Here is a 288358-nt window from a genome sequence, read left to right on the forward strand (position 1 = left end):
GTTTCTGGAAAAATTTACCCTGTTTTCTAATCCAATAAATCTATAACATTGACTTTTTTTCGGAATACTGGAACAAAACTAAGTGCAAACATGTCAATGTCCAATAATAGTTATTCCAACAAGTTCCATGCATCTCCTCCGATTGTTTTGTTTTTCATAGGGCAAGGGCAACATTGTCCTGTCTACAGTCCCCTTTGTTTGACAAGCATAGATCATTACCCCCTTTCCGTCTATGCTGCCACACTAGGATGGTTTTTAGTAGTTCTTCCCATTCTACATACCGTTTATTTTTATTTTATTTTTTTTGCTGTATAGAAAGAGTAGTCTACTTCACTTTTCTATTCAGAGGTATCCCACCAAAATGTACCGTATGCGTTTTCAACATGGGAGCCTATGGGTGATGAATGCCACTATATGCCTATAAAGTGGAATACATCAGAGTTTGCCATGAGAGGTAGACCCTGTTAACATCATGTTTTGAGTTTCTGTTTAGTGTACAGGTTTAACACATGATCCAAATATAGACAAAAGTATGCCATTCTAAAGCTTCCGTCTACTTTTTACATATATAAAACCCTTCAGGCATCCTTTTGTGGATCCGTTCAACGTATACCAAAAAGAACAACAGGTTCCCTACATGGCTAATAAAGATCTACGTGCAGAGTGGGGGGAGGAGGTGTTGCGCAGTGTAGCCCGCCACTGAAAATTATTCCTACTCTAGAAATCAAATAAAACAGTTTAAATATTCCAAATTCACTGTATATTAATAAATATTTTGTGGCTATATGTCCAGAATGTTATACAGGGTGGGCCATTTATATGTATACACCTAAATAAAATGGGAATGGTTGGTGATATTAACTTCCTGTTTTTGGCACATTAGTATATGGGAGGGGGGAAACTTTTCAAGCTGGGTGTTGACCATGGCGGCCATTTTGAAGTTGGCCATTTTGTATCCAACTTTAGTTTTTTCAATGGGAAGAGGGTCATGTGACACATCAAACTTATCGAGAATTTCACAAGAAAAACAATGGTGTGCTTGGTTTTAACGTTACTTTATTCTTTCATGAGTTATTTACAAGTTTCTGACCACTTATAAAATGTGTTCAAAGTGCTGCCCATTGTGTTGGATTGTCAATGCAACCCTCTTCTCCCACTCTTCACACACTGATAGCAACACCGCAGAAGAAATGCTAGCACAGGCTTCCAGTATCCGTAGTTTCAGTTGCTGCACATCTCGTATCTTCACAGCATAGCCAATTGCCTTCAGATGACCCCAAAGATAAAAGTCTAAGGAGGTCAGATTGGGAGGCATTTCTTCTGCGGTGTTGCTATCAGTGTGTGAAGAGTGGGAGAAGAGGGTTGCATTGACAATCCAACACAATGGGCAGCACTTTAAACACATTTTATAAGTGGTCAGAAACTTGTAAATAACTCATGAAAGAATAAAGTAACGTTAAAACCAAGCACACCATTGTTTTTCTTGTGAAATTCTCGATAAGTTTGATGTGTCATATGACCTTCTTCCCATTGAAAAACTAAAGTTGGATACAAAATGGCCAACTTCAAAATGGCCGCCATGGTCAACACCCAGCTTGAAAAGTTTCCCCCCTCCCATATACTAATGTGCCACAAACAGGAAGTTAATATCACCAACCATTCCCATTTTATTTAGGTGTATCCATATAAATGGCCCACCCTGTATATATATATATATATATATATATATATTGCATATACGGCGGAGGTCAAATGGGGGAGCCTGTCAGCTGTGTGTAAGAGCCGACACTTCAGTGTAATGAGCAGGATCCTGCTCGTTTAACCCCTTAGATGCCACAGTCAAAAGCATCTAAGCTGTTACAAACAGGGGGGCAGCCTTGTTACGTTGCATCACCCCACCTTCCTGTGAAGCGATTGAGGAGTGCCGATAGTTGGTATGGCAGTCTGGGGGCCTGATGAAGGCCCCCGGGTCTGCCATCTTTGCACCCCTATGAAGCCCTGCTTCTGGCAGTGCTTCATTAGAGACTGTCAATATAAAGACATACTGCAATACTACATTAGTATTGCAGTATATCATGCAAGCGATCCAACAATTGTTGATTCAAGTAGAAAAAATATATATATATATATTAAAAGTAAAAAAAAAACCTTTTCCCATTTTCCCCCAAGCACAATGTAAAAAAAAAAAGTTAATATACCTGGCGTCTGTAAAACTCCGAGCTATTACAATATAACATTATTTAACCCACACGATGAATGCCGTAAAAAATGCCAGAATCGCAGTTTTTTTGGTAACTTCGTCCCCACAAAAAATGGAATAAGTGATAAAAGAGTCTCATTTACCTCAAAATTGTACCAATAGAAAGTGCAGCTTGCCCTGCAAGTCATAAGCCCCCTTAACCGCTCAATTGATGTAAAAAAAATATATGGCTCTCAGAATATGGTGACAAAACACAAATTTTATTTTTAAGTATCAGTTTTTATAAAACATAAATTTAGTATATCTGTAATCGCATTGACTCACATAATAAAATAAACATGTTGTACTTACCGCATGGTGAACGCCGTAAAAACAAAACCCCCAAAAAATGGAAGAATCGCTATTTTTTCTCATTCCACCCCACAAAGAAATTTTTTCCAGTTTCCCAAAACATTATATGGAAGAATAAATGGTTGTGTGAAAATCTATTACTCGTCCAGCAAAAAACAAGCCCTTATACGACCATATCGATGGAAAATAAAAAAGTTATGGCTTTTGGCATGTGGGGAGGAAACGAAAGTTAAAATCCGAAAAATGGCTGCAGTGGGAAGGGGTCAATTATATTGACATGCTGTATAACGACACTATATAACTACATAAACATACATACCTACACTTGTTATATTAATCTCACCCGTTATGAATAGACCTATATATGCACATTCAGTACCATAGGTGTTCGTAGCGCACTTAGCAGGTGCAATGAGAAGTGGAGATCAGTGCCTCATGCGCACAACGCTGCTGCAAATCTACTGGCGTTTTGCCACAACCCCCAAACACAAATGTTTATTGTACGAATAGTTGAATTAGGGAATACATACATACACTATATGATAACCGGTTTTCTATTTTTCTTTTGTATTTTCCACTATTTTAGACATAACTAGGCAGATTGAATACAAATAAGTCAGTGATATTAACACAGTATGGAACTTTACGTAAATTGTTACTAGATGTTTCTTGCAAGTTTTTTCTCTGTGTACAAAATTGTTTATAAAGAATTTAAAAGCTGAAATTTGACAGAACCCATTGCACTGAGATTACAATGTTTTTGGATTGTGATCTATTATTTACTATGTTAATTATAAAGAACATTGATGCCACCCTGTGGTCTCTGGTTGAAAGAAGGATATGATGTGGCACAGTATATTACAACCTTGTGATTTAAACATAATTGAAATGAATTCATCATTCTCTAGTACAGACACAACATTTTATTACATTTTTAGGCAATGTTTTCTTATGTTGGTAAATAATTATCAGACTTTTATGTTTCTCTGGTATTCAAAGAATCAGAAGATTCCTTGATCTTAACAGATCCCCAGAGAAAGCTCAATGTTTGATGGAATTATTGTTTTTCATCATTGAGATGTGACTCTAGTAAAGAATAAATATTCAAAACTATTTCATTTCATTACATTACAAAATTACTATTGAAAATGACAACCAAAAAGTGTTTTATAATGCAATTCAGTCCCTATTGCATGGAAGTTGTACTGTATTGTTCTATAAACTAGTACCATATATCATTAGCAGCAAAGTGTTCCTGAAAATGATTAGAAATTATTTTTAACTATGTCCATATTATACTTAAAACAAAGAGAACTCATAAGTTCCAATAATGTATTTCTTAAAAGCGTTCTCTTTTGGTAAATTCTTATTTGTCAGAAGGGTCTCCCAAAAATAAGATGATTACCGATTGACCTGCTACTCGGCCCCCTAGTGATCAGATGTAATCTCCAGGGGAAACCTAGCAGCAAGTGTTAAATTCCTCTGCAGTGCCACCACAGGGGAAATGAAGCATTACATGTCGCTCACTGAAATCATTGGGCCACTCGTGTAATGCTTGGACCTGCTGGGTGCTCCAGAGAGAAGGGGATGTTTTTTTTAGCCGGCGTCTAGTCTGGCTAAATGATGGAGGATTTGGCTTCTCTAAACGAGACTTTAATTAAGGTCAATAGGCAATACTTGGAAAGGGGGGGGGGGCAGAATGGGTATTTGATGGGAGGGGATGAGTTTTCCCAATTAAGGTTTTAATTTAATTGTGTGCCTTCAATCTGTATAGGGTACCTAGAATCTTAAAACTAGGACATTATGAAAGGAAAACATTAAAAGTAATGTGAATCTCTGTCAAATATATTGCAGTAAATGGAATTTTAATTTCTAATTGCTTTTGACATTCTTAGCATTTATTGTCATTTTATCTTTATAATAGCCTAGCAAAAACAATTAAATGAAAAGAGGCACAGCCATAAACCAATTATTTAAATGACAATAAGATTACTAAAGCAATAATTATTTTCAAGGAAGGTGATAAACATTATTTTACTAAATGACCCAATTTCACTACTGATTAATAAACAACATTTACTGGGTGTTGAATTTAAGTCAAGATGTCATTAACTGGACATCAAAATAATTATTTGCTCCCTGCCCTCACTTCACTGCTACTGGAAGTTCCAAAATGTGTTTGTGTATTATAGAAGGAATGGTGTGCATCACTGTTATGGTTCCCATAGACCATCTAAGAGATGTCTAGTTAATATAAGTGTCTAGTTAATATAGGTGTCTAGTTAATATAGGTGTCTAGTTAATATAGGCTTACCATTAGAGAGCTTATAATGGTGCATGAGCTCCTGGAGTGTTAAACAAATACATATGTAGGGCTGTGGACTAAAGTTTAACGCAGCCTGTAGTCTGTAAATAAGTTCTACTGTACAGACTGTGGTAAAACAGCCTGCAGTCAACTGACAAACAGGTTTTCTACGGCTGTCCTGCTATATTATTAGAATTCCACCACTATTGGAGGACTCAATTGAACCCCTTAATGACAGCCCATACGCCTTTTCATGGGCCCCAGGTGGCCAATCCAAAAGCCCCTATGACAATCCGCCACTGACTATACCAACACTGAATTAGAGGCAATGTTGGTGTTTTTTGACAGCTAAAGACCCTTTGTCCCACAAATATACTATGTCTATGGTAAAATGTCATATGAAATGTTTAGAGATATAGTAAACTATAAATTAACTGTCATCTGCTTAACCCAAAAAAAAGTGAAAACCCGCCATTAAAAAAGAATAAAATAGGAAATATATCTGGCCCAGAAGGCATGCACCAAATCTATGTAGCAAGTAAGCAGCCTAATTAGGCTATCCTTTGCCTTAATAAAGATGAAGTTGCCTGACCTAGCTCTGTAGCTGAAGACCCAAGTGGCTTGTTGGTGCATGCCCCACCAGTACTCCCCCTCCCTATTTCCCGGAGGTTATTACACATAGACTATTGGGTTTATTTTTTTTAAAAACACCAAGTCATTAACAAATTCTGTATTTAAACTGATTTTAAAGAATGATCCAGTGAAGAGTCATTACATTTACTTATATATTATGGTGCCACCTGTTGGTCAAAGTGTATAGCAATGTGCATGTCCAACTCATGAGCATGTTAAGTTGTTCTTCACACAGCCAGTTCTCTGTGCAGTGATCCTCTGTTCACTGCAGAGCAGCCAATAGAAATAGCTCTCTGCTTGTCAGGGAAGGAGCAGAGCATCTGCAGTAGCATGGTAATATAGCTGAGGAGACTCCTTCTTCTCAGCTTGTTAGTATTGTAATGCTGAATTGTAAATTAAGAAGAGATTATATTGTCAGTTGCCAGAGGAGACTGATTCAGCTCAGAGCCCCTCCCCCGAGCAGCACGAATTAGCAGCAGCAGCACCAAGGAGGACTCAGGGAAAAGAAATTGATGAAAGAGGTATTTTTCTTAATGCTAGAAACACTTAAAATTACTTCAAAACAACTATTAACAGCATTTCAGGACTTTTAGTATAAAATGATTCATGGGATAACCCCTTCAAATGTAATATTTAAGGACTCATTGATGACGGGTTATGTTGCACAGGACTTAAATAAAGCCAATGGTATCAAGTGGTACAAACATTTTTAAACTCAATCCTCAAAATTATAGGTCCATACCTTTTTATGCAGCTTATTTTTTTATTAAAGCATTTGTCACTGTCTCACATACATTATTGGTACATAAAGTGAGAAAGTTAGGACTTTAGGATGAAGTATGTAAGTGCAAATTACTGAATGAAGGATAGAAAACAGAGAGGGATTATTAATAGTAAATGTTCAGATTTGGGCACAGTTTCTAGCGGGGTACCACCGGGGTCAATATTGTACCCTTTCGTTGTCTGTTTTTTTCTTATTAAAAATACTTTTGAAAGTACTTTATTACAGCATTCTTAGTTAATAAGGGTGATTCGTTTATTCAGGAGCCCCATCAAATAGCTGGAACAGAGAGTGGCTACCAAGACTATCTCCTAATCTAGAAGATCTGGACAGTCCATGAACTAATTAGTTTCTCCTGTAGTGGCGCTGTAGGGGATTGAACTCTTGCTGCATGATTCCTTTTGCAATTCCTCCAAAAGAGTACTCGAAAATCACCTATTATTGATCCCTACTGAATAGCAAATCAAATACTCCTATCACAAAAAAAATAAAATGGAACGACCAACCCATGATGCAAGGATCCTCACAAGTAAATACTAAAAACCTCCTGTCATGTCTGTGGCTGCGGGCCGTCAGGTTCACTCTCCTCCTGACAGCCACAGCCATGGGTCTGCGAGCGCTGTCCCCAGTCTCCTCCTCAGGAGATGCCAGCGCTCACTTCCACTCCCCTCGGGCGGGTCCCGTAGGGTGCGCGCGCACGCTCGTGCCCGCTCTTAAAGGGGCAGTGCATGCACCGGACTTTAATGTGTAATCAGCCCATGACTGCCCTGGACTATAAGAGGGGCCCAGCCCCTTGCTTCGATGCCTGAGCGTTGTTTGTTGTATCCTAGTTTGTCTAAGCAAATGGTCTCCTAGTGTTTTCCAGTACCCAGTGTTCCTTGCTCCTGTATCCTGTATCCCGAGCTATCCTGGTCAAGTGCCGTGCTGTTCTGTATTCCACACCTGTCCTGCTTCTCCACGCCTGACGTCTACCCGGTCCCTAGTCCCAGCCGAGCCTGCCTTGCTACTGTCCGAGCTGCCACAGGTACCCTATACGAACTATAGACTGTGATGACCTGCGCCCTGTTGGCCAGCTGCCATACCGCCATGGCGGTACGGCCCAGTGGGTCCACGAACCCTACGTGACACCTCCTATATAAAAAAACATGTTTCGCCACCTGCTTCGTCCGGGGGTCTTCACGTGTTGGGGATCAGGGCCCCCCTCTTTTGCTCTGTATTCTGTCCTCCTTTTTGTGCCTGTCTAGTTTAATTATTTTCCCTGACTCGACACTTGTCTAGGGCTGCAGCATTTATTGTTCAGGCACTTGCACTTTGCTGTATTTACCCATGTATTTCTTTCTATAGGAGGTTTTCAGCATCAAGGGTTTGTCATTCCATTTTATATTCTGTATTTTATTTTGTATCTCATAAAGATGTTGTATTTTGCATTGTACTGGTTATCCTGCCTGTATTTTGTGATAGAAGTATATGATATCTCTACAGACTGAAGTTGATTGCGGGAGCTCACTTTTTTTTGGGGCGATCCTTTTAACAAAAGGGCTTGCCAAAAGTAGAGAATTCCTTTAATAAATTTCTATATTTGCATATGATACTCAGCTTTATAGAGTAATTAACGAAAAAGAGAATGGTATTGAATTGCAGAGGGATTCAAGGAATTAAAAGATGTTTGATATAGGTTAATATGCCCTTTAGGCAAGAATAGAAATTCCACAATTATAAATTAATTAGTATAACTCTTGATAAACCTGGCATTTGTGTAGCAATTAATGCCAGGAAGCTGATGCAAAGACAAATAAAATCATGACATGCACCAAAAGGGGCATATAAGATGCATATGATGAGAACATAGTTTTACCTTTTATATTGATCACGTTATGTACTCCCGATGGATAGGAAAGACATAGCAGAAATGGAGCTGATTCAGAGGCGGTAGACAAAAGTAATTAAGTGAATTGATGGACTGCAGTATACAAAAAAATTGATTTGGAAAAAAGATGGCTAACAGGTTACCTAATTACAACAAAGACATCTTCACCATTTACATCGGCATTGACCAGTGATACTATGAAACTCTGTTCCACATGATGTTGTGATGGTTGATTCAGTTTGAATTGATACCTAGATATGGAGGTGAATTTGTCTTTTGGTACAGCCCATTGTGATGCCAGGATGTGTTATCTAAGGTTTTTTACAGGACTGCCTATAAACTAACAGCATTATCTTAAAATTACAGTTGTAGACAATGCAGTTTATAAGAGGTTATTGATCAATTCAGCTCTGCTACATCTGTAGACCTGTCTATTCCATCACAAACATCCAATTCCTTCTTTTATACTTTGCTCTTGTTGAGTTATTGTAATGTTGGACTGTTTATCAAGTACATTTTATCTGATTTATGTCTAGTTTTGTATTCTGGCATTGTACAAGTTTTCATCTTTCATAAAGTTCAGTCGTACAGTTTTTGCTGATGACTATAAACAATCCCATGAATTATAGCATGCATGCAAAATGCAACATTGATGGATTATGAACTTGCCATTCTTTGACAAGTTCTAAACCATTTTAAACTAAGTGATTAAAATCATTAGAGTAAACTCTTCACCATCCATTACCTTTAATATCATAAAATGACAATCTAGTTAAAGCTACTGATAGTGTCAGCTGAATGATTTGTTATATTTCACATGCAAGGCCTATAAATCATCCTGGGGAATCAATGAATAGCAGCAATGCAACCATATGTTTTCATTTCTTGTGACATTCAATCACATTGTGTTTACAATGGTTTATTAATAAATACTTACAGTACATTACGTAAAAGCAAATAATTCGTACTATGGCCTTTCCAGTTTGTTAAGCAGAATTCTATATTTCCCTAATATCTCTGTTGCATTTAAAAAAAAAAAAAACAACACACTAGAAAATACATCAAAAAGACAAACCCAGCAATTCTTCCATCACAACACAATGAAAACAGAAACATATAGAGAAATATTTTCTATATGTTCCAGATCAGCCATTTACCCCTCCTCCTCATCTTCCTCCTCCTCCTCCCTTACATTCCTGTGTCTGTGGCTGTAAGATAACTGGCTACAGAGGGAGTCTTCCCCCACTCCTCTGCCTGCAATAAGACACAAATATGGTTAAGCCCCCCCCCCTCTTGGCTAAGCTCCACCCCAGCTGCTAACCAGCCAAAAATGGAAAAGAGCATTAGGAATTTAAGCCTTGTGTTCTCTGAAAGATAGTGATTAAGTGAAAGGTAGTGAGGTGTATTGCCTGACCAGGCACTAAGTTTCACAGATATCCGCAACGTTTCAGGCCGACGTTGGGTCACATGATCCCAAATCTGACCACCCAAATCCTACAGCATCTGCTATAGGCACCAGAGGACAATCTGTCAATGCAAGTCTATAAGACTCATATAGAGACTCTCATAAACTTGCATTGAGAGACTGACTTCCGGACCCTACAGCCAATGCTTTAGGATTTAGGAGTCAGAGTAGGGAGCTGGTGGCCCAACGGCGGTCTGGAATGGAGGGGCTAACCATAACATAAAGTGCCCGGTAAGCCAATACACCTCACTACTTTTCACTTAATCACATTTTCAAACGGGAAAGGAGGGAGGGGGTTCGCCTGAGCACTTATTTGAAGTAAAGATTGTGTAATGTGAACAAAAGTTATACAATAACATCAAATCGAATGTCATCATTTGAATATAACTACCAGAGGATCATCTCACTTTTAGGAATATAAAAAGATTACCCATAATGCTATGTTTAGTATACACACTTATAAATACTGTATATTACAAGAGGAAAGCTCTTTAGAGGGCATTGGTATGTGTGTCAGAATCATTTATCAGGAAAATATATATATCTAAAGTTAAACTTTTCCAAAAGACTACCTCTCTGAGAAGTCCTACACCAGGTTTTTCTGTTATGGATTTTCAATTCCCTTTTATCAAGTTGATATTGTCACTCTTTGTGAGAGTACTACCCCTCCTCTATTAGATAATTTTTCCATTGCAACTTGTGAGGCGCTCCTTCACTGTATACTGATCTTCCTACTGTTCCAACCTTCAAAATTCAGATTTCAATGCACAAGTATCACAACACTAGTCCAAATAGTGATGTACAATGAAAGCTCTTTGAAATTACTGAAAATTAACAATGGTCTTCTAGAGTTCCTCATAAAGAAGGCCAATATACATAGGATATAAGGGAATTTATTATCCATCACAGAAAAATTCGGTCTAGATTATGGTACACTAAGGGCCCATCTACAAGGGCCAATGATCGGGCTAACAAGCGATCGTACGAGCACTTGTTCACGATCATTGCCCTGTGTAAAAATGGCAATGATCATTTGATCAACAACCCAAAGCTCTTTTATGCTGCCATGAAAATCTTCGTTGTCGGCAGCACATCTCCTTGTGTAAACAGGGTATGTGCTGCCAACATGTAAACTGCATGGGCACCGAACAATCGTATATCGATTGTTTGTCCCCATATAGTTTACATTGGCCCATGTAAAGGACCGTTAAACGAGTGCCAATCAACCTGTAATTATCGTTAATCGGCGCACATTATTGGCACAAATCTGCACGTGTAAAACAAGCTTTAAACTTCTCAAAGAGGTGTTTTTTTGGGAGGATTTACTGTACTATCTACAGTAGATCCATAATAGATACTGTAATTGAGATTAATGTTGGAAGAATAGCAGATGTAGTGTATCCTAGACTCAATTCTGTTATGTTTCCTTAACTAAAAATGGGAATGGATCCCATGTAAAGGAACAGGGCATTACATTTTTGAACTCTTCTCTTAGAAACCAGTTCCAAATTTGGTTAAGAAAAACAAGAGCGAGAATGGATTTCTTCAAATACCATTAAGAACCTTATTACCCTATTTCTCCCATGTTGTTTTAGGTTCCAAGGACATATATTTATTTATGGTACTGAGAAAGTTTCAGTTCAGCAAGAAATGTGACTCGATCATTAGACTTGGATGGTTTTGAGTTGGAGAGGGGCAGTAACTGATGTCACTTTGTCGTTTTAAGTGTTTCCGCCTATACGTTGCTCTCAGCCCAGTAAAAACAGGATTTCCTCATTAAGGTTCATTTACATGAGTGTGTTTTAAGTCTGTATTCCCAAAGGATAGGTTTTCCGTCTTTTCTCAGCTTGGATCTGGTCCCAGTGTTGGCATTACAAAAATGGAACACAGTCTTCAAACATTTTCATGTAAACAAGAAATATCGTTTTTGAGATTTATGATAGAACTAATAACAAACAATTCCTTCTGCTTTAAGAAATCTTTGCAGTCTTTTTGTAACAAGTATTTTAGCTCCTTGAATTCCTTCATACCATAACCATATTGCTCATGTGGTCTTTCAAGCCAGGGAAAGTTATTGTGATGACTTTGTATTGCAAATAAAATGTAATGTGTATTGGCAAAGCAAGGATGGTAATGGTTGGATCTTGACCTGTTCAGTTTTTTGTTTCTCTGGAGATAAGTGGCATTAGATCAGACTCTCAGCCACTTATCTCCCACTTTTCTATTAAAATAACACACACGAGCCAATTGTTTTTGTTAGTCAAGGAACATAGCTGTTGGCTAAACAATGGTTAATCTGACAACTATCTTATGTGTATTAGCATTAGCAGTCATATGGGTGAATATTTTGCTTTTATTGTGTATAAGCAATCATGACTTTCAATTTGCAAGAATTATACCATCCTGTCAAATTATCCCATCCCCCATTTTACTCTAATCGATAACATAAAGCCGTAAAAATATGTTAAAAATCTCACAAGTAATAGTTCCAGCGATTACAGTGGCGGATACTGACACCAGAGGTGCCTGGGCCCCTCTTTCTTCAATGCCAACAAAGCTACAAAAATACAAATATACAAAACACAAATATATATATATATATATATATATATATATATATATATATATATATAAATATATATATATATATATATATATATATCAGCATTGTGAGAAACTAGACATGGACCGCACAATCCACAGTATATACGTTGATCTGAGCCGCTAGGCATAATTTAGAAACATGAACATGAGGTTCTTTGTAAACATTTTGATCAAACTGTATAAGCCCACTTGCCACTTCACGGCGACCTCTTTAAAGTGGGTCCCTACTCTAGCAGTTGCAGCACCGCATGGCGGCTACCGCCACCGCAGCACCGCTCCTGCAGAGGGAGCAACCCAGGGGCCCAAAAGCACCCATGCCTTCAGACCGTGCCAAGCCTCCGTGAAGTGGCAAGTGGGCTTGCATACAATTTGATCAAAATGTTACAAAGAACCTCTCGTTCATATTTAAATATTTTGCCTAGCCGCAATTGATCATAGTATACAGTGGATGTGCGGTCCATGTCTATTCTCTCCCCTTTGATATGATACAGAGTCTATCCCCTCTGTTGTTTTGTTTTACTTGGTGCCAGCACTCCACACTTTTGGCCCAGCTGATTTTAATTTAGGAATGACCTCATAAGTGTTCCTGCTCCTGCTTGTACTCTCAGTCGGCCACTGGGGGCGCATGGCAAGGTGAGCTCATTCCATCTGTTCACATGTTGTGGTGCTGTGTGGTGGTGTCTGTTGCTGTAGTGCTGCACTTGTGGGGGGACGTGGCCCAGAGCCAAGGAGGCTTGGCACGGTCTGAAGGAATGGGTGCTTTTGGGCCCCTGGGTTGCTCCCTCTGCAGGAGCGGTGCTGCGGTGGCGGTAGCCGCCATGCGGTGCTGCAACCGCTAGAGTAGGGACCCACTTTTAGAGGTCGCCGTGAAGTGGCAAGTGGGCTTGCATACAATTTGATCAAAATGTTACAAAGAACCTCTCGTTCATATTTAAATATTTTGCCTAGCCGCAATTGATCATAGTATACAGTGGATGTGCGGTCCATGTCTATTCTCTCCCCTTTGATATAGATATATATATATATATATATATATATATATATATATATATATATATATATATAGCAATAGAAAGCAGCAGCACTCACGAGAAACAAATGTGTAGGTGCCAAGCAAGTCGTCCAGATCCAAGGACAAAGCAGCATATAAAAGTAGAAATCTTGCAGCACTCCAAAATGTGAAAAATAAGTGGTTTATTCAGCCAACAAACAGCGACGTTTCTGTCCTACAATAGGACCTTTATCAAGCAGTGTGCACGAGACCGAAGGTGTTCAAACACCTGACGAGTAGAGATGAGCGAACTTATCAAAAGTTCGGTTCGGCTAGTTCGCCGAATTTCACAAAAAAGTTCGGTTCGGACCGAACTAGTTCTGACCGAACCTGTCACTTACGTGCGCCGAGCATGCTACTGTCCAGGGTGCTGATAGAGTTAATGGGCTGCACTAACTCTTTCAGCAACCTTCACAGTACATGCTCGGCGCGCGGAAAATACCATTTAAATGTAATAAAAAAATTAAAATTATACGTTCGTACTTACTTTCCTCCTGTCCGGCCTCCAGCGATGACGTTTCATCCCTTTCGCCGCTGCAGCCAATCACAGGCTGTAGTGGCGGTCACGCACGTCAGGATGACGCTTCATCCCACGTGACCGCCTCTGCAGCCAATCACAGGCTGCAGCGGCGACATGAATGAAACGTCATCGCTGGAGGCCGGACAGGAGGAAAGTAAGTATGAACGTATTATTATTATTTTTTGGCATGTATGTATGTTGGCATGTATGTATGTATGTATATCTGTGCATGTATGTTTGCATGTATGTTGGCATGTATGTATATATGTGCATGTTTGTATGTATATTTGCATGTATATATTTGCATGTATGTATGTTTGCATGTATGTATTTTTGCATGTATGTTGTCATGTATGTATGTATGTTGTCATGTATGTATATATGTGCATGTGTGTATGTATATTTGTATGTATGTATGTATGTATGTTTGCATGTATGTTTGCATGAATGTATGTATATTTGCATGTGTGTATATATATATATATGTATGTATGTTGTCATGTATGTATGTATGTTGTCATGTATGTATATATGTGCATGTATGTTGGCATGTATGTATATATGTGCATGTGTGTATGTATGTATATTTGCATGTATGTATGTTGTCATGTATGTATATATGTGCATGTATGTTTGCATGTATGTTGGCATGTATGTATACATGTGCATGTTTGTATGTATATTTGCATGTATATATGTTTGCATGTGTGTATGTATGTTTGCATGTATGTATGTTTGCATGTATGTATGTTGTCATGTATGTTTGTATGTATGTTGTCATGTATGTATGTATATATGTGCATGTATGTATGTTTGCATGTTTTTATTTTTGCATGTATGTTTGCATGTATGTTTATATATGTGCATGTATGTAATTATGTTTGCATGTATTTATGTTTGCATGTATATTTGTGCATGCTTGTATATATGTATGTATGTATCTTTGCATGTTTGTTTGTTTGTATGTATGTATGTTTTCATGTGTGTGTGTGTGTGTGTGTATGCATGTATGTATGATAGTTTGCATGTATATATGTGTGTATGTTTGCATGTATGTATATTTGCATGTATATATGTGCATGCTTGTATATATGTATGTATGTTTGTATATATGTATGTATATTTGTATATATGTATGTATGGCCATGTATGATACTGTCTGCTGGCGCCCTGTATCTAAGTCAACTTCGCGGCAGGCTTCTATACATGGTATAACAGTCAGTATCACACATTAAACTGAATCTAAGCCTACGACATGTTTTATTTCATTTTATTTTTTTTTACAGGTTTGGTGTTTGGACTACGTCGGTTTCGAGGACTACTTCGATGACGGTTTTTTTTCTACAATAAAATGGTTAATGAGGGTTGTGTTGGGGGTGCTTTATTTCAATAAAATATTTTATCTATATCTTTGTCTTTTTCTTTTCAAATTTTATTATTACCACTTTAGTAATGGCCGCTGTCTGAGTGACAACATCCATTACTAATGCGAGGCTTAGGGTATGTTCACACGGCGGGGGTCCGTAACGGCTGAAATACGGGGATGTTTCAGCCTGAAAACATCCCCGTAAATTCAGCCGTACCGGCATGTGCAGGCGCTTGAACGCCGCGTCAATTACGGCCGTAATTAGCGCTGCTATTCATTGGAGTCAATGAATAGCGGCTCCAAATACGGCCAAAGAAGTGACAGGTCACTTCTTCTACGCGGGCGTCTATTTACGCGCCGTCATTTGACAGCGACGCGTAAATATACGCCTCGTGTGAACAGACCAACGTCTGCCCATTGCTTTCAATGGGCAGATGTTTGTCAGCGCTATTGAGGCGCTATTTTCAGACGTAATTCGGGGCAAAAACGCCCGAATTACGTCCGTAAATAGGCCGTGTGAACATACCCTTAGTGTTAGCCGGTGCAGAGGCTAACACTAACCACCATTATTACCCCGGTACCCAAAACCACCAGGGGTGCCGGGAAGAGCCAGGTACGATCCAGTACCCGACCATCTGTTGTGATGGTCGGGCCCTGGGGCGGCCGCAGGCTGGTATTATGAGGCTGGGAAGGGCCAAAAACAGTGGACCTTCCCACCCTTGTAATGCTAGGCTGCTGCTGCTGTGTTGTATCTGGCTGGTTATAAAAGTGGGGGGGACCCCACGTCATTTTTTTAAATTATTTATTTATTTACATTTTTTTTTTAAAAAGACATGGGGTTCCACCCAATTTATCATAACCAGCCACATACAACACAGTGTTATTAGCCTGGGAATGGACAAAACCAGTGGCCCTTCCCACCCATGTAATGCCAGACTGCTGCGGCCTTGTATATGGCTGGTTATTAAAAATGTGGGGGACCCGTCTATTGCTAAATTTGTTAAATTCCAAAAAAAAAACGACGTGGGGGTCCCCCCCATTTTTATAACCAGCCCGATACAACACAGCAGCAGCAGCCTAGCATTACAAGGGTGGGAAGGTCCACTGATTTTGGCCCTTCCCAGCCTCATAATACCAGCCTACGGCCGCCCCAGTACCCGACCATCACAACAGATGGTCGGGTACTGGATCGTACCAAGCTCTTCCCGGCACCCCTGGTGGTGGTGGGTACCGGGGTAATAATGGGTGGTTAGTGCTAGCCTCTGCACCGGCTAACACTAAGTACCGCCTTAATAATGGACGCTGTCAATCAGCCAACTACCATTATCTAGGCACTAATAAAGTTTGAAAAAAAAAACACAAAGACAATTCTTTTTTATTGAAATAAGAAATCCCCAACAAAACCCTCGTTAACCATTTTATTAAAATTTGAAAAAACGCAGATCTACGCAGTAGTCCAACGAATCGAAGATGTAGTCCAATCGGTACATCAAAATCTGCAACAACATAAAAAAAAAGTTATCAATGTGAACAATACCAATACTTCTACTCACCTACACACATATATACACGCACACACAAACAAACAACCATACACAGACACACACATATATACACAAACACAACAAGATATACACACACACATAAACAGACAAACACACACATATACACGAACTCACACATATACAAACAAAAACACACATATCCAAACACACACACACACAGTTATACACACATACACGAACACATATACACAAACACATATACAAACAAAAACACACATACCCAAACACACATATACACAAACACATATACACAAACACACCCATATATACACACAAACACACACCCATATACACACATATACACATATACAAAAACACACACAAACATCTACACACAAACATATACACAAATACACCCATATATACACAAACATATACACAAAACACATATACACAAACACACCCATATATACACACACACATATAAAAACAAAAACAGACAAAGTCACATACCCAAACACACATATATACACAAACACACATACACAAACACGGTTTCTTTTAAATGCTGCTGGGGAACCCGCTCGATCCACTATATACGGCTGCGCTACAGTGCAGCATTTAAAAGAAACAGGATCCTGACCTGTCCATAGAGTTTAAGGCAGCACAGAGTATTTCAGGAGATGAGCGTGCAGATTCAGTGCTGCTGCGAACTCTGCTCTTACCATTACGTAGCTCTCAGTCTGTTACCTCTCCTCCACTCCTGTCCTCCAGAACACCTTCACATGATTGGCAAGTCACCACGTAATGGTAAGAGCAGAGTTCACAGCAGCACAGAGTATTTCAGGAGATGAGCGTGCGGATCTTGTGCGGGGTGGTGACTTGCCAATCACGTGAAGGTGTTATTGAGGACAGGAGTGGAGGAGAGGTAACAGACTGAGCTACGTAATGGTAAGAGCAGAGTTCACAGCAGCACTGAATCTGCACGCTCCTCTCCTGAAATACTCTGTGCTGCTGTGAACTCTGTTCTTACCATTACGTAGCTCAGTCTGTTACATCTCCTCCACTCCTGTCCTCTATAACACGTTCACATGATTGGCAAGTCACCACCACGCACAAGATCCGCACGCTCATCTCCTGAAATACTCTGTGCTGCCTTAAACTCTGTGGACAGGTCAGGATCCTGTTTCTTTTAAATGCTGCACTGTAGCGTAGCCTTATATAGTGGATCGAGCGGGTTCCCTAGCAGCATTTAAAAGAAACAGGATCCTGACCTGTCCACAGAGTTTAAGGCAGCACAGATTATTTCAGGAGATGAGCACGGGCAGCCGTTCGTTTTTCCGAGCCGTGCTCCCATCATGCACACGACCGTAAAAACACCCGTTATTGCGGGTCGTAATTACGACCCGCAATAACGGGCTCATAGACTTCTGTTACCCACGGGTACCTTTCCGTATTCTCACGGGAAGGTGCCCGTGCCGTTAAAAAAATAGAACATGTTCTATTTTTCTATTTTACGGGCCGTGCTGCTATAATTATAATGACAGCACGGTTCGCAAAAGCGGCCAGCTGCCCGTGGCCGGCCGGCCGTGCTCGTACTTACGAGTCGTAATTACGAGCACGGCCCGTAAAATAAAAAAATAGAACATGTTCTATCTTTTTAACGGCACGGGCACCTTCCCGTGAGAAAACGGGAAGGTACCCGTGGCTAACAGAAGTCTATGGGCCCGCTATTTCGGGTCGTAATTACGACCCGTGATAACGGGTGTTTTTATGGTCGTGTGCATGAGGCCCCGTAATGATGGGTGGCTACATGTGTGCACCCGTCATTACGGCAGCGTTGCTAGGCGACGTCAGTAAGGGTATGTGCACACACCCTAATTACGTCCGTAATTGACGGACGTATTTCGGCCGCAAGTACCGGACCGAACACCCTGCAGGGAGCCGGGCTCCTAGCATCATATTTATGTACGATGCTAGGAGTCCCTGCCTCTCCGTGGAACTACTGTCCCGTACTGAAAACATGATTACAGTACGGGACAGTTGTCCTGCAGAGAGGCAGGGACTCCTAGCATCGTACATAAGTATGATGCTAGGAGCCCGGCTCCCTGCACTGTGATCGGTCCGGTACTTGCGGCCGAAATACGTCCGTCATTTACGGACGTAATTAGTGTGTGTGCACATACACTAAATAGTCACTGTTCAGGGTGCTGAAAGAGTTAACTGATCGGCAGTAACTGTTTCAGTACCCTGGACAGTGACTACCGATCACAGTACCTGTAAAAAAAAAGACGTTCATACTTACCGAGAACTTTCTGCTTCCTCCAGTCCGGTCTCCTGGCCGTTGCCTTGGTGACGCGTCCCTCTCGACATCCGGCCCGACATTCCTTGATGACGATGCAGCCTTGTGAGCGCTGCAGCCAATCACAGGCTGCCGCGGCCTCTGCAGCCAATCACAGGCTGCAGAGGCCTCTGCAGCCAATCACAGGCTGCCGCGTCAGAAAAGGTCGGACTGGAGGAAGAAGAGGGACTCGTCAACAAGACAACGACCGGGTACGTATGAAATGCTTTTTATTTTATTTTTAATCAGCAGCCTCTTTTCTCTATCAGTGATTGATAGAGATAAGTGGCTCCCGATTTGTATAATGTTTTTGACCGGGTTCGGTCAAAACGGGTTCGGCCGAACCCGGTGAAGTTCGGATTCGCTGCGAACCGAACTTTACCGGAAGTTCGGACCGAAACCGGGTTCGGTTGTCCCGGTTCGCTCATCTCTACTGACGAGCAACAAAGTCAATTTGTGCTGACGATCCTGCACAACCTAATCAGGTGAGTCTATCCATATTCACCTCTGGTTTCAACATCTTTACCATCCATACGATATCACCTTAGAGGAGCGCCGTCTCTCTCTTTTTGTTTTTTAAGAAGCATCACTGACTGTGGAAACTTCAGACTGGACTGCAAAACACTTGGATTGATGCCTCTCCACTCTTCCTCCAGACTCTGGGACCTTGATTTCTAAATAAAATGCAAAATTTACTTTCATCAGAAAACAGGACTTTGGACCAGTGAGCAACAGACCAGTCCTTGTAAAGGCTTAGGAAACTTTTGCAGGTGTTTTGTGTGGATTAGATTATTAGAGTGTCACACCATGAGGCTACAATCTTCAACTTTTACCCAATATTCTAAATTTCTGAGAGACTAAGGCCTCATGCACACGACTGTAAAAACTCCCGTTATTACGGGTCGTAATTACGACCCGTAATAACGGGCTCATAGACTTCTATTGGCCACGGGTACCTTCCCGTTTTCTTACGGGAAGGTGCCCGTGCCGTTGAAAAAGATAGAACATGTCCTATTTCAGGCCGTAATAACGGCACGGACAGTCCATAGAAGTCTATGGAGCTCCCGTAATGACGGGTGGCTATATGTGTGCACCCGTCATTACGGCAGCGTTGCTAAGCGACGTCAGTAAATAGTCACTGTCCAGGGAGCTGAAAGAGTTAACTGATCGGCAGTAACTCTTTCAGCACCCTGGACAGTGACTACCGATCAGAATAAAGAGCAACCTGTAAAAAATAAAAGACGTTCATACTTACCGAGAACTTCCTGCTTCCTCCAGTCCGGTCTCCTGGCCGTTGCCTTGGTGACGCGTCCCTCTCGACATCCGGCCCGACGTCCTGGCCGTCCCTGGATGACGTTTCAGCCCATGTGACCGCTGCAGCCAATCACAGGTTAATCACAGGCTGCAGCGGTCACATGGACTGCCGCGTCATCCAGGGATGTCGGGCTGGATGTGAAGAGAGGGACGCGTCACCAAGACAACGGCCGGGTAAGTATGAAGTAGTGCAGTGCTATTTTTCCGCCAAAAACGTGCCCGTAAATACGGGTGGAATACGGGTGACACCGGACCCGTATTTACGCCAGTATTTACGGGTGGGAAAAAATACGGTCGTGTGCATGAGGCCTAAATTTGGGGTTTTCATTAACTGTTAGCCATAATCTTCAACATTAAGCCCCTTCCCCCTGCCTGCATTATGGGCCCTAATGACCAAGCAATTTTTCTAGGTTTTCTATCGTCACATTCTAAGTGCTATAACTTTTTTATTTTCACGTGGACATGGCCGTATGAGGACTTGTTTTTTGCGGGATGAGTTGTATCTTTCAATGGCACTGTTTTGAGGTATATAGGATTTTTTTAATTAACTTTTATTACCTTTTTTTTGGGGGGGATATAAAAAACCACCCAGCAATTTAGCCATTGTTCTATGGATTTTACATTTACGCCATTTACCATGCGGCGTAAATAACATGCTACCTTTATTCTATGGGTCGGTACGATTACGGTGATACCAAATATGTAGAGTTTTTTTTATGTTTTACTACTTTTTACTTTTGGACTAAAATTATTTTATTTTGTATCGCCCCTTTCGAGGAGCCATAACTTTTTTTATTTTTCTGTCAATGTCACCATATGAGGGCTTGTTTTTTGTGGGCCTTCATTGCTACCATTTTGTGGTGCATGGGACTTATTGATTAACCTTTTATTTGGGGGGGAATGGGAAAAAATTTGCAATTGTGTTTTTTTTTTTGTTTGTTTTTAAGGCTTTCACCTTGCGGTTTAAATAATATGTTAACTTGCGGGGATACCATATATTTACTAAATAAAACCATTTATTATGGGAAAAAATGTTTTTGTTTTGTTTTTTAATGTGTACCTTTTTATAAATTTTTATTTCACATTAATTGTTTTTTTCAGTCTCACTAGGAGACTTCACTATGCGATCTTTAGATCGCAAATATAATCCTTTGGTATACTTCCTATACCAGAGCATTACTGCCTGTCAGTGTAAAACTGACAGGCATCTATTAGGCCATGCCTGTGGCACGTCCTAATATGTTTATAGCTAGAGCAGACCTGCTTTTATTTATGACATTTTTTTCATTTTTAAACATAAATGCCAAAGCAGTTAACAGATGCAGTGTAAGGGTTCGTTCACATCTGCGCAGGGCTCCGTTCTGATGTTCCGTTTAGCTTTCCATTAGAACAGAGCAGTGACTGAAACAAGCTGAAATCATAGGTTTCCGTTAGAATCCCCAGTGGCTTCAATGGTGACGGATCCGGTGCAAATTGTTTCCGTTTGTCTCAGTTGTGCAAGGGTTCCATCGTTGTGACGGAATCAATACCGTAGTCGAATGCCAAAACGGAGCCCTGACGCAGATGTGAATGAGGCCTAAACTTCATTTTATGCATGGAGCATGCAGCTCTGCATCCTCTTCACTGCAGAATCTCTGGGGGGAAGAAAAATCTTGTATGGGATATTATGAAAGAAATAATTTTTGATATATTATAGTAGGACACACATGTATATGTATAATGTGTTCCTATAGGAATGCTATAAGCTTTAACATCAATATGTTACAAAATCTGCTGTATTTGGTGAAATCTATAGATAATATAATGTCTATGAAGCCTGGCAGAACATCTACTGATCTACTGAGCTCGACAAAGATCTGACAGGTTGGATTTTTACCTGTACAATCTTCTTGTTTGGCTTTAGATGTGTCTCAGATATTTATCTGATATAGCATGCAAGTTTAGTGAAGCAGAACATGAATATTAGTGAGGGTAATCACATCTAGTAGTGTTCTTCTAAACACCCTTCTTGACCCCTTTTGAAATATACAGTAACTGTTTATACCCTATCATGAAAATCTGTAACTTGCACTGCAGGACGGAGTCAGAGATCCCTTTTTGGGCCAGTATTTTTGAGCCAGTATTTATGATGCTTATACAGCGCCAACATATTCCGCAGCGCTGTACAGAAGTTGTCATTACTCACTGTGCCCAGTGTGGCTCACAATAGTCCCATTCAATATGTTTTTTTTTGTAGTGTGGGAGGAAACCCATGCAAACATGAGGAAAATATACAACTTCCATGCAAATGTTACTCCTGTAAGGAGACAGTGCTAACAAGTGAGCCACCGTGCTGCCCAAAGTTCTATTGGGGCTGTAATATGTATCAGTACTACATGAATCTGTAATACAGTCATGTGCAGAATGCCTCAAAAACATCTATTATCAGTGACCAAATCTTTACCAGTGTCATGATCCCTTTACACGGCGGATATGGGCCGTAAAAACGAGCACCGATCGATGAAGAGCTATGATCGGTTATATATGGGGAAGAGTGATCGTTACTACAATCGTTCATCCCCATATGTTCCATTATGTCGGCAGCACATCTCCCTGTTTACACGGGGAGATGTGCTGCCAACTAGCGACCATTATATTGGCCTCATAAGCATGCAAATCACCCAAAAAACGCATGAATTCTCATTCATCAGCTGATCGTTGCCCAGGACAATGATCAGGACCAGTGCTTACATGAGCACTCATTTGCCCGTGTAAAAGGGCCTTAAGACCAGCCAAAACCTTGAGCCGAATGTACATCTGATAGCACTGCATGATGAAATACAACTGGAGGATGTAGTGATCACATAACGGAGGCGGTAACAAGCTCCTCCCATCAATATAGCTGACAATATGGGATAATAGTTCATGAACAGAAGGAGTTTTTTAACCAACTAATGTTGACGTTTTATTGTATACCATTGTGTACAGAGCTCTGGAAGTATAGTTTAAAATATGAGTTTTATTACTGTGTTTTATATGTATTTGATAGTATTGGTATTTTTAAACTTTGTATGGCATATTGTACATAAAATGAAAGATATAAGAAGTAAAAACCTATTTTATGAATTTTCCTATAAAATGATGAATGAGTCGAAATACAATGATGTCACATTCACTCCATATGCCATCAGCGATTATCCTTCTTTTAGTCAGCTCAGCATATAGCATGTCTTCTAATTCTCTCTAGCTTTACTTCAATTATTAACTTCAATTTCAAGCCGTATTCTGGGTAACAATTAAGGTAAAGTGTTCGTCTATGGATTATGGCACTGATAGTCCTGGATACATTCCAATCATAAAAATGTTCTTTTATAACTAAGCATTGCTAAATACAGGAAATGTGATGTCATAAATCATTGGATGGTGATTGACAGATGGACCTGCGGGTGCTGCCAGAGAAGAACCAGCAAGTGGTTTAAAAATAATTCAATCAAATTCTGGGACTCTACTGTACAATGAATACTAAACATAACATGAATTTCTTTTATACTAGACATCTGATGATGGATCAAGATAGAAGCTTTTCAAAACTGAAATTTCATGCCCACATCCTAGTATTATTGTCTTTATTGCATGGACAGATAATGCATTATATTTATCTTTCAATTTTTTTTATTTAAAAGCTGAAATATATGCCTGGTTAGAACAATCTTGAGATTTATTAAAGGGTCTTTCTTAGATTTAAATACAAAGGTCTACTTTTTTTTTTTTTACCAAAACATTGCTAGTTGTGAATGGGCTTTTTATGGTATTGCAGCATTGTGCCATTAAAGTAAGTGGACTTAAGCTACAATACCAGAAACAGCCCATCTACACTAACTTCCGCTCAGCATAATCCCCCATACGATGTACTGTCATACAGTGCACAAATAACTACTCTACACAGTGTCTAGATATATGCCCAACACCGTATAATTCCAAACATTGGCCAAACAACCCTTCCAAACAGATGTCTAAATAATAATGTCATACAAATAATATAAATTATTTGTCCAGGTTGGGGGCTGTTTTGTATACTAATGACCAATGAACCGGATAGGTCATCAGTATTTGATCATCGGTGGAGATACAACACCCGGACCTCGCACCGATCAGCTGTTCTGGCTGCCTCCAGTTGTCGTAAGCTATGCAGGGGTCGGTGCCAGAAGCAGAAGGATTCGACCACTGTATAGCGGCCCAAAATAGCTTGAACCTGAAGTTTGTGTAGTATTTTCTTTTACTTAACACAGAAATATATAATCTTATAACAGCGCTTATTAGCTATGCACAATGTGGTGATAATCAAGAACAAAAAACAAATCTCATGACAAAACCCACACATTTGGGGGCATGAAATCATCTACGGAACAAAGTGAGATCAGACAGAACATTGAGTGTCTCCACCAGTAAGATGGAAGAGTAAAGAAATTCCAAGAATAACAGATGTTTATTTGACTCTATTGTCGTCCAAAGTTAAATAAGCAGAAAGGTTCTGCTGCTTCCGTACTGCGCACAAGTTGTTGATGTTTACTTTTTAGAATAACATGTTGCTCGTTTTTTACTAGTGCAATAATTTATGTTCTGCAGCAAAAGTTCATTGCTCTACCCAGAAAATGACCGTTAAGAAATTGCCTGACTTTCTGCAAGTAACAGACCATTTTATAAATTTATCTATCTATATTAAGAGCTAGATTTAGGGTAGGAACACACAGGGTGAAGACGCTGCGTACAAGTACACAATGTATCCATCCTGGAACCCGCAGGGAATTCCCTCTGACAAACCACACCAAATTGCTGAAATACTGCAGGAATAGAAAAAAAAGATTATACTTACCACCCACGCATTGTCATGGCGACGCGTCCCTCTCTTCTGAGCATAGCCCGGCCTCCTGGGATGATGCTGTAGTCCATGTGACCGCTGCAGCCTTTGACTGGCTGCAGCAGTCACATGGGATGAAACATCATCTCAGAAGGAAAGGCTGCGCTCAGAACAGAGAATCGTGTCGCTAGGACAACGGCCGGATCTAAGTGTTAGCTTTTTTATTCATTTTAACTCCCTTTTTTTTGTTTTTTTCTTTCATTTGCGATTTTTGCAGCGAAATTGCAGTGTTTCCGCTGCAAAAGTTTCAACACATGTTGCGGGTTTTACCTCCACATTGAATTCAATAGGGGAAAACCCGTAATAGAAGCGCAGCGATTCCGCAAGATAAATTGACATGCTGCAGATTAAAAGGCAGCACCGCAGGTCAATTTATAAAAGTTCTTTCTGCACTTTTTTTATGCGACGTATTTTGACAGCGACGTGTACAGTTACACCTCGTGGGAACAGAACACCGTAAAACCCATTGCAAACAATGGGCAGATGTTTGTAGGCATATTAGGCTATGTTCACACGGGGTATTTTGCCGAGTTTTTTTACGCGGAAACCGCGTCGCAAAACTCGGCAAAAATGGCCCGAGAACGCCTCCCATTGATTTCAATGGGAGGCGTCGGCGTCTTTTTCCCGCGAGCAGTAAAACTGCCTCGCGGGAAAAAGAAGCGACATGCCCTATCTTCGGGCGCTTCCGCTTCTGACCTCCCATTGACTTCAATGGGAGGCAGGAGAAAGCGTATTTCTCGCTGTTTTATGCCCGCGGCGCTCAATGGCCGCGGGCGAAAAACGGTGCGATAATTGCCGCGAAAATCGGCGTGCAGGGAGAGGAATATCTGCCTCAAAGTTCCAAACGGAATTTTGAGGCAGATATTCCTCCCCCAAAATACTCCGTGTGAACATAGCCTTAGGGGCTTTTTTTCTGGCGTAATTTGAGGCGTAAAACACCCGAATTACGTCTGAAAACACTGCGTGTGAACATACCCTAAGGGCATGGCCACAAGTAGCGAATTTGCTCTGGAATTCCGCTGCGGACACTCCGCGGCGGAAATCGGCAGCGGACCCGTTTCTCCATTGTTTTCCACAGCTTTGTGGTTGGGTTCGTTGCACGTTGCGGACAATTCTGCTGCGGAGCATAGGCTGCGGTGGGGAATTTGGTGTCCGCAGCATACAATGGTTGTTGCGGACGTGTGGTGGACCGGTTGCGGAATTTCTCCATTGACTTCAATGGAGATTCAAAATTCCGCAATGAAGTCCGCAGATGTTATGTAGATGTTATGTGTGCTGCGGAGCGTATTGGTTTTTTAACATGACATTTCTTCATTCTGGCTGGACCTATGTATTTCTAGGTCTACAGCCAGACTGAGTAAGTCAATGGGGCTCCCGTAATTACGGGTGACTACGTGTGTGCACCCATAATTACGGGTGACTATGTGTGTGCACCCATAATTACGGGTGACTATGTGTGTGCACCCATAATTACGGGTGACTATGTGTGTGCACCCGTAATTACGGGAGCGTTGCTAGGCGACGTCAGTAAATAGTCACTGTCCAGGGTGCTGAAAGAGTTAAGCGATCGGCAGTAACTGTTTCAGCACCCTGGAAAGTGACTACCGATCACAATATACAGCAACCTGTAAAAAAAATAGAAGTTCATACTTACCGAGAACTCCCTGCTTCTTCCTCCAGTCCGGTTTCCCAGGATGACGTTTCAGTCTAAGTGACGGCTGCAGCCAATCACAGGCCAATCACAGGCTGCAGCGGTCACATGGACTGCCGCGTCATCCAGGGAGGTCGGGCTGGATGCCGAAAGAGGGACGCGTCACCAAGACAACGGCCGGTAAGTATGAAATTCTTTTACTTTTACTAGGGAAAGTGCTGTCCCTTCTCTCTATCCTGCACTGATAGAGAGAAGGGAAGTACTTTCACCTCAATACGCAGCGGCTAGTCCGCATCAATTTAATGCCAATTTTGGGCAGATCCGCCACAGAATCTGCAACGCAGATTCTGTGCGGCATTGATGCGGACAGTTGCGGAAGAATTCCGCTACGTGTGGCCATGCCCTAATAGTATCCTGGTATACTAGTGATTTTGACTGGATGGGCATTAAGTTAGCAGAAAATACATTGGGGAGTATTTTCAATGAAGGAGCAGTTATGATGCTCTCAAAAATCACTAATTTGGACCTCACATGGAAACTAACTGCAATTCAGATCATATTGCCAGCAAGGTTAGCGCTCACAGTTGTGCCTGTTGTCAGGCAGCCACAATAATGCAGTTGGGTGTTGGCTATCAAGCTCACTAAGAAATAATTAGAACAAAGTGTCTCCTTTAATAATGACATTTCTGAGAGCAAGTGTCTGTTTACTTCAATCCAGATGTTTAACAAATTAGTTCCATGTTACACACTATTAGATAACGTAACTCTGCAGTAATTTTGTAAGTTAACCTATTGCTCAGATTTCATGAGCTCTTCATTCTGACATAATGTGATCTTATCTTCAAAGGAAATCTTCAGCTCCTATATTGGATCAATAATTACTACTGACATCCTTTAACCCCTTCAGGACTGAGCCTGTTTTGGCCTTGAGGATGAAGTTGATTTTATCAAATCTGACATGTGTCACTTTATGTGGTAATAACTCCGGAATGCTTTTACCTATCCAAGCGATTCTGAGATTGTTTTCTCGTGACATATTGTACTTTATAGTAGTGAAAAAATTTGGTCGATAAATGCAATATTTATTTGTGAAAAATACCCAAATTTTGAGAAAATTAGCAAAAATGTGAATTTTTCTAAATTTAAATGTATCTGCTTGTAAAACAGGTAGTAATACCACACAAAATACTTACTATTTCACATATCCCATATGTCTACTTTATGTTTGCATCATTTTTTGAACAACCTTTTATTTTTCTACGACGTTACAAGGCTTGGAACTTTAGCAGCAATTTCTCATATTTTCAAGAAAATTTCAAAAGGCAATTTTTTCAGGGACCAGTTCAGTTCTGAAGTGGATTTGAGGGCCCTATATATTAGAAAGTCCCCATAAATCACCCCATTCTGAAAACTGCACCCCTCAAAGTATTCAAAACAACATTCAGAAAGTATTTTAATCTTTTAGGCGTATCACAGGAATTACAAATTTCATTTATTTTGCCAAAATTAATTTGTAATACATTTTTTTTCCATAACACAGAAGGTTTTACCCGAGAAATGCAACTCAATATTTATTGCCCAGATTCTGCAGTTTTTAGAAATATCCCACATGTGGCCCTAGTGTGATAATGGACTGATACACCGGCCTCAGAAACAAAGGAGCTCCTAGTGAATTTTGGGCCCTCATTATTATAATATATTTTAGGCAACATGTCAGGTTTGCAGAGGTCTTGTGGTGCCAAAACAGTGGAAACCCCCTAAAAGTGACCCCATTTTGGAGGTCTTATCTGTTGCGGGACAATCTGTAGTTTTTATTAGTACCGTTTTTGGGTACATGCGATTTTTTTATCACATTTTATTCCATTTTTGGCAAGCAAGGTGACCAAAAACCATCAATTCTGACAGTTTTTTATTCTTTTTTTTTTACGGCGTTCACCCTGGGATATAAATTAAAATTTTACTTTATTTTTTTACGGGTCGATACGATTACGGCGATACCATATGTATATATTTTTTTTATGTTTTGCAGTGTTTGCACAATAAAATAACTTTTTTATAAAATAATAATTTTTTTGTGTCACCATAATGTGAGAGCCATAACTTTTTTATTTTTTAGTCAAAAAAGCTGTGTAAGGGCTTGTTTTTTGCGGGACGGGTTGTAGTTTTTATTGCTACTATTTTGGGGTACATGCGACTTTTTGATCACTTTTAATTCTTTATTTTGGGAGTGGTGGTGACCAAAAAAATTGTAATTCTGGCATTCTTTTTTTACTTAGTTTTTTTTGCAATGTTCACCGTGCGGGAAAATTGATATTATAGTTTTATAGTTTGGGTCGTTACGAACGCTGTGATACCAAATATGTGTACTTTTTTCAACGTTTACATTTTTTTCCTATAATAAAAGTCTTATTATAGGAAAAAAAGCAGTTCTTGTTTATGTCACTTTTATTTTTACACTTTTATAAAACATTTTTTTTTCCTTTTTTTTAAACTTTTTTGTTGTCCCATTTGGGACAGCTGCTAGTGTAATGTGTTCTAACTGTCATTGTGACATGACATTCACTCTGACAGAAAGCCTATAGGCTTCCGTACATGGCAGCCCGGAGGTCATCGTCTGACCCCTGGTTGACATGACAACCATAGGCAGCCCCCGAAATTGCATGTGGGGGCTGCCGATCTGCCGCATCTAAGGGGTTAATTGCCGAATTCAGGGGCAGCGGGGAGAGCAGGGAAGACACCCTGCACAGTTAACCGCCGCTGCGGTGTAGCGGCGCACAGCTGTTAACTGTTAATGCGCAGACGTAACTGCACGCCCAGGTGCGCAAAGATGCTGCTCACCTGGACGTGCATGTACGCCAAGGTGCGCGAAGGGGTTAAAGAGAACCTGGCAGCTCTCCTGACATGTATGTTTTAGAAAATAATTGTATTCCCCATGAAATAACAATTCTGGAACATCTTTTTTTAGGACTCTATGTTGTGTCGTTCCTCTGTTATTCCTCCTAAAATGTTATGAATAAATTGACAGCTGGGTGTTACCAGGCGGGGGGGGGGTGTCGCTACACAGACAGACACTGTCCAATCCCTCCTTACAGGTCAGATTGTGTAGGGACACGCCCCTTTGACAATGAGAATGGTAACACCCAGTTCTCAATTTATTCAAAAAAAATTTGTATAAATATCTCTGCAATTTCTAACTTAGGAATTGTCACGTAGCGAGTTAGTAGACCCACTAGGCTGTACCACCGTAGCATGGAGGCAGCTGGCTAAACAACAGGAAACCCCAGCAATACAATGTCCCGCACAAGGGTACCTGGATAATCCAGACAGTGGCCACAGCTCTGGCACTGATGGAGATGGGTGCAGCAGATAACGCCAAACGTGGCGGATGACACAGATGCCGCAGGTTGCGCCAGACGTGGCAGATTCCTCTGGACGTGGCAGATGACACAGGACGTGGCGGATTCCTCTGGACGTGGCAGATGACACAGGATGTGACGGATTCCTCTGGATGTGGCAGGTGACACAGGACGTGGCACGACTAGATACTAAAGGCACAGCACGGGAAATAGGAACAGGTAATAAGGCACGGGTATCAGCTGGAACGGGATACACTAAGGGCATGACCACACGTGGCGGAATTGCTCTGGAATTCCGCTGCGGACAGTCCGCAGCGGAAATCCGCAGCGTACACGTTTCTCCATTGCCTTCCACAGCTTTTTAATAGGGTTCGTTTACACGTTGCGGACAATTCCGCAGTGGAGCATAGGCTGCGGTGCGGAATTTGGTGTCCGCAGCATACAATGGTTAACCACAGAAAAAAAGTGGGACATATAACAAGATTAAAAACTCAAAAAATGGCCATACTCACAAATTGGGCAGGTATAATCCCAACAGGACGCAGCCAGGTCAAAAATGCTGCTGAAGGAAAGTGCTCAGGCGTGTTAAATAATAATAGCCACTCCCACTAGCCTTGAGGGGAGTGGCGTGTGGTGCATGGGATATGTAGTAAAAAGTCAATGAATAGTGTATAATGTGCAAGTAGTAATAATATGTGTGATATATAGGGGGCAGTACTGAGTATAGTGAGTGGTGAATAAAGTGTAAAATATAGGGGGCAGTACTAAAAGGGTCAGGAATGTGAGTGATGCATGAAATGTGGGTGCAGTGTGTAAAACATGGAGGGCTAATGGGTAAATCATGAGGCACAGCCTATATAGCCTGGTAGCAGCCTATTTGTAACGCCATGATAGTACATAGAGCGGGCTGCCCTGCTTGCTATGCCAGACCGCAACGCACCATGCTCTCCCAGCATTGAAAACCTGGCTGCGTCCAAAAAGTTGTAAATATAATACAAGTAAACATGGAAAATACATGCGGTATTGGTTGTAATTTTGGCCAAAAGAACGCAAACTCGCAATCCTCGTCACGGATCCCCACACTTGCGAGTCCCAAACTGGAACTTTTCATTCCAAACTTGAAGCTAACCACAGCATACAATGGTTGTTGTGGACGTGTCGCGGACTTGTTGCGGACTCATTGCGGAATTTTTCCATTGACTTCAATGGAGAGTCAAAATTCCGCAATGAAGTCCGCACATGTTATGTGTGCTGCGGAGCGTATTGGTTTTCCTAACATGACATTTCTTTATTCTGGCTGGACCTATGTATTTCTAGGTCTACAGCCAGATTGAGGAAGTCAATGGGGCTCCCGTAATTACGGGAGTGTTGCTAGGCGACGTCAGTAAATAGTTACTGTCCAGGGTGCTGAAAGAGTTAAGCGATTGGCAGTAACTGTTTCTGCACCCTGGACAGTGACTACCGATCACAATATACATCAACCTGTAAAAAAAATAGAAGTTCATACTTACCGATAACTTCCTGCTTCTTCCTCCAGTCCGGCTTCCCAGGATGACGTTTCAGTCTAAGTGATGGCTGCAGCCAATCACGGGCCAATCACAGGCTGCAGCGGTCACATGGACTGCGGCATCATCCAGGGAGGTCGGGCTGGATGCCGAAAGAGGGACGCGTCACCAAGACAACGGCCGGGTAAGTATGAAATTCTTTTACTTTTACTAGGGAAAGTGCTGTCCCTTCTCTCTATCCTGCACTGATAGAGAGAAGGGAAGTACTTTCACCTCAATACGCAACGGCCAGGTCGCATCAATTTAATGTCCATTTTATGCAAAGCCGCAACAGAATCTGCAACGCAGATTCTGTGCGGCATTGATGCGGACAGTGGTGGAAGAATTCCGCCACGTCTGGGCATGCCCTAAGGGACCATTTGCAAGACAGACTGGGAAAACTAACAATGCTCAGGCAAGGATCAGAAGGCCTGAGGTCTTCTTATAGACCAGGAAATCGTGGCAGTTGATGATGATGACGATTTCCTTTGTGCGCGCAGAGGCCCTTTAAGACCGGGCACGAGCGTGCGCATGCACCCTACGGGACACAGCAGACCAGAGCGGAATGGAACGCTGGCGTCTCCTAGGAAGGAAATGGGGACCAGCGCTCACGGATCCATGGCTGCGGGTGTCGGGAGGTAAGTAAACCCGACGGCCCGCGGCCATGGACGCTACAGGAATAACTAAGGAATGGCATACAGCAAGAAAATATTTTCCTGAATTGTTATTTAAGGGGGAATACAAGTTTTAACTAAAACAGACATGTCAGGAGAAGTGACAGGTCCTCTTTAGAATTTGGTGCAGGACAAAATAACACTACATACAGATATTTTGAGGAATTTAATAACCTTTCTACGCCAGTTTTCTGGCGTAGAAAAGTAAAATATTCGTTGAAAATTGCAACTTTTTAATCTTTTATGCCGGTTGACACTTTTTGAAAAAGGGCATGGTTTACAAAAAGGTATAAATTAATTTTAATTTGCACTAGAAAACTCGCAAAATTATAGCGGAAATCTACACCAGCTTCCATAAATTTCACTCTGTGGGGCATAGCAAGGTAGAGGCACGTGCCAGGCACCGTACCTTTGCCCCCAAGATTGGACTACCCCATGGGTCAATAAAAATATAAGCAAATAAATAAAAAATACATATGCTCGCATCACCACTCCTCTTCTCCTCTTCTCCCCTCCGATTCCCCCCAGGCTCTCACTACCGGCCGCAGCTGATACAACATACTTACCAGGCAACGCCAGGATGTTGTATGCGATGCAGAACTGTTGACATTTAATGCTGCATCGCATACAAGTCCCTGGCACTGCTTGACGTCATGACCTTGTATGAGCCACAGCATGCTGAAGGGACCCGGAGGGAAGAAGTGAAAAAGAGCCGTGAGGTGAGCATCCATTAGATGTCTGAGGGGGGAGAATAGATGGCACACAGCCACGATCGTTGCGCCACAATTGTGGTGCACGGCCAGCAGAAAGATGTAACAGATTTATTTCGAGGCGTGCACCTCTTAATAAATCTACTGCATCTTATTTCAGTGAAGAAGAAAACTAAGACTGGCGTATGAAAAGCTAGCCTTAGTAAATCCGTCCCATAGCGTTTTGAAAAGGAACGCTTCCCAACCGATTCTTAATAAATGGGTCCCAATGTACTAAGTTCAATGTGGGCACTGCGGCTTTCTCTGTTATGATGCCACTGTAGTTGGCTCTGTTAGGAGCTCTCTGCTGAGGGGACTGTGGTTGACATGCAATATGAAGGTATATGTCTGGCGTGGTTATGAATGGTATTGTGGTTGTCTCCGTTATGAAGCAATCAGCTGCTTGTGTCATGGGGTCATTTTTAATAGCTGGAATGCTATTAGACGATTACTTTTGAGGAGCTTTATATTGTTGAAATGCAATGTGCAAACTGGGCTTACAGCCATCATGACAAGGTTGAGAGATAAGGGGCCCATGGCCTTTATGGCTTACGGACCTGGACCCAGTTTTCTTCTGAAAAGTACCATTAACATTCCAAAATGTACTGTATATGTAAAATCTGTAGATAACTCCAATATTAAGGTAATGATCATGGGGGTAAAATTCTTCTGGTTATCCTGTCACAAATAACACGGCCTTTGATTTCTCCATAGCCTGAAATGGTTAATAAGGGAACAATATATCACGTTTAACAACACAGAAAACTGAAATAGGATGGGCTTTAGATTTAGTAAAGTATGATGGAATCCCATTTTTCAGAGTGACAGCAAAGCTTTAGGCCGTTCACAAATCAATAAAGGTGAACAATTATCTGGATTGTACATAATAGTTTTGATTTTTTTTCCATCATACAGTAACTGCCAACATATCACATTAAAAATAGTGTGTCCTTTTAAATGTGGTCCCTTTAATAGTCACATCTGAAATACTGGAAGGAAATTCAAGGACATTTAACTCTCTAGATAAAAAATTTGCTTTGGAATAAAAAAAAAAAGTTCCTATTTTTTACTCACGGTTTATGGGGATAATCTCTTTACGTTTGTTTCAGGGTCATTGTGATGCTGTAATCATTTTTTATTTTACTTTTTGAAAACTGTCACACAATTGCCACCAAAACTTTGGTTGCTAAATAGTACGGAATGAATTATTTACTCAGCAATTCAGGGCTTGGCTCAGTCTGAAGGCGGACTTAAAATATTTGTTGTTACAGGACACAGAGATCTCTCACTGAATGGGAAAACTAGCGACGTCCTGTACTGTATCCAGTTATGAGGCTCCTTAGTTACATGTATGCATTGGCTCTTTTATACCCTTATTATGGATGTCACTGTTCTAGCAGCATTTATATCTGTCAGGGAAGAGATGCGGAGCATGTTCCCAAGGATATTCCCAAAAATGCTTCAGAAGTGTAAGTGTAAAACTTCGCTCTAAGAGAAAGGACGACCGCAAAACATATGCAATCTGATTATATACATATTTATGTTATGCCATTTTGTTTGTTTAAAGAGATGTAGCAAAGTTGAGTTTGTTATTTAATTTTTCATGGCTGCATTTCTTGTGTATTGAGATATTGTAAGAGGTTTATCTGCAGCCCTATGTAAAAATTTCTAATAACACATTGTAGCGTGACCATGAGTTGTGACAAATGATAAAGTCAGCTCTGCTACATCTGATCAAGCTTATTATAGTGTAATTAGAATATTAGCACTGATCTAAATGATGATTATTAATGTAGAATTATTTTATTATTGGTTGATGTAATTATTATTATATAATGTTATAAAGATAGTTATTATATTATAATATTTACTTATATTCAAGGATATAATATTTAAAGGTTTGACGTGAGTAGCAGAATCTTTGTAAGATATTTATATCATCGCCCAGAGATCTTTAAAATTGCATAGGAAATGCCCTATAAATAAATTATATAAAAAGGCAAAGGAAAGCAGAGTGTCAGCATGGGCGGCTATGCAGAAATTCAGTAAGCACAGAATTAGGAGGTAAATAAGTTGATGAAATATTCGGTGTACTTACGCTAAGAAAATGCTAATCCTTTTATTTGCAAAAATATATGCAAAACACTTTTAGACTATTAACAACATCATAGGAAATCAAAAATGGAAAACCTGCTGGCACACTGAGATTTTCCATGGGATTTCTTAAATCCCCTGTAATTTATGTGCGGTTTTCAAATACCCAAAGCAGGTTGTAATACTTTTGTGAGTCACAACAAGGAACAGGAAACATTTTACCAGTGTGTACAAATATTAGTAAAGTCAAAGGCTGCAAAGAGTAGAAGTGACATTATTGACATTAGGCAAGAGCTGTGTAGTTGGTAGCCCTGAGGTTGGCCATATAGCTTCGCTTAGTAGGATCTACATTCATGTGGTAGACATGACTTGCTGACCATAGAATGGTATACGTTGCTGTTATAGTACACCAGCATTGGTGGACTTTCTCATACATGGTGGGAAGATATTCAATGGAGATGATTTACCCTCAAACGTAATGAATGACCTTTAAGACTTGACAGATGTGTTCTTGGTGCTGAATGCCAAAGATATTTCATAGAAGCTTTCTACCATTCATAAATGTTATTCAGATCCCAATGACTGCAGTTATGACAATCTTGACTATACAAAGAGCACTCCTTCCCTTGTTGGACCCTCTCTAACAATATTAGGCAAATAATTTGTTCCTTAAAGTTCATCATAAGTTTACTGGTACACCCCTAGCTGCAGACTGTCCCATTGTAGATGCTAGTTATTTTGGCACCTTCCTGTCTTCTGATTCAGGTCCTTCTTTCTCCTGCAGCAGACACAATACTTAGGTGCCCTAAGGTCTCCTGAAGTTCCCTGGGCTCAGAAGTTTTTGTTTCGTCTATGGGCTAATATCCTGGGCCATCTTGCTTCTTACCATAATATAATGTATAATAGCAGAATACAAATGTGTCAATGTCTGAGGCAAGGTATAGGACCTAAATACTGTATGTTGATGAGAAAACTGTATGGACGGCTTAAAGAAATAAGTTGTATGAACTAAACCAGTGAGCAACCCAACTGGTACAGATGTAGCAAAGTTTTACTTGAATGATAAGTTGCTGCAACAAAAGTCAATAAAAAAGTAAATTTAAAGTTTCTTGCCACAGTGTATTTTATGTGTTAAGAGTCAAGTAAATGATTGCTTGCACTCTATGAGCGGAAGCAGCATTTGGCATGAGCTATATAGTATGTGTGTTGTAGCCCTGAGATATAGGGCATAAAGCACCACTCAGTGGGAATGTAAATTTATGTGGTATTATTTTCTGACCATGGAGTGGGATCTGTCGCTGGATTAGTGGACATGACGCTACTACATATAAGGCTCTCTCTCACATGTTCAACCCTCTATAAAAATGTAAGACTGGTCATATCATCATTAAAATCCCTAGGTGGTTTTCTGGTCCACACCCTGCGGTAAGCAGTTCCTTCTATATGTCACTTCTATTGGGACTGACCAACTGTCAGTGTTTTGGATCTGGTTCTTCTAGTTCCTGCAGAACATACAGCACATGATGTGCTATGCGGTCTCCTTTTGGAGTGGAGTGTGTGTGGTCAAAGACCCTTTCAAATCTCTCTATGATCTGAACTCCATATTACTCTATATTGATCAGGAAATAGTATGAGGAACTAGGAGGAATATGTTGAAAGAATAAAATCAATGTGGAACCCAACTTTCTGCTACATAAAGCATTGGGTCTTTTTCTACCACCCCCTCCCATGTTGGCTGCTAACATTGAGTAGCATCCAACGAACATATAAGGAGGACCTGTATCTTTCCTGCATCACTCTCTTATTTTTTTCTTGGCTTGGCAAGTTACTGTTATGGAGCAGGTCGGGGGGAGCATATGTTCACAAGTTTCTTGATTGGCCCTTACGAGAATACATGTACATACATATTCCTCCATAAGATTAGGACTGTGCTATATAGAATTTCAGTAGCCTGTAGCTCATACAGTACTTCAGCGTCTACTGCTTCTCCAGTGGTAGCAGGGGAAGTTGTCATTCTTTAGGAGCCTTACACACCAGCGTGTTTGGTCCGTGATATACGGTCCGTATTTCGGACGCATTTCCCGGACCGAACAGACTGCAGGGAGCCGGGCTCCTAGCATCATAGTTATCTATGATGCTAGGAGTCACTGCCTCTCCGTGGGACAACTCTCCGTACTGTAATGATGTTTTCAGTACGGGACAGTTGTCCCGCAGCAAGGCAGTGACACCTAGCGTCATAGATAACTATGGTGCTAGGAGCCCGGCTCCCTGCAGTGTGTTCGGTCCGGGAAATGTGGCCGACGTACGCACCGTATATAACGGACCAAACACGCTCATGTGTAAGGCTCCTTACAGTCTTCTCTGCTCAGTTTTTCTTCTCTTAGGCTTCATGTACACGACCCATAATTACGGGCACGGCGGCCGCGGACGGCCACGGACTGCCTGCCGTTTTTACGAGCCGTGCTCCCATTATAAAGTATAGGAGCACGGTCCGTAAAATGAAAAAATAGGACATGTCCTATTTTTTTCAGCAGGTTTCTACGGCACAGAGAACCTCCTGTAGACTTATGGGAAGATGTCCGTCGGCCATAGAATAGAATAGGCCCGTAATTCCGTGCGATTTTAAGACCGTGTGCATGGGGCCTAAATCTGGTGAAACTTCACATTAAATTGCAGTCCTCTGCTGAAAACAATTGGTGGATTACCAGAGTTTTTGGATTATCAAATGCCAGATTACATTAATTTCACTATATTATTCACTCTATTGTAATTTATACCACACACCTTAAAGGCGTATTCCAGGAAACAAATATTATTCTTTGTATAATGAAAAGTTATATTACTTTACAATATACTTTCTATATTCATTTCTCAGTTTTCAATATCTTGATTTTTGTTTACTACCAGTGGCTAAAAATCTGGATAAAACATGCAAAAAGTATATTGCAACATTTTATAACTTATCATTAAACAAAAAATAACATGTATTTGCTGAAGCCAGTATCCCTTTAAAAGAGTCATGTATCAATGCAATTATGTAAGTGCATTGAAAAAAATGTACGTTAATCATGAATGCTGTATGTACTAATACCCACCGCCACTTTTACAGACACAAAAAATTTTTCTTTGTGTTGCCAAAAAAAGAGGTTCAGCCTTTACAGTTTCAAAAGTGTGAGGGTTCCCTAAAAGTTCTCAGAAATGTTATTCATAGAAACATGGTGGTGGGCAGCATCTGGTGAGGCTTAGCATTGTTTAATAGTGAGGGTGATACTACCCAACATGCGCACACTGCATTGGGGACTACAGCTCTAACTACCCTGCCCCCCAGAACACTGTACCACTCATCCGGTCTTTATACATGAGCCTTTATATATTCTTTTGCGTTATGTGCTGCCTCGGCCAGTATATTACTATTGTGTAATATACTGGCCGAGATAAATATGCCCTTTCACATGCAAGAACTTGGATAATACTAAATAAGAAAGTAGGTTTTGGAAGAGACCATGCGATTTATGCAATATCGTTCAAAGGTATGTTTATATTGGACAAGTGATAGTTCATGGGCTTCTTTCCCAGAAAGTACATGTGCTATGTTTCTAGATTATTTAAAAAAAAAAAAAGAGTTGAAAATAAAAACACTTCCCCCATATGATATTTATATGTTTTCTTTTTCTAATCGAAATGTGTTGACAAGTGTGTCCCTTAAAGACTAATTCCACTACAAAAGATCCCATTTAACAATCTAACAAAACCCCTCGCTCTATGCACAACAGTCTTTTTTTAATTATTATCTGCAGGTTATTCCCTTTTTCAAGCTCATGTCCTCCCAATATATCCCAGGACTGGGCGCCATCCTCCATACCTGCTTCTGGATTCATTTTAATGTTGTTAGCGATTTGCTTTTCTGTGGATAATTTTGCTGGCTTGATTTCATTTTTATATTTACATTGAGATCTTTGTAAGTCTGGAATTCTTTTTCTGAACGCGCAGCCTTCAATGTTTTAAATGCTTTTTGTTTTTGTCTTATTATATTCAGTAATTCCCTATTGATCCATATTGGTTTCCTTTTATTCCTAGAAATTTAGTTACCAGAGGGTATAAACTTACTACATGATTCATATAATATATCTTTAAAATCTCCGCATTAAGCTTAAGTATCGCTATTTACCATTACATGATTTTTGCTTTCCTAAAGTCCCAGGTATTTGTATTTCCCCTTCGTACTGTAATTGAAAATTATATTAAAACTTACCATATTGTGGTCACTATTGCCCGAATGCTCCCGGACCTCCACATCTGATATTGTGTCTAGTCTATTAGATAAGACCAGATCCAGCACATTATCCCCTCTGATTTATCAACCAACTGAGCGAAATAATTGTCTTGAATTGTGTATGAAAACTTCCAGCTTTTAGCACATCCAGCGGCCTCTATGACCCTATTAATGTCAGAATAGTAATAATCCCCCATTATAAGGACCTCATTATTACTTGCTGCCATTTCTATTTGTTGCAGTATTTCATCCTCCGCCTGTTCCACTATGTTTGATGATTTATAACTAACTTCAATTAGTCCTTATTTATTCCTAGACACCTCCCTACTTTGCCCCCACTAAATCCCCATTAACCCCTGCTGTAACACACTCCCTATCTAATCTGTCTAACCCCACTTTTGTATCCCTGCCCTCCCACCCCCAGATCCTAGTTTAAAACTTTTCCAGCCGTCTAACCATTCTATCCCCCAGCACCGCTGCACCCGCCTTTAGCCGAAAGAGAAATTAGCTCAGTTCTCCATGAACCATTCGTTCCTACACCAATATCTAAGCCACTTATTTAGCTCCCTAATCTCCCACTGTCTTACTAGTGACGCTCGTGGCACTGGTAGTATTTCTGAAAACACTACCTTGGAGGCCCTGGACTTCAGCTTCTCTCCTAGTTCCCTTAAATAAATTTCAACGAACCTCCATCTCCCACTGACTTTTTCATTGGTACCGATGTTTACCATGAGTCTTCCCCAGCTCCACCCAGATCCGCAATATGCCGAAGCCGAACACCCAGCAGACAACACACTGTTCAGCATTCGCGTTCTTGGCGACAGATGACCCTATCTGTCCACCAAATAATAGAATCCCCTACCACAAGCATCTGTCTGACCTTTGCTACACTCCTACTCCCATCCTTCCTACAGCAGTCATTGTCCTGGTTGCTAGTCAAACAGGCATATTACTAGGTTGCGCCAGCTCAGGACTAGCCTCCCTGGCACTTTCCCCCCTCGCCTTTCTTTTTACTGTTACCCAGCTATTAATCTCCGGATCCTGAGCTTGTCCCTCTCCACCTACCTCCACCTCGCTGGCCCCAGCCAGTGTTTGCTCAGTAAGCTCTAAACTCCTGCCCATGTTACAAGCTGAATATTTGGATCCAAAACCTGGGCTTCCAAATACAGAACATGCGTGCAACTAGTGCAGAGATATTCACCCTCAAACGGCTGTTCAAGACACACATACACTCCACATGACACACACCTGGTAGCATTGTCCATTTAGCACATGTTTAAATGGGGAGAAATAGTACAATGAAACAAATAAATAAGTAAATAAATATAGTATATAACTAAATCCTTTTTCCACCTTTTAAATTGAAAACTTTTTTATTACAGAATACAACAACAATGCACAACCAAAAATTGCCTTCATTTCCTACATCCTTTTGTTAAGCTATGGCCCTATGCAACTATCTGCAAAATCTCACTTTACATACTTGCGGACCTCAGTGCACCCTGATTTTTTCACTGATATATACAAAGTGCTGCCTATTTTTTGTCTCTAACTATCTATCTGTCTGTCTGTCTATCCGTCCGTCCCTCCATCCGTCCGTCCGTCCGTCTATCAATCTATCTACCTTTAAAAAGTAATTATTGCAGGTTTTTTTTCTAATATTTATGTAGTACAGTATCTTCTTGAATAGATAAGTGTGAAGAAACAAGGACATTTAATGTGAGATTGTTTTTGCATCTTCATTATTTGGCAGGATATCACTAACTTGTTTACTATAGACTCGTTTCTTGAATTTTGTTAGTGTTACCCAAAGACATCTGCCAGCCTAAATGATTATTATCACAAGCTTATGTTATAGGTCGGATAGAGCCCCATGCTGCTCATTCTTGGTAGTTGTTTTGGGCATAATTCACATGATAAATAGAAGTGAATACTTTAGGAAATATAGTATTTAAATATTGATGTCCATTGTAATCTACGTGGAGTGTTACCTCTGCTTATTGGTGAATGTGGGTTATTGATACATGAGGGTATCAGAGGTAGAACTATTTACTATTACACATTCATGATATATCCTGTGGATATAAGTATAAGATGGCAATACCCCTTTAAATACCTTTTTAAAAGGTGTCATTTTTAATGCTCCAGTCACATCTACACTTGGGAATATTGACAGTTTTATTTGCCATGTGACAAGAAAACATTGAATACATCAAACTTCTTGACCCTCAAAAGGAGACTTTGACACACAGCAGATAAAGCTATAAATGTCCATTGATAGATGTTAATTGAGTCTATATAAGAGTCTGTATAAGAAATAAATTGTGTGCTGATTCGTTTTTAAATATATCTTTATAGCGGTCGGAGCATTTTCTCTTACACAGAGTTACATTATGGAGTTACATTATAAAATTCTGTCTGTCTGCCCCGGCCACTCGGGGACCCTTAGGAATGTACTGTATACTGTTGCTTTATTAAGTTCAATGTATAAACAGTATGCAGTAAGCTACTAAACTCCCCCTAGTGGTGAATGCAGGAAGTCAGAATTTTATCATTTAACTCTACAGAGGGAATTGATTAACCACTTGCCGCACCTGGACGTACTATTAGGTCATGGTAACTGTATCATTCGCGCTCCATGTCACACAGCAGATAAAGCTATAAATGCCCATTGATAGATGTTAATTGAGTCTATATAAGAGTCTGTATAAGAAATAAATTGTGTAATCACAGCTGGTGGTTTTAATTTAGTTTTGGACCAAGTTATGGACTCGTCCTCGGGCAAGTCCTCGGTCGCAGCTACACAGTTATCTGCCCTCAGGACTAAACTTTTTGCCATGCAGCTGGTGGATATTTGGAGGATACTTAACTCTCAAAGGATTACACCTTCTATTCTCCGGTCCATGACATGTAAAATAGGATAGACATGTTTTTTGTGAGTCATCTCTTATTGTCCTGGTCCCCGACGTTTCAGATTGGTTCTATGATCTCGGCAGATCATGCGCCGGTTTTCTTCTCACTTAGGCTTTCAGATAGGGGGGTGACGGAATGGAATTGGAAGCTGAATCCTCTTCTTTTGGGAGATTCGGTGTGTCAAACGGCTATCACCCGATCTATCTCTGAGTTTTTAGACCATCATGCCTCAGACTCCACCCCACTTCCGTTGCAGTGGGAAGCGCTGAAGAGAGTTTTGAGAGGCACATTTATCCAGCAAGGTTCCAAACTGAAAAAGGAGTGGGCCTTTAAAATGCAGAAGTTGCTAACTCGTATTCAGACCCTAGAGTCCAATCATAAACAGTCCCGACAACCTCATACATTAGCTATTAGAGGCTAGGAATTCGTTGAGGAGTTTGCTGGATCAGGCTCATGCCTCCTTCAGGGATCGTGCTAGGCGCTTTTATTATGAACACTTCAATAAATGTGGTAGAGCGTTAGCGAGAGCGCTCCACCCGCAGGTTCCTGCCTCTTTTATTCCGTTGATTAAGTCGGGTTCGGGTGAACTTAGACATAAGCCGGAGGAGATCGTACAAACCTTTAGGGAGTATTATCACTCCTTGTATAATCTTAATGGTCCATTGAAGGATATGTCTCCTAGTGATCTGAAAGGGAAAATTGACCAGTATGTGGCAAAGACGGCTTTGCTAGAATTGGAAATGACTGAGACATCAGAGCTGTGTGCGGCTTTCTCAGAAACAGAAATTCATGGCATCATTAAGTCGGCCCCGTCGGGTAAGAGTCTGGGCCCGGATGGTTTCCCGACATCCTTTTACAAGGCTTTTCTTCCTCAGCTTCTTCCCTTTATGACTAAGGTATTCAATTATGTTACATCCATGACGCCATCTGTTACATCTGTTTACTCCACAAACGCTGGCGGCTACATCTCTGTTATCCCTAAACCAGGGAAGGATCACTCTGTCTGTGCCAATTATCGCCCGATTTCCCTAATAAATGTCGATGTTAAACACTATTCTAAAGCAATTATGAATAGGTTAGCTCCTCTTCTTCCAATAATCATTCATACAGATCAAGCGGGGTTCGTTCTCCGTAGAGAAATGAGGGACAATACCAATAAAACTCTTCTCTTGATGTCTCATGTGAAGAAAATGTCCATACCCACATGTTTAATTTCTGTAGATGCAGAGAAAGCTTGCATTGGGTATTTCTGAGGTCGACCTTAAAACAGATAGGCAGGGCCGCCATCAGGGGGGTATTAGGGGTACTACCGTAGGGGGCCCGGCCAAACTTAATTGAAAGGGGGGCCCGGCAACTGCCGCGACTTGCCTTTGGTAGAAAAAAACAGGCCCCTGCAATGGGGCCTGTTCTTTTCACCAAAGCAATGTCGTGAGCTGCGGGCCCCCCTCTCGTCAAACACCGCCGTGAGCTGCGGGCCCCCCTCTCATCTAACACTCGCGCGAACGTCTGGGCACGCCGGAAAGCAACCCGCTCGTGCCCGCCGCCGAGAGGGATGCGGTGCGCACACACCAAAAGTACAGCGACCAATCAACTGGGAAGAACAGCCACACAGGGACAGCGGCGCACAGTCTAATTCCCTGCTGGCCCGCCTCTGACTCCGCCTCCTCGTCCTTCTCCTCCGCCTCCTCGTCCTCCTCGTCCAGAGCCTCCTCGTCCGACTCCGCCTCTGCCTCCTCCTCCTTCTCCAGAGCGTAGCTGCGTAAGGAGAGGGGGAGGAGTCCAGTTCTTGCACGGCGGCAGGAGTTCTTCGATCCCCGCCATTTTCTGGAGCCTGGAGGTGAAGGACGACATCTGGACCGAAGACATCGCCTGAAGAGGACTGGAGTGGGAGCAGCTCTTCTGACACGGTGAGTAAAGTGTCTCAAAGTGCTGTTTATGTATGGCCCTGTTCACACAGAGTATTTTGCAGGCCGAAAAAATCTGCCTCAAAATTCCTTAAAGAATTTTGAGGCAGATTTTGACCTGCCCACACTATCTTGCCGCGTTTTTTGCTGCGTTTTTTGCCCGCGGCGATTGAGGGCAGCAGACAAAAAACACAGGGAAAAATGCATTTTCTGCCTCCCATTGATTTCGATGGGAGGTCAGAGGCAGAACCGTGGCAATAAAGGACGTGCTGCTTTTTCTTTTTTCCGCGACTGGCTCCCATTGATTTCAGATTAAATCAATGGGAGGCGGTTTTGGAAGTTGTTTGGTGCTGATTCTGATGCAGTGTCCGAGTCAATATCAAGGCCCAAAAACTCTGTGAATTGGGCCTTATTGTTAGGGCTTATTCAGACGAACGTGTAATACATCCGTGCAACGCGCGTGATTTTCACGCGCCTCGCACGGACCTATGTTACTCTATGGGGCCGTGCGGACTGTCAGTGATTTTCATGCAGCGTGTGTCCGTGTGTCCGCTGCGTAAAACTCACGACATGTCCGATATTTGTGCATTGTTCGCGCATCACGCACCCATTGAAGTCAATGGGTGCGTGAAAATCACGCCGAGCACTTCCGCAGCCGTATATATATGAATGAAAACAGAAAAGCACCACGTGCTACAAACATACAAACAGAGTGTCACAAATAAACACTGAATATATCCAAATTTTACCACTAACATAAAGCCCAATGTGTCACGAGAATACAATCTCAGAATCGCTTGGATAGGTTTAAGCATTCCCAAGTTATTACCACATAAAGTGAAATATGTCAGATTTGAAAAATGGGCTCTGAGCTTTAAGGTCCAAACTAGGCTGCGTCCTTAAGGGGTTAAATTTCTATGATAGTTTTGTAACATAGAAAGTCGCAAATGTATCTAAAGTCCCAATTTGTGAAAAAAAAATTAAACTTTGATGCATTTGCGTCCCGCTTGGCACTTAAAAAAGGGGTATAGGTATAGGTTAGCAAAAGGGCATGGCCTTCCACGGCCCAATGCATTTACTATAATTTATGGCAGAAATTGGCGTAAATTATAGTACAAATCTATGCCAGCACATATCTGACGTAAATCTGACCTTCTGATACATGGACTGCCAGAGATGCAACAATTTAAGTAAGAAGTGTGCTTATGAAACGTGAGTCTTTATAAATTTCCCCCTATGTCTCTGCAGGGGATTGAAGCGATGCATAAATAAAACAGAGCTCTGACTCATAAAAAGATATATTAAATACGCCACAATCTTGGAACTAAAAATGACATGTGGTAAAAAGTCGGAGATTCACTTCAGGTTTAGCTTTTTATACCTGTGTCACAAGTGGAGGTGAACAGGTCTTTGTAGTCTCCTCTGTCAAGATTTCCTTTGGGCTACATTCACACGAGCGTATCAGATTCACGCATGTGAAAAACGCGCGTGAATCTTGTCCGTTATGCATCAGTGGGCTTTGCGAGTGGCATGCGTTATTCACGCACTCGCAAACACATCTTTTTTTTCTATTATTTTCAATTGAATTGATGCGCAAATCACGCATCACGCACGGATGTGCATCCATGAGCGGTGCGTGGTTTTCACGCACCCATTGACTTTAATGGGCGGGTTGGTGCGTGAGAACACACCAATATAGGACATGCAGTGAGTTTTATGCAACGGACTCTCGCTGCGTGAAAACTCCTGCATGTGTGAACGGCCCCATTGAAATGAATGGGTCCGTGTGCTGGGCGTGATTTCCATGCGCAGCACACGGATATTATTCACGTTCGTCTGAAAGTGCCCTTAGGGTAAGTTCACACGTAGCGTAAATACTGCAGATTTCCAAAACAGATTGTGTAGCAGAAAATCCGCAGCATAATACAGTAGCAGCAGAGTGGTTGGGATTTGAACAATTCTCATCCACACGCTGCGTAAATGATAAGCAGAAAAAAAGCTCCGAAATTGACCTGAGGTAAGGTTTTTTAATCCGCAGCATGTCAATTGTATTTGTGTAATTTTTGTTACAGGTTTTCCCCATTGAATTCAATAGGGAGGAAAAACACGCAACAAATAGCAGATGTTGCGATTTTTGAGGCGGAATACCTACGATTCCGCCGCAAAAATGGCAAGTCAGAAAAAATAATAATCTTATGCCTACCCAGAATTCTGTGCTTCTTCATCCAGGCAGACCTCCTGGGATGACGTTTCATCCCATGTGACCGCTGGAGCCAATCACAGGCTGGAGCAGACACATTGGATGAAACGTCACCCCAGGGCTGCAAAACATCAGGACGTCAGAGGAATGCGTCGCCATGGTAAGTATATAAACATTTTTTTTCATTGCAGGATTTTCGCAGGGCACATTCTGGTCGAAAAACTGCACCACAATTTGGTGCGGTTTTCTCAGCCCGAATTCCCTGCGGCGACCAAGGCGGATACGCTGTGTGCTTTTATGCAGCGTATCCGCCCTGTGTGAACATACTCTTATGGGTGTTTTAAGATTTCTGTAGTTGCCTGGAGCCTGATGGATTTATGTGCAATGTTTTTGCAATCAAAAATGTTATCCGTCTTTATGGAACCCAAGACATTTTACAGAAGTAGTCTCCTTGCAATAAACCTAGACAATAAGAACATTAATTCTTGACTTGACTTTCTTATTTTTGTTTCATCTGTAGCACACACTGTACGCAGACCACCAAGTTTGTAGTCTAGTTTTAGAACAGCAGCTGTACTTTTTTTTTTACACTGGTTTCAAGGAAACAATGTGTAACGGGGCTCGGGATTAAGATTTTACAAAATTCCCATGCAGTACATTTGGTTTGCACAATGTTCTTTTACAAAAGATTAAAGGCTCGGCAACAATAAGAATTGTCTGGAGTGACCGAGATGAAAGTGAAAGTTTTGTAACCATGTATTATCAATAGTATACCTATAATTCTTGGTAGCATTGTCATCTGCGTTCTCTTTCTGGGAATTCTGTACAAACAACAGGTGTAGTGATACTGCAATTACTTCTGAAGTGATAATGAGTGTGTATGGGGGGTTTTGTTGCCCTGATAAGCATTGCTTTATAAAAAAAAAAAGATGAGGGGGTGCAGAAATAATTATCCCTCTCATAAGGTATATATATATATATATATATATATATATATATATATATACAGTGAAGGAAATAAGTATTCGATCCCTTGCTGATTTTGAAGTTTGCCCACTGTCAAAGACATGAACAGTCTAGAATTTTTAGGCTAGGTTAATTTTACCAGTGAGAGATAGATTATATAAAAAAAAAAAAAAATAACATTGTCAAAATTATATATATTTATTTGCATTGTGCACAGAGAAAGAAGTATTTGATCCCTTTGGCAAAAAAGACTTAATACTTGGTGGCAAAACCCTTGTTGGCAAGCACAGCAGTCAGACGTTTTTTGTAGTTGATGATGAGGTTTGCACACATGTTAGATGGAATTTTGGCCCACTCCTCTTTGCAGATCATCTGTAAATAATTAAGATTTTGAGGCTGTCGCTTGGCAACTAGGATCTTCAGCTCCCTCCATAAGTTTTTGATGGGATTAAGGTCTGGAGACTGGCTAGGCCACTCCATGACCTTAATGTGCTTCTGTTTGAGCCACTCCTTTGTTGCCTTGGCTGTATGTTTTGGGTCATTGTCGTGCTGGAAGACCCAGCCACGAGCCATTTTTAGGCTATGTTCACACGGAGTATTTTGCAGGAGGAATATCTGCCTCAAAATTCCGTTTGGAAGTTTGAGGCAGCTTTCCTCTCCCTGCACGCCGATTTTCGCGTAGGTTTTTCGCGGCGGTTTTTGCCCGCGGCCATTGAGCGCCGCGGGCATAAAACACCGCGAAATATGCTTTCTCTGCCTCCCATTTAAGTCAATGGGAGGTCAGAGGCGGAAACGCCTGAAGATAGGGCATGTCGCTTCTTTTTCCCGCGAGGCAGTTTTACTGCTCGCGGGAAAAAGACGCCGACGCCTCCCATTGAAATCAATGGGAGGCATTTTCGGGCCGTTTTTGCCGAGCTTTGCGACGCGGTTCCCGCATCAAAAAACTCGTCAAAATACTCCGTGTGAACATAGCCTTAATGTCCTGGTGGAGGGAAGGAGGTTGTCACTCAGGATTTGACGGTACATGGCTCCATCCATTCTCCCATTGATGCGGTGAAGTAGTCCTGTGCCCTTAGCAGAGAAACACCCCCAAAACATAATGTTTCCACCTCTATGCTTGACAGTGGGGACGGTGTTCTTTGGGTCATAGGCAGCATTTCTCTTCCTCCAAACACGGCGAGTTGAGTTAATGCCAAAGAGCTAAATTTTAGTCTCATCTGACCACAGCACCTTCTCCCAATCACTCTCAGAATCATCCAGATGTTCATTTGCAAACTTCAGACGGGCCTGTACATGTGCCTTCTTGAGCAGGGGGACCTTGTGGGCACTGCAGGATTTTAATCCATTACGGCGTAATGTGTTACCAATGGGTTTCTTGGTGACTGTGGTCCCAGCTGCCTTGAGATCATTAACAAGTTCCCCCCGTGTAGTTTTCGGCTGAGCTCTCACCTTCCTCAGTATCAAGGATACCCCACGAGGTGAGATTTTGCATGGAGCCCCAGATCGATGTCGATTGACACTCATTTTGTATGTCTTCCATTTTCTTACTATTGCATCAACAGTTGTCTCCTTCTCACCCAGCGTCTTACTTATGGTTTTGTAGCCCATTCCAGCCTTGTGCATGTCTATGATCTTGTCCCTGACATCCTTAGAAAGCTCTTTGGTCTTGCCCATGTTGTAGAGGTTAGAGTCAGACTGATTAATTGAGTCTGTGGACAGGAGTCTTTTATACAGGTGACCATTTAAGACAGCTGTCTTTAATGTAGGCGCCAAATTGATTTGGAGCGTGTAACTGGTCTGGAGGAGGCTGAACTCTTAATGGTTGGTAGGGGATCAAATACTTATTTCTCTGTGCACAATGCAAATAAATATATATAATTTTGACTATGTGATTTTCATTTTTTTTTTTTTTTATATAATCTATCTCTCACTGGTAAAATTAACCTAGCCTAAAAATTCTAGACTGTTCATGTCTTTGAGAAAAAGAGTAAAGCAGCACAGCAACAACAGTGGGTGCAGGCCTCCTAGGTTGAGGCTAGGAACCCTTGTTAATGAAATAAAAAAAAATGAAGAGGCAGCACTCCAAGGAAATTGGTGAAAAAAAGTGGTGTGTTTATACACCCCAGGCAGGCAATGTTTCGATCCGTCTCTATGGGATCTTTGTCAAGGCTTGACAAAGATCCCATAGAGACGGATCGAAACGTTGCCTGCCTGGGGTGAATAAACACACCACTTTTTTTCACCAATTTCCTTGGAGTGCTGCCTCTTCATTTTTTGGGATTTTATATATATATATATATATATATATATATATATATATATATATATCATCAAATGTGCATCATCATACTGTATATAGTGGTGTATGACAAGCAGAGACAAGGAAAGTTACACACAATCAATATAATTCTTAAACTGTCGGTGGAAACAAAACATAAAATACAAAAAAAAGGAAGAACTCTGGAGATGCTGCATTTGGCCCATTTGGGTACGAGCTCAACACTCACACAAAATCTTGCTTACCTTGGGATACACAACGCAGATCTCAAAGGTTCCACTGACTTGTGTCTTCAAGGTCATAATAAATGACCTGCATAATAAATGACTCATTTGCTCCAGTCACACGGAGGTATGGATGGGAGCGATCAGTCGTTACCCCGATCGCTCATCCCCATCCATTACTATCATATGGGCAGCTCGTCTCCCTGTTTACACAGGGAGATGTGCTGCCGACAACGATAATATTTAACTTTTTAAAAAAAATACGATCAGCGTTTGCTCGTTCATCTGCTGATCGTTCCCCTGTTTACACAGGACAATTAATGGCAACGAGCGTCCAGTGTAAAACCCCTTTTAGAAATAAGACTGGTTCCATGGTGGTTTCTAATTTTGTCATTTTTTATCTTCCTTTTGTGTCTTTACTGATCAACTCTCATCTTCCTATTGAGCTTGGGAAGACGATAATGAACTTTTGCATTTGTCTTTTTTCACCTGACCTGTTATAGATCTTCTATGCCCTTAGGTTGTATAACTACCTATTTGTTTTCTATTCTCCTGCTTATCCCTAAGTATGTTTTATGATCTTGGTTATTCAGTTTTCTCTGGGCCTTCGCACAGCTGATTTATTGTTGCTATCGAAAAACAAATCAGTTTTATTATAAAATTTTATAAACCAGAAGATGAGACCATTATAAATCAAATAAAGCCTTTCAACAGTGGTGTTCACATGTCCTAGAAACCTAGGGCTAGAGGCAGAGGGTAATCGATTCAAGTGGAAGATTAGAAGAGCTGTAAGTCCGGTAGCTATGATTGATAGCCCATTGTTAATGCGTGGTTTAAATCTGATAGGGGTTATTTGGTTGAATGAATGCAAATATTTCATTAGGAGCATCTAAGCCTTGTGTGCATGAAATTGTATAATAGAATGGAATCATTTTAGAAAAATTTACAAACAAATTGAAATTTAAAGTATCACCTATACACTGGATACAAAACTATCTAAAGTATAGGTTAATTTACTTTTATGCAACCTGAGTTTAAAGTCCAAACCTTTAGCCTATATGGACATGTGGACATCATAGACATCATCTTTGTATTACATTGTCATTTCAATGGTTGGCATGTAAGGGTTATATTACAAGGTCCGACGTGGACCGTGAAAACAGGCGCCGATCAACGAGACAGCTCGTTGATCGGCGCTCGTTTGCTCCTTTCACATGGAGCTATGTATGAAGATGAGCAATCGCTCGGCCCCATACATTTCTATTGTGTCGGCAGCACATTTTCCTGTTTACACAGGGAGAGGTGCTGCCAACAATAATAATATTTAATGCTGCAGAAACTATACGATCAGCCGATGAGTGAGCGTTTGCTCATTGAGCAGCTGATCGTTGCCCTGTTGACACAGGGCAATGACCGGGAACGAGAGTTCTGAGAAAGCTTGTTTGCTCGATCATTGGCCCGTGTAATAAGGCCTTAATACTACATTTATGGCCAACCACAGGTTACTTTTGATAGTAACTGTGTCATAGTCTAGCTAAGCAGTCTGTTTATCTTTTGATGTAATTTTTTGTTAAAAGTAAGGACCTTATTGTACAACAATATATTTTATTTCTTAAAGACACAGCCTAGTTTGGACCTTAAGGTCGCAGCAATTTTTTTCAATCACTGCTTTCTATAATTTTATTATTGTTCTGTCTATGTTTTTTATTTTGCTGGATGAGTTATATTTTGTAATGGCACTATTTTAGAGTTCATATAATGTATTAAATAAGCACCTATTATTTTTTTTGTTCATCGTTTGATGTTATTTTTTTATGGCATTTTTATTTAAGGTAAGAACCTAATTATAATATATTTCCACTCTTTAAAAACGATGTCTAGTTTGGGCCTTAAAGGTAAGGTGTCATGATTTTTTTTTTTTTTTTTTTTTAATTTATGTGTTTTTATTTAATAAAATATTATATTTAATTTATTTATTTTTTCACATAAAATGTTTTTTTTATTAACAGTATTTTACACTACTGGGGGCTGCCATGTTTTCTTTCTTCTGTGTATGTGTCTCTTATCGACACATACACAGATGGAATATGGCAGCTACAGGGCATAGGACATAATGAACCGGAGCCGTTTGTTACATCCTCTGCCATTTAGCTCTGTACTCCGCATGCGCAGTTCAGAGTGACCCAGCATAGAAGCTGGTTTGTAGAGGGAAAGCCGGCGCCATTTTGGTGAAGACCAGCCGAATGCAGGTAAGGCCCACCTTAGCAATGGACTTCGTCAAACAGACAACTGCCATTACTAAGGCGCTAATAATGTATTAAAAAAACACAGAGACATAAGAAAATATTTTTATTGAAGTAAAAACTCACCCACACAATCCTTGTGAAAACCAAACCATTTTATTTTAAAAAAAACGTAGATCACCGCAGTAGTCCACTGAATCTACGGCGTAGTCCAATAGGTTCAGCGGAACCTGCAAAAAAAATAAAGTTAGGCCTCAAGCACACTTCAGTGAAATGCTACAGTGGGCTATCCATTTTTTTAACGGATAGCACACTGACCCAATCATTTCTATTGGGCCGTGCGCACTTCCGTTTTCTGTGCGTTTTTTTTTTTTTGCAGTTTTAGTGTGAGATTTTTGCAAGTTTATTGGCGCCTTGTTAGGACTCCCCTTGACTCTGAGAACATTTCTCGCATTTTATGCGCCAAAGAATTAATCCAACGCTTCTTATTTAAGCAACACATTTTTAAAAAACGCTTGCGTAAAAAACTAACGGCTCGCTTTCCCATTGATGTAAATGGAAAACGTACTCAAATGTTTGATGCCTTTTTTGCGTGTTTTTTAATGCATTTTGTGTGCGATTTTTGCTCATTTTCTGGCGTATAATTAGGACTCCCATTGACTATGGGAACATTTGGCATTTTTTACGTGCAAAAGAATTGACTCAACACTTCTTTATTTACACAACGTGTTTTTTAAAACGCGTGTGTAAAAAAAGCGCATTGTATGTACTGACAGTGCGCTTTCCTATTTATGTAACTAAAAGCGTAATCAAGCGTTTTTTGATGCGATTTTCAGCACGTTAAATGCGTCAAAAACAAAGCATCAAATACACACCGTGTGAACTAGTCAACTAAAAAGTCATTCACCACAGGGTCTCCCTCTTGACTTTCAGCATTCTTAGCCTTTTGGTGTGTCCTATAACTTCTGCCAGCTGCCATTGTAAAAGCACTCCCAAAATGGGGGCTGGGCAATGCTTAGCAATTTAAAGACACCTTTTCCTTGCTTGTATCCAAACATAGGGAGGGGGGTTGAGTCTCCCTCCCACATTTACAGCAGCTGTAACTCATGCTACTTTGCCTAATTCACCTTGCTGCAATTCTGGGAAGGGCTCCCTCTGGTGGCCAAATAGGAAAACATGTCAAATTATTATTTAATTTTTAATACTTCCCACCTTGTGGAAGAAGAAAAAAATTATTATTATTTTTTTTAATTTCTGACAAATTCCCTTTAAAGAGCTTTCCCAACATAAATCTCTAAAGATCCATGCAGATGTCAGGGCTATTGGGCTATATAGGAGGACATACCTAGTTGCAACATCCCTTAAAGGAACAGTGTCACCCAAAAAAAAAATTTTAATATGTTAAAGATGTTAGTGCTTTATTAAAAACGTTTGGATTAATTTGTGTGTTTGTGTGTTACTTTTTTTTATTTTTACACTTTTTCTTTCCTATGGGGGCTGCCATTTTTTTTTCCATTTCTGTATGTGTCGATTAACGACACATACAGACATGGAATACGGCAGCTCCAGTCCCATAGGGACTGCGAACGGGGCCCGTTCCATCCACTATCGTGTATGCCGCTGTGTGGGAACGGCGCATGCGCCGCTCCCACACAGTTCAATTTGAAATGTGCGCCGTCCGGCGCCATTTTCCTGTGGACCGGAAGTCGCGGCCGGGCAGTAAGATTACTACTTCCGGTCGCGGCTTCCGGACTTGTGCACATGGAGCAGCGGCAGCAGACGGAGCGGATGGACCGGAGGGAGCGGCGGCGACTGGAGCAGGTAAGTTATTTCTATGTATGTTCGTGTTTCAGTGTGTTTACTACTGTATGTTAACCTTCTACACTGTGTGTTAGCTCAAAAAATGGCGACACACAGTGTAGGAGGTTAGACCGTTCAAACCCCTCGTTTCTCCCGGCACTAGCCAGGATAAAGGAGGGGGGGATTCTGAGAGCTCACTAGAGCGAGGGATTTTTACCCAATTTTGCAGCATAAAGCAATGTGGTTGCTTTACCACATGCAATGCTGCAATTTTGGGAATGGCTCCATCTAGTGACCAGTGCTGGGAAATATTATAAATTGAATCCAATTTATAATATTTCCTGACTCGTGAAAAAAAAAAAAAAATTAGAACAATGTTTAATCACCTATACACTAATTGTTTAACTAAAAAAAAACAACATGTTTTGCTGGCAACACATTCCCTTTAAACAGGGGGATTTCACTGGGCTCTTTCTAGTGGCATGTACACGTACGCTCATTACTTTGAATGGCTGACATTAATATTTTTTTAATGTTGTGGTGGGAATATCCCTTGAACTGTATTTTATAACTTTTTTTTATTTTTCCGTCTACATTGCCGTATGAAGGGTTGATTTTGTGGGATGAGTTGTATTTTTAAAAGACAATATCTTAGGGCTGTATATAATGTATTGAATAAGCTGTTGTTATTTACTTGTTTATTAATTGTAAGGACTTTATTATAATATAATTTAACCACTTAAAAAAAAGGCCTAGTTTGGGCCTTAAGGATACAGCTATTTTTTTCCCCCAAAATTTGTTGACTGCATTCTATATTTTTCTTACTTTTCCATTTTCTATATGGTGGCTTGTTTTTTGCCAGATGAGTTTTATTTTTTAATGGCACCATTTTAGAATATATATCATGTATTGAATAATTTTAAAAACAACTGAAATTCTACTATTGTTCTTTGGATTTGTTTTAACAGCATTCACCGTGCGGTATAAATGACATATTACATTTATTCTATAGGTCATTGTGATTATAGCAATACAATTTATATAGGTTTTTTGTTTGTTTTAATACACTTGCACGATACAACTTTTTTTTACTGCATCTGCATCTGTCTGACATTAATGGCATAATGATCGCTGGTTGAAGTCCCCTAGTGGGACTAATAAAAAATTAAAAAATGAGTTAAATAAAGTTGTTTTTTTTGTGTAAAAAAAAAAAAAAAGTAAAAAAAAAATACCTTTTCCCATTTTCCCCCTAGAGCATAGTAAAAAATGAAATAAGTAAACATAATTGGTATCGCCGCGTCCATAAAAGTCTGAACTATCACAATATATCATTATTTAACCCGCACGGTGAACGCTGTAAAAAAAAAAAATTGTAAACGCCAGAATCTCTATTTTTTGTTCACCTAATCTCCCACAAAAAATGAAATAAAAAGCAATCAAACCGTCACATTTACACCAAAATGGTATTATTAAAAACTAAAGCTTATCCCGCAAAAAAATAAGCCCTTATACAACTTAATCGACGGAAAAATAAAGAAGTTACAGCTCTCGGAATTTGGCGAAACAAAATAAATTTTCTTTTTTACACTTAGGTTTTTACTTGTAAAAGTAGTAAAATATAGAAAAAACTACACATATTTGGTATCGGCGTAATCGTATTGACCCATAAAATAAAATTAACATGTTGTTTTAATTGTACAGTGAATTCCGTAAAAATGGTGCGCAAAAAACCATGGCGGAATCGCTGTTTTTTTCATTTTCTACCCCACAAATAATTTTTTTCCCGTTTCCTAGTACATTATACAGCAAAATAAATGATGCTACGAAAAACTACAACTCGGCCCACAAAAATCAAGCCCTCGTAGTACTATATCAACGGAAAAATAAAGGCGTTATGGCCTTTGGAAGGCGGGGAGGGAAAGACGAAAATGAAAATCTGAAAAAGGGCTGCGGCGTGAAAGGGTTAATACTTCTGGAAACATAAAGTCTACTGTAGTGGTATCTAGAGATGAGAAATATATACAACAGCATTTACAACAGGCTGCATTTTATCTAGTCTGTGGATCTTGAGGAACAAAACTCTAAACATAGGCTGAATAGGAAACACTGGAGCAAATTGTCTTTACCTGCTGTGAACATCTGATTTGTTCATGGAACATGACATCCTGCTGACAGTACTAACAGAAAGAGATTACAGGGCTGATCTTTACTCTTTCTGCAAAGGTGAGCTCTATGTAATGATTATTGAATGCTCCCATAAAAAAATTACGGCACAATGTTTAAATTCCTGGCTCCAATACAGAAATATTCTAAGCATTTCTGTATAAGAAACAAAAAGAAAACTTTTTTTATTTGGGCTTTTTAACCCCTTTACATCACAGCCATATTTTTTTTCCAATTTTTTCCTCCCCATAACTTTTTGAATGTTCCGTTGATAAAGCCATATGAGGGCTTGTTTTTTGTGGGATGAGTTGTAGTTTTACATGGCACCATTTATTGTACCGTATAATGTATTGGTAAAAATTGTGGGGTGGAATAGGAAAAATACAGTGATTCCTCAATATTTTGAGGGGTTTCATTTTTACGGCTTTCACTGTACTGTAAAAATGGCATGTTATCTTTATTCTACCAGTCAATACGATTATGGCGATACCAAATGTATCTAGTTTTTTTATGTTTTACTACTTTTACAAGGTAGAAAATAAAAATAAAATTTGTGTTTTGTAGCCACATTCTGAGAGCCATAACTTTTTTATTTTTCCGTCGATTGAGCGGTAAGAGGGATTACTTTTTGCAGGGCGAGCTGTAGTTTCTATTGGTTACATTTTGGGCTACATGAAACTTTCTGATCACTTTTTATTTATTTTTTTGTGGGATATGAAGTGACCAAAAAACAGCGACTTATATACTATATTGTAATAGTTCGAACTTTTACGGACACAGAAGAACAAATTTTCTATATTTTTTTACTTTTTACATTAGTTTAGAAGAAAAATGGAAAAAGTATTTTTTGTTAACTTTTAATATTTTTTTACACTACTAAAAATTGTATTAAACTCAGGTGGTTCTGGGAGACTTAAACCAGCGATCATTAGATCTCTGGTACAATACGTACACTGCAATACTAATGTATTGCAGTATATTGTCATTTTTACAGACTCCTGTAGGGCTTAACAAGAGCTGAAGAAAGGCAGTGCTGGGGGCCTTCATTAGGCCTTTGGGCTGCCATGGCACCCCCTAATCGCATTGTGGGGGCACCGATGAGCTGACGGAGGTGGGCACCCTCTGTTTCTAACATCTTAGATACTGCGATCGTGATTGATTGCAGCATCTAAGGGGTTAAACGGTCAGGATCAGCACGATCGCTGTTCCTGGCCGCTGCAAACATCACCCCCCATACCGTGACGTGCTATTGCAATGTGCAGGTAGGGGTTAATTAGTATATAATTTAAAAAAAAAATTATTGTGTGCACTTGCGTGTAGAGACTTAGCATGAACTTCCTGTAATAGGGTCCCCCACCTACCATGTGGCATTCATAATACTGTTTTTGTTCTTATGGGGCTAGAGTCTGCAGGGGTCATCTTTAAAACCCATACAGGGGTTGTCTACTTTGGACAATCCCCACTTGTTGGACAGGTTCCTTCACAATAAGCTGATTGAAGTGTCCTGTTGCTGACACCCCCTTTGCTGCCACCTTTGTGGAGAAAATTGGCAGTAATTTATCCATTTCCCTGCAGCGCTACCACGGGGGAAATTAAGCATTACACAATGCCCATGCAAATCAATTAGTTGTTTGTATTACGCAGGACAGTAAAAGTTCTCCAGACCACGAACGTTCTTTCTAATTGCTCTCCGATCTGAAGGACTTAAACTAGGGCCCCCCTCTATTAACTCAGACTTCCCTAATATGATATGTAAAAAGAAGTTTCTAAACTAGACAGCATAAATCTTTTTTTTATTTCATTGTTTGATGGGGTAGGCTGATTAGGGGAGGTAGTCTGATCAGGGGGTGGTAAGGTATGAGGCCCAAAAAGAGCCTCTACCTTGTTACGCCTCACAGAGTGAAATCTAGTCCAGCCATGAATTGGTGTAAATTTTGGCTATCATTTATGACAGTTTTCTGGCATAAATTATAATAAGTTTTTTCAAGGCCTCTGTGGCCCAGCCCCCTATTGAGAAGACATGCCCTTTTGCGACTTTTCTATGACAAAAAACTGGCATAGAAAGGTAGATGAATTTGTTTCCTATGAGTGAACAACATTAGAATTAATTAATTCCAAAAAGATTATAACCAAATAAAATAAATACAATATTCCAAATACACCATAAATGACCGTGGAATGTAAATAAGTATTATTGTATGTAACAGTAATTGCCTATAAATCATCTAAATTTGTATGCCCCCCTCCTAGGCCAATTCAAACTGATTTTCCAAATTTTGAATGCGTACAAACCTCCGCGCGTGTGCTCGCGCGCGCACACACTCACACACACACACACACACTACATTACACTAACTACATTACAATCATTCTTTACTTATGGACCTATATGTGCACATTCTGTACAATAGACACATACACAGCTTACTTAGGTAGCACACCGCACTGCAGCAAATCTCCTAGCTTTCTGCCCCTCTAAATATAAAAACGATAGATACTGTATCAGAGTCAAGCTTAAGTTAACAGAATAATGTTCAGTCCATAAACACAGCACCAGAACCAAGCTTATAACAAAAACATAGCACAAGAATCAAGCTCAGTACATATATACAGCACAAGAACCAAGCTCAGTACATAAATACTGCACAAGAACCAAGCTCAAAACATAAATACAGCAGAAGAACCAAGCTCAGTACAGAAATGCAGACCCAGAACAAAACTCAGTACATAAATACAGTGCCAGAACCAAGCTCAGTACATAAATACTGCAAAATAGTAGAGAGTGGTCCAGCACACAATGCAGGTAAAGTCAATACTGCTTTATTGTAACAAAATTTAAAACAAATAAATAAAATTCCCAGGTGAAGAACGCTTACGCGTTTCGAACCATTCGGTTCTTACTTTTACCTATGAATAAGTAGCGAATGGTTTGAAACGCTTAAGCGTTCTTCACCTGGGAATTTTATTTATTTTGTTACAATAAAGCAGTATTGATTTTACCTGCATTGTGTGCTGGAACACTACTATCTTGGATCTGCATCTACCTCCGATGTAGAACTCTTGTTCGAAGCACCAATATAATATTGACGTTGTATTCAGATCTTCATGTGTGGTGAGCGGACCAATATGTTTATTTACATAAATACTGCACAAGAACCAAGCTCAGTACATAAATACAGCACCAGAACAAAGCTCATTACATAAATACAGCACCAGAACAAAGCTCATTACATAAATACAACACCAGAACCAAGCTCAGTACATAAATACAGCACCAGAACAAAGCTCATTACATAAATACAGCACCAGAACAAAGCTCATTACATAAATACAACACCAGAACAAAGCTCAGTACATCAATACAGCACCAGAACAAAGCTCAGTACATAAATACAGCACCAGAACTAAGCTCAGTACATAAATACAGCACCAGAACAAAGCTCAGTACATAAATACAGCACCAGAACTAAGCTCAGTACATAAATACAGCACCATAACCAAACTCAGTACATATATACAGCACTAGAACTAAGCTCAGTACATACATACAGCACCAAAATCAAGCTCAATTCATATATATACAGCACCAGAACTAAGCTCAATACATATATACAGCACCAGAACAAAGCTCAATACATATATACAGCACAGGAACCAAGCTCATAACAAATACAGCACAAGAACCAAGCAGTACAGATATCAATTGCAAAATTAGGTTAACCTCTGCCATATAAGTTTATACCCTGTGAACTACACCTCCCAGTATGGCCTTTACAGTGGTAAAGTTATACTGGGAGTTATTGTTTCACAAACAAGAATGATATCGCCTATTATCTTTCAAAATAAAGATTTGCGTTATTAAATGTGTTTTTTGTCTTATGTTACTCAAAACCAAAAATCTGCCTGGAAAAGCTGATTACGTTTCCTTTTAATCAATTTATTTAACATGAACGTATAATTAGGTCTATTCTGACTCATATCATACTGTAGACCATATGACTACAGTGACTAAAGTACTGATCAGATGCCATCAGAGGCAGAATAAAGAAAGAATTTGAGTGACTTACAGGTGACTTCTTCTCTGACCCGAGTCATTATCCTTCCACCATCATTACAAATGTTCTCGGCCACAACTCGTCTCTGTGGTGTTTGCTGCCTAGATGTCATTGGCTCCTCACTTTTGCAGCACATGCCCACACGGTGCCCCCTGAATATAGTGCTAAACACTTTCACACTGTGCCCCATAAATATAATAGTGCTACACCCTGTGCACCTGATTATAATACCACCACACACTGCAGCCTCCAAAAATAGCAGTGCTGCACACTGTGACCCTGAATAAAATGATGTCCAACATAGTTCTTCTGAATAAAATAATGCCCCACACTGTACCCCATGAATAAGGACCTGAATAAAACAATGGTCCACACTGTTTGTACCCTGAATAAAACAAAATGGCTCACACTGTGTCCCCTGAATATAATACCACCACACACTGTGCCCCCTGAATAAGATAATGACCCACATTGTGCCTTCCCCTGTATAAAAATTGGCCCACACTGTGCACCCAGAATAGAAAAAATGGCCCATAATGTGTCCCCTTGAATAAGAAAAATGTTCACATTGTGCCCCTTTGGGACAAAAATGCCTTCATTGTGCACCCCTGAATAAAAAAAAATCACTATATGCCCCCTGAATAAGCAATCCCAGCCCCCCGAAATGAAAGAATACAACACCTCTGGACATTCCCGCACTGGTATTTAGCAGCTGCTTTAGTCTCTTTTGGCCAGGCTCCTTAAAGAGGCTCTGTCACCAGATTTTGCAACCCCTATCTGCTATTGCAGCAGATAGGCGCTGCAATGTAGATTACAGTAACGTTTTTATTTTTAAAAAACGAGCATTTTTGGCCAAGTTATGACCATTTTTGTAGTTATGCAAATGAGGCTTGCAAAAGTCCAAGTGGGTGTGTTTAAAAGTAAAAGTCCAAGTGGGCGTGTATTATGTGCGTACATCGGGGCGTTTTTAATACTTTTACTAGCTGGGCGCTCTGATGAGAAGTAACATCCTCTTCTCTTCAGAACGCCCAGCTTCTGACAGTGCAGATCTGTGACGTCACTCACAGGTCCTGCATCGTGACGGCCACATCGGCACCAGAGGCTACAGTTGATTCTGCAGCAGCATCAGCGTTTGCAGGTAAGTCGATCTTACCTGCAAACGCTGATGCTGCTGCAGAATCAACTGTAGCCTCTGGTGCCGATGTGGCCGTCACGATGCAGGACCTGTGAGTGACGTCACAGATCTGCACTGTCAGAAGCTGGGCGTTCTGAAGAGAAGAGGATGTTACTTCTCTTCAGAGCGGCCAGCTAGTGAAAGTATTAAAAACGCCCCGATGTACGCACATAATACACACCCACTTGGACTTTTACTTTTAAACACACCCACTTGGACTTTTGCAAGCCTCATTTGCATAACTATAAAAATGGTCATAACTTGGCCAAAAATGCTCGTTTTTTAAAAATAAAAACGTTACTGTAATCTACATTGCAGCGCCTATCTGCTGCAATAGCAGATAGGGGTTGCAATATCTGGTGACAGAGCCTCTTTAAGAAAAATGCAGGGGTGCAATTTCATCATTGTTTCGCATGCATCACAGAGAAGCGCTGTGGCAGGGAGCCTAGCAGGGCTCGCTGCAATGCCGCTACACTATTCTATTGTATTCACATTTTAAGGATGTGGATACAACTGAAAAGGGGGAGCGGGTCTGCATCCCATCTCTTCCTGAATCTGCAAAACCGATGTTGTTAACTGGTTACAGTATGCACATGTCTATGTCAATAAGCACATTTAAAAACAAGTCCTCTCTTTCCCATTAATGCTGACTTGCCAAAAAAAACATGAACCAAAAAAAGTTATACTTTATTTGTAGAAAAATCTTGTTGAGCCTTAGATCTGTGACAGCGCCAATAAATAAAAAATGTTTTAAATTGCGCAGATCACAATTATAAAAGTTCAATCCATTATACGTGACTTAGAGGTCACATTTCTGTACGCTTTACTTGGCTTTGAAAATCAAACAGGGTTTGGCACCAAAAGCGGAGCAATTGTTCCAAGAAAGAATGATACAAGGCCGGATTGTTCACTGTAAAGCAGACATTCATCAGATAAGGCTCTGGACTGCAGAACATGACATGTCTACTGAAAAGTTCTGGATGGATCACTCTGTCCGATTGATACACTGCAGACATACATTACTGGTTATTTTGGCTCAAAGTGAGCATCTCATCTTCAAATTGTGAAGCACAGATACATCCAGAAGAAGGAAATTGCATTTCTTTGGGATACCATTCTGTTGACAAAGTATTTGCTACTTTAAGGATTAAAAGAAATAGTGATAGGATCAACCACTAATGTTTTGCTTCATGTGAAGTGCCTCCAAACATATATGTTTACCGTAACAATATTAACTAATGTATAATACCAGGGAATAGTCTATTGAAAATATTACTTACACAGAGCCAAACCAAATGTGTAAATTATTTTCTAATTAATATAAGAAATGAGGAAATTATGTAGTAATAATAACAGCTAATAGTAATAATAATAGCAAAAAAATTATAGTAGAATTAATATTAAAATAATGTGTTATTATAGTACCGCCAACACACTGTAGATCAGGGGTCTCAAACTCGGCCGGGTAAGTGGGCCGCATATAGAAAAAATGGGAAGTTGACGGGCCGCATTACTTTCAAATTTGATACAATACAAAATTATTGTTAATCAATTAGTTATTTGAACTACTATAACACTATATTACTAGAATAATAATACTACATTACTATAATAATAGCGCTAGGTTTAAAATTTGAGATATTTCTCCACGTGCTTATTTCAACAATCCAGCTTTCCAGTTTAAGTGTCGCTAAATGCAGTCCGGCGGCTCAGTTAGCACAAATGTCAAGATTGGGCAGCCCCTTTTTAGATAGTGCCGCATTGCCCTCTGTGGATGCTGCCACAGTGCCCTCTGTGGATAATGCAACACACCCCTAGATAAGGCCACAGTGCCCTCTGTAGATAAGGCCACAGTGCCCTCTGTAGATAAGGCCACAGTGCCCTCTGTAGATAAGGCCACAGTGCCCTCTGTAGATAAGGCCACAGTGACCTCTGTAGATAATGCAACACACCCCTAGATAATGCCAGTGTCCTCTTCAGATACTGTCACACACCCACTTGTAGATAACGCCACAGTGCCCTCTGTAGAGGCTGCCACAGTGCCATCTGTAGAGGCTGCCACAGTGTCCTCTGTAGAGGCTGCCAAAGTGCCCTCTGTAGAGGCTGCCAAAGTGCCCTCTGTAGAGGCTGCCCCAGTGCCCTCTGTAGAGGCTGCCCCAGTGCCCTCTGTAGAGGCTGCCCCAGTGATGTCAGGGGCTTGCCCAGAGCTGGAGTCCCAGGCAGAGCGCTAGTAGGCTCTTCCTGGGACTCCAGCTGTGCTCCTGACATCACTGGGACTCCTGCTCTGGGGAAGCCCCTGACATCATTGTCGATGTATGGACAGCGATGTCAGAGGCTTCCCCAGAGTCCCGGAGCAGAGACGATAATAGCGCTCTGCCCGGGACTCCGCTCTGGGGAAGACCCTGACACACTGTCCATATATGGGCAGCGATGTCAGGGAATTCCACAGAGTCCCGGAGCAGAGCCGACACCAGCGCTCTGCTCGGGACTCCGGCTCTGGGGAAGCCCCAGACATCGCTGTTCATATGTAGACAGCGATGTCAGGGAATTCCACAGAGTCCAGGAGCAGAGCCGACACCAGCGCTCTGCTCCGCTCTGGGCAAGACCCTGACACACTGTCCATATATGGGCAGCGATGTCAGGGAATTCCACAGAGTCCCGGAGCAGAGCCGACACTAGCGCTCTGCTCGGGACTCCGGCTCTGGGGAAGCCCCAGACATCGCTGTTCATATGTGGACAGCGATGTCAGGGAATTCCAGAGTCTCGGAGCAGAGCCAATACTAGCGGCTCTGTGTCCCGCGGGCCGCAGATGACAGCCCCAGGGGCCGCATGCGGCCCGCGGGCCGTGTGCTTGAGACCCCTGCTGTAGATCAAGATGATCATATAATTCAGAGCTCTGTGTGGGCACCTGCATTTTGATTTTGATTTACTACAGTAAAATATCCTTATGTTACGTAGGGTTCGTGGACCCACTGGGCCGTACCGCCTTGGCGGTATGGCATCTGGCCAACAGGGCACAGGTCAAAGTCTATAGTTCGTATAGGATACCTGTGGCAGCTCGGACAGTAGCAAGGCAGGCTCGGCTGGAACTAGGCAGCGGGTAGACGTCAGGCATGGAGTAGCAGGACAGGCATGGAATACAGCACAGCACGACTACAGCACAGCATGGCACTTGACCAGGATAGCACGGGATACAGGATACACTGGGAACTGGAAAACAATGGGAGACCATTTGCTTAGACAAACTAGGATAAGACAAACAACACTCAGGTACTGCAGTAAGGGGCTGGGCCCTTCATATAGTCCAGGGTGCTCATGGGCTAATTTAGCATTCAAGTCCGGTGCACGCGCTGCCCCTTTAAGAGCGAGCACGAGCATGCGCGTGCTCCCTACGGGACCCGGCCGAGGTGAGTGGAAGTGAGCGCTGGTGTCTCCTGAGGAGGAGACTGGGGCCAACGCTCGCCGACCCATGGCTGCGGCCATCAGGAGGTGAGTGAACCTGACGGCCCGCAGCCATGGACATGACACCTTATATTTAGAGATGAGCGAACTTATGAAAAGTTTGGTTCGGCTGGTTCGCCGAATTTCATGAAAAAGTTCGATTCGAACCGAACCTGTAATACAAGAAAGCCCCTAAAAATCGTGTATAACACTGTTTAAATTAACACAAAGAAAGGCTGTCTGCAACAGCCAAAGCCCAATTTCCCAGCCACCACAATAGATAAAATAAATAACTTTTATTCAGCTACGTATAGCTCGGACAGACCACATGAAATGAATTTAAAATTGTCAGCAGCCGAGGACCGGGCACACATATGTGTCATCTGATTCAACAGACACATATAATATTAGACGTAGGATTATCAGTGTTTCTCCCTATCCAGTTAGAATTAGTAAGTAACAGTAGGTCCGGTCGGCGGCTGTGTTTAAAACATTAGCAGCCCCCCCGACATGTTTCGCTACTAAGTAGCGTCCTCAGGGGTCCACGGGGCTAATGGCGGCACGAAATGAAACTGATCCTGATATAGATACGCCGGATGACATATTAGGAGGTGTGTCAGGCCCAATAGCCAATAGCAGCGGGAGAGACATAGCGAACTCTCAGCTGTATGCAGCCGACGTATGGACAGCAGAGTGAGATAGTCAAATCACAAACGGGAGGTGGCGCATGCGTATGGGAGCAAAGGGAGAACTTTAGTGATTTCACCCTAGTTCAGATCGCGACTTTACAAGGGAGTCGCTAGCGCATGTGCAGATAAACCACATACCGACATAGCGCCAGAGGTGTGCACTCTGGCCGCTAACGCTCTTTTTGTATCCCAAAACAACCCACGATCATATCATCTGTCATCACCTTATTATTGGCGTTACTTGGCCCGCACTCATCAAAGGGCACCAGCCGATACTGACGGCAATATAGTAATATGGGCTCATCTCCTGACCTCTGCATTCATCGGCTACAACTTAATTATCTATCTATAGCCCTTTCTCATTATGGGCTTCATATTACTATATTGCGGTCAGTATCGGCTGGTGCCCTTGGATGAGTGCGGGCCAAGTAACGCCAATAATAAGGTGATGACAGATGATATGATCGTGGGTTGTTTTGGGATACAAAAAGAGCGTTAGCGGCCAGAGTGCACACCTCTGGCGCTATGTCGGTATGTGGTTTATCTGCACATGCGCTAGCGACTCCCTTGTAAAGTCGCGATCTGAACTAGGGTGAAATCACTAAAGTTCTCCCTTTGCTCCCATACGCATGCGCCACCTCCCGTTTGTGATTTGACTATCTCACTCTGCTGTCCATACGTCGGCTGGATACAGCTGAGAGTTCGCTATGTCTCTCCCGCTGCTATTGGCTATTGGGCCTGACACACCTCCTAATATGTCATCCGGCGTATCTATATCAGGATCAGTTTCATTTCGCGCCGCCATTAGCCCCGTGGACCCCTGAGGACGCTACTTAGTAGCGAAACATGTCGGGGGGGCTGCTAATGTTTTAAACACAGCCGCCGACCGGACCTACTGTTACTTACTAATTCTAACTGGATAGGGAGAAACACTGATAATCCTACGTCTAATATTATATGTGTCTGTTGAATCAGATGACACATATGTGTGCCCGGTCCTCGGCTGCTGACAATTTTAAATTCATTTCATGTGGTCTGTCCGAGCTATACGTAGCTGAATAAAAGTTATTTATTTTATCTATTGTGGTGGCTGGGAAATTGGGCTTTGGCTGTTGCAGACAGCCTTTCTTTGTGTTAATGTATATTGTGCCCGCCAGCCACTTGGGGTCACACTCTTTTTTGCTTTCATAACACTGTTTAAAAGCCCTAGAAGCCCTGTATAACACTCTTAGGTCACCCATGAGTGTATCCAAGTACTTTTGAGCTGTCTTTAAGGCAAAGTTAGTGTCAAAGTTACGCCAACATGTATGGGACACGGTGATAACTAACAGAAACCACTGCACTTGTGCATGTTGTATGCTTAATGCATTGTTAAAAAAGGTACAAAAATTAACCATTTTTGGCGGCAGATGCCTGCCAGGGTTCATACATATAAGGTGGTAAAAGAAGAAGCAATGGCTTTTCACAAGCCCTCCAAAAATGTACCCTTTATATGGGCAGATGCCTGCCGGGGTTCATCCATACATGGATGTAAAAGCAACAAGCAATGGCTTTTGACAAGCCCTCCAAAAATGTACCCATTTTCTTGGCAGATGCGGCTTGCTCTCTGAGGAGTGAGGAGGTGCTTTTGTTTTGGGTGTGTTTTTTTTTGTATATACCTTCCCAGGGACTCTGCTTTATTACCTGCCCAGGTTTGTTACACCTGTCTGGGCTTGCAGAGTGCCCTGAGGGGGGCTCCATCCGGAGATGGAGTCCCGGTCCTCCACCCTCCGGAGTAGGCCGGTGGGGGGTGGAGGGACATCCCAGCCGGCTGGGAAAGTGGAGCCAGCCCTGGGGGAGAGAAGGTCATCTCGGGGCTGCAGCAATGTGGCCTCGTCGCCCACCAGGGCTGGGGCATCGCAGCATGCTGCAAAGAGAGCAGAGGCGATGGAGCACTCTCCAGGAGAGGGACCAGCAAGATCGGGCCCGGAAGACCATGGCTGCAGGGACCCCGCGGAGTGGGGGTCACTGAGGCCGGGAGAGGAGGCTACCACTTTTGGCTCCCGCCTGGTGGCCCACCTCGAGGAGTATAAAGACCTGGGTAGGTCCCTGCAGCGCCTCCGTGGAGAGCTAGCGGTAGCCCGGCAGAGGGCAGCAAAATCCTCTGGCGGCAGGAGAGCCAAGTTTTCGGCGCAGGTCCGCTCCCTGCTCCGGGAGGTGAAGGAAGTGGAGGAGAGGAGAGCGACCATCCTAAAAGGAGGAGGCGTTTTCGCTGAAAAGTTAAAAAATGAGGACCGTTTTACGGAAATGGCGGTTAGAGGAAGCGGTCAAGGAACCTCGGCAGCAAGCATGGAAGCTGCCATGGAGGAAACCCCTGTCGAGCCGGTGCCTGTCCCAGCACGGGAGGAGTCGGACGCAGAGGCGCCGCGCGAGTCGGGGGATTTAACGGCAAGGACTATTTCACCGAATATGGTACGTTTACCGGGGAGCAGCTCCGGGTCAGAGGAGGAGCACCCCCCCGGTCTACTGACACAGATCTGCGACCAGGAATCCCCTGTGTCGCTGGAGGGGTTCAGTTTCAGCTCAGAGCTGCCCCCAGAGGAAGAGGAAAAAAGTGCAGCAGCAGAGAAACGGAGGAAGAAAAAGATGCGGCAGAAGCTGAGAGAGGAGAGGCGGCTGAAAGAGGTGAGACTCGTGTATGTCCATGGGTCTCCCCTGCACTCCGGGTCACAAGAGATTCTGGTTCGGAGTGCAGAACCCGCAAACCCCCCAGCCCCGGCTCCTGCAGTGGGGTCGGGGCGGGAAAGCGGGAAGATCGCAGCGAGGACGGGCAAAATGGCGCCGGACGGCGCTCGCTGTGAAGTGGGCGGCACTGGCGGCCAGAGCGCAGCAGGGGGCGTGGTCCCAGAGCAGGCTGACGGCGAGCCCCGGAGACCGGTGCTTGGCGTGAGCCGAGTATCGGAGGAGGGGGCGGACCGGAAGTCAGCGGCGGCGCGGTCCCGTGGATCGGGTGCCTGTAACGTGGCCAGTCCTGTCACACCGCGACCGGTCAGCGTAATAGGTCTGCAGGCACCCGATGCCTCGGATAAGGGCGGAGCCAGTCACTCCGGAGTGGAGGAGGGGAGTGGCTTGGCAAATGTAAATCCAGAGTTGCTGCTGAAAAGCAGCTCAGAAATTAAAGTGACAGTACCAGTAAATGAAAAGTGTAAAATAAAAGTTAATGAAGAGCGTAAAATAAAAATTAATGAAGAAGGTAAAGAAAAGAGCAATGATGTAAATAAAGAGGTGATTAATGAAGTATATAGTGATGTAAATAGAGAAGTGTCTTTTCCTGCCCTGGCAAGTGATATGGACACCGATGATGCAGAGGGTTGCTTGGAGGTGCCGCTTATGTCATCTGGCGGCCCCTCCGTAGCTGCACCTGATGATGCAGAGGTGGGAGTTGGAGTCAGGGCAGGGAAAGCGAGTGAAAAGAAAAAAAATGTTGAGCCTGGCTTGGCCAAGGGAATGACAGGGTTGCGAGAGAAAGTGTCAGCCGGAAATGTGGGAGGGCCTGGAGCTCCTCTTCCCAGTGCCCCAAGCAGGACTTATGCCGGGGTAGTGGGGGGGGACCACCAGCCCACCCACCCTCGTCCTCCGGCCCTGGGGAAGGTCACTTGCAACAGCGCCTCCTGCAGGCCTTAAGGGGGGGAAGCAGTCCCTGACTGTAGGGGGTGTGCAGAGGGACCTATCATTCTGGAAAGATAGGTACGGGTTGGAGGCCTTCCGAGAGAAAAGAGGAGATCAGTGGTCGCTCCCGACAACCGGGCAGGCTGTGGTCAGGAGGAATGTGGTCCGTCTCCGGTGGCGTGGCAATGAGATCTGTCCCCCCAGGAAAACGGTGGTGGAGCTGCTGCTGGGGATGGGCTTCAGGGCACGTGACATCTTTGCCCTGATACACCCTCATGGCTCAGCTGAGTTCGACATCAGCTTTGTTCAACCAGGAGGCCTGGAGGTCTTCTGGGGGAATTATGATCTGGTGAGGGACGAGCCCGGCTGGCGGGATTTTGCTGCACAAGCGATATCCCACCAGAATGGTCTCAAGAAGGTGACCGTTCTCACCCGTAACGAGTCACTTTCTTGCATTGACATCATGACCTGGTTAAGTCGTTTTGGAGAGGTGGCGGAGATGCCCAGGAAGAATCTGGATGAGTTCGGCATCTGGTCAGGGGCCTGGACGTTTATGGTTAAACTTAGGCGTCTGGGGCAAACTGTGTCCCACATTCCATCCTCTGCTTTCCTTGGGAGGGATCGCATCCTGGTCTTCTACCAGGGGCAGCCGAGGCTGTGTCACCGGTGTGGCGACCCCTCACACTTGAGCGCAGGCTGCACGGTGCAGAAATGCGCTCATTGTGGGGGGGGGTAGGTCATCTGGCCGCATCGTGTGACCAGATTAGGTGTCACCTGTGTGGTGACTTAGGTCACCCATTCAGTAGGTGTCCTCGCTCCGTGGTCAATGTTGTCGCCAAGCCTGCAGGAGAAGAGAGTGGGGTGGCTCCTGTGGGTGAGGGGGCATGCAGAGACGGCGGGGCAAAAGGGCAAGTGAAGATATCAAGGAGAGGGCTCCAGCCTTCCTACCATCGAAGGCTGGAGAAAAGGCAAAAGGAGAGGGAGCTGAGGGAAGCCCAGGCAACTGGGTGGACCTCTGGCCTGAACCCGGAGCCTGCCCTGGAGACGGATGCCCTTGGGGACACTGAATTGGATGAGGAGGTCAGGAGGATCCAGAGGGAGCAAGCGGCTGAGGACTCTCAATCCTCCCAATATGAAAGTGTTGGTGAGGAAGAGAGGGTACAGCCTAAAAAAACACCTGGGACACAGGGCAAGATCTTGAGCGGGCCAAAGTCATCTGGCCATGCCCCGGCCACGGAAGGCAACATCTGCACCCCTCTGGTGCTCTCCCCCAACCGCTACCAAGCCCTCATGGATTTTCCAGCTCTTCAGTAAAGTGAAGAGGAGGGTGAGGTAGGGGTCTCAGAGGGCGCCGGACCCCTTCCCCCGAGAGGTACAAAGGCCTCTGGGGCAGGGGTCAACCTGGGGCAGGGGGATGAGGATGGGAGTGTGAGTGAGGGGGGGGAGGTCCGCCAGGAGGGGATGGACTCCACCACCTCCAAAAAACGTGCTAAGAAAGGGAGAGAGTCTGGGGGGTCCTCCTCAGACCATGACAGGGGTGGGAAGAAGAAAGCCATCTAATTTTATCATCCAGGATGGCGGTACCCACACCGTTGACGCTGGCTTCCATTAATGTCGCCAGCATTAAGTCAGATATGGCTTTTTGTTTTTGCAAGAGACCAGGCTGGCGCTTTTGGCAGACGTCGTAAAAGCCAGGAGGGATTGGCGACGCGGGCCCTCCTACTGGTCTCTTGCGGCCGAGCCATATAGCGGTGGGGTGGTTCTTTTCACCGCACCGGTAAAATGCCGACGGATGATAGAATTAGAAATGGGAAGGTGCCTGATTTTAGATGTTCTCATAAAGGGACAAGAATTGCGATTAATCAACATCTATGGTCCCCAAACTAAGTGGGTCGGAAAAGTCTCTTTATGAGGATTAAGCCTTTCCTTTTTTCTAGGCGACAGGTCATCTTTGGAGGGGATTTTAACACTGTCGTTAGACCCCGCGATAGAGGAGGTTCCATAGACAGACTGGCCTACGATAGTATAGCCTTAAATAGCATAGCTAGCGAGGCTCGCCTGGTGGATATCCACATCAGGCATACCCCAGGTCACCCCGGGTTCACCTATCAAAGAGGAAGCTGTAGGTCTAGGATAGATAGGTTTTTTTTTAAGGAGGAAGCCATCTCTTCACCAGTGTCCGTTGTTGAGGAGGAATTCTCCGACCACTGTATGATTTTGTTTTCTCTGAACATTGCAGAATCCCTTCGGATGGGTCGAGGCATATGGAGGCTGAATTCTACTCTCCTGGAAGAAGCGGAAATAAGACAGGCCTTTGAAGATTTTCTCCAGGACCAGGTACCTTTGTTGGATCTAGGTGGCACTAAGTCTGAGTGGTGGGAGTTGTTTAAATATCGGGTGGCAGGATTTTTCCGCCGGCTTTCAGGCCTCAGGTCCATGAGCAGGTACCGCCTGTATCAGGAGCTGAGGAGGAAACTCGAACGTCTGGTCTCGGACGGAGGTAGCCAGGAGGAGATCTCCGGGGTGAAAGCGTTGCTCAAGAGGTGTCAGTATGATAGGCACGCATCTTTGGTTCTTGAGAGGGATTTCGGGAGGTACCGCTCGCCCGACCCCTACAGGAACTGTAAGATGTCAGTGAGTCGTAAAATAGTGACAGGACTAATAGACAGTATAGGGTCCCTGAGGAGATCCAAGTCAGGGATTCTGGAGGTCGTTAGATCCTTCTACTCTCACCTTTTGGGTAGGCAGGATCTAGATGTCGGCTTTCCTGGCTGAAACTATCCCTGAGCCGGGAGAGGACTCCTCCCTTAATGTTTTGATGGATCCAATCAAAGAAGAGGAAGTAATGCTGGCGATTGACGGACTAGGTCTGAAAAAATCGCCAGGGCCGGATGGCTTAACATCCGAGTTCTATAAGACCTTTAAAGGAACCCTAGTTCCTCTCTTGACAGCGGTATTTAATGAGTGTCTATCCTCGGGCACTCTGCCAAAGTCAATGAGGAGGTCAGCTTTGATTGTTCTATCAAAGGGTAAGGATTCGACCCGTATTGAGAATTGGCGTCCCATAGCGCTCCTTAATACGGACAGAAAGGTTCTCGCAAAGGTGCTGTTTAATCGGTTGGTGAAATTTGCACCCCGGCTTCTTTCGCCGGTCCAGCATTGTTCCGTTCCAGGCCGCAGCACTTTTAGTGCTGTCCTCAGTGTCAGAGAGGCAGTGGAGCGGGGAAATTCTGGCCAGTGGAAGGGGTACGTCCTGTCCTTGGACCAGGCCAAAGCGTTTGACCGAGTGAATCATGAGTATCTATGGTCGGTCCTTCTGAGGTATGGTCTGCCGGGAGGGTTTGTCAATTGGCTCCAGACCTTATACACTGGGGCAGAGACTTTCGCGCTGGTTAACGGTTGGGTTGGAACCCCCTTTGAGGTTGGGTCTGGTGTCCGCCAGGGCTGTCCTCTGAGTCCCCTGCTATATGTGTTTGCGATTGACCCTTTTTTAAGAAGGGTTGACCGTGGACCATTGGCGGGGATCGGGGTCGGCTTGGAAGGGCCGGAAGCCACTCAGAGGGTGGTCGCATACGCGGATGACGTCTCCATTTTCGTCTCCTCTCAAGGGGAGGCGGAGTGGGTGATGTCAGAAGTGGAATGTTACTCACGGGCATCTGGGTCCAAGGTTAACCGCGACAAGTGCGTGAGTCTCTGGCTGGGAGGAGGAGATCCTAGTTTTGGTCTCCTGGACACCCTTCCAGAGCCTCAGGGGTCTGCAAAGATCTTAGGAGTGGAATTTGGCCCGGGTGATTATCCCAAGAAAAACTGGGATGACAGGCTAAAGTTAGTTGCCCAGAAGGTCGGCCAATGGAAGGGTTGGTCCTTAACCCTTAGAGAAAGGGTTTACTTGGCCAAAGCTTACCTGGTGCCCATGTTGCTCTACCTCGGCAGTGTGTGCATCTTGCCAGAACCTCTCTGGGCTCGGGTCTATAGCCTGTTCTTCCAACTGTTATGGGGGAACAGGCTCAACCTAATTAAGAGAGAAGTTACGTATCTACCAAGGAAACTAGGAGGGTTAGGTATGGTTAACCCAGTGGTGTTCCTAGTGAACACCTTTGTTAAGATCAATATGGCAAACCTCTGGCAAGAGAGGGCTCCTTGGTGGATTCTCTCCTACAGGGAGTGGTTTCAGCCCTTCTTCCAGGAATGGGAGAGAGGAGGCCAAGTGAAAGACCTGCGTACACCCCATGGACATCTCCCAGCTTATGCCGCCCTGGTCTTGAAGATGGTACGCCGGTGGGGTCTGGAGGTGTGGGAGATCAGGATCATGCCGAGGAAATTCCTCGACAGAAGGGTTCTGATGACCCACTTCCAGAAGCCCCTGGCTCTCAAAGACTGCCCAAGTAGTGACCTCAGGGAGGGATTAAAACTTTTAAATTCAGTGAGGATTCCCCAGAAGTTTTGGGATCTGGCTTGGCGCTGCTTCCACGGGAGACTGTACGTAAGGGGCAATTTGAAGTACAGAAACACTGATGACAGAGGATGTCCTCGGGAGGAGTGTAGCGATACACTAGAGAGTATGGAGCATTTCCTGCTTCATTGCTCCTTTAATGCAGAGGTGTACAAAAGGGTGGGTGCCTCCATCGGCTGGCTCGGCTTAGCCAACCTCTCCTACGCCGGGTGGGCTTATGGGATGTTCGGAGACCTAGGTGGTAGGGACCGTAACACTTCTTTTTTAGTTAGCATAGTGGTTAGGCACTTTACCTGGAACGCACGGTGTTTAGTATCTACGCAGAGCAAAATCCTTCTGGTGGAAGAAGTTGTAGGGAACATCATCGGTGGCCTGGTGAAGGTACGTTCTTTGGAGGTTAATAGACTGGTAGCATCCAAAGCCTCTCGCCTATGGAGGGGCTTTTCTTTTGGGGTGCCTTAGGGTATTGACCTTCAGGGGGAGGGGGGGCTCATCTGGCTCGTCTGGGGGGGTCCGCCCTCGCTTAGGCACTAAAAAATTAAGCGATAGGGAAAACAATAGGGAAAGGAGGGCGAGTTTAGGGCTAGATCAAACAAAGGGTAAGAGAAGGGACAGCTTTAGGGGAAAGCGATAGGGGAAGCGATAGGGAGGTGTCGGCGTGGGTGGATCCTATCCCCGAGGGGGTCGGGTGGGTCTCTTTCTCCTCTTTCTGGTGGTAGGCTGGGATTGTGCACGGCAGAGTTTTTTGTTTTCTGTACATAAAGGCAGTATAAAGGCTTACAGGAACCGAACTTGGTGCTTTCGGGTTGTGTTTTTGTTGTTATGTATATGCGAGGGAGAGTGACAGGGGTTTAGATAGGCTGGGTGGGGGAATGGGGGGGTGTGGGGAGGATTATATTGTTTTCTTTTTTTCTCCCGCTCGGGCCCGGACTATGCAGAACATGAGAGGACATGGGGCGAGGGTCTGAGTGGGAGGTCTACGGTGTGGTGGCGGAGGCCAGCATCAGGACTAAGCGGACATGAGGGGACATGAGGCAGGGTGTTGGCCTGGTGTGGTGAAGGGTTAGGTTAGTTAGAGTTAGGGTTAGTATATATATTGAGGAAAAAAAAATAAAAATAATAATAAAAAAAATAAAATAAAAAAAAAAATAAAAAAGGACAAAATTAAAAAAAAAATAATAATAAAAAAAAATTACAAAATTAAAAAATTACAAAATATATATAGGTATATAGGTGGAGGTGTAAAAAAAGTATAGGTGTGTATATATATTCTTATGTATATGTGGGTGTAAAGATTAAAGTATGTTGTATATAAATATGGGTATGAACGTTGGGGGGTTTGACACATTCCGGCTGATTTTTTCAAATGAGTACGGAAGGGAGTGAGTGGGGGCAAATGGATACTGAGAGGTGGCGGGGGATACGATAAAAGTTGAATGTGGATGAGTGTAGCTGGTTGAGGAATTGGCCAAGTCTGGGAACATGGAGGAATACAGTGATGTATTTAAAAATATGTATATAATGTCTTATGTTTATGTTTGTATATGTTGTATTTTGGTTATGGTTTACATCGGCTGATGTTGTTGTTATGTTTTTTACTTTTATAATAAAAGAGTTCCATACATGGATGTAATGTAAAAGCAACAAGCAATGGCTTTTGACAAGCCCTCCAAAAATGTACCCTTTTTATTGGCAGATGCCTGCCGGGGTTCATCCATACATGGATGTAAAAGCAACAAGCAATGGCTTTTCACAAGCCCTCCAAAAATTGACCCTTTTTATTGGCAGATGCCTGCCGGGGTTCATCCATACATGGATGTAATATAAAAGCAACAAGCAATGGCTTTTGACATGCCCTCCGAAAATGTACCCTTTTTATTGGCAAATGCCTGCCGGGGTTCATCCATACATGGATGTAAAAGCAACAAGCAATGGCTTTTTGACAAGCCCTCCAAAAATGTACCCTTTTTATTGGCAGATGCCTGCCGGGGTTCATCCATACATGGGTGTAATGTAAAAGCAACAAGCAATGGCTTTTGACAAGCCCTCCAAAAATTTACCCTTTTTATTGGCAGATGCCTGCCGGGGTTCATCCATACATGGATGTAAAAGCATCAAGCAATGGCTTTTCACAAGCCCTCCAAAAGTTTACCCTTTTTATTGGCAGATGCCTGCCGGGGTTCATCCATACATGGATGTAATGTAAAAGCAACAAGCAATGGCTTTTGACAAGCCCTCCAAAAATTTACCCTTTTTATTGGCAGATGCCTGCCGTGGTTCATCCATACATGGATGTAATGTAAAAGCAACAAGCAATGGCTTTTGACAAGCCCTCAAAAAATTTACCCTTTTTATTGGCAGATGCCTGCTGGGATTCATCCATACATGGATGTAAAAGCAACAAGCAATGGCTTTTCACAAGCCCTCCAAAAATGTACCCTTTTTATTGGCAGATGCCTGCCGGGGTTCATCCATACATGGATGTAAAAGCAACAAGCAATGGCTTTTCACAAGCCCTCCAAAAATTTACCCTTTTTATTGGCAGATGCCTGCCGGGGTTCATCCATACATGGATGTAATGTAAAAGCAACAAGCAATGGCTTTTGACAAGCCCTCAAAAATGTACCATTTTTATTGGCAGATGCCTGCCGGGGTTCATCCATACATGGATGTAAAAGCAACAAGCAATGGCTTTTCACAAGCCCTCCAAAAATTTACCCTTTTTTTTGGCAGATGCCTGCCGGGGCTCATCCATACATGGATGTAATATAAAAGAAACAAGCAATGTGTTAGGGATCTGCCAGGTACTTCATCTAGCTACACTCCTGGGATTAATCAATCCACACCTGAGGCCAGACCTGTTCGACTGACACCTTCTCCCACCAACCAGGGTGGCAGGCTCAGGAGTGGGAGAGCCTATCGCGGCCTGGTCTCTCGGAGTTAGCTCCGCCCCCTGCCCTTTATTACCTGCCCTGTGCTCTCCCTCAGTGCTTGTAATTCTTTTGGATTCCTGGCCCCACTGCTGCTTGCTCCAGCCTGCTTCTGCCGTGCTTCTGCCTTGCTGCAGTTCTGCTTGACCTGCTTTGCTTGCCCTGGCTTGCTTCTGTCTCCGTGCCCGCTCGGGTGTACTCACTTCGTCCTGGTCCTGACTGTTCGTTCGCCGCCCCGTTTCCTCGTGGCGTTCCGTGGCTACTGCCCCTTCCCTTGCGTGTTCCCTGTTTGTCTTCCTGTGCACTTAGCCAGCGTAGGGACCGCCGCCCAGTTGTACCTCGTCGCCTAGGGCGGGTCGTTGCAAGTAGGCAGGGACAGGGCGGTGGGTAGATTAGGGCTCACTTTCCCTTCACCTCCTTCCTGCCATTACATAATTACAAGCCCTTACCTAGTCTACCATTTCTCCTACGCTGACGCTATCATGGACCCCCTTGAGACCCTGACCCAGCAGATGCAGGGCCTCTCCCTACAGGTCCAGGCCCTGGCCCAAAGGGTCAATCAGGGTGACGCTGCTTTAGTAGTACCCCTCACCTCACCTCTAGAACCCGACCTCAAGTTACCTGACCGGTTTTCAGGGGACCGTAAGACGTTTCTCTCCTTCCGGGAGAGTTGCAGACTGTATTTCCGCCTAAAGCCCCACTCCTCAGGTTCCGAGAACCAGCGGGTGGGTATCATCATATCCCGACTCCAGGAAGGGCCCCAAGAGTGGGCCTTCTCCTTGGCTCCTGACGCCCCTGAACTTTCCTCTGTTGATCGTTTTTTCTCTGCCCTCGGACTCATTTACGACGAGACTGACAGGACTGCTTTAGCCGAGAGTCAGCTGGTGACCTTACGTCAGGGTAGGAGACCGGTTGAGGAATACTGTTCTGATTTTAGGAAGTGGTGCGTAGCTTCTCAGTGGAACGATCCGGCCCTAAGGTGCCAGTTTAGGTTAGGATTATCTGACGCCCTGAAGGATCTGCTGGTTAGCTACCCCTCGCCTGACTCCCTTGACCAGGTTATGGCCCTAGCAGTACGACTTGACCGACGTCTCAGGGAACGTCAGCTAGAACGCTTCAGTGTGCTCCCCTCTGACTTTTCTGCGATTCCCCCCGAGGTCCCGTCTCCTCGCCCCTCCACGGAGGACTCGGAGGTACCTATGCAACTCGGGGCCTCCATGTCCCCTCGACAACGTAGGGAGTTTCGCAGAATGAATGGTCTCTGCTTCTACTGTGGGGACGACAAGCATCTACTGAACACCTGTCCCAGGCGCAAGAATAAGAAGCCGGAAAACTTCCGCGCCTAAGTGATCATCGGGGAGGTCACTTTGGCGCACAGGTATTTCCCGTTAATGTGAAACGCAATAAAATTTTGCTTCCCTTTCAGGTCTCGTTTGCTGGCCGGTCTGCCACGGGCAGTGCTTTCGTGGATTCTGGCTCATCTGCTAATATCATGTCTGTGGAATTTGCTATGTCTCTAAAGATGCCTTGTATTGATTTACCTTATCCTATCCCTGTAGTAGGAATCGACTCAACACCCCTTGCTAATGGTTATTTTACTCAGCATACTCCTGTTTTTGAACTCCTGGTTGGCTCCATGCATTTGGAGCAGTGCTCTGTACTGGTGATGCAGGGATTATCGTCTGATCTGGTTTTAGGCCTTCCCTGGTTGCAGTTGCATAATCCCACATTTGATTGGAATACTGGGGATCTCACCAAATGGGGTAATGAATGTCTTATGTCATGTCTTTCTGTTAACTCTATTTCTCCCCGGGAGGAGGTAAACACACTTCCTGAGTTTGTTCAGGACTTCGCCGATGTGTTTTCTAAGGAGGCCTCCGAGGTGTTGCCCCCCCATAGAGATTACGATTGCGCTATCGATTTGGTGCCTGGTGCCAAGCTTCCTAAGGGTAGGATATTTAATCTTTCATGTCCTGAACGTGAAGCGATGAGGGTGTATATCCAAGAATGCCTGGCCAAGGGTTTCATTCGCCCCTCGACTTCTCCTGTAGGTGCTGGCTTCTTCTTCGTGGGGAAGAAGGATGGTGGTCTTAGGCCGTGCATTGATTATCGTAACCTGAATAAGGTCACCGTAAGGAACCAGTACCCACTTCCTTTGATTCCGGATCTTTTTAATCAGGTTCAGGGAGCCCAATGGTTTTCTAAGTTCGATCTACGGGGGGCATATAACCTTATCCGCATCAAAGAGGGGGATGAGTGGAAAACTGCGTTCAACACACCCGAGGGTCATTTCGAATACCTGGTCATGCCCTTTGGGTTGTGTAATGCCCCTGCTGTCTTCCAGAATTTTATTAATGAAATCCTGAGAGAGTACCTGGGTAATTTTCTTGTTGTGTACCTTGATGACATACTGGTGTTTTCCAAGGACTGGTCCTCCCACGTGGAGCATGTCAGGAAGGTGCTCCAGGTCCTTCGGGAGAATAATCTGTTTGCTAAGACTGAAAAATGTGTCTTTGGGGTACAGGAGATACCATTTTTAGGGCAAATCCTCACTCCTCATGAATTCCGCATGGACCCTGCCAAGGTTCAAGCTGTGGCGGAATGGGTCCAACCTGCCTCCCTTAAGGCGTTACAGTGTTTTTTAGGGTTCGCCAACTATTACAGGAGATTTATTGCCAACTTCTCGGTCGTCGCTAAGCCTCTTACGGACCTTACCCGCAAGGGTGCCGATGTCCTCCATTGGCCCCCTGAGGCCGTCCAGGCCTTTGAGACTCTCAAGAAGTGCTTTATCTCGGCCCCCGTGCTGATTCAGCCCAACCAAGAGGAGCCATTTATTGTGGAGGTTGACGCTTCCGAGGTGGGAGTGGGGGCCGTCCTGTCCCAGGGTACCAGCTCCCTCACCCATCTTCGCCCCTGTGCTTACTTCTCTAGGAAGTTTTCGCCCACGGAGAGTAACTATGATATTGGCAACCGCGAACTTCTAGCCATTAAATGGGCTTTTGAGGAGTGGCGGCACTTCCTGGAGGGGGCCAGACACCAGGTAACGGTCCTTACGGATCACAAGAATCTGGTTTTCCTAGAATCGGCCCGGAGGCTTAATCCTAGACAAGCTCGGTGGGCACTATTCTTTACCAGATTTAATTTCTTGGTTACCTATAGGGCTGGGTCCAAGAATATTAAGGCTGACGCTCTGTCACGTAGTTTCATGGCCAATCCTCCTTCCGAGAAGGATCCCGCTTGTATTTTACCCCCTGGTATAATCGTCTCTGCCACGGATTCTGATTTAGCTTCTGATATCGCGGCTGATCAGGGTGCAGCTCCCGGGAACGTCCCTGGGGACAAACTGTTTGTTCCCCTGCAATACCGGCTGAGGGTACTCAGGGAAAACCATGACTCCGCTCTATCCGGTCATCCTGGCATCTTGGGCACCAAACACCTCATTACCAGAAACTATTGGTGGCCTGGGTTGCCTAAAGATGTTAGGGCTTACGTCGCCGCTTGTGAGGTTTGCGCTAGGTCCAAAACCCCTAGGTCCCGACCTGCGGGCCTACTACGTTCCTTGCCCATTCCCCAGAGACCTTGGACCCATATCTCCATGGATTTTATCACCGATTTGCCTCCATCTCAGGGCAAGTCGGTGGTGTGGGTGGTAGTCGACCGCTTCAGCAAGATGTGCCACTTTGTGCCCCTTAAGAAGCTACCTAACGCCTAGACGTTAGCTTCTTTGTTTGTGAAACACATCCTGCGTCTCCATGGGGCCCCAGTCAATATCGTTTCTGACAGAGGGGTACAATTTGTTTCCTTATTTTGGAGAGCTTTTTGTAAAAAGTTGGAGATTGATCTGTCCTTCTCCTCCGCCTTCCATCCCGAAACCAATGGCCAAACGGAGAGGACCAACCAATCCCTGGAACAATATTTAAGGTGTTTCATCTCTGACTGTCAATTCGATTGGGTCTCACTCCTTCCCCTTGCTGAATTTTCCCTGAATAACCGGGTCAGTAACTCGTCAGGGGTCTCCCCGTTTTTCTGTAATTTCGGGTTTAACCCTAGGTTCTCCCCCGTCTCCCCTGGTTGTTCCAATAATCCTGAGGTAGAGGAGGTTCATCGGGAACTGTGCACTGTCTGGGCCCAGGTTCAGAAGAACCTAGAGGCGTCCCAGAGCGCACAAAAGATTCAGGCGGATAGTAGACGTTCTGCTAACCCCCGGTTTGTCGTCGGGGATTTGGTCTGGTTGTCGTCCAGGAACTTGCGCCTTAAGGTCCCGTCCAGGAAGTTTGCTCCCCGATTTATTGGACCTTATAAGATCATTGAAGTCCTCAACCCTGTATCCTTCCGTCTGGAGCTCCCCCCATCCTTTCGCATACATGACGTCTTCCATGCCTCCCTCCTTAAACGCTGCTCCCCGTCCTGGTCCCCCTCGAGGATACCTCCTGTTCCCGTTCTCACCCCTGAGGGGGTGGAATTCGAGGTGGCCAAGATTATGGACAGTAGGATGGTCCAGGGCTCCCTCCAGTACCTGGTCCATTGGAGAGGATACGGGCCGGAGGAGAGGACTTGGGTACCTGCCCGTGATGTTCACGCTGGGGTATTGATCAGGAGGTTCCACCTCCTCTTCCCCACTAAACCGGGTCCCCTTAGTAAGGGTCCGGTGGCCCCTCATAAAAGGGGGAGTACTGTTAGGGATCTGCCAGGTACTTCATCTAGCTACACTCCTGGGATTAATCAATCCACACCTGAGGCCAGACCTGTTCGACTGACACCTTCTCCCACCAACCAGGGTGGCAGGCTCAGGAGTGGGAGAGCCTATCGCGGCCTGGTCTCTCGGAGTTAGCTCTGCCCCCTGCCCTTTATTACCTGCCCTGTGCTCTCCCTCAGTGCTTGTAATTCTTTTGGATTCCTGGCCCCACTGCTGCTTGCTCCAGCCTGCTTCTGCCGTGCTTCTGCCTTGCTGCAGTTCTGCTTGACCTGCTTTGCTTGCCCTGGCTTGCTTCTGTCTCCGTGCCCGCTCGGGTGTACTCACTTCGTCCTGGTCCTGACTGTTCGTTCGCCGCCCCGTTTCCTCGTGGCGTTCCGTGGCTACTGCCCCTTCCCTTGCGTGTTCCCTGTTTGTCTTCCTGTGCACTTAGCCAGCGTAGGGACCGCCGCCCAGTTGTACCTCGTCGCCTAGGGCGGGTCGTTGCAAGTAGGCAGGGACAGGGCGGTGGGTAGATTAGGGCTCACTTTACCTTCACCTCCTTCCTGCCATTACACAATGGCTTTTCACAAGCCCTCCAAAAATGTACCCTTTTTATTGGCAGATGCCTGCCGGGTTTCATCCATACATGGATGTAAAAGCAACAAGCAATGGCTTTTCACAAGCCCTCCAAAAATGTACCCTTTTTTTTGGCAGATGCCTGCCGGGGCTCATCCATACATGGATGTAATGTAAAAGCAACAAGCAATGGCTTTTGACAAGCCCTCCAAAAATGTACCCTTTTTATTGGCAGATGCCTGCCGGGGTTCATCCATACATGGATGTAATGTAAAAGCAACAAGCAATGGCTTTTGACAAGCCCTCCAAAAATGTACCCTTTTTATTGGCAGATGCCTGCCGGGGTTCATCCATACATGGATGTAAAAGCAACAAGCAATGGCTTTTCACAAGCCCTCCAAAAATGTACCCTTTTTTTTGGCAGATGCCTGCCGGGGCTCATCCATACATGGATGTAATGTAAAAGCAACAAGCAATGGCTTTTGACAAGCCCTCCAAAAATGTACCCTTTTTATTGGCAGATGCCTGCCGGGGTTCATCCATACATGGATGTAAAAGCAACAAGCAATGGCTTTTCACAAGCCCTCCAAAAATGTACCCTTTTTTTTGGCAGATGCCTGCCGGGGCTCATCCATACATGGATGTAATGTAAAAGAAACAAGCAATGGCTTTTCACAAGCCCTCCAAAAATTTACCCTTTTTATTGGCAGATGCCTGCCGGGGTTCATCCATACATGGATGAAATGTAAAAGCAACAAGCAATGGCTTTTGACAAGCCCTCCAAAAATGTACCCTTTTTATTGGCAGATGGCTGCCGGGATTCATCCATACATGGATGTAAAAGCAACAAGCAATGGCTTTTCACAAGCCCTCCAAAAATGTACCCTTTTTATTGCCAGATGCCTGCCGGGGTTCATCCATACATGGATGTAATGTAAAAGCAACAACGAATGGCTTTTGAAAAGCCCTCCAAAAATTTCCCTTTTTATTGGCAGATGCCTGCCGGGGTTCATCCATACATGGATGTAAAAGCAACAAGCAATGGCTTTTCACAAGCCCTCCAAAAATGTACCCTTTTTATTGGCAGATGCCTGCCGGGGTTCATCCATACATGGATGTAAAAGCAACAAGCAATGGCTTTTGACAAGCCCTCCAGGCCTGCTTGTAACAGACGGCAGTGGAGGTGTATTGGTGGTAGTAGAGGTAGCCAACAGACAGCAAGGGTGGTGGTAGTAGTAGTAGTAGCAGCACATTAAAAGACACGGACAGTCACAGGACAAAGCCCTGTGGTGGGGCAGGCCTGCTTGTAGCAGACGGCAGTGGAGGTGTATTGGTGGTAGTAGAGGTAGCCAACGGACATCAAGGGTGGTAGTAGTAGTAGCAGCACAGAGACTGGACAGTCACAGGAGGACAAAGCCCTGTGGTGGGGCAGGCCTCAGGCCTGCTTGTAGCAGACGGCAGTGGAGGTGTATTGGTGGTAGTAGAGGTAGCCAACGGACAGCAAGGGTGGTGGTAGTAGTAGTAGTAGCAGCACATTAAAAGAGACTGGACAGTCACAGGACAAAGCCCTGTGGTGGGGCAGGCCTCAGGCCTGCTTGTAGCAGACAGCAGTGGAGGTGTATTGGTGGTAGTAGAGGTAGCAAAACGGACAGCAAGGGTGGTGGTAGTAGTAGTAGTAGTAGTAGTAGTAGTAGTAGTAGTAGTAGTAGTAGTAGTAGTAGTAGTAGTAGTAGTAGCAGCACATTAAAAGAGACTGGACAGTCACAGGACAAAGCCCTGTGGTGGGGCAGGGCTGCTTGTAGCAGACGGCACTGGGGGTGGATTGGTGGTAGAAGTAGTAGCAGCAACAACAGCAGCGGCACATTAAAAAAAGAGTGGACAGGACAGAATCTCGTAGTAGCAGGCGGCAGTAGCAGGCGGAAGCGGCAGCAGCAGCAGCAATGTCAGATCTAATCAGTGGCATCTGGCACAGGGGTTTTAAAATCCTCACCGATCCACGCTTGATTCATTTTCAGAAACGTGAGATTTTCCAAGCTGTTGGCGGACAATCTTGTTCGCTTAGGGGTGACGAAGCCCCCTGCTGCGCTGCATACCCTCTCTAACGCTACACTGGAGGGTGGACAAGACAGTACACCCATGGCAAACTGGGCCAGTTCTTGCCAATGATCCAATCTGCTGACCCAGAAGTCCATGTGGTCTGGGATCAGGATTTCTGATGGAGAAAGGGCACAGTCCAGGTACGAGTGAACCTGGTTGTTTAGGTGCTGGACCTGGTGATGGTGAACATCCCTTTGGTGAATACGATGTGTGTCAGGTCGGGGTATTGGATGTAAAAATTTTGTCATCATATTTTCCAAACTGAATTGGCTGCTGCTGCTGCTGCCGCTGCTGCCGCGGCTGCCGCCTATTGCAGAGGTAGCTCTGCCAGAGGCGGTGGAACGATGAGACAGTGGGGAGCGGAGAGTGGCCCCCCGGTCAGACATGCTTGCAGCAGGTGTTTGCCGTTTGAAAGCCGTGAATAGCTTCTCTCGATAATAAGCCAATTTTGCCTCCCTCTCGGAAGGTGCAAAAAACTCCCCGATTCTGGCTTTATACCGAGGGTCTAAAAGTATGGCTATCCAGTACTCATCTCTTTGCTTCATGCTAACAATACGACAGTCAGCGCGCAAGTAACGAAGCATACAGCTCGCCATCCTGGCCAGCGTTTCAGAGGGCCCGGTTGGTTCCATCTCCGCCCCATACTGCCATGGTTGTCCATCATCAAGGTCGTCGTCAGACTCGTCATCACCATTACTGTCATGTTGTGTGGCTGCCTCGTCCCCTATCCCTTCCTGTGATTCCATCTCCAAATCCAGCTCCTCTTCAGGTCCTGTTTCCTCATCCTCCTCCTCCTCCTCCTCAACATCCATAGCCAGATGTGATCCTTCCTCCATCCTTTGCTGAATCATCGCTGTGAGCGTTTGCTCCATAATGAATATCAGCGGCATAACATCGTTCATTCCGCTAGCGTCACGGCTCACAAATCGTGTGGCCTCTTCAAAGGGCTTCAAAACGCGACATGCGTCTCTAACCAGCTGCCAGTGCCTGAGCTCGAAATTACACTGGCTCCAAACGCTGCCCGTCTGCTGCATCAGGAAATCATTCACGGCTTTCCGCTGTTCGTACAGACGGTCCAACATGTTCAGGGTGGAATTCCAGCGTGTTGGAACGTCGCAAATCAGGCTGTGTTCTGGGAGATTGTTTTGACGCTGCAAGTCCAGGAGGGCGTGCTTAAATGCATACGAACGTCTAAAGCGAACGCAAACCCTCCTGGACATGGCCAGCACACCCTTCAAACCAACATATGACTTTAAGAAGCGTGTTATGACCAGATTGATCACATGTGCCATGCAAGGAGCATGTGTCAGGTGACCTAGACGCAGTGCAGCCACAACGTTCTTCTCGTTATCAGAGACAACATTGCCCAGTGTGAGTTTCAGAGAAGACAGCCAGCATGCAATTTCCTCCTTGATGCACAGCAGCAGCTCCTGCCCTGTGTGGCTTTTCTCACCCAGGCTCAGCAGGTGTAAGACAGCGTTGTGGCGCTTCACCTTGCACCTATGAAAAGAGGAGGGAGGAGGAGTGGAAGATACGCTGTGTCCTGTCGGGGACGGGAAGACCTCCATTGAGGAGGGCAAGGAGGAGGAGGAGGAGGAGGAGGATGGTAGGCGCCTGGTGTCCGGAGTTGAACCAGAAAGATACAAGCGTGGATGTGGTAATGCCTGGCATTGCTGCGGTGGTGCATCGGACTGCAAAATATTGACCCAGTGGGCCGTGAAAGACATGTACTGTCCCTGCCCATAGTTGCTGCTCCAAGTGTCGACGGTGGCATGTACCCTGCTGCACACGAATAATTGCAAGGACTGGCTCACCTTTTCCTCCACATGCTTGTGCAAGGCAGGGACAGCTGTTTTGGAGAAGTAATGTCGGCTAGGTATTCGCCACCTAGGCTGAGCGCACGCCATCAATTGCTTGAAGCCGGCGGAGTCGACCAGGTGGTACGGCAGCGACTGCACCACCAACAACTTAGCCAGGTGTGAATTAAGCCGCCCGACAAGTGGATGACTGGGTATATATTGTTGCTTATTGGACAACGATTCCGTAATGGATAACTGACGGGACGTAGGAGGAGCACTAGATGACAGTGATGATGATGATGACAACGACATGGTGGATAAGGCCTGGCTACTACTTAGATGACAGGGACTAGGAGCAGCAGCGGCAGAGGGCTCTTCATTAGATGTACATGATGGTGGGGCATGTCGATTGTCCCACATGGCCTTGTGATGTGTTTACGTAGAGCGGTAGTTCCTGCATTGCTGCCCTGCCAACGCCTTACTTTCTGCTTGCAGATACGGCACTGTGCCATGTTTTCGTCCTCCGGGAAGGTACAGAAAAATTGCCACACGGCAGAGTACCGTAAAGAGGTAGTACCACGTCCACCACCACCACCACCACCACCCGAGCTTGCCCCTTGTCTGGCAGGCTTTTTTCGGGAGCCTACACCAGTAGCATCAGTGTCGCCGTCACCGGCTCCTGAGCTGACCCTACCGCTGCAACGTTTTGCAGAGTGACTTCTGCCCCTACCTCGGCTTGGCTGTTTATCACTGCCAGTGCCGCCACTACTACCCTCCTCCTCTGACGCCGTCATCACCTCGTCACCTGGTTCCCACGTCCTGTCTAAAACAACATCATCATAGCCCTCCGTTGGCTGACTCGCGGGAAAACAAATCATCATCACTATGTTGTTCAGTATCTTCCTTCACACCCGAGGAGATGTCTCTTAAGACTTTCAGGAATGATGGCTTCCCGCTAGGAAGGGGGAGTGAAGACATAGATGATGGAATGGAAACGCTAGAAATACCCATATTACTACTGTCACTGTGCCAAGGAACTGTAGAGGATGTGGAATCCAACAAAACCTGGCTTGAAGCCAGATCGTCAGAGTCTTCCTGCTGAGATGACCGCGAGCCAGCCAACCAGTCCACAATGGCCGAATTGTCTAAAGTAACCCACCCACCGGAGGAGATGGACAAGTCTGGCTTGCTGATACTGCTATTACTACCAGCAGGCACATGGCTGCTGCTACTAGTGGAACTGGGCACATGTCTTGTGCCACAAATGCTGGTACTGGGTATGGCACCAACAGATCCAACATTTGGACTGGAAGAGGACACGGCATGGGTGTTTTTTCCTCTACCCCATCCTTTCACAACCTTTTTTTTACCAGACATTTCACTGCTGGAGTGCAGCAAGTTGAATCAAAACCCCGGGGATGAGCCCCTTCTAAAAGCATATTCATACACTGGCTTGGCAAATGGCAATGAATGAGAATTTCTATCAGCCACGCCGCGGTGCACTCAGGGAATGCTGGGCGTTGTAGCACTACAAAGGCTGCCTCAGCTGCCTGTATTGCAAGTTGGATGCAACGGGGATGAGCCCCTTCTAAAAGCTTATTCACACACTGGCTTGGCAAATGGCAATGAATGAGAATTTCTATCAGCCACTGCACTGACTCAGGGAATGCTGGGCGTTGTAGTACTACAAAGGCTGCCTCAGCTGCCTGTATTGCAAGTTGGATGCAAGGGCCCGGGATGAGCCCCTTCAAAAAGCGTATTCACACACTGGCTTGGCAAATGGCAATGAATGAGAATTTCTATCAGCCACGCCGCGGTGCACTCAGGGAATGCTGGGCGTTGTAGTACTACAAAGGCTGCCTGTATTGCAAGTTGGATTGTTATGTTAATGGCCGGGGATGAGCCCCTTCTAAAAGCGTATTCACACACTGGCTTGGCAAATGGCAATGAATGAGAATTTCTATCAGCCACTGCACTGACTCAGGGAATGCTGGGCGTTGTAGTACTACAAAGGCTGCCTCAGCTGCCTGTATTGCAAGTTGGATGCAACGGCCAGGGATGAGCCCCTTCTAAAAGCGTATTCACACACTGGCTTGGCAAATGGCAATAAATGAGAATTTCTATCAGCCATGCCGTGGTGCACTCAGGGAATGCTGGGCGTTGTAGTACTACAAAGGCTGCCTGTGTTGCAAGTTGGATTGTTATGTTAACGGCCGGGGATGAGCCCCTTCTAAAAGCGTATTCACACACTGGCTTGGCAAATGGCAATGAATGAGAATTTCTATCAGCCACGCCGCGGTGCACTCAGGGAATGCTGGGCGTTGTAGTACTACAAAGGCTGCCTGCATTGCAAGTTGGATTGTTATGTTAACGGCTGGGGATGAGCCCCTTCTAAAAGCTTATTCACACAATGGCTTGGCAAATGGAGAATTTGTATTGCAATTTGGATGTTGAGAGTAGACTCCCACTGTAGTGGATGAGCCCCTTCGATTGCTGGATTCCTAAAGCTTTCCCTAACTGCACAGAGATGCTATCCCTACAGCTCCTGTCTGTAGAATGGCCGCTGAGCTCCGTGCATAGACCTTTATTGCAGGCTTTAGCCCGCCCCTATGCTGCCTCACGATTGGCTGGGAGAGCCGTTTGCAAGGCATTATGGGGTAGCCTGATGTCAGGTGATATTGTGAAATCCTCCATTTTACATCTAACATGTGGCAGGCGCCAAAATGTAGCCGGGTTCGGTCAAAACGGGTTCGGCCGAACCAGGTGAAGTTCGGATCCGCTGCGTACCGAACTTTTCCCGATGCTCGGACCGGTTCGCTCATCTCTACTTATATTTACTGTCCTCGCTCTTGAGTTGGGTCCTCTTCGGCTTCAGGTGCAGTGCTGTGTCCTGATGCTATTCAGTGTTTTGACACGCATGTAACGCTATGTCATTGTAGTTCGGGAGGGGAGCCTAAGAAGAACTTTTGCACTGGGGATAATAATAAGCAAATTTCCCAAAATTTGTTTCAGAGAATTAGTTGTCCAATTCGATTCGGTCTGAATACATTTTTTGTGAATCCCGAGTGCCCCAATTGCCCTGTCTGACTCTGTGGTGTCTTCTAGGACTGTATCTAAATTGGATCAGAGAGTCAGACAGGGAAATCAGGGCACTTGTTATTCCACCCTTAAAATAAAAATAAAAAATACTCACCTTTGCTGGTCTCCCTTAGCGATGAGTCCCTGGCAGTCTCCTGAGATGGCATTATTCTGTCCCAGGTGACCGCTGCAGTCTGTGATCACCGCAACCCCAAAAGTTTGAGATTTCAACAAATCCGAAACTTTTGGGAAATTCGGGCCAAACTCGATTGATGTAGAATCGATTCGCTAATCTCTTACTGGGGCCCATAAGCATTTAGCTACAAATATTTTGGCAATCCATGTACTTTTGTGTGATGATTGGATAGTAGATATTTTTTTTGTTTTTGGATTGGTTGCCTCTGCTATTTTATTTGCCAACTTTGTAGTAGGGGATATTTGCATTCCTTTACTTTGTGCCAGTTAGTTAATACAATGTTTATTTTTTTGGGCATGACAACGTCCTATTTTTTTCCAAAATTTGCAACTTTACTACTGGCTGACATACTACTGACAACAACATCCTAATTAATAACTCATTAACTCACTAAATCAACATCAACACTAACATTATTGTCATCTACTCCATCAAAATTCCCATAAGGGAGTATGCACACGGTGCGGTTTTGACACGTTTTTAACCACGCGGCCGAACTTCGCATTCAAAATGCATGCGTTTTTAAACCAATTCGCCGCGACTTTGCAAATCACTGTAAAAACGCATGCCTTTTTTGGTGCGGTATTTGGCCGCACGGTAAGTACAAAACTGCACCGTGTAAATACATCCTTCAGTTACAGCACTGAACTACAAGGAATCTCCTCCACAACACCTTCAATGTAGTACTTCCTAATTAGTATAATTCACTGAAAGACTTAGATAAAACTTAAAGCATACCTGAGTTTTGAATGAAAATTTCTTAAACCTCCTCTGCATCTATCCCCAGTGTTGTAGGCACGATGTGCCCAATTTTTTTCCGCACCTACTGCCCCCTTTTCAGCTGCCCCGCTATTTTCTGTTCACTCCATAGTGTGTTGCCGATATGATAATGTATCAGCTTGGTAGTATGGACTTCTGTTAGCACACTACCAAGCTCTACTTGCGTCTGTATCCATAGTGTGCACGTTCCTCCACCAGATAGAAGTATCTCAATGCCTGCCCCTCTTTATTGCCGTATAATTTCATGAGCTACAGAGGGTTTTCAAAACTCGGACGCAAATTGTACAAATAGTTAGTAGTTATTTTATATATAGTGCATATGTCGATTAAAAAATTGTGCATGCTACTCATGTGATATAAAACACGGTCAGCTGTTATATGCACATTAAGTCATTACAAAAATAATATTTAGAAAAAGCATTATCAGGGCAATCTACATTTCCCCCCTTTGTTGTAAGATGTGGCGATGTGGTCATTGACAATTACATTACACGACATATGTCTGAGAGTTATAACGGAGATATGCCTCTGGAAATTGTCCCGATGTATACCTCCGATGGGCACTGCAGACGCAGTCTTAATACACCCCTTGTTTTTGTGTTGATTTTCTTCTATTATTTATTTTATTATTTATTATTTATTTTATTCATTTATATAGCACCAACACAGAGATTGCAATTTCTCAAAACGGCTCCTGACCTCATTGGTGCTCATAATCTAATTTCCAAATTAACCTATCAGTATGTTTTTTGGGGAAACTGAAGGAAGAACAGAAACACCAGTTTTCTTTTATCCCTAAAATAACTCTTATCAGTTATTACTGATTCGAGCAAGTCACTGAAAAAAAAATATGAATTTGGGACGTGATCTTTTATCCGATATACCTTTTTCTTGCCATGTTTTTTGTTCAGGTTATTATGCAAGTATAGATTACATCAAATGAAAGAAAAAAGGCAAGTACAACCTAATAAGTGGAAAAAGCTTTAGAAGGAAACAAGCTAGTAGTAAAAATGATGAAGAGGAGAGATAAAATCACAAATAATATATAGAGTCTAATAGCTGAAATAGTTCTGTTTTGTTCACTGGAGATGCTAAGATAAAGGACTTAAATGGAAAATTGATTAAAAACAAGCATTAGTAAGCACGTCTTTACTTAAATGATAAAAGTGATGAATTGGCTATTTATCATATAGGTTTTCTGGAGCAAAGACACTGTTGTAATTCTGGATTCAATTAGCTGTCTCTTCATATACTGTAGCAAATATTGTAGCAAGACATCTCTTTACTACAAATAATATACTAAGGTCATTATTTGGGGTAGGTTCTTTATGTTATAAATTAAATGGACGAACCCATCGGAAAATATAGAACTGTTTACTTCTAGAAACATTCATGTTTGTGAAGAGGCTAATTCATCTGAGTCTGTACAGTGGCATGTGACTGTACGGGTTTTCCATGTGCCGCCATACAATCCTCCATTTGGTTCCTGCAAAGAATTCTACTGGAGAATACCTCTGTAGATACAGCATCCGATGGAGCTTGCCACAATTGTCAGATTTGCATAAAAACCTCTTTCTGCCTCCATATAAAATTGGAGGTGTAAGGAGGTAAAACCAATTACAGAGATGCTGTATGGTGGCACAGATGTATTATGGTGGTATTACTAACGAATGCCAACATAGCCAGCGTCTCCATAATACATTGTTCATTGTAACATATTAATTTTTTTTTCTCCCATTTTCTATATGAACCCATGAAATAAAAAACCTCTGTGTGCCACCATATAAAATCAGAGGCAGGCAGAGGTACAATATGGCCCCATTTCAGTCCCATGGAGGTTAAGACCACCTTGTGACATTGCTGCTAATAGCCGATGGTTCGCAACTCTACCTTTAGCTATACTGGCTATATATTGCTTCTATAGCGCTAACATATTTTACAACACTGTACACAGATTGCAGTTATTAAGTCCCTGTCATTTATGAGGCTTATCTCATATCATCTTCTTATCTCAGATACATGCACACACTAGTCAATGTATGTATCAGCTTGTTCTGGGGCACTGGGAGTAAGCCAAAATACCCAAAATAAACCAACACAATTACAGAGAGAACACACAAGCTTCAGGCAGATGTTTCACGAGATGTGTATGCTATGTGTCTGTGTGGACACCCAGTGGTTGCAGTGTAAATTGCAGCCTGTCAATGGTTTTGTTAGCATGTCGTGATATTGTTATGAATTCGTTTCATGATAAATTGGAGTCCTTAACCAAATGAAAGCAAGTGTAAGTAGCATAGTTTTTAAGTTAACATTTAATTTTAAGCTTTTTTGTTTTTCTAAGATTATCTACACCTACACGTAAAGATTATATCCTTTTCCATGGCTGTCCAATAATCTGGAATATATGACCATTTGGCATTTATCAATTATCATAAATGCCAGATTAAAGAAATTTGATTGAATTTACAACAAGAAAATAATAATCAGCAGCACAGAAGAAACAAGTACACTGTAAAACAATGTTTGTTTTCTTAGCAAATTGAGTTTTACTTTGTTTGCATTATTTTGAGAACAAACGACATGATTCTGCCAGAGGCAATTTCCCTTAAATTTACTTGTGTTTCTATTTTAATGGAGACCAAAATTACTTTAATTCACTCAGACAGTGGTATGGCTAAATGACCACAAAAGTTTGTGCAACTGGTGTCATCTATATTAGTCTGTATTTGGGTGGTTACGCTGATCCTAGACTAGGAGTCCTTTTATCCTTGTACGAATTTAGACATTCATTTTGGTAATGAAGTGAAGCTGATGTTTGGATTTTCTATAAGCATTGCAGAATGAATAGAAAAATGGATGCCCTAGAGCAATTTAACATACTAGAGGCGTTAATTTTTTCACTGTGGTCTCTCAAATGCAAGTTTCTGAGGTACTCTGTACACTATAGGTACTTACCACCATGCAGAGGGCATGAAGGGGGGCGGTACAATCCCGTAACAGGCAACAGTATTTGTTATTGACGGTGGTGTTTAGGGCCTACAGTGTACAGAACACATTATAAACTTCCGATTGGAGCATAAGAGAGAACAAAAATAACAGCACTGATATATACAATAGGTTCATTTTGCTCATTATTAATATTTTCTCGAAGGTTCATGGGAAAATACTGTAGATATATTGCCAATGTACTGAAAATGTTGGTAACTAATTTTAAGTTATGCAATTTGGGTAGGAGCCATTTATTCAAAAGATCTATGATCTAATGTAGTCCCTAGATTCCATTAATATAATCTTCTGATATCTTAAATCTAAGAACATTTGGAAATGACAAAAGACCTATAAATATAGATTCCTTAAAAATTTATCGGCAAATGCCTTGAATAAACATGCAGTGATAGATCTTATTACAAGAGCTTTTACTGTTGAGTTGGAAAGAGATAATAATACTTTCTGAGAACTTTCTTTGCAACAATTTAGTTTTTTTAATCCAAGAATCAGTAGCTTAGCGTAGCTAGTGGGGGGGGGGGTAGGGGTCGGTGGCCGCGGGCCCACTGATATGGTAGGGCCCACTCACTGAGATGGTGGGGCCCTCCCCACCGCTCCACTATTCTCCTGCTGCTCTCACATGACTGTGAGCAAGCATCCCTCCCCGATGTATCCTGTTCCGAAATTATACAGGGATGATGGGGGTTAATACAGGTTTGATGGCTGGACTATTCATCATCCCTGTATATAACCCCCATTATTCCTGTATATACCAGCCTTGCTGGTATATACAGGGATGATGGAGGTTATATACAGGAATTATGGCTGGTATATACAGGGATGATGGTTGATATATACAGGAATGATGGGGTTATACATGGGGATGCTAGCTGGAGCATCCATCATCCATGTATATAACCCTCATCATCTCTGTACACAACCCCCTATTATCCCTGTATATACCAGCCATCATCCCTGTATATAACTATATATAACCCCCATCATCCCTGTATATAACCCCCATCATTCCTGTATCTACCAGCCTGGCTGGTATATACAGGGATGATGGAGGTTATATACAGGAATAATGGCTGGTATATACAGGCATGATGGTTGATATATACAGGGATGATGGGTTTATATATGGGGATGATAGCTACAGCAGCCATCATCCATGTAAATAACACCCATCATCTCTGTTCCTAACCCCCTATCATCTCTGTATATACCAGCCATCATCCCTGTATATAACCCCTATCATCCATGTACACAACCCCCTATCATCCCAGTATATACCGGCCATCATCCCTGTATATAACTGTATAAAACCCCGACATCCCTGTATCAGTTTGAAAATATAGATCACATGATTATTTTTGAGTTTGAGCCAATGAGGACATCGACTTGGTGAGTAACATGTTTTTTAAATGTAGTTTCTATGAGTATATTAAAGTGTTTTTCTATTTGAATTATAATAGTTGGATGCTGTAGGCCTAATTGTGAATGTACTTCTAGCCGCTCACCTGCTCTGCTTCTGGGATTTGTATATAATAAGGTTTATGTGATGGATTACAGCCGATGTTCTCCTTGCATATATTTGGCTAGTCTCCTGCTTTCAAGAATCAAGTTGGTTTGGATGTGTATCTCCTTTTGATATACGGCTGAACTGGTATTATAGTCAGCTATTAAACTTCTAAAGATTAGGATGTGTTTCTGATTTTGAGAAGAGTGTCTTCTCCTGTTAATCATTCTTAATGTAATTGCCCCCTTCTTTTCTACTGCTTTGCATAATGTAGTAGATAGCATTTAAACTAGGCAATATATGTGTAATGTACTTAAAGAGGCTCTGTCACCAGATTTTGCAACCCCTATCTGCTATTGCAGCAGATAGGCGCTGCAATGTAGATTACAGTAACGTTTTTATTTTTAAAAAACGAGCATTTTTGGCCAAGTTATGACCATTTTTGTAGTTATGCAAATGAGGCTTGCAAAAGTCCAAGTGGGTGTGTTTAAAAGTAAAAGTCCAAGTGGGCGTGTATTATGTGCGTACATCGGGGCGTTTTTAATACTTTCACTAGCTGGGCGCTCTGAAGAGAAGTAACATCCTCTTCTCTTCAGAACGCCCAGCTTCTGACAGTGCAGATCTGTGACGTCACTCACAGGTCCTGCATCGTGACGGCCACATCGGCACCAGAGGCTACAGTTGATTCTGCAGCAGCATCAGCTTTTGCAGGTAAGTAGCTACATCGACTTACCTGCAAACGCTGATGCTGCTGCAGAATCAACTGTAGCCTCTGGTGCCGATGTGTCCTCGCTGGTCCGACACGATGCAGGACCTGGGGCAGGAAGTGAGTGACGTCACAGCGTGATCTCTCGAGAACACGCTGTGTGTCTGCACTGCCAGAAGCTGGGCGTTCAGAAGAGAAGTGGATGATACTTCTCGTCAGAACGCCCAGCTAGTAAAAGTAGTAAACACGCCCAGATGTAACACACATAATACACGCCCAGTTGGACTTTTACTTTAAACACGCCCAGTTCGACTTTTGCAAGCCTCATTTGCATAAATACAAAAATGGTCATAACTTGGCCAAAAATGCTCGTTTTTTAAAAATAAAAACGTTACTCTTATCTACATTGCAGCGCCGATCTGCTGCAATAGCAGATAGGGATTGCAAAATCTGGGGACAGAGCCTCTTTAAGACAGCCTTCTATACTGCGCCCAAACTTTTAATTGTGGAAAATATAGCAGCGTATACAGTACAGCACTCATTCAGAATGATGACCACTATGATTAGGATGCCCCTCTGCATTTGTAAAAATGCATTGGGGGGGGCCTACTGGGTTGGGTCCCACTCTGATATTCCCCCCCCTGTGCTAAACCCCTAGCTACGCCTCTGCCAAGAATACATGAAAAAGATTTAATTCCAACTTTATAGAATTGTCCTATAGAATGAATTTGCACTGATAAAATGTTGCTGGGCATACATAGTAACATAGTAAGAGTAAGAAAAAAAAGTTAATCTAGAGCAACCTATTCTTCTGCAATGTTTTTCCAGAAAAATGAAGGCAAAAGCCAATTTTCCTCTGACACAAAAGCCAATTTTCCTTGTCTTAGGGAAAAATTATTTCCCTAAAATAACGACCCATCTCCAGTAATCTAGTGCCTATAGCTTGTAATATTACACTCAAGACAGGCATTCAGGCCTTTTGAACTCTTTTAGTTAATTCGCCATGACCACTTCCTCTGGCAGAGCGTTCCATAGTCTCACTGCTTTTACAGTAAAGAATCCCCTTCTATGTATGTGTAGAAACCTTCTTTTCTTTAGATATAGAGGATTCCCCCCTGTCATGCTTACAGTCCTGGGCATAAATAGATCACCAGACAGATCTCTGTAATGACCTTTGATATATTTATACATAGTTATTTGGTCACCCCTCAGCCATCTTTTTTCAAAACCAAAAAAAAATCCTTTTATTACTTTAGTTTCCTGCCTTTTAATCCGCTCAAGCTCTACTATGTATTTTCTTATACACTGGTGCCAAAGACTGTACACAATAGTAACATACAGCCCCTAGAGTTATACCATTAGGGCTCGTTCACACGTAACGGAATTGCCGCGTTTTTTCTGGCAAAAATTCAGCAGAATACAGTAGCAGCATAGTGGATGAGATTTAACAAATCTCATCCACATGCTGCGTAATATTTCCAAGCCGAAATTGACCTGCGGTGTGTATATTTCGGACCGTAGCGTGTCAATTCCTGCAACGGAAATTGTGCAGAATTGCTGCGTTTTTCATAGGAGACGTCTCCATCTCCTAACATTGGGAATAGCGCAGCAATTTACGCACTATTTTCTGCCGTAAAAACCGCAGGAAATGGTGCGCTTTTGCTTCAGCGGAAAGCCCTTGACTTTCAACGGAATTGCTTCAGAAATTTTCTGCAGCAATTCCGTTGTGTGTGGACAAGCCCTTATATTACAGAAAATAAGCAAGTTTTTTTTATAAGGCAGATTTTTATTCTGTTGATTTCTTATATATGTTCATATTGTTTGCTTGTTTGTTTTTTGCAGGAGATTTGTGTATACAAGAATTGTGGTTATACCAAATGGAGCTCTCTCTGGATTTGAAGAACTTACCAACATGTATGTACATAATTTATGTCAATGAACTGGCTAGTAAAATGCTTTGTAATCAAATGTTTAACATTAAATTCCTGTTCATCAGCGGGAGATAATTGACGCCTAATGCACAGTAAATTATGGTTAACATTTTTTTTTAATAAAAAGATCCCTAATTGTATAAAAAAAAGTAGACATAATTTTAAGTCAGTAAAGAGTTAAAAAAAAACAAATACATATTAGGTTTCCCTATATTAATAATGGTGCCTTTAAAAAGTACAACTCATCCTATAAACCCTGATATGGCACCGTCAATGGAGAAATTCTAATGTTACGGCTCTCGGAATGCTGAGATGAAAAAACAAAAAAAACTGTCCTTAAGGTTCAAAATAGAGCGCAACCTTAAGAATAAGGACTTGTCCACACGTAGCGGAGTTGCTGCAAAAAAATTCTGCAGCAACTTCCACTGCGGAAAAACCGCACTACTTCTTGCATTTTTTACTACAGAAAACGGTGCAGATTTTGCTGCGTTTTTCTTAATGCTGGGAGATGGTGACATCTCCTCTGAAAAATGCAGCAATTCAGCCACTTTCCGCAGCAGGAATTGACATTCTGCGTTACGAAAAATACGCACCGGAGGTTAATTTCTGGTCGGAAAATACGCAGCAATTCCGCTACGTGTGGACAAGCCCTTAGGTTTAAAATTGACTCGGTTTTTCAGGGGGTAACTACTCAGACCTGGCTTTATAAATTATACATAGTAATTTCCTAGGCTTCCATTAAAAGGATGATGAATAAGCAGTTTTTTTTTGTTTTTTTTTATATGAGTGATGCTACTGATAAGTTGACGTTATCTCGGCCAGCCGCCAATCCGAAATCGACACATTACTTCTGAAGTCCCGGATGGCGGCGAGCCTCCATTTTCCCAGCCAATCCGAGGCAGCCAGATGACGAAGCGTTCCTAGTAACCCTGGGGATCCCAAAGCGGATATATACACATGTTAGGATAAATACAGTAGGTAAGTATTGCAGGAACTCATAGAAAACCATATCACCGCGTTTAAAAACCTAAAGATTATGAATCCATTAGGACATAGGTTAATAAGGACACTTAAGTAAAGCACAATTCGTTACGATTTGGATATATCAAACGCAGATATCTTATGAGGTACATATATTGAAGATGATCCCCTGCAGCCAAGTTGATTGAAATCGCTCTACAAAGGGGGAGGGGGAGCGATATTAGATATAATAGAGTACAGAGGCTCAGCCAGAACTAGGAATACACAATTGGTGCATTAATTCACCCGTAGAGAGGGATGTCCTCAAAGGAAGCAGGAATAGGAGATCTGTTCATTTAGACCTGATGGATTAATGGTCTGCATCCGGAAGATCCATTGTGCTTCCTTTTGTAGGATCTTCCTGTCCAAGTTACCACCTCTCACTGTCGGTCTAATGTGCTCAACACCTTGAAACTTAACACAAGGGAATACAAGGTTCATGAGAATACTGCTAGAGGAAGAGAAAAATGGTCTGGCTAGGAGTACACAGGATTTAAAGGAAGGTATTACATCTGCACAAAAATTCTCCAGCAACATCATGACATTCTGCAGTATGAAAAATACGTAGCAATACGTAAATTTCTGGTCGGAAAATACGCAGCAATTCCGCTACGTGTGGACAAGTCCTTATGTTTAAAATTGACTCGGTTTTTCAGGGGGTAACTGCTCAGAGCTGGCTTTAGATCATAGTAAGAGGGGTATAAAATTTCACAGTCCATGTATACTAATAGGTAATATATCAAGGACCAACTTATCAGTAGCATCATTCATATAAAAAAAAAAAAAAACTGCTTATTCATCATCCTTTTAACGGAAGCCTAGGATATTACTATGTATGATTTATACATTGAGCACAATAAAAACATAGTATGCAGTAAGCTCCTAAGCTCCACCTAGTGGTGACTGCAGGCAGTGAGGATTTTATCACTTATCTCTATGTCTATGCAGGGAATTTGGAGCTCTGTATCAGAAAAACATTGAGCTCTGTCCGCTATAAATTATATTGTGTATGATATATTGTGAAATCAATCAGCAAAGAATGTTGGACCTAAAAACAACATGATGGTAAAAAGTGGTCATTCACTTGACATTACTCTCCATTTTCTCTTTCTTTCAATATCCAACCTAAAATATTTCCTTATTTAGCTTGTGATGTGTTGCTGACCTTCCTTCTTGTCTACTAACTCTTATATGGTGTTTTCTTGTCTAACAAATGGGCTAATATTGTTTTAGTAAAGCCGCGCCAGTTCTCTCCATATTGTTCTTATTAGAAAGTGATGACAGATCGTGTAGAAAATGTAACACTAACCAGTGTGGTTTCACTTTAAGCTTTACTATGCAAGCTCTGACCACATTCATGATTTATTAAAGATCTTAACTATAAACTAGAAGTATAGTACTCTTGCATATATTAGCCAATTAGGGACTTTACATGCAAAGATTGTGGTAAAGCTCAAGGCAATAAGATATCAGCGTGTTTTTTTACTATAATCACTGAAAATAGAATCATATTTCCAACATATTACTGAAAAAGGGAAGGTATAAATACAGCATGTAGACAAGCAACAGTGTTATATGGCGACTCTCAGGAGGTGGGCGGCTGCTTAGTATTATAATTGCACACAGATAAGACTTCTATAGGGTGCTAGTCACACGGTTATATGTAGTCCACCATGCAGTTTTATAGCTTATTGTTCACACACATTTTATTAGATCAGACGGACTGCCCCGCACCTTCTAAGGGCATCACACAAAGTACTGACACACTATTCTCCCCTAACTACACAAGACCTGACTACATCCTGCTAAACTGATAAACAAAGGTTTTTTTTACTTACAAACGTTTGAGTTTTATTTTTATCCTTATTTTATTGTAAAGGATCTGCCAGGCACAGCTTCGGGGTTAACTCCCTTAATTAATCAGTCAGCACCTGAATCTACATCCCTGAGACTGACTCCAGCTTCCACCACTCAGGCTGGCAGGCTTAGGAGTGGGAGAGCCTATCGCAACCTGGCCAGACTCAGCTAGCTCCCGCCCTCGGTCTATTTAAGCCTGCCTTTCCTGTTCCTCCAGTGCTTGTGATTCTTTTTCGTGTGGTTTCCTGGCCCAGCTACAGCTCCTTCTATTTTGTTCCTGCTCCATACAGACCCTGGCTTACTGACTACTCTTCTGCTCTTCGTTTGGTACCTCGCACACTCCTGGCTTGACTCGGCTCATTCACCACTCTGGTTGCTCACAGTGTTTCCGTGGGCAACTGCCCTTTCCCTTGCTTGTATTCCCTTGTATGTTTGTCGTGTTTGTCATGCACTTACTGAGTGCAGGGACCGCCGCCCAGTTGTACCCCGTTGCCTAGGGCGGGTCGTTGCAAGTAGGCAGGGACAGAGTGGCGGGTAGATTAGGGCTCACTTGTCCGTTTCCCTACCCCCCGTTGTTACATAATCACAAGCCCATACCTAGTCAACCCTGGTCCCTGACACCACTATGGACCCCCGTGAGACCCTGGCTCAGCAAATGCAGGGTCTCTCCCTACAGGTCCAGGCCCTGGCTCAGAGGGTCAACCAGCCTGATGCTACCTTGGTAGTTCCCCCCACCGCACCTCTTGAACCCCACCTCAAGTTGCCCGACCGGTTCTCAGGGGACCGGAGGGCTTTTCTCTCCTTTCGGGAGAGATGTAGGCTTTACTTTCGTTTAAAGCCTCATTCCTCAGGTTCTGAGAGCCAGCGGGTGGGTATAATTATGTCCCGGCTCCAGGAAGGGCCCCAAGAGTGGGCCTTCTCCTTGGCTCCTGACGCCCCTGAACTTTCCTCCGTTGATTGTTTCTTTTCTGCTCTCGGACTTATTTATGACGAGACTGACAGGACTGCCTTTGCCGAGAGTCAGCTGGTGACCTTACGTCAGGGTAAGAGACCTTTTGAGGAGTATTGCTCTGACTTTAGGAAGTGGTGCGTAGCTTCTCGGTGGAATGACCCTGCCTTAAGGTGCCAGTTTAGGTTGGGTCTGTCGAATGCCCTGAAAGACCTGCTAGTTAGCTATCCCTCTTCTGAGTCCCTAGACCAGGCTATGGCTTTAGCGGTACGACTTGACCGACGTCTCAGGGAACGACAACATGAACGTTTATGTGTTTTCTCCTCCGACTCCCCCATGATGCCTCCCGAAGTTCCGTTGCTTCGTTCCTCCCCGAAAGACTCAGAGATACCTATGCAACTCGGGGCCTCCGTGTCCCCCCAACAACGTAGAGAATTCCGCAGGAAGAATGGTCTCTGCTTCTACTGTCGGGATGACAAGCATCAAGTGAACAACTGTCCTAAGCGTAAGAATGCAGCCAGAGAACTTCCGCGCCTAAGTGATCATCGGGGAGGTCACTTGGGCGCACAGGTATTTCCAGTAAATAGGAAATGTACTAAGATCTTGCTTCCCTTTCAGGTCTCTTTTGGTGGTAGGTCTGCTACCGGCAGTGCCTTCGTGGATTCAGGGTCCTCTACTAATATTATGTCTGTGGAATTTGCTATGTCTCTTGCTATGCCTCTGATTGATTTGCCTAAACTTGTCCCGGTAGTGGGTATCGACTCCACTCCTCTTGCTAATGGTTATTTTACACAGCATACCCCTGTTTTTGAACTCCTTGTTGGCTCCATGCATTTGGAGCAATGCTCTGTACTGTTGATGCAGGGATTATCGTACGATTTGGTTCTAGGCCTTCACTGGTTGCAGTTGCATAATCCCACGTTTGACTGGAATACTGGGGAGCTAACCAAATGGGGTAATGAATGTTGTACGTCATGTTTTTCTGTTAATTCTATTTCTCCCCCTGAGGAGGCGAATACGCTACCCGAGTTTGTTCAGGACTTCGCTGATGTTTTCTCTAGGGAGGCCTCCGAAGTGTTACCTCCTCATAGAGAATACGATTGCGCTATGGAATTGGTACCAGGAGCTAAGCTTCCTAAGGGTAGGATATTTAATCTTTCTTGTCCCGAACGTGAAGCCATGAGAGAGTATATCCAGGAATCCCTGGCCAAGGGTTACATTCGTCCCTCTTCTTCTCCGGTAGGTGCTGGCTTCTTCTTCGTGGGGAAGAAGGATGGTGGTCTTAGGCCATGCATTGACTACCGTAGCCTGAATAAGGTCACGGTAAGGAACCAGTATCCCCTTCCTTTGATTCCTGATCTCTTTAATCAGGTTCAGGGGGCCCAATGGTTCTCTAAATTGGATCTACGGGGGGCGTATAACCTTATTCGCATCAAAGAGGGGGATGAGTGGAAGACTGCGTTTAACACGCCCGAAGGCCATTTCGAATACCTCGTCATGCCCTTTGGGTTGTGTAATGCCCCTGCGGTCTTCCAGAATTTCATAAATGAGATTTTGAGAAATTACCTGGGGATATTTCTTGTAGTGTACCTTGATGACATACTGGTGTTTTCCAAGGACTGGTCCTCCCACATTGAGCATGTCAGGAAGGTGCTCCAGGTCCTTCGGGAAAACAAACTGTTTGCCAAAACCGAAAAATGTGTGTTTGGGGTACAGGAGATACCATTTTTGGGTCAAATCCTCACTCCTCATGAATTCCGCATGGACCCCGCCAAGGTTCAGGCTGTGGCGGAATGGGTCCAACCTGCCTCCCTGAAGGCGTTACAGTGTTTTTTGGGGTTCGCTAATTATTACAGGAGATTTATTGCTAACTTCTCGGTCATCGCTAAGCCTCTTACGGACCTCACTCGCAAAGGTGCTGATCTCCTCCACTGGCCTCCTGAGGCTGTCCAGGCTTTTGAGGTCCTTAAAGGAACAGTGTCATCACAAATTATTTTTTTATATGTTAAAGATGTTAGTGCTTTATTAAAAACGTTTATATTTATTTGTGTGTTTGTGTTTTACTTTTTCTTATTTTTACACTTTTTCTTCCCTATGGGGGCTGCCATTTTTTGTTCCATTTCTGTATGTGTCGATTAACGACACATACAGACATGGAATACGGCAGCCACAGTCCCATAGGGACTGCGAACGGCTCCCGTCCCATTCACTTGTGTGTACGGCGTCTGTGTGGGAACTGCGCATGCGCCGCTCCCACACAGTCCAATTTGAAATTGGCGCCGTCCGGCGCCATTTTCCTGTGGACCGGAAGTCGCGGCCGGACAGTAATATTACTACTTCCGGTCGCGGCTTCCGGACTTGTGCACTTGGACCAGCGGCAGCAGACGGAGCGGACGGGCCGGAGGGAGCCGCGGCGGCAGGAGCAGGTAAGAGATTTCAATGTATGTTCGTGTTTGTGTGTGTTTACTACTGTATGTAAACCTACTACACTGTGTGTTAGCTCAAAAAATGGCGACACACAGTGTAGGAGGTTACACCGTTCAAACCCCTCGTTTATCCCGGCACTAGCCAGGATAAAGGAGGGGGGGATGCTGAGAGCTCACTAGAGCGAGGGCTTTTTACCCAATTTTGCAAAGCTGCAATTTTGGGAATAGCTCCATCTAGTGACCAGAAATGGGAAATTTTATAAATTAGAATTAATTTATAATATTTCCTGACTCGTGAAAAAAATAAAAAAAATTTGAACAATGTTTAATCACCCACACACTAAATGTTTAATTGAAAAAAAAACAACATGTTTTTCTGGCAACACATTGCCTTTAAGAAGTGCTTTATCTCGACCCCGGTGCTGGTTCAGCCCAACCAAATGGAGCCATTTATCGTGGAAGTTGACGCATCTGAGGTGGGAGTGGGGGCTGTCTTGTCCCAGGGTACCAGGTCCCTCACCCATCTCCGCCCATGTGCCTACTTCTCCAGGAAGTTTTCGCCAACTGAGAGTAACTATGATATTGGCAACCGCGAACTCTTAGCCATTAAATGGGCATTTGAAGAGTGGCGCCACTTCCTGGAGGGGGCTAGACACCAGGTAACGGTCCTTACCGACCACAAGAATCTGGTTTTCCTAGAATCTGCCCGGAGGCTAAACCCGAGACAAGCTCGATGGGCGTTGTTTTTTACCAGATTCAATTTTTTGGTTACCTATAGGGCTGGGTCTAAAAATATTAAGGCTGATGCACTGTCGCGTAGCTTCATGGCCAGCCCTCCTTCGGAGGAAGATCCTGCTTGTATTTTGCCTCCAGGTATAATCATTTCCTCGATCGATTCTGATTTAGTCTCTGAAATTGCTGCTGATCAAGGTTCAGCTCCCGGGAACCTTCCTGAGAACAAGCTGTTTGTTCCCCTGCAATTCCGGCTAAGGGTACTTAGGGAAAATCATGACTCCGCACTATCTGGTCATCCAGGCATCCTGGGTACCAAACACCTCATTACCAGAAATGATTGGTGGCCTGGGTTGCCTAAAGACGTTAAGGCCTACGTCACCGCTTGTGAGGTTTGTGCTAGGTCCAAGACTCCCAGGTCCCGACCAGCGGGCTTACTGCGTTCGTTGCCCATTCCCCAGAGACCTTGGACACATATCTCCATGGATTTTATCACCGATTTGCCTCCATCCCAAGGCAAGTCGGTGGTGTGGGTGGTGGTAGACCGCTTCAGTAAGATGTGCCACTTTGTGCCCCTCAAGAAACTACCCAACGCCAAGACGTTGGCTACCTTGTTTGTCAAACACATCCTGCGTCTCCATGGGGTCCCTGTCAATATTGTTTCGGACAGAGGGGTACAATTTGTTTCATTGTTTTGGAGAGCCTTCTGTATGAAGTTGGGGATTGATCTGTCCTTCTCCTCTGCCTTCCATCCTGAAACCAATGGCCAAACGGAGAGGACTAATCAATCTCTAGAACAATACTTAAGGTGTTTTGTCTCTGACTGTCAATATGATTGGGTCTCATTCATTCCCCTCGCCGAATTTTCCCTCAATAACCGGGTCAGTAACTCGTCAGGGGTCTCTCCCTTTTTCTGTAATTTTGGGTTTAATCCACGGTTCTCCTCCGTTTCACCTGGTAGCTCCAACAATCCCGAGGTAGAGGTCGTTCATCGGGAACTGTGCACAGTCTGGGCCCAGGTTCAGAAGAACCTAGAGGCGTCCGAGAGCGTACAAAAAACTCAGGCTGATAAAAAACGTTCTGCTAACCCCCTGTTTATGGTCGGGGATCTGGTGTGGTTGTCGTCTAGGAACTTGCGTCTCAAGGTTCCGTCCAAGAAGTTTGCTCCCCGGTTTATTGGGCCATATAAGGTCATTGAGGTCCTCAATCCTGTCTCCTTCCGGCTGGAGTTACCCCAGTCTTTTCGTATACACGACGTGTTTCATGCCTCCCTCCTTAAACGCTGCTCCCCGTCCTTGGCTCCCTCGAGGAGATCTCCTCTTCCCGTCCTCACCCCTGAGGGGGTGGAATTCGAGGTGGCCAGGATTGTGGACAGCAAGATGGTCCAAGGCTCCCTCCAGTACCTGGTCCTTTGGAGAGGTTACGGGCCCGAGGAGAGGACTTGGGTACCCGCCCGGGATGTTCACGCTGTGGTATTGGTCAGGAGGTTCCACCTGCGTTTCCCCAGTAAGCCAGGTCCACTTAGAAAGGGTCTGGTGGCCCCTCATAAAAGGGGGGGTACTGTAAAGGATCTGCCAGGCACCTGAATCTACATCCCTGAGACTGACTCCAGCTTCCACCACTCAGGCTGGCAGGCTTAGGAGTGGGAGAGCCTATCGCAACCTGGCCAGACTCAGCTAGCTCCCGCCCTCGGTCTATTTAAGCCTGCCTTTCCTGTTCCTCCAGTGCTTGTGATTCTTTTTCGTGTGGTTTCCTGGCCCAGCTACAGCTCCTTCTATTTTGTTCCTGCTCCATACAGACCCTGGCTTACTGACTACTCTTCTGCTCTTCGTTTGGTACCTCGCACACTCCTGGCTTGACTCGGCTCGTTCACCACTCTGGTTGCTCACGGTGTTTCCGTGGGCAACTGCCCTTTCCCTTGCTTGTATTCCCTTGTATGTTTGTCGTGTTTGTCGTGCACGTACTGAGTGCAGGGACCGCCGCCCAGTTGTAACCCGTCGCCTAGGGCGGGTCGTTGCAAGTAGGCAGGGACAGAGTGGTGTGTAGATTAGGGCTCACTTGTCCGTTTCCCTACCCCCCGGTTGTTACATTTATCTTTAATAAAAACCCATAACTGTATTTTCTAATGTACAATAGTTGCCACTATTTTAATTTCATTAACACAGGATATACTTTGCAGAAGCAGCACCAGTCAGCTTTTTCTCTATTGCACTGCTAGTCAGTACAGACAGGGAAATAAATCAATATCCAGAAACTTGTTTTAAAGTGTACCTAACTTTTCAGAAAAAGCTATCTTATGTGCGTATACATGAGGAATAACAATATTTCTGGCCATTATATGACTTTTATACTGCATTTTTTAGCTAGTGGATGGCACCTAATTTTTAACATGTTTTCTATACACTGAACACAAAGGAGAGGAGAATCCTGCTCTCTTATCACTATCTATCACATATATATGAGCTGCAGCAGCATAGAGAACGTTATATAGCAATAATGAGCAGTGTAGCTAAGAATCCAGCACTGAGGTGAGATATAACTCTTAACAGCAGCCTGTCACCTCTTTGCTCCTGCTCCCCCTATCCTTACCATAGATTTCTATGGGCAGCATGTCTGTGTCTCCTCTCTGCTTCTGCTCCCTCTTCTCTCCATAGACTTCTATGGGCAGCATGTCTGTGTCTGTGTCTGTCTCTTTCTCCATGTTCCCCCATTCACTCTCCAAAGACTTGTATGGGCAGCATGTATGTGTCTTTCTCTCCTTGCTTTCTTCTTCCCTCTCCATAGACTTCTATGGGCAGTGTATCTGTCTCTCTTTCTCTCATATTAGCAATCGTATAACGGCCACAAGACCCAGACCCTCACGGTTCTAATTAACGAAACTTACATTAACTTAGGACCCTATGGTGATCTAAGTTTGGTTCAGTGGTACCATGGGGGTCCCAGGTTTGAGGCCATAATAGGAACATTGAACATCAGTCTTAGGTGTCACATGAAAATTCGCAGTGGGAACAATATTCCTCCTGGAGTGAAAAAAAATATTAAGTGCGACAAAAAAAGTAATTTAAGACTTTTTAAACCATGATGAACAACTGGTTAAAGGATTTGATGGACATTTTGGGTCAAAACGATCCTTGCTGCCAGTGGTGAGGAAACTCCTGTTTATTATTGCATGTGATGGCTTCTGTAATGCTTTGTGTAAATGTATATGTCACTTTAAGCGACATTTGCATTTACGATTGTGATAGTGATAATGATAATTTGTAACAATAGTTGGCCAGTGTAAATGGGGCATAAGGAACCATCATCTGTTTATTATAAAAGCACGTAGTCATTTTTTCTTCAGTACAAAATTAGAAAATGAACATTTAAAAATAGTTTCGATCAATAAAAAGGAAAGTGTTTAGTTAGGAATTTTAATTGGTGTTTCGTTCACACTACAATTTCATCATAATATAATTTCATGGTGCTGTAAACAAATGCTGAAACTGTAAATTGCATAAGAACATAGAATGAGCTGGATGACACAAGCTCAGCATTAGTGTCTTTATTCTAATGAAGCTGAAGAAAAACGTAACTCCTATAATTATTTACTAACCACAGAATATGTGCAATCTATTCAATGTTAAACAAAATCACCTATATAATCATCTTACATATAAATACATGTATACCCCCATTGTATATGAGATGCTAATCTACTGAAGATGACATATAAAGGACTTCTGGGGAACTCACAACTTGAGGAGTATCCCTTTCTGCATTTATTATAACAGATAAATATATTTTTAATGTAGACTATTTAGGAAGTTACTTAATTTTGCATTAACGAAGCAAATAAACAATTTAAAAAAAAAAAAAGGTGTCCATAACCTTTTTGGCTCCTCAAAATAGCTGCATTCTTAAGGGATTAACAGGTGGAGGCAGAAAACTCAAATTTGTTGGTATTATGAAAAAATCTGATCTGTCAATAGATTTTAAGCCTGGTTCACATCTGTGTTGGAAGCTCCGTCACAGATCCGTACGAAAATACCGGAAACTATAGCGCAACTTGCTGCGCTATTGTATCTGGTAAAACTACGGACACCCCGACGGAAACCTGATAGAACTCATTAACGTCAATGGGTTCCGTCAGGCACCAATGGTGTACATTTTACAACGGAACCGGGGCTTCTGTTATTTTTGCTGCTCTGCTCCTCTGACGAAGCAGAACAACGGAAATACGACGCAGATCTGAATAAGGCCTTATCCATTTCTGCAGGACTCAAACTATTGCTAAAGTTCATCAGTTCCATCACGATCAGTTTATTTACAGTATTAATGTTTTTACTCATTTCTCTTAATATGTCCTTAGTTTATAAATTATTTTAGATAGATCTGGGAGAGAACAAACCAAATTGGAACCCATTCCACACGGCAGTATTTAGGTCAGTAATTTGCATCATTATTTGAAAGTCAAAATATGAAACGGAACATAAGTAGAAAAATTATTATGAAAAGATTTGCATCTCTTCCGTGTTTGGACCCACTCCTGATTTTGGCTTTTAAATACTGACCAAAATACTGCCGTGTGAAAGTGGCCTTATACTGCAGCTCCAAATATAACAAATTCAGCTCTGTTATATCTGTATATTAGGCTTATCATGCTATTATAAGCTTTACAACGTAAGCAGAATATCACAAGGCTTATAACTGTAGATCCACACCTGCATAGCCTATAAATAGCTATGGGGGAGCTGTGCACCATTTAATAGAATTAAGCTCTTCATTCCGTTTACTGACTCTTTTTATCATATTGTATTTATTTCTGGTTGAACTATTGGTCATTTTTTGTTTACTTTAACTTTAAATGTGTCTCTTGAGGGTTTCTTATAATATTTTCTCATTTTTATTTTATAAGCATTTTATTTGAATGACTGGAGATGAGGAGTTTTACAGGGTAATGTTTATTTCTAGCATGATTGGGGAGTTTATTCGTTGCAACTTTTTGTTTAGTAGCACATGCTGTCTTTCTCATTCAATCGCCTCTTTGTTTTTGTGGCAATAAGGCACGGCTGTGGGAGAGACCTTGAAGTTTGTTGTTCACTTCATCTTGATACATGCAGATGTACAATGGTGCTGGAAGGGGGAGTTTTCTACAGCAATAACCAAGGGCCGTTATCTAGTACTTGATAAGAAGAATATGACATCATTTCGCCCAGAGCAGTAATAACTTGTTTGTTTGGTTTTAAGATGTTAAATGTCAAATGAATTATTGCAAATCCAAAAGAATCTTGTAATATTTACCACCCTTGTTTAGATTAAAACAAGTGTTTTATTTTCTAAAGTTCATATTGCTTTTATATTCTTGGGGTTATATTTAAATATAATTGTTTATTTCACTGCAATAACTAATCAAGTGGTAAAAAAACTAAAAGAAAAAATAAAATAACTGAAAAAAAATCTCAAATTCATTATTATAATCTGTACACAAATACAGAGATAAGTCTTGTGCTTTCATACTAACTAAAGGTAAAGCTATATCTTAGGGAATTGCTTATATGGCAATTCCCCAGCATAATGTAATTGGAATTGCTTTTTTTAGTAACTGAAACGATTTTATAATTCCGTGCGATTGCCTTGCAGTAGTCATCGGCAAAATACAGGTGCTGCTCAACCCCTGAGAGACATCTTCCATATATGTACGGCAGATTTGCGCTCTGAAAATGTATCACAGGCTCAGGAGCTAAGCCTACACCATACGCGGCGTGTGCTGGCAGTTTTCTACAGCTGAGATCTGTCTGCAATGGCTGGGATCAGAGATAACTCCGATTTTGGATGTTAAGTCTCGCAGATGCGACAGATTAGCGACCGCGGCATCTGAGTGGTTAGACAGAGAGGCAACTATGGAACTTACTGTATTGAGTTCAATGTATAAACCGTATGCTCTTTGCCGCTAAGCTCCCTCTAGTGGTGGCTGCAGACATCCAGAATTGTATAATTTATCTGCATGTCAATTCATACGATTTGGAACTTTGGATCAGGAATCAAGAAATTAATCAGACTTGTCCTACAGTTAAAATTATTATAATTAGCATGAAAGTGAGAAGGTTTTCATGATATTGTATTCCCTCGACCAGAGTCTAGTCCAGATCTGTAGCAAGACTTTCCTTCTTCTGGGGCAAAGATTCAGTCTGCCACGCAAGCCCTATTTCTAAACAGCCTTACCAGTGCAGAGCGGATTGTTGTTAGTCAAGCATCATCATCAGATTGTAAATGAAAAGAACAAGTACATTTTCCTTTAACTCTGCTCAGACATACTGTACTTACCCCACTTTGTTCTTACAGACCATATTATACTGTAGACTCAATAGGACTAATTGGTTGGGATACTGTAAGTCGGTCATTCTTGTCTAATGTCTAATATTCAGAACTTAGCTGAAGAAGATGAATGTAACAGATGTTGTTTCAGGGCCCCGGAGCTTTGGGTTACACCTTTGAGAACGGAACACATACCGTACGTTCTGGATACCTGTTTTATGAGCTTATTTTACAGGTGATAAGTGAGTATATATGTACACCGACAAATGGGTGAAATATCTCACGTCCTGCCTAGTAGTGTTCAAGTACGCTCTTACTTTTATGCTGCATTTGACCGTCTTCATTGAACAATGCAGTCTAATAATATAGCTTGTTAACTATCCTACCATATGAATACAAGCACTTTTATCTGTCAGGGAGATTTTGGATCTTTCTGGACATTATACAGAGTCTGTAGCTTTTGTGGTTTGCTGGGCTAGTATCAAAATGATCACAAATATTGAAGACCGCTATATCTTTGGGACCACTTTAGTAGATATGAAGAGTATCTGAGCCACAATCTCTCTCAAGGCAGTTGTAGCTAAATATTACATCTAGTGCAACCAGAAATGTTTTGTTAACCTACATAAATGTTAATTTGCCCTTTATATCTTTGCTGAGAAGCTCTCTGGTGGGGAACTAGACAGCTGTTCTATGTGCTCTAAACAATCAGACTGTTCCCCTTTTACACAAAGAGGCAGAGAGGCTGCAGCATCATCTCCCCTCCTTTCACTCTCTCCTCTATGTCTTTTGTTACTGAAGATGAGTTTTTAGTGACTAAATAGAGCCCCTAGGCAAAGAAAGAGAATTAGAGGCTGTCTTAAGATGAGAAAGTTGCCACTCTCTGCTAATAATATTTAACTTTCAAGTATTCACATATACTGTACTATTGATTCATTTAGAAAATGGTATGCTTTAATGTAACAAGTAGTATTTATGATAATTACACAGAGTAAAAGGGGTTTTCTTCATTAAACAACCCCTTTAATTATTTAAAGTTATCATTAACACTGCTCTTTTACAAGATGATGTTATCGCAATGTCTAGGCAAAAATCTCCACTGCAGTGGTCGTCATGTATAAATGGCTGCCCATGTAGTGCACGGACACACAATGTCCCCCAGAGTAGGAGCCCCTCTTAGGCCTCATGCACACATCCGTGGCATTTTATACGGCTGCAAATCGCGGATCCGCAGAACACGTACCCACTCACGGATGGCTTCCATGTGCTTTCTGTAGTTTTAATGGACCAATGAATGGAATGGCCGAGACTGAGTCGCAAAAACGAACAGGAATAGAACCTGTTCTATAATTTGCGGAACGGGCACACAGATCCACAAAAAAACGGAAAGTGTGCATGGCCCCTTAGAAATGAATGGGTCAGTGTGCTATCTGGTAAAAAATAAGGGTAGCACCCTGAAGAATATCACTGAAGTGTGCTTGAGGCCTAACAGAACCGCTCTCTTCATTCTGGCACATAGAGGGAAGTCTTGACTAATAGGCCTATCGACAGGGTTCATCGTAAGAGAAATAAGAAAATAGTTATTTCATTTTGATACTACTACTACAGTATAACACATTTTCTCTAACTTTCATAATAATTTGGCTGTTTGCTATGAATGACATCACTTATTTTTACAAACTTTTTATGCCCCAGTTTCCTAATTGTGCCTCATAGTTGTACATATTGTTGTAATAGTCTTTTGCACTTCAATCACACCAACTTCTCTAATTTATTTCACATAATAACAGAGCAAAAGACTATCAAAAACCCTAGAAGATTAATTTTCTAGTCCACCTGCTACATTTCTTGTTAAAATAAAGAGAATTGATTATTTTCTTGTTCTATTTGAAAGCTGACCTTATGGGTTGGCAACAGTCAAAAACTAATTGCTTAGAATGTTTCTATGGCAATCCTTGTTAGTGTTGAAAAATATTCAGAACGGTATAAAAAGTCAACATTTTCTTATTAGAGAAACAGAAACAAAACACAAATTGCTTATTTCTCATTTTTTATTATTATTGTTAGATACTATATGTTTATTAGGTTACTGAAATACAGTATTTCTGCCCTGGCAGGGAATTCTGGACAAAAAACTGCACCAAATTGTGGTGTCGTTTCTCGTCCGGAATGTCAGCTGCAGAAACCAGAAACAAAAAAAAAAAACGCCCATACTTACCCTCTAACCGGCCTCCTGGGGTGACGGTTCATCCCAGGAGGTCATATGGGATGAAACGCCATCCCAGGAGGACGGCCTTGACGATAAAGCACAGAATTCTGGGTAAGGATAAGATTTATTTTTTCTGAATTGCAATTTTTGAGCCACAAAAATCGCAACATCGGCTATTTGTTGCAGGTTTTACCTACCTATTGTATTCAATGGGGAAAACCCGCAACAAAAAAGCAGCGATTTTGCAAATACAATTGACATGCTGCGGATTAAAAAAACGCAGCGTTAAAATGAGCGTTTTTTCCACTTATCATTTAAGCAGCGTGTGGATGAGATTTGTAGAACTCTCATCCACTCTGCTGCTACTGTATTATGCTGCGGATTTTCTGCAAATCTGCAGTATTTACCTTGCATGTGAACTTAGGCTGTGTTCACACTGTTTTTTATTGCGTATTTATCATGCATTTTTTTTTTGGGTAGATATTCTCCCACGCCTCTCAGTGGGAGTTTATTAACCAAAAAAAAAAAATGCATGTTAAAGACGCAACAAAAAAGCACAGTGTGAGCCCAGCCTTACCATGCTAAGCATCTAGTCATTACTCGGCAAAATCAAGAACACGTGAAGCAATTCATTGGGTTGTAAACAAGAAGTCACTTTTTGTGTGATGTTGAAGTTGATGCCAAATCAACATATCCAACTAAAGTAAAAATTTAATGTAGCCGGATTTATGTAGATTATTCTTATTACTTTAGAACAAGAGAGAGAATTGCGGAGGTTATAGTAGTTGAGATTTTTGATGGTATTATACATGTTATCAGAATTAGGCCTCATGCACACTACTGTATTATAGCTCCATACAACCACTGGACTGTGATCCTAATAGAAGTCTATGGGGCCCTACTGTACCTCCAGAAGCCAATTTTATACAGGATCATACAGAGTTTGTTTTTTGTCAGCATCTGTATGAATACGGCGCAAAAAAGTGTTGGCATTATCCATCGAATGTTAAATTACAAATATATTCTTCCCCAGAAGGAACGCTTCTAGATGAAAATACATCCGTAATGCGGTGCCGGGTGGAGGAACAATGTAGTGGCACATAGACTGCCTAAGGCTCCATAGCCGGGGCAGCAGGGACTCCGTGTGCCTTCATATAGGCTCTGCCATGTGCAGCAGGCATTAAATTGGCATCCCAAAGATAAGCTGTGCCATGTCAGTGATGGTCCAGTAGTTAAAACCTTAAATGCTTATAAAAGGAAATGTAGGTATTCTAGTTCGATGGCTGCCTTCAAGCAAATATTAACTTTTCAACACTATTTCACAGCTTATATACAGATATATATATATGTACTAAAAATATTGAGTAACTTTGCAAATACATTGCTTTAGTTATATTGTATTGATCCTGAGTGCAAAGCTGGATTCACAACTTTGCTGCACTGGATTGACGCAGTTTTGTTTCAAAATCAGATTGTTCCTTAATTACAGACTGCACAATATGCAAGTTTACCAGTGTAAGGCCTCATGCACATGAACGTAAAAACGCCTGTAATTACGGGTCCATAGACTTCTATTGGCCACGGGTCCCATTTGCTTACAGGAAGGTGCCCATATCGTTGAAAAATATGGAACATTTCCTATTTCAGGCCGTATTTACGGCATGGGCAGGCCCATAGAAGTCTTACGGGTGGCTACGTGTGTGCACCCGTAATTACAGGAGCTTTGCTAGGCGCTGTCCAGGGTACTGAAAGAGTTAACTGATCGGCAGTAGCTCTTTTAGCACCCGGGACAGGGACTACCGCTGGAGTTAATAGTATTAAATGTTAACTTACCTGCTTCTTCCTCCAGTCCGGCCTCCCGGGATGACGTTTCATCCCATGTGACCGCTGCAGCCAATCACAGGCCAATCACAGGCTACAGTGGTCACATGGACTGCTGCGTCATCCAGGGAGGTTGGACTGGATGTCAAAAGAGGGACGCGTCACCAAGACAACGGCCGGGGTACGTATGAACTTCTTTTAATTTACTTATTTTACTTTCAATCGCTGCGGAAACTCTGCCCAAAAGCGCTGGCCCGTTTCTCTAGTCAGAACTGATAGAGAGAAGGGGCTGCAGATTAGTGCAGAAAAAACGGGTCCGTAAATGCGGGTGAAATACTGGTGACACCGGACCCATATTTACGGGCACGGGTCCGTAAATACTGGTGGAATATGGGTCAAATACTTGTGACCAAAGACCCGTATTTACGCCAGTATTTACGGGAGGAAAAAAATACGTTCGTGTGAATGAGGTCTAATACGTTCGTGTGAATGAGGTCTACGGCTGGTAAAGATTTTGAGGCAGCAAGGAATAATTGGAGGTTTCAGCTCTGAAGCATTTAGAATTGTGAATGTAGCCTTGGGCTATGATAAAGGCTGTCACTCAAGACTAGTGTACGATAAGTGATACAATGTGTTTACAAAGCTATTAACCCCTTAATGAGCAGCCTATTTAAAACCTTAATGACTTTATTTTTTAAGTTTTTCCATCATCGCATTCCAAGAGCTATAACTTTTTTATTTTTGCGTCGACATAGCTGTATAAGGTCTTGTTTTTTGCGGGACAAGTTGTATTTTTTAATAGCACCATTTTGAGGTACATATTATTTATTGATTAACTTTTATTAACTTTTTTTTGGGGGGGAATAGAAAAAAAACCTGAAATTTCGCCACTCCTTTTTGCGTCCTAAATCTACGCCGTTTACCGTGTGGTATAAATAACACAATAACTTTATTCAGCGGGTTGTTATGATTGCAACGATACCAAATTTGTATAGATTTTGTATGTTTTACTACTTTTACACAGTAAAAACGCTTTTTTTTTTTCAAAATTATTTGTTTTTGTTTCTCCATATTTGAAGAGCCATAACTTTTTTAATGTTCTGCCGATGCAGTTTTATGAGGGCTTTTATTTTTCAGAACGACTTGTAGTTTTTATTGGTACCATTTTGAAGTAGATGCGACTTATTGATCACTTTTTATCACTTTTTTAAAGTCAGGATTCACAGAAAACAGCAATTTTTTTGTTTTTTATTTTATTTTTTACGGCGTTCACTGTGCGGGTTAAATAATGTAATAGTTTTATAGTTGGGGTTGTTACGGACACGGCGATACCAAATATGTGTAACTTTTTTCCTTTATTTTGTTTTTTTAATAGTAAATCAGTTTGTAAGGGAAAAAAGTGGGTTTTTCATTTTTTTTCACATTTATTTTTTTACTTTATTAAACTTTTTTTTTACTTTTTTACTAGTACCACTAGGGGACTTCAATATGCGATTCTCCGATCGCTTTTATAATACACTGCAAAACTCCGGCATGACCTAGCAGGCATTTACTACGGGCAGACCTGAGGTCCTTTATTAGACCCCCAGCTGCCATCGGAGACACAGACACTCGGCAATCTTATCACCGAGTGTCGGCGGGATGAGAAGGAGCTCCCTCCAAAACCACTCAGATGCAGCGCTCGTTATTGAGCGCCGCATCTGAGTGGCTAAACGGATGAGATCGATACTGATATTGATCTCACACTTTCGAGCAGGGACGCCCCCAGCTCTCAGCTACCTCTGGCACCTGAGAGCAGGGAGATTTAACGGCTCCCTGTTCTGTTTATTTATTCTGATGCAGCGCCGTGAAAAGGCTATTGCATCGGAATAAAGCCCGTTAGTAGCCACCGTAAAAAGGCGTATTGGCGGTCAGTAACGGTTTAAACAATGTAGAGTATGTGTATATATATATATATATATACATATACATATTGTTTAATGTTTAGCTTATTTTCTTATAACTAAGAAAGTGTAGTGATATTCCCTATAGGTGCCACCAAATGACATACGTTAGTTGATACCTTCTAGCCCTTTGAGTTACCACAAAACAGCTGTAGGGTAAGTTCACACGTAGTGTAGAAACTGCAGATTTTCCGCAACTAATTTTGCAGAAAATCCGCAGCATAATACAGTTGCAGCAGAGTGGATGAGAAAAGCTGCGATTCTGCCGCAAAACTTGCAACTCAGAAAAATATAAAAATCTTAAACTGACCTAGAATTCTGAGCTTCTTCATCCAAGCCAGCCTTCTGGGATGACGTTTCATCCCATGTGACCGCTGCAGCCAATCACAGGCTGAAGCGGTCACATGGGCTGAAACATCATTCTAGGAGGCCGGCCTACAGGACGGCAGAGGGTACCATGGCTATGTAAGTATGAAACTTTTGGGGTTTTTTTTGTGCAGTTTTCCACAACAGACATTCCAGCTGAAAAACTGCACCACATTTTGGTGCAGTTTTTCGTCTGGAAATCCCTGCGGCCGCCAGGACGGACAGACTGTGTACTTTTACACAGCTTATCCACCCCGTGTGAACATAGCCATAAGCTGTCAATTTTTATTTCCAGTGGGGTAGGTCACTTTAATATACTATGATATGCAACATATTCCGGATGAAGCTTTGAAGCAAATAGTTGGTGATTTAATCTTTGAAACTGATGCTCAAATGGCCCAGAGCAGAGATGACTATGAAATCAATCCAAAAATGTAAATGTTAAAAGGGACCATGGACAGAATTTTACCCACTGAAAGTAAACAATGAATGTTCCTACTGACTAACAACAAGCAGAGATATTGAAAACCGTGAATAATTCATCATTTCCATATTGTGCAGCTGAAAGGGAAATAGTTGCCCTTTACCAGACCGATTGACTAGAAGTCCTTTCACCTTGATACAAACTTTGCCAAACAACTTGAAACACAATTAAGGAAATATATTCAGTTTGGTTCTACAAAAAGTGTTTGCTGTGACAGAAAACAAGCTATCTATGAATAGCTCAGAATAGCATTAGGAAAAAGAGAACGTGTAATATTTCACAAAGATTTTAGCACCTGTCATTTTGTAAGTACAGTTTCTGTCATTTGACAAGTGTAAGATAAGGTGGTGCTATCATCGTTCTATTTATACTGTGGTTTATATACACTGTACAAAACACAATGACTCAGTAATGTATTACAGGCCCTAAGGATTGTAGCTGCGCTATTTTGTCCAGCAAATATGACGGAATCTGCAACGGAGGCACCGACACAGGAGTGTACACAGCCGAAGTCTATGTTCACACCTCCGTTACTTTGTTTCCGTCAGGCTACAGTTGTTTTTTCACAGTCCGAATAGAGTAGCACGCTGCAGTATTGTAGCCAGGAAAAAAATTGATACCTGATGGAAACATGAGTGATCAGTCAATGGAGAAAAATACAGATCCATCATAACTGATCATGACAGATCATAACGGATCTGTCATAACCGTCATGACTCCTGTAAAAACGGAAATCATGACGTAAGTGGGGACGGCGCCTAAATCTGTCTGTATGCACTGATGTGCGAAAGTATTTCCGCCCTTCTAGATTTCGGCTAGTATTGTACATTTAACAGAAAAGTTTTTGATCTATAATCAAATTGCAATATTGAACGAACGGATCCTGACAAAACACATCACACAGCTTTTAGACAGACTAATATTGTGTAGTGCCGATGCACCAGCTACCGATGTAGCCAAGTTTATCTTGACTCTGATTACTAGCAGCAGCGTGATATCACACAACAAAAGACATTGAAAAGACATTGAAAAGGTCAAGTTAAAGTTTCTTGCCACTGTGTTTAATGCATTGAAGGTCACGATAAAGATGGCTACATCTGTATATTCCATAATCTACCTGCAGAATATACAATTTATAAAATATCACATATGGAATTAGCTACTACTTAGGCATGCTAGGTGAAATATTCTGGTATTACTATATATATGATATATGGTTAATTCTTCACTAAGTTGTGGACAAAATACTGGTCATCAGGCACTTTTTTTAAACATAAAACAGTATTGACACTGCACTTCCTACATGATACATTAAAAAGAATATATAACTGTGCAAAAACAGGCTGACTGACCTTAGTAACAGTTCATTTGTATGCCCAGTATTCCAAAGATCAGTGGTGCTTGTCCATATAGTGAGATCTTTTGACAACTGTGCATGTTTACCAGTGTTTTGACTGCAACATAGTAAAGATAATGGTTGGAGTAAATATTTTTAAAGGTATATAGAAGCGCGATACTGTATATACCACAAATTGACTACTACTAGTGTAGTGGAAGAATTAGGCCACGTTCAGACGTGCCAGAATTTTTCCGCTGCAAATGTTGATGCAGATTCGCAGCAATTACGCAATGAATCTGCAGCAATATTTGCATATTTGACAGGTAATTCCGACGTTGCAGATATCACAGCGGACTTGCCGCAGATAACAATTCTTGCATTGCAAAGGCTGAAATCTGGAGTGAAATTCTGCTGCTTCTCCGCAACATAATGAGCATGCTGCGAGGGGAAAAATCTGCACCGCAGCCTAAATTCCGAACAGTTATTTTCCGCAACGTCTGAACTAAGTTTCCTAAAAATGTATAGAAACCAATGTGAAAAACTGCTGCTGCAGAATTCCACTGCGGACTGTCCGCAGCGGAATTCAGCAATTCCGCCACGTGTGAATGTGGCCTTAATGCCTGCATTCCTGGTGGTCTGGGGTTGGGAAGGCATTAATGCCTGCTATCCAGTGGTTTACTTACATCCCCAGGCTTCAGTGATGTCTCTGAAAGAGGCTCTGTCACCAGTTTATAGCTGTCTTATCTCCTACCTAATCTAATAGGCGCTTTAATGTTAGATAAACTGCTGGTTGTTTTTTTTTGTTTTTAAAAAACGTTTATTATTGACCAAGTTATGAACATTTTAAGATTTATGTAAATTTGTTCTTAATGCCCAACTGGGCGTTTTTTTTTTTACGAAAGAGTGAACTGACATCTGTTCAGTCTTCCAGACTTGACCTGCGGGAGGAATTGACGTCACAGCGTGATCTCGTGAGATCACACTGTGCTGTGGATCAAGCTGGGTTGGAATGAAGAGAAGTGTATGACACTGATTGGTCAGCGTCATACACTTTTCTTTACAACGCCCACTTGGTGAAAAGTAAAAAAAAAAAAGCCCAGTTGGGCATTATGAGCAAATTTGCATAAATCTTAAAATGTTCATAACTCAAAAATAAATGTTTTTAAAAAAAAAACACAAAAAAAGTGTTTTCTGCGTGGCTTCGTGATTTTCACGCATATGCCAGCCTTATGATGTTTAGAAAAATAAATGAAGGAAGTGGTTTTATTTTTCCCTTCATTTCTTGATCTACTGTTGCATGAATCACGCGCGACACACGGAAGTGCTTCCGTGTGCTGTGCGTGATTTTTACGCACCCATTGACTTCAATGGGTGCGTGATGCGCGAAAAACGCCCAAGTATAGGACATGTCGTGAGTTTTATGCAGCGGACACACGCTGCGTGAAAATCACGGAATGTCTGAACGGCCTCATTAAATAATTTAGGTCGGTGCGACGCTCGTGATTTTCACGCGCATATCACGGACGTCATACATGTTCGTGTGAATATGGCCTAAAGTTGGAAACTTTGGTGCACGCCTGTTTTCCGCAAAAATTTGCGATTTTTAACAAATTTACTATCATAAATTGCCATAAATTACACCGTGTTCCAAATTATTATGCACATTAACATTTAATTATTCGTTTTTCAATTAAACTCATGGATGGTATTGTGTCTTAGGGCTCTTTGAATCATTGTAATCAATCTCAGACACCTGTGATAATTAGTTGTCCAGGTGTGCCCAATAAAAGGAAAACTACTTAAGAAGGACGTTCCACATTATTAAGCAGGCCACAGGTTTCAAGCAATATGGGAAAGAAAAAGGATCTCTCTGCTGCCGAAAAGCGTGAAATAGTGCAATACCTTGGACAAGGTATGAAAACATTGGATATTTCAAGAAAACTTAAGCGTGATCATAGTAGTGTGAAAAGATTTGTGGCTGATTCAGAGCACAAACTGGTTAGTTCAGATAAAGGCATAATGAGGAAGGTTTCTGCCAGACAAATTAATAGGATTAGGAGAGCAGATGCTAAAATGCCATTGCAAAGCAGCAAACAGGTATTTGAAACCGCTGGTGCCTCGGGAGTCTCGCGAACCTCAAGGTGTAGGATCCTCCAGAGGTTTGCAAGTGTGCATAAAGCTATTATTCGGCAACCCCTAAACAATGCTCACAAGCAGAAACGGTTGAAGTGGGCTCAGAAATACATGAAGAGTGCCGTGCAACCCTGGATGGTCCAGATCGATGGAGTAGTGGATGGTTGGTGAATGGCCACCATGTCCCAACAAGGCTGCGACGTCAGCAAGGAGGTGGCGGAGTCATGTTTTGGGCTGGAATCATGGGGAGAGAGCTGGTAGGCCCCTTTAGGGTCCCTGACAGTGTGAAAATGACCTCTGCAAAGTACGTAGAGTTTATGACTGACCACTTTCTTCCGTGGTACAAAAAGAAGAACCGTGCCTTCCATAGCAAAATTATCTTCATGCATGACAATGCACCATCTCATGCTGCAAAGAATACCTCTGTGTCATTGGCTGCTATGGGCATAAAAGGAGAGAAACTCATGGTGTGGCCCCCATGTTCCCCTGACCTCAACCCTATTAAGAACCTTTGGAGCATCCTCAAGCAAAATATCTGTGAGGGTGGGAGGCAGTTCACATCAAAACAGAAGCTCTGGGAGGTTATTCTGACATCCTGCAAAGATATTCAAGCAGAAACTGTCCAAATACTCACACATTCAATGGATGCAAGAATTGTGAAGGTGATATCAAAGAAGGGGTCCTATGTTAACATGTAACTTGGCCTGTTAAGTTTTTTTTGACTGAAAGAGCTTTTGATTTCTGTAAATATGACCTCCTGATGCTGCAAATTCAACAAATTACCATTTTAGTTCTCTTTACAACCTTTAACCCGTTAGTGACCGGCCCATCGTGTTTCTACGTCGGTCACTAACGGGCCTTATTCCGATGCCATAGACTTTTTACGTCGCGGCATCGGAATAAGTAAACAGAGCAGGGAGCTGTCAAATCTCCCTGCTCTCAGCTGCTATTTATTGTGTCTAATAAAGGCCCCCAGGCTGCCTGGAGTGAATGCCTGCTAGATCATGCCGCATGCATGACCTAGCAGATGCCTGTCCGTGTTAAACGGACAGGCAGTAATACACTGCAATACAAAAGTATTGCAGTGTATTATAAATGCGATTTCAGAATCGCATATTATAGTCCCCTAATGGGACTAGTAAAAAAGTGAAAAAAAAGTTTAATAAAGTTAATTTTAAAAAAAAATTTGAAAAAAAAATGAAAAACCCAGCTTTTCCCCTTAGAAAATGCTTTACTATTAAGAAAACAAAATAAAGTTAAAAAGTTATACATATTTGGTATCGCCGCGTCCGTAACGACCCCGACTATAAATCTATTACATTATTTAACCCGCACGGTGAACGCCGTAAAAAAATAATAAAAAACTATGGAAAAATTGCTGTTTTCTGTGAATACTGACTTTAAAAAAATGTAATAAAAAGTGATCAAAAAGTCGCATCTACTCTCAAATGGTACCAATAAAAACTACAAGTCGTCCTGCAAAAAAAAAGCCCTCATACAACCGCATCGGCGAAAAAATAAAAACGTTACGGCTCTTCAAATATGGAGACACAAAAACAAATAATTTAGAAAAAAAAGCGTTTTTACTGTGTAAAAGTAGTAAAACATACAAAAACTATACAAATTTGGTATCGTTGCAATCGTAACAACCCGCTGAATAAAGTTATTGTGTTATTTATACCACACGGTAAACGGCGTAGATTTAGGACGCAAAAAAGAGTGGCGAAATTTCAGATTTTTTTCTATTCCCCCCCAAAAAAAAGTTAATAAAAGTTAATCAATAAATAATGTGTACCTAAAAATGGTGCTATTAAAAAATACAACTTGTCCCGCAAAAAACAAGACCTTATACAGCTATGTCGACGCAAAAATAAGAAGGTTATAGCTCTTGGAATGTGACGATTGAAAAACGTAAAAAATAGCTTGGTCATTAAGGTCCAAAATAGGCTGGTCATTAAGGGGTTAAAATGTTTTGATCTCTGTTGTGCATAATAATTTGAAACAGTGCATTTTGAGTTTTTTGCTTCTAAAAAAAACCTGTTATCATTAGATTTGTTCAATAAAATTTGCATTATACTCCAACGATTGATGGCTTGAAGATTATACTGACTGTCATTTGCATCGACTATTTAGGAAAGTCAGCGAAAAATAAAATTTGCATAATAATTTGGAACGCGGTGTATAGCGGAAATCTACGCCAGTTCATAGCTGGTGTACATTTGAGTTTGTGGTCCTCTGGACTGCCTAAGATGTGACACATGCATTATTATTTATATATTAATTATTTTTATATACTACAGGATTTGAGTCATTGTGCATCAAGGTTTAGTTCATGTTATGCAATAGTTTAATGTTTCAAAGAGATAACACATTGTTATGTTGTTAGGTTGGAATCAGTTGCACCAAATTACAAATTCAGCTCTGCTAGAAAAGTTAGCTTTGCTCTTAAGGGCACGGCCAGATGTGGAGGAATTGCTCTGAAATTCCGCTGCAGACATTTTCTCCATTGGTTTCCACACCTTTTTAGTTAGGTTCGTGCAGACGTGGCGGAAAACTCAGCTGTGGACCATTTGCTGCGTAATTTGATGTCCGCAGCATACACTGGCTGTTGCGGACTTGTTGCAGAATTTCTCCATTGACTTTAATGGAGATTCAAAATTACGCAATGAAATCCGCAGATGTTACGTGTGTTGCGTTGCGTATTGGTTTTACGAACAGGATATTTCTTCATTCTGGCTGGACCTATGTGTTTCGAGGTCTATAGCCAGACTGAGATGAAATGTTTTAAAAGAGAGCAGGATGTACTCTTCACCTGAATACGCAACGGCTAATCCGCAGAAATTTACTGCACATTTTAGGCAAAGCCGCAACAGGATCTGAAACGCAGATTATGTGCGCCATTGATGCGGACAGTGTCTGCAGAAATACGCCACGTCTGGCCATGCCCTAAAAGTTCCAGTAACTCTTAGCAAGTGACTGTTATATATAGGAGCTAGCAGAACAATGTTTCAAAGCTTTTCTTTCCATATATTTATGTATGTATGTTACTATCTATTATGTGTTTATAGATGCATTCTGGAGTAATGTACCAATATTTTTTACATTTTATTTTTAACCTTTTATAATTAATTTCTTATACAGAGAGATCTCAGAAAATTATGACCTGAAATCAATAGAGGCAAATGTGTTCTCAAACAACCCTCAACTACAAGAAATGTAAGTTATTGAGATATAGCCCAAAATACTGATGTAGCACCAATCTCAATATCGTGATCCTTAAAGGGACATTCAACCTAGAGTATACAGTACTTTATCTATACTTGTTGTAGAGTTGAAAATGCAATCAATTGCTGTTTATAAGCCAATATTTTAGGATGCAGACCGGTTGACGGTAGCACCCTTTAACCCCTTAGTGACCAGCCTATTTCAGGCCCTAATGACCAAGCTTTTTTTATTTCTTTTTTTCGTTTTTCTATAGTCATATTCAAAGCGCTCTAACTCCTTTATTTTTCCTCTGACATAGCTGTATGAGGACTTTGTTTTTTGCAGGATTAGTTGTACTTTTAAATGGCACCATTTTGGGGTACATATCATTTTTTGATTAACTGTTATTAACTTTTTTTGGGAGGGGAATAGGAAAAAACCTGAAATTCCACCATTCTATGCATTATAAATGCGTATCTAAAATGTTACCTTTATTCTATGGGTTTGTATGATTACGGCGATACCATACATGTATAGGTTTTTGTGTTTTATGACTTTTGCACAATAAACACTCTTTTGAACTAAAATTATTTGTGTTTGCATCGTACCTTTCCATAACTTTTTTATTTTTCCATCAATGTAGTGATATGTGGGCTTGTTTTTTGCGGGACAAGACGTAGTTTTCATTGGTCATTTTTGGGGTACATGGGACTTATTGATTAACTTTCTCTACATTTCTTTGTACTGTAATCTTTATTAATAATGTTTATTTAACATTAATTATTTATTTTTTTAGTCCCACTAGGGGACTTTAACATGCGTTCTTTAGATCGCAGATGTAATACTTTGGTTTACTTAGTATACCAAAGCATTATTGCCTGTCAGTGTAAAACGTACTGGCAATCTATTAGGACTTGTCTCTGTCACGGCCTAACAGGCATATAGCCAGGGCTGGGGGCCGAGCACCCACTCCAGCTTGCAATGGAAACCCGTGCAGGATTTAGACTCAGCCGCCTTTTCACGGCGGCTTAGCCTGAGGCCCTTTAGTGAACGCCGTGAAAAGGCGTATTTGGTGGTCACTAGGGGGTTAAATGGGTGAGTGACAGGAAGTTGATTAATATGTCTGCCCCCACGATCATTACTTTATCTCACATATTTTCATGTTGAATGGTCGGCCAAAATATTTATGTATATATGTATGACTGATGTTAGCTGCTCCTTTTACAACCTGCACTTTTGTAAACTTTTTGTTTTAGGCTTAGTGATCCTTTAGGTGATACAGTGACCTAACACAATCCATAGGTTATGAACAGAAGAAATACAGTTTTAAACTATGACTACTCCACTAAAAGACTTTGTTTTATATAAGGTTTGATTAAACAGTATACACTGGTCTAGAAAACGAATCATTTTAACAGGTATTTGATGTAACTGGTCTAAAAGAACCTAAAAAGTCATATAATTGTATTAATGAAGAAAGTTATATGACACAGAGGTCAAGTACTGACAACTTTACAGCTAATTGAAGTCCATTGGGATCTATTAGAATTCTTTTTCAATGATAAATGTTCCTGAGACTCATACAAATGAGAGTTATACATCTTGTATCTTGACGCCAGTCAATGGTATCTTACCCAGAACATTTCCATTAAGACACTAGTTGTCTCAACTGATCGGCTGCAGAAAAAAATAAAATATAGGAACACGTAACCTTGTAGAAGTGCTTCTTGGATTATAATTGCAGTAAGATTGTTTCACAAGATAGTTATACTCTCATACTCCCGATGAATCACGCTTTCACCTAATTTTCTGTAGAGTTTTGCATGAGTCACGCGCACTCCCTTGTCCACAGAACTTAAACACGAGTGGGTTTTCCTCAGACTTATCCCGCGAATAGTCTAAAGTGGAATACCAGAGAGATGTAAAAATGCATGGGAACAAATACATGTCCATAAAACAAGACATCATAGCATACAGTTAGGATTGGCAGCTGGTACAACAGAAGGCATTCAGTCGAGGCAGACAGCAAGATGGTCAGGGACATGCACAGGTTGGCAACAGAAGACTAACACGATACAGAATTAGCCGTTAATCAGGTGGTCAACTACAGAGGAGGTAAAAAATTTTTTACCAAATCCCTATGTAGAAGAGAGGCCACTAACAAATTAAGGGGTTTTGGTGAAATGATCAATACTTAACGGGGTCAAGGTTTCGGCATAACAACACCCTTTAGCACTAGCTCCCTAGAAGAGCCAGCCGCAGATTTGTATATGGTTTGGTGTTTTTTGATCAACTGGATATGCTGAGCACATTGTGCATGCATTGCCTCTCTTCCTGGCTCACTGCATCCTGGGGCTAAAGACCACTGCTGGAATGCAGGACGGTAAGTTTATTACATTAAAAAAAATGGTTTTTTTTTATTATTATAAATAATTCACATGTATATAGGTTTTTGTGTGTTAAAGGCTATGTACACCTTCGAAATATTATTATTTTTTTTTTAATAAAAATGTCTATTAGTGGGATTGGTGCCACTTTCAATACTTTTTATTAAAAAATATTTTTACTTTTGAAGATACAGCTGCTTTGTATCCTGTATACAGAGCAGCTGTATCTAGTGCTGAAATCTATATTCGTCAGGTCAGCAGAACTGACGGGTTTAGTGTCAGCGGGTCAGACAAGTAGGACTGAGCTATTACCGATCACATCTAAGTTCATAACTTAGATGTGATCGATTACAGGTGGATCCTTCATGTTAGAGACATGCAGGACCTGCTGACACTGGACCCGTCAGTCCTGTGGACTTAAGGGATTCAGGTCTTAGCGTACGATACAGCTGCTCTGTATATAGGAAACAAAGCAGCTGTATCTTAAAAAGTAAAAATAAAACCCCTCACAAAACCCCTTCTAAGGCTGAAATAGGAAATTACATAGTAGGCATTTAGAAGTGAAACTTGCTGTCTATATTTGAAGGTTTTTTTTGAGAAAGCAAATTGATTGCCTATCTGTAGGATAGGCAATCAAAGTGTGATTTATGGGGTCTGACCCCGATCTGCCTATCCAAAGGTCTGATCCCTTCAAAGTCTTTCCAGGTACAGCGGTCCGTCCATACATGCAGATCTGCATTGTATGGGGCTGAGCTGCAGTTGTTAGTGAGGGCTCCTAAGGTCCATATATCCCGGATATCCTAAGTGTAGGTCATAAATGTGTATTCCTAGAAAAACCTTTAATCTAATCTAACTGCTTGAATTATTGACACATTTGAAGATGGGATAGAGCTAAGTTACATCTCAATGTCTCTTCTTTTCTTTTTAGAAGAATTGAAAAAGCAAACAGTCTTGAATATATTGACCGAGATGCTTTCTGGAATCTCCCAATGCTCAAGTATCTGTAAGAGAACTTTATGTGTGATCTACTAATTCTTATTAACTTATAACAGACACAAATTAAATATTTGCAACGATAACAAATGATTAATAGCTGCAAAGAAACTGAGGACAAATGAAAGAAAATCCTTTCTTATAATAACAGTATTGAAAGTTCAAACACTGGGGACATTACAGATAATGGCCATGGCATTTGGAATGAATTTAAATGAATGTAATCCCATCCTCATCTCAACATGGCTTCTCACTTCTTTATCTCCCCATGTTAAATCATTATAATTACATTGATGCTTTCACCATGCTTATTGACCTTATTCTCTATGGACCCTCTGCTCTCGAGTCAGTTCTGAGTATTGGCTTATAGACCCTTTGACCTGCTCTGTCTTTCTTCTGAATGTTTTGAATGATATTAAACGCAGTGTATAAGGAAAATTAAAAACTTTTTTCAGTCTTGGTAAATATTCTATTATTATTGTCCTGTGCTATTAAAGGGAACCTGTCCCGTCAGACATGCAGTCTGATCCATGGGCAGCTGGAAAAGAAATAGGATAACCAATTATTTATTTATTTATTTAAATCCCTGCTAACTCTTTGATTAAGAGTCCAGTGGGCGGTCCTACTGAATTCTGTATTCAAACTAGACCGTGCTTTGTTTTTTTTAATAATTCAGATTAACTCCTTTAATATCTAAGCTATTTTTCGTTTTATTCACGGCCACATTTCTAAGAATCATAACTTATATTACGTTTTTGCATGGCTGCATTTCAAGAGTCGTAACTTTTTTATGCCTCTTGAAATGTGGCTTGTTTTTTGTGGGACAAGGTGTAGTTTTCATTAGTACTATTTTCGGGTACATGGGACTTATTGATTAACTTTTATTTGATATTTTTTGAGAGGGAATGGAAAAGGAATTTAGCTGTCGTTTTTTTTTTTGTACACCGATCAACCTGCAGTTGTGTTAACATAATGTGTTAACATAATTATGTTAACATAATTAACATAATGTGTTAACATAATTTTTCGAGTCGTTATGCAGCAATACCATATATGTGTATATTTTTTCCTCTTTTACTAAATAAAATCACTTTTATGAAAAAAAAGGCTTTTATTTTATTTTTACTGTTATATTTCATTTTTGAATTATTTTTTTTAGTCCCACTTTTATTTTATTTTTACTATTATATTTCATTTTTGAATTATTTTTTTTAATCCCACTAGGGGACATCACAATGTGATCTTCTGATCGCAGATATAATGCTTTGGTACATTTAGTATACCAAAGCATTTTTGCCTGTCAGTGTAAAAGAGGTTTAATAAACTGTTACTGATTGCAGACCTGGGGGCCTTTATTAGACTCCCGGCTGCCATGGAAACCCATTGGTTCCCCAAAATTGCGACGTGGGTGTGCCAATGGGGTGAAAGAGGGAGCATATTGACCGTGGCATTTAAGGGTTTAAACTGCCGGTATCAGAGTTCTCTCCAATTCTTGCAGTTGCGGCCGGAGCCTGGCTGTGCTTAACAGCCGTGCTCCTGCTGCTGATCTCGTGGGTACATTGGCAGTACCCATGAGATATGAGTGATGAATATATTCGTCACGATGCGGGAACTAGCACCCGCTTGTGACGGATATGCTCGTCGTTAAGGGGTTAATATAACAATATTCATGTACTCATTTATGTCATATATGGGAAAAGAGAGCAAATAAAGCTATGAGCCTGACTCATATTGCATCTCAAATCTTCAGACTCTGAAATATCAGTGAGCGTCTCCATTAACTGCAATCGAATATGAGGTTAACAGCAAAAAAATGCTTTAGTATTCATATTTTGCATATGATATGTTACATATTTGGGCTTTTAGATCCTGTTTTACATACAACTGTACTGTCAAAATCATAGAGAGCTCCCATTGTCAGTGAGTCACAGACTAAAGGAAATTCACTGCTGTCTCATTCTGCATTCGTAACATATTTGCCGGTAAATCATATGCTAATAAAGCTTACTGGCAGGCAGGTATAAATGAAGATGTCTTGTCGGAATGTTTGCAGACAGCAGCATCCCATATACAGACAAATATTGTCATACAACATTGGCTTATTCATTGTATACATCAGCAAAAATAGCAACACGTTTTACATCCCTGGCATACTGCAATTAGAAAGATATCTCTTGGCATCTGCTGTATCATGCACACATTTCCTTGTGGACTCTGTCAGTGTCTATAATAAATATTTTCTTGAGGTACAGATGTAGCCCAACATTGCCTCTAGCCAAGTTTAATCTGGGCACAAGCTAAAACATATACTCATTTCTTGGAGCGGTGTCAACAGACTTTATTGTAGAATATTTGAAAAATAAAATATTGCCACAAGTGAGGATCTTAAAATGTAAGCAGCACCCAATAAACATAGTTGTATTCCCAAGAGAGGCCTCAGGAGAGATAAAGGAGGGCCCGGTGGCTCAGTGGTTAGTATTACTGCCATGTGTCGCTGGAACGTAAGTTTGAACCACCGTGTTTGGCGCATCTTCTGACTGTCTGGAGAACCATACAGAATTGGCGAGCACCACTCCTAAAGCATAAATGTTGGGGTGCAAAACTAGCATCAGCGTCACCCCTGAGGAAGCTGACTTTTGTATCAGAGATACGCGTGGGGTTTTAGTTGTGGAGGTGCTGTGACCAGACATTATTCATTATTCACTCTCCTTTATGTATTGATTATTTTTGGTGTTGCTCTAGATCTATTCTGATATATACGTTCCCACTCTGTTGGGGTAGACTTATTGTCTTTTTTGTATTGCTCATTTTATATGATGTGATTTTTACATATACTTTGTGATATGTATTTATGCACTTTGTGATATACTTTCATGTGAGCACTTAGCACTTTAGATTGTACATAGGGAACATTTCATGTTACATATTGTTGCTCTACACCTTTATTTATTGTAGAGGGTATTGGTTATTTCTACCTTTTGTCTTGTCTTATCCAATATTTTGGGCCACCACCACAAGAGGGTCACATTATTTCCTATGACCCTCATATGAGTAATTTTCCCCTCTTTTTTATTTGTGTTGTAATACTTACTGTTTGTGGGTGTATGTATCATTATTTGTGTACTATAATAAGGTGTTCATTTTTTCTGCATTTTGACCCATTGTGGGTGTGCATACCTTTTCTTACGTAGTCTTCTGACTGCCTGGTCTAAGTTTACATTGTCTAAATCTTTGATAGCATTAGTAAATCTGCCCCAATGTATTTAAAATAGCTCTTGTGTGTTAACCAATGGACACCTTTGCCATTAGATTTAGCTACGCCATTCTCTATAGATACCAAAGTCTAGTTAACGCTGTATGATCATCACCTATTCCGAGTTCCATTTAAGAAGTTTAAAGATCAATACTCTATAAAACAAAATACTATAGGAAGAAGTTATTAAGACTGGCTTTTCAAACGCCAGTTTTAAACTGAGCTGAACTGCGTTGGCATGAAATCCGTAAAGAATTTTTAGAAGCCATGAATAAAATGTACGCATCTTTGCCTGTCCGCGCAGCAGAAAATCAAATCTATGCCTGCTGTGAGAAGATGTAGATTTGGGCTATAATTTACACCAATTTCTGGTGTAAAATATAGTAAATATGTCGGTCTGCAGGAAGCCATGCCAGTTCCACTAAACCCTGCCCACTTTATTTGGCTACTTTTGAAAGGGCGAGAAAAGCGTAAAATTGCAAATGGTCACTAATTAGTGCACAAATATGTGGTGCGCCATAAAGTTCAACCTTTCTCAATCAATCACAAGTTATTCATTGCTTGATTAATTATAAACCTCAATGCCATTTGTCAGTAAATAATCATCTAGCCTTTTATAAATGCTGACATAGTATCTGCCATTACTACCTCCTGGGGTCGGGTATTCCATAGCTTGACCACTCTAAATGTAAAGAACCCTTTCCTATATTGATGTTTGAAACGTCTTTCCTCCACACGCAATGAATGCCCCCTGGTCCTTTGTAAAGTCCTTAAATAAATAAAATATGTGCTAGTTCTTTGTACTGACCACACATATACTAACACATGTTAATAAGATCACCTCTAAGGCATCTTTTTTTCAAAGCTGAACAAGCATAATTTTTCTTGCCTTTTATTGAGAGACCTCCTATCCCATTGAATAATTTAGTCACCTGCCTTTGAACCCTCTGAAACTCTACTATATCTATTTTTTTTACAATGTGGAGCCTAAAACTGAATCCCATATTCAAGATGTGGCCTTACAAGGGATTTAAAGGACAGGTGCCACGAAAAAAATAAATTTTATATAAATTTGCTTTTAGTGTGTTATTAAAATAAATTTTATTTATTTGTGTTTTTGTGTTTTACTTTTTTCTTTTTTCTTACTTTTACTTCCCTATGGGGGCTGCCATTTTTTTTTCCATCTCTGTATGTGTCGATTAACGACACATACAGAGATGGAATACGGCACATACATCCCCATAGAGAATGCGAACAGGAGCCGTTCCATTCACTATGGTGTACGCCGTCTGTGTAGGAACGGCGCATGCACCTCTCCCACACAGTCCAAAAGGAAGGTCTTCGACCGAGCGACATCCGGCGCCATTTTCATGTGGACCGGAAGCCGTGGCCGGACAGTAAGATGACTACTTCCGGTCGCGGCTTCCGGACATATGTTCAGAAGCAAGGACTAGGAGCAGAGGGAGCGGCGGCAGCAGCGGCGGCAGGAGCAGGTAAGTTATGTTTGTGTATATTCGTGTTTTACTGTGTGATTACCAATGTATGCAAGCCTACTACACTGTGCATTCGCTCAAAAAACGGCGACACACAGTGTAGAAGGTTTGAACATTCAACCCCCTCCTTTCTCCTGGCACTAGCCAGGATAAAGGAGGGGGATTAATTGAGCACACTAGAGCGAGTGTGTCTTCTCCAATTTTGCAGCATAAAGCAATGAGGTTGCTTTATCACATGCCAATGCTGCAATTTTGGGAAATGCTCCCTCTAGTGACCAGCACATGGAAATGTTATAAATTAGAATCTAATTTATAATATTTCCTGACGTGTGAAAAAATTAAAAAAATTAGAACAATGTGTAATCATGTATATACTAACTGTTTTAACAAAAAAAAAAATTCTAGCGACACATAATACTATTACTGCGTCCTTCAGTGCATTACTTTAAATCTATAAACATTAAAAATCCCCTGCCATGTTTTTGCCCATGCTGCCAGCTTATCTAGGTCTTTCTGTAATATTTTACAATCAAGCTTTTCCTTTTAATAAATGACTACAGTTTCTGTAAAGATGAGGCAGTTACCTATCTAAGGCAACGCAGAAGAGGAGCAGGCAGCATTGCACGAAGTATGGTATACTGGATACTATCATTATTGCATTTTAATCATTGTTATTGTTTGCTCATAACAGAATACTTGCTCCCAATAATTTCAGTAGTAAATTCTGTGCCAGAGGTCTCAGGATGAAAAATATTAATAATAAAAAACATAAAATTCAAGGCACACAATCCACAGGCCGTTACTGTACACAGGGAAGCAGATTCTTCCCAGTATAAGCTGCAAGTACTTTCCAAAAATAGTAGACAAACCGAGCCAACTTGGCTCAAGGGTAACAAGTAATTATTAAATCAGATTAATGTTCTTGGTTTTCAACGTGACAGTGCTAGGAATTTAAACCACTTTGCATTTCTTGTTAATAACAGAAGACATTTAAGGATGAGCAGAAATATTAGCAAAGTGCATTGTCAGTAGATATGGTCTGTGAGCTACCACCTACTTAGATACATGTATATAATATAGAGAAAGAATAAATGGTAGATTAGCTATATGGATCTGCTGCAGAATCAACATTTTTAGTCAATATCAATCTCTTGCCCACTACCTACCTGCGTTGGTTCCCAGAGTTATGGCTCATGCACATTACCATATTACAGCTCCATGCATGAGCCATACACTGAATGGTCACTTTATAGAGAGACCTGTCTAGTAGCTTGTTTGCCCTCATTTGGCGTTAAGAACCGCAGCAATTCTTCCTGGCAATGTTTCCACTAGGCGTTGAAATCGTACTGCAGGAATATTGGCACATGCGGACAGAATAGATTTTCCCAGTTATTGCTAAAGTGTCCTTCTGCCATAGGGAAAAGAGATGCCATGAAGGGATGAACTTGGTCAGCCACATTGCTTAGGTAAGCCCAACTGTTTATATGTCCATCCACAGGTATCAGAGGACCCAGGGTGTGCCAAAAAAACATTCCCCACACCATTACTCCACCTCCACCAGCCTGAACTGTTGACAACTGACAGGAAGGGTTCATAGATTCATGCTGCTTGCACCAAATTTTGACACTCCCATCAGCATGGTGCAACAGAAATCTGACCAGGCAATGTTTTTCCACTGGTCAGTGATCCAATTTTTGCACTTTTTTGTCCACTGGAGTTTTGCCTTTCTATTTCCCTTAGACAACAATGACACCGGAACTGGTTGTCTGCTGTTCGTCGACAAGTTGTTAAGGTCCACATGATCACCCTTTGCTGGATGTTTTTTCTCGATAACACCATTCTTTGTATAATCCTGACACTATGGCATGAGAAAACCCCACAAGGTTAGCAGTTTTTTAAATAATAGCTAGTTTAGCACCGATGACCGTGCATTAGATTGCACACTGAAACTGAGCCGTAGCTCATGAATATCGGGCACTACAGTACATAGGCCCCCAGCTGCTATGGCAACCCATTCCCCTCTGTCAAACCTTAGTTGCCGCAATCTGTATTGACAGTAGAATCTAAGGGATTAAACTGCCAGGATCAGAGTTATATTCGATCCTGGCAGTTGCGGCAGGAGCCCAGCTGCCTATAACAGTTGTGCTCCTGCCGCTGATCTCATTCGTACAGTGAGATTCCAAGAGATCCCAATAATGGATATATCCCTCCAAGAGTAGGAACTAGCACCCGCTCGTGATGGATATATCTGTCATGGGTCGTTTAGCGGTTATATAATGTGTTAACTGTATTATATACGTTGTTATTATTGTGGCAATAACATGTACAGTGAAGGAAATAAGTATTTGATCCCTTGCTGATTTTGTAAGTGTGCCCACTGTCAAAGACATGAACAGTCTAGAATTTTTAGGCTAGGTTAATTTTACCAGTGAGAGATAGATTATATTTTAAAAAAAAACAGAAAATCACATTGTCAAAATTATATATATTTATTTGCATTATGCACAGCGAAATAAGTATTTGATCCCTTTGGCAAACAAGACTTAATACTTGGTGGCAAAACCCTTGTTGGCAAGCACAGCAGTCAGACATTTTTTGTAGTTGATGATGAGGTTTGCACACATGTTAGATGGAATTTTGGCCCACTCCTCTTTGCAGATCATCTGTAAATCATTAAGATTTCAGGGCTGTCGCTTGGCAACTCGGATCTTCAGCTCCCTCCATAAGTTTTCGATGGGATTAAGGTCTGGAGACTGGCTAGGCCACTCCATGACCTTAATGTGCTTCTTTTTGAGCCACTCCTTTGTTGCCTTGGCTGTATGTTTCGGGTCATTGTCATGCTGGAAGACCCAGCCACGAGCCATTTTTAATGTCCTGGTGGAGGGAAGGAGGTTGTCACTCAGGATTTGACGGTACATGGCTCCATCCATTCTCCCATTGATGCAGTGAAGTAGTCCTGTGCCCTTAGCAGAGAAACACCCCCAAAACATAATGTTTCCACCTCCATGCTTCACAGTGGGGACGGTGTTCTTTGGGTCATAGGCAGCATTTCTCTTCCTCCAAACACGGCGAGTTGAGTTGATGCCAAAGAGCTCAATTTTAGTCTCATCTGACCACAGCACCTTCTCCCAATCACTCTCAGAATCATCCAGATGTTCATTTGCAAACTTCAGATGGGCCTGTACATGTGCTTTCTTGAGCAGGGGGACCTTGCGGGCACTGCAGGATTTTAATCCATTACGGCGTAATGTGTTACCAATGGTTTTCTTGGTGACTGTGGTCCCAGCTGCCTTGAGATCATTAACAAGTTCCCCCCGTGTAGTTTTCGGCTGAGCTCTCACCTTCCTCAGGATCAAGTATACCCCACGAGGTGAGATTTTGCATGGAGCCCCAGATCGATGTCGATTCACAGTCATTTTGTATGTCTTCCATTTTCTTACTATTGCACCAACAGTTGTCTCCTTCTCATCCAGCGTCTTACTTATGGTTTTGTAGCCCATTCCAGCCTTGTGCAGGTCTATGATCTTGTCCCTGACATCCTTAGAAAGCTCTTTGGTCTTGCCCATGTTGTAGAGGTTAGAGTCAGACTGATTAATTGAGTCTGTGGACAGGAGTCTTTTATACAGGTGACCATGTAAGACAGCTGTCTTTAATGCAGGCACCAAGTTGATTTGGAGCGTGTAACTGGTCTGGAGGAGGCTGAACTCTTAATGGTTGGTAGGGGATCAAATACTTATTTCTCTGTGCACAATGCAAATAAATATATATAATTTTGACTATGTGATTTTCTTTTTTTTTTTTTATATAATCTATCTCTCACTGGTAAAATTAACTTAGCCTAAAAATTCTAGACTGTTCATGTCTTTGACAGTGGGCAGACTTACAAAATCAGCAAGGGATCAAATACTTATTTCCTTCACTGTATGTGGTGTAGCTTTTTTTTAATGGAAAAATCTTTTTGGGTTTTGAAATATTTTTTTTAGAAGCTTTATTAAATGTTTTTTTAGTATTTTTTAAGTGCCACTAGAGGATTTCACGTCGGGGTGCATTCCATGCACATGCTGCAAAAACAACCCTATTCACATGTAAAGACCAGATTTTTAGTCAATATTTCATGTGAATACTTGAACTGTTTTTTTTTTACAAAGTCAGTGGGACATATTTTGTAATAGAATTTTATTTTGGGATGTCTTCCTTGAGAGGTTTCTATCCTTACAAGTACTTTTTAAATATATTTCTATGATCATCCAATATTCCAGAAAATGTGGTAATTCAGCAGCTATTAGATCTGTTACTGACAAATAAAAGTTGTTTTACTATATATAATAAAATATGTAGTGTTATGCGTAAAGGAGTTTTGCATATTCCGACAACTGATGACCTATCCACCTTATAGGTCATCAGTATATGATTGGTGCGGGTCCGACACCTGGACCCCACACCGATCAGCTGCTGCAACTTGCCTTCAGGCATCGGACGATATTGTCGAACTCCGGTCAAAGAATAGCGGCCAAACTGCAGTACTCCAGCTCTGCTCCTATTCAAGTGAATAGGAGCGGAGCTGCAGTTCTACCAAACGACTACTATGCAGTGGTCAGAGCCATCTGCTTCCGGCTCCAACTACTGCATACCGTTCAAAATGTCCGTTCCGGATCAGCTGATCGGTGCAGAGTTCGGATGTCGGACTCGCACCAATCATATACTGATGACCTATCCGGTGGAACGTGGAAAACCCCTTTAAGATAAGATAGGTCATCAATATCAGATCAGTAGGAGTCCAACTCCCAGCATCCCCATTGATCATCTGATTATAGCGCAGCGGCACACTGGTGAGCGCCGCGGCCTCTTCATTGCTTACCAGACATAGCTTCGAAAATATATATTATATCCGTTCCTGGTTCTGCAGCGCTTTGCACATCAGTTTCATTCAAGTGATTGGGACTGAGCTGCAGTACCATGCACAGCCACTGCCAAATGTGTAGTGCTGTGCCTGGTAAGCAATGAAGGGACCACAGCATTCACTCTAGACGTGAGGCCTCTTCAATCAGCTGATCAGTGGGGAGTGCCACTACTAATCTGATATTGATTACCTATACTAAGGATAGGTCATCATTGTCAATTTCCTGTAAAACCCCTTTAAACCCAATCATCATTAGTGTTCTATTGTATCAATAAACAATTATAAAAATGACCTGAGTTTTTCTTTAATCAAACTACAACACTCATTTTTAGTTCCCATGAGCACAAGAAATATACATTTTCCTGGAGCCTCCATTATTTTGTGTACCCCACCACCACATCCCCACCTCGATCTGTTTTAAACTTCAATCCTGGTTGGTCTCCTTTACTTCAAAGTGTTGGCTGTGGTATTATTTGGGCACTTTATGTTTTTACTGTATTGCACTATTATGTTGACATTATATGGACACTATTATACTTTTATTCTACACTGTACGGTGGTATTGTAGGGCACTATTATTTGGGTACTATGATGACAATACTATTCATGCTTCAATTTCATTCTCAACTGGCATGAAAAATGGCTGCATCTCTATGAACACCAATACCTTTCCCTGACAGACACTGGAGCTGTTGAAATGTCAGACGTTCAAACCAATAAAAAAAAAACACAGACATTTATTCCGACTATTAAGCTACTGACAGATACCCTTTGCCTGTATTTTATAAAAGCCGCATTTTTATAATGGATAAATTCTAGTGTTTTACGTTTAATAGTTCTGTGCCGCCAGAATTTAAACTACACGCTGACTGCAGAAGGCTTAATTGTTTCTTAAGAAGCAATGTAAAAAAAACACAAGCCACAAGCAGTCTCTGCTTTTTAGTCCTTAAATAATTCACACAGAGCGCACATTTCTAAAACTAATGCAAACATATTATCATGTTGGAAATACAAAGTACAAAGTATATATTCTCATAATGCTGTCATGCGGGGAATTATTTAGTGGATAGCATTGTGAATTTAACAGCCGTCCTACGGATACTGTAATTATAACACCTGGGGTATTTCAGAATCCAAATTTTAATTCTCTTATTATGGAAGAGAATATAGGGCATTTCATTAACAGCTTTTCTGCATGTATCTCCTATAATGAAGTATGTCCAGTTACCCTATAATTCTTAATCATTGTAATATATAACGTAATATATTCCAGGTTGAATTCTTACTTATTAAGCTAAGGGTTGCGACTAATCATTTGAAACGTAATTTTCAATTGTATCCCTTGCTTTAGGTTGATATACAACACTGGGATTCATTCAATTCCGGCTGTTTCCAGGATACAGTCCCTCGAAATAGTATTTCTGTAAGTTTTTAGCACCTTAAATAAATATTTTATAACTTTGGAAATCCGAGTGTTGCATGGCACTATCTTAATGAGGCGTGTTGCCTAACAAAAAAACAAAACAGATGATATTTAGAATTTACATCAAGTAATAACAGATAGATTCATGGATGAAGAGAGTGGGACTTTATGAAAAGAATTGTGAATAAAAAGTAACAAGGTTAGTCAAGAAATATGGAACACAGCAAGACCACCTTAAATCCATGGTTTCCATATCTTGCCCTGATGAAAGCTAATAAACCAGAAACGTGCGTATGTAAAGTGGAATGAATCGTTTTATAATTATAAAGCTGTATCTGTGCTATTAACCAGCATTCTGCATCCAGAATGAGAAAAACATTTTTCGTTGTTTGGCTATGTGTAAAAATGACTAGCAGTGAACCTATAGGAAGGTTATACATACAATCCCTAATGATAGATTTATTTTTTATTATTGGAGTTATTTATATAATCCATTATATAATCCAGCAAGAATTGATTATTGGGATTAAACAGAAAAAATAGCAGAATATAGATGATAGATAGACAGATGATAGATGATAGATAGATAGATAGATAGATAGATAGATAGATAGATAGATAGATAGATAGATAGATAGATAGATAGATAGATAGATAGATAGATAGATAGATAGATAGATAGATAGATAGATAGATAGATAGATAGATAGATAGATATTCCACTTTTAAATAGCATTTTTCAAATGTTCAAAAGATGTTGAATAATGTATCAGTGCGGTCCATAAATTGGGAACTCTACCGATTATTAGAATACAGGTCCCCCCAGAGCTCCTGTAAGGGAAATGCGCTTTTGTTTTTTATCTAGAGTTCTTAAGGGCATGGCCAGACGTGGCGGAATTGCTCTAGAATTCCGCTGCGGACACTCCGCAGCGGAAATCCGCAGCGGACCCGTTTCTCCATTGCCTTCCACAGCTTTTTAGTAGGGTTCGTTTGCACGTTGCGGACAATTCCGCTGTGGAGCATAGGCTGCGGTGCGGAATTTGGTGTCCGCAGCATACAATGGTTGTTGCGGACATGTGGCGGACTGGTTGCGGACTCATTGCGGAAATTCTCCATTGACTTCAATGGAGATTCAAAATTCCGCAATGAAGTCCGCAGATGTAATGTAGATGTTATGTGTGCTGCGGAGCGTATTGGTTTTTTAACATGACATTTCTTCATTCTGGCTGGACCTATGTGTATTTCTAGGTCTACAGCCAGACTGAGGAAGTCAATGGGGCTCCCGTAATTACGGGTGACTACGTGTGTGCACCCATAATTACGGGTGACTATGTGTGTGCACCCATAATTACGGGTGACTACGTGTGTGCACCCGTAATTACGGGAGCGGTTCTAGGCGACGTCAGTAAATAGTCACTGTCCAGGGTGCTGAAAGAGTTAAGCGATCGGCAGTCACTGTTTCTGCACCCTGGACAGTGACTACCGATCACAATATACATCAACCTGCAAAAAAAATAGAAGTTCATACTTACCGAGAACTCCCTGCTTCTTCCTCCAGTCTGGCTTCCCAGGATGACGCTTCAGTCTAAGTGACGGATGCAGCCAATTACAGGCTGTAGCGGTCACATGGACTGCCGCGTCATCCAGGGAGGTCGGGCTGGATGCCGAAAGAGGGACGCGTCACCAAGGCAACGGCCGGTAAGTATGAAATTCTTTTACTTTCACTAGGGAAAGTGCTGTCCCTTCTCTCTATCCTGCACTGATAGAGAGAAGGGAAGTACTTTCACCGCAATACGCAGCGGCTAGTCCGCATCAATTTAATGCCCATTTTGGGCAGATCCACAATAGAATCTGCAACGCAGATTCTGTGCGGCATTGATGCGGACAGTTGCGGAAGAATTCCGCCACGTGTGGGCATGCCCTAAGTCTCCATGCTCTGTTGATGGGGGGCTCATTTATTTTAGTGATTAGTTGAGGTCCGAGCTCATAGACTTACCTTACTGATATCATCTTTGGATTTGCCTCTAGCAATGGATTACATGTTTAGAGATATTGATAGCAGTTCATTGTAATAATGGAGCTCACTGTATATTTGGTGCAATGTTTATGCACTTTATTATTATACCTGAACTGTAACATTTTCCTTGCAGAGATATACAAGACAATATTAATATAAAGAAAATAGAAAAAAATACATTTGCTGGACTCAGCCAGGAAAGCATCAGGTTGTAAGTATGTCTATATGTCAGAACCAAGACATGATATAACTTTAACCCCTTAAAGGAGGCAGACAATTTTCATTTTTTTTCAGTTTTGTTTTTTTCCTCCCTGCATTCCAAGAGCCATTAGTTTCTTATTTTTCCGACGACATAGGTGTTTATGAGCTTGTTGTTTGCGGGACAAGTTGTATTTTTTAACGGCACCTTGTAATGTACTGAGAAACTTTTAGAAAATGAAATTGTGGGGTTGAATGGAAAGAAAAATGCAGCAATTCATCTATTGTTTTATAAGCTTTGATTTTATAGTGTTACCCGCACGGTAAACATGACATGTGAACTTTAGTCTGTGGGTCAGTACGATTACGGCGATAACAAATTTATATATTTATATATTTTTTGTAATGTTTTTTTTCTATTTTTACAAAATTAGGCCACTGCAGCGATCACCTAGGGCGGAGGGTCATTTGGGTGACAGAGTGCCCCCCTCTCTCTAAGTACTTAGATATCATGGTCGCTATTGACCACGGCATCTAAGTTGTTAAACAGCCGGGACCAGCGTTATCTCATCATGTTTAGTTTGCCAGAGCGGGATCCACTTTTTTTAGAAGCTCCTTGCTGTAGTGGGGATTGTCCAGATGATACTATGCTTTTAACCCCTCCCGCCCACCATGTTATAGTAAGTGACTAAAAGCCATCTTAGCGGTGTAATGGTCAGGATCAGAGATAGCTCTGATACTGGCCATTTGATCTCTTAGATGCTGAAGTCAATAGCGACTGCAACACCTAAATTGCTTGACAGAGGAAGAAGACTTCCTATTACTCCATCGGTGCCTCCTTGATGCGATCCGAGCTGATACGTTGCCATGTCAGCCAGGAGCCTAGCAAAGCATATACTATACACTAGGGCCAGGTTATGTAACAGAACATATATTATTGGTTAAATCCATAATTTCAGAAATAAATGCTATCTAGCAGCATACAGACTCAGTGGTTAGAACAGAGGACAACATCTGCATGGAGTTTGTATGTTCTCCCCAAGTTTGCATGGATTTCCACCAGTTTCCTCCCACACTCCAAAAAACAAACTGATAGGTTAATTTGGAATGTAGATTGTGAGCCCCAATGGGCACAGGGACCGATGTGAGTGATGACAATCTCTGTACAGCGCTGCGGAATATGTTGGTGCTACATAAATTAATTAAATAAATAAAAAGCTATTCATTGCATTTGTGATAGTTTTAGATAACTTTTAGAGTTGAATAAACACAAACATATTTTATTCTTATTTTCTTTTCAGGTGGCTTGTACAGAACGATATAGAAGAGATAGAAAACTATGCTTTCAACAGCACAAATTTACATGAACTGTGAGTTTATTAAAAAATTGCTTGTTCCAGGTGCGGATCTAGGACAGAAATCTAGGGGGACACGCTTGTGTTAGCACAACACACAAAAAAAAAAAACATTTACACAGTCAGGGACAGATGTACACTTATTCTTTCAGTCATGCACAAGTTTACTCTACCACTACTATACAAAGGCCAATATAACTAATAATACTGCCATACAATGACCATATAGTTGTCAGATACCAGTTTAGGCGGTCTGCAGAGTATTATCTCGATGCAGATGGTAAAAGAGAATACAGCACTGATCTAAAGCCGTCAAAGGCAGAATACATAGCATTTGGATCCAGTGACTCACATGAGACGTCTTCTTTCATTCACTTTCCTTTTCTTCTCCATCTGGCACAGACCGCCATGACAACTTCTGATGACTGCAGAGTTTGCTTCCCATACATTTTTTGGCTCCTTCCTTTTGCTGACCATTCCCATCCTCTCTAACAACAAAAACTCCCCATCCCGCTGTTACCACCAATACTGTGCCTGCGGTTTACTTACATTGCTACTCAATGCCCCCAAATACTATACTGCCAAAATAATAGTGCCTGAGGTCCCAAACACCACACTGCTAATATAATATTCCCTGGGTCCCATAGCAAACTTTTGAATGCACCCGCTTCCTCCAGACCATTTACAAGCCTGTGATAGTTAGGATGAGAGAACTCTTCCCGGCCAGAAAACAAAAAACACAACTTCTGTAAATGTGCAAAACCTAACATGACCTGATAATTGATTATTATCTTACTACAATTAGGCTACATTTACACGAGCGTGTCCGATTTATGTGCGTAAAAAAACAGCATATTTCGTACATTTCAAGTCCGTGTGTCATCAGTGTGCGTTGCGTATGGCATCAATGTGCTTTTTGTGTGACATGTATTTTTCACATCCATGCAAGCACTTCTTTATATATTTTTTAATTCTCTGCATTTCCTTACCAACTGATGCATGCAACACGGACAGCACACGGATGTTGTCTGTATGCTGTCCATGGTTTTCACCATAGACTTCAATGGGTGACTAGGTGCGCAAAAATGCACCAATATAGGACATGCAGTGAGTTTCATGCAACGGACACTCGCTGTGTGAAAACTCACGCATGTCTGAATAGAAGCTTTGAAATAAATGGGTCTGTGTGCTGTCCGTTACTTCAACGGACAGCACATGGAAGAGTATTATGCTTCACTGAATGAGCCCTTAGAGTTGTAGTTTCGCAAAACAGGTATAACAATTCTTGTGAAACTACAACACCCAGCATGACCTGATGAATAATTAGAGCATCCTGGGAGTTATAGTTTCACAAACAATGGTATCACACACTATTGGCCATATAAGTAGAATATGCAGGGGGAGCATAGGAGGCAGTAAACCCCAGACCCAGACCAGACCCCAAAATGTATTCACAACCCAGACTAGACCCTTAAATAAATTGATACCTAAAGACCAGACTCTCAAATTAATCCAGACATCAGACCAGCCCCCTAAAAATATTTAGACCTCAGACCAGACCCAAAATTAATTTAGACACCAGATCACAAAATAAGGTCATACCTCAAACCAGACCCCAACATTAATCCCGAGACCAAACCTCAAAATGAATTCATACTCCTGACCGGACCGCAGAATGTAGACGCTAGACTCCAAAATCCAGACCCTAATCCAGAGCAAACAAAGACTAATGTATTCAAAAACAGACCAGACCCGTCTATTTACTTACCGCTCCTCACTCCTGGGTATTCTTTAGGTCTGAGCGACACCACACAATCATCAGTGTAGTATGAGTGGGAGCGGGGATGTTTATCGGCCCACATTGCCCCCTTTACCTTAAATTCGCCTTCGGCTTGTTTTCCTCTTATACTGTTATTAATTTCTTTATTTTTTCCTATTAGAGACCTGAGCGGCAATCAAAGACTAACTACATTACCAGATCTTGTTTTCCATGGAGCCACTGGACCTGAAGTATTGTAAGTTAGATCTCTCTTTGATGAGGTTTAAATTAAATTTCTGAAATCTTACGTTTTGTCTACAGCTCAGATCTATGAGAAAGAACAAATCAATACTTGAGCTGTAGAAGTTTAGTTTGTAATTCTGAGTTGTGCATATACTAACACAAAACTCCTCACATCACAGCATAAGACTAATACACTCCATTATGATATTTGCAAATATAAATGAGAGATATTAGCGGTCTCCCATAGGTATTTTAAGTTGGTTGATATAGAGCAGGGGTCTCAAACCCGGCCAGATAAATGGGCCGAACATAGAAAAAATATTGAAGTTAATGGGCTGCATTACTTTCAAATTTGATACAATACAAATTTTTATAAATTAATTAGTTATTTGAACTGCTATAGCAATACTACACTACTATAACAATACTACATTACTATAACAATACTACATTACTATAATAATACTACATTACTATAACAATACTACATTACTATAACAACACTACATTACTATAATAATACTACATTACTATAACAATACTACATTACTATAATAATACTACATTACTATAACAATACTACATTACTATAACAACACTACATTACTATAACAATACTACATTACTATAACAATACTACATTACTATAACAATACTACATTACTATAATAATACTACATTACTATAACAATACTACATTACTATAATAATCATACATTACTATAATAACAATACTACATTACTATAACAATACTACATTACTATAATAATACTACATTACTATAACAATACTATATTACTATAATAATGCTACATTACTATAAAACTGCTACATTACTATAATACTACATTACTATAACAATACTATATTACTACAACAATGCTACATTACTATAACAATACTACATTACTATAACAATACTACATTACAATAACAATACCACATTACTATAATAATACTACATTACTATAATACTATTTTACTATAATAATGCTACATTACTATAACAATACTACACTACTATAATAATACAGTACTATAATAATACTACATTACTATAACAATACTACATTACTATAACAATACTACATTACTATAATAATACTACATTACTATAACAATACTACATTACTATAATACTACATTACTATAACAATACTACATTACTATAACAATCATACATTACTATAATAACAATACTACATTACTATAACAATACTACATTACTATAATAATACTACATTACTATAACAATACTATATTACTATAATAATGCTACATTACTATAAAACTGCTACATTACTATAATACTACATTACTATAACAATACTACATTACTATAATACTACATTACTATAACAATACTACATTACTATAACAATCATACATTACTATAATAACAATACTACATTACTATAACAATACTACATTACTATAATAATACTACATTACTATAACAATACTATATTACTATAATAATGCTACATTACTATAAAACTGCTACATTACTATAATACTACATTACTATAACAATACTATATTACTATAACAATACTACCTTACTAGAATAATACTACATTACTATAACAATACTATATTACTATAACAATACTACATTACTATAATAATACTACATTACTATAACAATACTATATTACTATAATACTACATTACTATAACAATACTACATTACTATAACAATACAAAATTACTATAATAATACTACATTACTATAACACTACTACATTACTATAATAATACTACATTACTATAACGCTACTACATTACTATAACAATACAAAATTACTATAATAATACTACATTACTATAACTATACTACATTACTTTAATAATACTACATTACTAAAACAATACTACATTACTATAACAGTACTACATTACTATAATAATACTACATTACTATAACACTACTATACTACTATAACAATACTGCATTACTGTAATAATACTACATTATTATATTAATAATACTTTACTATAATACTACAACATTACTATAACGATACTACATTACTATAACACTACTACATTACTATAACAATACTACATTACTATAACAATCATACATTACTATAATAACACTACATTACTATAACACTACTACATTACTATAACAATACTACATTACTATAACAATATTATATTACTATAATAATGCTACATTACTATAAAACTACTATGTTAGTATAATACTACATTACTATAACAATACTGCATTACTATAATAATACTACATTACTATAACAATACTGCATTACTATAATAATACTACATTACTATAACAATACAACATTACTACAATAATACTACATTACTATAACACTACTACATTACTATAACGATACTACTGTACATTACTTTAATAATACTACATAACTAAAACAATACTACATTACTATAATAATGCTACATTACTATAATAATACTAAATTACTATAACAGTACTACATTACTATAACAATATTACATTACTGTAACACTACTACATTACTATAACAATTCTACATTACTATAATAATACTACATTACAATAATAATACTACATTACTATAATAATACTACATTACAATAATAATACTACATTACTATAATAATACCGCTAGGTTTAAACTTACCGGAAATTTGCACGTTTTACATGCTTATTTTAACAATCCAATTTTCCAGTTTAAGGACATGACCAGACGTGGCGGAGTTCTCCATACACTGTCCGCATCAATGCCGCACAGAATCTGCGTTGCAGATTCTGTTGGGGCTCTGCCTAAAATGGGCATTAACCCCTTCCCGACATCCGCCGTATATATACAGCGCACGCCGGGTGGGGGAATATGGAGCGGGCTCACCGGCTGAGTCCGCTCCATAGAGCGAGTGTGTCGGCTGTGTGTTACAGCCAACACTTCCGGGTTACGAGCGGGATCGCGCTTTAGCGCGATCCCGCTTGTTTAACCCGTTAAGTGCCGCGTTCAATAGAGATCGCGGCATTTAAATTACTAAAAACAGGGGGGCGACCCCTGTAACGTCTCAACGGCCCCCCCGCGGCGAGATCGGGGGGAGCCGTTGGTTCACACGGCTGCCTGGGGGTCTGACGAAGTCCCCCAGGTCCGCCATCTTGGTACTCCTATGAAGCTCTGCCTCCGGCAGGGCTTCATAGGAGACTGTCAGAATCACGATATACTGCAATACATTAGTATTGCAGTATATCGTGCAAGCGATCTAACGATCGCTGGTTGAAGTCCCCTAGGAGGACTAATAAAAAATGTAAAAATGAGTTAAATAAAGTTGTTTTTTTTGTGTAAAAAAAAATAAAATATTAAAAGTTCAAAAAAACCCCCTTTTCCCATTTTCCCCCTAGAGCATAGTAAAAAATGTAATAAATAAACATAATTGGTATCGCCGCGTCCGTAAAAGTCTGAACTATCACAATATATCATTATTTAACCCGCACGGTGAATGCCGTAAAAAACAAAAATTGTAAACCCCAGAATCTCTATTTTTTGTTCACCTAATTTCCCACAAAAAATGAAATAAAAAGTGATCAAACCGTCACATTTACACCAAAATGGTATTATTAAAAACAACAGCTTATCCTGCAAAAAATAAGCCCTTACACCACTTAATCGATGGAAAAATAAAGACGTTACGGCTCTCGAAATTTGGCAAAACAAAATAAATTTTATTTTTTACACTTAGGTTTTTACTTGTAAAAGTAGTAAAATATAGAAAAACCTACACATATTTGGTATCGGCGTAATTGTATTGACCCATAGAATAAAATGAATATGTTGTTTTAATTGTACAGTGAATTCCGTAAAAATGGCGCGCAAAAAACTATGGCGGAATCGCTGTTTTTTTCATTTTCTACCCCACAAATAATTTTTTGCCCATTTCCTAGTACATTATACGGCAAAATAAATGGTGCTACGAAAAACTACAACTTGTCCCGCAAAAATCAAGCCCTCATAGTACTATATCGACGGAAAAATAAAGGCGTTATGGCCTTTGGAAGGTGGGGAGGGAAAAACTAAAATGAAAATCTAACAAAAAAGAGCTGCAGCGTGAAAGGGTTAAATTGATGCGGACTAGCCACTGCGTATTGAGGTGAAAGTACTTCCCTTCTCTCTATCAGTGCAGGATAGGGAGAAGGGACAGCCCTTTCCCTTGTAAAAGTAAAAGAAATTCATACTTACCCGGCCGTTGTCTTGGTGACGCGTCCCTCTCTTGACATCCAGCCTGACCTCCCTGGATGATGCAGCAGTCCATGTGACCGCTGCAGCCTGCGATTGGCCTGTGATTGGCTGCAGCCGTCACTTGGACTGAAACGTCATCCCAGGAGGCCGGACTGGAGGCAGAAGCAGGGAGTTCTCGGTAAGTAGGAACTTCTATTTTTTTTACAGGTTGATGTAATTTATGATCGGAAGTCACTGTCCAGGGTGCTGAAACAATTACTGCCGATCGTTTAACTCTTTCAGCACCCTGGACAGTGACTATTTACTGACGTTGCCTAGCAACGCTCCCGTAATTACGGGTGCACACACGTATTCACCCGTAATTACGGGAGCCCCATTGACTTCCTCAGTCTGGCTGTAGACCTAGAAATACATTGGTCCAGCCAGAATGAAGAACTATCATGTTCGTAAAACCAATACATTACGCAGCACACATAACATCTGCGGACTTCATTGCGGAATTTTGACTCTCCATTGAAGTCAATGGAGAAATTCCGCCATGAGTCCGCAACAAGTCCGCTACACGTCCGCAACAGCCAGTGTATGCTGCGGACACCAAATTCCGCACCGCAGCCTATGCTCCGCAGCAGAATTGTCCGCAACGTGTAAACGAACCTAACTAAAAAGCTGGGGAAAGCAATGGAGAAACATGTACGCTGCGGATTTCCGCAGCGGACTGTCTGCAGCGGAATTCCAGAGCAATTCCGCCACGTCTGGTCATGCCCTAAGTGTCTGCTCAGTTGGCAGTCACAAGAATGTCAATATTGGGCAGCCCCTTTTTAGATAGTGCCACAGTGCCCTCTGTAGATAATGCCACAGTGCCCTCTGCAGATAATGCCACAGTGCCCTCTGTAGATGATGCCACAGTGCCCTCTGTAGATGATGCCACAGTGCCCTCTGTAGATGATGCCACAGTGCCCCCTGTAGATGATGCCACAGTGCCCTCTGTAGATAATGCCACAGTGCCCTCTGTAGATAATGTCACAGTGCCCTCTGTAGATAATGCCACAGTGCCCTCTGTAGATATTGCCACAGTGCCCTCTGTAGATAGTGCCACAACCCCCAGATGGTGATAATGTTACAGTGCCCACCGTAGATAATGCCATATTGCTCTCTATAAATATTGCCACAGTGCCCCCTGCAGATTGTGCCACAATACCCTCTTTGTAGGTAGTGAATCAAAGCCCCCCTCATAGGTACTGCCACACAGCCCCCCTACCAGGTAGTGCCACACAGTCCCCCTCCCAGGTAGATGAAAGCAAGAAAAGATAGCACGATCAAAATAGTGCACACCCAATTTATTGGGTGTGTGCTATTTTGATCGTGCTATCTTTTCTTGCTTTCATCAATTTAGTCGTTTTGCACGTTCTGAAACACCTCTGTTATATACATATATTGTGGTGCCCGTACTTTGCTGCTTCTCGTATAAACACCTCCCAGATAGTGCCACACAGCCCCCCTCCCAAGCAGTGCCACACAGCCCTCTCCCAGGTAGTGCCACACAGACTCCTACCCTGGTAGTGCCACACAGACCCCTCCCTCATAGTGTCACACAGCCCCCCTCCCTGGTAGTGCTACACAGTCCACCTCTCTGGCAGTGCCATTCAGCCCTCCTCCCTGGTATTTCCACACAGCCCCACTCCTTGGTAGTGCCACACAGCCTCTCCCTGGTAGTGCGACAAAGCCCCTTCCCTGTATGTAGAGCCTTTGATTCTACCTCTAGAGTGGAGTCCCCAGCCAGAGCATTGCCGACGCTCTGGCCGGGGATTCCTCTCCAGGAGGCTCCACTAACTTTACTGTTCATATATGGATAGTGACGTCAGGGACTTCTCCAGGAGCGGAATCCCCTGCCAGAGTATCGGCAAAGCTCTGGTCAGGGATTCCGCTCCAGGAGAAGCCCCTCACATCACTGTCCATATATGAACAGTCACATCAGGGGCTCCCTCTAGGAGTGGAATCCCCGGCCAGAGCATCAGCAATGCTGTAACCAGGGATTCCGCTTCAGGAGGAGCCCCTGACGTCACTACCCATATATGGACAGTGACATCAGGGGCTGCTCTAGGAGTGAAATCCTGGGCCAGAGCATCGGCAACGCTCTGTCTGGGAACTCCACTCCTAGAGGGAGCCCCAAAGGCGCACTATACAGAGAAGGAGGCTGGGTGGCACTACCAGGGACGGGGCTGTGTGGCACTACCAGGGAGCAGGGACTCGCTCCTAGACAGGGGATCCCTCTATGAGCGTAATCTCTGGCAAGAGCGTCAGCAACGCTCTGGCCGGGGATTCCACTCTTATAGGAACCATGATGGCTGCGTCAGCAACCAGCAGCCGCGTGGGCCCCCCCAAGGTTTGCCGGGTGCTGACGCTGGACCTGCGGCTATGCACAGCAGGGGGACGGCTCTATCTACAGGGGTGTGTGCGGCATTTTCTACAGGGGTGTCTGCTCTCTGCTGTCCCGAGGATGTCTCGGGAGCTAAGGTGCACCGCGGGTCTAAGATGGCAGCCTTAGGGGCTGCGTGTTTGGGACCCTTGATATAGAGTATCCATGCTTACTATAGGACATAGCTGTCCATACCACAGTGGTAATCTAATTCAGCAATACAAAATGTACGTGTTTTACTTTTTCATTTGTTTCTTTCCTTTTACCTACTATTCGTTATCATAGCTCATCTCTTGTATGCCCCTGGGTCCCAGTTTTTATATAGATGGAGCGAAATCCAACCAAACATATCACTAAGATCTTATAAGCAATGGGACTTTGTTTCTCTTATAACTTTTTTTTGGGGTGAATTTGCTTATTAGAAACCCTGCATCAAATGTGTAAAAATTAAAGAACTTCTTCCAATTTTTTAAAGGAATACTAAATGTAGAGCATACACATTTTTCTATCCACATTAATTCATTCTCTAATATCCTCTTTATCCTCTCCTCCCTTTTGATGCTATCTTGCCTCATACTACAATCAAAACCTACTTCTCCCACTCCTTAGTTCTCTCAGTCTGTCTGTGAGGCAACTGGCTGAAGCAGGAGCCCTACCCCAACTGCTGTGTCTGCTTTAGGAGTCAGGCAGGCGTACTAATGCCCCCCACCTCTTCAATAAAGTACCTTTTCTAGCCATGTTCAGGTCAAAAATTGAAGAAATCAGAAAAAAACATAACACCTGTGTTTCCTGCAAGATTTCTACAAAAAAATCCAAACTGAGAAACACTGTTGGCAAGTTTTGTGTAACCCCACAGACTTTAATGGAATAATGGAGAGAGCAGCGTATATTTGCATATTCTCTACCTGTGTGCGCCTTGCTGATCTCATGATATCCTGTGGACATATCATAAATGTCATAAAGTGAGGACTTTCCAATTACATGTTTGAAAAAAAGGGCCTCCTCCATCCCGACAATTCCCACTGTCCTAAGCTCCGCTGCATGTAAAAGTTGCAGCAATGCTCAAGTCCCTCCACTCTCACTTTCTGTGCAATGTATGGGACACTTGTACACTGCACAGAAGGGGCGTCCCAGCTGCTGTCGTGTCATATACTGTATGGGTGTTCCATTCATGACACAGACAGAGAGAGAGGGGGGCTGTGTACAGACTAGAGCACTGTGGTAATTTTTACAAACAGCGGCACACAGGTCAGTGGACGCCATTAAGAGGAAGGAGATTTTTTTATATATAAACATGTAATTGGAAAGCCCTCTTTATCTTCATGAAGAATGAGGGATCTCAAACAATGACAGCTTGCAGAGATTTAAATTGATAGATAAATTGGTATATGAGCAAATACACATTTCTGTCCATCCCCCAAAAAATCCAAGAATGTTCTGGAAATGTTTAAAATAAAACAAAATGAGAGAACCTTGGTATTCAGGAGGGCAGTTTCAATAATTTTGTATATACTACAGAGTCAGAAGAAGTAATGTACTTCCGTATGGTGCTCTATGCATGCCGTATTTTGCAGACACTTCACCTGGTGTTCTGTCTGTCTGAGATATTCTCTGCAATCTGGCGTTTCATAGAATATGACCTTTTTTTTGTCGGATTCATACAGAATCTGAAAAAAAAAAAAATGAATTAGAAGGTATATTCATTAGGAGGTACAGTAAAGAACTATACACTTCTATGCATGCTGTACTACATTTGTATTGCTTTACTGTAGCAACAGGTTTCCAGTTCACAAGTGCAGTGGTTCGTCTTCCAATTCATCACCTACAAATTGTCCCTACAGGATTTCCAACATGGAAAAAATAGAAAGTCGCAGACCGTTAATATGCAATTCAACTAAACGTAGTTTATAAAGCATATGGTTTTTCTCTGATGTGTGTGTATATATATATATATATATATATATATATATATATATATATATATATATATATATATACAGTGAAGGAAATAAGTATTTGATCCCTTGCTGATTTTGTAAGTTTGCCCACTGTCAAAGACATGAACAGTCTAGAATTTTTAGGCTAGGTTAATTTTACCAGTGAGAGATAGATTATATAAAAAAAAGAAAAGAAAATCACATTGTCAAAATTATATATATTTATTTGCATTGTGCACAGAGAAATAAGTATTTGATCCCTTTGGCAAACAAGACTTAACACTTGGTGGCAAAACCCTTGTTGGCAAGCACAGCAGTCAGATGTTTTTTGTAGTTGATGATGAGGTTTGCACACATGTTAGATGGAATTTTGGCCCACTCCTCTTTGCAGATCATCTGTAAATTATTAAGATTTCGAGGCTGTCGCTTGGCAACTCGGATCTTCAGCTCCCTCCATAAGTTTTCGATGGGATTAAGGTCTGGAGACTGGCTAGGCCACTCCATGACCTTAATGTGCTTCTTTTTGAGCCACTCCTTTGTTGCCTTGGCTGTATGTTTCGGGTCATTGTCGTGCTGGAAGACCCAGCCACGAGCCATTTTTAATGTCCTGGTGGAGGGAAGGAGGTTGTCACTCAGGATTTGACGGTACATGGCTCCATCCATTCTCCCATTGATGCGGTGAAGTTGTCCTGTGCCCTTAGCAGAGAAACACCCCCAAAACATAATGTTGCCACCTCCATGCTTGACAGTGGGGACGGTGTTCTTTGGGTCATAGGCAGCATTTCTCTTCCTCCAAACACGGCGAGTTGAGTTAATGCCAAAGAGCTCAATTTTAGTCTCATCTGACCACAGCACCTTCTCCCAATCACTCTCAGAATCATCCAGATGTTCATTTGCAAACTTCAGATGGGCCTGTACATGTGCCTTCTTGAGCAGGAGGACCTTGCGGGCACTGCAGGATTTTAATCCATTACGGCGTAATATTTTACCAATGGTTTTCTTGGTGACTGTGGTCCCAGCTGCCTTGAGATCATTAACAAGTTCCCCCCATGTAGTTTTCGGCTGAGCTCTCACCTTCCTCAGGATCAAGGATACCCCACGAGGTGAGATTTTGCATGGAGCCCCAGATCGATGTCGATTGACAGTCATTTTGTATGTCTTCTACTTTCTTACTATTGCACCAACAGTTGTCTCCTTCTCACCCAGCGTCTTACTTATGGTTTTGTAGCCCATTCCAGCCTTGTGCAGGTCTATGATCTTGTCCCTGACATCCTTAGAAAGCTCTTTGGTCTTGCCCATGTTGTAGAGGTTAGAGTCAGACTGATTAATTGAGTCTGTGGACAGGAGTCTTTTATACAAGTGACCATTTAAGACAGCTGTCTTTAATGCAGGCACCAAGTTGATTTGGAGCGTGTAACTGGTCTGGAGGAGGCTGAACTCTTAATGTAGGGGATCAAATACTTATTTCTCTGTGCACAATGCAAATAAATATATAGAATTTTGACAATGTGATTTTCTGTTTTTTTTTTAATATAATCTATCTCTCACTGGTAAAATTAACCTAGCCTAAAAATTCTAGACTGTTCATGTCTTTGACAGTGGGCAAACTTACAAAATCAGCAAGGGATCAAATACTTATTTCCTTCACTGTATATATATATATATACATATCGATAGATAGATAGATAGATAGATAGATAGATAGATAGATAGATAGATAGATAGATAGATAGATAGATAGATAGATAGATAGATAGATAGATAGATAGATAGATAGATAGATAGATAGAAGCATAGAACACAGTAACGGCACCAGGACTTCAGGGTAGATGAAAGCGGGGTGGATTTATTCACCTCAACACAGCAACGTTTCGGTTCAACAGAAACCTTTCTCAAGCTATATATATATATATATATACATACATATATATATATATATACATATATATATATATATATATATATATATATATATATATATATATATATATATATATATCTTCAATGTTTAAAAGCAAAACTGAAAATAATGAAGCGGAACCAAGTAACAAAATAAAATTAGAATGGATCAGTAATTTGAGAGGGAACAGCATGAAATATTATTAAAACAAGAGATCATGGCTGGCCTTAGATATGTTCGACCAGTGCGGCCGCACAGGGCGCCAGCCGCCACACTGCAAGAGGGGCGCCAGCGACTGTGTTTATCCCCACCCCGTTGCAACTGCCAGTCGCCTTTCCACCCAGGCGCTTCTTCACTTAGTTGCCGTCGCTACCGCTGTAGCAGACATAGCGGCTGCGAGCGGTGACACTGCTGCTGCGGCTGCTATAGTGGTAGCGACGGCACTATGGCAGAGCAGGGAGGTATCTCCCTGCTCTGCTGTCTACTAGCGCCACTGTAGCTCCCTGAAGGAGCGGAATCCCCTTGTGGCCGGGGATTCCGCTCCTGGAGCGCTGCTTGATGTCTCTGTCCATATATGGACAATGACATCAGGGGAAACTCCTGAAGCGGAATCCCCGGTCACAGCGTTGCAGACTCTATGACCGGGGATTCCACTCCAGAAGAAGCCAATGACGTCATGGACACAGACGACAGGAGCTTCTCCTGGAGTGGAATCGACGGTCATAGCATCTGCAACGCTGTGGACGGGGATTCCATATATGGACAGAGGCATTAAGCAGCGCTCCAGGAGCGGAATCCCCGGCCACACGGGGATTTCGCTCCTTCAGGGAGCTACAGTGGCGCTAGTAGACAGCAGAGCAGGGAGATACCTCCCTGCTCTGCTATAGTGCCCCCCTGTGGATAGCAACCCTCCCTTCCAGTATAGATAGCACCACCGTAGCTCCCTGAAGGAGCGGAATCCCCGTGTGGCCGGGGATTCCGCTCCTGGAGCGCTGCTTGATGCCTCTGTCCATATATGGACAGTGACATCAGGGGGCTGTGGGGCACTACCAACCAGGGGGCTGTGCGGCACTAACAACCAGGGGGCTGTGCGGCACTACCAACCAGGGGGCTGTGCGGCACTACCAAGCAGGAGGCTGTGCGGCACTCCCTACAGGGGGCTGTGTGGCGCACTCTACAGGGGGCTGTGTGGCGCTATCTACAAGGGGGCTGTGTGGCGCTATCTACAAGGGGGCTGTGTGGCGCTATCTACAAGGGGGCTGTGTGGCACTATCTACAAGGGGGCTGTGGGCTGTGTGGCACTCCCTACCAGGGGTCTTTGCGACAGTTCCTACCAGGGGTCTTTGCAACACTTCCTACCAGGGGGCTGTGCGGCACTCCCTACAGGGGGCTGTGTGGCGCACTCTACAGGGGGCTGTGTGGCGCTATCTACAAGGGGGCTGCATGGTGCTATCTACAAGGGGGCTGTGTGGCCGACCCTGCAAGAGATTATAAATTTTTATTCAAATTCTACCTTATGTTTCGTGGTTTTTTTTTACTCCAGCTGAGGAGAAATTCCCCGTTAAGAAAAGCATAATTAAAATTAATGCAAAAGCAAAATATTAAGATTTACAATTTTTCGGCGTGTTTTTGTCTGCCATACAACAAAACATACAAAAAGAAAATCAGGTTTTCATGTCTTTGAAGCTTGACAAGAACAAGTCACTTGTGCTCAACTGTTAGATGTTCTCAGCATATGTCAACACATAACAAGCAAATTAGATCATAGATAAAGATCTTTTGATGTTATCCTTTCTTTATGAAGTATGAAAAATAATTGTAGTATATTTTAAAAAAAATTGTTTCAAATTTGCAAGAAAAGATACATTTTTCTCCATTTACTGGTAAATTGTTACTGTTTCTCTCACTTCATGCCCTCAGGCTAGGGCTTCATGACAACATTTGGTCGCCCATGAGTTGCAATAAAAGCCCTGTATTTGCATGCAAAAAAATCACGGGCAACAGGGTTGTAATAATGTCGACATTTTATCACAACTCTCAGGTGACTAAATGTCGCAGTGGACAGTGGGGGTAAAATATTTTGTAGGGGGAAGTCAAAAAGCATATGGAACTCATTTGCTCATAAACATACATATGTACTGATGTAGCCGCCTTTATCTTGACATTTAACGCATTAAATAGACAGTGTCAAGAAACTTTAACTTGACTTTTTTAATTGCTTTTCAATGTTTTTTGTTGTGTGATATCACACTGCAGCACGTTGTCAGTCAAGATAAAGATGGCTACATCTGTACTTAGCAAGAATAGTGCCATGGATATGACCATGTGAAATCTCTCGGCCAATCATTTGAGAGGTATCACATAAATAGACAGATGAAAAAATGTAGAAAGGTCATATACGAAGAGCAGCATCAGTGGTATAGCTGTAATAATACCCAGAGGTAAACAGAACAACCCATCTCAAACCAACAGTGTCCCATACTCAAGATCCCCATGAAATGCAAAGCATGACTGACTGGTGTTCAATAGTGGACATTAATTATAATGTTAATCAACATCAAATATAATAATAGAATGTAAATAATAAATAAGACACCAATTTAAAGAAAATTAAAAGAGAACTAAATACTAAGTGAACCGCACTTTACAATTTACATATTGAATAAGACCTGTTCACATCAGCTTTGCTTTCCATTGAGGGGTTTCGTCTTAGCATTCCGTCAGGCGAACCCCTCAACAGAAAGGCAAACGTAAACCTCAGCTTCCATTTGCATCACCTTTTATCTCAATAGTCACGGAAACTTTGCTAATGGTTTCCATTTGTCACCGTTGTGACAGGGTTCCGTTGTTTTTGACAGAATCATCAGCACAGTCGACTGCGCTATTGATTCCGTCAAAAACAACAGAACCCTTTCACAACGGTGACAAACAAAAAGCATTAGCAAAGTTTCCGTCACCATTGAGATCAATGGTGATGCAAATGGAAGCTGAGATTCCCGTTTGCCTTTCCGTCGAGGGGTTCCCCCGACAGAAAGCTTTGACGGAACCCCTTAACGGAAAGCAACGCTGATGTGAACACAGCCTTAGTCTACATAAAAAGATCAGTAACTTTTTAAAGAAATTATATGTTGTGTTTGGTCCTAAAATATAGCCTATATTATAGCCCAGAGCTGCAGTCACTATTCTGCCGCTTGCTTCTGGAAACATTCACCAAGCTTTTAAATAGACATGCCCCTAAAAGCTTAGATGACTTCCGATACTACAGTGAAATAGGGCATCCATTCATTATTCTACAGTGCTTGGTGTAAAGACGGTACTACCCGGAATACAAATCACCAGAGCTTAGCTTTGTTCAGAATCTGAATAAGAAGGGAATGGCAGGAGATTTTAGCTCTGGTTTCCGAAGAATTCGGAATGGAGCCCTGGGCTTTAACTGAAAACCAGTACAAGATTAGACGTGTAATGTTATGGATTTACAAAGTAACTTATTTTTTTTAATAGATATAAACCGTAATTATATTTGAGGCCTGCTAATAGTTACCTTGATATCTAGCGTGTTATCTAAGTTCTACAGTATTTGGCTAGATCTTTTTCGAGCTGGTAGTGACTGCAGCTAGGTGAGGATTGGAGTTTGATTAAGTGCTACATTTCGTTAATTTATAGATTTGAGAATTGATTTTCTAGGTTTGAGATTTACAGTCCATTTGATTTGCAGCGTGAATCAATTCAGAAGAGAATTTGTACATATGCATTCATATAGATGAGATAGGGGAATCGATTTAAATAAACAATTTACAAAATTATAAACTCTCATATAGATATTGTATGGTATCCAACAGAACTCTGCAGTTTGATTACCCTTTATTTTTGTAATCTTTTTTCTGCAGTATTTTATAATTGTATCCATCTAACTATAAAAGAATCCAACCTATATCTAAGTTTCACCAAGCATGGCAGTTTAGTAGTGGGTGCTATGGCCATACAACAATGGGTAAAGGGCTCAAACTCGAACAGAACCAATATCTATATGAAGTTTCCATGCTTTCATGTGTGCACTACTGAGGATTCTTCTCACATTTTTAAACATATTGAGGATTTATTTAGCTTGCTATTATATTGATTACAGTATACACTATATGTATGTGTACCTGAGAGAGGGATATTAGATTGTGACACACTTAGAAAGGGCCTTACGTTTAGAGGGGTTTTCCCATAATCTATATTAATCATCTATCTATAGGATAAGTAATAAATATCTGGTCGGTGGGGTCCAAACGCTGGGACCCTAATCAATCCCGAAAACCGGTTTATCTGGCCACCAATCTCTCCACTATCTAATGGGCTTCTGGATATAGCGCTCAGTAGCCCCATAAAAAAATGAATCGAGCAGTGGCCGAGCATGCACAGTCCATTCATATGGGATGCACAGGTAAGTCTGTTCTCGGGATCGGTACTGGTCCCAGCGGTTGGACCCCCACCAATCAGATATTTATCACCTATCCTGTGTAAAGGTGATAAATATCGATTATTTTAAAACCCCTTTAGCAAATATATGCAGGAAAAAGCTGTGACGTTGGCTGTGAGAGATGCCTAACCGTGGCATCCATTACACATAGACTATGATTGTATACATTTAACAGGTATGTCATGAACTTTCATTACCCTTTTCATGAAATATACATTAAAAGGATACCACCATAGACTATGGGTGACGGTTGCCACTGTTAGGCATCTGTTTAGCACATCAGTCACCTATAGGCTATAATGACATCCGTTTAACGGATATGCCATGAAAAGCCATTGAAGCTTGTGACGTAGTGCCTGTGATGCATGCCATACAGTGGCATCCGTCACCATCGGCTATTATTTTTAGAAAAACGTATTAGCTTAATGTATACGTTTTTTCTTTACTGGTGCCTCTTGATAGAATAGCATAGTCTACTATGCTATTATAAAATACTTATATACCCAACATTTACCGCCCGTTGGAGGCCAAAAGAACACTTCAGTCTGTATAATGGGAGCCTATGGGTATGTTTGCCGTATACGCTGGGAGTTTTCTTGAAACGTACGTCAAACGTACAGGGAAAACGCAGTGTGAAAGGAGTCTAAGCAATATGCAGTAAGCTCCTAATTTCCCCCCCAGTGTGGCTGCATGCAGTCTGAAATTTTATTTTAACTCTATGTCTATGCAGGGGTTTTGAAGCTCTGTACCAGAAAAATAAATCTATAAATATATTAAGAAATTAACTTGGACTTACCTGATGCAAAAACGACCTTTACTATAATGAGTAGGTACCGATAAACTAAAGGTTGTTTAAATGATACATTGTGACAAACAAAAGGAAATTCTTCCATTTATACAATTTTTTTATTTTTTATTTTTTTTTAAGGGATATATCGAAAACCCAAATCAACTCTTTACCCCGTTACGGTTTGGATACAATAAAAAAATTAACAGCAAAGCATGCTTATAACTTAAAAAAGCTCCCTTCTTTGGAAATGTTTTCGGATCTGATTGAAGCAAACCTGACTTACCCGAGCCATTGTTGTGCTTTCGAAAATTGGAAAAAACAGAAAAGGTATAGTATGTTTCTTTTAGCTTTAAAATGATATTTTGTAATACTGACCAAGAACATATTGAGACTGTTTGTTTCACCTATTGTTCATTAAAACACAAAGTACTATAACAATGTAGGCACTAACCTATTGTAACCTCAAGAAATATGTAATGTACAAAATTGGAACTACTTGTTTTCAGGCATTCAAATTCTAATATATGTCTCCGATGTTATTAACCAAATAATGTGACATACAGGATTCCAGTAAAGTATTGATCGGGAATGTATGGGCCTAGGAAAAGGCAATTAAAATAAATTGTGTGTGAAATAGGAACTGCGTTCACCTGAGGTCTTGTGAGTTATGTCATTGGAACTTTCATGTCATTTTTCAGTGTCTTGGCTCAACATGCAATTGATATGACGTGCAGAATCTGCCATTCACAACATTAAAAAGACAAACTACTAATGTACTAGAGATTGTAGATTTTCCAACTGTCTGTCATTGAAAAATGATGAGATGTACCATAGAATCTATGATATTTTATTTTTCTCTGCATATTATTTCCCTGACTAAATAGGTGACTAGTAATGATACATTAATATGAAAATAAATTAATTTACTAAACATGTAAGCCATTATGTTTTTAATTCGGCTTTATGGTTCCCCACAGACATTGAGGTTTAGTAGGAAAAATAAAAAAGATTCAGGCACTAGAATTTAAAGCTAACTAAAATCCAGATGTAACTATGGTCCGTCCTTCCTCTCATAAAAAAAATTCACATTCACAGGGTGCTGATATATGGGGAACTATCACACTGGGGAACTTGTGGTCCCCAGATATTATATTTCCCTAACTAACAAGATATCAACTCAAAAAGGTGACAAAATTGCAGTTACACCAGGATTTTGAGGTTGTGAATTAGTTACATGCAAGTTCCTTGTCCTTAAAGGGGTTGCTTTTAACTAAATAACATCTTCTTAGAATAAAGCCACCCGAGGTATCAGCTGATCATTGCTGATCAATATTCTCCAGCCCTCAGCAATCAGCTGACCGATCAGTTATGGTGCAATGTATTAATATATGGCGCTCATTTAAAATAATGGTTTACTATGTAGTATATGTTTACGTCTGCGAGGGCAGGATCTGCCAGGCAGGGGTACCCCCTCTATATCTATATGTCCTAAAAATTCATATAGAATAATTGCACTGATGGGACAAACCCTTTACAAGGACTTTTCATACCTGCGGTTATATGACTATCTATCTAGTTTTAGGGACATATTGCATTATGGACTTCAGAACTACCAAATGAAGACCAGCCCAAAAAAATTAATAAGAAAAAAATATTATTCTATATACATCCATGAGTCAATGAAGTTTTATCTTCTATGAACATGAACCACAGTTGATGCAAAAGAAGGCAAATTCCACTCATAAATAGCATACGGTGGAAAAAATTATTTCGGATCTCTTTTGGTAATCCGACAGATCCCTAGACCAATAATCTACTGTAAGAATTGTTGCATCTGTGATTGAATTTTTTGGATGCCTTCTATAATAGTAGCTCCTTAAAGACAACCTGTCAGCCATGGACATACAAAGAAATCATTATTTTCTGACTGTGCAAGACTTCGAAGGCATGTCCACTTGTCCAGAACCATTGGCATGTGTTGGAAAAACTGGCACAGGCGGTGTATAAATGTGGAGTTTGGCCTGATCACCATATTTTTCAATGTAGTGAACAGTGATACATACATCTTCCAAATAGAGCTCAAAATCCTCTGCTTCCCTTCACTGTACACAGGACAGCAGCCACCACTAGGGGCAGCTCAGAGCAATTTTGTTTATACATATACTATTGAACTAAACAAGAGCTGTAAACATCTGTAGGCAGTTTGCACCCTCTAGTGGCAGATACAAGAGAGCGCTATGAAGCAGGAGAAGCAGTCAAGTGTAGGGGCTCCCTTTCACTATGGGTCAAAAGCAGTCCATTAATCTGTCCTTTATGGTAGGTACACCCCTCCTGTCAGCTATACTGACATGTTTATTTTAGTAAATTATTGTATTCCCCATCATATTAGAATACTGGAAAATCTTTTCTTAGAACTGCACATTGTGCCATTCCTCTGTTATTCCTCCTGGAAATGTATGAATACATTGACAACTGGGCGTTACCATATACCTTGTCAATGGGCGTGTCCCTACACAGTCTAAATCTATCAGCACTGGTTGGACATTGTCAGTCAATGACAAGAGGAAATGGTGACACCCAATGATTCATACATTTCCAGAAGGAATAACGGAGGAAAGTCAGGCGAATCTACAACATATAAGACAATAGAGAAAAGAATTCTAAAATATCAAATCAAGCACCATAACTAAATTTACCCTTTAACGCCAGTGGGGTGAATTTTCACTACGTCGCTCATCTGTAATTTTTATGTAGAGGATATGGGATGAAAATCTGTATAACAAGAATGTAAAATAAAATGTAAGATCTTTTAAACTGGAAGATAAATGAGGTCCAGAGTGATGTTTTGTCTATATACTGCTGGCAGCAATGACCAAAATCCTGCTGTTCCAGGTCACATAGTGTAGCTTCTAGTAGAATCTCTTCAGATATACTTTAGTGCCAGCAGTTTAAAAATAGTCATAGATGAATCGCTTCCCATCGTCTGATGTAACCGTGTAGACCTGCTGGAAACCCTGAACGTTAAACATAGTCCTACGTGACAATTATAATCACAATTTGCAAGATAATGAGAGTATTTAATTTGCAGGGCTTAAATATGCAACAATAAAAATGGATAATTATGTAGATTTCACAGCAAGTACTGGCAACATCAACTTATACATCCAGGAGAGTAGAATATATTAAGTATACTGTACTGGAGTCTACGGGAATAGTAGATATCACTACTACCTCAAAAACTGTGAAACTGCCGGTAGTCATGCAAGTCAAAGGCAGCTTTTCATATCCGCCCCAGTGTCAACAGCCCAAAATATTTTAGACTTTATAATGTTGACGTTTACATTTTTAATTAAGATTTAAAGGGGATTTTCAGGTTAAATAGGGTTTTCCCACAATTAACATTTATCATCTATCCACATGATACGTGATAAATGTATGATTGTGGGGGCCCCACCATTGAGACCCCCACCGATCGCGAGAACGAGAGTCCCAATCCTATTCCTTCTCACTGTGCGATCGCAGTGAGGAGGATTTTGAATGGAGCGCTGGTCACGCATGTGCGCTGCCTCTCCATTCAATGTCTATGGGGCAGATGGAAACAGTCGAATGCTGGTCTCGGCAGTATCTGTCAGTTTTATAGACATAGTGATCGGTGGAGGTCCCAGTGGTGGGGCCCCCAGTGATCATACATTTATCATCTATCCTCTGGATAGCTGATACATTTTATTTGTGGGAAACCCCCTTTACGCGCTCCACACCGAGCTAGTGGGGCCCTCTATGATCATACATTTATCACCTATCCTAAGAATAGATGATAAATGATATTCTTGGGAACACCCCTTGAAGGGGCTGTTTCAGATTAGAAAAAAGGGTCTACTTATTACCAGAAACAGTGCCAGAACACACAATCAGGGCCGGCCTTAGGGGTGTGCGACCTATGCCATTGCACAGGGCGCATCACTCCTGCAGGTGGAAGGGAGCGCTGCACTGGCCTACTTCCCCTGCTTGTGTTTAGGAAGCGCCCAGGCCCGGCGACTCGGCAGCTACCTTTCCGCCCGGGAGCTTCTTTTGTTAGTAGCGTCGCTAGCGCTGTAGCAGCCGCTGTGGCTGCTACAGCAGTAGCGATGCCACATTCAATAGTATCTGCACCCTAAGGACACAGATACTATGGAACACTATAGCATAGCAGGGAGGTATCTCCGTGCCCTGCTATCTACTAGGCCAGTTGTTCCAAACCAGGGTGCCGCGAGAACCCCCCAGGCGTGCCGCGACACTCCTCTGAGCCACGGCCATGCTTTCTCTCCTCCTCCTCACAGTGCGAAGTGCATGTGAAGAGGAGGAGATTTTTTGCAGCCTCCGTATATGGCACCCCCCTTCCTGTAATTAGCGCCACTGTAGCTCCCTAAAGGAGCGTAAGCGCTTGATGTCTCTGTCCATATATGGAGAGTGATATCAGGGGCAACTCCTGAACCAGAATCCCTGTACAAAGCGTTGCTGGCGCAGTGATTCGGCTCTAGGAGAATCCCCTGACGCCACTGACCATAAAAGGACAGAGACGTCAGGGGCTTTTCCTGGAGTGGAATCCCTGGTTACAGCGTCAGCAATGCTGTGGACGGGGATTCCGCTTCAGGAGTTGCCCCTGATGTCACTGTCTATATATATATCCAGGAGCAGGATCCCCAGTCATAGGGGGCTTCTGCTCCTTCAGGGAGCTACAGTGATGCTATCTACAGGAATGGGGGGGTGCTATCTACAAGTGGGCTCTGTGGAAGTACCCACAAGGGGGCTGTGTAGCCCTGCCTACAAGGGGGCTGTGTGGCACTACCTACAAGGAGGCTGTGTGGCACCACCTACAAGGGGGCTGTGTGGCACTACCTACAGGGGGCTGTGTGGCACTACCTACAGGGGGCTGTGTGGCACTAACTACAAGGGGGCTGTGTGGTACTACCTACAAGGGGCTGTGTTGAATTGTCTACAGGGGGAGGCGGGGGTTGTATGGCAGGAGGTGGGGGATTAAGGCACTGTCTACGGGGAGGCTGTAGTTCACAATCTACAGGGGGGCACTATCTATAAGGGGGGCTGTGTCTGGCAACCAGGGGAGGGGGCATTATACTGTGTGTAGGCCACTAAGCGGACATTATACTGTGTAGGAACACTACAGGGGCAATATACTGTTTGTGGCACTTAGGGAGCATAATAATGTGAGGGCACAATTAGAGGACAAAATATTGTGTCCTTGAAGGGGTTATAATATATTATTAAATATTCTTATTATACTGTATGTGGGGCACTAACGGGTCATTATACTGTGTGTGGGGGCACAAAAGGGGCATTATACTGTGTGGGCACTATATAGGGCATTACACTGTGGGAGGGCATTATACTTTTTTATGGGGCATTTTTTTATGAAGGGGTGGGGCGCCGAAAGATCATTTCGCTTGGGGTGCTATCTATCATAAGGCCGGCGGTGCACACAATCATTGCAGTCATTTACAACTTTTGGCACCTGAGAAGTCCCAGACACATAGTTCCAGGGACATTGCTAAAATTTGTAGGACCACATAGCAGACCGGAAATACATTATTTTATCTGAGTACCTCAGCCTCCTTTTCTCATTGCGGCTACTATGGCGTTAGTTACACCCATGCATCCTTTCGATGGGTGTAAAATGTGTGACAGTTACCTATGTACATGGAGCACAAGTCTTCGGTTGGCCATACATGTATTAATTATTGTTTATGATTTGGAATAGGGATAGAAAATCTTCTGCCTTTTATAGGTGTAGTTTAGAGATGAGCGAATTTCCCGAAATTCTATTTGGTCCCACTGGTTTTTCCAATCTGTAAAATGGCAGACAGTGCATGCAATAAATGTGTTGTGCCATCCAAGTTTTGTATTTTGCCTAATCCAAAACTTTTGGGAAATACGGACCAAATTTGATTTGCGTAGAATCGATTCGCTTGTCTCTAGTTATATATGATTTTGCATGATAAGAGGGAAATCTCAAATTATGATGATACTGCTTTTATTCAGCTTGGTGGTTTATGTCGCCCGTCTCTCTTCCCTGCCCAGTTTGGGTGCCTGGTTACAATTGCTACACATTTCACTTCTCCACTTATTGCCCTTTTCTTCTCTTCCTTCTCTCTCACATTGGAGTTACAGGAATATAAGATGTGGTTAATATTATCTTATATATTATAATTATATTCTGATATATCTATTTAACTTCACTTTCTATTCTTTTTCAGCTCCAGTCTGCACCCGTTCTGTAATAAGAGTAATTATTTCCTTCATGGGGAACTGAAGCCCGTGGATATGACATCTGAACAATCTAACGACCAGCTTAACGACAATGGTTTTGACTACTATTTTTGTGTTGATATGCAGAATGTTGCTTGCTTTCCTAAACCGGATGAATTTAACCCATGTGAAGATATAATGGGATACAACTTTCTCCGAATCCTTATGTGGTGTATTAGCATTTTGGCCATCACGGGAAATGCAATAGTGTTGGTCATTTTAATAACTAGTAAGTCAAAATTTACCGTCCCTAAATTTTTAATGTGCAATCTTTCATTTGCCGACTTTTGTATGGGTATTTATCTTTTGCTTATTGCATCTGTGGATATAAAAACAAAAAGCCAGTATTATAATTATGCAATTGATTGGCAAACTGGAGCGGGATGTCATGCGGCAGGATTTTTTACCGTGTTTGCCAGTGAACTTTCTGTTTACACACTGACGGCCATAACTTTGGAGCGATGGCATACGATAACCTATGCAATGCAGTTACAACGCAAAGTTCGATTTCGACATGCCTTCATCATTATGATTTCTGGCTGGATATTTGCCTTTGTTGTAGCTTTACTACCTATCATCGGAGTTAGTAGCTACATGAAGGTTAGCATTTGCTTACCAATGGACATTGAAACTCTGCCTTCACAAGCATACATTATATTTCTTCTAGTACTTAATGTATTGGCCTTTGTGGCTATTTGTATCTGCTATGCCCATATATACATCACTGTACGGAATCCCGATATCATCTCTTCACACAGTGACACCAAGACTGCAATACGTATGGCAATATTAATATTTACAAATTTTCTGTGCACAGCTCCCATTTCGTTCTTTGCCATTTCCGCGTCACTTAAGGTTCCTCTAATAACTGTCTCCAACTCCAAGATTCTTTTAGTTCTTTTTTACCCCATTAATTCATGTGCTAATCCATTTTTGTATGCCTTTTTCACGAAAGCTTTTCGGAAAGACTTTTACACTTTAATGAGCAAATTTGGCTGCTGTAAATCACAGGCTCACATTTTTAGAACAGAAACGTCATCTTCCAACCTTAACTCAAGAAATGGACATTATATCCCTGGTCAGAAAAACAGCACCGGCTCAGTGTACACATTAGTCACACTCAATCTCCAAAGCTGAAATGGTTACTTTTATTTTCTAAATTATTTACAGTGGTTTTTTTCCTGTTTTTAGGAAAGTTCTATAAGCAATATCTAAAATGCAAGATAGTTGGTTGGATGAAAGCTGAATTTAGTTAAAGTAAAAATGTATTTGTATATATTTTAGGAGTGTGTAATGAAATACTGTGCCTTTAAAATCCAAAAGCTCCATTTAACCCATGTTTCCATGGTATGAAGACCATCTTTTGGTCATGGTGGGCTTTTAAGTGTCTATTAAAGTGGGTGTTCTGTTTAAAATATCCATTTTCAAAAGGTTCTACTAGGGAATTCTGGGTCAATAGAAAAGGATCCCCATTTAGAACCCTCATTTATTCACCAGAGCAGAGAGTGGCTACATAAAGCATCTCTTACTTTGGAGACCCGGCACGTCTATGCTTTACATAGACAGAAGATTGAATTTAATGGGCACTGTGTAATGCTTCATTTCTCCTGTGGCAGCGCTGCAGGGAAATTGAACACTGCCAGATTCCCTCACAGATTACAGCTGATCACTGGAGGTCCTGACAGTTGGACGTCCTGTGATCTGCTTATCCTCGGATGACCCTTTTTACATAAAAGGGGTTGTCCAATGTGAATCCCTTTCATGTACACAAACAGGAGCATGAAATAATCCTACTAAGCTTTGTCTGAGACTTATTGAAGTTGAGACACCCAGAAAATGATGGTGGAGAGGGACATATACATTTCATTATGCTAGATTATCATTCAATGCTGTACTCACAATGTAAATTATGTTTTTTATAGTTTTTAGTCTTGAAGAAAAATAAATATATATGTGACAAATCATCATTTTCTTTGGGTATTTGCAACCAATAAGAATTGTGATTACAGATAGTAGACCTGACTTACCAGGCTTAAGATTTGCACATAATAAGAGTGATTTGCATTATGGGTTAGCGTTGTCTAGTTTAGAAAACTAATTTTCAAATGCCCTATTAAGGAATTCTGAATTCTATGTACAGGACCCTCATTTATCAGCCAGAGAGTAGAGTAGGTAGCAAGGGTGCCTTACAGTTGGAGAACCCGGTATGTCTATACTTTACATGGACAGCCCATTTATTTCAATGGGCACTATGTAATGCTAAACTTCCCCTGTGGTGGCGATGCAGGAAAATTGAACTCTTGCTGCGACAATCCCAAACAGATTATATCAAATTGCTGGGGGTCCCAGTAGCGATCATCTTGTTGTTAGAGGTCCCTTCTAAAAAAAAAAGGAATTGTCCAAACCACTTTTCTCTAAATATAATAATAGTAGCAAGATTATTTAAAGCAATGAATATCACAATTTAAATAACTGAGGCTGTTTTATCCTAGATGAAGTCATATAGTCATTTCATTGATATATGTATAGCATATGTAATTCTTAACTCCCAAATAGCCGCATAAAAACAACTTGAACAATTCTTAAAGGGGGTTTTCACAAAAATAAATTTTTGAAACAAGGAAACTAAACCCTTTGATCTCTAGGCTCCTGGTGGACCATCACTTGTCTTACACTTATCAAATATGTATTTGTTTTACTAAAAGTAAAAGCAGTGTAAACAATGGAAGTTTTTCTTGGGGTTCCTAAACTTCTCATTGTCATATAGTGTGCTTCTTTATAAGTATTTCTAGTTTAGACTGGAGTGTATTTACATGTATACATGACTCGGACATAGCCATGGCAACCAGAGTCTAAATCTCTATTGTTTACCAGTTGTATGTGGATTACTTGTCATTTTGCAATATGGAAACAAGGTTTATATTACAAAGTTATAGTTAATGACGTTCCATGTAACCATGCAGCTAATAAGATATAGCACGTATATGCAGCGTATATGGCACGAGACCACTGAAGCCAGTAATTGACTCTAGTCATCACATGGGTATACGGGGACATGTCACCGCTGCAGCCCAGTAAACAAAGAGCGGCAGGGAGCACCAGAGTGGCTGTGCTGGAACGCAGGAATATATCAGGTGAGATTTCATCTAGACGAGAATAACTCCTTAAACCCATTTGTAGGTATCATACAGTGGCTAACAAGGGAATCCATTTACCGCTGGACAGGCGCCGTGCCTCCAGCCCTTAAAACCTAAAATTTGATACAAGTTTAAGTCATAGGTTACATTCCCATAAATATTTCTCAGTTCAAAACTAGATCTCTCAACAAAATAAGAGAAGTGGGATCCCTTAGGGCGGGTTCACACGTAGCGTAAACACTGCAATTCTGTGTGGAAATTCCGCAGCATTTACAGTGGCAGCAAAGTGGATGAGAATTAGAAAATCTCATTCCCTTGCTGTGGAAAATAAACGCAACATAACGTTAATAAATTGATCTGCGGTGCAGAATTTAAATCTGCAGCATCTCAATTTATGCTGCATTTTCGTTGATTTTCTGTTGCGGGTTTTACCCATTGAATTCAATGTGGATGCAAAACACGCAACAGAAAGCCAAGTGTTGCGACGATTGCGCCGCAAAAATCGCAACTCAGGGAAAAAAAATCATACCCAGAACTCTCTCTTTCTTTCTGCAGTCTGGCCTCCTGGGATGATGTTGCATCCCATGTGACAGCTGCAGCCAATCACAGGCTCCAGCGTCACATGGCCTGCAATGTCTTCCAGGGAAGCCGGACTACACGCAGAGAAGAGGGAGGGGGTAAGTATGTATGGCATTTTTTTTTTATAATGCAGAATGTGTTTTTACACATTGTAGTAAAACATAAAATTATAATTCTGTTACATTTTCTGTTAAATAATCTCCACAATTTGAAGAATGAATTGGGGAGTATTCCAGGACTTTTAAAAATCTTTATTAGGGCAGGGGATGGTATAAAATATTGACCTAACAGGTACCCACCACCTCAAATGCCACCCAGCTTCAGTGCAATGGCCTCATCCTCCGCTGTTCCGATCCTGGAAGTTCCTGCAGTGGTCACATGCCGTTCATTGGTCATATGTCGCTGCAGTCAATGGCAGGCCAGGTTAATATTTTATATTATCCCTTGTCCTAATAAAGGTATTTAAAACTCCAGGATAAATGCCTTTAAGTGTTGCCAGAGAGGTTATTTCTGCCATGGAGAATTTTAATATTCAGAATAAACATTTGTAATCATGTTTTCCTGAGTTCGCATGACAAAAAACTGGTATCAGGATAGGACATGTTAAAACTATCATTTATTATTCTATTAAAAATTATTTTAATGGAACTTTTCTCTAGTAAATTTGCTTTTGGTTTTACTGAGGGGTCAGCTTACAGCTGCTACCCATAGATGTTTATGGAGAGGAGAGGGGGGGAGTGTGCAGCTGCAGAGAGAGAGAGAAAGGCACAGACACACTGCTGCTGCTACTGTTAAGTCTCTTACTACCTCATCCAGTGCTGGATTCAAAGTTACACTGCTGATTTTATCTATATATCGTCCTCCATGCTGCTGCTTCAATGTAAGTGTTTTACTGCTTCACCCCAGTGCTAGATCCACAGTAACACTGTTTCTTAATGTCCTAAAGGCTGATATTACTTTTGAGTGTATGTGAGATGGAGAACAGGGCCTCCTCTTCTCTGTGTGTGCTGTGTATGGGAGATATCATAGCAGTTAGTCTCTGCCCTGGCCCTAGAGCTAATATCAGGACCTACTGACAATTAGCGATGGAGCCTTCAGAGGGAAAAACTGGCAAATATTCCAGGGTACAAATGGTTAGGAATAGTGTTATTCCTCATGTAGATACACATGAAAGCTTATTCTGAAAAGTCACCTAAAATGACAGGTAAGCTTTCATCACTCGAAACGACCGTTACACTTTAAATTGTGCATACAGTTAAGAAAGGGTTAAACATATTCCTCCAGAAACACAATATACAGAGTATCAGTATTAATGCAGAATGTTGATCTGGGGATTTGTCCGATTGACAGCATAGAGTCAGGAAGGAATTTATTTCGACTGTATGGCAAATTGGGTCTACTGTATGCAATTCAAGGGTGATATTTGCCTACCTCTGGATCAACTGGACTTTGTAAATATAAAAGGTTGAACTTGATGGACTTTTTTAACCCACTAACTATGTACTGTAACTATGTAACAAGGCAATTTGTTCTGTATACCATGCTATACTCCAAGTATCGTCCTGTTCATATTTCATATTTGGCTCTTTTTATGACAAGTAGTTTTCAAATTTTGTTGAGCTTCATTTTTACTGATGTTTTCTGTCTTCAATTTAATATTATGGAAATAAACTTCACTTTTTTTACTAATCTATCGAAAAAAGACTGATATGATATGTCCTGTTTGACATAATACTTCATGTTAAAATAAGAGCCTCACAGCTTGATAACTATTGAGATAAGTTGTTTTCTCATTTCCAAATATTTTCTCACAAAATACCTAGAGGCAATTTTTAATTACTCTGGGTTTATCATAACTGTGCGATATTATGTCTTATAAGTGTTTATTCATTTTTAAGCTAAACCACAAGATTTTACCAGTCATTATAAACAGTCATTCTGTATATTCCAGAGTGTCCTTGTTAGAAACATGCCATCTGTGGTATCACAAGTACAAACAGCCCATGAGGGATGGACATATACAGTATATAAAACTATACAGTTTATATATACACTACCGTTCAAAAGTTTGGGGTCACCCAGACAATTTTGTGTTTTCCATGAAAACTCACACTTATATTTATCAAATGAGTTGCAAAATGACTAGAAAATATAGTCAAGACATTGACAAGGTTAGAGATAATGATTTTTATTTGAAATGATAATTTTATCCTTCAAACTTTGCTTTCGTCTTGGAATGCTCCATTTGCAGCAATTACAGCATTGCAGACCTTTGGCATTCTAGCTGTTAATTTGCTGAGGTAATCGGGAGAAATTTCACCCCATGCTTCCAGAAGCCCCTCCCACAAGTTGGATTGGCTTGATGGGCACTTCTTGCGTACCATACGGTCAAGCTGCTCCCACAACAGCTCTATGTGGTTGAGATCTGGTGACTGCGCTGGCCACTCCATTACAGATAGAATACCAGCTGCCTGCTTCTTCCCTAAATAGTTCTTGCATAATTTGGAGGTGTGCTTTGGGTCATTGTCCTGTTGTAGGATGAAATTGGCTCCAATAAAGCGCTGTCCACAGGGTATGGCATGGCGTTGCAAAATGGAGTGATAGCCTTCCTTATTCAAAATCCCTTTTACCTTGTACAAATCTCCCACTTTACCAGCACCAAAGCAACCCCAGACCATCACATTACCTCCACCATGCTTGACAGATGGCGTCAGGCACTCTTCCAGCATCTTTTCAGTTGTTCTGCGTCTCACAAATGTTCTTCTGTGTGATCCAAACACCTCAAACGTCGATTTGTCTGTCCATAACACTTTTTTCCAATCTTCCTTTGTCCAATGTCTGTGTGCTTTTGCCCATATTAATCTTTTCCTTTTATTAGCCAGTCTCAGATATGGCTTTTTCTTTGTCACTCTGCCCTGAAGGCCAGCATCCCGGAGTCGCCTCTTCACTGTAGACGTTGACACTGGCGTTTTGCGGGTACTATTTAATGAAGCTGCCAGTTGAGGACCTGTGAGGCGTCTATTTCTTAAACTAGAGACTCTAATGTACTTGTCTTGTTGCTCAGTTGTGCAGCGGGGCCTCCCACTTCTCTTTCTACTCTGGATATAGCCTGTTTGTGCTGTCCTCTGAAGGGAGTAGTACACACCGTTGTAGGAAATCTTCAGTTTCTTGGCAATTTCTCGCATGGAATAGCCTTCATTTCTAACAACAAGAATAGACTGTCGAGTTTCACATGAAAGCTCTCTTTTTCTAGCCATTTTGAGAGTTTAATCGAAACCACAAATATAATGCTCCAGATTCTCAAGTAACTCAAAGGAAGGTCAGTTTTATAGCTCCTCTAAACAGCAAAACTGTTTACAGCGGTGCTTACATAATTGCACAAGGGTTTTCAAGTGTTTTCTAATCATCCATTAGCCTTCTAACACAGTTAGCAAACACAATGTACCATTAGAACACTGGAGTGATGGTTGTTGGAAATGGGCCTCAATACACCTATGTAGCTATTGCATTAAAAACAAGACATTTGCAGCTAGAATAGTCATTTACCACATTAACAATGTATAGAGGGAAATTTCTGATTAATTTAATGTTATCTTCATTGAAAAAAAACTGTGCCTTTCTTTCAAAAATAAGGAAATTTCTAAGTGACCCTAAACTTTTGAACGGTAGTGTATGTGTGTATGTATATATATATATATATATATATATATATATATATATATATATTGTATAGTATTATATACTGTATATTTCCATCCCTCAAGGGCTGTTTGTCATGATGATTCTGCAGAAAAATTATAATAATAATAGTAATAAAATTATATATATATTTTTTTATTATTATTAGTAGATATTTTTTGTAACTTGTTACGTGCAGGAGCAACTTAACCAGTATTTATGCTTTGCTTGTTGTTCTGTATGAACTGCATGTTAACGAGGCAAATTTGATCTCTAACACTGATCTCTGCCCTGTTCACACGGTGTATTTTGATAAGTTTTTGGCGCGGAAACCGCTCCGAAAAACTCGTCAAAAACTGGCCGAAAGTGCCTCCCATTGATTTTAATGGGAAGCGGAGGCGAGAAAGAAGGGTCATGCCCTATCTCCGCGCGGTTACGACTCTGACCTCCCATTGACATCGATGGGAGGCAGAGAAAGCGTATTTCGAAGTTATTTGCCCGTAGCCCTCAATGGGCACAAGCGAAAAACGGTGTGAAAAATCGCGGCAAACGGTGTGCAGGAAGGTCAAAATCTGCCTCAAAATCCCAAACGGAATTTTGAGGCAGATTTTTCCTCCTGCAAAAAACTCCATGTGAACTCAAAGAATGGGATTGTTTTGGATATACCATCATCATCATCACATACTACCCTCCTTTTTGAGGATAGAGGAACCAGTAATGTGAGTTATGCTTAGCCTAAGGCCTCATTCACACGGCAGGGTTTCCCGGCCGGGTGCCGGCCGTTCATAAATCGGCCGGCACCCGGCTGCATTAGGAATAATAGACCCCTAATGGGGCTAATCACACGACCGATTTTTTGACGGCCGGGAAATCCGGCCGTCAAAAAATAGGACATGCTCTATCTTCGCCCGGGTACCCGGCCGCCCGGCTCCCATAGAAGTCTATGGGGCCGGGTATTACACGGTCATCACCGGAATGTGTTCCGAGTGATGGCCGGGCTTCCCGGCGCTTGCGCTCTATCTCCTCCTCCTCACAGCGCAGAGTGCATGTGAGGAGGAGGAGTTGATGCCATTCTGACGAATGGCATCGCTGCACACTGTGTGGCAGGGCCGGGGTGTACAGCAGGTGGAGGGAGCGCTGCGCTGGCTCCCTTCCCCTGCTTGTTAAAATCACCCTGGCCCGGCGACACCTTCGATGGCGCCGCTAGCAGCTGCTGCTGCTGCGGCTGCTACTACTGTAGCGACGCCACTATAGCAGAGCGGGGAGGTATCTCCCCGCTCTGCTATGTGCTAGCCGCACTTTAGCTCCTTGAAGGAGCGAAATCCACGTGTTTTCGGGGATTCCGCTCCTGGACAGAGCGCTTGATGTCTCTGTCCATATCTGGGCAGTGACATCAGGGGAAACTCCTGAAGCGGAATCCCCGAACACATGGGGATTCCCCTTCAGGAGTTGCCGCTGATGTCACTGTCCGGATCTGCCCGGCCCGGCACGGATGCAAAACTTTATGCAAACCGGCCGGGCAGAATGGCCGATTTTACCGGCCGGCACTCGGGCTCGGGAACGACCCGTTCGTGTGAATCCTGCCTTACTGCTGCATATTACTGCCATAATGCATATTACTGCCATAATGCTGAATGATATACTGCAGTATGTGCTACAAAATGCACATTGTTAGTGGTATACAGTGCCAAGATAAATAGGGCCACACATCACCCAAGTAAAGTGTCATATAATCCCCTAACAAATAATGGCTACACAAATAGTACAAAGGATTGTCTAGAAGATGCCACACAGTGTGCCCAAACAAAAAATGCATATAATGACTAGATAAACAACACATCCACTGCCCAGATAAACAGTGCATCCAATCACCAGATCACTAGCTCAAACAAGGTCCAAATGAAAACACAGAGCCGAGGTAAACAGCGGGCAGTGCCTCCGTAAATTATGCATGCAGTGGTACAAAAAGAAAGGATTTGATCCAGCGCTGCAGTGATGTACTTTAAAAAGGAACGTATTCCCACTTTTATTGGTATCAAAAAAGACTTGTTAAAATGTCAATAACAGGCTTGGCGTCAAGGCAGTATTCGGTAGGTGTAATGGGCCTATTACACCTACCGAATCCTTTTTAAAGTACATCACTGCAGCGCTGGATCAAATCCTTTCTTTTTGTACCATTGCCTACCGTGGACCGTTGCGGAGATCCGGGCGAAGCAGGACTGTCAGGAGGTGAGCTGGTGAGCTGGAGGTTTCCTCCCCCTGTATTACCTATGCATGCAGTGCTTAGAGAAGCAACAAATACTGTGTTCGGGAAAAAAACTGCATGTACAGTTCCTACAAAGTGCTATACCATGTCCAAATAGTGTAATATGTAGTTCAGATAAATAATGCATACAGTGACTTGATCACTTCTGCTTTGCAGTGTCTTGATAAATTTTTACATACAAATCTCCAATCCAGATAATGATGCCCTCAGTCTCTGCAATTGTGAAGTATGCTTTACTTGTTTTCCACTGTAGGAATTGTCATCTCATAGCATGGTCTTATTGAGAAAGAGATTTAGCTTCTTGCGCAGACCCAGAAATGTCCATGGTAAAAAAAAAGAAGTACCAGATTTTTCGGTCTATTAGACGCGCCTGACTATAAGACGCACCCAGGTTTTAGACAACAGAATATAGGGAAAAAAAATCATATTTTACTTATTTTACAAAGAAAAAACTATTGGTTAAAAAAAATTATTTGTTCAGTTTCACCACATTCTGAGAGCCGTAACTTATACTTTTCCATCGTTGTAGTTCTTATTAGCACCATTTTTATGGTACAAACGATTTTTTTATCACGTTTTATTTCATCCTTTTTAGAGCTATGGGGACCAAAAGACAACGATTCTGGGGCTTTAAATAAAAAAAATTTACGCCGTTCACTGTGTGAATCAAATTATGCTATATTGTAATAGTCCAGACTTTTACAGAAGCAACGATTACATTTTTTTATTATTTTTTTATTTTTACATTGTGCTTTGGGAAAAATGGAAAAGGTTTTTTTTGTTTTTTAACTTTTAATACATTTTTACACTGCTGAAAATGTATCTAACTTTTTTATTTTTACACATTTTATTAGTTCCCCTAGGGAACTTGATCGCTGGTACAATACACTGCAATACATGGATGAGTTACGGAAACAGCGTAACTCGCTGAGCTACGTTGTTTCCGTAACTTCCATAGCAGTGAATGGCAGTTACATAAGCAGCGTAGCATGCTACGCTGTTTCCGTAACTACTATTTAGTTCTATGGGATTTATGGTAACTGCGTAGCTCAGCGAGTTACGCTGTTTCCGTAACTCGACCGTGTAACCAGGAAGTGGCCGGAAGACAGTGGAGCCGGGTAAGATAGAACGGGGTTTAGGGGGCCCCGTTCTAGAGATATTGTATCACTGCCTAAGGGAACGATTAAAATATGATTTTTATTATAGAAAACCTTACTAAAATAAGGGCTAAATAGCCAATTGTACTAATAGAGGCATAAGCACGGTAGACCAGACAGAGGAGGAACGGTTACAATATTGTTGTTAGCACCATTGCTGCCAACTAACAATTCCCCCAGTCTGAATTATAATATAACACCCGGTCAATCCGTGCCACTAACACGTGTCCCTACGCGTTTCCGCACCGTTATTATCACAGTGCTTCATCAGGGGTACACTGATGTGATTTCAACACATCGATTTAGATTAGTATGGCCGGGAGACACCTATTGCGTGTCTCATTTACATTCACCCGGCTCGTATACGACACTGGTCAGCTGGTCGAACACGAGCCGAGTGAAATGCCGGACATAAATAGTACTAAGTCCATCCCTCCCTGAAGTGACGCGGCGGCCGTGTAGCCAACCCATGTCGAGCAACGCACATGACGCTGCCCAACCAGGGCCGGCCCCCCGGCGTTCGCCGTCACTACAGGAGTGAAGGACAAAAGCGTCCATGGTAACCAGGGATCACAAGGCGGCCAGATCTCACTGGTATCTAAGAGGTAGCTAAGGAGAGGATCCAGGAAAGCGACGCGGCGATCGTAGACCGCAGCATTAGCCAACTATGTCACCACAGTGTGACATCCATATGAGGAGGGACATAGCGATGACAGACATACATTCGATCAACAGGGGTATCTCGGGGGAAACCCAAAGGAGGACCAGTGATGTCACCGCGATATTATCGCAAAACAGAGGGCTGGACCCAATATAGTAACCACGGGGCAACCATATTGGAAAGGGATGAAAATACGGTATATATCCAGGAGTATAACCAGTCGGGGTCACAACAGTGCTATCAAAGGAAACAATTATACGATATTTGTTCATTGAGACCCGCCGGTTTCATGGTATGCATGCGGAAAATCCATTGGGCCTCTTTTTGTAATATCCTCTTATCCCAATTGCCACCCCTGGCAGATGGCCTGATGTGCTCAATCCCCTGGAATTGAATGGCATGGGTGTCACCGTTATGCTGTTCCCAAACATGTCGAGCCACCGAGGTATCAACATTACGACGAATGTCGCCTATATGGTCCCTTATTCGTCTCCTGAATTCTCTAATTGTCTTGCCGACATATTGCAGTCCGCAGACACATGAGATCAGGTAAACGATGCCCTTGGTTTTGCAATTGATAAATGATCTATTGTCATATGTCCGACCAGTCACATGGCTATGAAAGTTGTTACCACATGAAATAGAATCGCAGGCTTTACAAGACCCACATCTAAATGTACCTTTGATATTGTGCGTGAGCCATGTAGTGGGGCGAATGGATAGCATATGGCTATGGACTAAACGGTCCCTGATATTCCTCCCCCTCCTGTACGTGACTAGAGGTCTGGCACCCACAATGTCCCCCACATCTGGGTCAGTCCGCAAGATCCCCCAGTAGGTCTGTAGGATATTCATGACCTCACGATTGGATGAATCATAGGTACCTATAATGCGCATTTTGTCGTCAGTCATGCGCTTTTTAGGATTCAAGAGTTCACTCCTATTACAATGAATTGCATTGCGGTAGGCCGATCCAAGGACATCATGGGGATAACCCCTACGATGAAATCTATTCCGTAGGTCCGAAGCAGCTAGTTTGAAGTCAGTCATGGTGGAGCAATTCCTGCGTACCCTTAAATATTGCCCCTTGGGTATGCCTTTTCTCAGGGGTGCGGGATGCCAACTCTCCCATCGAAGGAGACTGTTTGTTGCTGTCTCCTTCCTAAAGATATTGGTTTGTATATATCCCTGTTCAGTCTTAAGTATATTGATATCCAAAAAGGTCATTTTGCTCTCATGAATAGCCGACGTAAAAAAGAGCCCCATATCATTAACATTAAGGATGCTCACAAATTCACTGAACTCCTCTTTAGTTCCAGACCACAAGATCATGATGTCATCAATAAATCTTAGCCAAAGGATGATCATGGAGGTCCATCGATCCATCTCCTCCCCAAATACAATCATCTTCTCCCACCAGCCCAGATAGATGTTGGCATAGGAGGGTGCACATGGAGTCCCCATTGCTACCCCCCTAAGCTGGTGGAAGAATTTGCCATCGAACAGAAAAAAATTATGTTCGAGAACAAAATGAAGGAGGTTAACTACGAACTCATTATGAGCCTGAAACTGTATTCCCCTTTCCTTCAAGAAATCCTCAACAGCCCTACATCCCGTGGTATGGGGTATGGAGCTATATAGGGCCTCTACATCCAGTGAGGCCAGATATACACCAGGATCGCATTTGATGCCCTCTAGACGTCTCAGTACATCCATAGTATCGCGCACATACGATGGAAGGGCGGATACGAATGGACTGAGGATACGATCAATATAAAGACTAGCATTCTGAGTCAGGTTGTCGACCCCAGAGACAATGGGGCGACCCTTAAGAGGAGATATACCTTTGTGTACCTTGGGTAGGCTATAAAAGGTGGCATATTGTGGATGATCAGTCAGAATAAAGCGTTGTTCATTAATGCTCACCACATTGAGAGATCTGCCTTGATTTACCAATCTCTTTAGTTGGTTTGAAAAAGTCAGCATAGGATCATTTGGTAAAATTCTATAACAAGCAGTATCGCCCAAAATACGGTGGCACATTTCGCTGTACTGAATACGATCCATCACAACAATATTGCCACCTTTGTCTGATGGTTTGATGACAATATTGTCATCCTGCTCAAGGGCCTGTAAGCCAGCCATCTCATCTCTCGAGGTGTTGAATTTAACAGTATTGGAAGGATCGATCTTCCTAAGTTGATCTACCACCACCTCCAGAAATACATCCATTGGAGTATTGTCATTAATGGGGGCATTTCTGGTAGATGGCTGTCTCAAATCTGTGAAAGGACCATCACCCACATTCCTCTGACCCTCTTCTAGTAATTGATTAAGTGTTCTAAAATGTGGCATATCCTCCTCAGAGATACCTAATTCAAGGCATTCTCGCCTATCGTGGGTCTTGAAAAATTTCTTCCATTTTAATTTGCGCACGAATAGATTCAAATCCTTGACCCACATAAAGAGATCGAATCTATTCGTGGGCACAAATGAGAGGCCTTTCTTAAGGATGCTAGTCTCCTCGGTCGTTAGGGTACGTGATGAGAGATTGATTATCTGCAGGTCGTCTTCGTATTTACCACAAGCTACACCTCTCTCCTGTCTCTTAGTAGGTATTCCGAGATGGGGTGATTTCGTGATAAAAAACCGTCCCTATTGGGGCCCTTGCCTCTACCTTTGCCCCGTTGATGATTGCGGGTTGGATTTCTCCCAGAATTATAACTTCCCCTAGCTCTCCTACTGGGAATTCTAGCAGTATCGGAATCTGATTGGTCCTGTTCTGAGGAGGATTGTTCGGTCTCAATATCAAATCCCCCCAGATTTTTAACGCTGTAATCGAAGATTTTACCTTCTTTAAAATCAGCGGTATCACGGACATATTGGAAGTGTTTTCTCCCTTTTATGTGTCCAGTAAATTTTTCAATACCCTGTTGAAGTGCAATCTCTTTTCTCTCATAATCTGCATTGTTAGAAAATCTCCTGACCGATTCAATGCCCTCCTTCAGTTCCGTTGTGCTGCGTGCCAATAATATTTTTTCCTCCTCCAGTAGGATCCCCATAAACCTAAGGGATGAATCAATAGACTCTTTCTCCCATTTGCGGAGTAAATCTGGGGACCTAACCCGTGCAGCAGGGATGAGGGCGATGCGTAGGCCCCTGGGTACTATCTTATTCCTGAGATAAGTATCAAGCGTCTGAATCTCCCACCACGACCTAATATGATCCTTATAGATCCTGGTAAGATTATTGAAGGAAGCACTAATACTAAGATGTTGGGTCTGTGATACCAGTTCATTTTCAGAAAACACTTCCTGAGCATCACTCATCCACTTAGCCACATTGATCTCACCAGTGAGAAAACCTGCCATCCCCACTGTAATTGTTAGATTGTAGATATGGAATTGACGTTAAGCAACAATTGTTGCATTGATATACAATAGGTATTCGTTCACTTGATAAGTTAAATTGTATCACTGCCTAAGGGAACGATTAAAATATGATTTTTATTATAGAAAACCTTACTAAAATAAGGGCTAAGTAGCCAATTGTACTAATAGAGGCATAAGCACGGTAGACCAGACAGAGGAGGAACGGTTACAATATTGTTGTTAGCACCATTGCTGCCAACTAACAATTCCCCCAGTCTGAATTATAATATAACACCCGGTCAATCCGTGCCACTAACACGTGTCCCTACGCGTTTCCGCACCGTTATTATCACAGTGCTTCATCAGGGGTACACTGATGTGATTTCAACACATCGATTTAGATTAGTATGGCCGGGAGACACCTATTGCGTGTCTCATTTACATTCACCCGGCTCGTATACGACACTGGTCAGCTGGTCGAACACGAGCCGAGTGAAATGCCGGACATAAATAGTACTAAGTCCATCCCTCCCTGAAGTGACGCGGCGGCCGTGTAGCCAACCCATGTCGAGCAACGCACATGACGCTGCCCAACCAGGGCCGGCCCCCCGGCGTTCGCCGTCACTACAGGAGTGAAGGACAAAAGCGTCCATGGTAACCAGGGATCACAAGGCGGCCAGATCTCACTGGTATCTAAGAGGTAGCTAAGGAGAGGATCCAGGAAAGCGACGCGGCGATCGTAGACCGCAGCATTAGCCAACTATGTCACCACAGTGTGACATCCATATGAGGAGGGACATAGCGATGACAGACATACATTCGATCAACAGGGGTATCTCGGGGGAAACCCAAAGGAGGACCAGTGATGTCACCGCGATATTATCGCAAAACAGAGGGCTGGACCCAATATAGTAACCACGGGGCAACCATATTGGAAAGGGATGAAAATACGGTATATATCCAGGAGTATAACCAGTCGGGGTCACAACAGTGCTATCAAAGGAAACAATTATACGATATTTGTTCATTGAGACCCGCCGGTTTCATGGTATGCATGCGGAAAATCCATTGGGCCTCTTTTTGTAATATCCTCTTATCCCAATTGCCACCCCTGGCAGATGGCCTGATGTGCTCAATCCCCTGGAATTGAATGGCATGGGTGTCACCGTTATGCTGTTCCCAAACATGTCGAGCCACCGAGGTATCAACATTACGACGAATGTCGCCTATATGGTCCCTTATTCGTCTCCTGAATTCTCTAATTGTCTTGCCGACATATTGCAGTCCGCAGACACATGAGATCAGGTAAACGATGCCCTTGGTTTTGCAATTGATAAATGATCTATTGTCATATGTCCGACCAGTCACATGGCTATGAAAGTTGTTACCACATGAAATAGAATCGCAGGCTTTACAAGACCCACATCTAAATGTACCTTTGATATTGTGCGTGAGCCATGTAGTGGGGCGAATGGATAGCATATGGCTATGGACTAAACGGTCCCTGATATTCCTCCCCCTCCTGTACGTGACTAGAGGTCTGGCACCCACAATGTCCCCCACATCTGGGTCAGTCCGCAAGATCCCCCAGTAGGTCTGTAGGATATTCATGACCTCACGATTGGATGAATCATAGGTACCTATAATGCGCATTTTGTCGTCAGTCATGCGCTTTTTAGGATTCAAGAGTTCACTCCTATTACAATGAATTGCATTGCGGTAGGCCGATCCAAGGACATCATGGGGATAACCCCTACGATGAAATCTATTCCGTAGGTCCGAAGCAGCTAGTTTGAAGTCAGTCATGGTGGAGCAATTCCTGCGTACCCTTAAATATTGCCCCTTGGGTATGCCTTTTCTCAGGGGTGCGGGATGCCAACTCTCCCATCGAAGGAGACTGTTTGTTGCTGTCTCCTTCCTAAAGATATTGGTTTGTATATATCCCTGTTCAGTCTTAAGTATATTGATATCCAAAAAGGTCATTTTGCTCTCATGAATAGCCGACGTAAAAAAGAGCCCCATATCATTAACATTAAGGATGCTCACAAATTCACTGAACTCCTCTTTAGTTCCAGACCACAAGATCATGATGTCATCAATAAATCTTAGCCAAAGGATGATCATGGAGGTCCATCGATCCATCTCCTCCCCAAATACAATCATCTTCTCCCACCAGCCCAGATAGATGTTGGCATAGGAGGGTGCACATGGAGTCCCCATTGCTACCCCCCTAAGCTGGTGGAAGAATTTGCCATCGAACAGAAAAAAATTATGTTCGAGAACAAAATGAAGGAGGTTAACTACGAACTCATTATGAGCCTGAAACTGTATTCCCCTTTCCTTCAAGAAATCCTCAACAGCCCTACATCCCGTGGTATGGGGTATGGAGCTATATAGGGCCTCTACATCCAGTGAGGCCAGATATACACCAGGATCGCATTTGATGCCCTCTAGACGTCTCAGTACATCCATAGTATCGCGCACATACGATGGAAGGGCGGATACGAATGGACTGAGGATACGATCAATATAAAGACTAGCATTCTGAGTCAGGTTGTCGACCCCAGAGACAATGGGGCGACCCTTAAGAGGAGATATACCTTTGTGTACCTTGGGTAGGCTATAAAAGGTGGCATATTGTGGATGATCAGTCAGAATAAAGCGTTGTTCATTAATGCTCACCACATTGAGAGATCTGCCTTGATTTACCAATCTCTTTAGTTGGTTTGAAAAAGTCAGCATAGGATCATTTGGTAAAATTCTATAACAAGCAGTATCGCCCAAAATACGGTGGCACATTTCGCTGTACTGAATACGATCCATCACAACAATATTGCCACCTTTGTCTGATGGTTTGATGACAATATTGTCATCCTGCTCAAGGGCCTGTAAGCCAGCCATCTCATCTCTCGAGGTGTTGAATTTAACAGTATTGGAAGGATCGATCTTCCTAAGTTGATCTACCACCACCTCCAGAAATACATCCATTGGAGTATTGTCATTAATGGGGGCATTTCTGGTAGATGGCTGTCTCAAATCTGTGAAAGGACCATCACCCACATTCCTCTGACCCTCTTCTAGTAATTGATTAAGTGTTCTAAAATGTGGCATATCCTCCTCAGAGATACCTAATTCAAGGCATTCTCGCCTATCGTGGGTCTTGAAAAATTTCTTCCATTTTAATTTGCGCACGAATAGATTCAAATCCTTGACCCACATAAAGAGATCGAATCTATTCGTGGGCACAAATGAGAGGCCTTTCTTAAGGATGCTAGTCTCCTCGGTCGTTAGGGTACGTGATGAGAGATTGATTATCTGCAGGTCGTCTTCGTATTTACCACAAGCTACACCTCTCTCCTGTCTCTTAGTAGGTATTCCGAGATGGGGTGATTTCGTGATAAAAAACCGTCCCTATTGGGGCCCTTGCCTCTACCTTTGCCCCGTTGATGATTGCGGGTTGGATTTCTCCCAGAATTATAACTTCCCCTAGCTCTCCTACTGGGAATTCTAGCAGTATCGGAATCTGATTGGTCCTGTTCTGAGGAGGATTGTTCGGTATCAAATGCGCATTATAGGTACCTATGATTCATCCAATCGTGAGGTCATGAATATCCTACAGACCTACTGGGGGATCTTGCGGACTGACCCAGATGTGGGGGACATTGTGGGTGCCAGACCTCTAGTCACGTACAGGAGGGGGAGGAATATCAGGGACCGTTTAGTCCATAGCCATATGCTATCCATTCGCCCCACTACATGGCTCACGCACAATATCAAAGGTACATTTAGATGTGGGTCTTGTAAAGCCTGCGATTCTATTTCATGTGGTAACAACTTTCATAGCCATGTGACTGGTCGGACATATGACAATAGATCATTTATCAATTGCAAAACCAAGGGCATCGTTTACCTGATCTCATGTGTCTGCGGACTGCAATATGTCGGCAAGACAATTAGAGAATTCAGGAGACGAATAAGGGACCATATAGGCGACATTCGTCGTAATGTTGATACCTCGGTGGCTCGACATGTTTGGGAACAGCATAACGGTGACACCCATGCCATTCAATTCCAGGGGATTGAGCACATCAGGCCATCTGCCAGGGGTGGCAATTGGGATAAGAGGATATTACAAAAAGAGGCCCAATGGATTTTCCGCATGCATACCATGAAACCGGCGGGTCTCAATGAACAAATATCGTATAATTGTTTCCTTTGATAGCACTGTTGTGACCCCGACTGGTTATACTCCTGGATATATACCGTATTTTCATCCCTTTCCAATATGGTTGCCCCGTGGTTACTATATTGGGTCCAGCCCTCTGTTTTGCGATAATATCGCGGTGACATCACTGGTCCTCCTTTGGGTTTCCCCCGAGATACCCCTGTTGATCGAATGTATGTCTGTCATCGCTATGTCCCTCCTCATATGGATGTCACACTGTGGTGACATAGTTGGCTAATGCTGCGGTCTACGATCGCCGCGTCGCTTTCCTGGATCCTCTCCTTAGCTACCTCTTAGATACCAGTGAGATCTGGCCGCCTTGTGATCCCTGGTTACCATGGACGCTTTTGTCCTTCACTCCTGTAGTGACGGCGAACGCCGGGGGGCCGGCCCTGGTTGGGCAGCGTCATGTGCGTTGCTCGACATGGGTTGGCTACACGGCCGCCGCGTCACTTCAGGGAGGGATGGACTTAGTACTATTTATGTCCGGCATTTCACTCGGCTCGTGTTCGACCAGCTGACCAGTGTCGTATACGAGCCGGGTGAATGTAAATGAGACACGCAATAGGTGTCTCCCGGCCATACTAATCTAAATCGATGTGTTGAAATCACATCAGTGTACCCCTGATGAAGCACTGTGATAATAACGGTGCGGAAACGCGTAGGGACACGTGTTAGTGGCACGGATTGACCGGGTGTTATATTATAATTCAGACTGGGGGAATTGTTAGTTGGCAGCAATGGTGCTAACAACAATATTGTAACCGTTCCTCCTCTGTCTGGTCTACCGTGCTTATGCCTCTATTAGTACAATTGGCTATTTAGCCCTTATTTTAGTAAGGTTTTCTATAATAAAAATCATATTTTAATCGTTCCCTTAGGCAGTGATACAATTTAACTTATCAAGTGAACGAATACCTATTGTATATCAATGCAACAATTGTTGCTTAACGTCAATTCCATATCTACAATCTAACAATTACAGTGGGGATGGCAGGTTTTCTCACTGGTGAGATCAATGTGGCTAAGTGGATGAGTGATGCTCAGGAAGTGTTTTCTGAAAATGAACTGGTATCACAGACCCAACATCTTAGTATTAGTGCTTCCTTCAATAATCTTACCAGGATCTATAAGGATCATATTAGGTCGTGGTGGGAGATTCAGACGCTTGATACTTATCTCAGGAATAAGATAGTACCCAGGGGCCTACGCATCGCCCTCATCCCTGCTGCACGGGTTAGGTCCCCAGATTTACTCCGCAAATGGGAGAAAGAGTCTATTGATTCATCCCTTAGGTTTATGGGGATCCTACTGGAGGAGGAAAAAATATTATTGGCACGCAGCACAACGGAACTGAAGGAGGGCATTGAATCGGTCAGGAGATTTTCTAACAATGCAGATTATGAGAGAAAAGAGATTGCACTTCAACAGGGTATTGAAAAATTTACTGGACACATAAAAGGGAGAAAACACTTCCAATATGTCCGTGATACCGCTGATTTTAAAGAAGGTAAAATCTTCGATTACAGCGTTAAAAATCTGGGGGGATTTGATATTGAGACCGAACAATCCTCCTCAGAACAGGACCAATCAGATTCCGATACTGCTAGAATTCCCAGTAGGAGAGCTAGGGGAAGTTATAATTCTGGGAGAAATCCAACCCGCAATCATCAACGGGGCAAAGGTAGAGGCAAGGGCCCCAATAGGGACGGTTTTTTATCACGAAATCACCCCATCTCGGAATACCTACTAAGAGACAGGAGAGAGGTGTAGCTTGTGGTAAATACGAAGACGACCTGCAGATAATCAATCTCTCATCACGTACCCTAACGACCGAGGAGACTAGCATCCTTAAGAAAGGCCTCTCATTTGTGCCCACGAATAGATTCGATCTCTTTATGTGGGTCAAGGATTTGAATCTATTCGTGCGCAAATTAAAATGGAAGAAATTTTTCAAGACCCACGATAGGCGAGAATGCCTTGAATTAGGTATCTCTGAGGAGGATATGCCACATTTTAGAACACTTAATCAATTACTAGAAGAGGGTCAGAGGAATGTGGGTGATGGTCCTTTCACAGATTTGAGACAGCCATCTACCAGAAATGCCCCCATTAATGACAATACTCCAATGGATGTATTTCTGGAGGTGGTGGTAGATCAACTTAGGAAGATCGATCCTTCCAATACTGTTAAATTCAACACCTCGAGAGATGAGATGGCTGGCTTACAGGCCCTTGAGCAGGATGACAATATTGTCATCAAACCATCAGACAAAGGTGGCAATATTGTTGTGATGGATCGTATTCAGTACAGCGAAATGTGCCACCGTATTTTGGGCGATACTGCTTGTTATAGAATTTTACCAAATGATCCTATGCTGACTTTTTCAAACCAACTAAAGAGATTGGTAAATCAAGGCAGATCTCTCAATGTGGTGAGCATTAATGAACAACGCTTTATTCTGACTGATCATCCACAATATGCCACCTTTTATAGCCTACCCAAGGTACACAAAGGTATATCTCCTCTTAAGGGTCGCCCCATTGTCTCTGGGGTCGACAACCTGACTCAGAATGCTAGTCTTTATATTGATCGTATCCTCAGTCCATTCGTATCCGCCCTTCCATCGTATGTGCGCGATACTATGGATGTACTGAGACGTCTAGAGGGCATCAAATGCGATCCTGGTGTATATCTGGCCTCACTGGATGTAGAGGCCCTATATAGCTCCATACCCCATACCACGGGATGTAGGGCTGTTGAGGATTTCTTGAAGGAAAGGGGAATACAGTTTCAGGCTCATAATGAGTTCGTAGTTAACCTCCTTCATTTTGTTCTCGAACATAATTTTTTTCTGTTCGATGGCAAATTCTTCCACCAGCTTAGGGGGGTAGCAATGGGGACTCCATGTGCACCCTCCTATGCCAACATCTATCTGGGCTGGTGGGAGAAGATGATTGTATTTGGGGAGGAGATGGATCGATGGACCTCCATGATCATCCTTTGGCTAAGATTTATTGATGACATCATGATCTTGTGGTCTGGAACTAAAGAGGAGTTCAGTGAATTTGTGAGCATCCTTAATGTTAATGATATGGGGCTCTTTTTTACGTCGGCTATTCATGAGAGCAAAATGACCTTTTTGGATATCAATATACTTAAGACTGAACAGGGATATATACAAACCAATATCTTTAGGAAGGAGACAGCAACAAACAGTCTCCTTCGATGGGAGAGTTGGCATCCCGCACCCCTGAGAAAAGGCATACCCAAGGGGCAATATTTAAGGGTACGCAGGAATTGCTCCACCATGACTGACTTCAAACTAGCTGCTTCGGACCTACGGAATAGATTTCATCGTAGGGGTTATCCCCATGATGTCCTTGGATCGGCCTACCGCAATGCAATTCATTGTAATAGGAGTGAACTCTTGAATCCTAAAAAGCGCATGACTGACGACAAAATGCGCATTATAGGTACCTATGATTCATCCAATCGTGAGGTCATGAATATCCTACAGACCTACTGGGGGATCTTGCGGACTGACCCAGATGTGGGGGACATTGTGGGTGCCAGACCTCTAGTCACGTACAGGAGGGGGAGGAATATCAGGGACCGTTTAGTCCATAGCCATATGCTATCCATTCGCCCCACTACATGGCTCACGCACAATATCAAAGGTACATTTAGATGTGGGTCTTGTAAAGCCTGCGATTCTATTTCATGTGGTAACAACTTTCATAGCCATGTGACTGGTCGGACATATGACAATAGATCATTTATCAATTGCAAAACCAAGGGCATCGTTTACCTGATCTCATGTGTCTGCGGACTGCAATATGTCGGCAAGACAATTAGAGAATTCAGGAGACGAATAAGGGACCATATAGGCGACATTCGTCGTAATGTTGATACCTCGGTGGCTCGACATGTTTGGGAACAGCATAACGGTGACACCCATGCCATTCAATTCCAGGGGATTGAGCACATCAGGCCATCTGCCAGGGGTGGCAATTGGGATAAGAGGATATTACAAAAAGAGGCCCAATGGATTTTCCGCATGCATACCATGAAACCGGCGGGTCTCAATGAACAAATATCGTATAATTGTTTCCTTTGATAGCACTGTTGTGACCCCGACTGGTTATACTCCTGGATATATACCGTATTTTCATCCCTTTCCAATATGGTTGCCCCGTGGTTACTATATTGGGTCCAGCCCTCTGTTTTGCGATAATATCGCGGTGACATCACTGGTCCTCCTTTGGGTTTCCCCCGAGATACCCCTGTTGATCGAATGTATGTCTGTCATCGCTATGTCCCTCCTCATATGGATGTCACACTGTGGTGACATAGTTGGCTAATGCTGCGGTCTACGATCGCCGCGTCGCTTTCCTGGATCCTCTCCTTAGCTACCTCTTAGATACCAGTGAGATCTGGCCGCCTTGTGATCCCTGGTTACCATGGACGCTTTTGTCCTTCACTCCTGTAGTGACGGCGAACGCCGGGGGGCCGGCCCTGGTTGGGCAGCGTCATGTGCGTTGCTCGACATGGGTTGGCTACACGGCCGCCGCGTCACTTCAGGGAGGGATGGACTTAGTACTATTTATGTCCGGCATTTCACTCGGCTCGTGTTCGACCAGCTGACCAGTGTCGTATACGAGCCGGGTGAATGTAAATGAGACACGCAATAGGTGTCTCCCGGCCATACTAATCTAAATCGATGTGTTGAAATCACATCAGTGTACCCCTGATGAAGCACTGTGATAATAACGGTGCGGAAACGCGTAGGGACACGTGTTAGTGGCACGGATTGACCGGGTGTTATATTATAATTCAGACTGGGGGAATTGTTAGTTGGCAGCAATGGTGCTAACAACAATATTGTAACCGTTCCTCCTCTGTCTGGTCTACCGTGCTTATGCCTCTATTAGTACAATTGGCTATTTAGCCCTTATTTTAGTAAGGTTTTCTATAATAAAAATCATATTTTAATCGTTCCCTTAGGCAGTGATACAATTTAACTTATCAAGTGAACGAATACCTATTGTATATCAATGCAACAATTGTTGCTTAACGTCAATTCCATATCTACAATCTAACAATTACAGTGGGGATGGCAGGTTTTCTCACTGGTGAGATCAATGTGGCTAAGTGGATGAGTGATGCTCAGGAAGTGTTTTCTGAAAATGAACTGGTATCACAGACCCAACATCTTAGTATTAGTGCTTCCTTCAATAATCTTACCAGGATCTATAAGGATCATATTAGGTCGTGGTGGGAGATTCAGACGCTTGATACTTATCTCAGGAATAAGATAGTACCCAGGGGCCTACGCATCGCCCTCATCCCTGCTGCACGGGTTAGGTCCCCAGATTTACTCCGCAAATGGGAGAAAGAGTCTATTGATTCATCCCTTAGGTTTATGGGGATCCTACTGGAGGAGGAAAAAATATTATTGGCACGCAGCACAACGGAACTGAAGGAGGGCATTGAATCGGTCAGGAGATTTTCTAACAATGCAGATTATGAGAGAAAAGAGATTGCACTTCAACAGGGTATTGAAAAATTTACTGGACACATAAAAGGGAGAAAACACTTCCAATATGTCCGTGATACCGCTGATTTTAAAGAAGGTAAAATCTTCGATTACAGCGTTAAAAATCTGGGGGGATTTGATATTGAGACCGAACAATCCTCCTCAGAACAGGACCAATCAGATTCCGATACTGCTAGAATTCCCAGTAGGAGAGCTAGGGGAAGTTATAATTCTGGGAGAAATCCAACCCGCAATCATCAACGGGGCAAAGGTAGAGGCAAGGGCCCCAATAGGGACGGTTTTTTATCACGAAATCACCCCATCTCGGAATACCTACTAAGAGACAGGAGAGAGGTGTAGCTTGTGGTAAATACGAAGACGACCTGCAGATAATCAATCTCTCATCACGTACCCTAACGACCGAGGAGACTAGCATCCTTAAGAAAGGCCTCTCATTTGTGCCCACGAATAGATTCGATCTCTTTATGTGGGTCAAGGATTTGAATCTATTCGTGCGCAAATTAAAATGGAAGAAATTTTTCAAGACCCACGATAGGCGAGAATGCCTTGAATTAGGTATCTCTGAGGAGGATATGCCACATTTTAGAACACTTAATCAATTACTAGAAGAGGGTCAGAGGAATGTGGGTGATGGTCCTTTCACAGATTTGAGACAGCCATCTACCAGAAATGCCCCCATTAATGACAATACTCCAATGGATGTATTTCTGGAGGTGGTGGTAGATCAACTTAGGAAGATCGATCCTTCCAATACTGTTAAATTCAACACCTCGAGAGATGAGATGGCTGGCTTACAGGCCCTTGAGCAGGATGACAATATTGTCATCAAACCATCAGACAAAGGTGGCAATATTGTTGTGATGGATCGTATTCAGTACAGCGAAATGTGCCACCGTATTTTGGGCGATACTGCTTGTTATAGAATTTTACCAAATGATCCTATGCTGACTTTTTCAAACCAACTAAAGAGATTGGTAAATCAAGGCAGATCTCTCAATGTGGTGAGCATTAATGAACAACGCTTTATTCTGACTGATCATCCACAATATGCCACCTTTTATAGCCTACCCAAGGTACACAAAGGTATATCTCCTCTTAAGGGTCGCCCCATTGTCTCTGGGGTCGACAACCTGACTCAGAATGCTAGTCTTTATATTGATCGTATCCTCAGTCCATTCGTATCCGCCCTTCCATCGTATGTGCGCGATACTATGGATGTACTGAGACGTCTAGAGGGCATCAAATGCGATCCTGGTGTATATCTGGCCTCACTGGATGTAGAGGCCCTATATAGCTCCATACCCCATACCACGGGATGTAGGGCTGTTGAGGATTTCTTGAAGGAAAGGGGAATACAGTTTCAGGCTCATAATGAGTTCGTAGTTAACCTCCTTCATTTTGTTCTCGAACATAATTTTTTTCTGTTCGATGGCAAATTCTTCCACCAGCTTAGGGGGGTAGCAATGGGGACTCCATGTGCACCCTCCTATGCCAACATCTATCTGGGCTGGTGGGAGAAGATGATTGTATTTGGGGAGGAGATGGATCGATGGACCTCCATGATCATCCTTTGGCTAAGATTTATTGATGACATCATGATCTTGTGGTCTGGAACTAAAGAGGAGTTCAGTGAATTTGTGAGCATCCTTAATGTTAATGATATGGGGCTCTTTTTTACGTCGGCTATTCATGAGAGCAAAATGACCTTTTTGGATATCAATATACTTAAGACTGAACAGGGATATATACAAACCAATATCTTTAGGAAGGAGACAGCAACAAACAGTCTCCTTCGATGGGAGAGTTGGCATCCCGCACCCCTGAGAAAAGGCATACCCAAGGGGCAATATTTAAGGGTACGCAGGAATTGCTCCACCATGACTGACTTCAAACTAGCTGCTTCGGACCTACGGAATAGATTTCATCGTAGGGGTTATCCCCATGATGTCCTTGGATCGGCCTACCGCAATGCAATTCATTGTAATAGGAGTGAACTCTTGAATCCTAAAAAGCGCATGACTGACGACAAAATGCGCATTATAGGTACCTATGATTCATCCAATCGTGAGGTCATGAATATCCTACAGACCTACTGGGGGATCTTGCGGACTGACCCAGATGTGGGGGACATTGTGGGTGCCAGACCTCTAGTCACGTACAGGAGGGGGAGGAATATCAGGGACCGTTTAGTCCATAGCCATATGCTATCCATTCGCCCCACTACATGGCTCACGCACAATATCAAAGGTACATTTAGATGTGGGTCTTGTAAAGCCTGCGATTCTATTTCATGTGGTAACAACTTTCATAGCCATGTGACTGGTCGGACATATGACAATAGATCATTTATCAATTGCAAAACCAAGGGCATCGTTTACCTGATCTCATGTGTCTGCGGACTGCAATATGTCGGCAAGACAATTAGAGAATTCAGGAGACGAATAAGGGACCATATAGGCGACATTCGTCGTAATGTTGATACCTCGGTGGCTCGACATGTTTGGGAACAGCATAACGGTGACACCCATGCCATTCAATTCCAGGGGATTGAGCACATCAGGCCATCTGCCAGGGGTGGCAATTGGGATAAGAGGATATTACAAAAAGAGGCCCAATGGATTTTCCGCATGCATACCATGAAACCGGCGGGTCTCAATGAACAAATATCGTATAATTGTTTCCTTTGATAGCACTGTTGTGACCCCGACTGGTTATACTCCTGGATATATACCGTATTTTCATCCCTTTCCAATATGGTTGCCCCGTGGTTACTATATTGGGTCCAGCCCTCTGTTTTGCGATAATATCGCGGTGACATCACTGGTCCTCCTTTGGGTTTCCCCCGAGATACCCCTGTTGATCGAATGTATGTCTGTCATCGCTATGTCCCTCCTCATATGGATGTCACACTGTGGTGACATAGTTGGCTAATGCTGCGGTCTACGATCGCCGCGTCGCTTTCCTGGATCCTCTCCTTAGCTACCTCTTAGATACCAGTGAGATCTGGCCGCCTTGTGATCCCTGGTTACCATGGACGCTTTTGTCCTTCACTCCTGTAGTGACGGCGAACGCCGGGGGGCCGGCCCTGGTTGGGCAGCGTCATGTGCGTTGCTCGACATGGGTTGGCTACACGGCCGCCGCGTCACTTCAGGGAGGGATGGACTTAGTACTATTTATGTCCGGCATTTCACTCGGCTCGTGTTCGACCAGCTGACCAGTGTCGTATACGAGCCGGGTGAATGTAAATGAGACACGCAATAGGTGTCTCCCGGCCATACTAATCTAAATCGATGTGTTGAAATCACATCAGTGTACCCCTGATGAAGCACTGTGATAATAACGGTGCGGAAACGCGTAGGGACACGTGTTAGTGGCACGGATTGACCGGGTGTTATATTATAATTCAGACTGGGGGAATTGTTAGTTGGCAGCAATGGTGCTAACAACAATATTGTAACCGTTCCTCCTCTGTCTGGTCTACCGTGCTTATGCCTCTATTAGTACAATTGGCTATTTAGCCCTTATTTTAGTAAGGTTTTCTATAATAAAAATCATATTTTAATCGTTCCCTTAGGCAGTGATACAATTTAACTTATCAAGTGAACGAATACCTATTGTATATCAATGCAACAATTGTTGCTTAACGTCAATTCCGTTCTAGAGATAGGTGCAGGTCCCAGAGGTGGGACCTGCATCTGTGAATGTCTTTGAGTGGCCCAGCCAGAGCCCTGACTTGAACCCAATCCCATATCTCTGGAGAGACCTGAAAATGGCTGACCACCGACGGTCCCCATCCAACCTAACAGAACTTGAGAGGATCTGCAGAGGATCTGCAGAGAAGAATAGCAGAAAATCCCAAATTCACGTGTGCAAACCTTGTAGCATTATACCTAAGAAGACTGGAGGCTGTTATCGCTACCAAAAGTGCTTCAACTAAGCACTGAGTATAGAGTCTGAATACTTATGTCAATGCAATTTTTTCGTTTTTCCTTAATACAGTTTCAAATATTACTAACATTGTGTTTTCACTTTGTCATTATGGGGTAATTAAGCGCAGAATGATGTTAGCACAAGGCCTGAACATAACAAATGTGAAAAAATGTAAAGGGTCTGAAGACTTTCCGAATGCATTGTACGTATATAGGATAAATAAGAAATGCGTGTACAGTATGTACGTACTGAACACTGTTATATTTATAGTCTTCTTATCATAGAATAAAATTAATTCTTCTTCCTGCACTGTGTACTGAATTTAGCCTTTTACATAGAATTAACATTTTAGAACTGTAAAGACATTGATTATTCACTCAGCGCACAGTGCGGAGAAAGCTTTCAAGATAGTACAGTACATTACATGGTATGGGTAATACCTGCCAAGAACATTATGGCTCCTGAGGAAATGCTTAATGTCCTACTAATCAAAATGACTGAGTCTTAGAACAGAAATTACACATCACCTTTAAAAAAAGGCAGCCATTCAAAGTGAGTTCATCTGGACGAGTAACTAGGGAATATTGACTCATAGTTAACAAAATGTAGAAATGCATTTTCTGTCTGTATTGGTGATAGCGTCAATATCAAATTAGGCGACTGTCAATACTACTTATTGCAGCTTTGAATAAAATCAGATTCTGTTGTTAGTTGACAATATGCAATTCATGTTAAAAATCAAATAAATAGTATTCACTTATTTCCATTGTCAGGATAAAAAAAATTATTCTAGTTTTCTAGTTTTTTCAAATCAAAACCACATTAGATTTAATATAAAAAAAAAAAGTAAAAACAAATGTAACCAGAGATTGGAGTTCAAATGTATATCAGGTGTTTATATATATATATATATATATATCAGGTGGTGAAGCAAATTTTAATGGGCCTCAAACAGTACATACCGTAATTATAAAAATTGTCCAGAACAAGTGGTTGCCCATAAAAGCCAATCAGAGTTCAGCTTTCATTTCCTAATACACAGAAATTATAAAATGTGGCTGAATGGGCCAAAAATATGAGATCTAAAGAGATTTTCTTAGAATAACATGATTTTAATAATTTAAGCGGATTTTATTTAAACCCCATAAGCATCAATTTGGAGCTTTTAGGACAAAGCTATTTTTTTCATGCTTTTATCGACACATTTCAAGAGCTAAAACTTTTTTATTTTTCTGTCGGCACTAAAAAAGGCTTGTTTTTTGCAGGACAAGTTTTTTTTTTATTGTCATTTTTATTTGCATAGTCTGCAATCCACTATTGTTTTTTGAGACTTTTTTTTAACGCCATGGACAGTGCGGTATAAATAACCTATTAACTTTATTCTATAAGTGGATACGTTTACTGTGATACCAAACATCTATTTTTAAGAAATAAAAACTTTTTTGATGAAAAAAAAGTTTTTGTGTTTTTTTTGGGGGTTTTATGGTTTTTGGTTTTATGACTGGGGGGCTTTTTATTTTATTAAAATTGATTTACTTCCGGTGCATAAAATTCAGTCCATGGTCATGTGATGGACACACATGTGATGGGGTCGTTAGAAGACACTGCTCTGATACACATACTGTAAGGACGAGCTGCACGGCGGATTCCACACAGCGTGTCCGACCTCGAAACCGCAGTACATTCCGTCCGAAAAATCCCACCAAGTTGTGATGCGGTTTTTCAAACGGAATATCCGCTGCGGAAGAAAGCCGTTCATACTTACCCCCTCCGTCCTCTGACGTCCGCTTTGGCCACCCTGGATGACGTTGCAAGCCATGTGATGCTGCAGCCTGTGATTGGCTACAGTGGTCACATGTGATGCAACGTCATCTCAGGAGGCCGGACTGCAGGAAGAAGGGGTAAGTATAATTATTATTATTTTTTTCAGTAGTTGCGATTTTTGCGGCGTAATTGCTGCTAATACACTGCAACACTTGGCTTTCTGTTGCGGGTTTTGCATCCTCATAGAATTCAATGGGGAAAACCCACAATGGAAAAACAAAAACGCAGCATAAATTGACATGATGAGGAATTAAATTCCGCACCGCAGGTCAATTTATTAACGTTTATGCTGCGGGGTTTTTTTCCGCAGTGTGGGCATGACATTTTCTAAATCTCATCCACTTTGCTACCACTGTAAATGCTGTGGGATATTCGCAGACAATTCCATTGCGGAAACTCCCCAGCGTTTATGCTACGTGGGACCCCGGCCTAAGGGTAAGTTCACACGTAGCTTAAATACTCCGGACTTTCCACAACAGATTAAGGCCTCATGCACACGACCGTATTTTTTCCCACCCGTAAATACTGGCGTAAATACGGGTCCGGTGTCACACGTATTCCACCCGTTTTGCACCAGTATTTACGAACCCGTGCTCGTAAATATGGGTCCGGTGTCACACGTATTCCACCCGTATTTACGAGCACGTTTTTGGCGGCAAAATAGCACTGCACTAATCGGCAGCCCCTTCTCTCTATCAGTGCAGGATAGAGAGAAGGGACAGCCTTTTCTGTAATAAAAGTTAAAGAAATTCATACTTACCCGGCCGTTGTCTTGGTGACGCGTCCCTCTCTTCACATCCAGCCCGACATCCCTGGATGACGCGGCAGTCCATGTGACCGCTGCAGCCTGTGATTGACCTGTGATTGGCTGCAGCGGTCACATGGCCTGAAACGTCATCCAGGACGTCGGACCGGATGTCGAGAGAGACGCCTCACCAAGGCAACGGGCGGGAGACCGGACTGGAGGAAGCAGGAAGTTGTCGGTAAGTATGAACGTCTTTTATTTTTATTTTTTACAGGTTTATACTGATCGGTAGTCACTGTCCAGGGTGCTGAAAGAGTTACTGCCGATCAGTTAACTCTTTCAGCTCCCTGGACAGTGACTATTTACTGACGTCGCTTAGCAACGCTGCCGTAATGACGGGTGCACACATGTAGCCACCCGTCATTACGAGAGCTCCATAGACTTCTATGGACTGTCCGTGCCGTTATTACGGCCTGAAATAGGACATGTTCTATCTTTTTCAACGGCACGGGCACCTTCCCGTGAGAAAACGGGAAGGCACCCGTCGCCAATAGAAGTCTATGAGCCCGTTATTAGAGGTCGTAATTACGACCCGTAATAACGGGAGTTTTTACGGTCGTGTGCATGAGGCCTTAATTGCGGAAAATCCACAGCATAATACAGTAGCAGCAGAGTGGATGAGATTTGAACATATCTCATCCACACGCTGCGTAAATGATAAGCAGAAAAAAACACTCAGAGGTGCGGTTTATTAATCCACAGCATGTCAACTGGATTTGCTGCGGTTTTCCCCATTGATTTAATTCAGGAGGTAAAACCCACAACTAATAGCAAATGTTGCGATCTTTGTGGCGGAAAAGCTGAGATTTCTGATGCAAAAATCGCAACTCTGAAAGAATAAAATCCTATACTTACCCAGAATTCTGTGCTTCTTCGTCCAAGCCGGCCTCCTGGGATGACCTTTTATCACAGGCTGCAGCGGTCACATGGGATGAAACATCATCCCAGGACGCCAGGCTGCAGGACAGCAGAGGGACGCATCGCAATGGCTATGTAAGTATGAAACTTTTTATCTTTGTGCAGTTTTCCGCAGAGGACATTAAATCCAAAAAACTACACCACAATTTGGTGCGGTTTTTTGGCCAGAATTCCCTGTGATGCCAAGGCGCATAAGCTGTGTGCTTTTACGCATCATATCCGCCCTGTGTGATCGTAGCCTAAGGGTAACAATCCCAGCCCCTGTGTGTCTATCACATAACCATGAACAGAATTGCATTCACTGGAAGTAACCAATGAATGTTCCTACTGACTAACAACAAGCAGAGATTTTAAAAACCGTGAGGAATTATTACAGAAAGTATATTAGAAAATTGTATAACTTTTAATGATATAAAAAATAACATTAATTTGCTGAAACCGGAAACCCCCTTTAATAATACAGCATACGGTGACATTGTAGAGAATTGTGGCAGCAGCACATGGAGTATTGTTTGATGTTGAAGAAATTGACAGGTCTACAAAGAGCCCTGTTGACAACCCCATCAAACACCTTAGGCACGAATTGGTGTTGATTATGAGCCAGTCTTTTGCGTCCAACATCAGTGCCCGATCTCATAGAATAGATGCAAAGTCATAGAATAATGATCCACAATTTAGTGGAAAGTCCTCCCAGAATAATAAAAGCTAAAGTTAAAATGGCAAAGCAGGGGCCAACTGCATAATAGAGTTGTCTGCTTTGGACAATATATTTTTGTTGATAGGGTCCCGTCAATGATAAGCTTGTCCCATGATGTCCCACTGCTAGGATCCCAAGTGATCAGCTGTAATCTGTGAGGGAACGCAGCAGCAAGTGTTTAATTTCCCTGCAGCACCATCGTAGGGCACATGAAGAATTACACAGTTTCTGCGTCAAAATCTGCACCAAAAGCTCTGTGTGAACTGGGCCTTAGATGTTTGGTCATGTAGTGTGTTTTAATATTCTTTCACAGGCTGCTTTAGTATAACAGTGTATATGATGGAACGAGAATATACACGTATGTAATTTTCACCTTTTTAGACATAGAAGTTGTTTCAGTGAAAGTAAAATGCTTCATTCAAGACAAGTGGTCTGAACAAATTCCACTTAATATATCAACAAGTAGTTAAAAGTAATGCACTATATATATCACTAGAACATTTCATGGGAACAAGTGGGAATGCTGGTGAGTTATGCAATGCAAGTAATCTGTCCTTCTATTTATTAAGCACATCCTGTTTGTCTGGGGTCACTGTGACCTGTACAAGTAGTGTTTATTAAGTAAATCATGTATTCATGTTTCCATTTACCCGTATACTATATCTGAGTGTAAATATGTCTGTAACACAATAGTAGGACAAACTAAGGCCTGCAACATGCAAAAATATTCCATAACCATTTAGTTTTTTCTTTATTGCTTGTATGGGGATAGAAAGACTTTTCTCACAGTTGGACTATGCTACAAATGAAACTCTTAGTAATTATACAGCTCCATAGCAAAACTCGGCTTGACTTTGTAATTCTGGCTGCATGAAGCCACCACCAGGGGGACCTAATTGCATATGGTATGAATTCAATGGGAGCTGTATAAATCCATATGCTGTGAGCTCCATCTAGTGGCCACCGCTAGTGTAAAAAACTAGGGAAGCATTTCAAACCCATACTCTCTCACACCATAGCGCCACAACAGACACTATGGTCGGTACACTAGTGCTTAGGCCAGGTTCACACATCACAGTTGCGGTGCCATGTGATGCATTTATGGATCACTTTTTAAAAAAAAATTGCGATCAGATTCACCAGGGAAGAGATGAAGAAAGTTGTCCTTTATAAAGAGGGCAGCAAATGCACCACACTGCACTGTAACTGCTGTGAAGACAGCCTAAGACACTGTTCACATATTGGGGTTTTTCCATCTAAAAAAAATTGTGGCACAAAAAAACAGTGTGCAAAACGTCATAATGCAGTAGTCAGTCGTTTTTCTGTTATGAAACTAAGATCAAACAATCATTAAAGGAGTTGTTCAAGAATTAATGAAAAAAAAAAAGAAAATCACACATAATATAGTGCATGCCAATCACTTTCTAACAAACCTAGAACCAGTCCTGTATCTTAGATGGATGCAGAGATCTACCCATTCATTGCTCCGATTGCTCTGCTACATTTTCCTCAGGCTGGCAGATAAGGGGGTGTGTCCTTTCTGCTGCAGAGAAGTAATTTCCTATTGGCTAGTGGCAGTGGGAGAGAGGAACTGAGCATGTGCGTCTTCCCTTAATCAGATCAGTAGCAGGACGTTCACATTACTATACAGATTGAACATCAGGTGGCGCTATTATACTGAAGCAAAGGGAATATCCCACAACTGGAACATGGAACATTTTTGTAACATAAGGTAAATTACAAAACAAATGAATTTTTAATGTTGAATTATATTGCAATAAGATTTGATAGTGGGAAAACTACTTTAAAGAGATCTTTTGGGGGCAACAAACTGTAAATATGGCTGAAATAAGAGAGTACAAGGTATGTTCTAATTTTATATATCTATTACCTTATACCTTGTTCATCGACAAGCTGTACTTTAAAATAAATTCCACTCCACATAGCTGCTGTATGTATTTCTCATCCATGGATTCATAAATGTATGTTCCTGCAATATCCAGTCCAGTAAGGCTGGGTTCACACGACCTATTTTCAGGCGTAAACGAGGCGTATTATGCCTCGTTTTACGCCTGAAAATAGGGCTACAATACGTCGGCAAACATCTGCCCATTCATTTGAATGGGTTTGCCGACGTACTGTGCAGACGACCTGTCATTTACGCGTCGTCGTTTGACAGCTGTCAAATGACGACACGTATATTGACTGCCTCGGCAAAGAAGTGCAGGACACTTCTTTGCCACGTAATTTGAGCTATTCTTCATTGAACTCAATGACGCACAGCTCAAGATTTACGAGCGTCTCAGACGCCTCGTAAAATACGAGGAGGAGCTTTTACGGCTGAAACGAGGCAGCTGTTTTCTTCTGAAAACAGGCTGTCATTTCAGCCGTAAAAGCAAGCTAGCGTGTGAACATACCCTAAGGGTATGTTCACACGGCGGGGGTCCGTAACGGCTGAAATTACGGGGATGTTTCAGCCTGAAAACATCCCCGTAATTTCAGCCGTACCGGCATGTGCAGGCGCTTGAACGCCGCGTCAATTACGGCCGTAATTAGAGCTGCTATTCATTGGAGTCAATGAATAGCGGCTCCAATTACGGCCAAAGAAGTGACAGGTCACTTCTTCTACGCGGGCGTCTATTTATGCGCCGTCATTTGACAGCGGCGCGTAAATATACGCCTCGTGTGAACAGACAAACGTCTCCCATTGCTTTCAATGGGCAGATGTTTGTCAGCGCTATTGAGGCGCTATTTTCAGACGTAATTCGGGGCCAAAACGCCCGAATTACGTCCGTAAATAGGCCGTGTGAACATACCCTAATTGTCATGCAGTGGATGTAGTCTGTTTTGCAACAGCCTTTAACCCCTTCCCGCCACAGCCCTTTTTCAGATTTTCATTTTCGTTTTTTCCTCCCCACCTTCCAAAAGCCATAACGTCTTTATTTTTCCGTCGTTATAGTCCTATGAGGGCTTGATTTTTGCGGGACGAGTTGTAGTTTTTCGTAGCACCATTTATTTTGCCATATAATGTACTAGGAAACGGGAAAAAAATAATTTGTGGGGTAGAAAATGAAAAAACAGCGATTCCTCCATGGTTTTTTGCGCGCCGTTTTTACGGAATTCACTGTGCAATTAAAACAACATGTTAACTTTATTCTCTGGGTCAATACGACTACGGCAATACCAAATATATATAGTTTTTTCTATATTTTACTACTTTTACAAGTAAAAACCTAAGAGTAAAAAAGAAAATTTATTTTGTGTCGCAAAATTCAGAGAGCCGCAACTTTTTTATTTTTCCATCGATTAAGTGGTATGAGGGCTTATTTTTTTGCGGGATAATCTGTAGTTTTTAATAATACCATTTTGGTGTAAATGCAACGGTTTGATCACTTTTTATTTCATTTTTTGTGGGAGATTAGGTGACCAAAAAATAGAGATTCTGGCGTTTACCCGTACGGGTTAAATAATGATATATTGCAATAGTTCAGACTTTTACGGACGCGGTGATACCAAATATGTTTATTTATTTCTTTTTTTTACTATGCTCTAGGGGGAAAATGGGAAAAGGTATTTTTTTTGAACTTTTAATATTTATTTATTTTTTTTACACAAAAAAAAAACTTTATTTAACTCATTTTTACTTTTTTTATTAGTCCACCTAGGGGACTTCAACCAGCGATCGTTAGTTCGCTTGCACGATATACTGCAATACTAATGTATTGCAGTATATCGTGATTCTGACAGGCAACGATTAAGCCCTTAAGGGCAGTGGCGTAACTACCGCCGTAGCAGCAGTAGCGACTGCTACGGGGCCCGCGGCATGAGGGGGCCCGTGTCGCCCGCCGGCACAGGCCCCCACCATGGCCGGAGGCTCCGCTAGCAGCCGCTATGGCTGCTACAGCGGGACGCCACTGAAGACTACGGCAGAGCAGGGAGGTATCTCCCCGCTCTGCCATTAAACAAAAGACATGTATCCCCTATCCACAGGACAGGGGATACATGTGTGATCGCTGGCAGCGATAGGGAGAACGGGGAACTAAAAGTCCCCTGAAGTTCTCCATCACAAACCTCGGAATTCCGGGGTCTGTGTCGGCAGCTCCGTACAAATGAATAGAGCGCCGGTCGCGCTTGTGCGCATGCGTGACCAGCGCTCCTTTCATTTTTTATTGAGCTGCCGACACAGACGCCGGAAGTCCGAGGTTAGTCATGGAGAACTTCAGGGGACTTTCAGTCCCCCGTTCTCCCTATCGCTGCCAGCGATCACACATGTATCCCCTGTCCTGTGGATAGGGGATGCTTGATATTTGTAGGACACACTATAGGTCTCATTTTTGGGGGGGCTGTATGGCGTTCCCTGCAGGGGGGGACTGTATGGCGTTCCCTGCAGGGGGGGTGCTGTATGGCGTTCCCTGCAGGGGGGGGCGCTGTATGGCGTTCCCTGCAGGGGGGGGCGCTGTATGGCGTTCCCTGCAGGGGGAGGCGCTGTATGGCGCTCCCTACAGGGGGGGCGCTGTATGGAATTCCCTACAGGGGGCGCTGTATGGCGTTCCCTACAGGGGGGGCTGTATGGCGTTCCCTACAGGGGGGGCTGTATGGCGTTCCCTACAGGGGGGGCTGTATGGCGTTCTCTACAGTGGGGGCTGTATGGCGTTAGCGCCATACAGCCCCCTCTGTAGATAACACCATACAGTCCCCCTGTAGATAACGCCACACAGTCCCCCCTGTAGATAACGCCATACAGTCCCCCCTGTAGATAACGCCATACAGTCCCCCCTGTAGATAACGCCATACAGTCCCCCTCTGTAGATAACGCCACACAGTCCCCCCTGTAGATAACGCCACACAGCCCCCCCTGTAGATAACGCCACACAGTCCCCCCTGTAGATAACGCCACACAGTCCCCCCTGTAGATAACGCCATGCAGTCTACAGGGGGGGCTGTATGGCATTATCTACAGGGGGGCTGTATGGCGTTATCTACAGGGGGGGCGCTGTATGGCGTTATCTACAGGGGGGCTGTATGGCGTTATCTACAGGGGGGGCTGTAAAAAAGGCACTATCTACAAGGGGGGGTTGTGTGACACCCATGGGAGGGGGGGCCCCAGTCAAAAGTTTGCTATGGGGCCCAGTCTTTCCTAGTTACGCCGCTGCTTAAGGTCTTAATAGGTGTACAAAGATGGCGGACCTGGGGGTCTTCATTAGGCCCTCAGGCAGCCATAGCAACCATCACCGCTGCGGGGGGCGCGATGAGCTGTTAGAGGGGGTCGCCCCCCTCTTTCTAACGATTTAAATGCTGCGGTCTCTGTTGACCGCGGCATTTAACGAGTTAAACTAGCGGGATCGCGCTCGAGCACGATGCCGCTAGTTACTCTGAGGTGTCGGCTGTAACAAACAGCCCGCTCCATACTCCGTGAGCCCGCTCCATACTTCCTCTACCCGACTTTGGATACGTCAAATGTCGGTAAGGGGTTAATATGAAGCTTTGTTAGAAAGATTAGAAGATTAGAAAAATGGTGTATTGCTGTTGTTTTTTCATTTGCTGGAAACAGCGCCACTCTTGTTCATGGGGTGTGTCTGGTATTGCAGCTCATCCCCATTCACATGAATCTAAGGCACAGCTCACCTTCTGAAAAATAATATACTGTACAGTGTCTAAATAGGACTAAGTAAATGCATCACATATGCATTAAATGTATACGATAATAGTCTATGGGTGATGGATACGTTAAATGGATGCCTAAGAGTGGCATCCATCACCTATAGACTATAATGGTATCCGATTAACGGATACATCATGAACTCTTATGACCCCAGTATGTGATGTATAGGTTTAACAGATACTATTACAGTCTATGGTGACGGATGCCACTGTTAGGGCACAGTCAAGTGTGATGTATACATCCTGAACTTTTCCCACCATGCAAAAATGTGAAGGGGACCTCGATAATAATGCTATACTATTAATATTAAGATTGGTTGTAGTCACAAGCCTCAGGTGCCAGGCCATCTGTGGCAACCCCTTCAGAAGGGCTGAGTTCACACAGGACGGATACGCTGCGCAAAAGTACTGCAGCACTAGCAGACCGAACTCCTGGGATGACATCTCATCCCAGGAGCCCGCTGCAGCCTGTGATTGGCTGTAGTGGCAGTGACCTGTGATGAAGCGTCATCCCAGGAGGCCGGCCTTCAGACGTCACCCAGGCCGGCCTCCTGGGATGACGTTTCATCCCATGTGACCACCACTACGGCCTGTGATTGGCTACAGTGGTCACATGGGATGAATCGCGCTGGAGGGAGGAAAACAGACTTCTAGGGAAAGTATCAGGTTTTTTTTTTCTCAGTTGCGTTTTTTGCGGCGGGATCGTGCGATCCCGCCGCAAAAACCGCAACAACTATTTGTTGCAGGATTTAGCTCCCCATTGAATTCAATGGGGAATTCCCGCAACAAATAAACTGTTTTTACGCAAATACAATTGACATGCTGCCGAATAAATTTCCGCAGCACAGGGCAATTTCTGAGCAGTATTTCCGCTCAGTTTTTATGCAGCATGTGGATGAGATTTGTTCAACCTCATCCACTTTGCTGCTAGTGTATTATGGTGCGGATTTTCCGTCCGCAATTCCGGATGGAAAAAATGCAGCAATTCCGCAACCTGTGAACATGCCCTAGTGGAGACTGATGTGACCTGTGTGGGTTATTAAAAGTGTTCATTTATTTTCATGATCAGCTCATGTAAAATTCTTCAACGATTTACAATTGCTGCTGAAAATTGCTTCTCTAAATCCTGAGAACGTTTATTTCAGTTTTGATGTTTAGGGTATGTGCACACACACTAATTACGTCCGTAATTGACGGACGTATTTCGGCCGCAAGTACCGGACCGAACACAGTGCAGGGAGCTGGGCTTCTTGCATCATACTTATGTACGATGCTAGGAGTCCCTGCCTCTCCGTGGAACTACTGTCCCGTACTGAAAACATAATTACAGTACGGGACAGTTGTCCTGCAGCGAGGCAGGGACTCCTAGCATCGTATATAACTATGATGCTAGGAGCCCGGCTCCCTGCACTGTGTTCGGTCCGGGACTTGCGGCCGAAATACGTCCGTCAATTACGGACGTAATTAGTGTGTGTGCACATACCCTTACCGTGTAGAAAGAAGAAAGTGATATTACTACTTACCCATCATCAATATTCTCTGTGTGTTGGGTAATTATCAGATTACACCGATTTTCCAGCTGCATTTCCCAGTTGAGTTTTCAATACTGAGGGAAATCACTGTCAGCAAATCACTAAATCACTATAGGAAATTACTGTATGAAATACTATATATTACATTTCTATAGATATATATTTCTAGCAATTTACAGCTATTATTTATTCCTTAATACAGTGGATATGGAGAAGAAACGTGACAAAACCTTTTTATTGGTGCTTGACATGGACCTTTATGTACAGATATGGAATATTACAACTAAAAAACATAGTATATGAAATCGATTCTAAATCAATGACCTGCAGCTTTTTAACCCCTTCCCAACACCCACCGTATTCATACGGGTGCACGTCGGGTGGGGGAGTTAGGCGAGGGCTCACGGGCTGAGCCCGCTCCATAGAACAAGCGTGTCAGCTGTGTGTTACAGCCGACACTTCACGGTAACGGTCAATAGCAACCGTGGCATTTAAATGACTAGAAACAGGGGGGTGGCCCCCTTGTAACGTTGCAACAGCCCCCTGTGGCGTGATCACAGGGTGCCGATGGTTGGTATGGCAGTCTGGGGGCCTGATGAAGGCACCCAGGTCTGCCATCTTTGTACTCATATGAAGCCCAACGATCACTGGTTCAAGACCCCTAGAGGGACGAGTAAAAGAAAGTTTTTTTTTTTATTTTTTTAAAAATACATAAATTAAAAGTAAAAAAAAAAAACGTCCTCCATTTTCCCTCAAGCACAATGTAAAAAACGTTTAAATTAACATTACTGGTATCCACATGTCCGTAAAACTCCGAACTATTTTTGTTCACACACAAACTCAAAAACGTCTAAAAATACAGAGCTGTTTTCAAGGGAAAACAACTACTGATTTTGAGACTTTGAAGCAACTTTTAAGGCTGTGTTCACACTGAGTTTTTTTGCAGGAGGAAAATTCTGCCTCAAAATTCCGTTTGGGATTTTGAGGCAGATTTTGTCCTTCCTGCACGTCATTTGCCGCGTTTTTCGCTGCATTTTTCGCCCGCGGCAATTGAGTGGTACGGGCAAAAAACTCAGGAAAATATGCTCTCTCTGCCTCCCATTGATGTCAATGGGAGGTCAGAGGCGTAAACGCGCAAAGATAGGACATGTCCCTTCTTTCTCCCGCGAGGCGGTTTTACCGCTCACGGGAGAAAACCGCCCCCGCCTTTCGGCATTTTTTGGCCGGTTTTTAACGAGTTTTGCGGAGCGGTTTCCGCTCCAAAATGCTCGTCAAAATACTCTGTGTGAACAGGCCCTAAGCGTTTTTTACGGCGTTTTTTACGGCCATTTTTGGAGCTGTTTTTCTATAGAGTCAATGAAAAACGGCTCCAAAAACGGCTCAAGAAGTGACATGCACTTCTTTTTCGCGGGCGTCTTTTTACGCGCCGTTTTCCAAAAATGACACATAAAAAACGCCCCTGTCGGAACAGAACGCCATATTTCCCATTTAAATCAATGGGCAGATGTTTGTAGGCGTTTTGCTTCAGTTTTTTCAGGCGTTTTTCAAGGGGTAAACGCCCCAAAATATGCCTGAAAACACTACGTGTGCACATACCCTTACAATATATCATTATTTAATCCACACGGTGTACACCGTAAAAAAATAATTAATTAAAAACGCCAGAATCGCTGTTTTTTGGTCACTTCATCTCCCACAAAAAATGGAATAAAAAGTAATCAAAAAGTCTCATGTACCCCAAAATGATACCAGTAGAAACTGCAGCTTGCCTCGCAAAAAAAAAACCCCTCATACTGCCCAATCGACAGAAAAATATAAAAGTTATGGCTCTCAGAATATGATAACTAAACTAAAATTTTATTTTTAACAATAAGTTTTTTCCTTGTAAAAGTAGTAAAATTTTATAAAAAAAACGACATAAATTTGGTATCGCCGTAATCATATTGACCCGCAGAATAAAGTTGACATGCCGTTTTAACCGTACGGTGAACGCTGTAAAAACAAAATCCCCCAAAAGACTGAGGAGTTATGGCTAAATAAAAAGCTGTGAATTAAGGCTTATTTTTCTAATTCACTGTAGACTTTTGAAAAAAACAAACTAAAAAAAAACGCTACTGAAAGGCTTCAAAATATGTGTGTATGAAGCCGGACATAAAGACTATGGACAGCTTTGCAGACATTTTTTTATTATTATTATTTGTTTGATTTCACGCCATTTGTGTTATATGTGCCTGAGGTGTACAATTTGTGAAATTGACACATTATCAGTTGCAGCGCGCTGTGAGATAGGAGTCCTCGGTATTCATGAGCTGCAGGCTCACCCTGCCCATCGCACGCCCACCCGCCGTTGATTGACAGCTTTCTATCTATTAGGCTGGATTCACACGAGCATGTTCGGTCCGTAAAGGACGGAACGTATTTCGGCCGCAAGTCCCGGACCGAACACACTGCAGGGAGCCGGGCTCCTAGCATCATAGCCCGGCTCGCTGCAGTGTGTTCCGTCCGGGACTTGCGGCCGAAATACGTTCCGTCCTTTATGGACCGAACATGCTCGTGTGAATCCAGCCCTAGAGTAAGAACAAATAGGACGGATAAGCTGTGTAAAAGTACACAGCAAATCCGTCCTGGATGCTGCAGGGAATCCTGCCTGACAAATTGTGGTGCAGGGTTTTTCGGGGGCGGCAAGTCCTGCAGGAATAAAATAAGAAGTTTATACTTACCCCGGCCGTAGTCATGGCGACACATCCCTCTCTTCCTGGCATAGCCTGGTCTTCTGGGATGACGCTGTAGTCCATGTGACTGCTGCAGCCTTTGATTGGCAGCATAAATTGGCATGCTGCGGCTGAAAAAAAAACGCACCACAGGTCAATTTATGAACGTTTTTTCAGCTGATATTTTCTGCTGTGTGTGGATGAGATTTGTTCAAACCTCATCATCACTGCTGCTAATGTAATACGCTGCAGATTTTCCGCAATGGAATCTGTTGCAGAAAATCTGCAGTGTTCCGCCTAGTGTGTTCCTTCCCTTACGTGCAAAGGAAGAAAGCTGTTAATTAGTGGTGGGTGGGGGAGGGGAGCCTGCAGCTCATCAATACCGAGGATTCCCAGCTCACAGTGCGATTCTGTGTATTGTTCTGCGTCAAGCATTTATACAGCGCCATGTTGTACTTCAGTCTGTGTCCAAGTGACAATTTAAAAAAAAATAGATTTTAATTTTAATTTAAATCCTGGTGCTGATAGCGTGCCACTGCCAGCTAATACAGGCGTCATGGACGCGACGTCACTCATTGTTATGTCGGCAAAAAGTGCGGTGAAAAAACGCTCTGAAACAATTTCAATGGAAGGTCAGAGGCAAAAAAGGACATGGCAAAAAAGGACATGCCGCTTTTATTTCCTGCGAGCGTCTAAGGCCTCATTTACACGAGCGTGTGCGTTTTGCGCAGGCAAAAAAATGCAGCGTTTTGCGTGCGCAAAAGGCACTTGACAGCTCCGTGTGTCATCAGTGTATGATGCGCGGCTGCGTGATTTTCGTGCAGCCGCCATCATAGAGATGAGGCTAGTCTACGTCAGTCACTGTCCAGGGTGCTGAAAGAGTTAACTGATCGGCAGTAACTCTTTCAGCACACTCGACAGTGAATTCCGATCACAATATACAGCAACCTGTGAATAAAAAAAAGACGTTCATACTTACCAAGAACTTCCTGCTTCCTCCAGTCCGGTCTCCCAGCCGTTGCCTTGGTGACGCGTCCCTCTCTTGTCATCCGGCCCCACCTCCCTGGATGACGCGGCAGTCCATGTGACCGCTGCAGCCTGTGATTGGCTGCAGCCTGTGCTTGGCCTGTGATTGGCTGCAGCCTGTGCTTGGCCTGTGATTGGCTGCAGCTGTCACTTGGACTGAATTGTCATCCCGGGAGGTCAGACTGGAGGAAGAAGCTGGGAGTTATCGGTAAGTCAGAACTTCTTTTTTTTTTACACGTTCATGTATATTGTGATCGGAAGTCACTGTCCAGGGTGCTGAACCAGTTTAACTCTTTCAGCACCGTGGACAGTGACTGTCTCCTGACGTCGCGTACCGGAACATTTTTTGCCAGGTTCGGTCAAAACGAGTTCGGCCGAACCCGGTGAAGTTCGGTGTGCTCATCTCTAATTTGACACTCCGTTTGGATGTTTGTAAACAGAAAAGCACATGGTGCTTTTCTGTTTACATTCATCCTTTTGACAGCTCTTGCGCGAATCACGCAGTTCGCACGGAAGTGCTTCCGTGCGGCATGCGTGGTTTTCACGCACCCATTGACTTCAATGGGTGCGTGATGCGCGAAAAACGCACGATTATAGAACATGTCGTGAGTTTTACGCAACGCACTCGCGCTATGCAAAATTCACGCATTGTCTGCACTGCCCCATAGAGTAATATAGGTGCGTACGACACGCGTGAAAAGCACGCGCGTCGCACGCGCGTATATTACGCTCGTGTAAATGAGGCCTAAAAGCGACTCCGGGTATAAAAAAAACGCCTCTGCCTCCCATTGAAATCAATGGGGGCCGATTTCAGCCTTTTTTTACGCTGATTCCGATGTGAAAATCAGCACCAAAAATCTCTGTGTGAGCTGGGCCGTATACTTCAGTCTGAGTCCAAGTAAAGTTTTTTTATTCTAAAAAGTATTAAAAAAATCAGACAATGCAGTGTGTTTTTAAATAGGATTGTTACCAACGGCCACCATCTATTTATCCATAGCCATATATGTTGATGTTATTTTGACATTACTAATGCTGTCTTGACGATAAAGAGGTTGAAACGGGATGGATACAGCCCTAGAAGACCTCAGCATGTCATACACAACTTTTCAGGGCAATCGCGGCACTTTTATTCCCGATAAATTTATTCAGACCGAATCGAATCTGATGACCAGTTTGACCGAATCAGCCCCAAAACGAATTTCGGGAAATTGGCTCATCTCTAGTCTTGTCACATTGACACAACCCCAGATAATAAGTAACAAGTTATGTATGTCTAATCATCGTCCAGGCTTCACTGGCCCAATGCAAGCACTACTCCGAAGATAACAGCATAGAGATGGTGGGTGCTTTATCTGTACTTGCACCCACCACTCCAGTAATATTCATCCATCTCTTATTTATAGTTTTGTTTAAATAGGTTTTGTAGAACTCAGACTTACTAAGAACATGTTCCTTTTCTTTGTCCATAACACACAAACACACCAGAAACATGTCATATAATTTATGTATTTTCCCTTTTATGCAAGGACATTTAGGCTCTAAACTTTTCTTGTAGCATTTTTCAGCGTTTTGCATTTTTATGCCAGCATTCAGTTTTCTAGCTGCTGCCGAGTACAGGGAAGGAGGGACGCCCATTGTGGCTTTAATGCTTTCCCAGCAGGACATTTTCTCTGCCTTTGTCTGGCTAGCAAAAATCACAACAGGTATCAACGGTAACTGTTCTCTTCTGCGAAAACAGCAAACAGCGTTGAAATGTCTTGTTTTTTTATTAATAGTAACGTCTTCCTTGATGACACTGGGCAAAGATATGTTTCTCAGCATGACATGACATGTGACAGTTATACTACACTATGATACATAGGCATCCTACCAAAGAAAAGGTACCAATAACCGCACTATGAGGGATGCAGAACACAATACACAAGGTAATGGGGTGCTGCTCAAATTCACAAAGGGTGTTGATTTAGCCCATGTGTGGCGGGTATTTAAAGGGGTTGTCCGAGATACCAACATTTTTTCAAAAACTCTGTCATACATTACCCCTTATACAGACAACCTAAATAAAGCATTATTTTTAAAAAAAATTCTACTTCGCACATTTCTTCTTTGAATTTAGCACGGTTTGTTTACATGCAGTTCAGCTCTGGTTTGTTGATCTTTCCTTGTTATGAAACTTTTTTCCCGTGCACGCTCATTGCAGGCTGCAATGAGCGTGCACGTACCTTCCAAGAGTTCACGTGAGCTGTCCTTGCTCCTCCCCGCTGACCTCCTTCACTGGACTTGTCTCCTTGCTGACATTCTTGAAGGATGATGAGCAAATGTTCTCCCCCCATTATGTTTTTCACATTTATGTTTCCTTTCTCTTTTCAGGTCTATAAACCTCTTCGTGTCTCCCCTCACCCTCGTCCACCCTCACCCTCGCCCACCCTAACCCTCGTCCACCCTCTTCTATCTCATGTCTCTCTCCACTAAGGCTATGTTCACACAGAGTTTTTTTGCAGGAAGAATATCTGCCTCAAAATTCCGTCTTGAAGTTTGCGGCAGATTTACCTCTCCCTGCACGTTGATTTTTACCCGTTTTTTGTGCGCTGTTTGCGTATTTGTTTGCCGCTTTGTTCGGGGCGTTTTTCGCTTCGTTTATCTTGGCGTTTTTTGCTTGTTTGTTTGCGTCTTTTTTTGCGATGTTTTTTGCTGTGTTTTCCATTGCGTTTATCGTAACCTTTTTCACATCGTTTATCATTTCTTTTTTTTGCATCGTTGTCTGCGCCTATTTTTGCTGCGTTTTTCGTTGCGTCTTTCGTGGCGTTTTCCCAGTTGATTTTCGCTGCGTTCTTTGCCTCTGTTTGCGGCGTTTCTCGCGTCTTTTTCCGCTATGTTTTTCGCAGCTTTTTCCGTGGCGTTTATCGTAGCCTTTTTTGCGTTGTTTTTCGCGTCTTTTTTTGCGGTTTTTTTTCTGCGTTTTTCATTGCGTCTTTCGTGTCGTTTTCCCTGTCGTTTTTCGTGGCGTTCTTTGCCTCTTTGTTCGCGGCTTTATTTGTGATGTTTTTCGCGGCATTTATCGTAGCCTTTTCGGCGTTTTTTTTTTGCGGCATTGTTTGTGCCTTTTTTTGCTGCGTTTTTTGCGTTGTTTTCCGTGGCGTTTTTCGCCCGCGGCAATTGAGCGCCGCAGGCATAAAACAACGCGAAATACGCTTTCTCTGCCTCCCATTGAAGTCAATGGGAGGTCAGAGGCGTAAACGCCCAAAGATGGAGCATGTCGCTTCTTTTTCCCGCAAGGCAGTTTTAATGCTCGATTTTAATGCTTGTTACAACAAATTGCAGCATAAATCACGCACCAAACACGCTTGTTTGGTGCATGGTTTTCATGCATGCATCTACTTGAGTGTAGGTGCATGATAACGCACCAATAGAGGACATGCAGTATGTTTCACGCAGCGGACTCTCGCTGCGTGAAAACGGCCCCATTGAAATAAATGGGTCGCGTGTGCTGTGCGTGGTTTCGACGTGGTGTGAATGGGGCCTTATGCGCGATTTACACTAGCGTGAATCAAGTCTGTGTGCTGTGCTTTGAAAAAACGCACAACACACGCAACCCATTTATTTCAATGGGGCCGTTGACACATGCGTGACTTTTCACGCAGCGAGAGTCCGCTGCGTGAAACATACTGCATGTCCTCTATTGGTGCGTTATCATGCACCTACACTCACATTGAAGTCAATGCATGCGTGAAAACCACAAACAGCACACACGTGTTTGGTGCGTGATTTACACAGCAATTTGTTGTAAAAAAGAAGGTAAAAATGGGCTGGCTTTGTGAGTGCGTGAATAACACATGACAATCGAAAAGCACACTGATGCATAAGGGCGGATTTAAACGAGCGTGTGCGTTTTGCGCACACAAATACGGTGGCGTTTTGCGTGCGCAAAATGCACTTGACAGCTCCGTGTCATGTTCATACGGATGCGCGGCTGCGGTTTTCGCGCAGCCGCCATCATTATGACACTCTGGATGTTTGTAGCACGTGGTGCTTTTCTGTTTACATTCATTATTTTACTGCTGTTGCGCGAATCACGCTCGTCCCACGGAAGTGCTTCCATGGGATGCGCCTGATTTTCACGCACCTATTGACTTCAATGGGTGCGTGATGCTCGAAAAACGCAGAAATATAGAACATGTCGCGAGTTTACGCAGCGGACTCACGCTGCGTAAAACTCACGGACTGTCTGCACTGCCCCATAGACTTGCATAGGTCTGTGCGACCCGCGTGAATACCACGTGGGTTGCACGGACGTATAGCACGTTCGTGTTAATCCGCCCTTACGCAAACACACAAATGGGATTGACGCAAGTTTTTCACGCGCGGAAAATACACACGCTAGTGTGCATGAAGCCTTACTAATGGACGCTGTTAGACAGTGGCCATTAATAATGAACTAATAATAAATTTTTAAATAAATGAGAAGGACATAGAAAAAATATTGTAATAAAATAACACACACAATACTGGTTAACGATTTTATTAAAAATAAAAAAGGTGTCATTGAAGTAGTCCTTGAACTTGATGTAGTACCAAGGACCCAACCTGTAAAAAACACCTAATAACTAAGAGAAAAAAAAAAAGAGGGATGCTTAGATACACTGCTCATGTGTGATACTGTTAGACCATGTATCTAAGCCTACCACAAGGTAGCCTTAGTAACATTACCCAAGCAGACAGTGTCACACATGGGCCATGTATCTAAGAATACCACATGTTAGGCTTAGATACAGGGCCCCAAAACACTAATCTTAGGGTATGTTCACACGGCAGCGTCCATAACGGCCGAAATTACGGGGCTGTTTTCAGGAGAAAACAGCCCTGTCGTTTCAGCCGTAACGGCATGTGCAGGCGCTTGAACGCCGCGTCCATTACGGACGTAACTGTAGCTGGTTTTCCATGTAGTCCATGGAAAACGGCTCCATTTACGTCTGAAGAAGTGACATGACACTTCTTTGGCGCGGGCGTCTATTTACGCGCCGTCTTTTGACAGCGAGGCGTAAATATATGCCTCGTGTGAACAGACAAACATCAGCCCATTGCATTCAATGGGCAGATGTTTGCCAACGATTTCAAGCCGTAATTTCGGACGTAATTCGGGGGTTAATACGCCCGAATTACGTCCGTAAATAGGCCGTGTGAACATACCCTTATACAGGAATAAAAAGAATGTCATCTGGGGTCCTGTATCTAAGCCTACATTGTGTTAGGCTTAGATACAAGCTCCATGTGTGACACTGTTAGTTAGACCCTGTATCTAAGCCTAACAATGTAGGCTTAGATACAGGACCCCAGAAGATCTTATCTAGTTCAGGACCAGACACCGTTTAGCCATTTTTAGCACGTGTTAGTTAAATGGCTATAACTTTTTTATTTGTTGCGCTAACGACGTTATTTTTGCGGCGTTTTTTCCGTAGACAATGCAGGTTTATTTTTTTATCGTTTTTATACACACCTTTTTTGCCATTTTAGAATTTTCATTCATAAAGTTTGAAAATAATAGTAAAAAAATAAGCTTTTTTACGTTTCAGCTATTTTTTTTGGTAATAACATAGTTTTACCCTAAAATAGACCTTTTATTTGTGATCGTCATTGTCTACCGTAAATTTCTATATATTACATGTCTATATTAGGGTAATTGGGTCAGCGCTAGCGTTACAACAATGATTGACAGGGGGAACGGTATTTTTTTGGGGTGGGTATTTTATGTGTATTTATTATTTAATTTTTTTTTGTACTTTACTATTTTTTTATTATTATTGTCTGTCCCTCAAAGGTCAAAAAAGACCTTTGGGGAACTTTATATATTTTTTTTCTTTTTTTTTTACACCATCTTTTCCACTGTAACTGGAGCTGCACAGCAGCCCCAGTTACAGGGGAAATCAGCCCTCTCATAGTGACGATTGTCACTAATAGGGCTGTGCTGGGTCTGATTAGACCCAGCAGCAGTCTGCCACTAACGGTACCCGGTGATCATGTGACCAGTCACATGATCACCGGGAGGAATAGAGACAGCGCCGCTGCTGCTGTCTCTATTCCTATACACAGCGTTCATTGAGCGCTGTGTAAAAAGACATCGGAGAAGACAGAAGCAGCGAAAGCTGCTTCTATCTTCTCCTCCGGGTCCCCGGCAGTCACTGACAGCCGGAGACCCGACATTCCCGCAGGTGCCGTCCCTCTTCACTTTTTTCACTGTGAACACGCATAGGCGCGCTCACAGTGAAAAAAAGCTGCATAGGCTGGGCGGGCACCCGCAGAAACGACACGTCTCCAGTGACGTGTCGTGTCCCATCCGAGGTCTCGCTGGGGCGAGACCATGTGATCGGGACACGACACGACAGTGGAGGAGGAAGAAAACGTGACGTCAGAAGACAGGTGATCGGAAGAAAAGAGCTGCCAGAACGGAGAACAGAAGCAAGATTGCACAGGTAAGTATATTAGGGAATATTTAATGTGTGTATTGTGTGTTTAACTTTTAAATAAAAATTTATCTCGGACAACCCCTTTAAGATGATATTTCTTTGTCTGGGATTTTAAGTCACTTGAACGGAAAGGTGTTCTGTCATTGATCCATACGATAGAAGAGTAGCAATACAAGATGATAAACAAAGAGCAAGTATTTATACATTTCTAAATATAAGGAGGTTTCTTTCGACTTATGTCAATTGCTACATGGCGAATATAAATACATTGAATGTCTAGAATAGTCTAACATAAATACAATTGCTTATTATCTGTTCTTTTACTATATAGCTTGTCACCATCACCAGTCTCCACCATCGGACCAGCGTTTTTATGGGTCCACCAGGGAAAATTGTTCTGAGGCTCACCCTTCATCCATACAGAACATGTGCATGTCATGTTTTTTTTTTGTCAAAATCTTTGTTTCTATCATTGCACACACAGGACAGATCATCAATAAGGTCTAATAGGTTATTTGTCAATCAACCCATAAGAAATAGACCCTAGTGGCAAGTGATTTGTAAGCACAGGGGGATTGCAAGGAATACATGAAGGTAAATTTCTCTTCACTTTATTGGAGACACAATAGAGTACTCTAGAAATAAATTACTTTCGAGGCCGGGAGTCTCAACCATGCAGGAGCTTCACCTTGGACTTGTCTGGGGTGTGATCAGGCAAACATATACCTGCCTGCCTTTGTGGGTCAGGGTGGTAACCAACCACACACTACCTAACAGACTCCCCATTCAGGTAATTAACACTTTTTGAGAAATGCAGAGCTCCATGTAACTGACCAAAATCACCATTTTTAGTTTTTGAATTGTTGAGTTTAACTTCAAACTAGCAAATTTCGCAAGTCTCAGAAAAACTTTGTAGATTTTTTTAAATATAAGAATCTAGAAGTAGAGACTTATATTAGTCACTAAAACTTGCACTGAGGCAAAAGAATAAAGGTTCAATTTTGTGTTACAGCATGACAGATTTATAACCCATCAAAAATAATATTTCAAAATATAATTATTCTTCAAGAGATGTTGCCACGATAACTCCATTGTCAGGGATCACAAAGTCTTCCAAATGTATCATTTTAGAGCAACTGAAAATACAAAGGAATCTGCACTGTAGCTGGGGGATCACATGACCTTTACGAAAAATTTACTTCACTTTGGAACAGCAAGATTAGCCGAGAAAGTGTCTGGTGATGGAGGAGAGAGGCTTAACGTACGGAAAACAACTGAAGGTAATCATCTATGTAATAGAAGTTTCTGAAGCATTTGTTAGACTTTCAAGAGATTCCAGAAGAATAAAATCCAGACCAATCTAGGTGTGAGACAAAGAGGAATTAACCTTATCACTGCCAAGCCAATGAACTTGTTTTTGGCTCCAATTTGCTGGGGTAGCTTACTAAACCTTATTAAAATTCACGTGAATATGCAGCGGCTACAATACAGCCCTCCTTGGCACTCACATACTTTGTTATAGCAGTCATAAATCTGTTCATTGCACAATCACCAAGCCAAAATTTTACCCGCTTAGCATTAGAATGAGCTTTTATCAGCCAGGTACACTAGAAAGTCATGGCGATATCATCCAGCAAGTAGTTGAATTGATATATTGTGTTTGATAATATATTTTTTATTCTGGAGGGATACGTCAGTGATATGAATATCGTAAAAATAAATCCTAATTTGTTTTGTGTATTTAGTTATATAGCACATCATATTCCATGTTATGGAATAAGTATAATTCTAAAAGGAAAACACACCAATAGCAAGAGCCGGGTCATCAATACTTACAATCCAAAGGGTTCAGAGGATGCAGACAAAATGCCAAGGTTCTACAAGAATGGAAAAGGTCATGTGCATATTGGAGGTTACTAGTATCAAGAGATTACTAAAAAGATGTAGCTATGAGAAAGATTGGAAAAAAAATGGGGCACATAATGTATGTATCATGTACTCTTGCTGACACTTTTACACTCTAACCGAGTCATATTGACCTGACCCTAGTATTAACTGGCAGTGATGATTTTGACCCTAGTGTCAGGTTTCTGTAATATGACATCCCTGTTGCAGCTAGGGAGCAATAGTATTTATAGCTTTCGCCAGCAGGGCAGCCACATACAGGCGGAATGAGCCCTACATGAAGCTCTTGATCCAATGGTTGGGGAACGCTGTGTTAGGGCACACCTAATATATGAAGGGGTTAAGGGCTTATGCATGTTTTAATTCAATAATCGACATTTGTCTACATCCATTGTTATTATAGATTAGATATTTGTACATGGAACTCTATGCTTATCCCATTCTAAGCACACTTTCCATCACTTCATACTGTCACTGTCACAGAAAAAAATGGACCGACTAGGCCGCTCCGCAGTAGCGGAGAGGCAGCTGGCCTTGTCACAGTCTATACAAGAGTCTATAGCAGTTCCTAACACACAAAGGTGTACCTGAACCAGTCCAGACAGTGGCCGAGGCTTCAGCACGGATGGAAGTGGATGCAGCAGGTGGCGCCAGACGTGGCGGATAATACTAGACGTGGCAGACGACACTGGACGTGGCAAATGACACGACGTGGCAAACGACAGCAGGTGCAGTAGGACACGACTCCAACACTAAGAGGCTCAGGAACAAGAACACAGCACAGGATACGTGTACAGGGCACGGGTAACAACTGGAACGGGATAATACTAAGGGACCATTTGCAAGACTGACATGGGATACACTAACAACGCTCAGGCAAGGATCAGAATAGCAGGGCCCTTCTTATAGTCCAGGAAATCATGTGTTGATAATGATGATTTCCAAATGTGCAGGGGCTGGCCTTTTAAGACCGGGCACGAGCATGCACGTGCACCCTACGGGACACAGCGGACCGGAGCGGAAGTGAGCGCTGGTGTCTCCTAGGAAGGAGATGCGAGCCAGCACTCACAGATCCATGGCTGCGGCCATCGGGGGGTGAGTAAACCCGACGGCCCGCGGCCATGGACGCTACACATATATTACATTAATGTTTGCAGATGCGAACCATCCGGAATAACCCATCTGTGAATAAATCTGCTTTTCAGGTTACAATTTAAAGGAACAGTCCAAGAGAAACTGATACATTGTGTTATGTCTAGGGCAGGTCCTGAGGAGATAAGACCCAGATATTCAGAGAAAACGAAAGACGAAGTCTTCAGATCCTGCACCAGATACTGCACAGCTTATTCGTTTTTGGGGTTGTTTTTTAGTGTACCTTTAAGTTTTTCTTTAAGCTGTTCAATCTGAGTGGAAACACTATTACAGATCTTAAAATGTCCACATTTATTCTTTTTTTCAGACAAAGTTGTAGTGAACCATCATGTGATCCAATATAGTAAGTCCATATAAAATAGCAAAAAAAAAATCACAATGACAAAAGAATATTTCAGAATCTAGTCAAAACAATGAAAAAATTATGAATTAATTCACAATTTTTCATTTCTTATAGTTATCTCATAGAAAATGCAACACACCAAGAATAAACCTTATAAGTGTCATTGATTCATTAGTAGAATGTTTTGCATTTAATAGGCTCATACTTTATAATAGTCCACTTCAAAATCACATAAAGAAGTTTACAAAGGTTTTGATTACTGCTTGCATAAGAAAATAAGATTAGCATAATAATTTCCAAATATTCTTGTATATAATTAATTCATAAACTGTATTGTTAAATTTGTATTATTATTTTTTATGAGTGTATAATAAACTTGAAAATTATTTACTATAGAATTTAATGGTGTAATCTCCAAACAACATCGTTATTTTGAACAAGTCTTTGTTAAGAAAAAGAAAACTTGTCAACATACCTAGAACATACCCAATCACATCGGTACCTTTCTTAGGAATACACAAACTAGGCCCGATTTAACATATAAGCTTGTTTGAGACAAAACCAGTGAACCTAGAAGACACCCACCAAAGCATGGGTAGAACATACAGATGTTGCAAAGTGAAAATTCAAGTTCAAAACCCAACAATTGTAGGTCAACATTGTTAAATAATGTGATATGTTTTTAAAAATAAGGAGGGGTTTAATTATTATGTTTAATAAATTGTGAACTTGCTAAACTTGAATCATGTATAAAAGCAAATGTTCACCCCTGTACATCATTCAATTTTTTTATTAGTCCAGAATTCTGTGCTTTCCCATCTGCAGCCACCACTAAATAGAGCTTACAATGCATACTGCGTTGTATTATTTAATGGGTACCTCTAGCCAAGTATATTTTCTTTTCTACCTGAATTTTTACTTGTAGTTTAGGTCTCAGCTAAAACTTTTACATTCTAGCTCAAGCAGCTGCAATGGTTTCTGGTGAAATACTCATTGCCTACTATATGGTAGCTTTACATGGACACAAAGTAGGGTAATAAATGTATGATTGCTGCGGGTCTGACAGCTGGGACTGATCATGAGAATGAGGGTCCCCCGTTGGAATAGAACGGTGGTCATGCATGCACACTACTGCTCCATTCATCCATTATGGGACTGACGGAAATAGCTGATGCTCTAGTATGTGAAGGGTGGTACTTGCCTCAACAGTCCAAAATCTTGTAGAAAGTGAGGAAGATATTCAATCAGTTGCATGGGTCTCATTCACTAGACCCCCCTATGCTGCCAGTTCGTCCTCACAATGGCACCAACACACCGCTGCTGCCTCCCACCGAGTCATTAAGTAAATCCTCTTCCTTCCTGCTATGGCTCAATGTCTCACTATGTATCTGCCGCGCAGGCCCCTCCTCTTATGACTGTAGTGACGGTCCCCCTGTTTGAGTCAGCTCATTATCATTAGAAGGAGGAGGATTTAAAGTTGTTTTCTCATAATAATCATTTATTACCTATCCACGGGATAGGTGACAAATATCTGATCTGTGGGGGTTTGACTGGTAGTACTCCCAGTGATCCCGAGAAAGGGGGTCCTTGATTGTCCTATGTAAACAGAGTGGAACTGCGCATGCTTGGCCACCACTTAATTCACTTGCTATGAGGCTGCTGAATGATGAACTCCGCTATCTTCGGCAGTCCCATTGTAAGAGAATGGAGCAGTGGCGGAGCATGCGCAGTACCGCTCCATTCACATAGGGCACTCAGGGACCCTTGTTCTCGCAATTGCTGGGGTCCCAGTGGTCGGACCCCCACCGATCAGACAATGATCATTATGAGAAAACCCCTTTAACGACAGCTTTATTTTACTGCTAAATGCCTAGCTAAGCCAGAATAGAAAACCTATACATACAAATAAGGCTGTGTATGCAGATCCCCTGTCACTTTGTGGGCTCTGGAGGACGGGGCTGTACTCAATCGCTTCCTGTAAACTGTAATAATCTATGATATTTACATGTCAATTGATCTCCATTCATTGCAGCTGCCATAAATCTATTCAGACAATACACGACGGAAGTGTGTGCATTCAATATGGCCTCCCCAGGGAATGTTTTTAAAATTAAAAAATAAATACAGTAGCTACATAAAATAAAAGACATTATTTATCTTCTACGGATTTACATCTAATTAATGAAACTAAGATTAAATCCATTAGATATTCCCTTTAGTTTTCATTAAATATGAATATACAGAATAAGTAGAACATATCTTTACATCTGTCGTTCGGAAAGGCTTTACCAATATTAGGATGTGCTTGGGATATTTTCCACTGTCTATAAGGCAAATAACACAGGAATGTGAGGAAAATGTGTGACCTTAAGAATTTGCAAATGTAGCAAGAGTGTCTTTGTCCATTACAATGTGATCCAGACATAATTAGGAAGTGACATTGATGTCACTTCATAATTAGCGGTTTGTTCTACCTTAATGTACAAATGCATTGTAGCTGATGACAGAACATGTCATTTGTTATAATAGTGCAGGTTACAATTGTATGAGTGGTTTCAAAATAAAGTCATGTGTATTCAATGGACGTAACAGAGACATTCAAAGTACAGATGTAACAGATCTAAATTTGTCATTGTGGCTAAGGGAAATTTCCTCTTATAACAATAGGAGGAACATTGTTGGGAATAAAAGAAAAAAAGAAAACCCAAAAAGTTAGAAAAAAAAAAAAAGGGTTGCTGCCATGTAAACCATAACTCTAGCCTTGCGCTAATCACCCAAAGCTACTCATGTAATATATCAAAAAGTGAAACTCATTTTAAGACTTTTTGTTAAAGTAACTTATACACGACTCAAAAAAAATAACAAATTTAACTGACTTTTTTCATTTCGGTGACCTAATGACATTGAAAAAGAAGAAAAGAACTGTGGCAAAAATGTCATTGCTTCCCAATACCATGGCAAAAATTCTGCAATTACAGAAAACCAAGGTGTTTTTGCAACATTTTTGTGAAGCTTTAGGGTATGTTCACACGAGGGCGTCCGTTACGGCTGAAATTACGGGGATGTTTCAGCCTGAAAACATCCCCGTAATTTCAGCCGTACCGGCATGTGCAGGCGCTTGAACGCCGCGTCCATTACGGCCGTAATTGGCGCTGCTATTCATTAGAGTCAATGAATAACGGCTGCAATTACGGCCAAAGAAGTGACAGGTCACTTCTTTGACGCGGGCGTCTATTTACGCGCCGTCGTTTGACAGCGGCGCGTAAATATACGCCTCGTGTGAACAGACAAACGTCTGCCCATTGCTTTCAATGGGCAGATGTTTGTCAGCGCTATTGAGGCGCTATTTTCGGGCGTAATTCGGGGCAAAAACGCCCGATTTACGTCCGTAAATAGGCCGTGTGAACATACCCTTAGAATTTTTTCACATGATTTTGCAAAAATAGCATAAAAAATAATAATAACCCCAACATGGCACATGTCAATTTGCTGCTCCCCTCAATTTGCTCCTGAGGTTCCAGTGTCAGGTGGCTTCTAGGAAGCAGGGACCCAGAAAAATTGCCCTATTTGACACCCTTATATCCGTCCCTGTGTGAATGTTCTATATGGATAAGAATAATTTAATCTAGTGACCCCAAGGACCACCAGTCTGACATTGAGTACTGGATTAGTAATATCTAAATGAGGGAGGGGTGCAAGATGATTTTGTCATATGATCCCTTTTGGCTTTGCAAGATGAATGACAAGACGTATGGGAGAGGAGTCACCACATAAGCTTATTTGCATATGCGGAAAAATATTTTCCATTCCTTGATTGCCACTTAGGAGGCCGTTTAGCAGTCACACTAGAGTTTTATAAGATGCCCTAAGATAGAAGACCTGTCCTTTGGTTCCCTTAAGAAATGCAGTAAAAGACAAAAATAATAGTAACAGGACTTAAACACTTATTCTTATTTTTCATCAGTCTAATATTTAATCATAAAAAAAGTTTTAGTGACTTTTCACAAAATTTATAAAAAAAAGTACAATACACCAATGAGTATAATTTAATTACCCGGGAACTTTTATTAATTTATTCTGCAAATATTAACATGAAAGAAATAAGCAGCATGAAAGCTCTGGGTAAAAATGATATAAAGATTTTATTCCTAAATTATATGAGTAACAATTTATCTTTGATTTTTCCGAACTAAAAATTACATATACATATCATTTTTGAATAATTTGAAAATTAGCAATACATTTTGCCTTTTGGGACAACTGCTGTACCTAAGTTAATCTATGGAAAAGACAAGAGCTGAAATCCCAAGGACACATTGTATATTAATATATGCAAAAGCAATTTGATGTGACATTATTAATAGCCAATGTCTAGAAAGTGCTGATGACAAGTTAAGCAAGTCGGTACCAAATTAGCAGGAGAGAGAATCATTCAATTTTAAAAATATTAAGTCAAGAATATCCCTGATACTTATGATCATCTGCTGTTATTTTAAAATTATGAGCCAGAGAGTGACTTTCATGGAACACTAAAAATAACTCATAGAGTATTTCTACCCCTAAAAATACAGAATCTCATGTCAACAGAATGTGGTTGTACCAGAATCGACTATTATGACCTATCCACATGATAGGTTATAATTGTCTGATCGATGGGGGGTCCAGCACTGGGATCCCCAAAGATCATGAGAACGGGGGTCCCAAACCCAAAGCCGCTGTGCCTGAATAAATATTGAGGGGTCGTAGCACCCCAAAGAATGATGAGGTCCCTTCATTCTAATGATTTCTTTCTAATTAATTTCATCTACATTGATGGCTTTGTATAAGGACAGGCTGTCAGACCTTGGGCCAACAAGGGTTGGTGTGAACCAACCTTGTCAGCAAGGGATTTAGCTTCGTACTACTCTAAGGAGCGGAGTCTAAGAGACTTTGTTGCAGGGGAACCCCAGTTTGCTACCCCAGAGTAAAAGGTGCAGAGTGGTCTGGAGAGTAAAAGGTCAGCGCAGGCTGCAGAGGTTCATTACAGGTAACGTAGCAAGTGGTCGGGGCTGGCGGCAGAGGTTTGTCAGGGTTAATGTAGGAAATGGTGAGGGCAGGTGGCAGACATGGATGGTCAAAGAACAAGCCAAGGTAAATACACGGAAATAAAAAATGAGATCTCAGAGATACACTAGGGACACTGAGGAACACTAGGGAACCAAATTGCTCTGGCAATGAATCCAGAGGGGGAAGGGATTTTATAACAGGGACAGTTGAGAATTAGTATTTTGGCATGCACTGTCCCTTTTAGAAACCGAATGCCAGCACGAAGGCGCACTAAGACCCAGCATAAAGCATCGGGGGAGAGAGCCAGATACAGAGACGGAAGGAGGAGAGCAGTGCGGACCAGAACACCAGAGACCGGTAAGCACATATCGGCGCCACGGCAGGGAGCCGGAAACGTTATCATTTATACCCTATTCTGATGGTAGAACCGGATATCAAGAGAAATTCTTAACCATGTTGAAAGTCGCACTAAAGACGTTTGATTAATACAGTTCCCATTCAATCCTTTTAGAATGAGAATTTGACAATTTGCACCATAGTTGCAGTCAGGCGCCACTTTGCTGTAATAACCTAGTGCCCTGGTTACCTTGAGACCTACAAATTTTGTGACCCAATGACTTCCTATGGATGTGAGTGATATGTGACAATCCGAGTTTAATGGTTCGGACTAAAAACATGACATTTCTTCTTACACGTTTACTTTTCTAGCCAGTACATATGTATATAAGGGGAGATTCACACGAACGTTGCGTTTTTGCGCGCGCAAACAACGCAGCGTTTTGCGAGCGCAAAAACCATTTGACAGCTGCGTGTGTCATGCGTGTCTGATGCGCGGCTGCGTGATTTTCGCGCAGCCGGCATCATAGAGATGAGGCTTGTCAACGCCCGTCACTGTCCAAGGTGCTGAAAGAGCTAAATCTTTCAGCACCCTCGACAGTGAATGCCGAACACAACAGCGAAAAACCTGTAAAAAAAAAAGATAAAGTTCCTACTTACCGAGAACTTCCCGGCCGTTGCCTTGGTGACGCGTCCTTGGTGACGCGTCCTTGGTGACGCGCCTCTCTTGACATCGGGCCCCACCTCCCTGGATGACGCAGCAGTCCAAGTGACCGCTGCAGCCTGTGATTGGCTGCAGCCTGTGCTTGGCCTGTGATTGGCTGGAGCTGTCACTTGAACTGAAGTGTCATCCCGGGAGGTCGGACTGCAGGAAGGAGACAGGAGTAATCGGTAAGTTAGAACTTCGGTTTTTTTTTACAGGTTAATGTATTTTGGGATCGCTAGTCACTGTCCATGGTGCTGAAACAGTTTAACTCTTTCAGCACCATGGACAGTGACTATCTCCTGACGTCGCGTACCGATAATTTTTTTGCCGGGATCGGCCAAAACGAGTTTGGCCGAACCCGGTGAAGTTCGGTACGCTTGTCCGGCTTCGCTCATCGCAAAGACACTCCGTTTGGATGTTCGGAAACAGAAAAGCACGTGGTGCTTTTCGGTTTTCATTCATCCTTTTCACTGCTGTTGCGCGAATCACGCTCGTCCCACGGAAGTGCTTCCGTGTGGTGCGCGTGATTTTCACGCACCCATTGACTTCAATGGGTGCGTGATGCGCGAAATACGCAGAGTTATTGAACCTGTCGCGCTTTTTGCGCAGCAGACAAACGCTGCGCAAAAAGCACGGACTGTCTGTACTGCCCCATAGACTTGTATTGGTCCATGCGTGCCGCGTGAAAACCACGCGGCCCGCACGGACCGAATACACGCTCGTGTGAATCCCCCCTAATACCCAGAATTTATGATTCATGTTCACTTATAAACTGCTATATAACTGAACAGACCGTGATGGATTTCTGGGAATCGGTCAATAATGGAATCATTATGTGGTATGGTTATTAATTTATGTTGCTGGAGGTGATCTATGACATTTAATGCATAAATGAAAGTAACAGAAAATAGTAATATGTTGTTTTGGATCATTTAGTAATTTACGATGCATCCAAGTTATATCTGATATGTGCATTAATCAGGAATTCACTTTATTTTTTTGTTTCGTTTTTTTCTTAGGCTTCTTTCACACTAGCGTTAGTATACTTTTACCTCTCTCCCGTCAGAGGAAGAAAGATTTAAAAGATTAAACGGAAAGCAACGGTTCCATTAGAAATACTATATTGATTTCAATGGTAAATCTTTTGTTTCAGTTGTTTTCCGTTTGTCTCCATTTGCCAGGTTTACGTTTTTTTGAACGGAAACAAAAGTTCTGCAGACTGCACTTCTGTTCCTGTTCAAAGAAACGGAAAGCTAGCGAACGGAGACGAACGGAAAGCAACTGAAACTAAAGAATTACCATTGAAATCAATGGTAAAATTCTAACGGAACCGTTGCTTTCTGTTTAATCTTTTGATCCTCTCTTCCTCTGACAGAAGAGAAGTAAAAGTATAGTAACGGTAGTGTGAATTTAGCCTTAACCATATTTCTTTGCATTTGTATACACAATAGTTGTAATTCCATTTAAATAGTGTTTCTCTTCAATACAAAAAAAAATGAAAAATTACCCTTGAGTGTTATGTTCTTATATTCGGGTATTCCTCAGTTTTCTTATGTACGGGTATCATGGTGGGTGACAACCAGTAGAGGTGACCATTATAATACCAAACATTCTACAGGCCCTAATTGGCACATAAATGTAAATTATTACATCAAGTTACATTGCCATTGCTATCAGAGTATCAGTTGTCACTGTCAATCTGATATTCTTTTAACCCCTTAAAGGGGTTTGTCAAATATTAGGGCATATAGAAATCATAGATGGGTTCTTTGTGATCCAGAGTGAAAAGCCGCTATGTATTAGCAGCTCTTGTTCTGGCAGACCAAGCTCGTCAATATATTACATAGATGGCAATTCATTGTAATGCTACATTTACTCTGCATGTAATACTTTAATAGTGGTTCTTCAAATCCATGAATTCCATAACTTCTTTGAGTTCACACGGTGCGTTTTTGGTGCTTTTTTAACATGCACTGTTTTTTTTCAATTTTGGTCGATTATCTTCCATGTCTCTCTCTCAATGCGAGTTTATCAACCAAAACAAAAAAAATGCATACTAAAAGCACAATGAAAACGCAGTGTGAACCCAGCCTTAGATGCCGAACCTGCAGCAATTAGCTGATTGCCAAGCCAGTTGTGGTTCCCTCCAATGACCATAACTTTTTTTATTTTATATAAGACTACCATATGTAGCTGTTTTACGAGACAAGTTGTAAATATTTTATGCATTATTTTGAAGTACATATGAAGTACATTTGAAGTACATATGAAGTACTATGATTTATATTATATTTTGCTAACAATAGTTATTGTTTTTTATTATTATTGTTTATGCCGTTCACTGCTTGTTTTATTGTATGGATTGTTACGAGTATAGGGATATGGGGATTTCAAATATGTGTGTTTATTGCTGTTTAGCAACTTTTATTTAATAAAAATTGGTAATTTAAAAAAACTTTTTTTCTTTTATGTCTCTACTTTTGTATTTAGTGTTTACATTTTTCCTCATGAAAGTGGTTTTCCAAGATTGACATTTATCACATAACTATAGGATAGGTGATAAATGTCTGATCACTCACTAGAACAGGGGTTCCAAGCCCCTCGCTCCTCCTCAATGCACCTCCGTAGTATGGAGATGCTAAAATGGGGTGGTGGTCAAGCATGTGCCCTGCCTCTCCATTTAATGTCTATGGAGCTGATGGAACATTCAAACGATTTACTTGTCTATTTCTGTCATTCCCATAGACTTTGAATGGAGTGGCACCATGCATGCTCAATTGCCGCTCCATTCAATGTCCCCCTCACTGGGATTGTGCATTGAGGGGATACGGGGGGCTTGGGACATACAATGCAAAAAAAAAAGGCATGCCTGAAAATCCAGACAGAACTAAAATCTGCCCTACAAAATGTATGCATTATGTGATTGGAGTTAGTACAACTTCGCACCATGTTTGGCCTTGTCAGGGCATCTGCCGCATCACCTTGAACCCTACTTGTGAAACTTTATTTTAATGAAATTGTCGTGTTCATATCCAGTTCAATTGACAAAGAAATACGGAGGTGATCCAATACTTAAATGTAGTCTTGAATATGTTTGTCCTATAGTCTGTTTTCATGGACAACATAAATCTACAGTATGAAGTTTTTCAGGTCGGCCAGTATAACATTTACTTATTTATCCCATCTGACTATGAAATAAGCCTGAACGGATAAATAATTTAGTTCTAATAAAGTAATAAAGTTGGCGGCGTCTGATGCAAAAGTCGAATGATATAATTCCTGAATAATGAGGGACGCATACAGCACCCAGAACTTGTACCATAATAACATATTTAAAATAGATCGAATTCATTAAAATACGTTAGTTGCTGCTAATTTACAATCATTCTCTTTGATATATACAAGTGACAGTAAACAAATGAAGTTATATAGAAGGAATGTGTTCTGAGAATTATCACATTTCCTTTTGATCAGTAAAAGGGTAGCTGTGGGAATTTAATTCGTAAAAATTAATTCCCCAAGGTATACAATATTTTTTTAGAAACTGCCACCTTGTATAGTCAAACTCTGTCATCTCAGCTAATTTTACTATTTATGTGGAATATCATTGAAAATATAATGGATTGCAAAGATTAGCTGTATTTGGACTTAACCTAGTTTATTTTCACGTTTTAGCATTTTTTTTAACACTTTAATTTGACTATTATTTACACTATATTTATGTTATTACAACAAATATATGTTGTTCATTGCCAAATTTGGAAAACTTTACTTAGAGATAATACAGATGACGGGGAACCATGTGACAGACGTTTTTTTAATGGCCCTCACACAGCTGCATTAAAATGAATGCATGTCACGTGACGTTTTTTTTAACGGACATGTCCTATTTTTGCACTATTTTTGCCAGTTTTCCTGGATTCCACAATAGACTCAAGTCTATGAGGGATCCGTGAAAATGGGTCTCGCACGGGTGCAAATCGACCGTGAAAAACTGACGTTTTTCATGGCCAATTTGGCACTCAGTCGTGTGAATATAGCCTTAAGTGGATTGTTTACCTTCAGCACTTTGTAACTATAGGCTCTCTCTGTAGCCTGTATAACTAATGACAGCGGTTTCTTGTTTTCAGTTTTGGAAAACAGGAAATAAAGGGCTATAGATGAAAAAAAAATCTGATCAGAACTTATGCAACTTGACAAGTGGGGTAACTCATGGAGTAATATGTGCCTGTGCAACCATTGTCCCTCTTCTTGCACCACCGCCGATACAAGCCTCTCCATAGTGAACTTTGCAAGGGTGCGACCTGGTTATTCTCTGCACAGTCCATACTTCCGTGAGGGACATTTTAAGGAGAAGATTGCAAAATCCCATAGATGTCACCACTGGTTTAGACTAGCTGGAAACCCATAGTGACATAGTAGGTCCACACTCCCGTTTCGAAGCCCGACTGTGACATCTATTTTCACTCTTCTGCAAATGCACAGGAATATATGATGAAATTAGAAAAAAAGGTCTGCTTTTATCCTGACCATGGACTGTGTTTGGTATTGCAGCACAGCTCTTGTTAAGTGAATGGGGCTGAGCTGCCATACCAGACACAGCACATGGACAAGACTGGCGCTGTTTCCAGAAAAAAAAACAACAGTTTTTTATTTTTTCTAATCCTGGACAACCCTTTTAGATGGAAAGTTGGATCACCTCTATAAATATATAAAATGGGGCAAAGGTTTTACCAAAAATGTTTCTTATAATATAATAATATAATACAATTTGCTGTTTGTTAGATCAGTCATTTCTAAATCTAGCATTTTTTTTATATTAAATTATACTATATAGTTATTCATTTATTTTATTGTTATATGTGTCCAATTTTTTTTTCTTTTTTTGTCTTCTCTTCAATTAGTTTTGTTTTTTGAAAGGTTAAAGCTTGGCCTCCTACATTCACTATAGCAATTAAGGCTTCAAAGCTTGAGACTTGTGAATTGTAGCTTTGAGATTTGTCATATTTTATATGTATTTTCTTTTTTTCTCCAAGTGTCTTAAGACATACTTGTCTGCCTGAGAAATGATTACTATGGGAACACCATGTGCAGTATATAGTTTTTATATAATATTTCTCTAATTAGGGGGACTATAAGAAAGACTGACACCTGCATAGCTTGTCCAAATGCTACAAATTAACTGCAAAGGCAACAACTACACTTCTTGTGCTGATAAGAACACTGTGAAGTGGCTGGTAAATAAAAGTTGGATTGCAAAGAATAACTAAAATAACAACTGCATTGATGGAAATATCAAAATTACTGTGGAAAAGGGGGGATAAAGTGTAAGGTGTTCCTATTTAAATCTCAATGAGGTCAAGACCATGTAATATCTGCCACCTCTATGTCCACTAAGTGGTACTTAATAGAGTCTTCATGTGTATGATCTCCAACCAGTGAAGTCTTTGTGTTCCCTGTGATAATCTCCCACAAGATTATGCATTAGCTAGAGTATTAACTATTTTCTTTCCCGTAAAGGCTAAGGAGGTCTAAGGAAATATGATCATAGGGATTTTCATTGGGGCCAGTGAGCCTCAAGCTATGGCTTGAGGGGAGATCTGGAGGACCACCAGCAGGGATAGTGGGGATAATTCATTTACTAAGCAAAATGTACTAAAATTCTGATGCAAGATACCTAAAATAAAAATGGTTTACAAAGCATGAGCCAAAATTATTATGTGTAAAAAGACATATCGGCAAAGAAAACATGTTGGGATTTGACTATAATACCTGGGACTAGCAATATTTGAATGCACTTTGTGTATTATCATTGTGGTTAGTGTTTTTTTTTTTTCTTTTACACAAAAAACTTTTCTGTTGGTTTGTTTGTATTTGCCGTTATGTAGCGTTTATGCTATCCCCTGTCCAGTGAAACTTTTCCCACTGTTGTGGAAGTCAATGGCTCGAAATAGATTAGACTGAAATTTTGACGAGTTTTCCAACAGACACTCACGCCAGGGACTTTATCCAGCATCCTAATCAGGAGATTTCATATCGATATGAGAGAGGACAAATAAAACACACAGACAATGCTCGTATGCTCAAAATACTCCTCTGAGGTTTATTGCCAAACTCAATTACAATAATATCATTCAAAAGGGGTGTAGGCTTGAGGTTAACCAATCAGAGGCAATGTGACAATAATTCTTATTCAGCCAATAGCATACCATGAGAATATTTCAAATGCATTATAATAATTATTCATTAAAATTCTGACATCAGAATTGCACTTGGAGACAAGCATACAATAGAGTGGTGTTATCTGTTCTTTCCCATAGAGGGAGTACATAAGATAAAGAGAAATAGTTGCACTTTATGTCTGGGCGTTCAGCCAGACAGCCATTTGAAGGACATAAGAATAATACACAATATTAACAGATTTTTGCAGACTCAAGCAGAACTGTGTAGAGGAAAGTCATTAGAAAATGGAGAATAAATATCTTCGTAATTCGGCATGCTTGATAATTCATGATGTAATTTAATACAGAGAATATAAGCAAATTGTCCATCCATCACAAACCCCACTTTTTCTCATATTAAATTACAGAAATTATATTGTTTGAGGTTTCAAGTCATAATATATATCAATAGGACCACAACTTAATAATATAATGGCATCACCAATCTCAGGTTTGGGTATAGGGTCCCACCAGTTCATTGACAAGTCCTGAACATTTTCATCCTCTTCTGTCTTCTTCTCTTTACTGACTGTCGCCCTTAGGGTAACCCACACAATAATGGAGTCAGGCTGTATGGTGGTGTCCAGTGGGAGATTTATTATTACCCACCTCCTCGTCACTTATATTCAGTTGTAGAACACTTGGATGCTGCTGATTGGTTCACTCAGCGCTTTGGCCTTTGCTTTACTTTGACAATTGCTGATGTCAGCAGGACTTGTTCTGGTCCTTCTCGCCTGTCAGTCACCGTCTCTTGTTAGTGTACGTCACCAGGCTGTACACAGCACCTCATACTGTGAGCCTGGGGTGAGTTCCCTCGTAGATGGATTAGTGGTGTGTTATTGCGACTGCCACAAATCCCTCCGCATCTGTGCTCTTACTCCAGCAAGTTGCTTGTCTGCGTGGCTGCTTAGCATTTTGACACACTTTAAGTTCATGTTTATTGGCACCTGCTGGGGACCCATCCTTTATCAATTGTTAAAAAAAAACCGCTAATCTGGTGATAACATCATCTACATAATATAAAAGTTGTTGTTAGTACATACAATAAAAATGTCAGGCCCTTAAACTAAAGCAAATAAACAATTTTATATAAGAAAAACTTCTCTGTCCCAATGGTAAGGGCCCATAGTAAATGTGTAGTTACTGGGTACATTTTATTTTGCACTTGGTCTTACACTTTTCAGCTGGATTGTACCTTGATCTGAGCTGATTACCTGTAACAGCTCCTACCCACAAAAATATTCACAGATACCATATGTTTTATCTGACAAGTGTCTCAAACCAATTTATTTTTATTACCTACGCAGAGATTCAAACTAACACCCTTATACATATACCTAATGTCTTAGGAAGCTAAAAAAAACAACAACTTGAATTACCTGGGAAGACCTCTCAAGTTCTCTTTGTGGTAGGCATGTATGATAAGGTTGGCAATAGTCTGTCAGGACTGTTCTGTAGGCAAATCAAACAGCTCTAACAGAATTTAGCAGCAACAGCTGTAAAACCTGCGACATAACAATTAGGTCTTACCAAATTGATCCTTGAAGTCTTGGAGGCATATGTGAGGCCACATTCCCTCAATGCAATTGCCATCAAGAGTGCCTTGGGTGCTACCGGTTTACCTTCCTTTATCCATCCACGTTCTGTTAGAATCTGTTTTTCACGCCTTCTTCTCCCAGTTAGACACTACCTGTGGAGAACAATCTTTTCATCGCATAATCATTAATTGATCTTAATCTTAATTTAATTGAATAAAAACATTAACAATTACATATTTACGTTAAACATTCACATTGGGCAGTAACTAAAAGTGATACATACAAACTTATTTTTCTTCTTTTTATATATACTGCACAGCATTTTATTATCAAACAGCTGGTTCAATCCTCAGCAAAACTAATATTGTGCAATGGGAATCCACTTCCACTGAGAAGTTATCATTTACGAGTTATAACACTGACACATGCCTCCAATAGTCCAATGCTAAGGCACACTGATCCAGAACTTTACATAAAACTTAACCTCAGTATTTAATATTCCCACAACACTTCTTGAATACCATTATCATACAAACTAACATTGGGATAGCATCTAGAAAGCTGCTGATATCTTATCATTGTACAAACACCAGTTCAATACTTGGGGTAAAAACTATTCCCCTGTCACTACACACAACTTCTGCAGTGGTGAAGATACTGGCCAGGCTTCAGGCCACCCTGAAAACAGGTCTACACATACGAGTACATTTTCATACACACCTACATCAGGTAGTTGTATGTTCTGCAATCGATGGAACGGGTAATCTGGCCGGGGTGCACATTTCATAGGTACCTTTGCTGTTTTACCTATGTCATGCCGTGCACATATCATGCAGGCTGCTACAAAACTAGTGGTGACATTATTGACTCTAGGGGCAAGCCAATTTTCTGTTACCTGGCTGCACATATTCTCCTTGCCAGCTGTGTCATTTCTTGCACTCTCAATTGGCTTACCCGATGATCCAACAAAGGTCCTAGTAACACTAGGCCCATAATTGTGGGCGATGCCAAAAGCGTACCTAGAGTCTGTGTAAATGTTTGCCGTCTTACCTTTTGCCAGGTTACAAGCCTCAGCGAGTACCTCCAGCTCCGCTCCTTGAGATGAACAAGAAGGTGAGAGTGTTTTCTGGATGATTTTTATCTTTTTCAGACAAATTCAGCCGGCTGTAATATTTTATAACTTGTTTCTTCATGCAGCTGTAATATTTTACTCAGCGCATGTGCAGAGATAAGAAACATTCCTTTACACACAGAGGAGGAACTGATTTCATTTATAACTCAAATTATTTAACCCCAGACTCAAGACACTAAAATTTTTACAAAGTACTGCTGTTAAAAATAAGAGCATACAATATAGATCTGCTATATTATGGCCACTAGTTTCAAACTTCACATGTGTTACATTACACACATGTATCACACATCACACAGATGTCACATCACGCCCGTTCACATTACAATTCCCCCATTCTGACCCACTTTAGTCACTGCAATGTACCTGGCTGCTCTGTTTTCTTCACTCTGAGGGTATGTTCCCACGCACTGTTTTCAGACGTAATTCGGGCGTTTTACGCCTTGAATTACGACTGAAAAAATGCCCCTAATACGCCTACAAACATCTGGCGATTGCTTTATATGGAAATTACGATGTTCTGTTCCCACGAGCCTTTATTTTATGCGTCGCTGTCAAAATACGGCACGTAAAATGACGGCTCGTCAAAAGAAGCGCAGGACACTTCTTTGGAAATTTTTGGTGGCGTTTTTCATTGACTCCATTGAAAAACAGCTCCAAAAACGGCCGTAAAAAACGCTGCAAAAAACGCGAGTTGTTAAAAAAACGCCTGAAATCATGAGCTGTTTTCGCCTGAAAACAGCTCTGTATTTTCAGCCGTTTTTGCTCACTGCGTGTGAACATACCCTTAATATCAAAATTGACACGTGTGTTAAAATTTTTCTCTCTCTCACATCAACATACTTGTAACCACCTGTAATCACTTAATTTATCATTTTAAATTACGCCTAGTTAACGGAGTTAAATCCTGCCATCCACCATCCCTTATTCAACTTTCCGCAAACCATTCTATTTATCACATGCAACTGTAGCGTCCATGGCCGCGGGCCATAGGGTTTACTCACATCCCGACGCCGCAGCCATGGATCAGTAAGTGCTGGCTCTCATCTCATTCCTAGGAGATGCCAGCGCTCACTTCCGCTCCAGTCCGCTGTGTCCCGTAGTGTGCGCACGCACGCTCGTGCACGGTCTTAAAGGGCCAGCGCGCGCATATGTGAACAGCCATCATCATACACTACACATTATTTCCTGGACTATAAGAAGGGCCCTGCCCTTCTGATCCTTGCCTGAGCATTGTTAGTGTATCCCATGTCTGTCATGCAAATGGTCCTTTAGTGTTTTCCTGTTACAGTTGTTACCCGTGTCCTGTTATCTGTTCCTGTATCCCGTGTTGTGTTCTTGTTCCTGTGCCTACTAGTGTTGGAGTCGTATTTACTGCACCTGCTGTCTTTTGCTATATCTTGTGTCATCTGCCACGTCCTGTGTCACCTGCCATGTTCAGTGCCATCTTCTGCGTCCAGTGTTATCCGCCACGTCTGGTGCAACGTGCTGCACCTGCTGTCATCTACCACGTCTGGTGTAACTTGCTGCCCCCACCTCCATCCAAGCCAAAGCCTCGGCCACTGTCTGGACTATTCAGGTGCCCTAGTGCAGGACTTAGTATTGCTGGTTTGCTCTGTCGTTTGGCCAGCTGCCTACCGCTACGGTGGTGCAGCCTAGTGGGTCCACATACCCACAGACTGTGAAAGTACGCTCAGGCCATGGACCCTGCTGGTCAACCTGACATCTTGACGACACAAGCCGTGCTGGCCAAGATGCAAGACCTCCACTCACGGCAAGACCAACTCCTCCTGTCGGCGAACGCCATGGCTCATCGGCTGGTTGCTTCAACCACAGTCGTCACACTACCTATTTCTGCTGTTCCTCCTGCTATACTTCCTGTCAGTACCAGTGCCAATCCTCTGTGCTTCTTGCCGCTACCTCCTCGTTATGATGGAGATACAAGGACCTGCAGGGGATTTCTGAATAAGTGCCAGATCCACTTCAGACTACATGCCAGGGCCTTCTCTTCTGATGATGTCAGGATCGCCTTCATCATCTCTCTCCTTACTGGCAAAGCCCTGGCATGGGCAAATCCTCTGTGGGAACATCAGGGACCAGAGACCCATGACTTGCAGTGCTTCTTACGGACTTTCCGCTCGATTTTTGAGGAACCTGGGAGAGTTTCTTTGGCTGCTGCCTCCCTGCTGACACTACACCACGGAGACAACTCCATGGGCGAGTATGCCATCCAGTTCCATACCCTGGCTGTTGAATTAACTTGGAACAACGAGGCTTTGGTGGCCACATTCTGGCAGGGAGTGTCTTCTGGGATTAAAGACGAGCTGGCCGCTTGCGATCTGCTATCTACCCTGGACGATCTCATCCTACTTGCCACCCAGGTTGACATGGGGATCCGGAAGCATTCCCAAGAGGTTCTCCGGGAGAGAGAACTTCCGAGGCTGGATTCCACTTTCCAGCAATCCTTACTATCCTCCTCAGTCATCCCACCAAAGGATCCTATTCAGATGAACCGAGTCAAATTGTCTACCCAGAAGAGCCAAAGAAGACGCACTTCTGGACTTTGTCTGTATTGCGGTTTTAGAGGCCATATTGTGCGTTTGTGTCCTCAGAGGCCAGAGTGACCCCAGTGCCTAGGATTGGTTGGAGAGACAGCCCTAGGTGGAACGATACCAAATAAAGCATACCATAGTATCCGGCGAGAGGACGCATCGGGTTTCTGCCTATCTGGACTCCGGGCCAGGGCAAACTTCATCCAAAAGGAGCTAGTGGATCATCTCCAGTTGCCCACAGTTCCCCTGGAGACACCTTTGGCTGTTGCCAAGTTGGAGCCCTTCAGTCTGAACTAATTTCATTTCTTGTTTTGCCCAAGGCCATCAATCCTGTTCTGCCGGGCCTGCCTTGGCTTCGACTGCATGCCCCAGTCCTGGACTGGAATTCTGGAGAGGTTCTCCAATGGGGCTCCAAGTGCCTCGGTCTGTTGAAGATCCATCCTGTCCAGCCCCCTCTGCCTCAGTCATTGGCGGGACTGCCTCCCCATGTCGCTCAGTTTGCAGATGTCTTCAGCAAGAGGGAGGCTGAGATGCTTCCTCCACATCGGACTTATGACTGCCCCATTGAACTGGTTCCTAATGCCTCTCTCCCCGATGGACGGGTATATCCTCTCTCTTTGCCAGAGTCTCTATCCATGTCGGCCTATATCAAGAAGAATTTGGAGAGGGGTTTCATACGAAAGTCTTCCTCCCCGGCCGGGGCTGGGTTCTCCTGCGTTAAAAAGAAAGACGTATCCCTTCGACCCTGCATTGACTACCGTGGTCCCAACCAGATCACGGTCAAGAAAAAATACCCGTTGCCACTTATATCCGAACTGTTTGACTGTATACGAGGAGCCAGAATTTTTTCAAAACTAGACTTGCGTGGGGCTTATAATTTGATCCGAATCTGTCAAGGGAATGATTGGAAAACGGCGTTCAACACTCAAGATGGGCACTACGAATACCTGGTGATGCAATTCGGTCTGTGTAACGCTCCCGCGGTTTTCCAGGAATTCGTCAATTATATCTTCCGAGATCTCCACTATATCTGTGTTTTAGTTTATCTCGATGATATTTTGATTTTCTCCCCAAATCCAACGACTCATCGGAGGCATGTCCGTCAAGTTCTACTGAGATTAAGGGAGAATCGTTTATATGCCAAGCTGGAGAAGTGCGTCTTTGAGAAGAGATCTTTGCCCTTCCTGGGCTACATCATCTCGGATCAAGGTATCAAGTTGGATCCTGAGAAAGTGAAAGCTGTCCTGGAGTGGCCACATCCTCAAGGCCTAAGGTCCATACAGCATTTCCTGGGATTCCCCAATTTCTACCGGCAGTTTATCCCAAAATTCTCCTCACTGACATCTCCTATCTCTACCCTTACCAAGAAGGGTGTGAACGCCATGGTGTGGACTCCAGAGGCAGAATCCGCATTTCTTAGCCTCAAGAAAACCATCACTTCAGCCTCGATCCTCCATCAGCCTGACGTGTCTCGGCAGTTCACATTGGAGGTGGACGCTTCTTCTGTTGGTGTAGGTGCACTTCTGCTCCAGAGGAGCTCCAAAGAAAAGGCAGTAGTATGTGGCTGTTACTCGAGACCTCTTTCTTCCGTAGAGCGCACTCTATTGGGGATCGGGAGCTACTGGACATCAAATTGGCTCTGGAGGAGTGGAGACATGTTCTGAAGGGCGCAGCTCACCCCTGATCTACACCGACCTCAAAGCCTCACCTATCTTCAGTCCGCTCAATGACTAAATCCCCGTCATGCCAGGTGGTCGCTGTTCTTCACCCGTTTACAATTTGTGCTCCACTACCGTTCCACTGACAAGAATGTGAGGGCCGATGCCCTGTCCAGGTAATTTGAGACGGATGACACTGTGGAGTCCCTTCAAAGTATCATAGACCTGTCCTGCATTGTCACTGCCAATCCTTTGCAAGTTAGAGACATTCCTCCGGGGAGGACTTTTGTTCGGTTGACAGCTATAAACTGGCTCAGCACGCTGGTGTTCGTAAGATTCGAGACCTGATTGCTCGTCACTTCTGGTGGCCCACGCTACCCAAAGATGTTATGACTTTGTCTCTTCCTGCACGGTATGTGCTTCTAACAATGTTACTCACTCCAAGTCTGCCGGCCTGCTTCAACCTCTGCCTGTACCCAATGCCCCCTGGCAGCACATTGCGATGGACTTTGTCACAGACCTTCCTCCCTCGGCAGGATGCAACACTGTCTGGGTGGTGATCAACCGGTTATCGAAGATGGCACATTTTATCCCGCTAACCGGTCTACCTTCGGCTCCCCGGCTGGTGAGTCTCTTCATTCAGCATATCTTCCGCTTGCATGGCTTGCCTCTACACTTGTGTCCGATCTGGAAGTTCAGTTTACCTCATAATTCTGGAGAGCCCTCTGTAAACTTCTGGATGTGAGATTGGACTTTTCCTCAGCCTATCACCCCCAGTCCAATGGACAAGTCGAGAGGATCAACCAGATCATGGAGAATTATCTCCGCCACTTCATCTCCATTCAGCATGACAACTGGGTACTGCTTCTTCCATGGACCGAGTTCTCGTATAACAACCACACAAGTGAGTCCACCACTTCCACTCCATTTTACATTGTGTACAGTCAATATCCTAGTCCTTCTTCCTGTGTCGATTACATCTCAGGTACCCGCTGCTGACTCTGCATTTGGGGACTTTGTGCAAATCTGGCAACAGACCCGGTCCTCTAATTTGCTGGCAGTCAATCGCATGAAGCAAAAAGCGGATCCAAAAAGAAGAGAGCCACCTCAGTATCTTACAGGTACCAAAGTCTGGTTGTCCTCACGGAACATTCGTTTGGAGGTGCCTTCATACAAGTTTGCTCTCAGGTTCCTCGGTCCTTTTGAGATTCTACAACAGATAAACCCTGTCTCCTATAAGCTGCGGCTGCCTCCTACCCTCAGAATCCCCAACTCCTTCCATGTGTCCCTCCTGAAACCAGTGGTCCTGAACCGCTACAGTAAGACTTCCAGTTCCACAGTTGTTCCCAGCTGTTCTTCTGATGTGTTCGAGGTGAGTGAGAACCTGGACTGCCAAAGGGTAGGAGGAAGGACTTTCTATTTGGTGGTCTGGAGAGGGTTTGGTCCTAAGGAGAGGTCCTGGGAATCGGAAGAGAACCTCAGTGCCCCTGCGCTCACTAAGAAATCCCTTTCTCACTCTGGCCCCAAGAAGAGGGGGCGTAAGAGGGAGGAAACTGTAGCGTCCATGGCTGCGGGCCGTCGGGTTTACTCACCTCCCGACGTACGCAGCCATGGATCAGTGAGCGCTGGCTCGCATCTCATCCCTAGGAGACTCTAGCGCTCACTTCCGCTCCGGTCTGCTGTGTCCCGTGAGGTGTGAACAATCATCATCATCAACTACACATTATTTCCTGGACTATAAGAAGGGCCCTGCCCTTCTGATCCTTGCCTGAGTGTTGTTAGTGTATCCCATGTCTGTCTTGCAAATGGTCCCTTAGTGTTTCCCTGTTCCAGTTGTTACCCGTGCCCTTTTACCTGTTTCTGTATCCCGTGCAGTGTTCTTGTTCCTGTGCCTACTAGTGTTGGTGTCGTGTCTATTGCACCTGCTGTCGTTTGCCACATCCTGTGTCATCTGCCACGTCCTGTGTCATCTGCCACGTCCAGTGCCATCTTCCACATCCAGTGTGATCTGCCACATCTGGTGCAATGTGCTGCACCTGCTGTCATCTACCACGTCTGGCATAACCTGCTGCACCCACCTCCATCCGTGTCAAAGCCTCGGCCACTGTCTGGACTATTCAGGTACCCTAGTGCAGGACTTTGTATTGCTGGGGTGCTCTGTTGTTTGGCCAGCTGCCTCCCTTATACAGCGGTGCGGCCTAGTGGGTTCACATACCCACAGACCGTGACTTGAACCAACCATCTTACAGCTGCCAGCCTCTTTAACAATTTTTTACAGTGTGTTATTTTGCCTTCACATTCTTCCAACGTCACAAGATCCAACTTCCATTACTCTTTAACATTCTTTCAATTACAGCCTCAGCTCCTTTTACTCATTCTAATATAATAATGGCCGGGACCCATGCCCCAAGGCTGTCCCGCATTTTTGTCTCACTTTCTCCTGACCCCATGATCAGAGTGCAGTAGGGTGATCTCCGGTAAATCCCCCACCTCCAGGCAAACTGGCCACGTCTGCCGACAGATATCTCAGACCAGTCTGTCTCCTAGACTGTCTTACCAATACGATATCAAAAGTCATTCCTCCAGATATTCTAGCAGTAGGGTATCCTTTCCTCTGATCCCTCACTGTTTTGAACATCAAGAACAGACAAAATACTGCCAATCAACAATTGCAAGAGCAAATTCTTCAACACATTCGACATTCGTGAACCTTCATTGAATCAAGCAGGAGTTGCTCACATTCATTTCAAACATCTACAAACCCCTCGCTGCCGGGGTATAGCTTTTGGTTTATACAGCCAGAGATGTATTTTGGTGATGATTTCTTTAGGGACCCTGGGTGTGAGCCATTACCAATGTCCTTCACTGTAATTTGTGTAGGTAGTTATATTACTATGACACGTGGGACTTGGGGTATGTGTCAGGGTCATTCATTGAACACAGGTTGTTATTTTACAATGGTATTCAATCCGGATGGTCTGATTTTATACTACTACAGACTAACGTTGGATGTTATGATACATCAAAGTTATGCCGGATTATAAAATACGTCCTAGAAATCAGTCTGTACTGATTCCCACATTATGCCAGTCTGACAATTAATACAACTGGTGTTTTTTGGGTTTTTTAAGCACCCTTACACACAGTATTACAAGCTAGCAGTGTGTGTTAAAATTGTAACTGTCATGGACACTGGGTTTGTGGACCCACTAGGCCGCTCCGCCGTAGCGGGGAGGCAGCTGACCAGGTCACAGTCTATGTGAAAGTAAGATAGCAGACAGTAATGCTTAGGTATCTGAAATAGTCCGGACGGTGACTGTGGCTTCAGCACGGATGGAGGCAGGTGCGGAAAGTGGCGCCAGACGTGGCGGGCAGTATCCGATGAGCAGATGGCACTTGATGTGGCAGATGGCACTTGACGTGGCAGATGGCACTTGACGTGGCAGATGGCACTTGACGTGGCAGATGACACTTGAACACGGGTAGGCACAGGAACAATGCGGAATACAGGAACGGTAAAAGGGCATGGGTAACAGCTGGAACGGGAGACACTAAGGGACCATTTGCGAGACAGACAGGGAAAGACTAACAACGCTCAGGCAAGGATCAGAAGGGCTGGGGCATTCTTATAGAGCAGGGAATCATGTGGGTTAATGATCATTGTTTTCATGTGCACGTGCTGGCCCTTTAAGAGCGGGCGCGAGCGTGCACGCGCACCCTACGGGACCCGGCCGGACGGAGCGGAAGTGAGCGCTGGCATCTCCTAGGAGGGAGATCCATGGCTGCGGGCGTTGGGAGGTGAGTGAACCCGACGGCCCGCGGCCAAGGGTGCTACAGTATCCCCCCTCTTACACCCCTTCTTCTTGGGACCAGAGTGAGAGAGGAACTTTTTAATAAGAGCAGGAGCACTGAGGTTCTCTTCTGGCTCCCAGGACCTCTCCTCAGGACCAAACCCACTCCAGTCCACCAGATAGAAAGTCCTTCCTCCTACCCTCTTGCGGTCCAGGATCTCCTTTACCTCGAATACATCAGAAGGACCGCTGGAAGCAACTGTGGAACTAGAGGTCTTGCTGTAGCGGTTCAGGACCACTGGTTTCAGGAGGGACACATGGAAGGAGTTAGGGATTCTGAGGGTAGGGGGCAGCCGCAGCTTATAGGAAACAGAGTTAATTTGTTGCAGGATCTCGAAGGGACCAAGGAACCTGGAAGCAAACTTGTATGAAGGCACCCTCAAGCGAATGTTTCGAGAGGACAGCCAGACTTTAGTCCCAGGAAGATACTGAGGCGGCTCTCTTCTTTTGGTATCTGCCTTACGCTTCATGCGATCTACCGCCTGCAAAATAGAGGACCGGGTCTGTTGCCAGATTTGCAGGAAGTCCCCATATGCAGAGTCAGCAGCGGGTACCTGAGATGAAGTCGACACTGGAAGAGGAACTCTGGGATGTTGACTGTACACGATGTGAAACGGAGTGGAGGTGGTGGACTCACTTGTGTGGTTATTATATGAAAACTCCGCCCATGGTAGAAGCTGTACCCAGTTATCGTGCTGTGAAGAGATGAAGTGGCGGAGGTAATTTTCCATGATCTGGTTGATCCTCTCAACTTGCCCATTGGACTTGGGGTGATAGGCAGAGGAAAAGTCTAAACTCACATCCAGGAGTTTACAGAGGGCTCTCCAGAACTTGGAGGTAAACTGAACACCCCCGGTCGGACACAATGTGAAGAGGCAAGCCATGCAAGCGGAAGATGTGCTGAATGAAGAAGCTTGCCAGTCGAGGAGCAGAGGGTAGGCCTGTTAGCGGGATAAAATGTGCCATCTTAGAGAACCAGTCCACCACCACCCAGATGGTGTTGCATCCTGCTGAGAGAGGAAGATCCGTGACGAAGTCTATAGCGATGTGCTGCCAGGGGGCACTGGGTACAGGCAGGGGTTGAAGCAGGCCGGCAGGCTTGCTGTGAGCCACCTTGTTAGAGGCACACACCGTGCAAGCAGAGACAAAGTCCAGAACATCTTTAGGTAGCGTGGGCCACCAGAAGTGACGAGCGACCAGGTCTTGGGTTTTACGGACACCAGCGTGCCCAGCCAGTTTAGAACTGTGTCCCCAGCGGAGAATTATTTTTCTGTCAGCCAACCGAACAAAAGTTCTCCCTGGAGGGATATTTCTAAGCTGCAGAGGATTGGCGGTGACAACGCAGGATGGGTCTATGATTGTCTGAAGGGACTTCACCGTGTCTTCCGTTTCGAATGATCTGGACAGGGCATCGGCCCTCACGTTCTTGTCTGCGGGACGGTAGTGGAGCAGAAATTGGAAACGGGTGAAGAACAGTGACCACCTGGCTTGACGAGGATTCAGTCTTTGAGCGGACTGAAGGTAAGTGAGATTCTTGTGGTCGGTGAAGATCAGGATGGGGTGAGCAGCGCCATCCAGAAGATGTCTCCACTCCTCCAGGGCCAATTTGATAGCCAGTAGCTCCCGATCTCCAATGGAATAATTGCGCTCAGCAGAGGAAAACAGTCTTGAGTAGTAGCCACACACTACTGCCTTTCCTTTGGAGCTCCTCTGGAACAGAAGTGCGCCTGCACCAACAGAGGAAGCGTCCACTTCCAGTGAGAACTGCCAAGATATGTCAGGGTGATGGAGGATCGAAGCTGAAGTGAAGGCTTTCTTGAGGCTAATGAATGCGGACTCTGCCTCCGGAGTCCACATCTTGGCGTTCACACCCTTCTTGGTAAGGGTAGAGATGGGGGCCGTCAGAGAAGAAAAGTTCGGAATAAACTGCCGGTAGAAACTGGCGAAACCCAGGAACCGCTGTATGGCCCTTAGGCCTTGAGGACGTGGCCATTCCAGGACAGACTTTAACTTCTCAGGGTCCATCTTAAGGACTTGATCCGAGATGACATAGCCCAGGAAGGGCAGAGACCTCTTTTCAAATGTGCATTTCTCTAACTTGGCATACAAGCGATTCTCTCTTAGTCGCAGAAGAACTTGACGAACGTGCCTCCGATGGGTCATCAGATCTGGGGAGAAGATTAAAATATCATCGAGATAAACTACAACACACGTATAGAGGAGATCTCAGAAGATGTCATTAATGAACTCCTGAAATACTGCGGGAGCGTTACACAGTCCGAAGGGCATCACTCTGTATTCGTAGTGCCCATCGCGGGTGTTAAATGCCGTCTTCCATTCGTCACCCCGGCGAATCCGGATAAGATTATAGGCCCCCCGCAGATCTAGCTTGGAAAAAATTTTGGCTCCTCGTATGCGATCAAACAGCTCGGAAATGAGTGGCAACGGGTATTTGTTCTTCACCGTGATCTGATTGAGACCACGGTAGTCAATGCAGGGTCGGAGAGATCCATCTTTCTTTTTAACGAAGAAGAATCCTGCCCCGGCCGGGGAGGAAGATTTTCGAATAAAACCCCTCTCCAAGTTCTCCTTGATATAGGCTGACATTGATAACGTCTCTGGCAAGGAGAGAGGATATACTCGTCCACAGGGAAGAGAAGCATTGGGAACCAGTTCAATGGGACAGTCATAACTCCGATGTGGAGGCAAATTCTCAGCCTCTCGTTTGCAGAAGACATCCGCAAAACTGGCATACTGAGAAGGTAGATCGGAGAGTGACTGAGGCAGAGGGGGCACAACAGGACGGACTTGTGACAGGCAAAGGCTATGGCATCTGGAACCCCATTGAAGAACTTCTCCAGAACTCCAGTCGAGTGTCGGGGCGTGTAGATGGAGCCATGGCAGACCCAGCAGGATAGGATTGATAGCCTTGGGTAGTACCAGGAAGGAGATCTGTTCTGAGTGAAGAGCTCCGACCCGTAATGTCACCGGCTCAGTGATGAGCATGATTGGATCAGGCAGCGGTAGACCATTCACAGAGGCAACTGCCAGGGGTCTCTCCAGACGGACTGTGGGTAGTTGAAACCGATCCACTAGATCTTGGTGGATAAAATTAGCAGCCGCTCCAGAGTCAAGATAGGCGGAGGAAGGATGTGATGCCTGTCCGGTGACGATGGCCACAGGTATCGATAATTTGGAAGAGGTTTTAACGTTTGGAGACGTTCCACCTAGAGTTGCCTCTCCAACCAACCCTAGGTACTGGAGTTTCCCGGTTTCTGTGGGCATTGACGCACAAAATGACCCTTGAGGCCGCAATACATGCAAAGTCCAGAGGAGCGTCTGCGCTGCTTCTCCTGTTCAGATAACCGGACTCTGTCTACCTGCATGGGTTCCTCAGGTAGCGCACTAGGAGTGGACAATTGTGGTCTCTGGGCAGGGGGTGCTGGTCTGTGGGCCCGGCTCTCCTGACGAACCTCTTGAGAGCGCTCCCGGATTCTCATATCAACCCGGGTGGCTAACAGGATGAGGGCATCCAAGGTAGAAGGAAGGTCGCGGGCTGCCAGTTCGTCCTTGATGTGAGAGGACAGTCCCTGCCAGAAGGTCGCTACCAGTGCCTCATTGTTCCATGCCAGCTCGGCTGCTAGGGTACGGAAGGAGATCGCATACTCCCCTACTGTGGAGCCTTCTTGCTTGAGGGTCAACAGAGTTGCTGCGGCAGAGGATGTTCGACCCGGCTCCTCGAACACGGCACGAAAGGACTGCAGGAACAGGGCTAGGTCCGCGGATACAGGTCCTTGTTGCTCCAAGATTGGGTTTGCCCATGCAAGGGCCTTGCCAGCGAGGACGGAGATAATGAACGCTACTTTAGCCTCCTCGGAGGGGAAGAGATGAGGCCGTAGCCTAAAATACACCGTGCATTGATTAAGAAATCCTCTGCATGCTCTGGGATCACCGTCGTAGCGAGGAGGACGAGGCAGAGGAACTGAGGATCCGGAACAAACAGGGGGAGCAACAGGCAGTGGCACGGCAACAGCTTCTGGAGGAAGAACCGGGGGTGGAACAGCGAGTAGATCCAGGCGGACCAGAATAGAATTCACCGCCTCAAGGAGTTGATCCTGACGAGTGCGTAGGTCATGCATCTCTGTCTGAATCTTCTGTCTTGGGCTGGCCAGCGGGTTCCATGGCCTGAGCGTACTGTCACGGACACTGGGTTTGTGGACCCACTAGGCCGCTCCGCCGTAGCGGGGAGGCAGCTGACCAGGTCACAGTCTATGTGAAAGTAAGATAGCAGACAGTAATGCTTAGGTACCTGAAATAGTCCGGACGGTGACTGTGGCTTCAGCACGGATGGAGGCAGGTGCGGAAAGTGGCGCCAGACGTGGGGGCAGTATCCGATGAGCAGATGGCACTTGACGTGGCAGATGGCACTTGACGTGGCAGATGGCACTTGACGTGGCAGATGACACTTGAACACGGGTAGGCACAGGAACAATGCGGAATACAGGAACGGTAACAGGGCACGGGTAACAGCTGGAACTGGAGACACTAAGGGACCATTTTCGAGACAGACAGGGAAAGACTAACAACGCTCAGGCAAGGATCAGAAGGGCTGGGGCATTCTTATAGAGCAGGGAATCATGTGGGTTAATGATCATTGTTTTCATGTGCGCGCGCTGGCCCTTTAAGAGCGGGCGCGAGCGTGCGCGCGCACCCTACGGGACCCGGCCGGACGGAGCGGAAGTGAGCGCTGGCATCTCCTAGGAGGGAGACGGAGGCCAGCACTCACAGATCCATGGCTGCGGGCGTCGGGAGGTGAGTGAACCCGACGGCCCGCGGCCATGGGCGCTACAGTATCAATGATTATTCAAAACAACATTCAAATTTTTCCCTATTGCACTGGATTCTCCATTATCAGGACTTAACCATTGAAGCCCTTGTGGTACTACAGGATATTACCCACAAATATCCAACTTTTCTGTCACCCACAGACAGTCAGTACCTCCCAACTATTATCTCAGAGCAAACGGGTTACAAGATAACTATTGATCCTTAACGATTTTACACAACAACTAAATAGCAAATGACACACTACAACAGAGCAGCACAAGTTTTTTTTTTCTCACTGTCCAAGCTACAATCCTTTAATTTCAAAAACTTCACATGAGTTACAACTTCTCTCAACCATGCGCTACGTCACCGCATTCCAAAGGGGGAGGTCATCACTTCTAACAACTTTTTCTGGTTAAGAATGTAATTGCTGGCAAAAATTCTCTCATGTCTTTCATATCAACAACTCAAGATCAGGTACGCACCTGCAATCTTTCATCACACAAAATTTCAACATACCTTTTTGGATCCATCCTTTCATACCATTACTGGATAAAGTGCCCCGTCCAGAAGATGTGACGTCATGATAGCTAAATTCCAAGGCTCAAGCAATACATGTGTGAATGGTGTAAGAATAAGCTCCTTACCTACCGCATTTTTTTTTTAAATTCACAGATGTAAAGCCAGACCTCTCCGACGACAGCTATCAGACGAGCAATCTCCTGGGTTTTTTCAGCGCCATTACTGTTGTGGAAGTCAATGGCTCAAAATATACTAGACTGACATTTAGATGAGTGTTCCAACAGACACTCACGCCAGGGACTTTATCCAGCATCCTAATCAGGAGATTTCATATCGATATGAGAGAGGACACATAAAACACACAGACAATGCTTGTATGCCCAAAATATTCCTCTGAGGTTTATTGTCAAATTCAATTACAATAATATCATTCAAAAGGTGTGTAGGCTTGAGGTTAACCAATCAGAGGCAATATGACAATAACTCTTATTCAGCCAATAGCATACCATGAGAATATTTCAAATGCATTATAATAATTATTCATTAAAATTCTGACATCAGAATTGCACCTGGAGACAAGCATACAATAGAATGGTGTTATCTGTTCTTTCCCATAGAGGGAGTACATAAGATAAAGAGAAATAGTTGCACTTTATGTCTGGGCATTCAGCCAGACAGCCATTTGAAGGACATAAGAATAATACACAATAATAACATTTTTTTGCAGACTCAAGCAGAACTATGTAGAGTAAAAGTCATAAGAAAATGGAGAATAAATATCTTCGTAATTCGGCATTCTTGATAATTCAATATGTAATTTAATACAGAGAATATAAGCAAATTGACCATCCATCACACCACTTTATGTGCATGTATTGTTCCTATCATTCACTACAATGGGTCTTTACTAGGGTGAGCGTCGCTCTTTTCAGGGCGGATGCCTTGATTAGCCAAGGTAATACTAGGGTGTGATAGGGTTATTAGGTTGGTGTATGATAGTTTATTTTAGAATTAATTTAGAATAAAAGTTGTTTTATTTATTATATAGTTCACCGCCTGAAAGAACGATTAAAATTTTTTTTTTTTTTTTTGTAAAGTTTATTAATAGTATTTATAAAAATTGTGGCTCAACCAGCCACTGATACCAGACCAGGCATAAGCAAGCGATTAGCGACAGGAGAAATTGGTTCAGAGTGATTGATGTATCTCACACCTAAATAACACTTCCCCTGCTAATAGTATAAATTCCGCTGTATCCTTGCCAAAAATCACTATCTATATAGATCCTACGCGTTTCCTCATCACACTAAAGTGATGTTTCCTCAGGGATTCATAGATATAAATTGTAAGTTAAATTCTAAAGTGTTTCAATGATTACAATGTTACAGCACTGGATAGCACTGTTCCTGTGCTGATTATTAGCCTCCAGGCGTATGCACGGCTCTAATGCACTGTCCGTACACGCGCCGAAAAAGACCCATGGTTTAAAAGGCTGAGAGTCCGCCCTCAAAAGGTCGTCCCCAGGGAAAGCCACCAATCCGCGTCCTACACGCCAACCTGTGACGTGCCGGAGGCGGCTCTCCCGGACCTAGCAACCAGTGAGGGTTCCTGAACGCCGAATAGTGTCCATAGTAACCAGGGGACGCTAGACGCGGCTCCTGAACTGTCAGTCGACAGCAATACACATATGAATACAGTTAATGTAATACACGGCAGTTTAGAGGAACCAAGCCGTGTAAGTACATTGGGAGAGGTGAGTCCTCATGAGAGCCGTCTTAGTAGGAGACAACGCTCTCGAACGTGACACAGTCAGTGTCCTATTATCCCAGACAACAGCCAGGGAACACAGATACATCCAGGCAGCGTATATAGCAAGGTATGGGGGATCCACAATGTTAATCATCCCGTCCCAGTTTTCCTTCGAAAATCACATGCACAGTCACAACTCGCGCCCACTGACCAGTGATATACAGGAGGAATCAACTGGTAACCTACTCAAGTGGTATCAAAATCAAAAGTAGGAGTATTCCGGTGTCAGAAGAGCCGGGAGAACTAGAACATGTGAGAAACGCGTAAAAAACGTGTACAAAAACGCATGGTGTGCATGGAGGACAAGGGCCAATTGATCCACAAATACCCAGGAGTGGCATATGTTGTAAATATTGTAAATATGGAAGACTCCCTACATGACCCAGCAACCATAGGGTCACATTCCGCGGAAAAAACGCGTTCAAAAACGCATGGTGTGCATGGAGGACAAGGGCCAGTTGATCCACAAACAACCAGGAGTGGCATATCTTATAAATATGGAAGACTCCCTACATGACCAAGCAAGCCATAGGGTCACATACTGTGATTAAAGGAAACAAGAATACGAGATTTGTTCGTTAATGCCATGAGGGTTAATTGTCTGCATTCTAAAAATCCATTCTGCCTCTTTTTGTAATATCTTCTTATCCAGGTCCCCACCTCTCAGGAGGGGTCTCACATGTTCTATTCCCTGGAAGACAAGGGCAGTAGCATCCCCATCATGGCAGGACCACACGTGTCTCGATACCGGGGTGTCCACATTCCTTCTGATATCCCCAATGTGGTCCCGAATCCTTCTCCTAAATTCCCTTTTGGTCTTACCCACATATTGTAGGCCACACTTGCAGGTAATCAAGTAAACAATGCCCTTTGTTTTGCAGTTTATGAATGACCTGTTCTCAAAGGTTTTACCAGTTTGGGTGCTCGTGAAGTTCTTGCTACATAATATGGACACACAGGCTTTGCATGTTCCACATCTGTATGTCCCTTTAGTACTGTTAACCAGCCAGGTACTACACGGTGTCATCGGTTGTAAATGGCTGTGGACCAGTCGGTCCCTAAGATTACGTCCCCTTCTATAGGTAATTTGCGGGGCATCCCCAACCATGGCCCCCACATCTGGATCTGCCTTAAGAATACCCCAGAAGCGTTTGAGCACTTCCCTGACCTCTCTGTTGGCCGAGTCGAAAGTACCAATGACCCTGATTTGTTCTTCATTTGTTTCCCTTGGTTTGGGGTTAAGCAGGTCCTCTCTATTGCACCCGAGTGCATTCTGATATGCCCCTCTCAACACATCCCTGGGATATCCCCTATGTCGAAATCTATTCTCTAGATCACGTGCGGAAATCCTAAAATCGGTAATCGTAGAGCAATTCCTCCGTGCCCTGAGGTATTGGCCCTTTGGTATCCCTCTCTTAAGATTAGAAGGGTGCCAGCTTTCCCACCGTAGTAGGCTATTGGTCGCCGTCTCCTTGCGATACATATTGGTCTCCAGAATCCCCATGTCCGTCTTAGAGATCGTAATGTCCAGAAAAGTGATCCTACTGTCTTGAATCTCAGATGTAAAGAAAAGACCTAATTCATTGGCATTCAAGATCTCCACAAATTCCTTAAATTCCTCCCTGGTCCCTGTCCACAGGATAAGGACATCATCTATAAATCTCAGCCAGAGCAAGATAGATGATGACCATTTGTCCATCAATTCACTGAACACAACTTCCTTTTCCCACCAACCCAGATATAGGTTGGCAAAGGTGGGTGCACATGGACTACCCATAGCCACTCCTCTGAGTTGATGGTAGATCTTCTGATCAAATAAAAAGAAGTTGTGTTCTAGGACAAACCTGAGTAGTTCAATCACAAATTTATTGTGGGCCTGGTATTGTATCCCTTTATCCATCAAGAAGTGTTCAATAGCTCTACATCCCTGATTATGTGGAATGGAACTATAAAGTGACTCAACGTCAAGAGATGCCAATAGAGTCTCACCATCGCAGCGTATGCCCTCCAGCTTTCTCAGCACATCCATTGTGTCCCTCACATAGGATGGCAGGGACACAACGAACGGCCTAAGCACCTGATCAAGGTACAGGCTAGCGTTTTGTGTGAGGCTCCCAATCCCCGATACAATGGGACGACCCTTCAACGGGTTCACCCCCTTGTGTATCTTGGGTAAACTATAAAACGTTGCCGTTTGCGGGTACTCTGTTAGAATGAATTTCATTTCCCTATCATTAATAAGGTTATCCGATTTTGCCGGACCCAGGATGTCCTTTAATTTCTCCTTGAAGGTGGTCATCGGGTTATTGGTAAGGACCCCATAGCAGTTATGATCATCCAAAATATCGTGACACATCCTGCTATATTGTGATCGATTCATCACCACTATATTCCCCCCTTTGTCAGAGGGTTTTATAATGATATTATCATCCCTCTCTAGAGATAACAGAGCTGCCATCTCTCCAGTGGAAAAGTTAGAGCCATGTTCCTTATGATTGATTAATTTCAGTTGGTCCTCCACTACCTTAACAAAAACATCAATGGGGGTATTGTCACTAAGGGGTGCATATTTGGTTGACGGGACCCTTAGCTCAGTAAATGGGCCCTTGCCCTCCTCCCTGTGACCCTCCTCCCATAGATCCTCCAGCAGTCTAAAATGTGGGAGATCCTCTTCCATAATTCCTAATTCAAGGCATTGCCGTTTGTTATGCATCTTGAAAAACTTTTTCCACTTAAGTTTCCTGGCAAAGAGGTTGAGATCCTTAACCCACGTGAAAAGATTAAATTTATTGGTTGGGACAAATGAGAGGCCCTTGCTGAGTACCTCCACCTCCTCTCCTGTAAGATTACGTGTGGAGAGGTTCACTATCTGGAGTCTATCACTGTTCCCTACTGAAGTGCCTATAGCTCCCTTCTGTCTCGCAAAAGGTAGTCTGAGATCGGGTGGCTCTTGGCTAAAAAACCACCACGATGCTGACTCTTTCCTCTGCCTCTCCCTCTAAAGTTTTGACGGGTCTGGTATCTACCAGTTTCGTTCCCTCCCTGACCTCTTCTGGGTGGATTTCTACCAAACTCTGAGTCCGATTGTTCCTGCTCAGACGAGGAAGGATCGGTATCAGGCTCATGCGACAGACCAGTCCTAGCGCTATAGTCAAAGATTCTTCCTTCTTTGAAGTCCACAGTGTCACGTACAAATTGGAAATGTTTCCTTTCTTTAATGTGACACGTGAACTTCTCAACTGTTTGTTGTAGAACCACCTCCTTTCTTTCGTACTCTGAGTTGTTGTTAAATTTTTTAACTACAGTAATACACTCTTTTAGTTCTTGACTACTACGTGCCAGGCTGATATGTTCTTCCTCTAACAAAATTCCCATAAACCTCAATGAGGATTCGATCGATTCTTTCTCCCACTTTTTTAAAAGCTCAGGGGAGCGAACCCTTACTGCAGGGATAAGGGAGATTCTAAGGCCCCTTGGAACAATTTTGTTTTTAATGTACGTTTCTAGAGTTTGAATTTCCCACCAGGATCTAATGTGGTCTTTATATACTTTAGTTAGTTGTCGAAAAGAAGCAGTAATGCTTAAATTTTGAGACTGCGGTATCAGTTCTTTGTCTGAGAAAACCTCCCTCGCATCTGTAAACCATTTGTCGGTATTGATGTCACTCGTCAGGAATCCTGCCATCCCCACTAAATGATATCGTTATATAGTAGATTCACTGAAAAATTGATAATAAATGTCGTTCTAATATTATAGAATATAGTTCACCGCCTGAAAGAACGATTAAAGCATCCTAATCAGGAGATTTCATATCGATATGAGAGAGGACACATAAAACACACAGACAATGCTTGTATGCCCAAAATATTCCTCTGAGGTTTATTGTCAAATTCAATTACAATAATATCATTCAAAAGGTGTGTAGGCTTGAGGTTAACCAATCAGAGGCAATATGACAATAACTCTTATTCAGCCAATAGCATACCATGAGAATATTTCAAATGCATTATAATAATTATTCATTAAAATTCTGACATCAGAATTGCACCTGGAGACAAGCATACAATAGAATGGTGTTATCTGTTCTTTCCCATAGAGGGAGTACATAAGATAAAGAGAAATAGTTGCACTTTATGTCTGGGCATTCAGCCAGACAGCCATTTGAAGGACATAAGAATAATACACAATAATAACATTTTTTTGCAGACTCAAGCAGAACTATGTAGAGTAAAAGTCATAAGAAAATGGAGAATAAATATCTTCGTAATTCGGCATTCTTGATAATTCAATATGTAATTTAATACAGAGAATATAAGCAAATTGACCATCCATCACACCACTTTATGTGCATGTATTGTTCCTATCATTCACTACAATGGGTCTTTACTAGGGTGAGCGTCGCTCTTTTCAGGGCGGATGCCTTGATTAGCCAAGGTAATACTAGGGTGTGATAGGGTTATTAGGTTGGTGTATGATAGTTTATTTTAGAATTAATTTAGAATAAAAGTTGTTTTATTTATTTTTTGACTGGGGGACTTTGCCTCGATGGTTTGTATGTTTTTGAAAATCCTACCAGTTTCATATCTTGGGGTCCCAAGTCCTTCATTGGTTGGATCTGTAAATTTATTTCTAATAAAGCCTTTTAGTTTAGCATAGCAAGGAGTATAACAACTCCAAAGAAACAGGATTCCTTCTGTACTATGACCTGCAGCGATAACTAGCATTTGTTTTACCAAATAAAAACAATATACTAACATTTAACTACAATTTTCACATCTATGCTTTAAATAATTAATATTGTTGACAATGAATATCACAGTAACCATATCTGCCAATCCTGTATGATACCGGGAACAGTATATCAAATACATTTATACTACTTCTCAAGTATAATGCTATTTAAATACATATCTGTTAGAACAAAAATGATATTACTTCTCCCTTGACTTATTACTGATAATATTATGGACCTGTGTGCAACTATATCCTTCATATTAATATAGTGTATTTTATTCCTGGTTTATTTAATTTATTTTCACAGCGTTCTTAAGATAAGATAAATTGTCTAGAAGATAATAGGTGCCACCAAACTATATCATTATGAATGACCTTAATAAAATAGGGGAGGATTAGAATCCTGTCACTTCGGACAGTGCCTGATGAATCCCAGGGTGGTGTAAATCTAATCCTTGTGTGACATTGCAATAGAGTTTGACAAAACTGTCTGCCATCAATAATCTCAGGTACGGGCTATCTATAGTAAAAGCAGATAGATAACAACTGTCGGCCATCAGTCATGGTGCGATATATTTATTTATCCTATTTTATGTCCCATATCCAAAAGCATTTGTCAGCAAAAATGTCATCATTGCAAATAAAGTGATACAATTCTGAAAGCTTATATCTAATATATATCTAACCTCAAAGTGGAGTTGATGTGTGTTTGTTTAGTACCAGTGAAATATAATGGAAAAATTCTCCTAAACAAGTATGAGTAGGATTGATATCAGAGAGGGAATTTTTATGTTCATGTAATGTGGGAATCAGCTTGTTCAAGTTAAAGATCTCATTGTGGTCATAATTGTAACGATTCAAGAGATTTTATCTATATCACTCACCATTTATTGGTATTCAATGTAAGTGTGTGAACTAAAGATCATGTATAAATTCAGCATGAATACCATATGTACTGTATGAAGGTCCATCGCAATTATTTAATGTATATCGGTAAATTTTGGGCTCGGCCTTTAAGTTGCACAAGGGCATTTCTTAGAAAAGTGGCGGTGGATATGCATGTTCAATGTTGGGGAATATAGTCCTCACTACCACTTTCCAGACAAGTGCAATGATCAACCAGTCTTTATATATGACCTCTATTATCTTATTCAAGACTACTCACAGGTCAGGATATTGGCCATAACAATTAGTATAAATTCACACTACATTTGTCTTTTATCTTTTTTTCAAAGTATTTTGTCCTTTAACAGGCAGATCCCCTTCATTTACATGGAATGAAAGCTAATCCCAAAATGGATCAGTTTCTATTCGTATAGACAGGCTTTTTTGTCACCTCAGGGATATATGGAAGATATATTATGAATGTTGTGATCAAGGGCGGGCTGGGCCGGGGGGGCAGGGAGGCCAGTCCCCCAGTAAACTTTTAGGTCTGTTCTCCATTTCTTTTCCCCTACCCTCCCCCCACCGCGGCCGCGCTATGCCTTTAAGATCCCTTATCTAACAGACGTGCGGCGATAGGCACGTCTGATAGAACACGCCCCTCCTCTCCCCTGATGGTGCCTGCACCACCAGAGCAGAACAGGCGCGCCAGAGAGAAGACATCGAGGAGAGGCTGGCCGGGCTTTGACTAAGGTGAGGACTGTCTAAAAATAACTGAGTGCCGTTCACGGCACTCAGCCTTCTGACCCCCTGCCCTTTATTAACTTTAAAAAGTCACCAACGGCCGACGCTATGGATTGGGGGGGATTTGGGCTGTTTGCAAGGGGGGGATTTTAGCTATTTGCAATGGGGGGTTTTGGCTGTTTGCAAGGGGGATTTTGGCTGCTTGCAAGGGGGGGATTTTGGCTGCTTGCAAGGGGGGGATTTTGGCTGTTAGCAAGGGCAGAGATTTTGGCTGTTTGTAAGGGGGGATTTTGGCTGTTTTCAAGGGGGGATTTTGGCTGTTTGCAAGGGGGGATTTTGGCTGCAAGGGGGGATTTGGGTTGTTTTCAAGGGTTTTTTTTGGCTGTTTGCAGGGGGGGTTTTGGCTGCAATGAAGGAGTTTGGCTATTTGCAAGAGGGGGATTTTGGCTGTTTGCAAGGGGAGTCTAAGCATCTCGCTGACTGAAAAGGGCTCTATGGGGGGATTATAACCCTCGGTGGTTATAATACTGTAAGGGGGGTCTGAGCGTCTATGACTGCTCATGACTCAAAGCACTCAGCATTCAGAATTAGACCCCCACCCTTGCAGTATAATTCTTCCCCATAGAGCCCTTAACAGTCAGTCAGATGCTCAGACCCAGGTTTGGCATCAGCACCCGCTGCTCTTTCAGGGGCTTACTTGGCCGCCGGGTGCATCCGTATGCTGCTGTCATGGCTCCCGAAGGAGTGGAATCCCCAGCCAAAGCGTTGCCACTCCTAGAGCAGCCCCTGACGTCATTTTCCATATATGGACTGTGACGTCAAGTGCTCCTTCAGAAACGGAATCTCCGGCCAGAGCGTTTGGCAACTGTTAGAAGGAGCCCCAATGGCGCTATCTACATGAAGGGTTGTGTGTGGCACTATTTACAAGGAGGTGTGTGTAGCTTTATCTATGGGGGTGTTGCATTATCTACAGGGGGGGTGTGGCATTATCTACAGGGGGCTGTGTGGCATTATCTACAGGGGGCTGTGTGTGGCAGTATCTAAAGGGGGGTTTGTGGCATTATCTACAGGGGGCTGTGTGTGCCAGTATCTACAGTGGTGTGTGGCATTATCTACAGGGAACTGTGTGGCATTATATACAGGGGGCTGTGTGGCATTATCTACAGGGGCGGCCTGTGTATGGCAGTATCAACAGGGAGCAGTGTGTGGCAGTATCTACAGGGGTGTGTGTGGCAGTATCTACAGGGGCCTGTGTGTGGCATTGTCTATAGGGGGTGTGGCATTATCTACAGGGGGCTGTGTGTAGCAGTAACTACAGGGGGCTGTGTGTGGCATTATCTATGGTATGCTGTGTGTGGCACTATCTACAGGGTGGTGTGGCAGTATCTACAGGGGGCTGTGTGTGGCAGTATCTACAGGGGATGGTGTAGCATTATATACAGGGGGCTGTGTGGCACTATCTACAGGGGGCTGTGTGTGGCAGTATCTACAGGGAGCAGTGTGTGGCAGTATCTACAGGGGTGTGTGTGGTGCTACCTACAGGGGGCTGTGTGTGGTAGTATCTACAGGGGCCTGTATATGGCGGCATTATCTACAGATTGCAGTGTGTGGCATTATGTACAGGGGGCTGTGTGCGGCAGTATCAACAGGGGGCAGTGTGTGGCAGTATCTACAGGGGGCTGTGTGTGGCAGCAGTATCTACAGGGTGTGTGTGGCGCTATCTACAGGGGGCTTTGTGTGGCAATATCTACAGGGGGCTGTGTGTGGCATTATCTACAGGGGTGGCATTATCTACAGGGGCTGTGTGTGGCAGTATCTCCAAGGGTTTGTGTGGAATTATCTACAGGGTCTGTGTGGCATTATCTACAGAGGGCAGTGTGTGGCATTATCTAGAGGGCGCTGTGTGGCATTATCTACAGATGGCTTTGTGGCATTATCTGCAAAGAGCAGTGTGTGGCATTAACTAGAGAGGGCTGTGTGGCATTATCTACAGAGAGCAGTGTGTGGCATTATCTACAGAGGGCTGTGTGTGGCATTATCTACAGAAGGCTGTGTGTGGCATTATCTACAGGGGGTGTGGCAATATCTACATAAGGGCACTGTGGCATTATTTACATAGGGCACTGTATATATGGGGGCATAAACTGGTGGCCTAACCTCTATATGTGGGCATAAACAAGGCCTAACTTTTATATGCGGGCACAAACTGGAGGCCTAACTTCTATATGGGGGCATAAACAGGGCCTAACTTCTAAATGGGGGCACAAACTGCCGTTTTACTGCAGCTGTGAGTTCCCCTGCAAAGGGGCCCACTACATCTGTGTTGCCCAAGGGCCCACATAAACCTGGAGCCGAACCTGCTCAGACCCCTCCGCCCTTGCATTATAATCCCCCCTATAGAGCCATCAGTAGTTATTATACTTCAAGGGGTCAGAGCGTCTTACTGCTGAGGTGTCTATTCGGGATATAACTTCCTACCACAGAGCCATCAGAGTTGGACACTCAGTATAATCCCCCACCCCACATAGAGCCCTCAGAAGTTTTTATACTGCAAGGGTCTGACTGCTTACGCCTAATGCACATGACTGTGGTGATTTTCCAGTCCCGCAAAACCACCACAAATCCATTGTCTGTATTTGTCCGCCAAAAAAAACCAACTTCCGTAGTGCATCAGTGTGTCATCAGTATTCACGGATCAGCAAAAGAAAGGGAGGTTGGAACCTCCTGAGAAGGTCACATGATCAGCAAATACGGACAGTAAAATGACACGTCCTGAGTTTTTGCGGCCCGGACTCGAGGCCCCAACGCGGATCCGTGAACATCACGGTCGTGTCAATGGGGCCATACAAATAATGGGTCCGTGTGCTATCTGGAAAATTGAGCATAGCGCACGGATTAAAAAAACTGTGTGTGAATTAGGCCTCACGAAAAAAGTGTTTACGAAATTATTGTTTTTTTTATTTGAGCTGTTTTAAGTTATGGGCCTATTTTTTCAAATTATTTTAATGTGTTCCCTAATGTAACGATTTAGTACTATTTTTTGTATTTGTTGCTGCAGTCATCTTTATTAGCATCTGTGTATGTGTCTCTGCACAACACATACACAGGCGCCATATGCCACATACACCAGGCATAGGAGACTGGGGATGGAAGCCAACCCTTTCTCCTATGCTGGAGCCATTCTAGCAGTGAATGCAGGACCGCCCGTCAATTCATTTGAATTGCCACCTCCTCCCATCCCCCACCTCTACCTAACACTTCAATGTGACCACTAGTAAGCCCCGGTCAAATAGCTTATACAGGGACTCTTCTGTGGCTTTAGGAGTCCCTGCATTAGCTTTTTCTGGCGCACGGGATCTCCCAGATGCTTCAGAATTATTAATAACTATTAATATTTCTGCTGCATCTTCAGGTCCCAGGGGCTCCAAAATAAACTCCATTTGATTGACCTCTAGTTTCTTTTGCTGTGCAGGGGAGAAGAAAAGAGATTGCTGTAGGCGAGGATAAGTTTTTTGATTTTTCATGCTGCAAACTTTTTTTTGTTGTTTTGCAGGTTCCATTGGACCGTTTGGACTATGTCGTAAAAAAAAAAAATGTTTTATATAAAATGGTGAAAGAGGGTTGTGTTGGGGAGTTTTTATTTCAATAAAAAAAAATCTTATGTCCCTAATTTTTTTAATACTGTATTACTGCCTTAGTAATGACCGTTGTCTGATTGACAGCGGCTATTACTAAGGTAGGGCTTAGTGTTAGCCAGTGAAAAGGCTAGCACTAATTCCCTATTATTACCCTGGTACCGACTGTCACCAAGGCTACCGGGAAGAGATTCGGGTACGATCCAGTACCCGACCATCTGAAGTGATGGGATGGCTGTAGGCTGGTATTATCAGGCTGGAAAGGGACAATAACCGTGGCCCTTTCCACCCTGGTGATACTAGGCTGAGGCTGCTTTATTGTATCTAGATGGTTATAAAAATTGGGGGGGACCCCATGTCTTTTAAAAAAATAAAAAAAAATATTTATCTTTTTTAAAGAAGAACGACGTGGAGTGCCCCCATTTTTCATAACCAGCCAGATACAATAAAGTAGCCACAGCCTAGCATTACCATGGTGAAAGGGTCACTTTTTTTTTAGCACGGGGGTATTATTCAGTCACTATGTGGTTATGGTGTGGCAGTATTATTCAGTAACAGTATGGGGGTATTATTCAGTCACTATGTAGTCATGGTGTGGCAGTATTATTCAGTAAAAGAATGGGGGTATTATTCAGTTCAGTCACTATGAGGTTATGGTGTGGCGGTATTATTTGGACCTTATATAGTGTTATTGTTGGTAATATTGGTCTTTGTATAGTGAGTTGTCTTCAGTTAAAAATAGGTTAAAAATGGGCCTCTATTCTTGGGCCAGTGCTGTGTGCTTGCCCCCCGGCTAAAATTTGCCAGCCAGCCCCTGCTTGTGATCGATATGGGCCCATACTATGCCTCCGATTTTACAATAAAAACAGTTCATTTTTTTGCCATATTATGAAGGTATTGTCCCTTAGAAGCATTATACCTGGGGGAGATAACACTTCCTCACAGAGGCACCATATAGCATTACATGGAGTGCCTTGGACATGTAATATAGACCCATAGGGTTTCTGTGTGTAGTCGTACAAGGTCGATTCGATGGCAATGCCAAGTGCATAAGCCCTAAGGAATCCAAAAATTCTGTATGGCTCTGTATACACTGGGGTTTTTGGTTTTATTAATTCAATAATTTTTGTTAGAAACGGATATGTTGACAATTATAAATAATTTCTATTGAAAGTAAACTGGTAACAGTGCGCATCATTTCTAATAATGAAAAAAAATAAGCAAGAAACGCCAAAATGCCATGCTACATCTTCAGGTTCTGTAAATACAACTGTATCTGCAAGAAGCACTCCAGCAAAAAAAATGTTGCACATATAATGTTAACTCACCAGCAATATTCTAGCAGTGTCATTTGTTTGTTCTCAGGTCAGTTGCATTCATATATTTTGAACCCTTTCATTATGGGCAGCTGTGTCATGTGATTCTAGTCTGACAATCAAAATAGACCACGCTCTCATGTGTAGACAAGAGGCATTTTCTCCTGTGTGGAGGACTTCCTGTACACTAGAGGATTACTTTATTACGAATCAAATTCCTCCTGGCAGGTCTAAGACACCTCCCACTCCCCCACCGAGCTCCACCCTCCTTGTTCCTTTGTATCTGCATGCATAAAGTCCTTCTACGGAAATCATTTCTGCCCTAAGGGAGCAGGAGGGCAGTGATATGATAGGTGAGTACATACAATGGTTAGCTGCAGAGTTATAAGCCTCCCCTAACTCACACTGACTGTCTATACTATCTGTGAGTGCTGTGAGCAGAGTCCAGTGTATTTCTATGTTTCTCACTGTCTCCTGCTTTTAAGGACTGACATGGAGAAATCTATTATAGCAAGAGGCAGTGGAGACAGGCTGAAGCTGCATTTCATAGAAATACACTGAGACTCTGCAGTGTGAGAACAGAAGTTCTAAGTCACTGATTTATCACTTGCTGCACTTAGACAGGACTCAGAGCAGAGCAAGTTCAGTGTGAGAAGACTCCTCTCCCTCTGCCTCTGCAAAGCCAGCAGCATCATTGGAAAAGTAGTCTGCATTAGGGGAACCATATCAGAGGGGAAGAAGGAACAAAGAATGCAGACAACCCATAAATTGCACATCAACTAAAACAGATATACAGAAGATATATACAGGAGCCTCTACATTATTGTTTAAAAGCAGCTTATCCTGCAAAATATGAGAAGAAAAAAATTGCTTAAGTGCTACTTTATTACAGTTGTATGTACACTTGGCTTGGATTTTTCTTTTGCAAAATTTAAAAACAAACTAAAAAAAGCTAGTGAACCCATAGTAAGGCCACAGTTCCATTTTTATGTGTCATTTTTAGCCAGCAAAAGGGATACAAAAAAAGTGGAAATATAACTCTTTCCTTTATACTTTTCCTTCTTTCAAGGTCCGCTCCTGTTTTTTGGCAAAGATACCGGCACCAAACTGGCTTATGTGAACAGGGTGTAAAAAAAACTAGCACCAATCTAGAATAATTGCTTAGGCATTCATGATAAATTTTACTAATGATAAACAATTTGGTCTTACCCCCAGTCCAGAGACACCTGTGAGCACCAATTCCATTTATTTGAGCTTTAGATCTGAAGGAAAACATGCAAATAACTCAATTTCTGAGAGTTTGTAGCCATATATATATATATATATATATATATATATATATATATATATATATATACATACATATATCTATATTTATATATATATATAGATAGATAGATAGATAGATAGACACACGCACACGCTGACGGTACTGTGCAAAAGTTTTAGGCAGTTGTGGAAAAACTGATGCAAAGTAAGAATGCTTTCAAAAATAGAACAGTTAAGAGGTTTTTTTCTCAATTAACAAAATACAAAGTGAATGAACGGAAGAGAAATTTAAATCAAATGAATATTTGGTGGGACCAGCCTTTGCCTTCAAAACAGCATCAATTCTTCTAGGTACACTTGCACAAAGTCATAGATTTTGTAAGATTATATTCAGGTGTATGATTAACCAATTATACCAAACAGTTGATAATGATCATCATTTTCATATGTAGGTTGAAACACAGTCATTAACTGTAAAATAAACCGCTGAGTAGGAGGCTTAAAACTGAATGAGGACCAGCCAAACTCTGCTACAAAGGTGAAGTTGTGGAATAAAGATTCATGTCACAGGTCTATCATGGCAAGACGGAGCACAGCAACAAGACACAAGGTAGTTTTACTGCATCAGCAAGGTCTCTCCGAGGCAAAGATTTCAAAGCAGACTGGTATTTCAAGATGTGCTGCTTAAGCTCTTTTGAAGAAGCACAAAGAAACAGGCAATGTTCAGGACTCAGTGGTCAGCCAAGGAAACTTAGTGCACCAGATCAAAGACACATCATGCTTATTTCCCTTCGAAATCGGATGATGTCCAGCTAAGTCATCAGCTCAGAACTGCCAGAAATCAATGGGACCCAGGTACACTCATCTACTGCTCTGAGAAGTCTAGCCAGAAGTGGTCTTCATGGAAGAATTTAAGCCAAAAAGCCATAACTTCGACGTGGAAATAAGGCCATGTGACTCAACTGTGCATGAAATCAGAGTAAATGGGTTGCAGAAAAGTGGCAGCAAGTGCTCTGGACTGCTGATTCAAAATGTGAAATATTTGGCTATAGCATAAGGCAGTTTGTTTGCCGATGGGCTGGAGAACGGTACAATAATGAGTGTCTGCAAGCAACAGTGATGCATGGTGGAGGTTCCTTGCAAGTTCGGGGCTACATTTGAGCAAATGGAGTTGAGGATTTGGTCAGGATTAATGGTGCCCTCATTGCTGAGAAATACAGGCAGATATTTATCCATCATTCAATACCATCAGGGAGACGTCTGATTAGCTCCAAATTTATTCTGCAGCTGGACAACAACCCCAAACATACAGCCAATATCATTAAGAACTAACTTCAGCGTAAAGAAGAACAAGGAGCCCTGGAAGTGATGATGATGATGATGATGATGATAGTGATCTCAACATGTCTGGGTTTACATGAAGGACAGAAGGTTTTAAAGAGAGCCTTACACCTGCCCATACATGTGCATCTGAGTGCACCATGTAATAGGCAGTGCTGCACAAACCTTGTCACTTTAAAAAAAATATCTATCCTCCTCCGATATTTAGATATCGGTGCCGTTATAATTGGCGCCCGATATGTAAATAACCTCCTGAACTCTCAATGGGGTGTTTCTTTATTTCTCAACGCTTGCGCACGATCTCTGCAGAACGACAAGACTGTGTGATCTCTTGAGAGCACAAGCCGCTCTAACACTGTCTCTAGCTGATTGGACAGTATCAGAGCGATAAGTAACAAGCCCCCATGACATTTAGAAATAAAGAAACGCCCAATTGACAGTTCAGGGGGTTATGTATATAACGGCACCGATACCTAAATAACAGAGGAGGATAGACATTTATTTTTTTTAAAGTGAGACAAGTTTTGTGCAGCACTGCCTATTTCATGGTGCCCTCAGCCTCACATGTATGGGCATGTGAAATGTTCTTTTTAAGGAAGCCTACATCCACAGAAGATCTGTGGTTAGTTCTCCAAAATGTTTGGAGCAACCTCCCTGCCGAGTTCGTTCAAAAACTGTGTGCAAGTGTACCTAGAAGAAATTATACTGTTTTGAAGGCAAAGGGTGGAGACACCAAATATTGATTTGATTTAGATTTCTCTCCTGTTAATTCACTTTGCATTTTGTTAATTGATAAAAAACGATTACTTCTATTTCTGAAAGTATTCTTAATTTGCAGCATTTTTCCACAACTGCCTAAGACTTTCGCACAGTTCTATATATATATTTATCTATAAATATATATATATATATATACATATATATATATATGTGTGTGTATATATATATATATATATATATATATATATATATATATATATATATATATATATATATATATGAAGCAGCCAGGAGAAACATCGACTAGAGCTTTACTGGTATATTATAACTAATCAAATTAAATTATTGTTCGAAATGCCCAAAGCAAAGTTATACACTAGCTATGTAGCTTTATGGTTCGAACTCAGATTTCCCTAGACTTTTTTTTTTTAAGGAAATTGTGAAAAATCTTTAGCTAAATTAATGTGAATCGCATTATTTATCATAATGTACACTAAATTAAATTACTCTAGTAATGGGATCTATGGGAAACTGTTGGAAATTACTCCATCTGCCTGCTTTGTTTTTAGCTTACTCCTGCTGCCAGCAAGAGTGATTCCATTATTAACGATATATAAGGTGATTATCATTTCTGCAGTTTCCTAATATTTTGTGTACGTATGCTATACATATGTAAAAAAATAAATAAATGCCTCATACCATAAGCAAGTTTATTTCTCCCAGCAAGTTCAATCATTAAAAATTACCAGGTGAATCCAGTATTGCAGGGGTTGTCTGGGAGAAGTAAAAAAAAGTCTGATCTTTTTTCCATAAACAGCGCCACTGTTGACCGTGGGCATGGGTTTTGCAGCTCCTCCACATTTAAAATGAATTAGGCTGAGCTGCAAAATCAGACACAGTCCATGGACCGATATGGCACTGTTTCTGGAAAATAAAATCAAACTTTTTTTTTTTTTACAACCACTTTAAACTTTAGTAGTGGGATTTTATCTAGTTTGGTATGATTGGCCCATCACCTAAAGATTAACAATTAAAAATATATTTAGAGAAACAAAGACCTTTTGATAATTTCATTTGTTTACACTGGATTTTTAAAAATAACTTGCTTCTGTCTACAAAACACAAGGAAATGTTTAGAAGAGAAGCAATTAACTTGTTTAAAACCAAAAATAAGAATGCATAATACGAAAATTGACTTAGCAAGATAATCAATTCAGTACATTATGAAACCGCAAATAAATGGCGGATATCCGGATAATTCCTGGATAATTCGCAATTTAAAGATAACATGTCAGGCTCTGCTCTCCTGACATGTTTGACCATGCTGGAGCATCTGGTCCTCTGTCATTCCTCCTGGAAATTAATAAATTGATAACTGGTGCTACCATTCCCTTTGTCAATAGGCTGTAGCCCTACACAGTCTGACACTGTCAGCACAGATTTAAGTGTCAGAGTGTGTAGGGATATGCTCCATTGCAAAGATAACACACAGTTGTCAATTTATTCATACATTTCCAGGAGGAACACCCAGAGTTCTCAGAAAAGATTATCTAAAATTATTATTTAGTAGTAGTAAAATTGGAATAAGTATTTATTAACCAGACATGTCAGGAGAGCTGATAAGTAATCTTTAGAAAATCCCAGCTATGTAAATCACAGGGCACGATAACATGAATGCACTCCCCACAAAAAAATCAAATAATTCCCACCAAACATACAGACCACCTAAATCATGAAAAAAAAACGTGTATAATGTCAATAATATTGAAATAGATAAAAAGGAAAGTCAGGGGCTAGCCATATATTTACTCATAGTCCCAAGAGAAAATAAGACGTCTAGAAGACTACTGTAACTTGTATGGGAACCTTAAAGGGTAACTAAACGTTTGACAAACTTCTGACATGTCAGAGTGACATGTCAGAAGTTTGATTGGTGGGGGTCTGAGCACTGAGATCCCCCCCCCCCCCATCGTTCAAACAAAGCGGCAGAAGCGCTCGTGTGAGCGCTCAGCCGCTTCGAGTCTGTTCGGCTTTTTCCGGAAATCAAAGTAGCAGAGTATGGGCTCAATAGAAAGTCTATAAGTCCGTACACCGATACATCGGCTTTCCGGAAAAAGCCGAGCAGAAACAAAGTGGCTGAGCGCTCACACGAGCGCTTCTGCCGCTTCGTTTGAGTGATTGTTGTGGGTCTCAGTCCTTGGACCCCCACCAATCAAAACTTCTGACGTCAGAAGTTTGTCAAACGTTTAGTTACACTTTAAAGGAGACTTTGAGTAAAAATGATCTTCTGATATGTAATAAATACAAATGTGAAGATTACATTGGTGACGTAATTGGTTAGAATAATTTCTAGAACAAAGAACAAATCCCTTCCTCAGAGATTTCTATTACTGCACATCAAATGTAACATTATAAGCAAGCTTCCATTGATCTGAGTAGTCCTTTGTTTTATATTTTCAGTAACAGAAACTTCTGAGCAGTGCCATAGGGTTTTAATCCCCCTATAGAACTCCATTATTCTACAAATCAATGTTGGTTCAAAATTACAGACTTCACCAATGTGTTTCCTTGACCTGAAGGTCACCACAAGAGGGAGTCACTGGGGTCGGTAAATCCGGCACTGCGCTCCTCCCACTCTAGGTCCAATAGCAGTGATGGAAATGTTCATTTATAGCACAATTTATTTGATTATTTTGTTTTCCAAGCCACTTTTTTTTTGTCAAAGAAATGTGGACAAACAGGGATTCCGCCTATCAAACAGATATTGTATTAACATTGGTAATCAATCAATCAATACTAATCAAGCAATAAAGTAGATCTTCAAACGACTGATAATCGGAAGCAGAACGCCTACAAACTTCTGCCCATTGAATTCAATGGGAAATACGGCGTTCTGTTCCGACGGGGCGTTTTTTTACACATCATTTTCAAAAAATGGCACGTAAAAAGACGCCCAATAATAAGAAGTTTTTTGAGCTGTTTTTAATTCCCTCTGTAGAAAAACAGCTCCAAAAACGGCAGTGAAAAACGCAAATGTCATTAAAAAACAGCTGAAAATCAGGAGCTGTTTTCCCTTGAACATACCCTTAGCCTTTTGGTGTGTCCTATAGCTTCTGCCAGCTGCATTGTACAATAACTCCCAAAATGGCAGCCGGACAATGCTTAGCAATTTGAGACACCTTTTCCTGGCTTGTAGCCAAAAATAGGGAGTGGGGGTGAGATTCCCTCCCACATTTACGGCAGCTGCGAGTCAGGTTGCTTTGCCTTATTCACCTTGCTGTAATACTGGGAAGTGCTTCCTCTGGTGGCCAACATAGGAAAAGATGTCAAATTATTATAAAATTTGTAATACTTTCCACCATGTGGAAGAAAAAAAAAATACAGCAAAAAACATAAAAATTATAATAGAAATAAGTAACTTACTTAAAAAAAAAAATAAGGTTTAATTCGCGACACATTCTCTTTAAACTAGAGGTGAATTTCAGACTACCACAGACTTCCATATGACAATGCATCTAGGCTAGAGTCAATGATCGTAGTAAGCATTAACCAAAGGTTATATATACAGTTATAGCCACGTTTATCTTAATTCTGATAACTTGCTGCAGCGTGATACCACACAACAAAAGCCATTGAAAAGTCATTGAAAAATTCAAGTTAAAGTTTCTTGCCACTGTATGATGCATTAAAAGTCAAGATAAATATGACTACATCAGTGTGTGTGTGTAATGTGTACACACATTATATATATATTTTTTATTTTTTTTTTTTTAAATATAAAGACTCAAAAGGTTTAGGTAAAGGGTTGGGTGCCACTTACAAGTGTTAGAGCACCCCCACTATAAATTTAAAGGCAAACTTCAAACAATGATGGAAACAACTTATATAGGACCAAGAAGTCAAAAAGAGCCATGAAAATAATGCAAAAGTACAAATTTTATTAGGACATACAACAACAATCATCGCAAAAATTAAAACTTCAAGGAGATCTAAAAGGACAGTATGGGTTATGAAAACAGTTGTTTAGGGTATCCTACAAAGAATGGGATCCATGACATCACAAATGACAGTGTGTCTGTCAAGAAAGGAAGGGGGAGAGGAGGGAAGAGAAAGGTTTTCCAGTACTGATTAGAGCACATATGTTCGGTGCAACAAAAATAACACCTGTCCCTGGACATCAGTACATTCACTACCAGATGTAAATGGATATTTGTGAGTGTCCAGGGTCAAGGGATTGAAGATCCTAACCCTCCAAAACAGCATTTAGTAAGAAGACAACCGACAGTAATGGAGTCAAAGAAAAGAAAAGAAGCATGGAAAGCATCCCAGGTATGTGTGAATACAGGAGGATCTGCTCAAAGAGCGGATCACTTATATGGCAGGCTTACCCATAATGATGATGGTATATACGGTCCCACACTGCGGCCCAAAGTGATAGCGCCCCCAGTTTTAAAAGCGCAAGTGGTCTCCCCCACATATAAAAGGCCGCAGGGACACCATAGAACATATATGACCCAATCAGAGTCACAAGTAAAATTATGTCTGATGTTAAACTTATGACCAGTTAGTGGATGTGTAAAAGTGTTGCGCTTACACATTAATGAGCAGTTAACACATCTGTGGCACGGGACATTCCCTGGTTTTAAAGACTTTAGTAAAGATTGTGACCCTTTTTTGTATGTTGACACCCTAGTCTTAACCAATCGGTCACGAAGATTTTGTGAACGTCGATAAGACATTAGAGGATTATTTTTCAATTCCTCGATGTGCCCAAAACTGTTGCTAATAATAGACCAATGTCTATTCACAATCTTGGAAAGATCCCCACTAGCTTCATTATAAGTTGAAATAAAAGGAATACGTTTTTTTTGTTGTTTCTTTTGTGTGAGGGAATTTTCAGATTGGACCAAACTATACCTTGTGACATTACAAAGCTTATTTTTATGAGATAGCAGCAATGATTTAGGATATCCTCTCTGTAGAAAATTATTTGTCATGATACTTAATGATTCATCCAAGTCTTCCTGTTTATCAGTGTTACGTTTAGCCCTAATCATTTGACTATACGGTAGGGATTTGACCATATTTTTTGGATGACAACTGTCAAATCTTAATAAAGTATTTCGATCTGTTTCTTTCGTATACATTTTTTATTTTAGTGTATTGTTGTCAATCAGTACTGTAACATCCAAAAATTGGATGCTATCCATCGAATATGTCATAGTAAATTGGATATCCTCATCAATAGAATTAAGGAATAAGTGAAAGTCATTTAGTGTAGTAGCAGTATCTGTCCAAATGAGGAAGATGTCGTCTATGTAGCGCCACCACCTCAACACATGTGAGAAGTTGTGGGATACATAGATCGACATCTCCTCCATGGTGTCCATAAAAATATTGGCATAGGTCGGAGCCATGTTGGACCCCATGGCCGTACCTCTCAATTGTATGTAATAGCTGTCATTAAATGAAAAATAGTTGGCGGTCAAAATGAGCTCCACCAAAGACATAACGAACTCGCTTGAGGCGGCATCATAATCTGAAGCCATCAATTTGCGTCTCACGGCATCAAGACCATTACAATGGCTGATTGACGTATAAAGAGAGGTTACATCGAAGGAGACCAAAATAGATCCCTCCGGTAAAGCAATGGTTTTTAATTTTTGCAAAAAATCGGTAGTGTCCCTGATGTAGGATTTAGAATTTATAGCAAAATCCCTCAATACTTTATCTACAAAGATGGATATATTACTCATTAATGAACCTCGACCGGACACAATCGGGCGGCCCGGGGGATTAGTCAAACTCTGATTGGTGAACGGATCTGTGATGCTTTATTTTGACACAGCTGAGGCTTATGTCCTAATCACTTGTTTTTAACGTTTTCTGTATGATGTATTGTAGTTCACAATTATTGTTGATGCACATTAGCACTTTATGTATCATATTTATATGTTTATTGATACCTTAAATTATCTGCTGATAATGATTTTGACACCAAGCACTTTATTTGTTTTTTAATGAGATCAATTATGTAAAGTGATCTCAGCCCTATATATGCTTGCAATGCTAGATGTGTCACTATGCTTGATAAAGATCCTATTGTAGGATTGAAACTTCGCTTTTGTATTGGAATTAAATAAACCACTATTTTCTTCATTGGAGTGCCGCATATCTTCTTTTGCTATATCTGACATTTCGTCCGAGGATCGGGACGTTTTTGCTGGGCACCCGTTCATTGATTTCCATGTGAGTGCTGCTGCTTTCTCTTTGTGTATATATATATATATACACACACACACACACACACACACACACACACACACACACACACACACACACACACACACATTGTATTGTATAACATAGTCCAGGCTGCATACTTTGGAAATCATTCACACCAAAGCCCAATAATATCCAACTTCCAATAGATATCTATTGCACAATTAGCAGATAATTCATTGATGATCCACTTTTTCCACTGTGTGAGATAAGAGGTTCTGCTCTTGTGGTTGTTAATAACATGCATAACTGTCATAATTACATTAATTCATGTCAGACCGGCAGGAATTATCTTATAGATGTAAACGATGATTACTTGATTGACATTATGTAAATTATACAATATTATAATGCTCATTATATGGCATTGATTGTGTTTGTCTGTTTGTATTAGTGGATACAGCAATTAGAGGTGACTTTAAGAATCCTGGAGTATATACACAAGAATGTTCTGTTATATTACTTGTTACTCTTACAGCTAATTGGCTTGACATTGTGGTTAATTGTTTTGCATTGATTGTTACATTATGACTCAGCACCGCAGGATAAAAGGGTTACTACCTGGTATTACCTTTAGTTCAGTCTGCTTAGTATCATAGTTACTAACACTTTCCATCAGTTTCCAGGGACACTTGGCTACTTTTGCATGTTAAATGGCTTTAATTATGAATATCTCATGATATTTAAAAGTTCTAAAATATAAAAAGGTCTTTAAAAATTGTAAAATGTCTAAAAGGAATGTCTCTGAGATGTAAGTCTGTGGTTTAGAAATATATATTTTTAATGTTATAGATATTTAATTTATTATTTTTTTTAAATCTCCCTGGTGACAGTCATATTGGAGACACACATTTCCTGTAGCGTCTGTATAGACATTACAGCAGGGTGTGTGGGTGTGTGTGTGTGTGTGTGTGTGTGTGTGTGTGTGTGTGTGTGTGTGTGTGTGTGTGTGCTTTATGGCAGTTGCAATGAATGGGACGAAGAAATGTCAATGACCAACATTTAATTTCCTGATGATACGTTATCTTTAAAGTGTAGCTAAATGTTCGACAAACTTCTGACATGTCATAGTGACATGTCAGAAGTTTGTATTGGTGGGGGTCCGAGCACGGAGACCCCCACCAATCGCTAGTACTAAGCAGCTTAAGCGTTTGTGTGAGCGCTCAGCTGCTTTGTTTCTGTTCGGCTTTTTCTGGAAAGCCAATGTATCGGAGTACGGGCTCATAGAATTTCTATTAAGTCTGTACACCGATACATTTCCGGAAAAAGCTGAACAGACACGAAGCGGCTGAGTGCTCACACGAGTGCTTCAGCTGCTTCGTTATAACGATTGGTGGGGGTCTCCGTGCTCGGACCCCCACCAAGCCAAACTTCTGATATGTCACTTTGACATGTCAGAAGTTTGTCGAACGTTTAGCTACACTTTAATGGGAAAAATCATTTAAGGAGATATATAATTATATACGTCAATTTGGTTCCATGTTTTAGTATTACTAAAGTTATAAAGAAAAAAAAAGTTGAAAAAAAGAACAAACAGAAAAGAACTAAAATAATCATGAGAAAGAAAAAGCAATTCCAGGGACAACCCTGCAAGAACTGAAATTGCCTCTGGTAAATTGATACACTTGGTAATTGTAAAGCATTATTTATTCGCAGGGCTATTATTATAGTTGGTGAAGCCCTGAATAACTTGTGTGAAGAAACCCTGGTTTACACTTGTGGTAGTGAAGTGACAGAGAGCATTTTTCCTCATAGAAGTATCACTAGTAAGTGTCCATAAAACTGATTATTTAGAAAACACCTTTCAAACTTACAAACCATGTTATTATCCTACATCATTTTATCGTATTGCTTTACAAGAGATCATACAACAGCAAACAAAATGGCTACAGGTTCATAATATGGACCCATTTAGGTTTTATGTGCCTCTATATAATAGTAGTTAAGTTTAGTAGACTTCTAAAATCTAGAAGAAAAAAAAATTGGATTTTTTTATTTTATAAAGTATTTATTATTTTAGATTTATTTAGAATCTTTATATATGCAATTTGTTCCTTAAAAATGTGAATGTTCAGATGACTTATGTGGTAATATATAAATCAAAAACTATTCAAGCTATAGATATGCAAAATTAACTTGATCTTTCACGCAATGAACCATACAAAAATATATATATAGTGGCAGAATTTCCAAAGAGGAAACAGAGGGTGCACATAAAGTTGTGTACAGCATGTATAGGAAAGTATGTAATATTCATAGTACACGGACTCAGACCCTAAAAGGTACTTTTTTGTTTTTATTGTGTAGTTATCGTCTCGGTTTATGGGGGTTCCATCATTTATTGAATATTATTTGGATCAATTCTCGATTGCTTGGAATCTGATTGCTGTTTTTTAGAGAGGGAAAGAGGTGAAGAGAAGTGAAGAGAGGTTACCTCACATTACCTCACATGTACCTCCATCATATAGAACCACTGATACAGAAGCAGCTGAGTACGCTCATTTGGCTATTTTTATATCTTGCATAGACTATTATTGAGATTGACTGCTTGTCAGGACTGAGGGGTATGTGGACCCACTGGGCCACTCCGCCATAGTGGAGTAGCAGCTGGTCAAACGGAAAGTCTATGACAGACACTAGGACAAGAGTATCTAGGTAGCTGCCTTGAACCGGACTATCGGAAGCATGCTCAGTCATATATACAGCACCAGAACTAAGCTCTTTACATAAATACAGCACCAGAACCAAGCTCATTACATATATACAACACCAGAACAAATACAGCTCAGTACAAAGATCATTTGCAAATTCAGTTGAACCTTTGCCATATAAGTTTGTACGACATAAAAATCGACAGCTCCCAGTATAACCTGAACAATGGTAAGGATATGCTGGGAGTTGCTGTTTCACAAAAAAGAATGCTACCATCCGTCATCTCGCTGCAGATCATACCATGATTACAGTACTGATCAGTCACAGGGAGAATAAACATTTACATTGAGTGACTCACAGGTGATGTCTCAGATTCCTTTTTCGTTCTATTTCTCTTTTCTTCTCCATCCAGTCCAGACATCTATCATGACTTCTCCCGGCCACGGGCCATTTCTGCAGAGTTTGCCGCTCAGATGTCTTCAGCTCCTCACTTTTCCAACCTTTCTGCACGTATAAACGAACATAAAATTCTCATGGTGCTACACACTACGCACCTAAATATAATAGTATCACACATTTTGCCCCTTGAATGCAATAGTACTATACACCGTGCCCTGAATATAACCGTACCATACACTGTGCCCCTGAATATAATAGTACCATACACTGTGCCCCTGAATATAATAGTATCAATATCACACAGTGCCTGTGAATATAATAGTACTATACACTCTACCCCTGAATATAATAGCACCATACTCTGTCCCCATTAATTAAATTGTGTCAAACACTGTAAAGTAAAACACCAAACACACTCACAATGCCCCCTGTAGATAGCTCCAGTTACAATGCCCCCTATAGACAGCGCCAGTCACAATGCCCCCTGTATATATCACCAGTCACAATGCCCCCTGTAGATAGCGCCAGTCACACTGCCCCCTGTAGATAGTGCCAGTCACACTGCCCTCTGTAGATAGCGCCAGTCACAAAGCCCCCTGTAGGTAGCGCCAGTCACAATGCAATCTGTAGAAAGCTCCATTCACAATGCCCTCTGTAGATAATGCCCCATGTAGATAGCAGCAGTCACAATGCAATGCCCCTTGTACATATTGCCACTGTAGATATTGCCCCCTGTAGGTAGTGCCCCCTGTAGATATTGCCCCAACGCTGCCCACAGAACAAAAAAAACATTCTCCTGTCCCCGTTCCCGCGCCGTCCTCCAGCGACGCAGGACTGATCAGAGACTAGGTGACATCACCGAGCAAATGGCGCAGTCGGCGTGATGATTTCATCATTGTGACATGAACCTAGTGTCCCAAAATTCCTCATAAAAAAAACCCTGTACAAGAAGATAGTAAGGGTATTTCCACAATCCACCTCCGATTAATTTCAACGGGAGTTGACGCTTCTTTTTCCGCTAGCTGAAATAATTATCTAGCGGGAAAGAGAAGGGTCCTGCTCGAACTTTGGGCGGTTTCCACCCGAAATCCCATTGATTTCAATAGGAAGGGAGGAATCTCCCTGTGGTCAGCAGGAATAGTTCCGCTGCAAATTTTGCGGCGGGACCTGCCACGCAAAATCTGCCGTGTAAACTAGTCCTAACAGGAACGTTCCTCCAGTGGTGCTATTCCTGAAGAGCGCCTCCCCTTCCTACTTGTGCCTATAATTCTTCTCTAGTTCCCACATTCCCTTGCTCCTCCTCGCTTCCTCACTTAGCACCAGGCTCTAGGGATTTTAGGAGGTGGCAAAGGCTGATTTAGAAAATTTTCTGCCAACTGTGGGTGCCTTTCTGTGACAAAACATGCATGACAGACATCTGTGGGTTCAATCTGTAGCACCTCATCAATATAAGCTCAATCCCAGTTCACATATCAAAGCAGGGATTGATCGATAACAAATCTGCTGAATTATAGTTTTTACTTGTGGCGTTGTCATCCGAAGCAAAAACTTTTACAGACAAGTTGTTAAAAAAGTGTTTGTCTGAAGTGTATGATCAGTTCAATCATTCTAAATTCCTGTGACTTTAATTTAATTCCCTTTGCTCCCATTAACAACTCCTCTTTGTACTTCCTAGCTTTACCCTCCATCAAGATTCCTAATGCTGACCCATTCCCCTCCATAGTTGGGTTTAACAAGAAGTGAATATTGTATCATCCATAGACAGAAACAGTGAATAAAATAGATATGTTTTTTTTTTCCTTTTTTGTACTTTCATGTTTTATTGGGCAATGTGAGCTGACTTTGCACTTTAAGTTCCTTTGAGAAATCTACGACTGCGTTTTAATTGTACAAATACAATGCAGAAACTTTTCTATGTTGTCTACCTTAAGCAGTTAAATCTAGTTTGACACTATATTCCATTGCACGTCATTGCTCCGTAATGCTTATGTAAAGCAGGTATTTCTAAAATAGAGCATCATTGCAATAATGTAGCTGAAAGTGCTGACCTAATTTACATGTGACAACTCTACTTAGATGTATCATGTGACGTGAGAAAGAAGCAAACTTAAAATATTCATCACCACAGAAAATATATTTAGATCAGTTTCTTAGCAAGTGCTGAAAAGTTTCAGGCACCATAGTAAATAATTTGTGATACTTCTTGAGAAGACAGGCACACGAAGGAGATAAAAGATTGCGCGCTGAAAATCAACACTGCTTAATGATGGAGAAAATTAGAATAAAAAATACAGCTTGAACCTATTGGGCCCTGAAACAAAATCTTTACCATAGCCTCCAAAACCATCACGTCCCATTTATAAAACTGTTATGCCCTCTTTGTATGTGTCAAGTGACTTTTTGAGCCTCCCAGGCACCCAACCTTGCTGTGACTGCAAATTCTGCATCCCCCAGAATTACACCACTGGATATAACGGACATTACAATTTATTGAATTCTTCTGACCACAGGATATGGCTCTATTCGCATTGTGTTTGGGCATTCTATCAGAGGTATATACCTCGAGAGTATTTCTCGATGTTTACCACCAGTGGATTGTTGGCCATTGGACCCCATTGTAAAAAAAAGTATACTGCATGGTATGCTTTTTTACTATATGCCTCCGCATGAAATAGAGTAGTCTACTACACTATTTCATACAGCTACTACTGTATGTACTGTGATACATAGAAGCTGCAGAAGTGAAACGTTGTGGGGGGTTTTTCAGATAAAAGTAAGTTGAAAAAGTTATTTTTAACACAAAATAAATGCATTTCATTTAAAAAAAAAAAAAAAAAGACCCCAAGAGGTGTTCATAGTCATTAGATAATAAAATTCCAGCTGCCACTAGGTGGAGTTTAAGAGTTACTGCATACTGTTTTATGATTGAATTCAATGTATGAGTAGTATGCAGTAAGGTCCCAAGCTCCCTCTAGTGGTGGCTGCAGGCAGACAGAACATTAGAATATAACTTTTATGTTATCTGTAGGAGATATAGAGGTGTTTGCAAATTAAACAGTTTTATACATGTCAGTTAGACTTGTTAAAAAAAAATTACATTGGTGGGGATCCGCCACCTGGCATCACACTGATCTTAAGAAATATATGTATAACATTACTTGTTTTCTTTTTATGTTAGAAATAATCAAATGTTGTTTGCTGTTTTCTTTTTGTTATTTCCACAGGAGAAAAAAAATTCAACTGCTGGATGGATATAAAATGGACTCTTGTAATAGATGGTAATGTAAAGTGTTGCAATTTACTGGAAAAATCCAATCTCAATGGAAATGTACTCTTCAATGTGTTGGAAGCTGTAATATTCTATCGAAAATTAGGATACCTCTAGCTGTTTTCTTAAAATATGCAGCAACTTCTAAGGTTACAATTTTTCCACAATTTGTTACTGGCAAGCAATCATAAGGCAGTTTGGTTAAAAATAAATATGTTATTATTACCCGCTTTTTGTAAGGGGAAATTGCAGCTATTTTTGTGGTTGGAAATGACTGTTGCACGCGCTTTGAAGCAATCATGTAAAGAAGAAAGAAATGTATCTTCTTGAGCGCTATGTAAGGTAAAATATTACCTACAGCTTGTCTCTGAGAATGTTTTCACTCCAATACTTTAATTGTATATCAAAAGTGGAAATCAGTCTAGATGGAAAAGGAATGGAAAAAAAGGGGGTGCATATATTATTTTTCTTTTTGCTAAATGATGCTAAACAAGTAAGAACATGGCAAAATGTTTTTATTGTGTAAAAGAATTAACATAAAAATACTATAGAAATTTGGTATCATTGTAATGATATCGAGCCGCAGAATAGAGTTAACATGTTGTTTGAACCGCATGGCGAATGTTGTAGGAAAAAAGAAAAACAGTTCTAGAATTGCTTTATTTTTGTTTCTTTGTCCCCCAAAAAAAGGTATAAAGAATGCTAAAAAAAAAAGGCCTGTACCCTAAAATGGTACCAATCAAAAAATACAGCTCGTCCCACAAAATATTGGAGTGTGGGTTTTCAGTGGCACAGCTGGGCACAACATATTTGGTACTGAAATGGTATATCTGTGGAAAACGTGCACTTTTCACTCTGCAATATCCATTGAGCACAAATTTCTGGAAAACACCTGTGGGGTCAAAATTCTCACTACACGCCTAGATGAATGACTTAGGCGGTGTCGTTTTGAAAATATGGTCACTTCTATGGGGTTTCTTTTATTACTTCACGTCGGAGACTTTGCAATTGTGAACCAATGCTGTATAAATCACCAAAATAGGCCTCAAATGCGCATGGTACTCTTTCACTCCTGAGCCCTGTCGTATATACAGAAAAAAAAATTAGGAACAGATGTAGAGTGTTTCTAGAATCAGGAAACACAGCATAATAATCATAACACTGTCTTTTCAAAGTGTCACAAGCTGTGTACAACATATTGGGCACTAAAATTGCAGTTTTCTCTCTGCAACATCCACTGCGCACTCTTTTTGTAAAACACCTGCAGGGCCAAAATGCTCACAATACCTCTAGATGAATTCCTTAGAGGTATAGTTTCCAAAATGGGGCCATTTTTGGGTGTATTATGTTCTGCCTCCTCAAGGCTTCTTCAAACATGAAAGGGTACCTGGAACACATCCTAATAAAAAGGAGACCCCAAAATTCAGAAGGTGCTCCTTTGTTTCTGAGGCCTGTGTTTGAGGAGAATAGCACACTATTGCCCTAAATGGAATATTTCTGAAAACTACAGAATCTGGGTACTATATATTGAGTTGTGTTTCTCTGTTAATACCTGTTGTTGTGTCCTAAATAAATAGATCTAAATTAAATATCTGCAAAAAAAAATTTAATCTGTAAATTTCACCTCCACCTTCTTTTCATTCCTGTGAAACACCTAGAGGATAAACAAACTTCTTGAATGCTGCGTTGAATACTTTAAGGGGTGCAGTTTTTAAAATGGGGTGATTTATGAGGGGTTTATAATAAATAGGCCCCTGAAAGCCACTTTAAAACTGGATTGATGCCTAATAAAAATATGTTTTGGAAATTATGTTGAAAATTTGAAAAACTGCTTGTAAATTTATAAGTCATATAACATCCCGAAAAAAAAAAATGCCTAGAGAAAGAAGACATATGGAAATCTTTATTTATTTACTAATTTGTGTGGTATCATTACTTATTTTAGAAGCAGGGGATTTCAAATTTTGGAAAAATTCAGATTTTGTTAAATATATCAACCAAAATTTACCACTAGCATAAAGTACAATGTGCCACGATAAAACAATTTCAGAATAACTTGGATAAGTAAAAGCTTTCCAAAGTTATTACCACATTAGGTGACAAATGCCAGATTTGAAAAACGGGGCTGTGTCCTGAAGTCCAAAATGGGCCATTATCTTAAGGAATTAAAAGGTTAGCCCCATTACAGAAAATCGCTAGGATGTGCCATCATTTTCTAAATGGTAGGGGTGTGACTGCTAAGACCCCCACCAATCCTGAGATTGAAGGGGCCGCAGCGCTGCTTTAGCACTGTGTCCCCTGAAACGCCCCTGACCACCAACTTTGCAGTTATGCATTTTTTTACGGCCCTATTTACTTGATTGGCTGATAGTGCCACTGCTAAACCATGGGTGCAGCCCCTCCTTACTAAGGATCGGTGGGGTCCCAGAGGTCAGAACCCCACTGATCCTTAAGGCATATCCTAGCAATATGCCATCTCTTTTTTTTTTAATGGGAATAATCCTTTAAGGACACATACCATTTTTTATATATACATATATATATATATATATATATATATATATATATATATACACACTACCGTTCAAAAGTTTGGGGTCACCCAGACAAGTTTGAATTTTCCATGAAAACTCACACTTATATTTATCAAATGAGTTGCAAAATGACTAGAAAATATAGTCAAGACATTGACACGGTGAGAAATAATGATTTTTATTTGAAATAATAATTTTCTCCTTCAAACTTTGCTTTCTTCAAAGAATGCTCCATTTGCAGCAATTACAGCATTGCAGACCTTTGGCATTCTAGCTGTTAATTTGCTGAGGTAAACGGGAGAAATTTCACCCCATGCTTCCAGAAGCCCCTCCCACAAGTTGGATTGGCTTGATGGGCACTTCTTGCGTACCATACGATCAAGCTGCTCCCACAACAGCTCTATGGGGTTGAGATCTGGTGACTGCGCTGGCCACTCCATTACAGATAGAATACCAGCTGCCTGCTTCTTCCCTAAATAGTTCTTGCAAAATTTGGAGGTGTGCTTTGGGTCATTGTCCTGTTTAAGGATGAAATTGGCTCCAATCAAGCACTGTCATCAGGGTATGGCATGGCGTTGCAAAATGGAGTGATAGCCTTCCTTATTCAAAATCCCTTTTACCTTGTACAAATCTCCCACTTTACCAGTACAAAAGCAACCCCAGACCATCACATTACCTCCACCATGCTTGACAGATGGCGTCAGGCACTCTTCCAGCATCTTTTCAGTTGTTCTGCGTCTCACAAATGTTCTTCTGTGTGATCCAAACACCTCAAACTTCGATTCGTCTGTCCATAACACTTTTTTCCAATCTTCCTCTGTCCAATGTCTGTGTTCTTTTGACCATATTAATCTTTTCCTTTTATTAGCCAGTCTCAGATATGGCATTTTCTTTGCCACTCTGCCCTGAAGGCCAGCATCCTGGAGTCGCATCTTCACTGTAGACGTTGACACTGGCGTTTTGCGGGTACTATTTAATGAAGCTGCCAGTTGAGGAGCTGTGAGGCGTCTAATTCTCAAACTAGAAACTCTAATGTACTTGTCTTGTTGCTCAGTTGTGCAGCGGGGCCTCCCACTTCTCTTTCTACTCTGGTTAGAGCCTGTTTGTGCTGTCCTCTGAAGGGAGTAGTACACACCTTTGTAGGAAATCTTCAGTTTCTTGGCAATTTCTTGAATGGAATAGCCTTCATTTCTAAGAACAAGAATAGACTGTTGAGTTTCACATGAAAGCTCTCTTTTTCTAGCCATTTAGAGAGCTTAATCGAACCCACAAATGTAATGCTCCAGTTTCTCAACTAGCTCAAAGGAAGGTCAGTTTTATAGCTCCTCTAAACAGCAAAACTGTTTACAGTGGTGCTAACATAATTGCACAAGGGTTTTCAAGTGTTTTCTAATCATCCATTAGCCTTCTTACACAGTTAGCAAACACAATGTACCATTAGAACACTGGAGTGATGGTTGCTGGAAATGGGCCTCTATGTAGATATTGCATTAAAAACCAGACGTTTGCAGCTGGAATAGTAATTTAGCACATTAACAATGTATAGAGTGTATTTCTGATTAATTTAATGTTATCTTAATTGAAAAAAACTGTGCTATTCTTTCAAAAATAAGGAAATTTCTAAGTGACCCTTAACTTTTGAACGGTAGTGTATATATATATATATATATATATATATATATATATATATAATTTTTGTTTCATGTTTTAGTATTGCAGTTTAGATGTGTACAGAGGGATGACTTTTTGTCTCCCTACAGAGGTCTTTCTTAAGTACAAAACGTGCTCCACACAGATGATCAGCCCAATACAGATGAATTACTGCTATACTCCAGACACTTGGAACAGTTGAAGTACAATAGTTTGAATATCTCATTCAAATTTTAACATAAAGGAATTAAACATGAGCCACAAATTTCAAAACATACTTCACAAAGCAGATCAGCGTGATTCTTTTATACAAGCCGGAGTTCTGTCTGCACAGTGCTTTAATTAGAACACATTGTAGAAAATTCTGAATTAATGACCCTGACAAAACTTAAGCAGCAAAAAGTAAATAAAAGGGAAATAGTGAAATAAATGGAAGTAAACTACAACCTTAAAACAACTTCTCGGTTGACACCTCTGAGGGCAAGTAATAGTGCCTTCCTTTGTAATCCTCCATAGTTATTAAGTGTCTATTGTTATTTAATATGCAGTGTCCATGTTTTTTTAGAGCTATGTTCTTTTCTTATTTTCAGACTTCTATTATTGCAAAAGATGTAATATTTTTTAAGCTAATTAAAGCTAGTATAAAACTAGAAAACCATGGCTGCTTTCCAGAAGTAGCACCACTCTGGTCCATGAGCTGGGTCTGGTATTGCATATTGGCTCCATTCCCTTAAATTGGGCTCAGTTTCAATAGCATTCACCCATCAACCAATCAACCCATCAACAAGAGTGGTGCTGTTTCTGGTAGAAAGTAGCCATGTTTTTCTAACCTTATAAAAACTTATTTCATGTTTTCTGGAATTTGGTGAGTTCTTTCCCCTTTAGTCCTGTAAGGCAGAACTAGATGAACTTGTACAAACATTTCATTACTGTTGGTAATTTAATATGATTGAAATACATTTATGTGTTATTCGTGTGGCCAGCTCTGGGGACTGTCAGCCGTATTCCCATGCGTGATCTTGGTAAAACTATCCCCTTGATGTATACTCAGTATTCACCACTAGTACCTTAAGAGACAGCTAGATGTCTATTCTGGTCTCCTCTGTTATTCTTTGTGGAAATTTATTAATAAATTGACAACAGGGTGCTACCATTCCCTTTGTCAAAAAAGCATTTTCAGGCACAGTTTGACAGTGTCCAATCAGTGTGGACAATGGCAGGGTGTGTAAAGTCCCTTTTACATGGGCCAATTATCGGGCAAATGAGCGTTCCCCAGCTAATTGTATAGTTTTTGCTGCAAGAAATATTATCGTTGTCGGCAGCACATCTTCCTGTTAAAGAGGGAGATGTGCTGCCGACATTATAGAAATGTATGAGGACATTAACAATCGCTCGTCCTCAAACATAGCAAAAGAGTGCTGATCAACGAGCTCTCTCATTGATAGGCGCTCGTTTACACGGCTTACCATGGGCCATGTAAGAGGACCGTAAGACATGCCAAATTGACAACTTTACTGCACCATACAGGCAGCTGACAGGTCCTTTTTACCAAACCATAAAGAAAAGCTGACAGATGCTCTTTACTGCACCACACAGGAGAGCTGATAGATCCTCCTTACTGCACCACACAGGAGAGCTAACAGCTCCCCTTTACTGCACTATACAGGAGAACTGACAGATCATCTTTACTGCACTATACAGGAGAGCTGACAGTTCCTCTTTACTGCACAATGCACAGGAATGCTGATAGATCCTCTCTACTGCACCATACGGGCAGCTGACAGGTCCTTCTTACCAAACCATAAAGAAAAGCTGACAGATCCTCTTTACTGTGTCAGAGATCATTACCATGTATATTGTTTGAAAAATATTATCCTCACACATATGTATATACATTTCAGTTATTTGTGTAATATACTGAAAAGTTCTTTGTTCATGTCGGACACACCTATGGAAGACACTGCCCCCTGGAATGCAAGAAGAGTGTACGTCAGAATTTGCAGCTGAGAAGCAGGTGGGGGGCTTGGGCACTCCCACATCCCAAGGGAGAGGTCTTTCCTGTGTGTTTCTTTGTTCTGAATAAAGTGCAGTTCTTCTTCCTGGCTGATCTAGGGAAAGCTGTGTACCAACATCTCTGGCTGGTTTACTTCTTTCCAAGCATGCCTTCAGCTTTCAACCTACAGAGGTGGTTATTCGGTGTGAAATAACAGGGGGAAGGAAGACACCCTGAAATACGAACCTGACATTTTTGGCACCCCAGATGGGACCTCACTCGAGGAAATATCAAAATCCGGATAACCGACCATCACAGGGTGAAACAGAGGACCCAAAGTTGCCCACTGAAAGAGTCTGATCATCTCCATACTAAGCACGGTAAGTCAGTTGATTTTATAAATCTTCGACTTATCTGTGTTAGTGGACAGTCTTGTGGCGATCTGTAGAACCCTTTTGTTGATTTCCTGGATTATCTCAGGCGACAGAGGTGATATTTTCCGCTGTGAGGTTGAAAACCTGTGAGACCTTAGTCGCGCCCGACTAACCATCCTCTGGGTAATTAGGGACTAGATAGAAAATACGCAAGCACAATATACATGTGTGATAAGTCGTGGATAGTATTATAACCTGTTTTATACAGGTGCACGCGGGGTGTGTCTAAACACTGATAAGTCGTGGATAGTATTATAACCTGTCCTATACGCGTGCATGCGGGGTGCAATGCAATGCACTGATAAGACGTGTGATAAGACGTGGGACAGGCGCACGTGGGGTGCCATGCACTGATAAGTCGTGTAATACGTGGGACAGGCGCACGCGGGGTGCCATGCACTGATAAGTCGTGTAATACGTGGGACAGGCGCACGCGGGGTGCCATGCACTGATAAGTCGTGTAATAAATTGTAGGTAATATGTTGGTCAGACCTAGAAGGTTGCAGACCAAAATTGTTATATAAATTACATGTATAATATAGAGTTTTAGACTATTAGAATGGATGGTTTACGGTCCATATTCAAATGATCAGGATCACCCGATCCTATTCATGATTTGGTGAAGCGAATGGAAGTTAGGAATAAGAAAGGTATTGTATGTTATATGTATTAGAAAACAAAAGAACAGCCCCCACCTCATAATGGCTCTGTAAGGAGCAGCCCCCACCTTATAATGGCGTCTGTACATCATGTCGAGTGTGTTGTTTCCAATGGGAGAGGCTGCCCCACCCCCTGCCCCTGATGTGGCCACGCCCGGCCCAACCAAATCAGTATGAAATAATCGCCTTGTTAATTTTGTCATTTGTAACACATGCTGCAGTGTCTTTTCTATTTTTAGATTCCATTCTAGTGTGCGGTACGCTGTTCAATGATGAAACAACACGTCATCATAATATAGAGATGGTGGCTGACAGTTTGGACTGTTACAGATTATGTGTTTGATGTTTTGAACGTACATAATTCCTATACGAAATGTGATGAATGATTGCAGATACGTACGTTGTTTTGCCTGCATTGAAAGTGTTAAGATTGTGAGACTAGAAGCTGTGAGGGGTGAGTGTGTGTGACCCCCGCCTCCCACTGTAGTATGCTGTGTTTGGGAGGAGGAGGGGGGGCTGACTGGGTGCAGTCTGCAGACAAAGGATTTCAATAGGCACCGCTTTTAGATATATATATATATATATATATATATATATATATATATATATATATATATATATATATATATATCAGTAATGTCTACAAACCTAAATACATTTCTTATCTTTGCGCATGCGCTGTTGTTTATAAAAGTTACGATATTTATGTGTTATGATGTGATCAGATTTAATGTGTTTTGATGTTAATTCAGATGTATTAAACTATAGATACTGTGAGACACAGGGTTTTGAAAATGTATGTGCCCCCACCGTTCCCTATTTTTATATACAGTTTATTGGTTTGCAGTAACTAATGTTATCAGATATAATATTTTCTGTTTTATTGAATAACTAACTACAATTGTGTTGTTTTTGATTTCACACATGAGTTATGTCATTGTAAAGATAAAATGTATTTTCGTCAGGAAAAAGTCATTTTTGTTTCAGGCTGTTGTACATTACAGGTGGTTAAACTAGTGCCCGACTTTGTTATGTTGAGATGTAGTTTTGAACTCTGCTACATTACTTTCGCAGAGTCCACAAAGGGGGGAATGGTGAAGGAACTGATCAGGTACAATTTTGGTTTGTTTTGAATTAATTAATTTGGTTTCAGGAGATCTACAAAATGTGTATGAGACCCCAATGAGTAATCCAGATTAAATGTGTATGGGAGTAACCTAAATGTTGAGGTATTTCTGTGTAGATGGTTCCAGATCTTTCCAGAACGGTGAATATGGCACTGGGTATTCTGTGCTGTAGGCTCCACCCAATATGAGGTATTATGTAAAAGACCATCCCCCTCCAGCAAATTTACACAGGAGGCGAGGTGACACCACTCACAGATGAGTCTTTACAGATTTAGATGGGGGAGAAGGCAAAACAAAAAAAAATTGTCTGAACATTGTTTATTTTATGCCAGATTTCAGTAATATATTTTTATTTGTTTTTGTATTAATCAAGTATTTGCAGAACCTGATAAAAGTGAGATTCTCAAAGTGTACTGGATTATCAGATGAGTGTGGAGAAGTCTATAATATTTGTTTTTATTTTAGAGAATGAAGACGCCATCCCTTTGAGATGTTCTATCTATATGTGACATGGGTTTTTAATGTAAATTTGTAATGTAGAGATAGTTCATCATATACAGTATGTACAAGACAGGATACGAGGCACCAGGTAAATTATCCAGAAACCACTCTCACCTTCTTGTTCATCTCAAGGAGCAGAGCTGGAGGTGCTCGCTGAGGCTTGTAACCTGGCAGAAGGTAAGACGGCAGACATTTACACTGACTCTAGGTACGCTTTTGGCATCGCCCACAATTATGGGCCCATTGGTAGTAGGAATTTTATTAGATCATCGGGTAAGCCAATTGAGAGAGCGAGAGAAGACAGACCTGACAACAAGGGTATGTGCGGCCAGGTATCAGTAAATTGGCTTGTCCCTGGATACAATAATGTCACCGCTAGGTTTGTAGCAGCCGGCATGATGTGCGCACTGCATGATATAGGTAAAACAGCAAAGGTACCTGTGAAAAGTGCAGCCCGGCCAGATTACCCGTCCCAGCGACTGCAGAACATACAACTACCCGAGGTAGAAGTGTATGACAATGTGCTCGTGTTTGTAGACCTGTTCTCAGGGGGGCTTGAAGCCCGGCCGGTATCTTCAGTGGAATAGTTTTTATCCCAAGTATTGACCTGGTGTTTGTACAATGATAAGATGTCAGCAGTTCTCCAGATGTTATCCCAAAGTTAGTTTGTTTGATAACTGTATTTAAGAAGTGTTGTGGGAATGTTAAATACTGAGGTTAAGTTTTATGTAAAGTTCTGGATCAGCCTTAGCATTGAACTATTGGAGGCGTCAGATAAAAGGTACACAAGCGGAATATTCCCATTTGAAAACATTTTTCATTTATTTGTTTTTTTGTTGTTATTGTGGAAGGAAAATTCTGTGCAGTGTTTGTATGTGTATGTATATATATATATATATATATATATATATATATAAAAAAGAAAAATGAGTTTGCATGTATCACTTCCAGCTATTGCTCAATGTGAACGTTTGATGTAAAGATGTTATTTGTTAATGTTTTTCTTCAAGTTAATTATTTGATTAAGATCAATTAATGTTTATACAACGAAAAAGCTTGTTCTCCACAGGAAGAGTCCAACTGGGAGCGGAAGGTGTGAGAACCAGATTCTAACAGAATGTGGACGGATAAAGGAAGGTAAACCGGTAGCGCACAAGGCATTCTTGATAGCCCTTGTATTGATGGTGTATGACCTCACATATGCCCCAAGACTGCATGGATCAACGTAGTAAGATCTAATTGGTATGTCCCAGGTATTACAGCTGTTGCTGCTAAATTCTGTTAGAGCTGTCTGATTTGCCTACAGAACAGTACTGGCAGATCGGTGCCAACCTTATCAATTTCCGCCTCCCACAAAGAGAACAGACCTTGAGAGGCCTCCCCTGGTAGAACGAACTAGATTAGAGTAAGAAAAAATTGGTTTGAGACACTTGTCAGATAAACATGTGGAATCTGTGTATATTTCTGTGAGGTGGAGATGTTCTAGGAAATCAGCTGAGATCAAGGTACAAATCCTGCTGAAAAAGTATCACCAAGTGCAAATGAAATGTACCCAGTAATCACACATCTTCTAGGTGCCCTGTCCATTGTAACAGAGAAGTTTTTTCTTATATAAAGGTGTTTGATGTCGTTTAAGGGCCTGACATTATTGTATGTACTTAGAACAACGTTTATAATGTATGCGGATGATGTTATCACCAGATCAGTATTTATTTTAACAATTGACAAGAGTTGGGGGTCCCCAGCAAGTGCCAGTAAATATGAACTAAAAGACTTTTAACACGATGAACTCCATCACTGAGGTGCGGCAGGCGCAGCCTGAGCCAGTACAACGCGTTTATCATGAACTGACGGCAGTATCACAATTCTAAGCAGCCGCCCAGACAAGTAACTTGCCAGAGGAAGAGTACAGATGCGGAGGGTTTGTGGTAGTCACAATACAACTCCACTAATCCGCCTACGTGGGATCTAACCCCAGGCTCACAGCATGAGGTGTTATGTACAGCACGGTGACGTAAACTGAAGGAGACGGTGTCGGACAGATGAGAAGGACCAAACTAAGTCCTGATGACATCAGCAAAGATCAAAGTAAAGACCAAAGACCTGAGTGAATACGTTAGCAGTATCAAGTGTTTTGATAAGTAAGTGGCTAGGAGGGGGTAATAATAACTCCCCCACTGGACACCAACGTAGTCTGACTCCACAATTGTGTGGGTTACCCTGAGGGTGACAGTCAGTGAAGAGCAGAAGACAGGAGAAGAAGAGGACGATGATGTACAGGACTGGCAATGAACTGATGGGACCCGAAACCTGAGGGTGATAGCATGAGATTGGTGATAGCCTTATGTTATTAGTTGAGGCCCTATTGTTTATAATGTCTGAGGTTTATAATTATAATGTGTGTAAATATGCCACGGTGCTGCAAATTACAATCTGAGGAGTTTTATGTGAAGGTGTGAGGTGAAGGTCACTGTGCTGCCCATGACCTGTTATATCTGCAGGAGTAAAAGTCCCATTAGGACAGTAAGTGTCAGTGCGACAATTATTACCATTAATAAAAATTTAGACTGGATTAATTATATATATTACAACCAGCAGCGGCTTGTAGATTATATCAAGACAACAATCCCGTATCCTG

General features: G+C 42.1%; 1 protein-coding gene and 1 long non-coding RNA gene across 5 annotated transcripts; one reads left to right on the top strand and one right to left on the bottom strand.

The window, feature by feature from the left end:
- Positions 1-16541: 16541 nt before the first annotated feature.
- Positions 16542-39792, bottom strand: LOC142760175 (uncharacterized). Its single transcript, XR_012883260.1, has 3 exons — positions 39521-39792; positions 19495-19663; positions 16542-16639 (listed from the first exon to the last, which is right to left on the bottom strand). It is a non-coding gene; the product is annotated as an uncharacterized LOC142760175 (long non-coding RNA).
- On the top strand, positions 34379-171187 carry FSHR (follicle stimulating hormone receptor). 4 transcript variants are annotated; one of them, XM_075863185.1, is made up of 10 exons: positions 34379-34643; positions 96879-96950; positions 123685-123759; positions 127063-127137; positions 138125-138196; positions 140347-140424; positions 141713-141781; positions 143707-143781; positions 159621-159809; positions 165731-171187. In XM_075863185.1, the coding sequence occupies exons 1-10, from the start codon at positions 34504-34506 to the stop codon at positions 166917-166919; spliced, it is 2034 nt and encodes a 677-aa protein (XP_075719300.1). In that variant the 5' UTR covers positions 34379-34503; the 3' UTR covers positions 166920-171187. The 4 variants fall into 4 exon arrangements, with proteins under 4 accessions (XP_075719300.1, XP_075719301.1, XP_075719302.1 ...); XM_075863186.1 differs by having other exon boundaries at positions 127066-127137; XM_075863188.1 differs by lacking the exons at positions 123685-123759; positions 127063-127137 and adding an exon at positions 71479-71576 and having other exon boundaries at positions 34559-34643.
- Positions 171188-288358: the final 117171 nt, after the last annotated feature.

Source organism: Rhinoderma darwinii, chromosome 4 (genome assembly GCF_050947455.1).
Source record: "Rhinoderma darwinii isolate aRhiDar2 chromosome 4, aRhiDar2.hap1, whole genome shotgun sequence".
Classification (NCBI taxonomy): Eukaryota; Metazoa; Chordata; class Amphibia; order Anura; family Rhinodermatidae; genus Rhinoderma; species Rhinoderma darwinii.

What these genes read in the sequence shown, in the direction of transcription:
- FSHR (XM_075863185.1), top strand. Translation starts at nt 34,504, where the DNA reads ATGAGGCTCCTTAGTTACATGTATGCATTGGCTCTTTTATACCCTTAT. An exon ending in CTCCCAATGCTCAAGTATCT is followed by an intron (nt 127,138 to 138,124) that starts GTAAGAGAACTT and finishes CCCTTGCTTTAG; the next exon opens with GTTGATATACAACACTGGGA. An exon ending in AATTGGAAAAAACAGAAAAG is followed by an intron (nt 159,810 to 165,730) that starts GTATAGTATGTT and finishes ATTCTTTTTCAG; the next exon opens with CTCCAGTCTGCACCCGTTCT.